The 239441-nt window shown below is 38.1% G+C and overlaps 4 protein-coding genes across 21 annotated transcripts; 1 reads left to right on the top strand and 3 right to left on the bottom strand.

Annotated features, from left to right (window-relative positions):
- Positions 1–5235: 5235 nt before the first annotated feature.
- On the bottom strand, positions 5236–92398 carry SH3RF1 (SH3 domain containing ring finger 1). The gene is made up of 13 exons (XM_058803422.1): positions 92373–92398; positions 90908–91396; positions 37874–38149; positions 37048–37143; positions 30916–31218; positions 29956–30066; positions 22252–22406; positions 19758–19928; positions 19335–19594; positions 15471–15829; positions 13535–13815; positions 13388–13444; positions 5236–7868 (listed from the first exon to the last, which is right to left on the bottom strand). The coding sequence occupies exons 2-13, from the start codon at positions 91292–91294 to the stop codon at positions 7700–7702; spliced, it is 2625 nt and encodes an 874-aa protein (XP_058659405.1). The 5' UTR covers positions 91295–91396; positions 92373–92398; the 3' UTR covers positions 5236–7699.
- Positions 92399–108703: 16305 nt separating this feature from the next.
- On the bottom strand, positions 108704–152655 carry NEK1 (NIMA related kinase 1). Of its 10 annotated transcripts, none has more exons than XM_058803126.1 (35): positions 152492–152655; positions 152039–152217; positions 149475–149623; positions 149298–149394; positions 147211–147308; positions 145562–145645; positions 145088–145155; positions 144880–144966; positions 143753–143807; positions 142164–142364; positions 139651–139711; positions 137952–138109; positions 135647–135706; positions 135454–135501; positions 135290–135361; positions 132121–132302; positions 131907–132038; positions 128542–128644; positions 125533–125616; positions 124927–125010; positions 124340–124432; positions 123211–123306; positions 122546–122719; positions 121003–121071; positions 120693–120924; positions 119503–119655; positions 118665–118850; positions 117964–118084; positions 117682–117761; positions 116553–116770; positions 115835–115989; positions 114777–114988; positions 112630–112763; positions 112218–112350; positions 108704–110241 (listed from the first exon to the last, which is right to left on the bottom strand). In XM_058803126.1, the coding sequence occupies exons 3-35, from the start codon at positions 149589–149591 to the stop codon at positions 110228–110230; spliced, it is 3861 nt and encodes a 1286-aa protein (XP_058659109.1). In that variant the 5' UTR covers positions 149592–149623; positions 152039–152217; positions 152492–152655; the 3' UTR covers positions 108704–110227. The 10 variants fall into 10 exon arrangements, 9 of the variants coding, with proteins under 9 accessions (XP_058659109.1, XP_058659112.1, XP_058659113.1 ...); XM_058803129.1 differs by having other exon boundaries at positions 124340–124417; XM_058803130.1 differs by lacking the exon at positions 125533–125616.
- On the top strand, positions 151911–212473 carry CLCN3 (chloride voltage-gated channel 3). Of its 8 annotated transcripts, none has more exons than XM_058803138.1 (14): positions 151911–151958; positions 162563–162738; positions 189398–189555; positions 190502–190601; positions 192211–192398; positions 193047–193169; positions 194465–194671; positions 195693–195773; positions 196794–197339; positions 201339–201525; positions 202818–203216; positions 205049–205265; positions 207534–207609; positions 209238–212473. In XM_058803138.1, exons 2-14 carry the CDS (start codon positions 162579–162581, stop codon positions 209394–209396), a joined length of 2601 nt encoding a protein of 866 aa, XP_058659121.1. In that variant the 5' UTR covers positions 151911–151958; positions 162563–162578; the 3' UTR covers positions 209397–212473. The 8 variants fall into 8 exon arrangements, with proteins under 8 accessions (XP_058659121.1, XP_058659122.1, XP_058659119.1 ...); XM_058803139.1 differs by lacking the exon at positions 151911–151958 and adding an exon at positions 152204–152378; XM_058803136.1 differs by lacking the exon at positions 151911–151958 and adding an exon at positions 152749–152880.
- LOC131556522 (histone PARylation factor 1) lies at positions 210513–231292 on the bottom strand. 2 transcript variants are annotated; one of them, XM_058803145.1, is made up of 8 exons: positions 231224–231292; positions 221769–221928; positions 219681–219867; positions 219110–219208; positions 217925–218075; positions 217141–217228; positions 216380–216552; positions 210513–214626 (listed from the first exon to the last, which is right to left on the bottom strand). In XM_058803145.1, exons 1-8 carry the CDS (start codon positions 231224–231226, stop codon positions 214495–214497), a joined length of 993 nt encoding a protein of 330 aa, XP_058659128.1. In that variant the 5' UTR covers positions 231227–231292; the 3' UTR covers positions 210513–214494. The 2 variants fall into 2 exon arrangements, with proteins under 2 accessions (XP_058659128.1, XP_058659129.1); XM_058803146.1 differs by lacking the exon at positions 231224–231292 and adding an exon at positions 222946–223019.
- Positions 231293–239441: the final 8149 nt, after the last annotated feature.

Here is a 239441-nt window from a genome sequence, read left to right as displayed (position 1 = left end):
TAAATCATAGCTGCACGAGTACACTCTATTACTGCCAGTATGAGACTATGATACTTCGTAGTCAAAACCAAACATGTTACACTGATTGGCAAAAGTAGGGAGAGAGCAGATGGAACAATTCCCACATTGTCTTGTTCATCAGTAACACACACCACGGAGTCCCCACAACAAAGGTTTGCCACTACAAACACACCCAGCACTGAGACACATCCCCCTGACTAACCATTTCCCATCAGTGTGACCTCTGAAGAGAGGTGCCAGCTCTCACAGCCTGGCTTTGCCATCTGAGCTGTGATGCAAGAGTGGTGACACAGCCAGGTCTCCAGAGCCCCTAGACATGAAACCAGCTAAGTTCTGTTGTGGTCCTCATCTTCAGCACCCAAACACTTGGTCCAATCCACTTACAAACCTCCCTGACCTACTGTGGGAGAGGAGCGTTAGCATCATTTACTATGGAATGACATATTGTAAAACAAAAACCCCAAAATAGCTGTGGCTGGAGCAGGCAATGTTTCACTGACCTCTGTAATTATCAGGCTGCTTCTCCTCCCACCCACTCCCCACTGGCACATTCACTGCTGACATGTCAGTCTTTACAAAGGGAGCTGCATCACTTTCCCATACTCAGAAACTGATGCCCAAGCCTGCTGATCCTGTGCTGTAGAGAACAGCATGTGGTGTTGAGAAACATCACCTAGAGAATTTTATACATTAGTAATTAACTTTCCTTGATCATCTCAGTGTTCACTAATGCTGCCAAATCAGAGAAACAAATTACAAGAGCACTGTTGTATTTTACCATTGTGGCCAAATTTTATCTGCACTAAGTTATGTGGATTTCCTTAAAAAGAAGTGTTCTAGGTAAGGTAAAAAACAAATGAGAAATACCTTCTGCCATTTTCTTGAAAGCAGCTATGGCAGACTTCCAAACAGTGATATGGTTGTGGTATGTACAACTGGACCACTTAAAATTTGGTCCTGAACCGGTCTCTGGGTCTTCCGACAATCCCAAGGCCATCTCATTCTTACTCTCTCTTTCCTATTTATTGGAGACATCCTCAACAGAAACTCTCCAGCTTTCTGAGAATTTTAAAAGTCTGTAGCAGAAATAACCCATTCAGTATTAAGAAATACACATTTGGTGTAAGGAATCAAGAGTACTGAATGCCTAGGCAGAATGATTACCCATTTTTTTAACTTGTAAAATGTTTGTCTCTTTGCATGGTTCTTATCTTTCATGAAAATGTGGATCTTTACAAAGCCCAATAGTACTTTATTTTAAAAAAACTATTAAACTTTATCCTTGTAAAAAAGCTATATTGTGTATCACAGATTTTAAATTCTTGAATGCTAAGAATTTCAGTGACAGCAGGGGCAAATAGTTACTGGTGTACTATAAACTTACAAGCTGGATAGCAGCGTACAGTAAACCTTTGACAAGCAAGAAAATAAGGAGATTTTCTGACCTGTGTGTATTCAAAAGACACGCTAAGGCTGCCTACCAGAGGAGTAGAGAGAAATTCTTTGAACTGTAAACTTTTTAGAGCGAACATTCTTCAGCTTATTCAGAAGTTCAACCAGCTGAAATAAGAAATTTGACCTAGGGCACGTCCCTTGTTGTGGAGAACGAAGTCGATGACTACTTTTAAGTTATTCTACTGCTGACTCATCTTCCCTCCCAAGCATTTGCAGATACACCATGAGAAAATACAGCAGCAACTGACCACAAAAGATTCTGGGACTAGCAGCTGTTAGCAAACCAAGGCCCAGTATGCAATTGTGGATCTGGAAATTTATAGGTTTGATTGAAAACTGAGCAAGTCTTCTATGCTTCACAGTGCTGCTAAAAGGCATCATCTTTGATCTAGTGCCTCAGCTGTACCAGTGGGACAAATGTTTTTTCAGAGAAGCATAACACAGCCAGAATAGCTCTGTATTTTCCAAGTATGAAAATCATCCAACTCAGTTTCTTTCGAACATATTCATTCCTTTAGGGCAGATGAGATATTTTCCTTCACTATTTAACAGTAGGGGGCATATTCAGTGTATGCCAGCAAAGTTTAATGAAATCAATGAAGTAGCACTGATTTGGAGTAATTGAGAATCCAACCATGTGTTCTAATGCCAAAGAATCTGGATATTTCTAAGGGCTTATATTGCTTTCCTTTCTGGGAAGGGGGGGGATGGGGAAGGGGGGGCTTGGGGGAGTTGGGAGTTAAAGTCCATTTGCTTTGTGAAATGGGGTTCCATCTAAGGTAGCAGAGACGAGAAAACACCTGCGCAGATATTTTAAAATCCTGACATTTTTCTTTCTGCCTTTGTAATTGGAAGTGTATTTTGTCTTGATGTGCCAGCCAAATTTCCACTCTCTACACTCCTGTACAGGCTGTTCTCACCACTGTGAAATGAGAATGTAGCTAGTGTTTGGACATCCTGTGCACTGGTTTTGATCTGAATGACTACTAGATGCAAACATCAGAAGGCCTCTGGGCCATGTAACCTGAACCATGTGGGCACTAGAGCTGGGTGCACAGTGCAGCCAAGTTCTGCTCATTTACATGTGCTAAGGGGAATTTTTACAAGCTTGTTAGAACTGTGAGTAATTGAAATCTGGGGCTAATGTCACTGTGTCTAAATTTTCTTTACTCCACTGAGTAGGAACAGTAGAGCAGTTAAGAACTGCTTTTGTCACTTTTTAGCAAAATAATACAGCTGACAGAAAAGAGCATAGTAGAAGGAGCAGATAGATAATACTTTCTGAGATCTGCTCAGAATATTATGTAGAGTGTAGCCACCCTGATTTGATATGCACACATGAAATGCTCATTATTATGAACAGATTTTGCATATTGCAGATTGGGTATAGCAAATCCATTTTGTTTTGTTCCTTGTACCAGGGTGATTGTGAACAAAATGCTCTTCAGCTGGTAAAATTGATCAGTTAAGTCCCTCACCCACAGAAGGCAGGTTGGAGGACAGTTCTAGAATGGTTTAGATGCTGATGATCATATTTGAAGGTAGATCTGATCCATCAGAATCTATCTTCAAACTCACAAAAAACAGTCAGCCTTTACTTTGTAAGCAAATTTTACACCACATACCTCAGAAGCACAGGAATCATCAGTTGGCAAAGCAGGAAACAGATGCAAAAAGGTGACACCTCAAGTTTTCAAGAGCAGGTGCTTACCTCAAGGTTGTCAACAAGTCTGTCTCCCAGAAAGTAAGAGCTAGTGGGATGACACTGTGGAAGAAGAATGCATTTCATCTTGGTATGCATTTCTCAAGACATTCAGTCCTCTGATGTTAGTACTATTGCATAAAATATGTAGAAAGTGGACACTACCTCTGTTTATTAATGCAAACCTGCAGAAATACAGATGCTTAGTTTTGGATTTCAAATGTATTTGACAGGAGAACAGCTCGTTCTAAACACAAGCACCAAACAAATACAAGCTGAAAAGACTGGACAAAGACTGAGGGCTGCATCTTCAGCCTTAGACATCCAAGTTCATCTCAGGTCCTTTCACAGAGCTTGACTCTAGTAACTAAGGTAAAATCACTAATAAGTTAGTTAAGATTCGGGTCCCATATACAGGTCTTCCAAATCCTTTTCTCTTTCCCATTTTTCCCCACATCTAATGTCCATGTTCTCATCATTCATCATCAGCATTCTCAGCTCTTTTGTTCCTATATACAAATATTGCAAGTATTCAATTTAAAAAGAATTATTATAAGTGCCGTTGTTGTTGTTGCTGTTATTTGAAAGATTTATGACACTGGTTTTGTTCAAGTCAAGCTTCAAATCTACTTAAGGTTTATCATAATTAACCAAGTGCAGGGAATGAGCATCTGAGCCTGATTTGAGAAGTACACATATTGCAGAAGCATGATAGAAATCCAAGGAATATCAGTATATCCTCCAGAAAGCAGTGACGACACTGTAGGAGTTTTAGTAATGAAACACTAGAATCCACTTGTCTAGTTAAAGAGATTTGTGTAAATAAAACACAACTTCTTTAACTAGACAAGTGGATTCTAGTGTTTCATTAAGGTCAATGTGCACCTTTAAACACATTTGCTTAAAGCTACTGGAAAGAACAAGCCAGACAAAATATTTTGCCAGCTCTCTGAAAACAGCCAGAATGCTCACAAGCCATATTTTTAAGCCTATGCAAAACTATCATAATTGTCATTACTGCTATAAGGCAAAGGTAATGAAGTGAGGGTGAACAGGATTTCATATACCTTTGGCAAGCCAAATGTTAAACACATTATTAGAATTACTCAGTAATTACAGTACAAAACAAGCAAGCAAACAAAAAAAGCAACCCAAAGAAACAGTCTTACTTCTGCTACACAGCCACACTGTTTGTCTATACTGTTCTCCTATGGATGCACTGGTGTCAGACCACAATTCTGAAAAACCAAATAAATTTTGCTTTTCTATAGTCTCCATTCTGCATTTCTACAAATCATCTTGCCTTGCTCCCTCCCCTCATCCCCCTTAATTAAGGAAGGTTAGATGAGATGCTCCTTCTTTCAGAGAGCACCCAATGCCGCACCATTCACTGCCAGCACAATTTAGGTGCTGCTTGTCAATCTTAACTAACACTGAGCTTATCGCAGTAGCTGCACACTTACTGAGTCTCAAACATTGGCAAACACTTTTAGGATTAATTTCCACCAATTTTCCCAGAAGCCATGTGTATATAGCAGACATGTAACCGCATGCAAATCAAGGTCTCCTCGTTAGCCAGTTGCTGCCTGACTGCTGTGCACAGAAAACTCCTTCAGGCAAACGAGTCCCTTGCTACCCAACACTTCTGCCCACAGTGGAAGTTCAGGCAGATGCTTCAACCTCTCCCAATGCAGCCACAGGTCCATTGCACCAGACATTCTTCTTCTAGGGAAAGCAGTTCCACTGTGCACCTGCTGTGCTGTTGATGACACTGTAGTTCCATCAGGAACACACTGAGATGGAGTTACCTACCCTTTTCTGAAGGAAATAAGGAGTTGGGAAAAGATCAGCCAGGTCCTCAGTTCTCCCTACAGTTTTTGCATTATAGCCATCATTCCAAGCTTCTTACATTATGGAATCTGAAGACTTTTTCTCCATGAGTAGAAATACCCTCCTAGGAATTCGGAAATTAAGTTCTGGGAATTTTATTGGCAAATTCTTTACAAGTAATTTATGTTTAATGTTTGCATACGCTATTTGCTGTAGCTGTTTGCTAAGAAAATATTTATTAGGATTGGAAGTTTAACATAATAAATCAAACACTTAACATTCACTGGACTTCAAACATAGATATAAAATACCTTACAAAAACTTTTAATGGAATTACACAAAGCAAATGCACAGGGTTTGTCTGTTTCTACACTGAATTAATCCCAAGCCAAAACCAAAAAATAACCCCCAAAAGATCACAAAAAAAGGCATGATAAACTGCATTTTTGTCATTGTTGCACTGCTATGTAATAAGCCCTTTTTACAAACGTTTACTCAATGTTAAAAAAAATCAATTAAAATGTATTCCATCTAACAGAACTATTGGATTAACAGCTGATTTTTAACTGACTTTACATCACGAAATTCTATTAATAGAGGTACCTTAGTTTAAAATACGGAGAGTAGAGATAGAAAAAATTAACCTTTAGTAGTCTTTAATATAAAATGCACTAAATTTTCCAAAATAAGATTATGACACACTAGTGCCAATTTATGCTGACAAAAGCTGGTATCAGCTTCTTTCTAACTAAAATTCATTTCACAAAACCTTTATATATTACATGAATATTCAAGTAAACTATTTAAAAGATTTAAAAATGCAAAAACTGAATGATACAGTGTTTAAGAGAGATGGTTAATTTGGGAATGCTGTCATGTCCAACTATATATATTTATAGATATATATTTTAATTTTTAAGACCATCATGATACTACCTGATATTGCAAGAAATCTCTGTCATTAACATTTGATATTTTTCAATGCATAACCTCAAGAAAATTATAAAGATTTAACAGATCTGTGTAACAGTTTCTGTGTGACACTGAATCACCTTACTGGCTTCCCTTTGTAAAGTGCTGAGTAACAGCCAAATTACATCAGATCTAAATGGATTTAAATGGAGATGATGGTGCTCAGTGTCTTACAAAAAAAAAAAATCACCACTAAGCTGCTATAATCAAATGATAAAATAAAAAAACAGGTTCAGCTGAGTAGCGCGTGTGTTCCCCAGTGTCAAATCTCTAAAAAAACCCTGAAAGACTAACAATGTGTTTCTTGCAGGCTGCATTCTTTCTATCCATCAGCTGCAAGGACATTAAAAAATTTTATTAATGATTCAAACACTGGATACCTTCTCTGGTTGAAGGCGAGTTGCTCACTAGTTTTGGTCAAGTGGCTTTTGGGAAACTTTCAGAGCAAAATAACCCAGCAACAGGAAATTGGAATGGAAAATGCCAACCATGCACAGTTACATTACTGCAGGAATTGAGTAACACATGCAGGACAAAGAAAAAGTCAGAACATAGCAAAGTAGCAATGGTTAAGAAGTTAGTGAAGTTTTCACAGTGTTTCATACAGCCTTTTACTTTAACACAAGTGCATCACTTACCACCACTACTGCTCAGACATTTTAAAACATCTCTTGGCCATGCAGATCATTTTGAGAAGAAAACAGCAAATTACACATCTTAGGCATTTTTAGACATGAAGTACAACTTATAATTTTATTTTTATATTCAGTCTTATCAAACAGATGTTTTCAAGTTATATTTATTCTAAGTGTTGGGCTTTAACATTCCTTCCTATTTTGTTGGATCCTGAGCGCTAAATGCCCAAAGAACTGGCCAAATACACAAAGGAAACCTTTGTTCAAATAGCCAAGTTATTACATGAACAGAAGGTATATAGGGAATTTCTTGTTGGCACTCCTAAATTTCTTCTTTCCTAACCTTGAGATGATCCTAACCTTGAGATGGTTTTGTTCAGTTGTTCACATACATCTTTGCCTCCTAGAAACGTTACTCTACTTAGGTGATTCATGAAGGAGTAAAACTAGACTCAAGAACACCACTGACGTTTTTTTTCTCTGTCCAAAGAAGAAAATACACATTTTTTCCCCATTTGGCAAATTCTATTTGACGCCACATCACCACCACTCAACATTAACTCATACAACAGAGACTTACTCCACTGTCAGACACAGCAGGGGAAAAATGTCCAGAGGATAAATGGGAGGCTCTTTATCAGATATAATTGCTTGCTCATAAGGAGAGAATCCAGCTTCCCCTTTGTTATTCTTTCATAAATTAATAATTTGTTAAAAGCATAGTCACAAGAATTTTAGCTATTACACAAAATTCAAGTTTAAAAAAAAAACAAGAATAAATTAGTTACAGCCTTGTAAACAATTGCTCATTTAATGTAACATACTTGGGGAAAAAATTCCTCTATATAATAAATCAGACAGTACAAGGCACACATCACACTTAAGAATTCAAAGTGATAAAACCAGCAGATGCCTTCATCTCCTTTGTTCGCTGGTGTAATTGTGCTATAGACACTGTAAAAATATGTAGATTCTTGTTTACATTACAGTCATTTGAAAATATTTAATGACTGTGCTTTTTCTGGCAAAATATTTGTGCTATTTTACAGTACAGTAAGATTTGAAGTTCTTGGAATGAATCTTCTCAAATGTTCTCTACAAAGCTGCCAGGGAAAAGGCCAGTCTTTCCATTTCGTTGCAGAGTGCCTTTGAACCAGCCGTCCTCGCGTTTCTTGTGTACAAAAACAATGTCTCCTTCCTTCAGCTCAAGTTCTGCTTCGCTCTGAGGAGGATAGGATACCACAACTCTGTACCTGTGTCATTAAAAAAAAAAACACCTACATTTAGGTTCTTTTTCTTGCCTCACTCTCTACCCCCCTTTTTTTTAACCTGATACTTTAAAAAATACTTCTGTGCCTGTTGAAGCTGATGAACACAGGAAACTGTCCGGAACTGTTTGCTGAGTATGCAACAACTTAAAAGTATGTCTTGAACAGATAGATAATAACAGTAGCAACATAATAAATTAACGGCAAATTCATGCGTCTCCTATGATTCTTTTTTACCAAGGTCCCTGCAAAATACAGACAATGGTTAAATACCAGGAGAAAATTGTAAACATTTTTTCCAATATAAATTTGCAGACTCTTTCAGTCATTGTGATTCAGCAAGAATCAAAGCATTAAGAAGTAGTTAGGCATAATTTTACAAGTGTCTGTTTAATTTCTTATTATTCCAGTGATGGCTCTTAAGGAAAGGCAAAGAACAAAAGGAGGAAACCAACAAAACCTATAAATTTTATTTGCTGTTTTAAATAATTTGCATTTTCCTTAGAAACTCTTCAAGTTAGAACATATTCTTGAACACAGCTACTCAGCTTGTGCACTACTACATTAAAAACTATTTTCAACTCAACAATTTTCTTAAGCATTTGGCATGAAGTGTGTATTTTGAGTCTCTCACAGTAAAATCACTTTTCAAATATTAATGCATTAAAAAGAGGCTACACTTCTGTTTTTAACATGCGTAACACCACTCAATCTCTTCTTCCATAGTTTCACAACAACATAAAACTCTATTACTTCATAGATTAAGATAATAATTATCTTAATAAGCTTAAAATAATTGATTATTTTAATAGATTAAAATAAATGAACAATCTGATGAAAAGACAAGGTAACGGGATACAGTCTAGTAAAGGATGGAATGGCAATTGTAGCTCAATACACACATAGTAAAACAAGTTAATTCTGTAATATTGAAGCAGAGAAAGATACTGTTTTATAGTAGAATGTTTTGCTTAAGAACATATGAAACAAAAATTAAGTCTGCCCATATAGTTAAAAATACTCAGAAAAAAGTAGCTGCTCTTTGTAAATAATTGAAGTCTCTTGGGAAATCTAAGTGTAGCAAAACATATTTGGACTTAATTAGTTGTCAAATGTTATTTATTAGTGACTTATAAGCCATGACTTTGTTTCAGTGATGGCAATCCCCAGATTTCAGAGCACAGGAATTATTAGATTCATGCTTCATAAAAGCTACCAAGCCAATTACAAGATTTATTAGTGTGCAGCTGCAGAATGCCCCGCATCCAACCTAGACCTGCACTAACTTCTGCTTTGGGCAACTTGGGTTTTAATGCTGACTTAGGAAGTGAGAACCAAATATTTTTAATAGACTGTAAGTTAAATTGAGACTGTAAACTGCATGAGTTAAAACAACAGCCTCTACTCAGGCAAGACAAGGACAAGATAGTGAAGCATAAAGAACTGCAGTAAAGCTATGAAGAATTGTTGTTAACAAGCCAGTTGCTCCCAGGCTGAAAATTAACCAGCACACTTCATAGTCTGTTATAAAAATGAGTTTCAAAATGCCTGCCTCATCTTGCAGTCTGTCAAACACTGCCTCGTAAATGTTTGACTTGAAATATGCTTGTTTTTAGTTTCTAATTCTGTCTGCCAGTAACCCCTGTGCTCCCCTGAAGTGACAGACAAGTCTGTTCCCTGCTGCTGCTTGCTCCCATCCTCTCTTTGTCCTCCCTAGAGGATCACCAGCTAGCACAGAAACAGTTGTCTTGAGCTTTCCATACAGTGTCCAACAAGCTCTGCAGTAATGTGGTACTTCTTGTTAAATTTTAGTTTCCCAGCTATTTTGATATTCATCTTGAAATCTAGTGTCTAAAACAGAGCACAACAACCTTGGTTTTAAAGTGCTATTTTACTGTATTTTTCAATTTTTAATGAGAAGAAACCCATCGAGCTTTGCACCTGTAAATCACGTGTCCTTCTTGAAATTTTCTGCCACATTTTACCAATCCTATTTGCCTAAAGAGAGGTGATCACAGACCCATCACACATTCACACAGCTGTCTATCCAGATCACCCTGGATTATCTATGGAACAGAAACTCTTTTTCCATTACTTATTTCATCATCTACAACATATTGCCAAAACTACCAATTTCATGCAGAATAAAAAGCTTATGCTTCAGCTCAGAAGTTCATTGCAAGGTCCCTGAAGAAAAATAATCATATTTACTAAGCATGACCTATGTTTTGGAAAAACATGTTCATTCCCACATGTTTGAATCTTCCAAAACACTTCCTTGTTTGTCTCCCTATTCAGTATTTGCAAATGTTTTCAATGACTGAAAGTTAAATTTGTAGATCTTTTGTGGTCACAATATTTCACACGCACCTAAGTTGTACAACTATGACGTTTTTCCTTTCTTTTATTTTTCTTTGATTGCCTTATAACATTTTTCATTAATTTTCCAAATATTGTATAAATTATTTTTAGTCAGCTAGTGACAAAATATAATTATTATAATAGTAAAAGTACTTTAGCTTCCCAGGAGTAGCCAATATATTTGCTACTGGTTGGTTGCTGATATTCTTAATATGTCTGGCAATATCCCACAGTGCTTTTGCTTTGTATTCATGAATTTATTTTTTATTTTGAAAAGGGTGGTGGTCTGTCTTCACATTTCTCCATTCTGATTTTAATTTTTACTATTAGCATTTCTCACACTTTTCAGTAACATAGAAAAGATTATATCTTTCATGTGTTTCTCCATTTCTTTGTTGCTTCTGTTTCACTGGACACAAAATACTGTTTTTATGCTCACTTAATTGTGGTTGATTTTTGGACAATTATTTGTAGTTTTCCTGATCAACAAGTGGATAATAATATTTTCTCACATGCAGAAAATTTTAGCTGAGAGAAACACAGAAAGCTGGAATTACTACCATTACACAAGTTAAATGAATAATTACTACTCAGCTTCTTGATTTCGCTTTTGTTCCTTGCCTTTAGAATTTTTACTTTCCAGGTCAAGTGTGCCCTGCTGTTGTGCAGATCTTGTGTCTTCTGTGTCTTCTTGACTCCTCCAGATCACCAACGCCCATCGGGGGCAGAGTGATTCTCAGCATTTAATTACCAGCATTAAATGGTGCCAGATGTGGGAAGGCTGGCTGCCCTGGAAAGCCACTGGCCCACTCACTGGGAGCAGATGTTACACCAGTCATTCTGTGGTAGATGAAATTACTTAGGGTCACTTTAATCACAGAACAAAATTACTGCTTTTCTTTCCCTGTAACTGGATGAAAGATTCATTTTATAATTTAGGATATGCAGTGATGTGTATTTAGGTTTAACTTCAAGTCTCTAACACCATTGTGGAGTACTGGGTAGTTTATTGTACAATGCTGTATATTTACTGTAAAATTTAAGGCTATTTAAGCAACATTTCCCTCTAAAAGAGAAAGCTCATGAAAAAAGCTTGAAGTTTTCTTGTAGCTTATATGGAAAAATTAAACTCCTCAGGTAACTAAATTCCTGTATATTCACAGCATAGCAAGTCTCACTCTGCAATTGCAGGGAGTTGGGTCTGTCTTTGTAAAGAAAACATAATGCTCCTTGGCCATGCCACCACTGCATCAACACAAGAAATCACCCCAAGACAACCTGGGTATTGGCTGGAGAATCAGAAGACGTGAGTGAGCCCCACTGCAGAGTCTCATGTGACTGGAATTCTCTAAACTGGAATTCTACAGTTCCACTGTGATCTGTGACTGGAGTTGTGAGATGTAAGAGCAGAATAATCCTAGCAGGAGATTTCTCTGTTCTTCAGCTTTTTGTTGAGCTTATCCTCATGAATATTTCCCTCCCCAGCTCAAATTTTCACTGAAGATGCCACATGATTCTTACCCACCACATCTTCCAGACTGCAGAAGAGAAATCAATGCTTATAAATTATTTTGAAGATATTGAGTACAATGTAAATTTTAAGTATTATTAACCATCACATTTTAAGAAATCCAGCCAAAGGAAATGTGCAAGGGCACATCAGCAGGAAAAAAAATTAGCTCTGTCCTGAAAATGAAAAAGGGAACGCAGTTGAAATTCTGTCTAAATACACTGACAACCATGCTTGACTACCACTGAGAATTATCATGTAGTAATGCTTCTTCTATCAGTAGCAATTATCACTTAAATAATAGTAAGGATAGAGAGAATGTTTGAGTATATGTTATTACTAGATACAGCATCATTTTCTGTAAGTAGTTCTGAGAAAAAAAATTCCATCATGGAAGTGAAAAAACTACTTTTTGTGATGACAGAAAGAGCTTTACACTAATATGCACTGTTTTTGCCAGAATGAATTTAATATTATTTTCACAATGAATTTAATATTATTTTCATGTTCAAAGCATAAAAACATATTAATGTGCCAAACAGACTTATGATAATGTGAAAATGAATGATGTTATTCTTAAAGAAGAGTCTTTCAGATTTTATTTTCCATGTAAAAATGTAAATCTGCTTCACAAATTCAGTATGAAATAGAAATCTCCTGCAAGGAAATTGTGTAGGAACAGAAATAACCTTTTAAAAAATATTAGAGGTATGACAGAAGTGAACTAAAAGACAAGCAGAAACTTCTATATTGTCTGGGATTTAAGACACAGGTATAGCTTAGGATAGTGGACTTCTGGAAGTACAACAGGATGCCCACACACCGTGAGTTAATAGCATCAGAACAAAGTCTACAATAGTCAGCTTCAATCAGTTCCAGTCCTAGAGCTGCTAATATTGTAACTCTACTATTTTTTCTCAGTACAGCACACAATCCTGTAGCTGCTGCAGAAGAAATCCTATGACACTCCTCATACTGCTTGTCTGCTACCAGGAAAAAGAAAAGATCCTGTAGTTAGAAAACTGCCTCTTCCTTCACATTTTACTGAGGACTTGAAACTTGAAAAACTATGGGTGGACACAAAAGTCACAGAACATTTAAGCAACTGCCTGTCAGTCTGAGAGTCCAGACATCTGTATGTTTTTCAGACTCACTTACCAGAGCACAGAGGCCACCCTGGAGCCTGTATGGATGCAATGGGGCATTCAGGCAGTAAAAAGTATCTTTGCAAAAGCTCAAGGAATCAAATATTAAGAAGTCTACACCTAGACAGATAAAGGTCTCATTCACCATATATTTAGGTTGGGAGTGCTAATAATAAGGACTAACCTAATACTAATAAGTTCAAGAACATAATGTGCTTCTGTTTTGAAAAATAGGAGGCCTCTTTTGTCTACCAAACCTGTGATCATCATATTTGAGTGTCTATTCATTCAAAAACTTTAAAGTAACATGAAAAGTAAACAAATATAAACACGAGTATTGGTTGATAAGTAAATAAAGAACTGTTAAAAAGTAAGTTTCGTCTTGCTATAAAACCTCAGCATTTTGAAGCAGTTCTAACACACGCTACAAGCATCAGAGAAAGGATTTTTTCTTGGTGTGCCCAAGTGCAGCTGTGTAGGGGATTTACCTTTCACACACGAGCGGCCGGGACTCGTTGAGGACGGGCCCCAGCGAGGAGCAGGGCCCCAGCGAGGAGCAGGGCCCCAGCGAGGAGCAGGGCCCCAGCGAGGAGCAGGGCCCCAGCGAGGAGCAGGGCCCCAGCGAGGAGCAGGGCTGCCGGGGCGGCGGGGCGATGGGGGCAGCGGCGTCCAGGGCGGCGCCCTTGCGCTGCAGCGTCTCCTGCGGCAGCCCCGGCGCCTCGCCCTCCGCGGCACAGGGGCCGGCCTTGCTGTGAGCCCCTGGCGCCGAGGGAAGCTCGGGCCCCACTGCACCCTGCAGGGCCAGCTCTGCCGCAGCCTGCTCAGCCTCCAGGGTGGGGGACGCCGGAGGTGACAGCCGAGCCTTGCGTTTGGTGGATGCTCCGGAAAGCAGCTTCAGCAAACCTTTCTTTTCTTTCTGTAAACCAAAAGCAGTGCCCATTTTAGAACAAAGCTGTCCCACAAAGGGTTGAACACTTCCTTCTGATAGATGACATCGTGCTCAGAGAGGACTCAGTAAATTACGAGGACACACTTGACATCAGAGAGATGATGAAAATTATTAAAGAAAATTATTAACATTCTAAAGAGAAAAACAGCAAGTAATTTAGATCATAAACTAGCTAAGTCCTTTCTTTCACTTTGTTAGGTTAAAGTTTAACTTTAATTGAAATGGCTCTGTCACAAAAGGTTGTGTAGAAAAAGGCGCGAGGAGTTAATACTACCACTGCAGGAATCTATGAAGTAAAATATTTCATCAACATGGATGTTTCTGGAAAGACAAAGAATCACTTGAAACCAAGCAGGGAGAAAAGTCTGCTCTGGAAGCTGCTGTTTAGGTAAGTTTCTTTTATTTATCCTTCTTTAGTAATGGAAGACCTTCATGATATAACAAAAATTTGCCCCAAGGGGAATGCATTGTGTTCTGCTGTTCTGCTAAAGGGGAGAATTGTAAACATTCTTTTTGCTTGTCCAGACAAGAATCCCTGAAGACTATTACCTAGCCTGAAGAGAATTATTTAAGTAGCTTTTGTGTTTCTTGTATTTTTTTAAAGGGTGTGGCAGTGATCTTCTTACCAACCCTTTGACTGAGTGAATTTAGATCTTATGAGAAGTGCCAGATTGTAAGCCCTGGAGACAAAAATAATATTTATCCATAGACAGAGAAAAGCAAGAGCAATGAGAATTTTTTTTTTCATATGAGATGTAGTGGATTTAGTGAATAAGAATCCTCAGTCCTTTTTCCAAATCTCCAATAACTTAGAGCCATTTCACCAACAATCTACTGTCAAAGATAAAGAGAAAATGTCAAAGATAAAGAGAAACTCAGAGAAATTAAAAAAATCCTGTATTGGCATCATTCACCTTAAACTACATCATTCACCTTAAACCTTAGCTTTCTCTAGGGGCACCTCAGTCTGGTTTCAATGCCTATGGGTAAAGTAATTTTAAAATTAAGTTTGAGGCACGTCCATTCAACAACAATAAAAAAAAGTAACTAAAAAGTGGCTGAAATTAGTGTACAGTTTAAGATTAAAATATTCATAAACTTCACTAAGGAGTGCATGTGGTTGCAGAGTAGTAAGGTTAAGTCTAAAATATTTGAGATACAAAGACAGTTGTCACAAGCAGAAAAAAGTTTCCTAATTACATCACAACTGTAAAACAAAATCAATTACAAAGCTAGAAGAATTTTTCTGACAACAATATAATCACATGGCTTGGTGAACAGTGAGAATGAGTTGACACACATAGGAAATACTTCAAATAGAAGGAAGAAAAGCAGAATCTTTACAGACTCCACTGTCCTAAATTTAAAAAATATGGTCATGTGCATTCTTTCTTTGTCCAATAAACGTTGCTGGTAATGTGTTTTCCATAATATCTCAGTGTGCCTACTTAATAAGAAAGGTAACCCAAAAGAATTCTGATTTTCATATTATTTTGTTAGACTAAAATTTTTACATTCCTGTAAGTTCATGTGGGTTATTTTAGGTTGTGCTCTTAAATTTCTTAAAAGATTGTATGATGAAAATAGGAGAACTCAAGGGAATGATTTTATTCTCTACCCACCTTGCCATCCTTGTCTGTTTTACTGACAGCAGCATTTCCACCAGCTGTTAAAGCACTCTCTGGAGATGCAGGAGCTCCAGGGTGAGTGTTTGCAGTTTTTCCACTGCTATCTCCCTCCAAAGATGAAGCAGCAATGTTAGGAGAATTCAGAGAAGCTGCTGGACATGCCAGTGGGATGGTTGAGCGGTTCACATTCACAGCTGTGACATAAGCAGCAGTATTTGGAAGCTGGGGCTGGAGCTGCTGGGAGGCAACAGAGTGGTGAGGAATGATCACAGCTGCAGGAATAAGGCAGGTTGGACTTTGTGCTTGTATGGGCGTGACTGCTGCGGTAGGTCTTTCTTGACTATGTGAGGCAACTGGAATAAAAGAATGAAATGTGAGAGTTCACCTTTTCACAAGACACACAAAGCGAGGTACAGTTACTGTGTTACTGTGTAATCAATCACGAGAAGTTTTCTTTTTACCTTTTAAACTTCCATTTATACTCCTGTAATGACATGATACACACCACCAAATCTATTTCACCCAAATAAAGCAGTTGCAAATGCTTCCCTACTTGCACCAGTATGCAACAGAAGAATAACAGCACTGCAACTTCTCTGTTGTGGAGAAATGCAAGCTGCTAGATCAAATGCTTCACATACAGACAGACGCAAAGTGAAGATTACACTTTAGTACCTAAGAGCCAGCTAAATACTGCCTGGAACTTGTTTACTCCTTTTAATACCACATGTAGTTGTCAGGACATATAAAGGAAAGTAGGAAGAAACACACCTTATAGAAGCTGCTAAAAATGTATTTAGATTGTTTCCCTAAACTATTCACAAAATCCACAACAGATTTCACAGGTCTTTCAAACAGTAAGCACAGTGGCAATTACTGCTGTGAGTGCTTTCTCTGAAAATGTAAGCTGTTGTCTCTTGGGATGTTTAAATATAGAAAGTGGATTTACTCATACCCCTGTGAAATAAAAGGAACATCTACACTGGAAGCTGGAGAATAGCACAGGGCTGAGTATATTAACCTGGGTTGCAGTGCAAAACTCTAAGCACAGAGCTATGCATGAACTAATGGATCCCTTCCAAGTAACACTGCTGTTAAAGTCATGTGCTCAGTCATATATGCATGCTGTTGGACCACTTCAACAGCTTGGGCATCTCTGCACCACTGGGTGGTATGAAATGCAGATATAACCAAACAGTATGAGCCAAAATTTAACACCCTAGTGCTGCATAACCTCTCTCCTTCAAGTACTTTGAAACTTTCCATCTGAGAAGGGGTCATCCCTCTAGCTTGATGCATGTGCATCTCAATTTTATCAACTTTTGATTTTTCAAATACTAATAGAGTTTCAGACTTGTTTTAAGTGAAATCCTGGAACCAAACCTCCAGCACTTGCTCTCTTGATTCTGCTTTCTGCAAATTACTCTGGTAATTTGGTTAGATTGCAGCAACAGTGTATTGAGAAGACTGAAAAATGTCCCAAATTTTATATAACAATCCTACAGTATTATACCCAATTACAATCTATGCAGTAAGAAACACAAATTCTTTCTTTTTTATTAAAAAACAAGGCACATCACTTATATGCTCTATCTAGTTTTTGATAACCTCTTCTTCTGTAGCTGACCCTTCTCAACTCTTGAGTAGCATGAACATTTCAAAAGAAAGATAAGGAGATTGTAGAAAGACTTTTTTGGGTCAACAAACAATTTTTAATGCTGGCTTTTGTTCATAAGACAATATCAGTTTTCCTAGAAGTAGCTGCTATTCTTCAAGATCTGTCTACACTCACATGCAATTTATGTATGACAAGCATGGAAGAGCCTTCTGGTTTTGTTTTCTTATTACTGATGGAATTGATAGGAAAAATGCTTCAAGTCACCCTGTTTTCATACAGATTATCCTTTAATGAAGTAAGCAGAATATATATTTTCATTATAGATCCTTCCAATCAAAGGATGCATACTCCCTCAGCAAAGGTAATGTCAAGCAATGTCTCACTAAGGTCATTTGAAGAACTAATGGTCCTTGAAGCCCTGAGCTAAACTGAAGCTGGACCCTTGCATTATCCTGTGAAGCCTCACCCAAAGATTAACACTCAGCAAATGTGCTAAGGAAAGCTCAAGAGGATCATGTTTCAGATGTTTACTACAAACTTCTCTGTAACATTTGAACATAAAGCAGCCACTATTGCTTCAGTGCTCAGGTCCTTATAAGGGACAAATCTGTATTTGTGACTAAGAGCACACTTTTACACAATCCAATGTTAAGGTCTCTGTGATGAGAGAGTCCAGTCCCTTCGGATTTTTCATTTTGGATCTGAAAAGTCAGTGGGCAGTATGTTGTCACATTCTCAGCTGAATGGAAGTGTAAAAGCTTATTCATCTTGACAGTGGTGCAGAGAAGCAGGGACAGAAAAGCCTCCAGAGCCCACAGGAGATTTCTCCTTTGTGTTGTCACTTGCAAGCTCCTTGGCAGCTCAAGAGAAGGCTTTTGAGTAGAAACCACCTGTACCTAAGAGGCAGAAAAGTACAGATGCTTTGCTTAGTTTCTCTTAGCAGTTGCCAGCAGCATCTGGTTATTTTTATTTAAAGGCAAAGAATAAAGTTGTTAGGACTAACACACCTGCTCCAGCTTCAGATCAGACTGGAGGAAGATGGGGCCAATTAAGGAAATAAAATAAGTAAAGACATATGTACATATCCTACCTTCAAAAGCAAACCTGGTGCTGACATCTGAACATGCACAGGGTATTTTAGGAGATGCATGACTCTGAAAAGTGGGCTAATCCATGGATCTTGAGCCCATAAGAAATACCCTTCTTATGGGGATAACAGAGCATATTATTACCATTTTTTCTGCCAATAAGAATCCCGTGATAAAAAAATACCCTTTTGTCATGATGCTCAGCCAGGAGATCACAGACCCTAAATTCAAGGCTGAAAGGGGCAACATTGGGATGGTCTGAAATGGGAGCTTGTTTTTTTTTCTTTTTCTTTTGAGGCCCTTGAAGCAGCTGGAACAGATTCGGCTCCAGTTGTGTGGTATTTTCTTAGCCTGGCAAATCCACAGAGGAGTGCATGGATTTGGTAAACAAAAACCTCTTGAACACACCACTATCAGTCTTTTTGGCTCTGCATTTAAATAACAAGAAGGCACGTTTCACTATGATGAAACATGCCTTCTTGTTATTTACTACTGGCCTGCCCCAGACAGTAAATTAAGAGTTAAACCTTTCAGAAATACAGAATTTTATAGATCATATTGGATCTTGATGCCAGTATCACCTCAGTGTTTCAGAGTCAAAGTTGAAAGAAGCTGCAGTCAAGGTTAGAGAACAAGCTGGAATGCCTAAGGACCAACCCTGAGCCAGAGACCTGAAAAGGAACACTAAAGGTATTCAAAGATGTTAGAAAATAATTTAAAAGTGAATGCTAAATTAGAGCACTCTGTAGCTCTTATGCAGTTAACACACAAAAAATAAGCTATGACTCAGATGTTCTTATCACTTTTATTACTATATGAATTGCATATGAGTAGGAAAGCTCAAAGAATTTCCCCATCCCAGATACTGCTGGAACAACAAAAAAAAAAAGAAAAATTCCACCTGAAGTACTTGCATATAAATTCCCAATAGTGGGAGTATGTACGTACACACAGTTGCTTAGAGAAGAATAATAAGAGATGGAACAACTCAGACTGTTGTTTCAGAAAACATTCAACTCTAAACAATGACATTAAGAAAAGCTTTTAAAAACCTCAGCATATACTTACCCAGACCCTCACTCCAGTCATTTGTCAAGATGGACTCTACAGTTTGTCTACCACGGGTAACAAATTTTGTGGGTTTTTCTTTACCTGTTCTAACTGCATTTCGAGCCTGGTTGACTGTCATTTGTCCTGTCACGTGCATAAGGACCTTGGTTTGTGGACTGGTTTGGATATGTGCTGCAGAAACCACTGCTGTGGGCACTGTGCTGGAGTTCACTGCCACACCATTCCCCTGGAGCTTCTGGGATGTTCCACTGGCAGTGGAAGGGCTGACCATAGTCACCACTCGTCCTGTTTGGCCAGCAGTAGACATGGGAACTTTTGTTTGTGATGCACTTGTCACTGTCCTGCCAAAATTTAAAGCAAACAATAAAACACAACTGAAAAAAATCAGCCAGTTACTAAAACCCACAGGTATTTTATTATGCAATTGTAGCATTTAATACAAGAACAGAATAATTTTGGATTTGAAACCAGCTAAACTGTTTAGACACTTGTATAGTACTGTACCTTGTAACTGGAGCCACATAATTTCCAGGAAAAACACCAATCTTGCTTGTGTGCATGGAAGTTCCCTTGAACCAGCCATCTTGGCAGCGTTCAAACACCAAAAACATTTCTCCTTTCCGCAGTTCCAGTTCATCTTCTTTTCGAGGAGTGTAGGGGTAGATAGCAATATACCTGAAAGACAGCAAAAGAGATGCAAATGATAAAACTAAAACAGTTCAAAATATCTCTTGTGTTTTCTGGCACAGAGAGTTCAGTCAGAGATGAGAAGGCATGGCAGAAATGACTGTGGTAATCCATCATACCATTACAATATTAAAACAGAAGTTATGGTAATATTAAGAGGAAACTGTCATTCCTAATGACAGTTAGGAATGTCCTCTGAAGTGCCCTTAAATGGAATGCAAAAGACTAGTAATAGGACTGTCCATCTTCTTAATGAAGTTAGTGATCTTAATTAAGTAGGTGTTTATCAACTACACATCCCAGTGTATCCCACTTCTCTTTCCCTACACCTGCTTCTCGTATCTCTTACACTTTGTGACACATCAATTTCTTTTTTATTTGGAGAGCTGGGGAGAATGGAGAAGTTCTGATAGCTGGGAGTGAAAGATCAGTGTCAAGAACTACATTTCAAACTGCAAAACTGGAAGAACCTGTGCAAACTTCAGTGCAAAAGAAAACTGAAACCTATGGGTAAGGTGGTTAGCAGCTAACTCACTTATAAAGTTCATTTCCTTTCATGTTTTCTAAGCAAGACTAAAGCATAATACAGTGCATTTGAAATAATATTGAGAGTTCAGAAACATTTGCATTTTTTCTTAAAAAATATTCTTAGGAAAAAAGCTTTAAAAAAAAGCTGAAGCTCTTGTACTTGCATCTTGGAATGTTCCTAGGGAAATTTTCAAATAGGGTTGCACAGTTCTCTATTATTAGAAAGTGATACTGTTTTAACTACCAGTATTCTATTTACTGCCACGTTTGAACCATGTATAAAATTACTGACCCAGGCCTATGGAAAACAGCATTCCAATAAATCCCATTTTCTCTAAAATGTACTTTTCACAGAGGGCAGTCAATTAAGTAGATGGCTAGACTATCCCCTTTTATGAAAAAGGATCCACAGTTACTTGCAGTGTTAGTCTGTCCCACTCCCCTTGTAACCCCAAGGACAAAAAAGTGGCTTTAGAAAACATTCTTTCATCAAAATATTTCTCTAGTGCACAGTAACAATAGCATTAACTGCATGCTTCTCCTTTTTGCATTTTTATTACATTTCTATTCCTTGCTGTTCACCCAAGAAAATTTGCAATATCTACAAAAATCCTTTAAAGGCAAGATAGGCACCCAAAGCAAGCAATCAATTCCCTTTAAAGGCAACACATAAAGGCAACACTGGCAGCAGAAGGCTTCACTGGTACATGATTTAGCAGCGATCTACAAAGCTACACACTGAAGCTCTATGGAAAAGCAATTGATCTGCTTTAATTGATGTTCATTAACTTCCCTTTCAGTTAATTTATTCCAAATTTCATTAGTATCCTCATATAGAGCAACCCTTTGAAGATGGAAGATGGGAGTAAATGAGATGGGAACTTGATTAACTGCACTAGGTGCAATAATCCATAAGAAGCAATGTTAAAATGCCTGACACCAAGAAACAGCCCAAATCCAGATGCACCTGCTATACAAGAAGGGTGCTTTTCTGGAGTGGGAGGAAACCTGGTGGGAAGATAACAAGGACAGAACAAAAGCAGTCCTTATTCAAACTTGTCCCATTAGATTCAGCATCTCCTGAATTTAACATTTTCTTTTATCATTCTTATTCCCCAAGCTGCACACAAAGAAGTTCTCAAGAAGAGAGATGTTGTTAGGAACACATGTTAATATACCAAATATTTTCACCCGAAAGGATGACGCACGTTTGCTTGTATTGCAAGTGTGAAGACATAATGCTAACTAGCAGCCTTCACTCCAAATTGCCACCCACTAATTAAGTGCACTGTAGAATCTTCAGTCAAATTTCAATTGCAACTGACACAAGTAGTCTGACAGTAACACGTTTAACAGTTTAAATTAAATACAGCACTTTCTGTGTTTTGGCATAAATTGTTCCATATGAGAATAGCCTTTTCATACCATACATAATGGAAAACATTGAATAAATTCACTCCAGTGAAATGACGCTTTTGAGTTATCCAGTATTCGGTGCTAACGCAACGATTCATTCATCTTCTGCATGATAAATACTTTGTATTTTGAACTGAGTTCTTTCTACACAGAGCAACAACTGATTATATTTATCTAAGACATAAACAATGTTCAGTGTGGGACTTGTTTGGGGATATCACCTTTCTGCATGTTTTTTTTCTAAGGTGCAGGCTTGGCTTTTTGGCAATTCCAGCAGCACAGAGCCAGCTGCTGTGCTAAATGTACAGGTGAAGTTGGTGATCTCGTTCCATTTTTCTGTCTGGAGAAAAGATTCAGTTTTACTTACACACTTGGACGAGTTTGCTGTCGTAAATGTGCCACTTGGTCAGCTGATCCTGATGCAGACCTTTGTATGACACTTGTAGACTGAGGTCCAGAAGTGGCCGATGCAATGATTGCAGCAGACAAGAGAGGTGGTGGCGGAAGTGGAGGATTCATATTCTGATTTTATAAGAACAAAAAAAATAGCAACAGATGAACAATATTGTTTGATGAGTTCAATAAGCTGGAAAAAAAAGAAAAGGTATGATATTCCAAGGAAGTGGAAAAAAGCAACTGAGTCCAGTGTTGCTTTACCTACTGTTACAATATAACTGGAGAGTTAGCTTTCTCTCTATTTCTTTTTCTTTCAGTTTAAAATCTTTAAGTTTTGGCAGCTAATTAAGGAAATGACAAACAATTTCTCAGCACGGGAAAAAAGGTGTTTCTAGTTATAACATGTTTAGGACAGGGCCCGACAAAAATTCAGAAGCCTTCCAGGAGGTAGATTTTGCATCCTGCTGCTGACTGTATTTCATAACATGATTGTTTTTGTAACCTGAAGCTGAAACATAATATACAATTCAGCTGCAGTGCACCCCAAAGCACCCCTTCTGGGGGAAATTTTCTTTTGATGTATGGGTTACAAAAGCAAGCACAATATGAGACCATAATCACTGAGCTATTGTTACTTCTTTCTCCTATTCTTCTAGTCTAAAGAATTAGCTTTTGAAATTCAGTATTATCAAGTTTGGTAATCTTTAACAAATACCCCAGTAAAAAGGCACCACAGATTGTGATGGGGGTCCTGCCTACAGACTTCTGTGCGTTTTAGAATCAATGGAGCAATTGTTACCTTCTGCTCTGGAAGGCCTCAGACAATTCTTTAGGACCTTGTGTACTGACACTCCTGGGAAAAGGCACTCACAAAGAGGGAGCTTTTCCTTCCCCCCTTCCAAAAATAACTATTTGTGTTACAACACACAGAAAAAGAGTAATAAAAAACCTCCTACCTTTGAAAAAGTGAAACTGAATTAATTTCAAACATAATCTTCCTAAGACCCACAGAACTAGAAAATTAATTAACAAAATATCCTGAAGTAGTGCCTGGCACTTTCAATACATCAGCATATAAATGCACAGCATTGCATTATCAGTTTGGAAAATATGTAATTGAAAATAATTTTAATTCCCCTCAAACACTTCACTTCTAAAGGGTTTTGCCCTTTTTTTTTCTGTTTTTTCAAACAAAAATCTATATGGAAACAGAGTTTTAGTTCTACACTGTGTGATTATTACTCTTCTACATTTGGTGGAAATGTTAATAAAAAGACAGCTCTTTAAACCAGTTTTACACTGTCAGGTCACAGTAAAGAACTGCATAATTAAAGACTTTCAAATCTAGAGAAAACTGATCCAAACTTACAGAGTTTCGGTCAAAATTGTTACCTTTTGCTATGGTATAAATTGCATGGTATATAATATATAATGAAATATTCCTATTTTATTTAAAGCTTTTTTTCTGGTCATACATTAACACACTCTTAAGACCAAGTAGGCCTTCTGTATCCAACACTAAACAGAAATGACCTGCTGGAGAAACATCACTGAGAGCTTTGATACTAATAGGGTATTTTTTACAAAAATTACAATTGCATTTGCTTCGTATTCAGCCCAACCATTTTTTAAAGTATCCAGATAATTCACACTGAAATACCAACATTTCTCTCTCAGCTGTTTTACAGCTGAAGTTATTTGTCCCTCCCAGTTAGACATTCAACAAATGTCTTAGTTGAATCCAAGCTGAATGTGAGCATCTAACTTTCATGTAACTTATTAAAAGAATAACAATTTCAATCTTTTTTTAGGCATCTAGATTTCTTTGTATATGGTAGAACTTGTAAATTCACATTAGGAGATGATTAGTTGGAATTCTTTAAAATTAAACCTGTTCATGCACAATATCAAGGTTGTCACAGTTCCATACTTCCTGCATCTCTACAGATGCCGAACACTGCATTTTATTCATGTGAACACATAATATACACTGAAGCTTTAGCTGCAATAAAGGCACCTTCACAGCTCTATTTTATTCTGCTTTATTCAGGTTCTGCTCCCCTCACCATGTCTATCAATATGGTAATGAGACCAGCAGTGAGCCACAGCACAATTAAACTCCCAAAGACTTGGCAAGAAATCTAAATAAACTACTTGATAGACTTTAGAGGACTAACACTCCACACCTTGCACTGCTACAACTTGGTAAAATAGACCCAAATGATCTAGCCAAGTTTTCAAGAAGTTTTCTGGCATGCAACCATTTTTCTAGCTGTTGAGAAACACACCTTCTAGCTGTTGAGAAACACACCTACCTCCAGGCACTTGCTAGTTTTGATGGTTCCCATAGTCAACATTTCGTGAAAGAATATACACAAACCACATGTGATTCAATAAAGTATGCTCAGCAATAATTAAGAGTATTTTAGGTAGGTGAGGGGAAGAAAATTGAATGTTTCTGCAACTACTTTTCAGACACCAGGTGTACTTTCAAGCATATAAACCAGCAAATAAGTGATAAACTATTTTTTTAATTGAAAGATGAAAAATTACATTATTTGAAAATTAATGTATGTTACAACTTCAAACAGTATCTGTAGTCATGCTCTAGAAACACATGCTTATTACTAAACTTAAATATAATTAGGCTGCATTCCCATATCAGTTAATTGAAGGTCAGTAATCACCTCGCTCAAAGAATAATAAAAGGCACAGCAGTGGAAAAGAACATTCATTAAGTCTTCCCTCCCACAATGTCTAGGAAAAAATATATGGCTTGCAAAATTCCCTGAGGGCTAACAAATTAAGGCTTATGTTTAACAAAATTTCTAAACTATATGTTATCAAAAACAGGTCTCTCATACAAAACCTCATTGTTTCTTCCTGCTGCTTCCTCTTCAGAACAAAAGTTGATTTGAATTTTGGTTGATTAAAATTAGGACAATTCTTATTAAAACCTCCTGACTTACACTATTGAACTTACACTGGAACTACATAAAAGAGCTAAATGTCATCAGTGTATTATATAACCCCCACAGCTTGTGCCTCATTAATCATAATTCAAACTACCTTATATTCTTCAACATAAAGAGCAATTTCTCTTTTGTGCATGAGATAACAAGACCAGAAAAATTAGCTATTTTTTTAATTTTTGAAACCTTCAGCACATAAGTGAATGCAAACCATCCAAATATAGACCACCTCTTTCTGCTAGTTAAGTGCACACACCAAGACACCATTTCAAAGTCAACATTTCCAATCTGTAGAAGTAGCTGTATGGACATTTAGGTTGATTGCAATCCAAAACACTTTTCACTTCCCAAGAGACTGTAAAGGCAGACTGAAAGGAAGATAAGTTATCTCTTGTTGCTAGATTGTTTTTCTGCTGCTGCTTTTGAATGTAATTCTAACTTTGCTGTGGTACATTTAGTTTGTTTTTCCCATATCATGGTTCAAATCACATACTTTAAGATTATTTTTCAGTAAAATCTATGGCAACTAGATCTACTCCATTAGATAAAAACCTTATAAATTACACCCAAGAATTTCCTTCCAAGTGAATGAACCTCACATAATTGTATGTGCATATTTTCACCGAACTACTACTGGACTTGACGTCTGTTATTTTTATTTTGCAAAGAACTTTAAATATACTAAACACCAACAAGGTTAAAAAATGCCAGTGGCCAAGATAAGCAGACCAATTAATGCCCTAATTAGAGGTAAAGCTGTGGTTGGAAGTCCAAAAGAACAGTGTAAGAGATAATATCACAGCCAAAAGCTCTGGCTGTGAGAAGTCTGTCTCAGTTCATAGCTTCTTCAATTTCAAAGAATCAAACCTCAAATCACAAGCCAAGAATTAATGCTGTTGTCTAAGGAACCCCTGATGCAAAATAAAACTTTGAAATAGGTTATCACAAGTTTTCTGAAGGAAAATTAAAATTTGCTTAAATGATACAAGCAGTAGAGAGCATATACAGTCACTTCACAAGAGCACTGTCATTCCTAAAGCTTATTTGTACCAATTTTAGCTGAAACTTTGTAAATTATTTACTTCATACAATACTGGGTACCAAAGAGCACCTACAAGACATTATTATAGACAAAACAAAATTAATACAATTGGCATTTTTGAACCATCAGAGCAACATAAAAAACTAAAATGCAATCCTATACATGGACACAAATAAAAGAGTCATAGACTCCCTTGGGCTAGGAATTAATCCAAACTGTATTAGAGAAACTTGTTAGACAACAAGAAAGCTCAAAATGATCTCCTGTTGACAATAAAAATGCCATCTTTCTTACAGAAGATAAGAGAAGACACTAGCTTTTCTTTGCTTTGAGATTCAGGACAGATAAATGTAGCAAAGATGCACAAATTCAGAATTACTGTAAAGGAACACATTATTATCTTCTTTGCTGATGGGTAATCATGCTCATCCTCTCAGATTTCTTTCTTCTCCCTTAATCTGACTTTAGAATTACATTAAAAAAGTGTATAAACACCTTGCTTTCAAAGAACAATTACTTTCAATAGTGTTATAAACACCAAAACAACTGACAGGAAGGACGTCAAATAAATGACCTTCATGCTAAAGAGAAACTCATCCAAACTCATTCTGTTCCCATCCAATTTCCTTGTCAGTTGCTTAGTATTCAGAAACAGTTAGGAAAAAAGCTAAAGGGAGAAACTTAGAGAAATACAGGAACTTCTACTTACAAAAGCAAAAAAAAACAAGACCAAACACAAGAGCAAAAGTACTCAAGCCAACCACTCTAATGTATTAAACATACAATCACAATTGTTCCACAGCTTAAAATTAATGTTCAGAATGTCAGGAAGGGTAACAGATGTTTCCAGAAGGGAAACATCTAGATAAACAAGAACATCACTTTCTCTCTTGGCTGGTCAGAACTGTTTTGCACATTTCTAAAATGAAAACAAGAGCTGATGAAGCAAGAGGAAAAGTGTAAGTAAAAGATTCACCTCACAGTCTGTGACTTTACAAACTGCATCATCATCTAATGCTGTCTATCATAAAAGAACAGAGGAATAACCTGACTCTAACCTGAGCTGCCAGCTTGCATTTTAGTCATGCTGAAAACAAGTCAAGAAGAAACAGAACATGATGTACAGAAGGCTATTGACTTTTAAAGAGGGTGGCAGAGAATAATTCAGATTCTCAATGGGAATTATGTGCCTAATTGGAAAAATAAGCAGGAACATGGTTATCACAAAGAGAAAGTAGCACCCCAAGATCCGGGACAATCAATGGCAGGAGTTTCTCTCCACGCTGCATTTAGCACTGCAATTTAATTCCTGTGAATACCCATGGTGAGATCGCCTTTGAACAAGCTTAAGCAACTAAAGCACCCAGGGTGGTTTAATGACTTTGCACCACCACCAAACTAAAGTATTTTTCCATGATGGCATCAAATAAAGAACTCCTGACTCTTAATAACAAACAGAAGCGTTTGTTATTGAGAGAAAAAAAAAAGCAGCTTCTGACAGAACTTCTGAAATTATGCATTGAATGCTGTCTCCTCAATCCTCTCCAAAAGTATCTCATAAATCAAATCGATTACTCAATGTTTGCAGCATACATGTTAGCTAGACTTGCATTCTGCTTAACAACACCTAGGTTGATTCTGTTTGCTCAGTTGTCACAGGTATTTTCTGGAGGTTAGGTTGAAAGAAGTATAAAATCTAAGTGGAATAGTATATAAGCAGCTAATTGTTTCTAGTATAAGATGTACACCTCATAGGCAAAAAAAGACCTGAGGGTTCTTCCTGGTGTACACCAACTTCAACAAGAGCCCACAACGTACACAGATTGCCCAGAGAGGTTGTGAAATCTCCATCCTTGGAGATATTCAAAAGTTATTTGGACACAGTCCTGGGCAACTGGCTCTAGGCAGCCTTGCTTGAGCAGGAGAGGTTAGACTAGGCAACCTCAAGAGGCCTTTCTAAACTCATCTGCTCCATGACATTAAAATATGAACCTAAATATAATGAGATTATTAACTGTTTCCAGATTAGCATTCATTTAACAGGAGGATTACACAGCTAATCCCCAGACTGAAGGAATCAACAATTTAACCCAAGTAAGACAAAGCACATCTACAAGCTCAATCTGCCTTACACAGTAAGGCAGGGCAAAAGCACATGGTCCATATTACTGTGAGTAATAAAGTTGTCTGTCTGAAGAGCAAAGAATGTGAAATACATTTACTTGGATGAGAGCAATTATTAGTTCACAAAAGATGACAAAAATTTGTGGCATCAGGCTGGATATTTAGCTGGACATAAACTTTATGCTACATTCAGGCAAATTTTCAAGATATAAGAATCAGGCTAAAAAGATAAAAGGGTTATACTATCAATATCTTCTCCACTGAAAAAGACTGTGCAGTATTGCACCGACTTCTGGCATGTGCCACCATGTGTGTACCATGCCAAAAGAAAGTACTGGAGATAATTCAGAAAACAACAGCATCATAATTTAAAAGACTGAAAACTGTAACTTTAGAGTTCCAAACAAAGAAGCAAACCAAGCAACAAAGCAACCAAGCCACTCCTAAGCATTTTTGTAAACAACAGAAAGTTGATACCACAAGACAGACAATTGTGCCTTAAATTTTGCAGAAAAATGTGTAAAATGATGCAAATGCCAACAAGTTGAAAACAAAACTAGACCTATTTAGCAGCAAGGCTATTCATCATATTTTAGTTGGTTTAAAGACCTCAAGAATTGACACCTGAACAAGATAAAGTCACAGGGATTTTTGTTTGGCTTGTTTGTTTGGTTTTCTGAAGTGAAGATCTATTATTCAACTGTGCCCCACCCCTTAAAAATTAGGGGCACAACTTTAGACTGAATGAACTTAATTTCAAGAACTTTAAATAAAGTCACATTAAGATCCCTTAAAGATCTCTGAAAACTGGTATCCACAATCTTTATTGCAGTAAGGCTCTGATGAGTACAGCATAGCTTTTCTAACATAAGCATAGGAAACTAAGGAATTCCAGCAGGTTTTAGAAAGAATACCTGCACTTTTTGAAGGAAATATCATGTCAATTGTTCAAAGGAAACATCATTGCAATGTATTTCTTCCTTTAAAAGATGGCCATTTGCTACATGTTTTCCTATTGATCCCTAAGAGCCTAACTTTAAAATGCTAGACATGTTCTTCAGCTGCCACAGGTGTACATGCAACTAAAATCACCTTATTTAATGAGGAGAGAGCAGACTTTTGAAGTTATTTCAGATAATCTTGAAAATCTTGAAGTAAGACAGAAACACCTGGCAGCTGTGGTCCCAAGTTGCTGTTTTTTGTAAGAACTTTCTTGTTTCCCCAGACTTTCCCCCCAGCATAATTTCTTTTCTACTCATGCTTGAAAGAAAGACTTTTCTGGAAGGAAGTGTGATTCTCATGTTTACTAAGGAGAAATTACTGAGGAAAGCTGGAGAAATGGATATACATGACAAGATGCAAACATTTTAGCAATAGGGCTTTTGCTACAGTTAAATTCATACCATTGTCTATCACATGGACACAAATCCCACAGAACCATCATTTCAAATCAATATATTGGAACTTGAGGGAAAAAAAAAAGCTGTACAAGACTAAAGGCAAATGGAAATGCTGAGTTTTCTTAAGCAGTACTTACACCAAGAGCAGCTTGGTAGGTAACTTCTGAGGGGAAGGTGAAGGAAGGCCCTGTCGTGACTGGGCTGCTGGGGGGTGGAGTCACAATCAGCCCTGTAGTGCCAATATGAACCTGGGAGAGAGAAAAAGGGTCAGTTCTGTGTAGTTTAGTAACAGCTGGTTTTGACAGAGCTGTAAGCTTCATGGTCAAAATCACCAGTATTCTATCCCTTGTAACCTTAAACTAAACCTAATTTTTAGTTAGATACTCACATAAACAGTGTTGGATCACACAGCTCACTTTTTTTTTTTCTGACTTTTCTCAATGTTTGGAGATACACTGAACCAGCTACATGAAACACACTTTTAACCAGTGTCAGCTCTCTTTTTTTTCCATAAAAGGCTGTTAGATCCCTAAGATGTGCAAATAAAGCATATTTATGAGCTCAGGTAAAACATCACCAATACTTCTTGGGCTCCATTGCTCTCTCTTTTCCCAAAGTCTAATCACTATATGAAACAGCCAATTTTTCACAAACTGCTGAACAAATAAATAAAGTCAGATAAATATTTCTACTTACCACAACCAGATTAACATGCTAAATATCTAGAATTCACATAATCTTCAAGTTGAATATTTTACTTTTATAGGATGCACTTTACTAATATTCATTATTATATTCAATTTAGAAAAAAATAAAAAAATTACATCACTCCAGTTTCTAGTTTCCACAGTTTAATCAAAACCTTTGTGGCACTTTAGAATATAACAACTGCAAAAAAACCCCTAGTCTACAAGACCCAACTATTTGCTATCATATTCAGAAGTATTAGAAAACATTTTCCTTAAATGTTCTCACGTTGGAATATAAGTTTTTTGAAAGTGTACATTTATTACTAATTAGACACAATTAATAACTTGAAATAAACAATCTGACAAGATCAGAGCTTTTATAGCTCTAGCTGATGCCCTGTGAATTACCTGAGAGGGGGCACTACAGGACAGCCCGGACAGCTCACTTATGCGGGCGGCAGCCGTGGGGTTGCTGGAGCTGATGAGGACAGGAGGACTGATTTCCATGGAGTGGCGGTTCTGGGAGGACTGAGAAGCCTTGTTGGACATGGTGAGGGAGGTAAAAGAGTGCCGTTTTTTGGTGTTTTTCTTGGTATCGGTGTGCTTTTGGGTTGAATTGTTGTGGGCTGCCCCAGAGGTACCTTCTCCAGAGTCAACAGCAGAACCTGAGGGCTTGTCCAGCTCTATCAACTGTTTGGCTGCTGTGTTAAACTACAAAAACCAGTAACATGTTAGTATGTTTTTTATTTATAAAAGTCACCTGAATGTAAAAAACATCTCTTTTCCTTTTATTCATAAGATAATCTCGACCATGCAACTTAAAACTGTGGCATACCAACCTACTCTACAAATCTGTCAGTAGAGAGTGACAAATCATTCACTACAAACTCAACACACTTACTGTTGGGCTGGTATGAAATTTTACCATCAGAGGTAAAATTTCAATCAATAAGTACATAATGCCATAGTCCAGACATGGATTAATTCAGCAATAACCACTGCCTGTATCATCGGGAGGTCAGACTAAAATACAGTGGTCCCCTTTGACCTTATAACAGAAAAATCTGTGCTACAAAACTTCTTGGATATTTATGTCATTTTCAGCCATTTTTTTGTTTTGTCTATGACACAATCCTGCACATTTGCATGTGGGCTCTTGAAGGTATTCCTCCTTTATATCCTTTGGTACTTGTGCACATCTTTAACACTACCAGCAATGAAAAGACAGGCTTCCTCAATGCAGGTTTAAGAACACAGTAGGACAGACTTAATACCCAGCTATATCAGTATACTGCCTGGCAACAGGCACCTATGCAGGCATAAGATGGCATAGGGAGAAAAGAAACATATACAGGCAATTTTGTGGAAATACCTTCTCAGCTTCTGAATTTTCTAATGTAGAGGCACCATCTCTGTGCCATTTTCTCTTTCTTTAATCTTACCTAAAGAATTTTTGTTCAAATGAGATTTTCTATCTGCTAATTATTGTAACAACAATACTACATTAAATGCAAACAAATCCTTCCTTTCCAATGAAGAAATGAGGAATCCCACACATTTTCTTCTTACAATGAAATGTAACCTATATAATGGAGAGGAGGAGAGGAAACCAACAAACAAACCCTCTACATCTTTCAAATGCCCTTTATTTTTAGAAAGTCTTATCACTATTAGAAATAATAATGTCAGAACTCTCATGTAATCATGAGCTGAAATAACACCAGCACCAGTTTTCTGAACATGTACCACTAAATATGAATACTGTTACTTGAAAAGTGTAGGTGATTATGAAGAAAGAAAAGATCTTTTCTGAAAAACATGGGGATAAAAGAATGAAATTAGTTACTGTGGAATTTTAATTCTATTCTTCAGCATATTATTTCTTCTATTTATTGTACCAGTTTCCTGCAAGTCTTGAGATACCTACTATGCTCATGAAGGGTTTTAAAGTAGTATTTTACCCCATCAAAACTTTACCAGACAAACAACAAACCATTAATTATGATAGCATCAACATTGATTTAAATGCAGCTCCCACAGATGGCCAGCTTATATTCTGAACACAATTAGATATCTACAGATATAGATATATAAGGTAGTGTAAAAGAAAAAAGATTTTTTTTAAAATATAGAAGAGGTTGGTAAGTGATATTTGAAAGATTTTCATATATAGAGAGAAAAAAAAAAGATGAAGTTCAAAACTGGAACCACTGGAACAATGAGGAGTTGACATAAAAACCTTCTACAGAAGAGGAAGAACTACATGGAATATACTGCAGTGGAGGAAGGGCATAATGGGAGATTTGAACCAGGATATGAAGTCAAGAATATAGAATTTTTTCCTAAATGTTCTTATTGTTGGTCCTTTAGAATGCAACTGAAGAGAACTGGAATCACAGAATCATAGAATCATTTGGGTTGGAAGGGACCTTCAAGATCCTCAATATCCAACCCATCTGCCATGGGCAGGAACACCTCCCAATAGACCAGGTTGCTCAGAGTCCCATCCAACCTGCTCTTGAACGCTTCCAGAGATGGGGCATCTGCAACCTCCCTGGGCACCCTGTTCCAGTGCCTCACCACCCTCACAGTAAAGAATTTCTTCCTAATATCTAATCATAACCTATCTTCTTCCAGTTTGAGTCCATTCCCCCTTGTCCTGTCACTACATACTATTGTAAAAAGTCCCTCTCCATCTTTCTTGTAAGAAGGAAGGAGAAGACAATGTCAGAGCAGTAAATAATCCTATGAAAAAGGTAGATGCTAGATTTTCCTTCCTGCTATTACTCAAGATGGATCATATGGATCAAAATAATATTGTATTACCTGCATATAACAGAAGATACAAACACATCATTTTCTCCAATGAAGCCCATTATTTAGATGATTATTGAACTTTAAATTTAGATCAAACATACTTTAAACAGACCAGTGAAAACATTATTTCATTACAAAACATTGAGGCTGAAGGATATGAAAGAAGTAGAAAGTAAGACCAAAAAAAGCCTACTCTGCTGTTCAGCTTGTCAGGGTCTTATTTGTCATCACAACAAACATGCAGGTTTTTCAAGGTCTAAAATTTTATCTATTTTGCACATTTTATTTTTTTTCAACTCAGACTGAAATTCTTCACATACTTCCTGAGAATCTAGGTATTCCATACTGTTGATACAATGGCTGCAACTGTTTCCATTCCTATGTAATCTACTTCGTTATTTGCAAATAACTAGCTAATCAGAGAAGTTAAGGGATCACAGAGGAATGAAAAGGAAAACCAAAAGCCACTTTGCTAACAGCACCCCAAGGTACCTCTTACACCTAATTATATTTGTTTACCTCCAGAAGCTATCAATGCCTGCAGAATCTGATTACATTGTACAGTGAACAACCTATTAAGGAAAAGTTAAGGCTTGCCCATGGGATCATTCAAGATGCATTCCAATAAAAGCAGCATTCTGTGCTTTTTTATGCAGACAAGCAAGCAAATGAAAGTTACATGAATCTGAAGATGGAAGAGAAGTGATTACTGGCCTCCTCTTTGAAGTAAGCTGGGGACAGCAACAGCTGCAGAATATTTTGTAGAGTGCAGTTTACTTCTCCTTTAGAAGAGAAATTAAGGACCTGCATGCATTCTCCAGTGAAATGGCTAACAGATATTCAAGGTCACCAAGGGACTGAACCCAAGTCACAGTATGAAGTGTTTAATCTAGCATTCCTTTCTGCAACAAATACCTATGAACCTAGGCCTGCAGTTCCTACATCAGTAGGTTTCCTTAACAGACATATTTTCATTGAGGCTTCTTTACTTCAGTCTTTACATTCATTTTTTTAGTTTTTTCCCATTCAACAAAATCTTTGCTGCAACAGGAAGCCTGAAATCCAATTCCTTTTCCCACAGTCTCCAGGAAACTGAAGAACTTTCCAAGCAGGGCAGGACAGAGGCAGCTGGCTGAGCCACGTCTCGGTGCTGCAGCAGGGCTGAGGTCAGCACACAGCTTTCCTCTGCCTGCAGATGTCTGCAGGAATTACCGCTACTGCAAGGGCTCTAAGAGTGGTGCTTTGCTACACTTCTTTTAAAAATTAATTCAGGTGTTCTTTACTTGCACAAAAGTAAACAAAATCTGGCATTATTTTCTACTGACAATTTGACTGAAGAGTGATTTATATTCCCTGACTTTTATTCTGTTTTGGGCATTTGTATTTGTTTATGAAGTGTTAAACTAGGTCAAATCATCCAATTTGAGGTTTAAGAAAAATTGCAGAACTGTAATTTTTCAGAAAAAAATCTAATAATATCTGTTTAGTTATGAATAATCTTTGTTTTTGGAACAGCAATAACTATAAGTGTTAACTGATTTAATAGAATCACTCTTAAAATTTCTCTCAAAATGTGTTCAGTCTCACTTTTACTATTACCACAAATTTAATACATGGAAGTTAGAAAAGAAAGTAGCTAACATTGAAGCATAAAAAGGCAAAATTTGTCCTCAGATATGATCAGACCTTTTCATGGACTTCATTAACTAAAATTTTATCCTCATGGTAAAAGAAATATCTGAATTATTACACCTATACTACACAATAAATATCACAGACTAGGCGCATTTTATAGTTAATGACTTCAGATAATCTCTAGTAATTGGAGCTATGAATTCACATTTTCAAACAAAAGGATGTGGACTAACATACAAAAGGTAAAAGTTATGTCTGTCATCATCATATGATAGAATTCCCCAAAAATAGGCAATGATTAGAAGGATTGGGAAATGCAATGAAAACTACCATATAAAAATCTTTCAAAAATATTAATTACTTTTCATCTTCATTGTCTTTCATAAAATTGGTAAGAATAGTTTGCTATACTTGTTTCTATCAGTTGTCTGTATATTTTCCAGAACAATAGTTATGTACTCTCAGAAACCAGACATTTCAAAATCCAAACCCATACTTTACCGCACATCTCACTGCCCTCCACCACAGCATGCATTTCAGTTTAGTGTATACTGAAAAAAACCCACCTATCTGATTTGAAGTAACTCTTAGGGTATAATTTATCATTCTAGACCTTCCATTCCACTTTAGTGGCGATTTGAGAAAGTGTACTTACTTAAGTGTTGATGCCTGTTCTAAAAGGGTTTATTGAAAATACATTTTCTTTGTTGATGGAATCACTCAAAAAACATTAACAGAAATATATTTTGTGACTTTCATCTTTACATTTTTTTTTCAACGCCATATATCCTTTTTGCAACTTTTGCAGAGATAGGAATGTAGTTGTTAGCTAAATAGCTCAAGTGGCTGCCCTAGGAAAGGGCTTTTTCTAACAAGGCTAAGTAATTTAGCTTGAAAAAACACTACAAAAAGCTTTACTGGCTGAATTGAAGGGGCAGTTAATTGCAAGAAGCTAGGAAAGAATACCCAAGGGCAAGAAATCATTAAATTGGCCTTTAAAAACATCTTAAACTGAAGCCAAAATTGCACAAAGCAAGTTGAAACTTTTTTGGTCTTCTTTTTTTTACAATCATGTGAAATTTTCTACCTCCAGACTTACAGATCCTTACATCAAGCTATAAAAATGAATATATATTTTTCCCTTTTAAAAATATCAAATTCTATTTCAGTTGAAGGCAGTAATGGCTTTTGAAGTTCCCATCTCATCACAGGATTCAGAAATTGAATTAATAAAACTTGACTTGATTCTTACTATGGTTACACATTTCTTCTGTGACCTGAAGTACATATTTCTCATCCCAGAGATAATGTGAAAATACTTTTTTCTTTCATCATTCTGCCTCAATTATTTAAATGAAATACTGTTGATGCAGGAAAGTGTGTCTTACCAAGTATTCACAGCATACCTATCAGAAAAGGACAAGCATTTTATTCCAAACCTTTGTATCTTTCTGTAATGCAAATTTGAATAATCATTGTGGCTGTACACACCGTTCCCAATCACTGATGTCTTTCTATATAAAAGATACAGCTTTCAACTCTTAAAATTTAAAGGGTTGGGGAAATTTTCTCAACTGCAACCTCTTACTGTAAATTACTGAAACACATGACAAATGCAGGAAGATGGAGAAGGTTTTATATATGGCTCTGTTGATGAAAAAGCTGATCCTTTACCTGTTCAACAACAAACTATACCCTTTGACATCCTACTTGTGCTAATTTGGTTTTGAAGGATGGATGTTAGGGACAGTCCAAAGCTAACTATTTCTCTGACTTGCTGATTGCTTTCATTTTGTAGCTAAGTGTGGTTTGGATTGACTGCATGACTCCAGTATTAACAAGAAAACATAGTGACTGCCTCCAATTACACTCATTTCAATTCCATTCAATAAAAATAGGTATCAAATAGTCAAGTGAAAATCACTGGTTCAACTGCTAAGGCCATTAATTTTCCCAAAGAGAATTTTAGGTCTAAGATTATTTATATCTCAGGTTATTTTAGAATCATCACCAGTACCGATTATTTTTCCTTTCAGAAAATTAAACATACAGTGGGCTCAGCCTTACTGAGGACCCAGCTTTACTCACCTCGACATAGGAAATTGGAAATATTCCTATCTTGTCAGCCAGCATTCCTTCTGCCCAGTTTTCATCCACACGGCGAATTACAGTCAGAACATCATCCTGTGTGAACATGCAGTGATTATGTCTCCCAGCTCTAATTTAACTTCTCATTTAATTTTCCTCCATAACACAGGAGTAATCAGAGAAGGCAGGACATGGACAAGAACTGCAGAGAAGGCACTCTGTAAGAGGAATATGCTGCTTTGGGCGTTGAAGTCAGTTCAAGCTGCTTTTTTTCCTATTTTGTCAGAGCTCAACTAACTGCCCACATCTCAGTGATTTGACTTTGTCCTTAGTGCCAGTCTTCCTGTCCTGTTCAGTCCATGTTACTCATCAGCCCTCCTTTAATTCCTTGGCGTTATTCAACAGAACCACAACCATTTTCCTTCTCAATTGACTCATTACCTAACCTTCCCTAGATGTTGTTTTTCTACTTAAGTACTTAAGAACATTGCTAGTGATATGACTTCCTTCACATCTGCAATTTGAGTGTTTCTTTAGAAGATGGAATGTTTTAAATTCACAACATAGGTTATTTCTCCTAAATTAGGAACATCACTACTGCAAGTATAAAACTGCATTCTCAGAAATAAAACATCAGAGAAATTATATGTAATTTAGAAAGAGAATGAAAAACTAATCAATATAGGAGAAATACTGGCAGATTTACTTCTCCTTTTCATATGAGTGCAGCTCCAATAAGAAATGCAGATAATTCTACAAAACAGTTATTTTTTATGCAAATAAATGAAATTATTAGAAGAAAATAGTAAGTGTATTCTCTTTTTACCTTTGCAAACGGTAAGCAGTCTTTATCTGCTTCCTTGTCTTTTACTTCAAAATCATAAAGTGCTTTGCACTGAGGCGGAGGTTGAGGTAAAGGTTTAATAATTTGAACAAAATTGGTAGGAAAAAAGCCATGGATGCCATTGACTTCTCCATGATACCAATTTTCATCCACCTGTCGACGTAAAATGATGATGTCTCCTTTACTGAATTTAAGATCTCCAGGTTCTTTTCCCTCGTAGTTATACAATGCTTTGGCACATGGTAACTGAGGTACACCCTAAAGAAAAAGAAAAAATAATAGATCATTAGAATTAGATGAGCATTACTAAATAGAATTTATATTATATTTTTGGAGAGTATGAATGAAGCTGTAAAGTATGAAATTGCAAAGTAAAATTATACACATATTTTACTGCAATGATTCTACTGATTTTTACGCACACAAGTGGGAAGAGCTTCAGTTCTCTGCAGTCTCAAGATCCCTCTAAGTTTCATTATGATTTTCAATCATACAAAGTTTCTAGACCCAGAAAAGGCAGAAAAACATACTTTAACCCTCATGTACTAATTCACTAAGATTAAACATTAAAGAAACAAAGCAAGCAAACTGGAAAGCAACCTGACCACTTGAGATACCACTGGCAGAAAAATGCTGCAAGAAAATACAATACAGGAATAAAAAATTTGCTGTAGACCTTTAAGGCAGTTTTCCTGCCTTTCTTATTATCTTCCTCACCTTATTTATTTCATGGACAGAGAATAATAAAGATGAGGACATAAAGGAGGTGTTTTCCAGCTTGAAAAACAAATTTCAGTTTGTTAAAAATGAAAAATTTCATCCTGGAGCAACTTTTTAAATTCAATTTTTATTATTTATTTTAAATCACAGCTAATAAGAATTACTGGAAAAGATCTGTTGAAGGTGTGCATCCTTGGGTTTCCCTCACTTGATTCCTCCATAATATCTGAAAACTGTAGATCATTGGTGCTGCTCATGAGTGCAGATCAGAAGGATTGCAATTTAACACTGTCACCCTCCCTTATATACATTGCAGGTATTATTTTTTAATTACTCTGCCTGTATCTCCAAATTTTGCAAGAGAGAGCTGTAAAACTCTACAACTCTAGTAGTAGGGCTACTGTCTTCAAGACTCTCTTTTCTGCAAATTTAAATACCTGGAGGGGTGCTTACCCCCACTTAATGATGCAAACAGCAGTAACTTGCATTACTAATAGAATCTTTCCAAAGAAAAGGCAGCCTTTATAGTCACATGGAGCACAGTATTTCACATCTTTGATGTAAGCCCGTATGGAAAAAGCAAAGTTTAATGAAATTCAAGGTTGCTAATATTATTTGCAACATCTCCCCTATGGTATGTCTCTCCTCTCAAATCTTCCACCAGCTCAGATTGTAAATTGGAGTTGCACTTGCAATATCTCAAGAAGTCACACACAATGTAAGGAAATTCTCAGAAGGAATTATCACTTTGAGTCTGTCCATTGGGCAGAAGACAGAGTTTTGATAATGTATATCACATTGAACAAAATTTTATCTTTCAATATAATCAATTTTTTTTTTGACAGCTTTAACTTTTGTCCATGCATACTAATGTATGTCTCAAATGTATAAATAATATCTTAAAGATAACTTCAAACAGTCAAAGGAGAACCATGTGTGTACATACATAGGTACAGAGGAGTATGATTTACATATGAATACAGGAAAATCAAAGTTCATTCTATTGTCTCCAGGATGAATATGAAAAATATCATATTAGCAGTATCCAAGCAATTGTTCACAATTGGTGATCTCCAAACTGAAGCAAATAATATTTTTCTTCATGATCACACTTAATTGCATCAGTGCATTATGATGCCACGCTCTGTACAAACCCGGATACCAAGTAGGGAATTTGTGGGCCTCAGCAAGTGAGGGGAAAATTAATGGTCAGAACAGAAGAATTTAAAAATCACATATATATATATATATATATATATATATATATATATATTTAATGTTCTCTGTAGAGTACACAGACAGAGGGAAGGAAGCAGTCAGTGTAGATGGAGTATGAACAAGCGCAAAGAGAGAACGTTGGGGGAGAGGAAGCAAAAAGAAACAGACCTCTAAACAAGAGAGGAAACACTGCTTGCTTATCCCTTTCCATCACAATAACAAACAAGCAAACAAACACACAAACAAAAGGATTAGGAGCCAAGAATTACTTGACAGAAAGCAGGCCCCAAGCAATTATGGCTACTACAGGATACAGAAATCTCTCTTGCACTGGAGGTAATAGTTTGACTTCTCCCAGGAATCTAACCACTGTCCTGGGAGAAAGTTTTCTATGTGCCCACGCTGAGGAAGAGGTTTTAGGTCAGCTTTTTTTAATAAAATACAGTTGGAAAAAAAATCTCTTTAAAAACAAACAAAACAAGCCAGGAGTACCAGTGCAGATCATGTCAAAGCAATCAAACTCATTTGTCATCATTTAATTGTTAGAACTCCATATTCCATTTATGCAGTTTATCACAAATCTGCATACAAAAGTACAAACATCTGTTTATGCTTTATAGGAAGTTCCTTTCCCAGTGTAAAGGTTGAGTTTGTGCAAAGCTTGTTTCCCACATTAGATAGAAATGGTTCCAGTCTATAATTCCAAATAACACAAAGTTCAACAAAACACACAGTTCCCAGTTGGACTCCCAGGGATTAAAGAGAAGTGGTTAAATGACTGAGAGGAGAAGTGGATGACTTTCCCTTCTGTCCCAGAGGGAGGATGAAGTGAGAAAGAGCGGGTGCAATGGGGAGGGCAGCTTTCAGGGGTACAGGATCAAGAGCCCTCGAGCACCATCTTCACATTCCTGCTCCTCTGAGCAACCTGGAGCCGTGGCTCAGAGCCGGCGCCTTCCGGGCCCTTGTGGTCAGGCAGCTCCAGCCCCCTGTGCCCCTCTGGCTGCTCACCAGCAGAGATGGCCATGAGGACACGCCGAGCCAGAGTTTACATTTCACTCCATGCCTCTCACTTGGCTAAACATGAAAGAAAGCCTTGGGAAGAAAAACTTTGTAGCCTACCCTTAAGTTTACAGCTGCCACTTACCCTTGCAACTCCTGGAGTAAGCAACAACAACAATAACAACAAAACAAAGATAAAAACCATTTTAGGAAGTTAAAATATAGAATTTAGAAGGACTCCACACAGCAAGTTCTTAGAATTATTTCCTTAGTCCTTATGCAAAAATATCTGAATTTCTAGAGCTACTGCTGATAGACAAAGTGTTTAAAATAATTTTTAGCAAAGGCATGGATATACACATATATTTCAGATGCCAGATTCCTTTAAAGAAAATCATACATGATGACATCAAAACAAATGCCTTAAAAATAATATTAAAAAATGCATATGCATTCATACACATGAGGCTCAGGTTCCTCAGCTTTCTTCTCCTAACCCAGATATTTTGTCTTAGAAACCTACAGAATGCACTAGTTTGCACTTTGGATTTATACTTTTGTTTTCAGTCACCTTATTTCGATCTTCACTTTTATTTTTTTAATGGGCAATATGCAACTGTATGTATTTTTCATCAGCTTAAGCCAAGAGAAACTTATGCCTGTGAAGAAAACACGAGATCTGATTTCCTTTAAAAAAGGAGCTTTGGTGGCAGAAGCCCAAATGTAAATATGCTTACACTGGCACAAAACAGTGCTCAGTTTGTACATACTGCACTTGAAGAACCAACATTAGCTAAAGTGGGAAAAAATAGTAAATCCTCTCCCAAGGAAATGAATGGAACAGACACGGGATCAGCCACATCTCTGTTTCTTCCGAAGCCTCCCAGACACGGCGCTGCTGGCTGTCCCTTCGCCAAGCAAGCAAGGCATTCCCTGTTCCCTGGCTGCAGGATTGGGAAGTGGCCTGGGCTTCCCCATGAGGCAGCTGAATTTACCCAGAATACTTACACTGGTTTCACCTGCCTGAGTTTCTTAGACACTGAGTGTTTTCAAGGGGCCAGGAAGTAGTGCCTTTTATAGGAGTACTGCTTATGTTGATAGTAAGACAAAAACAATTTTCTGAAAGTGGCTACATGCTCCATCAGCTTCCAGAAAAATCCAGCTTGTTCAGATACCTCAGCAGCAGTTTTTAGGCCTACTTTTATTTACAGAAAATCTAAAACCAGGAAGTTGATCCATGTCATGAGGGGATCTTTAACATCCATTATTTGCAACTTTCTTACAAGGAAAGCCAGAAAATTGATTTTTCTTCACCTACGCTTTTGTTTTCTTTCCATGCAGTTCCTAAATCAAACCAACAGTCACATTAATGACCAGGATAAGATGTGAAAGTACCACAAAAAAATCTGAAATTACACAGCAATTGAAAGTATAGTAAGTCTAGTGATACAGAGGTACTTTTTTCAGTCAATTCTTTTTTTGTTTTTTCCAAAACCATCAGTAGTGTAAGACATAGTTGATTGCCTGAGAAAGGTGCTTTTACATAAGGATAACATAATGCAAATGTGTGCAGCCAAAACCTGTTTGCAAGGCAGATTTGGGTAAAGTGGGTTCTTAATATGTACATCCTCCAGTAGGTACAGGCAAACCTGAGATTTCCTCTTCAGACTCTTAGTCATTCAAACCTTTTGAAGGACAATATTGCTTCTTTTAATCTTTTGGTGTATTCTATTTCACATTATTGCTTTCTTGATTCAAATCTTTCAAATGCATCCTTCCTATTACTTTTTTTAAAGGGTATTTTCGCTTTCTTGCCTTCTTTAGCTTTACTAAGCTGTCCAGTCCTGCAAGAACATCCCCTTTCACATCTGCATTTTTTTATGTCTCTTTCATCTCACAGGCTCCAATAGTAGTTTCAAGTCTTAATTTATAGCCACCTGATCTGTGTGATTCAATTTTCTTTGTTTCAGCCTGCTTTGTTCCTTCTCTGCTTGCATTTAACTTTCCATGCATTTTGAAACATAGAGCATATGAAAATACTTTACCAAAGACCGTCTTAAACTGCTTATATTAAAAGATTGTTTTCTCAAGTTGGATTTCTTTCTAAAGGAAGGACACATATTCCCTGTGTTAAGAAACAGGTACATTGCTTTGGCCTGAAAAATTAAATATTTAGTTTTGTAGGACAGAGCAACCTAGAGATGATAACATTTGAAACTGAATCTCCATTTTTTTTTGAGCTCCAGAACACAAAGTGTTTCCATAATCCAAGAAGAATGTTAAAAGCTGGCTCCCTGCATTTACTTTTGTCATCTAAGGAACAATTCAAACAAGGTCAGGTTTGTGCAAAGAAAGGCTGACTTGAGTGTTATTCGTCTGTACCCAACACTGACTTGTTGGCGTAATCAACCTTACGCACTTCTGCCATCAGAACTATCTCAGAAGCCTGCATCAATACAAATGAAATTTTTTCAGATAAAGTGTCTCTGAGGTCCTGCTATCTGGATGACAAAAAAGTAAGATATTTTTATGTCAGGAGGCTGTATCAAACTGCCAGTATTGTAATAAACATAAAAACAAACCTTTGGTAACATCTGATATAAATTACTATTGCTGTGCTGAATACAGTAAACGAGGGCTTGGGGTTATAATAGTTCATTACATTAAAGAAGTGAGCAATGTTAATGTTGGTAAATATATTCATTTCTACTGGTTTCCTACAAAACAGTTGTACTAAATATAATTTTTCTCTGCAAACATAAAGCAAAAGGCCAAACATTTGACTTTAAAAAGTGCAAATTTGTAGTTGTTTTGAAATGCTGTATTGAAATATAGTTACTTGCTATACAGCTTCTGATTTTAATGAAAATAGAAGTTTAGCATCAAGAGGAAACCAGCTAGCCAGGTTGCCCTGATCAAAGAGATCAGGGTTTGAAACCCAACTGTGTGTAACTTAACCCATATAACAATCATAATTTTGAAGAAACATTACTTTAGGAAAAATACCAGGGTACAAAATTAAAAAAAAAAAAATCAAGCCAACATATTTATTATACTTTTGCAATCAGTACAAATTTTAGGATCTTGATAAATGAGGGAACAGGATTACATTTTTACTGTTGTTTAATTAACTGAAGTTAAAAATTCTTCAGTAGACTTTACTAATTTTCAAGGTTTCATCCATCTAACACACCAATCACTCCTAAAGCCCTTTGCCTGACTCTATTCAGGACTTTGCCAACGAACTTTGCTCTTGGTAACTTGCAGAAGAATTTCACAGAACAGACTCAGAGAAACTTATATTTTATAGCAGATGGGTAGCTCCTTTATTCATGTAAGCAATTCTTATGTGCTCTTTTAAGGTAAATTTCAATGGTCTACTTAAAGTAGCCATTTTATTAAAGCCCTTTTTGCTTCCTCTGTCCTAACAGCTTTTAGGAGAAAACATTTTGCCTTTTTTTTCTTGTCTGATGTTCAGAAATAAATACAAGGTTGTTTAATGTAAGTATGAGCAACTCTTTCCCACAAAGTTGTTTTGTAATTAAAAGCTGGAATACAGGAGAATGAAAGGAATTTAAAGATGTTGCCTTAAGGCCTAAGCAATCACACTAATAATACAGAAGGTTAGGAAGGGACATTTACAAAGCTTTCCAAAGGCACTTCTCCCAGTTCCTTTCTGTGTCACACCTTTGTAAACACTTTTTTTTTTTCAAATAAAAATGTGTTTTCAAATGCTGCCTTTTTTTCTTTGCCTAGTCAAAATGCAAAGTTCTTAGCTACTTCCTTTCCCAAAGTTTATTAAGTAAAGAAAATTCTGAACACTTTCCACTGAATTAAACCTCTAAGTTAATAAAATAAGTAAGCAAAAAATAAAAGAAAGTGGAAGAGAAAATAATTATATCCTGCACAAAGCATGTCCCCAAATATTTTAACTGTATGCACCTGACATGTTCAAGACTGCTTCTTCCACAAGCAAACAAAATGAATTATGAGAAAACTGCTCTGCACAGGAGAGACTGAGGAGGTAACTTTCAAGATGCAGAAGAGAATGCAGGTCTGTATTGCTGTTGATTTGCATATCAAACAATTCCATTTTGAATCTTTAGAAACCTTTCGATTAATTGTTTACTACAAAAGATTTTTCCTTTGAAAAACCCCAGATCCTTTTAAGAATCTAAACAAAACCTTAAATTGTGCACTGCATAGAGCTAGGATGTTTATATAAAATAGCTACTTCCAAAAGCAATGATTTGTTTGAAAGATCTGCTCTGATAAGCGGTTACACCAACATCACTGCTCAAACTGAAAGTGCCACTATCTTCATTGGCTTTCCCTTGATATGTTCTGACTCAAGGGCATTTGATGTCTCCATCAAACTTCATCTTTCTTGTCCCAGTGCCACCATACAGCAGCACAGATCTCCTAATCTCTTTTAGTGCATCAAGTTAATATCAGCACAGCAGCACAGGTTCCCTCAGCACTTAGATTCTCCTAGCAGTGTAACTTCCAATGTGTTCTCTTTTCAGGTAATATCACCCATGGCTTCTAAGACAAGAACACTTCATACTGCAAGAATAAAGGAAGAGAAAGACATCCATCCCTCTTGGCAAGGATACATCTACAACTCTGAGACTGGATAGTTGGACTTACTAGTCCTACTCTGAAGTGCTGCTAACTTCTGTACATCCCTGAAGCAGTCTCAGTGTGGATGTTAGAATATATCTAATGTTCCCCAGTCATACCCAATTTCTCATTACTAAAACCCCCATGAATATCCCAAGTTAGAAAGGCAGGAACACCAACTGCTTTGAAAGTTTTGTTGTTCCAAATTCCTCTACCCCTGTAAAACTGCAGAAAATTATCTCCCAGCTATTAATTTCATCTTTTTGGAGAACAGTTTGGAAAAAGAAAAATAGGTGCAGCTGATTACTAATCCACTTTATTATTTTCTCGCTGTAGACACTTTGAAAAAAGTATCTTTATAATGGTAAGACAAACTTTTTTTTGGTGGGGGGAGAAAAGAAGTAAGTGAAGTGGAAAACCGCAGCAAGAAAAGAAGCAAACAAATTTTAAAATATCAGAATAAAGTCTATGATGGTCAGGAGCCTGAAAAAGACCTAGCAAAAGACTTTGAAATAGTATGTCGTGAGTACTTTTCTAAGATAAATATATCCCTCAAGCTCAGAGTACAGAACTATTTGCCTGTACAAAATACCTAATTATAAGATAGTACTTTTGTGTTTACCAAGAAGCCTCATTTTGCAAAGTTATCTAGTAAATGCCTTTCACAACTACTCACTCCCATACAAAATCTGTTGCAGGAAATGTGACAACTTTCTGGTGTGAATAGTTTCTGAAATATAACTTGCTTTTTTTTGCTTATTATATGAACATAAAATCACAAAACAAGAGAAAAGAAAACCTTCTGACCACTACCAAAATACAGACCACATCTCAGTGTAAAACTCTTTCCCTAAATTCCTTCTTACACGGCTAATACATAGCCCTTCCTTTCATTCATTTTAGTTTCCACATAATCTGGAAATTACACATCTTTGGCATTCTTTTGCTGCTGCCTAAATTAATACTTATCCTTCTAATACAGTGATTTAGAATTTACTTTCACTGTCAAAAGCCATAAATGCAATTGCCTAAACAGTGAAATCATTAATTCCCAAGCAAGATGTGTGCCATTCTGAGCTCCAAGTCCAGAACAAAGAGAAATTTTCACATAAACTCAGAATGCTTTTCTTTCCTTTTGGCTTAATGGGAGGCAGCTAGAGAAGCCACAGACCTTCATATGCCCTTCCACAAATAAAGCATCAATAACTGCAACTGTTATAATTCAAATCTGCCCTACTAATGAACAGCCATCTAACCTTATAACAGCTTCTATCAGTCACCAGAAAGGGGGGGAAAAATCACCTAAACATCCAGAAAACATGTTTCTGTAATCTACACAGTCAGCAGGGCAGACATACCATACATGACAGCTGTTATGATTTCTGCATCATATGCAGTAGTTAAAGGGACACAGTCAACAGCAATCTCAGAGAAAGAAATCATCTTGCAATGCTTAGAAACATCTTCATTTGGTTTAACAATTTTCTTTTTTTAATATATGAACACAAAATCTCACCACATTACAAGAAATAAAAGGGAATCTACATGAAGCTACAGGGCATTGCTAACACCTAGAAAAGATTCCATGATTAATGCCATACTACCGGGCTGTACTATGATGGAGTAGTGGGAACAAATTGAGCCATGTCATCTGCCAGTCTTTGCATGGCTAATCAGGATACATTAGCTTCTTTCCTTTTTTGCATTATACAGAAGCCATAAATACTGGAAAAGTACATGCATTTTACCGACCACATATCAAATTCTCTCACAAACTGAACTTTACAGCAGCACTTTACAAAACACATTCTGCTTGCTTACTTTACAAGAAGAAAACCCCATTAATCTACTTAGTGTAGAAGACTGGAACACTCAGTTTCTCAACAAATCCCTGGGACACAGGAGGCCCTTGTCCCTGTTTCAGGGAGCTGAATTTTAACACAAGCTTCAGAAGTTCCAGAAGGTTTACCAACAATATAAAAATATAAGAGTAATGCTCTATACCGTTCTAAAGGTATTTACACTTTGAAAACGAACATAAAGAAGCTTCCCTCAATGTGATGTGCAAATGAATATGTTTGCCTCTTGCACCAAGAAAAGGTGAGGGAATTCCAGATGAGAAGACAGACTGAAAAAAAAAATCTGAGAAGAATAAATGAGACATGAGATTGCTAAAAGCAAAATCTTACTGAGCTTTGAAGGTGAGGAGTTAGAACATGATACAGGAGGAGCAATGCGGGCAAATGACTCTCAATAAGTGACTTGGTGAGATTATTCTTGGTGAGATCAGCATGAAGAAATGTTCCTTTAATCTCTTAAATACTTTGCTGCCAAAACTTGGGCAATGGGAAAACACAGAGCTGCAAATTAAGAGGTTGCTGCATTTTTTGAGGAAAACCTATCAAGGTTGACAGGCCTGACTTTTTATCTGAGCATTTGCTTTCCACTACGATCAAGTGTGAATTTGTTCCCCACCAAAACAGTAAAAGCTCTAAAATTACAAAGGCACTGTTAATGATATTTAAAATGAGAGTAACCACAGGCATCTCTTCTGTCTGAATTTGATTTTACAGTCCTAGAGATAACATCTGACATTCCAAACCTTCTGAGAGTGTTTCTAGGTTTATTTACCATCACTTCAACTATTTTGTAAATGCTCAGGTGCTTGTTCAACCTTTTGAATGAACCCAACATCACCACCACACATCCTTCTCAGGCATTCCCTGCAAACTTTTGTTGCCAGAAACTGGAGGGACTTTGCTAAACTTGGTTTAGGACTGGTATCATGTCCTCTTTCTCTTAAAACCCCCTCACTCTCTTGAAATTCATTTGGAATCAATTTGATTATTTTAATATCCTGACTTCAAACAGCTTCTTGCCCATTGCAGAAAAGAAAAGGTGTTAATCTTAGCTGTCACTGTAGCACACACAAATATACATTCACTGCATGCACGTAATAAATAAACTATTTGCAATTTATTCTTACTCATCTTTTAAATTTTTCATGCTTCAAAGCAAAAGATTTTTTTTTTTACTTGAAGCAGCTGGTCAGCATTTTGAAAAGGCAACTAATCCTAGCTGAAATGATGCATATTTTTAAAGATAAAGTTCTTGTATGCTCTTTATTGTAACAAAAGAGCCAGAAGAATGCTACATTAACATTTATCTCTTGTGCAGTGACAAGCTGGAGTTTGCACTTCCTGGTTATTTCATCCAGTCTGTAGAAGCAGACAAACAGCAAATGAGCCTTCTGCTCAGTTTAGTATAGTCAAACAGGATTGGACATATAGTGTCTACAAGAAAGGATTATGCTTCACATTTCATACTGTTCAAATGGATCTCTTTTAGCATAAAAGCATTACTGTAAAAACCCAAACCAATCTGCATGTCTTGAGTTATGAGGTCTGAATTCATACGTTGCATCACCACCCTCCCATCTGCCGTCACTGTCACTGTACAAGCCCTCCCTGAGTTGGGTTTTTTTATCCTGTACCTTCATGCTCAGTGTTGTTCAAATCCTTCAGCATCCTTCCTCCTCGCTTCCACCTTCCCCAGGCTTCCTTTCTGCAGGGGAGGTCAGTGAGGAGCTCTGCACTCAGCTCCCCAAGCCCTTTGTGCAAGCCTATCCCACTGCCCCCGCTCTCCCTGTCCCTGGAGATGAATTGGCTCTGCTCTGTCAGTAGTGCAGGGAGCCATATTCCATGTGTTTATCTTAATTAACCCCTTATTCCATTAAAAGTTGCCACTGGTTTTACATGGCAGCTAGTAATGAAGCAGGACAGTGAACTCCAGCACATCCTGGCCAGGTTTTCCCCCAGGCTGCTCTAGCCCAGACTGTCCTTCACTGTACAGGACTGCCTAATTCTTACAAAAACTATCAGCTCAAATGAAGCAAAATCTCTCAGTACGCTAACTCCACCATCAGAGGCAGGGAGAGCTGCATAAGCAATACACAAAGTATAACTAGATAATTCAGGGTAGACAGATAAAGATTTTCCATTTAGCTTTTCAATGCAATTGTTTCTCCAAAACATTTGTTGTGGATTTAAGCATGAGAGGTGAGGAAGGGTTAGAAATGCTAGGCAACAGGAGGCTTACATTGCAAGGATAACCTGTTCACCTCTCAGTCTTTTACTGCAGAAAAAGTTACCAGAACTTGGACCCAAGGAGGTCACAGTCTGATTTTACTTACACCAGTTCTGCTCCTCTAGTCCACTTGCACTGTTACCATTTTATTAATGGCCAGTTACAATAAACAGAACAGAATGCACTGTGACATAGAAACTAGAAACTGCTAAACTACTTAAATGAAGGATGTTCCAGCAACTGTGTCTGCATGCACTGTGGAAGAGGAAATTAGACACTAACAGGTTGATCATTACTATGCAGTCATAGCACAAATTAAACCTCTATGTTTACATATGATTCCATCAGGAAATCTTCCACCATCTTTTTTTCATATTTGTTAGACGTTGCCTATAAATTGCAACCTTTGAGTCTTACACACACAAAGCTGCTTCTTGCAGGTAGTCCTCTACTTCAAAATATACATCCTTTCTACTTCAAGCAACAACTTATTAGCAATTCTACTCTATTTTACTAAAAGCCTTTAACTTCTTCAAATGTTATGAGAATTTTGTAGTCACTTAGTAAACCAACATCTGAAGTATCTCCTGGACTTACACCACAATTCATGAGTCTCTGTATCTATAAAAAACAAATTTATACAAGAGCTGGGCATTTTTACTCTCAAATATTTGAAAAAGGAAAATAATTTTTTTCCATTTTTCTGATACAATCACAAAGGAAACAATCCATTCTTTCATCTAGTTGAAGAAAAATTTTACTATTTTATTTCCACAGCAAAGAGGGTTTATATTTATACCATGAACTGTTTCAGATCTGCTTATAGTTTTCATTTGTGTTCATGCCATAAATGAAAACTTATGCTTCTATATAATGATTTTAATCAAATAGCTATATGAATTAAAATATTTAGTAAGTAGCATATTTTGGTACACTTTTCTTGTTTATCATTTTGGAGCAGCATTAGCATAATGTATATGAACTACACCCCTTTTTTGATGAAATTAAAATGGAAGGTGTTCTCCAACAGTGGTCTACTCATCCAAACATTCCCTGGAATCAGAGTAGAATTCATTCAAAGTATTACCTCTGAAGAAATACAGCCTGTGGCCACCAGGTCCTCAGCATCCACTGTTTTCTTCTATGGATCCATTCCCACTACAGATTACTTGTAATACAGATCCAGCCAAAGTTTTCCAAGCCTAAAGAAGTTTTTAGTCCTTTGGTTGTAAAACGTGATACATGCCATGATCTCAATGTTTTCTTTGAAATACTTAAAGCAGTTCTTACTCCAGCCAGGTTAATCTCATTAAAAGTTTATTCCATGGAAATTAATTTCATGATATTCTTCCTCTACAAGAGCTTCCTGTCTTTGAGACTCCACAGCAAGCAAATTAATAACCATCTACTTACATTAACAGGGATTGCACAGAATAATTATGTTCCATAAATAAATACTCAAGAACAGCTTACAAGAAGTACAACTTCCTCATTTAAGTAAAAAGTATTTTAATTAAGCAAGTGTAACCATAATGCATTATTATGGGAAAGCACTGCTCTGGAGCCAAGACTTAAGAATCAGATAGGATAATGAAAGGCTGACAGCTCTTTAATTCTCTCTCTTAACTATTCATGCTACTCAACTGGTTGTGATGTATTAGGAAAGCAGAATTCAGTCATTCTGCTTCATAGTTCTCAGACTCCACTAAGGCCTGATGGAAAGACAACTCCTGGAGCAGGACTCTGAAAATAAAGGAAAACTCCACCTCTTTTTGTCACCATGGTAGGACAGCCTGCACCTCAAGGCCCACTGCTAATGGAGTTGGTTTTGTCCAGCTCTTGTATGAGACTGTAGCTTATTTATACAGAATCAAACAGATCAACTTCTCTTAAAAGAAACACAAACACACAGGAAAAGCTCTACGAATCACAACAACATGAACACAGCCCTCAGCCTTGTAACTGTTCCACTCAGCAGGTTTATGTGAATTGGTGCTGACACAGAAATACAGACCTCAATAAGGCCCTGAATATTTATTCCTGTAGGTACAAAACCTTCATATGGTGAAACAATACTTATATTAGGTATTGGTACATGCTGTCATTACATGCTTCCAGTGATCCTGCAAGGTAAATATTCTTCAGCCACTGACTTCAGCTCAAAGTGAAACAAATTGTCTTATAAGCAAAACCCCCCTCCATGTTTCTCCTAACTAACCTTCCTGTCAGGTTTTCTTGAGGTTCCAGTTTTTCTCTACTCACTCAAATCTGTTCTCTCTTTTTAGGATGGTTGAGGCTTAGGATTTGATGTGATGCTAGACACAGTTTTGGAAAGTATCGCATAGCAATACCAATGTATATAATGACATTCTGTCCAAAATCTGCAGCCCTCAACAGAGCTGACTCACAAGTCTGTACCCAAAGTACTTCAAAGCAGGTATTTAAAGTTGTTTCTAAAGAGCCCATTAAGGCTGTGATGCAGAAGAACACTTCTTCCAGAAAGGCACCAAGTATTTAACTGAAAACCTTGACAGACACACAATTTATCTATTTAGGAGATTTTCACTGGCATCCCATGATACAATGACTTAGATGCTTCTTAATGCACTTGAGCACTCATAGTAACTTTAGTCTGTTATTTGCTATCACTCTTCTGATTACAAAAAGCTGTCATTTGTATTAATTTTGTTATTCCTTCATTCTGCCACTCGCTGTATGAAATTAGTGCTGCTAATTCTTTTTTAAGCTTTGGGACAGTTGCCTTTTTGGGATCACCAAACATATATACCAGAGCTTACTTATATTGAACAAACTGTTCCTTTTTTATAAGCAACCAATACTTTGTCTTGAACTTTATTACGACAGCCCAAAATTACCAGATTCCTGGGCTAAGAAATTATACTTCAATCATAATTTATAACGTTCAATACATTCTAGAAAATTAAAATAAAACATCTATATTTTAGAAATGAACATTATGTTAATACAACCTGCATGAAATCTTCAGAGTAAGACTAATGTACTGAAGAATTTTGGTTGGAGCCACTTCTTCCTTGACATCACATTAAAAGCTTAAGCAGCAAATAATTTTTTCCATTTTTAAGCTTTTAAAAAAATTTATTTGAAGAGTTGAAAACTAACTACATATAATCTTCCTCTTTGCTCTCTTCTCTTTCTGATACTAGTCAAGCTCTTCTCACCTTTCCCAAAAGATTAAGTTTACTCATGTAGAAAGTCACACTCATCCTATTTCCTAATCTCTATCAGTAATGAATCCTGGATGACAGCATCCAGACTGTAAGAGTACATATATAGAGTATGTGAAGTGCTATTCCTAAATGCTTTCAAAATCCTTCCAATATAACAAGGTACTGTTTATCTGCAGATACTTTCAGTGAAAAAAAAAAATTCTAATATTCCCTATGCCAGAAGCAAACTCCATGAAGGTAATTGGGAATCTGGGGTTGGCCAAATCAGAATGGTTACATAAATGATACCACTAATGCCTCTGCACCACACAAAGTAAGATCTTCTCAATATCTAACAGGAACCAAGTCCATGAACACAAGTTCTGAAGCTGTGCAATATTAACACAGAAATGGCATCCAATTTTCATGTGCTTTCATAATTCAGTCACATAATTCCAGTTTCTGTGACAAGTCTCCTGATCCTGATACTGATTTTAGTATTTATTTCAAAACTTTAGGCTTTATAGTTACTTAAACATATACCCTGATATATTCACAAATACATTCAAAACTCTTTTAGCTCTAAAACAAATAAGGTTTCAAAATGTGGCAATTAAAATAAGGTTACCTCCTACATTTTCTTTTCTTTAAACCTGAGTTTGTAAGCCAGCCCCCCGCCCAGCATCCTGAATGTTTTGAGTTGCTGGAAACAATGACTGAGTAGTCTTTAACATTATTTATGAGATTTGGAGTGCAAAAGAAACCAGAGAAACAACCTTTCAAAGCTTTGTCTCCTCTACAGGGAACTCAAACCTTCCCTATTAGTAAGCTTCTCTGAAGCCTTCTCTGGATCCCTTAATATTCTTTATATAAGTTAGGAAGGAAAGGCCAAGGGAATAACTTTCTGTGATAATTGTGACAGGAGTCCTTATTTACTAAAACTGTAAGACCTTCCACTTTTTTCAGTACCCTAGATTCAACCTGTAAAATTTGCAGACCGAGGAGGAAATCTAAAAACAAAAAAGATGCCAGAGATTCTCTATTCAAACACACGTTAAGATGCAAAAGCAAGGCTACTACTGTTCTTTTTCCAAAATATCAGTTAAAATACAAAAAACAGAGGAAATTTCTTTAATATTATGTTGATTATCTATCATAAATTCTTGGCAATGTTAAAAAAATTAAGAATACATAAGGTCTAGCTAGAAAAAACACATAAAATAGTGTTTAAAATATGTCTTCATTTTTTATTTACATTTTTAGGGAACACCAAGAAAAGTCTCTTCTGGCACATATCAAGGTACTTTCTTGAAAAAGTCTTCATTTTGGTTAGACATGAACACGATCATCCCGCAGTACAAACAAAATTCTACCCTTCAGAAAAAAATTGGTGTGACACCATGGTGCTCCCAAGTATTCTCCTGTGTACTTGCATACACTTCTGCAAACCTCATTTATCATCCACACATCAGGCAAAATACATTGCAAATTTATTATATTGCCTAAAGGAAATAAAACACATTATCTCATTCAGGTGTTCAAATTTAATTTCCTTTCAGTTTTTAAGTCTACATTAGCAGCTTACATTTAGCTTAAACTTCCACATAGACAGTAAATAATTAGCTCTTCATAAAAGTGGCAATAGAGCATCTCCTGTGCTCCTTGCATCACACTGTTTTTGCAGTTTTCAAACTTTCAGCCTGGGAGTGATTAATACATCTTCCTATTTGTTTTTGCAGAGCTATACTGCTCAAGAGTTTGGCAACATAAGGTTTGACTCCTGGGTGCTCCAATTAAATCATTTAGATGTTATGAAATGTCAGAAATGGCCTCTCCTCTCCCTTCCTTAAAAAAAAAAAAAAACAAATCAAAACCAACCAACCAAACAAAACAAGACATTTCTGGAATGTACTTACATTGCTTGGTGCAAGTAAACAAAGCACTGTATTAAACTGCCCTTGCAAATACACTGCTAAATAGTTACAAGTAAAAGCTTCTCCAGATTTGTAAAAGGTAGTACAGCTTGGTTTCCTAAATTTCCTTTACTTATATCTCTAACATTGTCCCTAAAATTACCCATACTCAAATTTTCTATTAAATTCAACATGAGTCTTTGAACACTGTACAGAAGAGTTTAGCATAAAATCATATTCAAAAGAACGGCATTTTAGAAATCAGCATTGTCATCATTACGAATCAGGATGTATTTGTAAAGCATGTAATTGATTTTCTTTTAAAATATTAAAGACAACAATAAAAAAGCCCTACAAACTTTGGAAACTTGTTCTCAACGACAACACTTATTGTTAACATCTGCTCTAAACATGAGCTAGAATATAAACCTTAACAATGTGGATGAAAATTCCAAGATCTGATATGACTTTACTGAAAAAACCCTGATTTGTATGAAATGTTCCATGTCTCTTATGGAGCCAAAGGCAATTTTTAGCTTGGTTACATCTGAATGGGAATCCCTGCGGTCTTGGCCAGCTCCACTCCTCTCTCTATCAAGCTGCATTAAAACAAGCAGGAACAAAAAAAGGCAGAGTGCCCCATTAGTGCCATCCTCTGCCTGGCTCTCTGTGGCTGCTGGCTGCTCACGGAGCACATGGATAATCTGACACTAGCTCCAAGAGTCCCTGCTCCAGATGGCTGCTAGGGGACATAGGAGTGGTAAGGGACACTGGCAAACCCCAAACACTATGGGGCCAGTTAACACACAGGACATGAAGAGGCATCCAGTACTGGTACAGACCTAAATCTTAATCTAATGAAAGTCAGTAACCTCCTTAAAAAGGAGACTGAAAGCTGAAATGCCTTTCAAGAAAGTTACATGTGCATGAATTGGAGAAATAAGGTAGGTGGTCTCCTACTCTTCCCCAGGCAAAGGAACAAAGGAACAGGATCAGGTTTTTCTTTTGCTTGGGTTCAGTGGTTTGACTGCTGCAGTTTATCACTAGCTAATATTCAATATGTTGAACAAAGACCAATCAGCCAGTGAAGGGAAAATTGCTAGAAAGCAAACATACAGACAGGGTACCAAACTAACAATTACAGTATAACCACAGCCTCAGCAACACACAAACTGAGTTAATGGGATTCACCTGGTCTTTCTAGGGAAGAAAGTTCTCTGCCTGTGCTTCCAGATCAGCCCACACAGATCAATCACTTCATTTACTGACAAATGTCCAGTATCTTATATCTTTACATAAAATTATCTGCCTTGATAGGCAGTTACAAATCAGGATTTCTAATGAAAGAGCACCGAGCTGAGAGGACAGTAACAGGCAGACCCAGCCGGGTAAGACAGCCATCAAAATCCAGACTGCAGCTACCCTGCAGCTCCTTGAGCAATGACGGCTCCACTTCCCTACAAAGGGGAAACCACACATATCCTATCCTATCCTATCCTGTCCTATCCTGTCCTATCCTATCCTATCCTATCCTATCCTATCCTATCCTATCCTATCCTATCCTATCCTATCCTGTCCTGTCCTGTCCTGTCCTGTCCTGTCCTATCCTATCCTATCCTATCCTATCCTATCCTATCCTGTCCTGTCCTGTCCTGCCCTGTCCTGTCCTGTCCTGTCCTGTCCTGTCCTGTCCTATCCTATCCTATCCTATCCTGTCCTATCCTGTCCTATCCTATCCTATCCTATCCTATCCTATCCTATCCTATCCTATCCTATCCTATCCTATCCTATCCTATCCTGTCCTGTCCTGTCCTGTCCTGTCCTGTCCTATCCTATCCTATCCTATCCTATCCTATCCTGTCCTGTCCTGTCCTGCCCTGTCCTGTCCTGTCCTGTCCTGTCCTGTCCTGTCCTGTCCTGTCCTATCCTATCCTATCCTATCCTATCCTATCCTAATAAAGCAAGTCTCAGTTTGTCAAACATGTTACAGGGTGACCTCTCAACACTTGCAGATCAGAAAAACTAGGAGAAACTTATTATTTAGCTGGCTCTTAGTAAGGACCAGGACTACCCACACACTCACAAGTAACAGCTCACCTTAACAGCTTCTGGTACAAATGACACCATTTTGACTTTAGCTTGGTTTGTATTCACAAGCTGTAGCTAAAGGCTTCAAATTTGTCACTCATTCACCTGAAATAATTTACTGCTCCTTCTGAACTGTTACCTTCAATTACATCAGTGTGGCTTCACAGTCAGTGAAGCAGGCTGGCATCCTAAAAATACCAGACAGGCTGTAATGGTTTCTGAAACATCGTGTCTTAGCACACCAATGAAAGTCAAGAACAAACACAGAAATACAATACTTTAAATCTTACCTATAGGACATACCTAAAGTCTTCTACAAGAATGGACTGTTTCCTGCACTCAAAATGCCCCTCTAGAGAAAGGTCTCACATCAAAAACAGGAAGGCAAAAGATCCCAGTCTAGTTTCTCTTCGAAGAGATGATAATCTATTGGTTCATCCATGAGACAAATTTCAGATTTTCCAGAAATTAAGCTGGTGTTTTGGAACACAGAATGTCCCAAACTACTTGTTTTACATAACCATAGAGAGATTTTTCTATCATTACATCACTCCCAAAAGTTCATTTTAACAATACTTCATTAACAAAGGTTCAACTAAAAGGCCTCCTAGAAGTTAGCTTTTTTTCTCCTTAGATGAGATTTTGATACCCAAGTTAGCCGAGTAAGTAAGAACTCAAAGTTGAAATATTAAGCCTTTTTTACTGTGTATTATTAAATTAAATTTAAAAATTAAATTATGCTAATATATTGAATGCTAATATAGTTTCTCAGCTTTAGTCCTCAGAGATTATATCAGTAAAATATAAAGTCAAATGAAAAATTAGTCAGAACAAATTTCAGTATATTTGGACTGTATAAAATAAAACATGACATGTATCTACCTCTACAGAGATACTTTGCCTTGGGGGCTTTTGTTGGGTTTTGATATAGTTATGCATACACCAAGCTTATAATATAAAAAATTGGCTTGAAAATCTGAATGTAGTAACAGAGCAATGAAATTTCACCTTTTAACATCAGAAGTTGAAGAAATCTGCACTTTTCAAAGAGTTTTAGACCTCCATAAATTATTTCAAGCAACAAGATTCTTTTTGCATGGTTGTTTGGTGCTTAGTAGATAAAAAATTATCTCTAACTCTGTTTAAATACTATCACTGTGACTGCAAGGACTTTTGCTCTCCTCTTCACATCTTTGCTACAACTGGTCACCCCTGGAATAGTTAAATACTTTACAAGTTAAGAGTTTTATGCTTCTCCTGTCTTCAATTTTATCTTCTGCTCTCCATAAACTTCAACCTGCTCACTTCCAGTCTTTGAGAAACAACAACTTGTCTTTATACCCCATTCTGATAAAGGGCTCAAAAAATGCAGTGTTATTAAAAAAACCACAAAAACTAAACAAAGCCCTATTAAACTTCTAAAGGTGTTCATTCAGCCCTCTGCCTTTTAAAGATATAAATTAACTTTTTTTTTTTTTTTTAACATTTACCAAACAAATAAAGTGGCATTTTGGATTTGGGTGTAGGGGTTTTTTCTTTTGTTTTTTGCTTTTTTTTTTTTTCCTATATCCAGCAATTAGTTTATTCCAGCAAAGACAATAGTTCTGCATCAATAATACTCCAAATATTTGCTATTCCCTACTGCTTTGCATTTATTACTACTTACAAATATTGTTTATTTAAATCCCTTGGAACCTTGGTTGTTTCCAGGTACACAGGTAGATCAAGCGAAATGGAGCGGGGAAAGGCTTTGAACAATCTGTCTGAGACCAGAAGAGGCTTCCATAGCAGAACTCCATACCCAGACCAACTGTGCAGCAATCCAACTCCTCAGAGTTCAGCAATTGCTCTGACAAAGTAACAGATGACAACCTGCTCAACTAGTCCCTTCCAGAAGCATCAAAGGCTCAGTTTTGTTGTGTTTCATCCAAAGGTGAAGTGATGCCACAGAGCCACAGAAAACTGCACTATGAACAGAGAAAGCTTTATGCCAAAAAGCATTTGAATTTGTTTTATTAAAATATTTACAAAATAAGGAACTTGAAGCAATGAAGGATGGAAAAGTTAGTAGGAAAAATGAGAGAGTGACAACAGGAAAGGCATGCCCTGGGCAAGTTAGGAGATCCCTCCATAGGGTTAATACACTGGTTTTATATTTAAGAGAAAGGGTATTGCTAAGACATTTCCACAAAAATTAGGATTTGAATCTAAAGAAAACTTCTCTGACTAGCTTCAGTAAGTGTTAGCATTTTGTCTTGGTTTCAGACTGAAAAATCATGCAAAGATTTAATAATTTGCATTAACTGGACTGATAAGAACCCCAATTTCTGACAGCCAAGTAAGTGGCTCACCGATGTCATCCCACAGATCATCTCAGTATCTTCCCCCACCCACACACACATTCCCTTTTTACCAAAGGGATAAAAAACCCAACAGAAATCTGTAAGACATCATGCTTAACTGCATCTGTTCAGGCAACAGGGGGAAAGTAATAATTCAAAAAAAGCCCACTCTCTTAAGACAGAGAAAATGCATATAACACAGGAATTGTATTTTACCTATTGGTATCATTCTGGGATCTGAAGAAGAAAAGCATTTTAGTTGAACAACAAAGCAACCCCTCCAGCAATACAGAAAAGCTGGTCTCATCACCTCATTACTGGAACCAACTTACATTTAGACACAAGGCAGTTCTACTGTCTCTCCCTTTCAAATAGAATTTAGATTAAAAGCCAGTAACATTACATACTCAAGTCCTCCAAGTTATTAAATTCGGAAAACGCTTGCAGAACTTCACATAATCCTCCTATCATAAAACAGTCTTTATTATGATTGCTGATCATTTTATATTATCATTGTTTTAACTTTCTTGAGAGGAGAGTATGACATTGTCTTCTTATCATTAATCAGTGATCACCAATCTCCCTGTCTTACTCATTTGACTAAGTCAGCATACTCAATTTTCAGTTTCCCTTACTAAAGTTTTAATTAAACTAAACAAATTAAGTTAATCTTAAATATTCAAAATTGCTTCAATGAGATGACAGAGTGGTGTAACTTCCATTTTGCAGAGAGAGACAAAAAGTTATCAACCTAAAGCCCTCCTTCCCTCTAGCAGAGACTAGCTTTGCTCCTTTCTCTCTAGCTTAGATTTCCAGAACACAGAACACTCAGTTTTGTACTTCAGCGTTTCATGCAAGAGGTACCAGTGATGGCAAGCATCAACATGGTAAAACACACAAACAAAAATGGATTTTTCCATATAGGAAACTCCTGTAGACTTACAAATGGATAATATATTATGACTTAATATTGAAACATCTAAGAAATTTGGGGAAAAGAAAGACATCATGCAACCACTAATTCAGATAGAACACCTGGAGTACTCAGCTGGCCAAGACACCAAATGATGCTTTATCTGTATGTAAACAGGAGGAACACTTCCTTTCCAAACACTCACAAGCAAAAACAGATGAGGAGAGCAAATCTATCAAGAATTTTTGAGACAGTATATTGATGGGATCATAAAAAGTAGCATTGCCATATCAAGCTTTGCACTGTGGTTGTCAAATGTGAGCTTTAAACTCAATCTTCTTTTAAAATGGAAAGAGATGAAAGTTGTGGCTTTTGCAGGAAAAAAACCAAAACTGTTCCTTCCTTGCATTTGTGGTTCACAGCGCTTTTCTGGCCCTGCCTACCTGAGTGGGTCAGCTAAATTACCCTTAAATACCTTGGAGAAAGAGAAAAGAAGGCTTACAAGCAATTTTAGCAATAAAACAAACACAAATTTTTAGAACAAAGCATCATTTCTATCCCATGGGCACATATCGAATGTCCCTTGCTTTAAGACCTACAACATCTGTTCTCCTCTTAGATTTTTATTTTTAGTTAGCTAGAGATAATGTCATATAAATACATCTGGCCCCAGAGAAACCAGCTGCAATATGTAAATTTTACTGAATGGAAAACATTTGGGGTATTATTTTCTAGCTGCCCCTTCCCAGACAGTCTCACTGATTCCTTCCTCAAGATGGACTGAGCTGCAATTCCTCATGTGAGTAACTGAGACTTGATTCAAACACTGTGACCAGGCATGCACACATCATTGGACTCTCAATGGTAAAAACTCAGGCACAAACTAAACTTTAAAACTGAAGCACTAAGACTTAAAGCCTTCAATTGTGGACCCTTCCTAGTTGTCAAAAAGAATAATTGATACAAAAAGTGAATGTGCACATCTCTCCTGTCATCCTCCACACACTACTTGAAAGCAAATATTATTGAAAAACTATGTTCCACAAATGTATTTTCCAGTGTTGAATAATCAACAAACTCCAGAAAACTACTGCAGTAACATTAGAAAAAAACTCTCCAAACTTAAATGCATCATTTAAATTCATTGTGCCCAATACTTTCTCATTCTGACAGAGCATTTTGAAGCCTGACTCATAGTTTGGACTGCAGTAAGTGAGGCAGGCAAATGGAAATGGAAAAGCTAATGCACATCAGCCTAGCTATTTTCTATATACCATTTTTGTATTAGCATTTCAAAGGATCTATGAATTAGAGATCAGCTGTCTCCAGATGTGCACTGGGACTCCAGTTACTCCAAAAAAACCTCATGTATTATGTCAGGAAATCCAAGAAAAAGTAATCAGTACTTCCAAATTATTTAACACACTGTTAATGACTATGTTATTATAGCTTGCAAAATGCTTTTTAAAATCACAAGTGATGATTTTAAAATGCTCACAAACATACTTCTGGCAATGCACACAGACTCCTCTTAGGAACTGCTCATTAGATTGGTAGTCAGCATGCCTACTACATCAGATTTTGTGCATGTTATCACACCTGTAACAACATAAAAATTAATCTCTTATTCTTCTGTTTCCCAAAACCAATCAGTAATGAAAAGTTACAGTTTAGCTAGCCAGTGTTACCAGAAGTCAGGCAGAATATTCTCTTTTGGGTGAATGAGTGCTAATACCCACTCATATTTTGGCACAAGTTTGTTCACTAGCAGCTTTATATTAAAGCAGAACAGCAGCTTTCTGCAATAATGCCCTACTGTGTTATTTTAATATGAAGTGTGTTTTGGACACCGAAGAAAGAAAAAAAAGGGAATATTAAATCATATGACAATTTTTCCTTATGATGCCTCAAAACATGTAGTTGAATGCATTAGATATACAAACATATGCAGTCAAAGTAGAATTAATTTCCTTGGGAATAGCGTTCTATTTTGCAGATGCATTGAAGGCTTGGAGTCCTAGAAGGAAGCACTTTGGAGAATGCTGAAGGTTAGATTTTGTTTTGTTTTCTCTGAATATTTGTTGCTCTTGAGAAAAAATATGCTTTTCTGTTGGCCCTCATTTTTCCCAGAAGACAAGAGCTGCTACTGTCCAGCGTTTAAATGACCTTTGCCCTGCACTCCTACTTTGTTTCCCTTAGGAATGTCATTCATCCTTTTGTAACACTTTGCAACTCATTATTGCCTTACTTTTTCCTGTCACTTTTGTTCTGGTCTTTAAAAGAGAACATATACACTGTTTCAATCTAAGGGGGAAAAGAATTGAAAAGGAAATCATTAGTACTTGGGAGAATGTCCAGAGACAAATATTCACGTGGTACTTCAATGTAATCTGAGTTTTAACCCATAAATTTACTAATAGTTAGTGTAGACATAATTAATTACCACATTAAATACAAAATTTAAGGATACTTCTATTTTTCCTCATTATCTATTCTCTCTCATTTCTCCCATATCTTTACCAACATTTCATCATGCATTTGTAAGGGAAAAGAGGTTGCACCCCCACCCATCTCAAACCAGTCTTTATGTGATCTTCATATACTCACACCTTTCCTTAGAAAACCTGAATTTGTTTAGGAGAGTCATAATCCTTATCTACACTAATAGTTTTCACAACATATTCTCACTGTTTCTATTGCTTCTTCTGATACACAGACACAGAGGAACAAAGGAAGATCTCCTGCTTTTGTAACACACCTGTGCAGCTGAATATCAGAAGAGACTGAACTTCTTTAAATAACCACTCCTCACACATATAGAGGTACAGAATGTTTCTTTGAAAATTTCTTTGAAAAAGTACCTGAAAAGAAAAATTTCAACTTAAGAGTCAAAGGCATAAATGACTCAACTTCCCCAACAACTAACAAGAACATCATTTTCACAGTCAGCAATACAGACTAATAACACTTTGCTTGACCACAGTTCTTTGCCTAGGAGTAGTAAAAATACTGGTAATAAAACATAAAAGTATCCAAAGATTACAAGAAAGTGGCAGCTCCAAAAGTGCAAAATTTTGAACTACTTTAGAAGTCCTACATATTGAAATATACTTTGGCAATCAAACCTAACTTTCAGAAATACATAAAGAGGGAATACAAAGCTTATAAAAATGAGCAGCTTGAATAATTCTTCTAAAAAACAAGCATTACAAGGCAACATTTACAAAAATGTACTGTTACAAAAATGATACAGAACATTATGAACAACACATGACAATTCACTTAACCCAATGAGATTGGCACAATTTAAACCATTGCCCAAAGAAAAAAGATTTCTAGAGGATATGGTTGGGGCGACACTAAAATGATTCAAAATTGCATCTACTGTGAACCAGCAACCCGGCAGGAAAAAAATATCTTCTCATTTCTTTTAATTTACCAGATTATTTCTCCCCATGCTGGTGCTACACACTAGCAAGAAAAATGAAGTCTTTGTTTCCAGTTTTCCTTTTATTTACAGTTCTGTGCCTCCCAGAGCTCAGAGCCTCACACAATGAAAACTGCCACTGAAACATTGCGACATCATGTCAAATCACACAGTTACTTCCACATCACGTCCAACTGTGGAAAACCAGAGCTCTCTCCTATAAAAGAACAGCTGATATGTTGCATATGGTATTTCATTTTTTATATTTTTTCTTTACTGTTTTTTTCAATCCTATTTAATAACCCAGCTGCCAGTCACCATGCCAGTAACCAGTTTCACTCAGTAGGCAGTTCCTGCCTAACATCAGGATTTAAAACGGACCCTCCTGCAATCTATCCCTCAATTCAGAGCATCTCAACTTTTGCAAACAAATAAGTGCAAAGATCAGCCCAAATCATTTACCACTTCGCCAACTGGCTCCTCATTCCTCAGGCTGAAATCCTTGGCAGTTTGGCAGAGATGCTCGTGTCTGCCTTCCAGCTGCCTGCTGGGATGAGCAATATTTACCGTCTTGCTCTTCAATCAGAGGCAACAAATAACAGCATGAGTTAAAAGGGGACCAATTCCATTCCTGCAGGAGTATTTGAACTACTGTCTTCAGGGAAAAAATTCAAACAGCCTCCCACGTACTCACCAAAACTCAGTGTTAAGAGCAGCTTTAATCTTTTAGATGCAACAGTGAAAATCTGCAGCCACTTCAGAGGAGAAGCAGTCAGCAGTCTAACAGTGAGTGTCTTCTCCAGAGCCCAGCTGCTGCAGCACACAAACCTGCTCTGCCATGAGTTTCCTTGCTGGAAAACTGTTTAGCATTTCAATGCTGGAACATAATAATGTAAGTCACTCTATTTAAAGCATGGTTTCATTTCAGATTAAAAGGGGGAAAAATCATTTTACATTTTGCAATTACAGTCCTAAATTTTACGTTCATATGTGATCATTTAGCATTAGATATGACAGGCCTTAGTGCTTAAAAAAATATTATAAATTCATCCTGCACAACTCAGCCTGTGAGGTAAGTTATACACCATCTATCAGACAAACAGCAATTCCAATCATATTTAGTGTAATTTAAACACCACTCAATTTTTCAACTGCATTAGCTATAGACAATTTATACAGTTTTCTCATTAAAATGTACCATCTATTCTAACTACATATAATGAAGGTTTCTGGCTAACACCAGATGACAAATGTAAACTAAAACTACAAGAATATCTAATTAATAAGAACTGGAAAACAATAAAATCAACTTCAGTTTGCCTTACTCTTTTACTAAAACAGGCACTTTTTAAAAATTAAAACACTGGAGAGAAGTAAAGATTAAATTTACTGTGTCACAAGATTTTACTTATACAGTATACTTATAATAGCCAACAAATTGAAACTTGAAAAAAAAATGGAAAAAGTCTATGTATTTTAGACCTTCTCACTACGTGTCTCCAAAAGGTACAAAACAGGTCTGCTTTTAAAGATCAAGATGATAACATCATACATACATGATAGATCATACACTTTCCCCATATTTCAATAAAAATAAGAAAAAAAACCTCTAAATATTTAGATTTCTTAATTTAAAAGTGATATTTACCTTAAAAAATGTAGTCAAATGTAGCAGCCATTGAAAAAGTTGTGCATTTTGGTTATTATGGGGCTTTATTTCAAGTAGCAAATCCACTTTAAAAAAATATCCTCAGTTTTCAACAAAAATACTGGATGCCACAGTTCATGGCTTACATTTGCTGTATCAACATTTGCCTAAAACAGCCCAAAACATGTTATACTATTCCTATTTTAGATAATTGTAGTAACTCTTAACAGCATGAGATGCTAACAGATTTCAAACAAGAAGCACAAAACCTCTGAATTTTAACAGTTGGGACTATTAGTAGCACCAAAAAATGCTACTTCTCTGATCACTTAAACAAGATTTGACAGGATGTTGAACATCACGCTCTAAAATGATGCATACACACTGAATTTTAGCAAGCATCATACTACAGAATTTTTACAACTAGGATGCTAATGTACACAATTGGTTAATTCAACTCTTTCTACTCCACATGATAAGGCTTTCTACACTTAACCTCCAGATTTCACTAATTAGCCCAAAGTAAAGCATTGAGCTCTGTGGGGATATCATGCTTATTAACAATCAATTCAAGGATAGCTAGACTTCAAAAGAAGCATCATGCTAAAGAAAAAAAAAGTCCTACTGGTGTACTTGGTAGAAAACCAGGCAGAAGAAAGCTATAAAATACCACAAATCTCAGGAAACATTCATTATAAAGTGAAATTCAACAACAAAATTTTAAAAAACATGAAGCAATTAAACAGAAGTTTGATTTTATTCTAATATGCACTATAACATAGAAAACCTAATGTTGAAACTATAGTTACTATACTTCACTCACAGGATGCTCTGTGGTGATTTAGTATGCACTTCTCTAAGCTTTTATCCATCTCAGCAGAGCAAACTGAAACACACATGTATCTAAGGTTTTAAAAGCTGCATTATAAGATCGCATAATGCAAGTAATTAAGGACTGCACATGAAAAAGACTAAAGACAAGACTCTATGCTAGTTTAATTACATCTTTCTGAAGTGAATACTCAACTGTGTATTACTAAAGCTGCATACATACAGCTAGAATAAGGAAAAGACCATTTTTTGTTTACTGAATGCATAATAAAAATACTTAAATATTAATTTAAAAGAAAAAATCACAAACACAGCATGCTACACAGGTAAACTAGTTTATGCTAAAAAAAATCTGATTTATATTCCTGTAATCTACAGGGAAATTGTAACCAATTTCGCCAAGATTTGTCTAGGTTCTTTTAATATTCCGTTTGGGAATACAAAAATTTCATTGGGAAATTTCTATTCATTCCATTTTGTCAGTAAAATGATTTGCATTCCAACAAGTGTGTAGATACAATCTTTAAAAACTAATTTATGAGTAAGCAACCTTAATTTCTTGTATTACAGAGTTGAAGAGCAACACAGATAATTTTAATAATACCACACAATATTCTAGTGCAAACGCCATCACTATGCAGTACTTCCGTGTTTGAGATTTCTTATCATACCCACAAAGTGGGTATGATCTAAATGTGTTAGAAACCAAATGTTTTGTAAGTGCACAAATGATACATGCTCATTTCATTTAAAAAAAAAGAGATATGCAGGGAAAGAAAAAAACACAATAGAGAACAGACCTGCATCACTCATTACTTAAAAAAATTATTTTTTAAAAGTCAAATTAGGCCTCAAAATACAGTTATATATATCATGTCCAAAAAACAGCTCTGCTTGCTGCTACTAGCTAACTCATAGCCATGCAAGTCCACTACTGAAATCAGAAATCTGTAATTTCCATAAGAAACCATAGAATCACAGAATGCTTTGGGTTACAGGAGACCTTCAAGATCACTTACCTACAACCCTTTTGCCAAGGGCAGGGACACCTTCCAGTAGACCAGATTGCTCACAGCCCCATCCCAACCTGTCCCTGAACGCTTCCAGGGCTGGGTCATCTGCAGCTTTTCTGGGCAACCCATTCCAGTGTCTCACCTCCCTCACAGTAGAGAATTTTTCCTAATATCTAATGTAAATTAACCTTCTTCCACTCTGAAGCCACTCCCCCACGTCCTATCACTCCACATCCTTGTAAAAAGTCCCTCTCCAGCTCTCTTGCAGGCTCTCTTCAGGTACTGGAAGGTTGCTCTAAGGTCTCCCTGGAGCCATCTCTTCTTCAGAGTGAACAACTACAATTCTCTCAGCTTGTCTTTATAGGAAAGGTCTTTTAGCCCTCTGATCATAAAAAAATAAATACCTGCTTGTGTAAAACAGTACTACTTTTAATCCTTGTCTCAGGTATGGTAATTTTCTGCTAAAAGTTTAGCATGAAACAAATCATATTTAATGCATTGAATAAATGAAAAATAATTTGCTTTGGCAAGCCTTCTGTAAATTACAACAACTGACTTACCTAGTTTCCCAAGCTAGAGAACTGCATTATTTCTACTTTAGGCTACATGGATGATTCCTCATACCAATATCTAAATGAAGCACAGAATGATTTCTGACTCCCCTTAATATTAGGTACCAAGTAAATAAGCAGTGGACAATTTTTTTTAAAGGAAAAAAATATTATTATATTAATTTCACAGATCAAGGACAAAAGACTAACTCAAGCTCTCTGGAAGACATAACTACAGCATCTAAAATGTTATTGCTTCTATTTTCTACTCCACTTTCCTGCTGAAGATTACAGTCCATTTGGCAAGGACAATAGGAAAAAACCCCATATGCTAGCTTATGAGCAGGCACAGTTCATAACCTGCCCATTAGCCTAAGCTGACTTTATCAGTAACCTTCAGCAGAAGACAGATAACAGTTGGAATTGCTACAGATAAACCTATCAAAGATCATGATTCAGCACAAAATGATCTGCCCAATGTCATATATTCAGCTTAAGAGCTGGAACTTAACAGCAGCTTAGTCATAACTAAAAGACAGCTCTCATTAACGCACTTTATTACTGAGGGCAAAAAATGAAGTTCCTGAATTCATCTCATAAATTTCAGGTTTTTTCTGAGTGCTTCCTGTCCTTCCTTCTTTTCTATAATGTCCAACTCTACCCAAGCCTACAAAGAGATAGAAAATCTCCACAGCTTACTAAGAATATTCTCTCTTGCAATATAGAAATTTTTAAAATTCACATACTGTAATATTTTCATATGGCTGAGCTGGGAAGGAACCTTGACCACAGGAACCTGAACTGAAAAAATATTTCTAGATTTGGTCTAGAACACTGATGCAAGCCCATCTCTTTCAGCAAATTCAGCTGGAGTTTACTCTTTTACCCATTGTAGTATGCTTATTTTGCTTTCTTTTAAAATTCATCAGAGATACCTTGCATATGTAACACTGGATGAACACATAATACACTGATCAATATTTATGAATGTATGAATACAATGGTTACTAAATATAGCAGTATACTGATGGTGTTGCTGTGCCTTCATCTTCACTTACAGGCTGAAGTGAAAACAACTTCCCAGTACAAGCTATCATTTGTTCAAAAGGAAACGAGTGTCATCCTTCCTCTGAAAACATGCTATTTTCACAGCTTGCTACACTTATTGCAGTGGACAGTAGGATAAGCTACTCAGGTAAGAAACTTGAGCAGAGAAGGCAAAAACAAATGAGTGGTGTGTAAAATGCATGATGACTACAGGAGACTGTCTTGTGAATCAGATTCAATCAACTCCTTGATCCACTCAAATGTACTTGTTGAGAATTACAGGCCTGTCTGCTGGAAACAGGATCTAAATGATAATCCAATTCACTGAATACACTGAATTTCAGAAAGTACTTTTGTATCATAATATAATCTTTGCACTAACAGGTCAGACTTCAATTGAAAAAAAAAAAAAAAAAACAAGTAAAAAGAAACACAAAGAAAAACTGGGGAAACTAATAAAAGATTATTTGCTGTCACTTTTCTCCACAAAAACTTCCACATGTTTGGATTGCCTCTTATATAAAGAATTATAATTTGCCATAAGTTTATCCACCACGTGAATGACTGTTAAGAAACCAAAACATTCTTATTGATGATAACTTATTAGCCTTTTCCACAGTTGTTTACAGAATGTGTACACTGAAACTAATTTTCAGTATCTTCACTTCACTTATATACCTACAGAAAACAAGAAATACTAATTTTGCAACAAGAGAAATTAGTACTTAATACTTTCCAACTACTACTAAAGTTATACATTTTTAAGAGCCACATTTAAATTACATATAAACACGTAACACAGACCTGAAATCCTGAAGGATCCAGTGGTTCTCTTCTTATTTATACCAATGAAGACTACTATTAAACCTATTTTACAGGCTTCTTCATCTACATATTTATTTATAAATAAGACCAGTCCATTCAAGATGAAGGCAGCAATTTGCCTCATCAATCAATGCTGCACCCGAAAATAATTTAGGGGCAGGAACTTCAGGATAGCTCATTACTTCTGTCCCAGTAATTTCCAAAATAATCTGTGAGTCAGAAATATTACTAAAAGGAGCAATTTCTACAGTAGCTTGGAATCCTAAGCTCTACCTGTCTGACACATCAGGTTTTCATAAATGAAAGATTTCTCCTCCACATCTGTCAATGAATATTTAATCTCACATTATTTGATACTATCCAGTGTTGAGTTTTAAAAGGTTTATAGTAAAATGATCTTAAATCAATTTTAAGTATTGAAACTACAAATTCTTTTGGAATACAAACAATACTGATAACAAATACAAATCACCTTTAAAACAAACAAGATGGTAAAGGAACTCAAAGTGCACATGGCACTGACTTGTTCACCTAGCCAGCACACTGACAGTTTTCCCTTCCACCTTCTCTTTGAGTTGATGAAATAGACTGATCTTCATCTGAGAAATCCAGGTTCATCTTAGCACCAACAGTCATCCATTGAAAATTTGTTTTCTTAAAATTGTGCCCTCTAAGGTCACTGAGATGCTTTTTAAGAAGCAAGAACAATAAAAAGCTCAACATTTTCAAATTAAAAAAAAAAAAGTTCTTACTGTGAGTCAAAACCTGCTTAACATACAAGGAATTTTGGAAACATTTAACCTACAATTACATCTCAGTCTACAGATGACCTTTAGCTATGGCTAAAGACTTTTGTGCCCAATGAAAAATGTCACTTTTTACTGACTTTGTATCTATTCCAATACTATTATAGCATAATTTTAGCATGCTGCACCAATGGCACTTAAAATGCTCACCATATTGACCATTTGAAGCAATTTCACTTTTGAGAAATTAAGGAGAAAAGACCACCCTTCATGCTGATTTGGAGGCATCTGTTGTAAAATAATACTAAATGTAGCTGATCTTCTTGAATCTGAGATGCATAGCAGCCCTGGTAGTTGTTTTACTCCCTTCTCCATTTTCTACTGACCTTTTGCAACTGACTCAAATAACTGTGTTTCTTCTCCTGCCATGGCCTGCACCAGAGTAGAAGTGACTTAGGGCTCTTCAGCCTGTAGCTGGGTGGACAGTGCCCACTTCCCACAAACAAGAGCAGAAAAGTCTACAGCCCGACATAGAGAATAAAAGGTCTATGTATTTTGGGAAGTACTCAAGACTGGGTAGGGGGTTTTTGCTGTTGTAATTTTAATTGACTGTCCTATTTTAAGGGGAGCTTTTTGTTTTTGAAGATAAAACAACTTCTGAAGAAATCCTCAAAGTAATCATTTCACTCTAGAGAGGATTGCATACTGTGAATACCAGTGAACACCAGTAAACTAGTCTTCTGCAGTTCAGGACTAGTTTCACTCAGCTGTGAAGAGGCAGGATTTCAGACACTTACTATTTTTCAGAGGTACCTATGGGCTACCTGCAGTGGACCCCTGTGGAATATCAGTCACTGGGAAACCAAAATCACAGTTCATGTATGTGATCAGAGCTGCAGTATCTAGCATCTTAACAGTCACGTCTTTGCCAGTCTACCAAAAGACAGTAAGAATATAAACACAATTGGGCCGGAGGGAAAAGAATTGATGTTGCCCCACCAACAGTAAAAACAGATTTCTGCAGAAGAGTCTTATGGGACACATACACTTGCTGCTGCAAAAAATATGCCTAAAATTAGTTTCAGAAACTAGCATTTAAATTAAGATCTCTCACAAGTAATTGTCATGGAAAGCAAACTGAATTTCAACAAGAGCAAGTGTGAGGCGAAGATTCCATTAATAAACCTTATCATTAAATCTACTATGATTAAGTCTACACTCACAAAGGCTACTCCTTATTAACAGATCTTTCTCATCGTAGCAATGTATTAGCGTAAGAGATAGATGAACAGCTTATTTTTACTGTTAAAATGCTGGAGGCTAAATTTAGTTTTTGACAGTGACAGCAGCTTTGATGTGCCTTGGTGGCACATTTCATTGCTATGTTATCTCTACAAACTGGAAAATCCAAACACTGAAAGCACACACAGGAAAATGCTGGTGGATATGCTTAGCATTTAACAGTCTTGTCTATTCAAGGATGATTCACTTCAGAGAAGCTTCCAGCACAATGTCACTTGGAATAAGAATTTCTCCTAATTTTGTCAGCCTTGGACTAAGCAGCATCCAAAGCAGAGCAGTGATGTAAGCTAGACTCCAATGTCTTGGGTCCCACCTCCAGCCAAGAACAGGCTGGGCCATGCACTGGTAATAACCTTGGCAGCACTCTCCTGTGCTTCCAGCACTGCCAATACTAATGAAACAAAACCAGACGCAAGAGGTTCCTTAGAAACTTTGTGTTAATGCTGCCTGGCTGGAACTATCTCTAATGCTTGTACTAATTATCCCTGAGTAGATTAGGCCACAGAGTGCCAAGCCAGTCCAGCAGTCCTTTCTGTGCACACTGTGCTGGGTGGCTGCATTTCCAAATTCAAAATTATATTAAATGGTTCACACCAACAGAAATTGCAACAAAGCCATGAGTTTAAAAATCATTATAGCTACATTAAGACAATCATCGCTGATGCACCGTGATTACAAGAGATTAAAAATACATAAACTCAAGGAATACATAAAAGTAATTCACATATATAAAAAATAATCAAGTGATAGATTAAAAAGTAGAAGGCAAGCAGTAAAACACACCCATGAAAACCCTAGTTTTCCATTTTATTTGAAGTATTGCACAGAGTAAATGGAGAATGTGCAAAGGGAACAAAGGGATGGTTTCTACACACCAGTAGTTCAGCTTTGTAGTGCCAACATTTTATATGGCCCTTTACAGGCTCTTTTATTCCCTCATGTGCATGCATCAAGTAGAACAGTTATTCTTCATTAGAGCCATGATGAGTATGTACTTGTACTTCTCAATAATACTACGTTTGTAGCGCCTCAGTTGTTCTCTCTCCTTGGAGGTAGAAGACTGAGGTTCTACTTTACTTTTTCAAAAAAGAAACCCAGTAATATTACACTGCTCAGCGATTCTTCTCAAATACAGATTTACTAAGCTTTCAAACATTTTGTGCAGTAACATAAAGCACACAAAATTTAATCTTTTTTCTTTTCTGCCACTTAGAAAGAAGCTACTTGAATAGGAAAAAGGCTAGATAGTTTGCAAGGTCATATGAAAAACTGAAGTCCACATACATCTCAATGTACTTTGATATTAGTATTTGGTACTAGTATTAAGGGAATAACAGTAAACTAAAATTAGTGCTTTTGTTATTTTTTCCTTCAAATTTAATAGCAGTCATATAATGCCCACAGGATCACAGAGATACAGTGCACCTGAACATAATATTCAAAGTTACATATGCTTCTAATGCTGCCATTTTAAAAGCAATTTAACTTGTAAAACAACCCCTTTATTTATGATTTGCCAAATATTAGTTTCTTTCAAAACAATAATGCTCCGACATCTGAAAGCTTATCCCAAGAGGTACTATTTTCTCATAAAAACAGAAGTCAGAAACAAACAACTTTCTCCTAAATTAATCTCATCTTTACATGAGGAAAATGAGAAGAGAAATATCACCGCTAAGCCAAGACATAAAACAACATGTTATGTTCCCCATCTGATAGTCAAAAAGTGAGGAAAACCACACTTAGAGCCATGGTTAATTAAGTGCTTCCTAGACAAAATATGCAATCAGAATCATTTTATCTCATCAAATTATTCACTGTGGATACAACAAAAGAGACTAGGAAAAAAAAAAGAAAAAAGGTTCTATTTCCATAAAAAAGCATAATTCATACCTGCAATACATGATCCAACACGGCATGAGCTCTAACCACCAAACCACAGACGTCTTGGCATGGATTTCCTCTAACCTCTACTGGAGCACTGAAAGCGATGACAAAACAATTCTCCGGCTCAATGACCCCAGCACTCGCCTGGGATGTGAACAGTTGGGTTTTAATCCTTTTTCCAGTGAATATTTTATTTTCACAGAGCGGAACAACTTCAGTTGTTCCCCTTTAGAAAGGGGGCCAAAAGTCTACATAATTAAGCCACTACAATCACTGGTACCAATCTTCACAGCACATTAAATATGAACCAAAGGCTGACTTACCTTAATTAAGGTGATTCACTTAATGCAGATTTAAGCCATACTGACAAAATGACAAAGCAGAGAAAACATGGGACTTATACATCCAGTACAATTTTTTTCAATGTTTTTTTGAAAACATTGTATGCAAAGACAAACAAAAATCAGACAGATCAAGCACAAAATATCTGTTAGCCCTCAATCTAAACAGCTAGCCAACATTCCTAGGTCCTTGCTGACTCACCTTCATTAGAAAGACAAAATGAAATTCAAAATAATACTTACCAAGAATATTCATAAAATCATGATTTTATCCAAAACTAACACAACCAAGAAACAGCATCCTTTGCAATTTGTTGGTGCTATCAGAAATTACTGTGCTCCCTAGAGTGTCATCTATTGCCTTGGTGGTTCATGCAAAGCTCTGATGCATTTCTTCCTTCTTGTTAACACTCTCTCAAAAATTCCATTTCTCTTCAGGCATGCACCAATGACCTAGCTCTGCTATTTATGGTCAATTTTATCAGTCTTCATAGAGTAGTCTTCCCTGTTCCAGACTTATGCTGCTTAAGCAGCAGCTTTATTGTTTCAGCTACCAAAGGAACACTAAGACCAGTGTCCCCCTAATGAAGGATATCTACTGCACTTACTGATTTTTACCAGATCTGTTTTTATGGAAGCCATTAACACTCTTCTGTATTCCAACAGAATATTTTCCAATGTATATTTTAATAGCTAAGTTCAAAACTGCAATTTTATTTCTATAGTTACAAGATCTTGAAAAATATAAACATAGCGAGTGTTTACGTAAGACCACTTTGGACAGCTTTCATCCATTAAATTTTATATGCTGAACAGACAAAAGAAATCTGCAAGAAGTATTCTTGTTTCACAACACAGAACAAATCAAATGCTATTTCATGCACCAAGTACCTCTACTAAGATATTCAAATTCATTTATCCTAAATAAAAATCAACGACCTTGTCCAAAAAGAAAGCACATTTTGGCATCTAATGGTATGTTCAGCCTAAATTTCAATAATTAGAATCCACACCCAAAACCAGACCTCTGTGGTAATGACAAAGCTCCAACAATTTGGTGTTAAGTTTGGTCTTCTTTTGCAAAAGCAAAGGGTTTTCCTTAAGTTAAAAAAGCCACATCTCACAAAAATTTCATTGCCTTTACTTCCTCCCCAAACATGAAGCATGCAGAAAGAATATGAATCTCACGTTTTAAACATATTTATGCATTCAAGTCTAGAGAACTAGTGCATAACTTGATTTTGGTTTATATGAAATCTTAAAAATTTTTACTTATGTTCTAGTTTTGAGCACCAGAAGTACTTGACTTCCCAAGAATTAGATGGTGTTCCCAGGAAGATGCAGGGTGCTAGCCTTACAGTGCAAATAGCAGTAGTTAGAAGATAGAGCAAGATATTTCCTAAATGAAATTGCAGCCATCGTCCAGATCTGAGGGTTAAGATATCTGTTTAAGCACAAGGAAGAGTTCTCTGACATCACAAGGTATCTTACACAATCAAAACTTACTAATTCCTGAGAGCAACAACTTGAAGGTTGGCTTGAAACACAGAATGTGGAATACCGGAACACTTTGTTTTCCATTTACAATTGGTGAGACTATGCTGTGGTTACTGCATACTGGGCTAAAAGGTTTTTCAAGCTGTAAGACATGCCTGACTACAATGACCAAGTTAGTGTGGTTTGATTCAGATAAATTACCTTGAACTTCAAACCTCCCACGTGCAACTGGCTTCAATCTGACAGTATCTAAGTGAAGCAGCACTGAAATCCCTTGTAAGAAGAAGAAAAATTTCATACATTCAGAGATTTCTTCCAGGGACTGTACCTCTGAAGATTGGAAGTCCATATCTTCCATGACTGCAAGTACAAAACTGTCTCTAAAATAATTTTATTTCTTTTTTAACCATTTCTAATATAAGCTCTTACTGTGAACTGAGCAGTACACTACAGACAAAAATATACACCCACCTAGGCAACCACAGCCTACAAACCCCAAGAAAACAGGCACAAACTTCATCTACCTATCTATCTCAGTAACTCATGTAACTCCCAACAACATCAAAAAATAAGGAACTGTGTGGTAGAGCCTAACTGCACACATTTCAAAATCTCTAAAAGGAATAAGGATGCCACATTACATAAAGTTTTACTCAGAGAATATTTTAAAAATGGCACTTTTTACGTAAAATTCTGATTGCTGCAGGGAAAAAACAGAACAAATGCTTCCTGACACGTGAGCTAGTTTAACTCATACCCCCAGTTTCCTTGGATTCTTTTAAAGAAAACTCAGAAAATTTGAAACCAGTATCATACTTCAAAACAAAAAAGTCTATCAAACACTATACATGCAATTAGGAATATTCTTTATTTAACTGTTTAAGACATAGTACTTAGTATTTTATTTTTAAATGGAAAACCCACACCACCTGTGTATGGACTGCAGAGGATAATCAGTTTCTCTTCTAAACCATTTAAAATAAATTTTTATGTCTTCCATGCTGTTCTATTAAATGGTAGGGTGATAAAAAACAAACAGGAAAGCATAAATGACATCAGTTCCTGTTGCAAGCAACACAATTCTGAATTGAATATATGAAAAAGTATGATTTCCTGAGAAAAGAGCATAAACCCACAACAGGAGCTGAAGTTTCCTTGACCCTAATGTTTCTTTCTGGGTCCAGAGGTTTCAGTACAAGAAGATAAACATTTATTGAAATTTTAAACTACCTTGGGAACCCATTTCCAGAAACAGCCCACTAGTTATTCTAGTTCTGCACTGAAAATCCAATTCCCTTATTAGTTAAAGTAAACCAAATCTCCCTTACAGAAACCAATATATTTTGAAACCATAGTTCTGGAAAGATAGTTCTTTTAAAAGTATGGCAGAAAGGTGAGCTGCTCCAAGAGACTGAAAACATACTGAAAACATTCCATTGTTTTTCTTGGAGAACATGTACCATAAAATCCATTTGTCTTATAATCACGACTGAATTCAAAATAATAGATGGTGACCATGCTCTGTAATGCCAGCATGGTGTTTAAATCCTTATTTTCATTTATTACTAACTGAAGGAATAGACAAAGGACTTAGGAAATATGGAAGTAAGATGAAAGAAAATGCCATCAAATCAAAACAGGCACAGATTATGTTTATTTTTTCTTCATTCTTTGAGAATCTTTTTGAATTTCCCATCAATTCCTAGGACACTACCCCCCCCCCCCTTTTTGTATGTTCTTTTTGAGTTCGTTTCATGAAATATAGAATTTGCAGCTTTATTGGTTCTATAAGAACAATAAGAATATATTATTAGTAGTAAAATAGACATTTTCAGAATCCTGTGAAGAATCTTAAAGTCCTTGAGGGAGATGGCAGAAGTAATCTTCAAAGCTCTGAATGGAAGTTCTTTGACCATTTTGTAACTGTACTAGTCTAAATGTCACATAATATATGACCCACTATTACAAAATAAACAATGAAAAATAAAATACACAGTATTGAAATACACACACATACGGAAGGAAACGAGATGGCATGTGAGTCAACACATTTACATTTCTTTCTCACCTCTTGTCTAGCCAACACCTCCATAGCAACTTTTCTATTTTGGTGCTCTCCAAACCTTTCTTCAAACATCAAGCTACCTCTTCAGCTTGCTCCTGCAGCACTTCCCCCTCACCAAGTCTCTAATTCAATTCCAGTGAGCCAAGAGTCATTTGCTTGATCCCATTTCCTCTCTAGTATTTTATCTAATTGGTTTATTGCTATGTTCCAAGCCTACCACCACAGTTTGTTTTCTTTCAGAACCACTGTTCCTCTTCCTTCCTTATCACTTGACCATTTGGGTCTTTATCACCCATCATATTGAAATTTCTCTGCTTTTCAGCCATCTCCTCCCAGAAGCCTTCTCCCTCTCTTTCAATGAGATAAGTGATTGCTTTCATGCCTCAAGCAGAGATGTGTGTTCAGCTCTTCTGCCACCCTCTCCAACTCCTGGACTTGCTTTGAATCCTACATTGGAACAAGTTCTCCAGGGAAGTGGTAGAATCACCATTCCTGGAAGTGTTCAAAAAATAAGTAGATGTGGCACTTCATTATATGGTTTAGTGGTCATAGTGATATTCAGTCAAAAGTTTGACTTGATGATCTTGGAGGACTTTTCTAACATTAACGATTCTATGATCCACTTCCTCTGTTCCTACTCTGGCGCTGTGTGAACATGTCTGGCAGGAATCCTCCTGTTAGGCTGAATTCTTCCACTACATATGGCTCTTTTTAAATTCCTCCAATTCCACTACCTCAGGAGTTATGCCCAGAAAACAGACACAGCTTTAGGTCAGTAGTGTTAGAAGAGTGAAAACTGAACAGAAGCAATATGCAGACTGCAGTGGTGGCCATGGCCACACTATCAACATAATCTTCTTTGTGGTCTTTAAATTCTAGACCCTTGATTGCCTGAAAGATTTGCAAAAATAGCTTGTGAAACAACCATAAGAAGATTTTAATCTGCATATGCACAATAGCAAGGAAACAAAACTGCTATTTTTGTCTACCTTACTCTATATTTAAAATTTAACCTTATTTTATTGAGTTGCAAACCAGGAATTAATGCATTTTTTAAAAAATCCCTTATTCACTCTTCCTCCCCTCAAACAAAATGATAGTCATTTCAACTTTTTCCTCAAGTGGTATGTACTAGTGGTTATGCATTTGCTGAATGGAAATTCAGATCAGCATTTCTCAACTTTAAAATCTATCTGTCTTCTGCAAGATTATCTATTCATCTGCTTATTGACTATCCCTGCCCTGCTTAGTCCCAAGACCTAAGAGGATTACAGAACCTGGTGGCAAGGCTGAAGGCTTGTTAACTTAATAAGGCTGTGGATTTAAAACTGTGTTAAATTAAACAGGTTTTGAAAATGGCTTAAGTCTGCTAGAGTGGATAAGATTTAAGAGTCTCCTTTCTTTATCTAGCTCCTGAGAAAGACCATGTGAGATAGAAGGGCACTGGCACACATGAACAAGTGAAGGTCCATGAGACATTGATTTTCTTTTAGCAAGCTCTTAGCTTCAGAATAAAAGCTTCTTCACTACTCAGAGGCACTTTACCACAGTGCAGTGAACTCAACTTTACTGGATTTGTTTAAAATAAGCTTCTAGAACAGCTATGCCCTATATATGCCAACTCAGATTGTCATCTGATTATCCTTGACTATTTTCCATTTTAACACTTTTAAAAGTCAGAAGTGCTTAATTCTTACCCATTTTTAATACAAATAAAACAAAGACTATAATCTAAAGGGCTAAGATAGCATACCAAAAAAGAATAATTGAAGAGACATGCTTCAAATTATTCAGTATTGATGTTCTGTCACCCCTGTGCAAGTAAGACTACGTTCCTTCTCTTGGGTTCAGCAGCTTGACAGTCTGGAGGAAATGCATACTTTTGTCTTTAATCAGAGCTTTCAAAAGCTTGTCTTGTAGAACTGTGGTTCACACAAGGTAAAACAGTGGTTCAGTTCTTTAAAAAGCTTTCAATGCACATGTATATTTTGAAAGCTTAGATGCTGAAAAGAGAAAGTCAAGAGAGGTAATATGCAATCTTTCCTTTACAAGAAGAGGAAAGCAGAGTTATCTCATCTTTCTGCAACACTAATGCCATGAAATAAAATCAGTTTTATTTACAAAGAAATGCTAAGACTGAGGAGCACTTCAGGTGTGACGAAATCCAACAGGACACTTGATGCCAGGCTTATCTTCTGAACAGCACTGGCAGCAGTCCTCCACTTCAGAGAGGAGGAGAATGTTATCTGTATTAATATTTAAACAACACTGAAATGCTTACCTTTGATCAAAATGCATTTATGATTAATAGCATACTTCCCAGCTAGAAACTAGAAAATTATACTTTGCACATTTACAGAATATAAAAATGGACTATCTAAAATTTGACTCTGAAAAATCAAGAAAGGTAGAAAGAACAGGTAAACACCAGAACAGAGCTTTTAGTTCAATTAAAAACAAACAAAACCCAAACAGAATTCACACCATATTCAAAAAATGAGATGTGGAAGGCCAAGCATATGAGCAATATTTCAAACAGAATTCCTGTGTTAGAGGGATGGTGCACAACAGAATCTTGTCCTCATTTGTAGGAGATCAGACACATCCTTGCAGGTTCTGGCTTTTTAATACTTGAAAATTTAAGTGCTTATGCTGGGGGAGGGAGGGGCAGGGGGTAGAGGAGTTTAATCTAGAGCAAAATAAGAGGGGAACAAAGACCTAGACAAGATATTACTTAAAATTCTTAAGTGTTTATACTCTTACACTACAAAAACTTTATTTGGACAATAAATCTCATACTGGGAGCCACAAGTGCAAAATGAGATCCACAACCCTAAGCTTCTAAGGGTACAGCAGATTGCTCATAAACACACCACAGCTGACTTTGATGTACCTAGCAGGCTCAGATTCTGAGACACTTTGGGCAACAGTGTCCATAAATGAAACATTGACTTCTGTGTTTCACTCTTCCTTCAACTGGAGAATCCAAATCTGCAGGTTTCCAGGCAACATTGAATGACATTTTAAAGATACATATATAAGCATCACATGTCTAAAGAATTAAAAATACTGGACTTGATTTCCCTCTTTGGAGTGATTTCCCTTCTCTCCAGAGCATGTTTCTGAGTCCCAACAATTTCCTGACATTTTAGAGGATGCAAATGTGAAAACAGACTTAACCAATTGCCAGTGTGCTGACCAGCTGGGGTTCTGCACCCAAACTGCATGGCAACTCTGGCAATATCCATGGGAAAGGGATGAGGTGCTCAGTGCAGCAAAGCTCTAAGCTCCCAGCATTCAGCTTGACTGCCAAAGGACAGTTCTATCATCTTCCCCTCTACACCTAAGAGAGATAAGGAGTGCAGAAAGAGCACTTGGGTGCGTGACCATCCCACCTCAGGACCATTTGCTTTCTAAAACTAATCCAGCTCACCTCACAGTAGCAATTCTCAGTCCAAAAAAAAAACAAACCCAAAAACCTGCTCTCCAAAAAGACTCTGATTTAGTGATGTGAAAAGTGAAGGATTTGATCCAGTTCAACTGACTCAAGAATTCACTGCTGATTTTCCAAGTTTTAGACAAGTTTTTCTGTCTAACACAGAGGGACCAAGCTTGAAGGGGGAAGGGGAACCAGCTGAGCTAACTGGAAACAGGCCCAAGAATTGTAAGCGTAAGATAGGGGTGAACTCAGTTGCCCAGATGAGGTGCATGTATACCAATGCACGCAGTTTGGGCAATAAACAAGAAGAGCTGGAGGCCATGGTACAACTGCAAAGCTATGATGTAGTTGCCATCACGGAAATGTGGTGGGATGACTCATATAACTGGAGTACTACATTGGTTGGATACAGACTCTTCAGGAGAGATAGAAAAGGAAGAAGAGGAGGTGGCGTAGCTCTTTATGTTAAGCAAACCTTCGATGCCATTGAAATTGAAACAAAGGAAGAAGGTGTTGAATGTTTATGGATAAGAATCAAGGGGAAGGCCAACAACGCAGACATCATATTGGGAGTCTGTTATCGTCCACCCGATCAAGAAGAAGAAGTAGACGATTTATTCTATAAGCAGTTGTGCAATGTTTCTAGATCATCAACCCTTGTTCTTGTTGGTGATTTTAATCTACCAGATATCTGCTGGGAATTTAATACAGCAGTAAAGAGGCAATCCAGAAAATTCTTAGAATCTATGGAAGATAACTTTTTGTTACAGCTGGTAGATGAACCCACCAGGGAAGGGCCTACATTAGATCTGTTATTTACAAATAGGGATGGGCTGGTGGGAGATGTGAGGGTTGGAGGTCGTTTGGGGCAGAGTGACCATGAATTAATAGAGTTTTCAATACTTGGTGATATTAGGAAGAGCACCAGTATAACTTGTACATTGGATTTCCGGAGGGCGGACTTTGGCCTGTTTAAGAGATTAATTCAGAGCGTCCCTTGGGAAGCTGCTCTTAAAAATAAAGGAGTTCAGGAAGGGTGGGCTTACTTCAAGGCAGAGATCTTGAGGGCGCAGGAACAAACCATTCCTGTATCCCGAAAGATCAGTCAACGGGGCAAACGTCCAGCCTGGCTGGGACAGGAGATCTTGGAGGAGCTTAGGAATAAAAAGAGGACATATCAGAGTTGGAAAAAGGGTCAGGTCTCCAAGGAAGTATTCAAGAGGGCTGCTAGAGTATGCAGGAAAAAAATTAGGGAGGCCAAAGCTCAGTTTGAACTCAGGATAGCGACTGTTGTTAAGGATAATAAAAAATGTTTTTATAAATATATTAATAGTAGGAAGAAAGGTAGGACCAGCCTTTGTTCCTTACTGGACAAAGGTGGGAAGTTAGTATTTGCAGACGAAGAGAAGGCAGAAGTGTTCAATGCCTATTTTGCCTCGGTTTTTAATGGGAAGATGACTTGCCCTCAAGACTCCCGTCCGTCTAGGCTGGTCGTTGGTTTTAGGGAACAGAATGGCCCCCACATTATCCAAGAGGAGGCTGTTATAGAACTATTGAAATCCTTGGATATTCATAAATCCATGGGACCAGATGGGATCCACCCTAGGGTAATGAGAGAGCTGGCAAATGAGATTGCAAAGCCACTCTCTATCATTTACCAACAGTCATGGATCACTGGTGAGGTTCCGGATGACTGGCCAATGTGATACCCATTCACAAAAAGGGTGCAAAGGAAGATCCTGGCAATTATAGACCAGTCAGCCTGACCTCTATACCTGGCAAAATAATGGAACAGTTTATATTACGTGCCATCATGCAAAATTTGCAGGACGGCCAGGGTATCAGACCCAGCCAGCACGGATTTAGGAGGGGTAGATCATGTCTGACTAACCTGATCACCTTTTATGACCAGGTAACCCGGCTATTGGATGCAGGGAAGGCTGTAGATGTTGTTTTTCTGGATTTCAGCAAGGCCTTCGACACTGTTTCCCATAGCATACTCCTGGACAAACTCGCTGGCCGTGGTCTGGATAGGAATACCCTTTGCTGGGTTCAGAACTGGCTGGATGGCCGGGCCCAGAGAGTGGTGGTGAATGGTGTCACATCCAGCTGGCAACCAGTCACCAGTGGTGTCCCTCAGGGGTCTGTGTTGGGGCCAGTTTTGTTCAACATTTTTATTGATGATATGGATGAGGGCTTAGAGTCTTTTATTAGTAAATTCGCTGATGACACTAAATTGGGAAAGAGTGTAGATCTGCTAGAGGGGTGTAGGGCTCTCCAGAGAGATTTGGAAAGGTTAGATGCATGGGCAGAATCAAACGGGATGAACTTCAATAAATCCAAGTGCCGAGTACTGCACTTCGGCCACAATAACCCCCTGTACCGATATAAGCTGGGGACGGAGTGGCTGGATAGTGCCCAGGTGGAAAGGGACCTGGGGGTGCTGGTTGACAGTCGATTAAATATGAGCCAGCAGTGTGCCCAGGTAGCCAAGAGGGCCAATGCCATCCTGGCCAGTATCAGAAATGGAGTGGCCAGCAGGAGCAGAGAGGTCATTCTTCCCCTGTACTCGGCACTGGTGAGGCCTCACTTGGAGTATTGCATCCAGTTCTGGGCCCCTCATTTTAGGAGGGACATCGAGTTACTTGAGCGTGTCCAGAGGAGGGCAACGAGACTAATAAGGGGCTTGGAACACAAGCCATACGAAGAGCGACTGAGGGAGCTGGGGTTGTTCAGCCTGGAGAAAAGGAGACTCAGGGGCGACCTCATCGCTCTCTACAACTTCCTGAAGGGTGGCTGTGGTGAGCTGGGGGTCGGCCTCTTTCTCCGGGCGATAACAGACAGAACAAGAGGACACAGTCTCAAGTTGCGTCAAGCGAGATGTAAGTTAGAATTAAGAAGCAAATATTTCACAGTAAGAGTGGTCAGATACTGGAATCATTTACCCAGTGAGGTGGTGGAGTCATCATCCCTTGAAGAATTCAAAAAAAGACTGGATGTGGCACTTGCTGCCATGATCTAGTGAACAGTTAGAACATCGACTGGACTTGATGATCTTATAGGTCTCTTCCAGTCTTGAACTTCTGTGATTCTGTGATTCTGTGACCAACAGGAAATGAGGTTTAACAGATGCACACTTTTCCTCTGTCAAGGCAGTAACAAGGTGTATGCATGAACAGGGCTGACCAGTTGATATTTCAGCTTTAATTACTGAGACCCACTCTTGCCCACACTAGCATGAGGATATAGTCAGTGATTTAAAGGAGAAGAAGAAAAAGAAAAAGCAAAAAGAAAGAATAATCCCAGGAGGCTAGGCAATACAGTAATATTAACTTACACTTTATGCTCTTCATGTATTTGGCAGATCTTAGTTGAATATACTACAAGGTTGTACATAATCCACATACCTCAATAGAAAATTTTCTTTCTTATTGTTTATTTTTTGTTCCTTATGTCTGACACAGTCATGGACAAATGGGACACAAGAGGTAAGAAAACTAGATGTTTTCTTTTTCTTGGAAGTGGTACAGTAAAATCAGAGGCAGGAGATTGTTTGAATAAAGAACAACAATGGAGCCAAAGAAAAGACCAAGGAAGGTGTTAAGCATATCATAGGGAGAAGGCCAAATGCACTGCAAGGGGAAGTTCACCAAAAGAAAGACAAACAACTGATCATAACAAGTTTCCAGTTTTATTATCACAGCTGCAGTTAAAAGCTTTCTGTTTTCTGCAGTTCCTATCCATGCACTAAACACTGAAGTTCCATTAAAAACCATTTCACTCAGTTAAAGGAGAGGGGAGAAGGATTTCTAGCTGATGCCATCCCAACCAGCTCTTCATACCGTGCATGATGCCACCAAATGCATTGCAGAAAGCCAGACACTACGCACAGAGACACACAGCACTACTGACTGACTTTTCTAACCAGATCCTGGATGCCCTATGTAAAACAATTTTGTTGGTATTTGATTTTTTTGCTAATATGAGAAAAAAATTCAAGGATTTTTATTCTCTCGAAAAAAATGCTTCCCTTCACAAGCCCATTAAAAGTAACGGCTTGAGATTTCCATTTTTATGCAAAAGTTTAAATTTTCTGAATGATCAAAGCTTTTCGAGCAGAGCAACTCACTGGTCACATTAAAGGGGAGGAAAAAAAGATACCATTTCATGTAGGTGGTTTTAAACAAATCTACATAAATGGAGGAATATTAAATTGGAAAATGAAGGGAAATAGAGACAGCTCTCTCTTCCACATGAAGACAAAAAATAAAAGCTTGTAAACAAATTAAAGAGGGATTTCAGATTTCAGTATCACATGTAAATAATGTGGACTTTTTAGTTTATAGATCAGTTTACTTCAAAACCTAATTGTTTTCTAAAAAAGGAGATTACACTAGTTTGACCGCTATTTTATCAAGCAGATTAATGTTAATTGGCAGGTTCAAGATAGCTATGCAGGTTCAAAGTATGGAATTAAACATTTCTGCATTATCAACACAATTTACACTGGATATTCTCTTCTTCTTCTTTTCAAAACAGACTCAAATCTACACACCAGTGTGCCAGTTAGATGCAGATTTCCCTAGCTGAAGGGTGGACTGTGACTTCCGCAGACGTTTCAAGTGTCTGGCTTTTCCTCACTGAGGTATTCATGTGACTTCCTATTAAACATCCAAACAAAATTAAATCCTTTTAACAATGTGACACTAAGCATTGCACCGTCTTTGAGACAGGAAATGGATTATGAACAGTTCTCCAGTAATGTGGAAGTCAATGATTTAGAGTTAACAGCAGGATATACTGACCTCAACTGAGACTGTGGAACCATTGTAAAACAACTACAGATACATCCAATATTTTAAAAAAGTCAGTGTCTGCCCCGGAGAGCATAAAGTCTAAATAGTGAGTCACACAAAGAAAGTACTATCAGTCATATCTGCAGATGGGAAACAGAGGCACAAAGAGCTTTGAGTGACTATGTGCAAGGTCATAAAGGATGTCTGTAGCAAAGCCAGGAACTGAGCCCGGAAGCTCTCAATGCCTTTGGATACAGAGACAGTTCTTCCTTTTGCTTATCCTCCTTCTCTACCTAATTATTTATCTCTGAAAGGGAACATACAAACACCAGAACAGTCAGTCTCTTTTCTTTCATATTTATGATCTCCATTAAATTTTCTCTAGTTTCACATAGGATACAACAGTGTTACACAGAACTAATTAAAACTGTACAAGAAACTGTAAACATAAAAGCAGAATCTGGTATGTCAGCAAGCATGACACGAAACAAAAGCATGCGTATATGATTTGAAAAGACTTCACAAAATATTTTCTAATGATCACTCCAGAGCATGAATAGGTGTCTATCTCCAGATTCTCAAATATTACCTGGGAAATTCCCCCCCCATTCCTTCTTCTTTCCCCAGATTTATATGCTGAGCAAGATGCCATATGTTATGGAATAACCTTTTGGTTGGGGGGGGTCAGCTCAAAATCAGATACCATCAAGAAATGATTCTCCAGCCTATGATCACAAATAACAGTCATGAAGCCAACTGCATTAGCCACTGTGTTTTGCATATTTCTACAACTGCTTTTTCCTTTAAATGGGTATACTTGACAATCTGATCTATTATGACAATGGGAGCCTCCTCTAAGAGTACTCGTCCAGCAGACTTTTACTGATACAATTCTTTGTATTATTGTATTCCACTAACTCTTGTTCCAACATGATTTAAACATCTGTTCCAATCTACACCTGTTGCTATGCATGGCGATCCCCCTATTTATTTACAATAATGTAATAAAGTTATTGATCCATGAATGCACATTCTTCATCCTATTGTTATCTTCTAGTCTAAAAGGTTTCTTTGGATATTTAAGTTCTGCCAGGATCTTCATAGTCCAGCAAGCACCATCACTACAAAAGCAGCAGTTGTTTTGTCTCCTGTCAGATTTTTGCAACATGCTCAACAGCCAAATTGTGAGAGGTGCACTCTGAGCTCTCCTCTCCAGGGTGCTTAGGATAAAAGAAAATGGATTGCTTACATCATCCATTGAGTCTGAGAGAGAAGCCCAACCTGCTTAAATCAACACAGACCAGAAGGTGGCCCACTGTCCCTACTGCCCCAAGATGTGTGGCAAGGTCAAACACCACAGCTTCGGGTGGAAAACCTGCTCCATTTATTTTCCCTTCTGCCATTACAACTGTTTCAGCAGTTCCCAGGCAAGCCTACTGGATCACAAATGACAACTGCTGCAGCAGTAGAGATACAGGAATTTAAAATTTTAGTATTGCTTTCCTTGTTAAACAACCATGAAAATGGATGCATGGATTTACATGACACAGCAAGAATTAGCAGAAACTCATGAAACAATGTCCTGTTAGTGGGTCCTTCTTTCCTCTTCAGTGTAAAAGAATTTATCGCAAACAACTCAGATGCTCAGATACTAGTGGCTCTAGCCCCCTTTAACACCTAAAGGAGCATTTTCCAATAGTCTGTAATGATTCTTTTCCCTCATTTCAAGTCGACTTCACCGAGAACACTATCTCCAGAGTTTCTAGGGGCTTTCCAGAATAAAAATAACCAAAAAGAGGAAAGCTTCAGGACTTTCACATTGCACTGTAACATTTCTTGATAAGATTTTCCACTGACATACAGTGGAATATATTCAAATTGGATGTGTGACCATCCCATCTCAGGACCACTTGCTTACAACATTACACCATCAATTCTTACTCAGCATAGGCATCAACTGCATCAGGAATGCCCAACTTTTGAGCTATTCATGCTTTTCTCTTGTTAATGGAGGTCATTTGTATTCTTCTTTTAGCTCTTCCTGCCTATATTGGTCCACAAAATAGCTGAAAACCTTATTACAAAATATTTCCAACAGTGATGAGGTTTCAGACTAGACAACTCTCCTCTAGGTTCTGTGGAAAAGAAACCCCAACTTCAGAAAGTTGGTCTATAAACAAACTAGAAGGAGACTTGGTATGTCTTAGGCAAATACAAATTCCAAGGAAAAGTTAAGCATGGATCATCTTAAATCTGTCCAGGAGAGAACAGCTCTCCAACATCCAGCAACCCACGCACACAGCAACATGTAAGACTCCTGCAGTAAGCATATCCTTGTAGAACTGCCATAAGGAACTTAGGATAATTCTTGTTTGACATACTCTGTGAAAATGAAAAAACTAATAACATGAGCAAAAACATAAAAGGATGGACCCTAACATTTTTGAATGCTCTTTTGAAGGAAACAAGGCTCATGTGATCATGCAGTCCCTCAGCAGCCCAACTTGCTCCTGATGACCAGCTGCAAGCAGATTTGACAGCAGGCTGGGGCTCTTCCAAGCTGTCAACCTACCTGAAGGTTTTCACTTGAAAACAAGTAGAAAAGCATTAAATTTGCATCTTTACCAGAGAGGAAGCTGCAGTATGTATATAACTGTTGTCCCTGGCAAGCTGGCTGCCTGGGACAGAACTGCTGGGCACACAGCAAACACAAGTTTCCCATCAGGTGCAGTCTGACCAGTACCAGAGAAAGGCACAGGAGGCTTTGTACATCAAAACAGCAGGGGGACAAAATAGGTTAACAACTTGCACAGAGAAATTGCCATTGTTACAGGAGTGAAAGCTTAGAGAGGTTACAGAAATAAGTTACTCTAGTGGGGGACATACTAGGCACAAGATTTGTTAATCCCCACCACCCACCCTGCTCCATTAGTTTTAAGACTCAAGGAACCATTTGTTTGTTTATTGCCATGTGTCACCACATACATACAAAGAATGCAATATAGTGTGCAATTACAGGGCTGGCCACTCCACAGTCATTGACACAGTTCAGGAAATCACACTGCAGTACACGCTGTATTAACCTTTTCTGAAAATTATGGCATTCTCTGAAAGGGCATTTATGAGCTTAGTATTACTTCAGGGTATAAGCAGAATGTTTATGACTTGACAGACTTCATCCACATTCACTTCATTTAATATAACAGCAACTTTCATTTACTAGTTCCCCTTCAGCAAAATTAGTTTAGGAAATCTGACTCTGCCACTCATCTAGAAACAGATTTTCCTCATCAATTCCCAGGGAGGAACTGTATTTGCAAGCATCTTTATGTTAGAGTTAGCAAAACAAACAGGGCATTCATTTCAACACTGTCCATTAAAGTGGCATTTTGCTTTCTGGACTGTTTTTTTTTTTTTTTTTCCAAACCACTTTTCATATAGAAAACAGAAAAGTAGTTCATATCTCCACCTTCTTACCCATCAAAGTTGGTTCATGTTCTTAAAGGTACTGGCTTCCTAGTAAAAAAGGCTCTGGACAAAGTGGACAAATGATGACATCATCATCATCTTTCCCTGTCTCCCAAAGGAAAGAAGGCACAAGAATGCCTGTGAAACTCCAAAACTAAAGATGGAATAAGACTTACTGTAGAACACTAAAAACTATCACTGATATACAATGAGTATCGGTTACTGCATGAGGAATGCATGTGGTCACAGTTTTAGTGGCACACAGTACAGGATAAGCTGAAGCAACCTTCCATGTGTTATCACTTTCTACTCTGCACAACATCTGGAAATGCAAATGTTGCAAACAGGATATTATAGAACATTAAAAAAAAAAAGAGATAAAATATTCAATATTCAAGTTATTTTGTCTAACAAGGCTTTGAGAAACTCTGAAGTGCAGTCTTTCGTGCACAGCACCATACTGGAAACCTTTTTGGAGGAGAAGCGGTCTCTGAAAATACAGTTATTTACAGAGGTCAACACAAAAATATATAAACAAATTATAAGGGTTTTTTGTTTTAAGTTGAAGAGCATTTGCAAATGCAAGGTATCATGATAAACACCTTAAAGTTCTGGAGAAGACCAGACTGGTTTTGATATTCCTGATGCTTCTTTGTATTACTTTTTAAGGATTCTACGTTCTGGAAAGAAAACTCACCAAAACCACAAAAACAAACCACTAACAGAAAAACCCCACAGATCACCTTCTCACCAATTAATGTATATACAAAACAAAACTCATTAGCAGGAAGTGAGTTGATAATTATAATTTCCATTTTCTAAAGTAAAGAACCAACGAGATCTCTAGCAAGCAGAGAAAGCAATATCAACTAGTGGAAAATCAACTGTATTTTAAATCCTTATGTTAGAGGATAAACTTAAAAGGTGTATCCAAGATCTTCTGGAGAGATTCCAATCATGTCAAGTACATCTGAGGAAAATCAGTGTTAGGCTTCCTTCACTGGGTAAGTAAACTAAATAATTTAGATACCCTTCAAAATAAAGACTAGTCCTGCCAAAAATAGGTTCAAGTCCTCTTCTTGAAGCTCCTTAAGACATTTCATAAAAATCTAATAAACTCCACAAGACAGAAACCACCTAAACCGTTCAGAAACTTCACTTCATACACAGGAACTCAAAGAAACTGGGCAGCAAAACCTTTCAGAGAAGCTGTCTTGCTTAGTCGTTAGATAAAACAGAGCAAGGTCTGTCATCTCATAAAATTACATTCCCTGACACAGGTTCTAGAATGAATAATCATAAATGAGGCTACTGAGTGTTGATTATAAGGTATGACAGAGTCTACAGGTTGCATAGCTCTTAGGAAGGAACTGGAGTATATAAAGAAGGCAATGTCTTCCCATCATGGTACATACAACTTACAAATTCCCTAAAAAAATACTTGAGGAAAAACTAATAAAGAAATTATGAGGACTAAGAGTACAACTTAGCAGACTGCAGAAATTAAAAAATTTCTTTTTGAAGGAAAGAAAGTAAAAATTTGGATACTTAGAAGCCAGTGGCAAAACTTCTCTGCTCACGTTTAACATTTGTTATGTCTAACTTAAAGGAAATTCACTGGTTGTAAGAATCATTTGAGAAAGTGCACAAGCCAAAATGAAATCTCTAGTCTTGCAGTTGACAAACTAAAAACAATACCAAATGTCCTTCACAAGGTCTCTATCCTTAACAATAACTTAACTCAAGGTTTCCATATAAGTTACCTTGCTCTAGTTGACTATCTTTGAATTGGACAGTTAAGGATTTCTTCTTCTTACCTCAAAAACTGAGAGTTTCAGTTAGGAAGCATTATTAATATTTATGCAACATTAAACCAACACTGATAGGAACACCAACATGCGTTGCAAGACACTACAGGTATTCTCAAAATTACATTGTTTCGCTGTATTAACTATCTGACTGCCCTTATCCCAAAGCAGAGGCCATCAACCATTCTGGAAAAGCCAGGAATGCAACAGAACACTGTCACCACGTGGTACTTACCCTAACAGGAGGGCTCCGAGCTTGCACCCTTTGCTGCTGTCCAGCTTGGGAGCTCTGCAGGTCCTTGGATGCGCAGTTGGCTCCAGCGGTGATGGGGACCCTCAGCGCGTTGGTGCCGGCAGTGCCACCGCCGGCGCTGGGTTTGCGGGGCCTCTGTTTGATGCCATCCAGGAGCCTCACCAGCAAAATATTGCTGGGGAGCTCGTCAACACCGCAGTCCACTAAAGTCCGGCACTCGGGACAGCGCAGCTCGCTGCGGGAGCTCACGATGCCCAGCAGGCAGCGCTTACAAAACGTGTGTTGGCAAGGCAAGACTTTCGCAGAAGCATCAAGGCGCTCTAAGCAAACAGGACACTCCAACAGATCCAGCAGAGCTGATTCATCCATTTTCCTTGGATTATTTAACCAAAAAACAAATCTTTGCAGAATTTGTGTGTTTTGAGCACTGCAAGGGTATCATGTTACATCCATTCCTCTTCTGACTGTGCTCTAAAATTTTTTGAGGGAAAACGGCATTAATAAGCCGGAAAAAGTCAGCAAAACCATTTTATATGATGATGTTCATACAAAGAGCAAAACAGGAGATCACTAGACTAATTAAATAAATGAAACACAAATACAGTAATAGCAATCGACATCAATGTATCTATTTATTTAAAATATTTTAACAAATGCTAACAGCTAAGGCTTTTAAATTCAAGTCCCCATAAATTTCAGTCAGAGTGGTTTTATTTACTCAAATTATTCTAGAACAAAGAGCTACCCCCAGTACAGCAGTATTAATAAAGCTTACTTTTCATAGTTCTTAATACATCAGTCTCTCTGAACATCTGAGATTAGCTTTCTTTCACAACAAGAAGATGACAAAGGTGACTACAACGGGGCCCAAAACCACACAGCCTACACCAATAGGGCAGAGCAAGGGGAATTACATTTATGCCAACACTAAACCAACAGTGAACTACGTTTCTACCCTTTCTATGAAAACTACTGCAGCACATTACACAGCTCAGCCTTAAAAACAGCCTCCAGCTCACAGGGTTTTAAGCTCACCGCAAGCACTGACAAGAGGGTTCATTACAGTGCCGCCTTAAAGAAGCGCTTCAAAAACTATCGCGAAGTGATTTACAGGAGGAAGTGCTACTGCCATATCGTTAGGACAACACGAGCGCTGCGTATGCAGCCACAGAGGCAGGGGCGAGCCCCCGGCCAGCTCCAGCCTATGTAGCGACGGGTTGGCAAAAGGAGAGGGAAAAAAAAAACCCAAACACCACTAAAGAGCCCTCACTAAAAAAAAAAAAAAACATTCTGCGAGAAGTCACACCAGGATGCTTCGCGGGCAGAAAAAGGCTCGCTGACCTCGGCAGTGCCCAGCGCCGGGCGAAGTTGAGCGCCTCCCGCCAGCCCCCGCAGCCGCCTGCGGGAGCGGCGCCCCCGGCTCCCCGGGCGCCCGTCCCGCACCTACCTGCTCTCGGGCTCCGCGCCCGGACCGCCTCCCCGATCCACTGCTTTATATTCCCCTGCTCCCCGGGGGAACAGCCACCCGCAGGCGGGCGGACACCGCGGCGGCGGCGCGCAGGGGTCCCTGCAGGGACACGGGGCGAGCGGGGACGGCTCCCCGGGAGGCGGGGGCGGGCGGGGGGCACGGCGCTGTCACCCCGCCCCAAGGCGCTGGGCACAGGGAGGGAGGGGTCGGGCCCGCGGCCCCTCCGCCGCACCGCGCCTAGTCGCCCCTCGGGGAGCGCAGGGGTCCCGGGGGAGCTCGAGCGCCGCCCCCTCCCCGTCCCTCACCCGGCTCTCACCGTGTGGCCGCGCCGCCCCCGCTTTGTTCCCGTGAGGAGCCGCCGCCGCCGCCGGCCCCAGCGCTGCCTCTCCCGCCGCGGCAGCGCCGAGACTCCCGTGCCCTCCCCGCCCGGCCGCGCAGGGGCCGCTGACGCGAGGCGCGGCACCGCCCCGCCCGGCACCGCCCCGCCGAGGGGCCGCGGGCAGGGAGCGGGGGCGGGCCCGGCGGGTGCCCAGCGGCAGCACCGCCCCTCGCGGGCGGGGACGGGGCGCGGGGCCGCCTCGTCCTCTCCGCCATCCGCACCTCGCTGGGTGCCTCGGGCCGTGGCTGGGGCGGTGGGAGGGCGCAGGCGGCTTCCTGGGACGGGAGGAGCAGGCGCTTCCCCCTGCCTGTGCCTTGGGGGCAGCCCGGACGGGCACCTGGGGCTGCCACCCGTCTGCCTGGGGGCGGCGGTGGCGAACGAGGAAGAGGGACGGAGGAAGGGAACGAGGGTGGGTGGTCGCTCGCTCGCTCCTTGCAGGGCTGCCCCCGCTCGCTGTCTGTGGTGAGTCGTACCCGGAGCTCCGGCCTGCGGCTGCCAGGCCCCACAGAAGGAGGAGCCGCGGTGCCCAGAGCCCGTGGCGGCCCGCCCAAGGAGGCTCCTCAGGCTGGGCGGGCTTGTGCGGGGCGGGGGACCCTCCCTTAGCCTCCCCCGGCGGTGCGGCCGCAGCTCCCGGCGCCTCGGGGGGGACGCGGTGAGGCCGCGTGGTTCCCGCTCCGGGGCTCCGGGGCCGCCGTGCTGGGCACGGGCCGGGAAGGAGACGGGGCTGCCGGGTCACGTCCATCGCTGCCCTCGGGTGCGGCTCTGCTCCCTCGGGCCCTTGCAGCACGCTTGTGGTGAGGTCATGGGCATGGTCAGTGCTGGACTTGGCAGCGCTGGATTAACAGCTGGACTCGCTGATCTTGGAGGTCTGTTCCAAACTAGACGGTTTTGTGATAAGACTGCTTAATTAAATAAATGATGCCAGAAAATTGGTGAGTGCCTCTCTTCACACACTCCCCCCACACACAACCACACACCTCTGTATTCAGGATATGATGCACTAGCTTGTGGGGTGTTTTGTGTGAGATACTTCTCTGCAAGACTGTGGGAATGAAGGAGGAAGTAAACCCTAAGATACATACAAATTAGCATAAATCAAAAAGAAGTTAAAGCCTGTTCTTTTTAAATGAAATGCGACCCCTTGTCTATGGGTGATGAAAAAGTAGACGAATGTTTAAGTTCCAGGTATCATGCCAACTGCAACTCAAAAAAGAAAGCAATCCAAAAGTTTGTGTGTAGTTCTAGCTTTCAAGTTGACCCTAAGAAATGGTATGAAACTGTCAGGGGAGGTTCAGGTTGGATATTAGGGAAAATTTCTTCACCCAGAGGGTGGTTGGGCATTGGAACAGGGTTCCCAGGGAAGTTATCACAGCAAAAGACTGACAGAGTTCAAGAAGCATTTGGATAAGGCTCTCAGGCATGTGCTGTGGTTCTTGGGGCTGCCCCGTGCAGGGTCAGGAGCTGAACTTGATTATCCTTGTGGTTCCCTTCCAATACAGGATATTCTATAACTTTAAATTTGCAGTCATCCTTACTTGAATTCTGTGTGTATATGTAAAAACGTGGCTGCTTTTTTTTTTTCTTTTCCTTTTTCACGCATGGATTGTGTAGGTTTGGATAAGTTGATAGTGTGACAGTCTTTTCTGTCTTACTTCCTGGATATGCTAACTTGATTGTTTCCAATGGTAATGATATTCTCTGATTATTAGGATTTCCATGTAAGTACTCATCACACTTCATCTCTAATATTTTATTTTATTTTTCAGTTGTAGTAGTGGAAATATTGAAGCTGCTAAATATGTACAGTTCATTAAGAAATAAGGTTTCCTCCCCCATGAATTCTGGAGTTTAGGAAAACTGATACAGATGGGTTTCTGGTCTATGTCTGTGCTTTCCAGGGAGTATTGTAACATAAATAGAAGGGTATAAACATCTGATACATAAGAATATTCCTGTGTCTCATAGTATTCCTCTATCTTGCCATGTCAGTGCTGTCACTACATAAAAAAGAATAATCAGCACATTTGAAACAGAGACTTGTTGAATCTAAACAAAGTCTCATCTCACAATTGGATTTCACTTTTGGACTTAGCTTCTTCAAAAGATCTCATAATTTGCCAGCCTTTCTAGCATAGTTTTGTAAGCAAGACAATTACTGTTGTTTAAACTTAGTTTGCTGCCTAAGGAATGTAAAATATCTATTAAAATAGTAAAGGAATTTACAACACAAGTGGTGCACCAGGGAAGCATGATGAAAGTTCAAGGAAGGAGGATAAAAAGATTACCCCTTTATCAGGGCTGGTCTTTGTTTTATGTAAAGTCTGTAAAATACTAAATACATTGTGGAATACAAACCAAAGCAGTAAACACTCTTAAGAGTATCAGGTAAATATGTTACTTCCTGAGCAGTAGCTGTAGTTAATTTTCAAACAATTATCATCCATGTAAAAAATGTGTGGGTGTGTGCAGATGTCTGCCACTGCCCTCTTACGCATGAAGTGTTTGACTCAGAGAGCCTGGAATACTCTGGTGCAGCACTGAGAGGAACAGAATTGCTGATACACTGAAGAATTTATTCTTTCTTACTACCAACTGTAAGCAGGGAATTGCACTCTTCAGACATCTTTACGTGAGGAGGCCTCATTTCTTGAAATTGTCCCATCCTTATGCACAGTTCATTAGTTTCTTGTACAACTTTTACTGAGTACATGATGCAAAGGGCAGAAATCCCTTAAAAACACAGATCTGAAAGATGAGGCCCTCCAGTTACTCAACCATCTAGATTTCTACAATTATAATGTCTATTAATATTTGTTTGTATTTTACACATTTTTGGTGTAATGAATTGTACTTTTGTCACTGGGTTTCAGGCACTTTTTTTTCCTCCAATGTATGTTGTTTCTTTTCACCTGGAAGCTGTTGAGTAAAGGAAGAAGCAAAGGACAATAGGAAGAACAGCAAAAGACAATGTCAGTAGCAGAAAGAACTGGTAACACCATTTTCTTTCCTTTTTTCTGTGTCTGCATCCTTAGTGCAGCAAACCCACTGTGGTCTCTGCACTCCTCTTTCACCAATACCTTCTTTTTCCTCTCTGGGCTGAACAGCCTAAAGGCCTCTCCCCATGTCTTCAGCCCACTCTGTTGAAACAGTCACACTTTCTATTTTAACTAACCCTTACTGCATTAATTCCTGTTTCTGGCACATTTCCAAGTACCCTTAGTTTTCCTCTGTCTTTAAAATGTGAGACAGCCTATACTGTTCCTGGCTCTGACCAGCACTGGTTAATTGATAAGTTCACAGCTTACAAGAAGAGAGAACAACATCTGCTGCACCCTTTGCTGTATGAGGGACATTCAATATTAGATTAATTTTTATATGACCACTGTTTTCTATAAAACCTCTAGAATTTTAAAATCTTTCCAGATATTCCATCAGGTTTTGCCAATGAATTATTGGGAAGAGGGGCTAGAAGATGCACTCTATAGTTATCTGCATCTAGTTTCGTAGGAAATTTAATGGATAAGTTATATGGTATATTTCAGAATTGCACAGTTTTCAACATGCAAATCTTAAACATAAAGACATTTGGTAACTAATGCCCTAAATACACTAACACACTACAGAACAACACCATATCCAGTCTTCCTTCTAATCCTACAAAATGTCCCTGAAGATTGTTACCCTTGACAGCAGGGATAATCCATGTGCCTGAAAAAGTCATGTTAGCACTATATATATTTAGAGTAATAAAACGAAACTGAGTGCCATGTAGAGAAATGCAGGCCTGCAAGAATAAACATATGAAGGCATAATTAATTTATTTGTGAATTCCATCCTGAAAGTCTTCAGATAACTGCAAGAGGCTCACATAATAAGACTCATGGAAAAGATGTGTTATGTCCTATCAGAAAGAGAATGCAACAGTGTCTTGTGGCAGTCATAGTTTGAATAATTTTATTTGTAGGTTCATAAGCATCTTTTTGTTTTGAGCTACATTTTCGTACTAAAATATTTTTAAAGCTTTTTTTTTTGTTAATTTAGTCAGAAAGGATCATGTTTTTTCATTTGTAATGTCCACATTAGCCTGTCTTTCCCATCCAATTTAGATCTCAGGCACAGACTAAAAAGGTAATCTAATCTCTTTGTAAAATGACCCCTGGAGATATGGTGGCCATCCCCTTTAAAAGGCCATGCAAAATTCCCACTGCCATCCCTCTAGTGAAAGTTTGCTGCTGATGGCCACACTGATCTTGCTGGCTTTACATTGGCAAGTACAGCACATCATGAAGGACTGCCCATGGCCAACTTTCATCAGTCTCTGGTGGAAATGAGCAAAGATGTTCTTCGATGGCTTCATTCCTTTTCCATCAAAGAGTTGATTTCTTTTATTGTAGTTTGTTAGTGGTTTTGTTTTCAAGTTCTTCAGGGAGGTAAGGGGGGTTGCCATTTGTTTTTGCTTTGCTGTCTTGGTTTTTTGGTTTTTGTTTTTGTTATTTTTTTCAGTTAGTACCAGCTTTAAATTATCTAGCTCAGTTACTGTTGGCAACAATTCTAGCAGCAAGGACCTCAGCATGGTTGATACTTGTCCAGTTGATTTGCTGGCAAACTGAGTTTTGGGCTATCCTTAATGCACTTTCTGGGTTGGGAACTAGTTTTAACTACATCAATGACAAATGTACTTCTAAGGCTTTTGCATCCTGCCAGAAGAATCTCTGCTGTTCTGGTATTTGTGAGGAGTTGGGAGAAATGAGTTGAAAAACTAGACACCCAAATGTACCAATAGTACATTTTTTATGCTGTGTTCTAGGCATCCAGCTTTCTGGACAACAGTATCATTTGTGCATTCATGTTGCAAAGCAGTTCTCCCTGATAAGGTGAACCTGGGATTGTAACTTTGTACATATTGCTGCTATTGCAATAATTTAATTTGAGTCACAGGGAGGAAATGTGCAATACAAAAAGTGTCTGTGGCATTAAAAAATAAACATGTTACAACTACTCAGTATTTGGGTGAGCTTCTTGTTACAGGACATTCCCACCAGGTTAGTCACAGGAAAATGCTGGGTTTGTGGGTGCTTATGATCCCCATAACCTAGCTGCATCATTCAGTGCTGTACCTTGTAGAAATGCAATAAGGTGTTGGGTTATGTAGTTGGTCAAGGACTTGATTTAAATGTTCATTATGCTAATGGAAACATTGTGCCTGCTTCTCATTAACCAGTAAGCTTGAATTTGCCCTTACTACAAATAAGGTTAAAGGAAAAACAAAGGAGAATGCACGTTTGAAGAAATCAAGCCAGATGGTACAACTGTGAAGATTTTATAAGAGGAGCAGAAATGTTAGAAAACATTCTTAATTAGTTTATTCCAAAATCAGAATATCTTTTCCCTTCCTTGCATACAGCTGAAAAACTACAGACCTAATCTGTGAGGCTGCAGAATTGATTCCAACACTTCTTTGCCCCTCTAGAATTAGTGCTCTCTCCACAGGGGAGATTCTGGTGGGGACAGAGCATCCCAGATTATGTGTTCAGTTCTGCTCTTGGTATCTCCCAGCCCCATTAAGGTCTGGTGTCCCACAGATTTGTAAGTGATTCAGAATATAGTGTTAGAATTATTGACTGCCCTAGACATTTTGGAATGCTTACATGCTGTTTTAATAGTTTGCTATATTGTTAGCAAATTGTAAGCAATTAAAAAGCTATTAGTACTTTTCCCACTTGCAAGGGCTGCATTCCAGTCACAGGGTAAAGCTCTTTCATATGAACAGTAAACCACTAAACATATAAATATTGAATTAATATTATCATGTTACTGACTCTAGACTGAGATGAGGCAGAACTGTAATAAACCACTTCCAGTGATAGTGAGCTAGAATGACTAAAGTCCAGTTTTATCTTTGAGGAACACTGTGACAAGTGTTTGGAGGTTTGGACACCCAAATGTGTTCAAACACACAGATGAGATGAGTTGCAGGGCCCAAATAATTCTTCTTTTTAAATATGCAAAAATATCAAGGAGGATATTCAACATTCATCAAAGTTTACTCAGTCTTCATTACTACACCTCATTACCAAAGTGTCTGAAAGAAATCAAATGTCTGGAGACTGGATACTTGGCACATGTATTTTTTGACCAAAAAAAAATTTAAAAAATATTAAAATTTGCAATTTTAGATAGGAGAAGGAATTGCTGAGGAGATTCAGTGGCACTTTTGCATCTGGGCTGCAGAGAGAGAAGCAGGTTTTGGGTTTTAGGAGATGATCCATCATGTCAGGTCTACAATTCCTCGATTCTGCCTTTTTTTATACTTTGTATTTCTAGAAATACACTACAGCTTCACTCTCTAAAGTCCTGTGAGAAGACAAAGCTAGTAAGTGAGTTTCACATCCAGGGAAGAATTCACAATACTGTGCTATTTTATCTAGAGGGGTCCTTCAGTCAAATTAACCCTTCAAGTTCAAACATCCATGGCCAAAGCCTTGGGGTGCCTGCAGTCAGTAACAGGGTGGAACCTCAGATCTATTCACACTTTCTCACCAAATAAATCCTTACAGCATATTAAGCATTCTTTTCAGTCTTTCTAGATGAGAAATTTTCATGTCCACTCAGAGCACAGGCTCTACTACAAGGTGATGTAGAGGATTTTATGTCTCCTTTGGGTAACTGCATGACAACATAATGAACATTCAGAACTTTCTGCAGGTCTTAGGAAACACCTTATCCTGAGTGTCTTATTCCAAGAGAAGATATTGGAAGTGCATTTACAGAGGCTTAACTCTTTAAAACCATTTTTGCTTTTGTGAAAGCTAAAGTGTGACAAATGTACAGCAATAATGTATCTGTAGTGTGGTTCCTGTCCTTTTATGATGAGTCCTGCAGTTCCTCCTACTGTCCAAATCAGGCAATCTGTTGAAAAGTACCACAATCCCTTCACCTGCATCTCTTCTGCAGAGAGAGTTGGTTTGGATTTGGTCCCAGGAGAGTCTGTAACTGTTTCACTCTCAGACTTAGGAGCAGGGACTGGTAAGATGCTCCAGGATAAATATGTGATATCTCTCCATGTCACATGGATTCATGATTCATGGATTCATGAATTTCATTAAATTCATGTGTTTTACAGCAAAATCTACAAGAAGCTTAAATTCTAAGCTATTTTAGAATTTCAAGTGCTGCAACAGTTTGATAGTTTGCAAAAAAGAAAAAAAAAAGAAAAAAAAGTTGTCATGTTAGCTCTTAAAAGCATGCACAGCTAGCTTTTTTTCAGAGAGATTTATTTCCCTAAAATAGCGTTTTCTTACAAAAAGTGCCTGCTGGGCAGAACTATGTGACAGGCAAGTAGGATTATCAGCATGTTTACTTTTCAAACATCTCTGCCACACTTGAACAGTTCTGCTGCGGTGTCATACATAAGCGATGAGATAGATTGTGTAAGAGTTTGTGTACTAGGATATAAAAAATTTAAATATGTTGCAGCATTTAAAGTGCACAACCATTTTAATTCCAAACTAGTCAAAGCAGTATCCTTATACCAAGGGAAGGCATTTTCTTTGACTTTAGTGTCCCTTTTTGGAATGTACCCTCAGCTCCAAGGAAAGTTGCAGCCTATTAGCACAAATTAGGCCTCTTGGCTGTCTGAAAGGTTCAGAAGCTCCTTTTCAGCTTTGGTTCTCTGCATTTTCTGGTACACTTGTGAAAGGATGTAGGCAGAGGTTTGGATGTGATCTGTGTACCAGCCATGTACCATGCTTTTGTCTGTGATGTCTTGGAAGCAAAAACCAAGGATTTATGATGTAGCTTGACTATGAAGGAAAGTTTTTAATTACATTGGGATGAAAGTAAGGGAATAATGGGACAAGTTCCCTAGTGATTTTTTTGCAGAATCACTATCATTCTGCTACCACAGTTCATTATAAACAGAGAAGTGTAGGAAAAGGACCCCAAACTATCTTTGTTCAAAGTAAGATTAAGGAAGTGAGATAAATTTATGGAGTATTCATGGCACTACTTTGGATTCCTTTCATAAAGCTCGAGACTTGGCTTCTAAGTCAATAAGGACATTGAGACACAAAATGAATTCTCTGAGGCTGGAGCGCTACAAGGCTATATAATCACTCTGGGATTGCCAAAGATTTATCTTTTTTTTTTTTTAAGATTTGTGTCACTTTCACTCCCACACATCTGGCAAGAGAACTCTGCACTGGCTTAGCTGAAAAATCTTATCTCATAGATCATTACTAGCAATAAATTCCAGCCTTTGTGCTTACTTATATTGTCCCACAGCCTGGAGTCACTGATTTTGTAGAACTAGGAATGTGGGCTGTAAAATATTTACTCACTAGCATGCCCCCACCACCAAAAGAAACCCCAATCCCAAAAAAACCACATCAGGCCTCAAAACCAAGCCTCAAGCTCTTTCATTGTGAAGTCAGCTTTGAAAATGTAAATCACATGAAACTGGCTCTTGGGGCCAAAGAAAACAGACAGCTGGATTCCATCCCCCAGCTAAGAATCAGCCCTTAAATACCTCTTAAAAAGACACATTATATGAACTATAGTAAAATTCATTTTCGAGTAATGTTTTCCCACGTGTCCCAGAAAATGCAACCAGCAATGCTGTGTGTGGATGGACTGGAGCACTGACAATGGGTAAGTGTGCCAAAAACCTGCAAACTGCTAATGCAGTTCTACCAGAATTCTTCTCTAAGGTCACACCTGTGCTAAAAAACTGATGTCTTTTTAATCCACATCATAGTCTTTAAATATAGCTAAGGGAGCTGTGCTCTAAAGAACTGTCATCAAATGGCATGTACTAGGTCTTTTACTGCATACTAGTTCATATTGGTGAGCATTTTTTCTGGTATTGTCTCCTGGAAGCATTCTTATTTATGGGATTTATTGTGCTGATCCTCTTCTATACGACAGGCATGGAGAACATGAAGGCACAGTTACCTCATACATGGAAGACTTGGCAACTTGTGGCAAAAAAGACTGGAAAGATAAGAGAAGGTAAGGCAAACAAGGATTGGCACAGATGTATTTATCTCTACAGGCTCAATTAAAAAATATGCTGGGGAGGAAGCAAAGGAACAATTCCAAGTACTAAACTACAGATCTCCAGTTTAGCAACCTGTCTCCTGGAGTAGAATTAATCCTACTATTAATAAGCAGGATCAGAGTTAATAATGATCAGCAAGTGTTACTGGGCAGCAAATGTATTCTCTGGGTGTGGGGGAGTATGACATGGAGATACTTGAGGTACAACATACTCTCATGTCTATTTCAGATTTCAGAGGAAAAAGTGGCATCTGGCTTATAATAAAGCCAGAGTATTTTCCAAGAGTCACAACAATCATTCTTGAGTAGCTTACCCCAGCAAAAACACTGCAGAATAACCAATCAGCTTATAATGAACATGAAATGTCTTCCCCTTTGTTTTGATAGGACAAATTAATGTTTTGACTCTAGGTAGTGTTGCATAACATGAAACATTAGTTTTAACCAATATACCAGCACAAGCCAGAATAAGTTGTAACTTAATTTTTGGCATTGTTATTTTCAGTTTCCCCAGTGACTATTAGTGAGTGCCTGGAAGTGTTTTTTAATCAGTCCTGATACACATTCACATACCCAGCCATCAAGATTGAGGTTAGTGCATTATAGCTGCTCTGGGAACCTTAACTCACTTGCATTGACTTCAGGAGGTTTAAGTCAGAAGCAATACTATTTTAATGCCATTTTTTGTATTTACTTGGCAAATACCCTTGTCAATTTAAAGTTTCCCATGGGAGGTGTCAAGAGGTCACTGAAATTCTCCTGGGCAAAGGAGGGAGAGTGGCTGAAACCATGGCCTCCATGCTGCCTCCTTCAGTATTTTTCTTCATGTCAGTGCTGTACTCGGCACTTTCCCCCCTGCTTCCATTGGAAGAGGGAGCGAGCAAACGTAAAAATGTTAGTGAGAAATGGAGACAAAAAACATAGAAAAGGCCTCCCTGCTGTTTTATTTGGCTACTTCTAGGCCTCAGTAACAGTAAACTTAGCCACAGAAAATTAGTATAGAATATATTGCCTAGTATGCACAAGAACTCTCAGATGCTCTCAGTGCATTTTTTCCCCAGTTCATTCTATTATTCGACAGTCTTCTGGCCAAAGATCACAAAGCCTTCTGACCTCTCTGTTATCCTATGGCAAGAAAATACAGTTCCCTAAGGCTGCAAAAGCATCAAGATTTCCAGAAATGAGGTACCTGCAATTTCCATGACCATCAGCGTAGCTGTGAGCAGCATATTCTTCAGATACCACTAAGAACAGTAAAATGCAGAATGGAGGGATAGGGGACACCCCACATCTTACAGACTTGCCAATGTTCTGAATCTCAGCTGAAAATACCTGTGTTGAAGTGTCATAGATAGCTTTATTAAAGCCAGTGACTGTAGAAACTGATCTGACCTGTGTCATACCTTGGATTATTGTGATCCTCTAAAAAACCCCTATGGTTTGTTGTGTGATAAGCCACGAAATTACACAATTAGTAAATTATTTCACTTACACATTTCTCACCTTTTTAACTGCTGTAAGGTAGAATAAAACATTTGTGGGGATTTTGCCAGCAAGTGAAAACAAAAATAGTGCTAAGTAAATACATTACAACTTGATTAATGCAAGATAAACACTATAGGCTACACAGCTTTAGCTCCTCAGCAGGCCTATTTCACATTGTATGTTCATACATAAATTTCTCTTACTAACACTGCACAAGCAGTCTGGCACCATCCTTGACAGATGAGCTTTAGGAACTGTTACAAAGTGGTTTAAGTTATAGCTCCATCTGTTATATCCCATCCTTCTGATGGAGATTGTGTTCACTGTGGCAGAATGAGCAGAATGGAAGAAGTGTTCATATCCTCACCAACTGCAGCTCCGAGTCTGGTGCCTTGGCTCACACCCATCTTCTCAGCAGTTTCATCAATGACGCTCTGCTTCGTGCCCAACTATGAGGGTGGGCGAACATTTCCTTCTGCTGGGCCTGATAATCATCAGCAGAGGGAAAGAACAGACTATGCTGAACAGGAGAAGCCTAACAAATCACAATGGGATCTGACTCAAGCTTTCTTTAATTTTACTGGGAGGAAGGAGGCCTTATACAGCACTCATCCACGCTCCATTATTGTTATGTACAGTGAGATACTGGGGGTTTGTGGTGGAAAGTCTGCCCATTATGGATTTGAGCAAAAGAGTTACTACAGTATCACTGCTTGGTTAACAAAGGTTGTGGGCTAGCACTGAACTGTGCTTCCTTTCCTACCTGGCAGTGTTTGACCTCATGGTCTGTGGAGTGAGAATTTGCTGAAGTTTCTGGACAAATAGGATTGGCCAATGTAGAGAAAGCAATAGTGGTTGTCTGAGGAAAGGTGACAAAGCAGTATTAAGTGAATACAGTGAGTTAGGTTACACAGGGCACTGTGATCATTAACTAATGTACTAAAGGCCACAGTGGAACTGGATACAGAGGTTAGTGCAATCAAGCTTTTTCCACAGCTGGAAAAAAAGTGCTATATTACTAAGTTAAATATCACATCAGATATTTTAGTGCTGTTGAAATAATTCTCATATACGTAACAATAAATACAGGTCTACTAAATAAGGCTTTAAACTACTGAGTATAAAAAAAAGTATACTTATAATTTTAAGACATAAAAGTATGTCAAATGTTATGTCCAAATATATGTTTTTGAGCTCAACTGCCATAGACCTAATCTTTTAGGTTCCTCTTACAATGTTTAAAAAAGAGGATTAAAATACTCCAAGTGACTCTGTAAGTTATCAAAATTAATGTCAGCGGGAAAGGCTCAATTCAATGTGCTATAGTTATGGCAGATTATTGCATTTTATTTCTATCTTTCAGACATCTTTATCAAGAATTGTTACAGATTCCCAGAATAAGTGAGGTTGGAAAAGACCTCTTGAGATTATAGACTCCAACCTTTAAGTGAATATCACAATGTCAGCTAGGCCATGGCAGTAACTGTCATGTCAAGTCTTTTCTTAAACACTTCCTTACAAAGAAAGAAACAGAATTTAAAGTAAATATAACAGCAACAGCAGTTTATAAAAAGCAGGTTTAAGCAGGGCTCAAGTCAGTAGATCTCCACAATAGACAGAGCTGTCTCATCACTAATGCACCTCAGGTTTTCTGTCCTTTCTCTATCCACATCAAATCAATGCCTTCAGAAAAAGGCTACATACCTTAGTTTTACAAAACTTCTCTGATAGCATTCAGAATAATTGTAGCAGCAATAAAACAAACAACAATAAGAACATTTGACTGCTGATGGAGAAGGCAATAGGAGGAAATTATGGCATCCCTAAAGTATTGCTTGAGATTTAAAATTTTTCAAGAGAGATAGAACCACAGTCTTTCAGCCTACAATTTGAATTTAGGGAAGTTTTATTTTACATAAAGAACACAGCCAAAATGCATACTTCATCCCTTCCCCTAGGGGAGACATTACTGTCAGGACTGTGTGCAGGATACAGCAAAAGTTAGGGAATGTCAAAGACCCAATTGGTTCTCTTCTCCTCAGAGCATGTCTGCATCAGCTCAAGCCACAGTCCTATTTAAACCTGAACTGTATTTTTTCCTGGCTGACTTCAATCCCTAAGGGAACATCCATCAGCCAAGCAGAAGTGAATCACGCAACGCCCCAGCCTCACACTTGATACAGCCAACCTCAGGGATGACTTGGGAAAGAACTGTCACAGCCACCCTGAAACTAAGCAAATGCTGGAGTATTCCCACTCTGCAACCTGCCCATGGCTTTGGCTTGTGTTGTGAAGCTCATTGAAAAAACTCTCCAAGTCTTTGGCTCTGTGAATTCTCTAAACTGTATTGTTAGAAAGAGAGTGAATGGAATTGGCTAAATCCCATCTTCATTTAAAAACATCTTGGAAATAAAATCTGGAAGAGTGCACCACATCAGAGATGCTCAAGGCAAGCAATTTAGGAGCAGCAGCTGAACTCATACATATAAACACACACACACACACACACACACATATACGTATATGTACATGTCTCACAAGTAACTGCAAATTAATATATCTTTGCGGAAGCAGCTCAATTAGGGCTTTAGTTGATGAAGAAGTGTTTTCAAGACTCTTGCACAAGCCAACCATTCTAAGTGCTACAATTTGAATTGATGAACTCATCAGCTCAGCTGGAAAACATATCAATTTGAAAATGCATTTGAAGTGCAAATTGCATTAACACACAAATTTAATTTACAGGAAGCTCTTTATGGATTTTAAAACTACTACTTAAACTATACAAATTGCTCCATTTAAACTGCTATGACAAAAATGGCAAAAAAATGTTTTAGGAATGGTAACCCTTGACTTCTATTTCACGCTAAATTTGAGTCTCCATGGTTCATGAATGAACAAATGGTAAAATAAGACTTGAGAAAGCACACAGCTATTTGAAAAAAAAAATTTTAAAGGATTGAAAAGTTAAATTTCTATATTTGTCTTTGGTTTATCACAGCTAATAAAATTATGTAGAGTGTAGCCTTATTTGAGCTTTGATGTGGTCCTTTTAGTGGAGACAGAAGTCAAATCAGTAATTTAGTCAGGGCATGCTTCTGCCCCAGCCTCTGGCAAAGGGGAAGATTATACTGAGCCCAAATATACATTTCAAATGTGCAAAAAGTGTTGTATCTTATTTAAATTTACATCTAGTCATTTGGGGAAAATGCCATAAAGCTATGAGAGAGCATCCAAAGCAGGGCTACAAAGATGGTGAAGGACTGTGAAGGGAAGTCATATGAGGAACAGCTCAGAGCACTTGGTCTGCTCAGCCTGGAGGAGACTGAAGGGAGACCTCACTGCAGTTACAGCTTCCTTGTGAGGGAAAGAGGAGGGGCAGGCACTGATCTCTGCTCTGTGGGGACTGACCTGAGGGAATGGCCTGAAGTTGTGTCAGGGAGGTTTAGGTCAGATATTAGAAAACGGGGTGGTTGGGCACTGAGCAGGCCCCCCAGGGAAGTGGTTACAGAGTGACCAGAGTTCAAGGAGCGTTCGGACAATGCTCTCAGGTACATGGGATGCGACTGTTGGGCTCTATGATGCTCGTAGGTCCCTTCCAACTCAGGATATTCTCCTATCCTCCAGGAAAAAGAATGTAAAGATCTGTAAGCAGACAAAGAATTGTATCTATGGGCATTTTCTGAGAATGGCCTTGTACAAGAGAATAACTAAGCTGCGAATTCCCGTCCCGGCTCAGCCTGGCGGTGTCCCCCCCGCAGGACGGCCAGGGCCAGGCGGCCGCACCTCTCCAGCCGCACGGGGCCGAGCGCTGCCCCCTGGCGGCTCCCGGGCCGGCACAACACCCGCGGCTCTGCCTTCTGCGAACTCGGGCACAGTTTTGAAGCTTTAGAACAATGAGTGTTTGAGTAAATATACAGCATTTATGCTCACATGAGAGCAAGAGGGGCAGTAAAAGCTGAAGTAGGAGTTACTAACAAATAATGCAGATTTCTTAAGAGCACGAAGAGCCTTGTTAGGAATGTGATAGACTGGAACTTGATTTAAATCAGCCATTCACTTACAAGACCACAGAAAAACCTGTGCTCTGCTTTCGTTCACGTTGCCCAACCAGATATTACAAGAAGAAACTTCAGGAAAATGTGTTAACTTCAAATGTGCACTCATCAGAATTCAGCAAATTGAAGAACAAAACCCTCTTTAGGCTCTGTTCTTCAAAGGAGGTTTTAGGCAGTATTTTAGGAACTCCCGGTACAGTACTGTACCTGTTCAGCTCAAACCAGCTCACTGCTGGGGGTCTTACTCCTTTCTGCTGATGGATTTCTCCTTGTTTGGTGGTTTAGGTTTTTTTAAAACTTTCCTCAACTGAACTTAAGTGTTGGCTTCAAGGGTCAAGAAGCTAGTCTGAAGACAGAGACATCAGTGTTATATAGTTCACAGAATACGTTTTGTGTGAAAAATACCATTCCCTATCTCAATTTGCTACTAGAACTACAACAGAAAATTCTTCAAGGTGAATGTCATATGCCAAATGCTCAACTAATTTCAGTAAATTGCATACAGACCAATTAATTATCTTGCAGCCACACCGGTCTTGATGTCATTATAGAATACATTAAATATGGATTTAACATTTCAGATGAAAGTATTTCTTTTGCTGACAAACTTATTTACTGTGTCAGTTTCAAGTTAGCTGTTGAGGGATTTCAAGGATATTCAGTCTTGAGTGGCAGGTTTGAAGATTATTCTTAAAGAGCTGCCCACTATGTACATGTATTTTTCAAATTACTAATTGTTAAAAAGCTCTGTTTGCAAATCTCGCAGTCTGTAGATTATGCCATGGTTCTCACCAGAAGGAAGCCAGTACACTGCATTAGAAATGAAGACTGTCAATAATGACACTATTTCAATTTAAAAGAAGTGAACACGGCCCAGTCCTTAACTTCACACCTTAAGAGGATTCAAAACCCTAGAGGACAGAATATACCAGTTGTGCATTTTGTTGTTTTCACACAGTTATTCTACATTATTTTAAATCTAAAGGTTTTGAGTCCTCCCTTCCTCCCAAAGGTGGGCAAAGTATGATTTGAAAAATCAAACCTGAAAAAGGAAAATAATTCAGTCTTTAGGGTGCATTTGCTAAAAGTCATGAGTGACGCAGCTCATGATGATCATCTCTCTGAACAGATTATGCAGCAGTGGAAAGTGAAATGGATGAGAAACCTGGTAAGAAGTGCACTGTGGGAAGTTAAGAAAAAGGAAATAAAGGTAAGGGAATGAGAAAAGAAGCAGCATAGCCCAGAACCAACACTGTTTCCAAGAACTGATCATAGTTTCTCATCAGATAAACTAAGAGGTGTTTATCAAAGAAATAAGGATATAAATAATAATCTATTAAAGGCAATTTTTTATTCTTATTATTAATAATTTTATTCTCACCGCAGATTCCCACGATACTGCTGAACTAGAGTAAGTTTGGTATCTAAAAAAATTTAACCCTTTTCAGTGGGCAAAATTTTAATAATGACACCATAAAGCAATTATACAAAAAACATATACATATTTTGACAGTTTAAACAATAAATATATATATATACTTGTTTTTACGTTGTGGAAAAGCAAGTTTTGACAGTTTTAGATTGAGACTCGTAGCTGAAAAAAAAAGAAACCAAACCTATTTTTCTTCAATAGGGCACTTGAAAGTTTGACAGTTCATCAAATTCTTAACAAGAGACTTACTGTAATGGATAAACCAGTAAAGCTGATGCAGAGATGATGACTGGAAAACAACAGAATTCCTAATGTCTGCCCTGTATAGTACTGCTTCGACAAGGAACGAGGAAATGTGTGTCAGAAGAAACCTGGTTTTGCTTGTAGGGTGGTGGAAACCAAGCTGTACAATACAGGAGCCAGAAGAAGTGAAATATTACACAACACTTGGGGCTGCAATGTTTCATTTTCCCCTGTGGCTGCTGGAGGAATGACTAGAACACTCAGACTTCAAGACCAAACTGCAAACCCCCTCCCCTTTTCAGTTCAACGGTGTGGTACATCATCATTGACCAGATTGCAAAATTTAAGAGAGGTAAACAACTAGGATTTTTGGGAAGGGGATAGGAAAGGGGAAGAAGAAGAAAAATAAGAAGAAAAATTTTGGAAAATATTCTAGGTCCAAATGGATTTTACAATCCCAACGCATCCCCAGACATTTCAATGATGACTTATGTACCAGTTTGCCCTAATTAAGAAACACCATCAAGATATATCAGATGTGATAGAAGCCTTCAGCTTCAAAATACAATAAAAGTGAAATGCTTGAACTGGACCACTAGATTAAGAGACTATTAAAAAACCATGAAGGGTCAATAAAAACAAAGCAATTTCTTTGTGTAGGTGTAAGGAAAAGCTATTTGAAGTATGTAAGTGAATAGCTAGATGTAAGTACTTCCACAACACAGTAATGCTTCTAACTGTTCAACCATACCAGCTATCTGGTCATATGGCAGAAATTCTGTTTTAATTATAGGTCTGAGTTTTGCATCAGAATATATACAGGTATTTCTTTCTCTCTTTTGAAATTTGAGAGGTTACAGGTGTGGGGTTTTTTTGTTTGGTTTGTTGAGGCTTTTGGGTTTTGTTTATTTTTGTTGTTGTTGCTGGTTGGTTGGTGTGGGTTTTTTAAAATTTTGGGCACCTAATATTTAAGGAATACGTATACAAATCCACACAAGAGAACTCTAAAGATATCTCACTTTAAAAGGCATGTTTTTTCTCTTTTTCATACAATCAGCATTCTTTTTTGAAGTCTTGCCTCTCCTGCTCAATGTCACATTCTCCACTACAATTTGCTGTTCAGCTGTGCGGACTTTGGACACTGGTGTGTAGTAAGCACTAAGAATTTCCTGAGTCAGGTTTATTCATCATTACCTGTACAAAGCAGAAGAGGGGGAGAGACAGTGTGAAACAGAGACACACACAGACACAAGGGAAGCTAAGGTTACAAAACAATCTAGAAACCACACCTCAGTAAGCAATAACACAAGATTACACGAAGCCTATCACCAATGAGGTGACCATGACCAAAGCTGCCTTAAAGCGCTACACACAAATATTGAAAATTGTGTCATCTTGGATTAGTGAATTTAGGATAATTGCACCTCAAGTGGCCTGCTTCAGTTAGAACAATCCTCTTAGGAAAGAGGAACAGAGATTTTCTCCCAACATTTCTTATTTGAAGAGTATAAGACTTTGGAGACAGAAGCTCATGAAGACCATTCTGTCTGTCATTTGTCCTCTATTCACCCCTATTAGCATAGGACTTTTTAATTCAAGTGTCTCAAATGTATAGAATTACTTTTTCTTATCGTTTTTGGATGCTACCACAGATTTGTAAAATAGAGAATTAGAACTGAATCTAATAAAAATAGCCACTTGTTAATCAGCATTTTGCCAGATGAAAGTCAGTTCTTTTTAATAGGATTCACTCAGACAACAGCTTATAATTTATATGCCAACATTTCAGCACATTTTCATTTAAGTCTCTTAGTACTAGTTTTAAACTATCCTTAAAGCAGAGTAGCAAGCAAAAGAAAATGGTGACACTATAGTAACCATTTTCTTATTATTTTACATTGCCAGTCTTTTGGACACTTGAAAAATGGACTATTGCAAGTGCATCTTTCCGAATCTGCCACTAAATCAAGAAATTGTGCCTGAAAAATGTTTTTCAGACATTTCTCTGTCACAGTTGTCTAACACAGCATGAAAACAACATGGAAATGATTGTTCTTACCTAGCAGTTCTAGATCAGTAGAAAAAAAAATTGGGAAAATGTAATTTGGATTAGAATTTTAAAAAAACAATTATGTTTTTCTAACTAGCTTTAAGACACCTCCCAAGTATTCACATAAAAAAAGTCATAAAAAGCTGTACCCCTACTTGACCTTGCACTACCAATGCAACACACTTGTAAAAGAATTTAAAAGATGCAGAAAGTACTTATTGGTTAACATGCATTAGAATATTTTTTTGAAAATTGAAATGCATTAAATAGTGATCATTGCACATACTTCTAAAACCAAATATGATGCTTCTGATTACTATAAAACTAATTAAAATCTTAGATTTCTTCTTTTTCTCCTCTCCAGTGAAGACTTTCACCATTAGAAATCTAAAAATACATAACTGCAGTTAAATTCCTGACATGAGAAAAATGAAAAAAACCCCAAAACCATTTCATTGCTGACGGTGGTCTGTGTGGTTTTTCCTAAGCACGACTCTGAAAGATGGAGCAACATCCATCTGCCTTGTAGCCTCTGCTAAACTGGGCAGGGCTCCAGGGCAAAATGAATTATTTTCATGTATTACTGAGACACCAAATAAGATGGATGGTTCATACACATCAAGGTCTTCTGAAATAAGCTAATTATAGGATAATGAGCTCCATGAAATTTTCAGAAAAGGAGTGATGGTGCAACCTATTAAAAGTAACATTATAGAAAGCATAATACTATTTTAGCTAGAAGTTCATTAATTCTTAAGGTAAAATTGGTTTTGATCCTGCAAGTTGTGTGCTGGATTTCCTTTCCCCATCTGTGAAACTGTTTTACAGAAATTAAATAATTATATTGTATCTTTTGTAGGCCAATTATTGTTACAGTTGACTGCACGTGCAAATTCTGTTAAATCAGAGTAGTCAGCAAAGTTTGCCAGATTTTGTTGCAGGAATAAAAATAACCTTTGTGGAAAACTTTAATTAATTTAGTCAATCAATATACCAAAGCACAGACATTTTCTCAAGTCTGTGATACTATGATGTTTTAAAAGTATATTAGAACCTATATTGTATATGACCAAGGAAGAACATAAGACAAGCCATAATTGCCAGGATACATTGAGATTACCTTCTTGGTAGGCTCCGTCTGCCATTACCAGATGAAGTATTTTGGCATACAGGTGTTTGTGCTCATTTCCAAGAACAGTCTGAACTACAGTTGAACAAATATCAATATTTTCATCTTCATCTTCAAGTATAGCCTAGTGGAAAGAACAAACCATGTTGCCAAAATGAAAATGGGTATAAAATTAAGTAGTTCAAATCTATTAAATGCAATTCATGGTTAAACCAGAAGATTTTCTCTTTAATCCACTGGCCAGGCATTTTCTCTGCTAAGAGTTTAGTATGCCAAAACAGATTAAAAGACTACAGAAAAAACCTTTTACTGTAGTTACACAAAGTAATTAGTTAACTGGCACAGCAAACAGTGCTAGGTGCTTGTTTCTTCAAGTATTTCCACTTGAGCTTATTCCACAAACCTTTATTTTCTCATAAACTTCAATTAATTTATCAAAGCCTATTTCCTGCTCCAGGTTATATCTCAACTCTTCTAAATGGCTGAAGATACTATCACATTCTTCACATTCGCTGGCAATCTCTCCATCACTATTATCTAGAAAGAAAGAAAACAACAGTAAAACCCCCTCAGTTCTACATTCTTTATGTTGCTTCTAAATCACTAAAACAAATATCCTTTAAAAGCAACCAAACGGGTAAGCTCAGGAGCTCTGGATGATGTTGGCAGATGTTCTGACAATGTGCAAGAAAATAGGAATAGTCTCTTTCTTGAAAAAAAATCCTGAATCACAAATGGGAAGCATCCAGCTATCCCCATGAAATCCCCACTCTGACAATTAGCCATAGGGATATTCAGCCTGAAGGAAAACATGGTATGGTCTTAAAGCAGAATTTTAGTTAAAGTAGGTCAAGTTCCATACCACCACTCTATAAATTTCTGAGATGAAACTCATGAAGGGTTGGTGGCTGTCCCACACAAGGGAAAGGAGTTCCTTAATGAAGCAGCTGTCTTCTAGCAAAAAATGAGGACATGTATGTTACCCATCCATTGCTTTCTGCCCTGAGATGCATCTTGTTCCATGGAGCAAGTCTAAAAACTCAATATTAATTTAGCTACAGAGTTCCTTGCTCTTTTATAAGTGCATCTCCTTTGTGTAGCAAATTAAGTATGCCAAGTGGTGCAATAACATACAGGAGAGAAATCAAAGTAATTTTGCTTATAGGCTTAGAAACCTTGAAAATAGGTTTGTATTGGTAAAACGAGATAAATCTAACAAAAATAATGTTTTAAAAAATACAAGACATAATTCTTATGTAAAATTCCGTTGTAAAATACAGGAAAAAATACTTTCTTAAATAAGCATTCAAATTTGGAGAGAACTTGTCTCCCATGGAAAAACTTCATACACTTCAGAGTGTATACCAAACCTTTAAATACTATTACCTGGTGGATCACAGACTTCATGAGGTAGTATTAGAACTCTACTACTTGCAATTCTTATATATGACTAGTCTAAGATATAGTCCTGGCCAAATCACATCCTTCATTCAAGTATCAACAGTCAAATCAATAAGAAAGTAACAATAAAATAAAAAGTTGTATATGGGTTAAAAACCCATTAGGTTATTTCTAATCCTCTATTTAACATTTAGATCTTGAACAGATTTTGTCTCAAGTTCTATCTGTTACCCTTTTGAAGGCTGCCCTGCCTTCCTCCCTGCCCCAACAATGAAACTTGAAATTCTTATGGAATATCTAGAAGGTAGGACACTTGTATTAAACTCCAGCACTTACAACAACAGCAGAATCACATACACAGGTAGTGTTGCATGTTATCAGCGTACAACATCAGCATGCCACAAAATTAAAGACATTAACAAAGTTTATTTTACCTTAAAATAATTATTGGAATGTATTATTAGATGTTTAATTTGTTGAAAATTTTCTTCAATAAAAAGTACACAAAAACTTTGTTTTAGATGAGTTACTGATTTTCTGCATCTTTTCATAACTATATTTCTAGCTGCACTTCATTTTCCAGCAAGAGTAAAATACTTCCATTTCCACAAGAATTTAAAATACAGAAATGAGACTTCAGGAAGTTGTGCATAGCTAATGCAAAATGCTAAAAGTGGTAATTAATTTATCTGTCTCACTTCTAGTCTGACTGCATTAATACCTAATTTTGGGTAAGGACAAGGTGAACAATTTCATGTTCCTTCTGATTGCCTGTTCAATTACTTAACTCTAATTTGAACTGAATCCCAGATACTCCAGTCATGTCAATTGCTATTTCTTTTTCACACTTACAGCCATGAATTATTCAAGACATACAATGCTTTCTGTCTTTGATCTTCCTTGAAGCCAAGTTTTAGACAATTTAGAGAAAAAGGCCCTTACCATCACTACCCCACAAACAGCGAAGTTTTAATTTGCAACATGGAGCGTCACTTAGATGTTGACCTTAACATTCAGAAAGTCTGAATACAATCTGTTTTATTTAAACTTGTGTATAAAAATTATCAATTAGAGCTTTACTTTGTTATAAACTAAATCATTATTAACATGAATAACTAACTTATAAAACAGGTATAACAGAAATTATACCTGACTGCCATTCTTCATTAAGAGCACTTTCACTGCTGGGGTTATTTTCATCTCCTTCATCCAGCTCAGTACCATTTGTTATGCATTCCATGGCATTAGCCTTTAAAGTAGACTCCTCTTCTTCACTCAGTTCCTCACCAGGCTGCTCCCTAAGCAACTGTTCCATTGAATCTCGGAGTTCCTGCAAATCTGTGTCCGTCTCTCCAAACATACTAAAGGAATGTGATATAAAGTTTATATAATTAATACTTTGCAAGACAAGCACTGTAGAAAGAGCTCATTTCTTTTGTTAGCAGGAAATTGAAAAGCCAGTCTAGCTGGAGGGGAAAAAAAAAAACAGAGACACACTCCACCCTCCTCCCTCAGCTATTTGTGACCTCAGTCCAATATGACTACAGCACCTTTGTATCATGGAAAACACAGGGAATAAACAGATATCCCACAGTCTCATAAAAAGATAGTAAGTCCTCAATTCAACTTTATTAGTAAGGTAATTTCAAAATCCTTGTATTTGTGCACTATTAAAGAACCCTGGCAAATATAACATTTTCAATTCAGATAAAAATGTGTCTGGAGCAAAATATAGATCTAGATCTAAGCAGACTAGATACACCAGGCTATCAAAGCTGCAGGGAATAGTCAATTCCGGGGTCAGATTTTGAGGGACTTGAAGAACATTCTAATTAAACAGTGGAGGAGATAAATGAGCAAGATTTCCAGAACACAGAAAGAAATGAAATATTCAAGAAATTTTTAGTTCTAGAAGAGCAATAGCAATCAACTTCGAGTTGCTTGAGCAAAATGCAAGTTGCAGACACCAGACAGACCTTGGATAGATTTTGGGAAGGAAATTCAGATAGTTATTGTATGCAGTGTACCCCATTAGCTTCTCAATTCTCTGGAACAAGACTTAAAGTAAATGATGATCCAATACAAAATATTTAATATCTGGGTAAAAACTCCATGTTGGTATAGTGTGTATAACAGTTAGTGTCTAACCAAAAACATTATTGAACTAAGATTCCTGTTAAAACACTTGATAAACTTGATACACTCACATGTCCTCAGAGTCAGAGGGTCCTTCTTTGGCTTGCTCATCTTCTGTATCATCTGTTTCAAGATTATGTTGATGCTGCACATCTGCTACACTGGGAACATCAACTAAAGTTCTGTACAGCTTGTAAAGATCTGGGAGTGAACATGTTCTCAACATCTACAAAAGCAATAGACAGCTTGGTTGGTAACAATATTAAAGACAGCTTGAGTTTACAAAATACTTTAAAATGAGATTTCACTGTTCTTCAGGCTTCCTGCTTTACAGCCAGAAGCTGTGCTAGTAGATTGGATCCTACAGGAAAAAAACCGCTTGGTTGGCAGAAATGACAAGATATCTTTGCTGCCCTGTTCAGTGATTGTTTATGATGGCAAAGTAGTGATTGTTCTAAAAGACTGCACAAAAGGAAGAAAGCAGATAGGGCAAGTTAGGAATGTCTTCATGAACTCCCTCAGTAATGTCTCAGAAAAAGAGTGGAATTCCTTCACAAACACCAGGAACATGGAATGTTGAATGGTGAAACCAGAGACTTTCACTGCTGCATGAGGCTTGCTGATATCATGAGCACAGTCCAGCTGAACTAAAGGGCAGACATGGCTTGACAAATAAAAATACCTGCTTGAAGAGTTGTGCCATCTTTCTGGCCTCATTCAACTTCAATAAGAAAGTAAGAATAATACTATAGAACAAAAAAGTATTTCTTTTTTGTTATTTAAACTTGCCTTTGGGTCGTTTGCATCAAAAAGTCCTGTAGAAAGTCCAATCAACAATGAATTTTTGCCTTTATTTCTTGCTGGTGATATGGAACGTGAACGAGGTACAAAAGACTCTTCCTGTGAAGACTGAGCTGACAGAACTGGCGAGGCTGTTGGTACAGCTGTGGGCTGTATTACCCTCTGGAATAAGGGTTCAGCTTGCTGAGAGTCACTGGAACAAGTTTCTGATGTGGTAAAAGAAAGTCTGTTACAAATCCAACCAGATTAAAACCCCAAGATGTTTAAGGAAAAGGTAACAGCTGTGAATTTACCTAATTTCTCTTATACAATTAAAGAGAAAAGTAGATAGCACTTTAAAAGTATTAAAATATTTTTGATAATTTTATTAAGTGCAATTACAATGTGAATTTTCACATTTTAACTTTTGGAGAATATACAACCCTCAGCTATAGCCTGCTCTGTTCTCAGGCCGTCTGTTTTCTCATTATCCAGTCCATGTCTGATACTGTGTCATCCATTTTCAACCATTGCGTATCACCTTATACTAGATCTCTTTGAAGTTTTCTCAATATAATTTGCCCAAACAGGGGGAAAAGGCTATCTAGTTTGCTTAAGCCACCCTTAACTAGATGCAAGAGTATCATCAATGATACTTTACAGCACTGACAACGTTTTTTCTGAAGTTACCTCCCAGACCTCCAAGAACAAGCAATTCTTCCATGCAATAAAGATAAAATATTGTCATCAGCAGCCACTTAAAACATTGAGCTGCAGCTCAGTATTCATTTGAAATGTGTATAAACAAAGCAACACTTCTATTAAGTAAATAATCAGATCTCATAACATCCTAAATAGTCATGTGAAAAAGCTGTAACATTCAGAAAGTTGACGTTCATCAGCATGGGCCACTGTCCTGTCGACCTATACACAGTGTAGCTTTCTTGTAACATGGTTTCCTCCACAGTGACAAACATAATACCCACAATTTGTCTTCCTAATCCAAAAGAAATTTCTTTTTTAGAAGTAAGAACTGAAGAAGCAAATAAAAACTTGCTCATTTGGGGTTAATGAAGCGAGGAGGGGTGACTCAAGCACCCCACACTGCCAAGCCATGGAACATGAGATTGGCACTGACCTGCTGGAGCTTCCTTCTGTGGTTGCACCTTGTTGAGTGCTTCTTTCTCTGAAGCTGCCCCATTCATTCTATGTTGTGCCCTATTATAACACATCACATCATGGGGAAATGCCATGTAAAAAATGGTCATTAATCTATTGAAGTCATCAACTGCAGTAAAACCAACACAGCAGCAAGCAATGAAGCTTTAGCTAAGTGAAATTTTAACTGACATGTCCAAATAAAACTCAGTTAAGGCTCAGTTGTTTGAACTGGAGAGAGAGGTCAGAAGAGATTACTTACACATCTTCCTTCTCTTTTACCCACACTTCATTAACAGTGCTAGGGAACTCCTTATTCTCCTTACTCTGGTGCATTTTATCTTCCATTTCTTCCAGCACCTCTGCTTCCAAATCATCAGGCTCTAAAATTAATAGTCATTTACTTCATTAAAAATTAATTCCATTCAAGCAAAAAGATGGGGAAGTATACATTTTAAGATTACACTTAAATCCTTCATCTTAAATAATTTTGCAGAAACAGCAGAAGTTTTGTAATCCCAGAGCTAAAAGTTTTGGTTTTTTTCTGATACCAGAAGCGTGTCTTAAAGCTCCAATGAACCATGTTTTCTAAAAACCTCAGCAACATACCCCTAGAGATCAAAAGGATGCTGATATCACAGGAGAAAAGATTCCAGCACAATTGATGGGGAAAAATAAACCAAAACCCCATCAAATTAACAACAAAAAGTTTGAAGCACTTTGGAATTCTACTTGTTCTCTGAAGTTTTCTATACGCACACAAAAATGTTTCAGGAAATCTAGTAAATACATTACTGAATCAGATTACAACACAGGTATAGAGAGCACCTGGTCCTACCTAAAATGTGTTGATAAAAACCTGCACATTAATTATGGGAAGATATAAAAGTATACACGATCGTTACTTCATTTATTGCATTCAATAAGCAGATTTTAAGTAGAATTACTGATGAAATGAGCTACCATCCAGCACAATAGCGTTGCTCTGCACCAGGGTGGGTCCAGTTCTTTGAGATTCTTCTGGTACAGTTATGACAGACTTTGTAACACCAACTGGTACAGCAGACTGAGTTCCAACAGGAGAAAAAGCCTTCTCTTCCTTCTCCTCTGATAAAGACTGATGATCTCCTTCAAGGAGTTCTGCAGTACCTAACAGAAAATGATTCTATTATGTAAACAGTGTTTTACTATATTTGGATAATAAACTGCAATGTGGCTAATATGGTAGGTTGGGGATTTTTGTTTCTTTAAAGGAAAACAGAAGAAAAAATTTGCATGCTTTTAGTACAACTATATAAAGAAGAAAGCTATAAATATTAAAATCCTAATTTCTTATGCTACGTTATCATTAGTACAAGTTTATATTGAGAATAAATGTAAGCCCTTTTGTCCTTACAAAGGACTAAGTGCAGGAGTGGACGGGGCAGAAAAAATAAAATAAAATCAACTGATATGTAAGTCACATGCTGCCAACAAAGTTACAGGAAGCATCTAATGAAATATTCAGATGATGACATCCTTTCAAAAACTAGGATTGTTTCTATTAAAAGTTTAGGACTTTTCAGCAAAATGAAGATCCTTTCCTGTCAGAACACCCTGGTTAATTTCTTACCACTCCACTGAGTTTGAAATATTTTGGTGTCCTCCAGTATCAGCTTGTGCTTACATTCAGAACTGAGGCAACACCCAGAAGTAGAAAGCAAGAGAGAGTATAAGAATATGCTTCTATTACTTCAAAATCTTTCTCAGTAGATAAACTGTCACTACACTTGCAGTGCAGATAATTACCCACTGTGCTTACCATTTATCTCATCTTGTTCCTCAAGGATGTCAGTTTGCAGCTGCAGCTCTGCTTCTCCTAGGATCCTCAGAACTGAATCAGTTGGGCTTTTGCCCCAGACTTTCCTGTGAGGTTCACCAGTATCTAACTTAATTACTTCTCCCAGAGTTTGACCTGTTGGGACACAAACACAAATAGAAAAACTTTCCTAAATTAGAAATTTTTATTCGTTTTCTGTATAGTGAATAATCAAACAAACAACCTCCACAAAACTTAAAACTAAAAAGGTGACAAAGCAAGAACTCATGCCACCTCACCCTAAATCAGACAGCCTACAGACTTTGCTTATCTAGTTTTCCTTCTGCCAATTCCAATCAATAACAGAGTTATTCAATATCAGTTGACATATGCAACTTAATAGCAGCAGCAGCAGCAGCAGCTCTTTTCAGAAATTCAGACACTCCAAAAGAAAGCAGTATGAGCAATGTTTCATTGGCACGAATTGTCTTGAACTTTACTTGAAATGGTAAACAAGAAAGTTTCTTGTCTTGCTATCCTTTGACATTTATTTCTGTTCATTCTCCCTCCAAGGAAAACAGGATACAAAGCACCAAAGAAAACCAGAGTAAAAAGTTTCTTGATTCTAGCACTATAAAACTACTATGCAAAGATGCAAGTCTGTCACATTCTCAATGATTATTTCCTTCTACAATGTGAAACAGACTTTTAGTAAGATATAGTGAAACCAGGAAAAAGCGGTTTCAACCAAAAAAACAGAGAAGGAAAGTGGAAAATCTGGAATAACAATCTCGATTTAAGAAAGAAAAACACTAAGAAATGTTAACATAAGTTACAGATCTAAATTGAGAAAAACCCTCAGTTGTTTCTTCACTACTGATAACACAACAACAGGATTTTCAAGTTAAATAAGAATCTTTCAAATATTTTAAATACTTTTTTATTAGTTAAGTAACTGTTTGCTGTTGAAATTATGAAATTATTTATTGAATCTCCTGCAGGCTTTTAACTACTCAGCCTGTGCCTCATTCCTTATTTAAGGGAATACATAACCACCCACTTTTTAGAAGTGCATGACCTGTAACTGATAACAAGATGATAATAATAAAGAGTAGCTGGTTTATAAAAACACACACTACACATGGCAAACTGATTTAGTAATACCATGGTGACAAAAAACCCCAACAACTTACACTCTGCTCCAGAGAAAGAATCTTCCATTGACAGCTGAGCTAGAGGAACGACCAACTCAGAGGCCCCAGATTCCCATTTTTTGCGATCTCCCAGAAGTGGTTGGTCACCTTGCTGCTTCTTACCATCTTCAGATCCAGCTGATTCAGAGGTATTTTTACTCTCCTTTTTTCCTTTCTCATCTTCTTGAGCTTTAAGATTTTGATTTAATCTTCTCAGAATTTCTCTCTTGTTCTGAAAGGACCAACATATGCATTAAAATAGTGCCTTTCTTGAAAGCATACCTAAATGACACTATATAATTTGACATACTTGTACTGCAAAATCTGGCTTTTTCAATTCCTCCTCAGACTCCTGGACAGCAGTTATTACATGTTCATCCTTTAAGTCCCAGAAGCATGAAATAGAAAGTAGAAGAACATGTCAGAAAAAAATTATCTTGAGAATAGTAATAGACATCATAAAACCTTTCCAATGTCAACTGCAGGTAGACTGAAACAAAATGCTTGATTATTCTGTTTTATTCTATCCCAAAGACACAATTTCAAGGGCACCTTCCATCTTTGAACCAATCACTTTCTAAAAGTGATGAGCAAGTGAATCACTCAATTTAAACAGACAAATGAGATTTTAGAGAATGAAACATGTAGAGATAAAGCTAGATACGACCTCTACAGCAAGATAACACCGAATTCCTATGCTACAAATGAGTAATTCTACAAGAGAACCAAAAAAGTGGCAAGCACAGAGTCAAGGATAATTTATTAAGATAAAACAGAAGGGAAAAGAGACAAATTTAGTGGTAGGTAAATAAGCAAACTACATATTGAAGGCAAAATGTAGAATTTATAATCTGTGTACAAGGCTTGTATTCTCCAACTCAAATTGCTCTGTGTGCTATTTTTTAGTCTGTTATAGTCACTGTCTTGCATTACTGTGAGACAAACTGTCCATGTGGAAAAAATATGCTTTATAAAAAAATATGATCTAAGTATTTGTCCAAAATATGATTTATTTTTCCAGCTATCAACTGACATCTTTCAGGGTAAAACATTTTATATTTCACACACATTCTTTAGTGTAAGTCTCACTCTATTCCCACAGCTATAGCCCTCAGGGTTGAACACAGTATGAAGTACCACACTACACTGAAATTTACAAAGAGCTTAGGCAAATGTACAAAAGCTAGCATTCAAATCAACATCGATTGTGTTAAAAATTTAAATTGTACAAGGTTACACTCATGAGCTCAGGTTCACAATTGTAACATAAAGCAGTTGAGGTAAACACGTAAGTTTTTACAATATCAGGACTGAGAACATGCAGAATAGAAATTAGGATACTCTTTTAGACAACAAGAAGAGACAGCACTAACAGATTCAAGAACCTTAGGCTTTGTCTTCTCTGTAATATTCAGCACTTTCAAGCTCACTGAAAACAATCAATCATTAATATAAAATAGTCTTACCATTCAAAATTTATCTGCTCACTTTCACCAAGTAACCAACTCATTAACTCCTCTCTTCAAGGGGCTGATGAAAACGCTGGAAGTTGATGTCTTGTTCAACTGAACAAAACTGCCCTGATCAAAATGGAAGCTGCCACCTAGGGCTCATCATAAGCTATTTTGCTCAGAACATGAATTTCAGTTTCAGCATACAGGTGTGTTTCAACAGCTTTCAAGCTTTGGTTTCTTTTTATATTTTTTTTTTAATTTCTTTTCCCTAATTAGAAGCAACAAACATCCTTAACATTTTTTTTTCTAGCTAACCTATACATTTTCTCTAAACATTCTCCTTCCATTCAGTACTTATTGCCTTTCCATTCATTTTACCCTGTTTGCAAAAGTACCTACCACACCCACTTCCTTCAAAGCAGAAGTCATGGAGATGACAGGTACACCAGGCTTCACTGGAAGTTGTGGCTTAGGAAGAGCTGCTCCAGACTCTTGTAGTCCATTCATAGGACTATGTTCTGTAGCTTCCATATGAAAAGGCACATTAGGATTCTTTACCCCTTTTGCAATCAGCTGTATAGATGCAATTAAAAAAAGTTAAATCAAAAATGTACTTCAGGACTTTACACATTAAACACAGTATTATCAATTAGGCTCATGTAATCCTTACAAAAGGACAATAATGCCACACATTCATACAAAGGACAACTGCCCACGGCATGCCAGTTTGTCAGCTTCACATCCTGCTTTTTCTACTCACAATATTACTAGTTGGACTTGTTCCATAGCACACACAAGTAAAAGAAAATAAAATAAGTTTTGGTCATTAACAGACAATTATTAAAATAATTGGGGTGATCATAATGATTCTTAGGTAGGATGTTCAGAAGTCTCCCTGCCAGCATACTTAAGATTAGGCTTCTAATTAGGGAATTCTGACTGACACAGGATACTCTCTCCAATTTCAGAACTACTTGTCCTGAAAAATCACAGTATAGGATTTTATTTATACAAAGATATGGCCCTACATACTATGACTGCATGTAACAGATTTATTTTCTTACATGTTCTTCCCAGGCTCTTTTCTCTCTTTCATATGCTTCCTTTCTCTTTCGCTCCAACTGCTCCTTCAGAACTGCTGCACGAGCATTTGCTTGAGCCTACAGTAAACAAGCAAAAAAAGATCAACTTGAAATCATCAGCAGCCTATTTCATGGAACATTTTAAGAAGGAATATTCTTGGATTACTCATCTCCTTTTCTCTCACTACTGTATAGACTATGAAAGGAGGACTCCACTGACAAAATCACCACACATGTATAATAACTGATGATCTATGTTGAAATAATGGCAACTCCTCAAAATTTAATTGCAGTTCTTGATTTCATTGGTCCTATTTTTAGTATACATAGTAATCTTAAACAGACTAATGTAAAATTAGAAACTCTACTTAAAATTATCTTTGAAGACAAATGCATTAATCAAAAAATATTAAATATTATGTTTAAATTTTACCAACTTACTCATACACAAAAAGCTTCACTTGCTGTTTCACCTCAAGTTTTCAGGTTAGGCATAGGGTTAGCTCGTTTTTACACTGTACTTTGCAGATGGTGGAGGGAACTTCATAGAATAGATAAGAGCAATAGTTGCTATCTGTAGTATTGTGAACTAGTTAATGATTTTAAATCACCACAAGGAATAAAGTTCTAATTAAACACGGTATTTCTATGAAATGTGTTTGTTTTAAATGTAATTCATCACAGGGTTATATAACTCACATTCCAATCCACACATAATCCATGTCAGCCCATTTAAGGAGTTTGGCCTTCCTTTATTCTTTAACTAAAAGAAAGGTGTTGTCTAAGGTATATCTCCCTTACCCCTTCAGTCTCAAAATGCTGTTTTAGTTATACCAAATTGCCATTAGGACAAAAGCTACCCTAGAGAGAATTCTCAAAGACTGGGATACAGAAGATCCTTGACTAGCAAGGATGTCTCAGCATGTTTTAAAATTACCAAGATAAAGCAGCTGAACACAGTTATTTGCTCTATACAGTTGAACTCACCCCATTTCCCTTGTAGTGGACAAATGAACAAACTATTGATAGCATAATGAAATATAAGAAAATTCATGAGATATAAAACATATTTGACAACAGTAACTTCCATCTCCTCCCACTCCACGCTTACCTTTTGTGTTTCTATCTTCTTGCGCTTCAGTTCTGCTTCCTCACTAGAGTCCTGTCCATCAGAACTGGCAGCTTCACTCTGCAAAGTGAAAGTCTTCATGGAATTATCATCAGTGCATGTATTTAAACACTGAGTGATATGAGTGCCTACTCAGAATATTTTAACCGACTATATGACTAACATGGGTCAGTTTCACTAACTCCTTGCTTAAATGCAATGTTTACTTGAACAGAGCTTCGTCTCTGAGATCAGTGGGGGTTTTATTTGTTTGGTTTTTCAGGGAGGATTGGTTTTAAAAGATGTGAAGCTTTAGTAAGTCAGGAAAAAAGGAATGTGCCTCTTGTTGCAAGGAAAGTAGCCTACAATGCTGGGCTCTCACCTGCCACCCCTCATCACTGCTCCACGTTCTGCAGGTGAGGATACAAGAAAGGTTTGATGCTCTAGAATTCCAGGTTTTTTTCACAATATATACTGTCTAAAATATATGTCTATATAAAGCTGCCTAAAACAGAAGTCTTCCCCCAGGGGTAAAAGAACACACCCCACACTCAACTTCCATAAGTACTGAGTATTATTTCTAAACCAACCTTATCTCCACGAAGTTTTGCTCTAATCTGCTGACGTTCATTAAAGTTTTGTAGCCGGATCTGTCTCAGTCTTGCCAAATATTCCTAACACAAAGAAATGAAACAAGTTTCAGCTCTATGGAAACTCTCTCCAGTAAGGTTAACTTAAAATATATCAGATACCACAAAGAAATAAAATGAGTGAACCACCCCTCAACATTATTGTTATCACTCCACCAGCATATACTAATCTCCAGAAAAATTCTCATGTAATTAAAATGTATGTTTATCAGTATTAATTATAACCACATTTTACATTACTGAAAGCTAGGAAAGGTTGCATTTATCTCAACAGGATTAGGATATAGCTATACTTATATGTATCAAATTCAAGAGCCACTCTGAGAAAGACTGATGTAAGCAACTACTATTTTGATTATTTTAAAAACAAATACAATTAAACGCACCCAAACTTTAGCACATTAACAGTCAATTATTTCCTAAAAATTAAAAAAGTCCTTTAATTTTGTTACACAGATGGAACCATGCAGGGAAACTGGGCACAGTTAAGGTCAAAATAGTGCTATTTTTGCGATGAGCAAAGTGGCAAACATGCAGCAAGCATACCTCTTCCTCCTTGTTTCTGGATTTCCTTCCTCTTGCAGAAATGGACCTGCCTCCATAGGTATCTGCCAGGTTTTGCAGTGTGCCCTGTTTGCCATTTAATGGTATCAAATTTAAGGTGGCTGGGGCAGTAAAATTATCTGCTTTATCCAATAACGGTTCACTTATAAGAAACCAAATCCATCAAAGATCTGCAGATGTTCTGAAGTTAACCAATAAACCTTTTTCGCTTACATGAAACATATGACAGCAGTAACTAAAAATTCTGAGCAGCCAAAGAGAGAAATAAGAGCTCTAAGAATATAGTTGCTGTTTCCCTTCAATTCTGATTTTCTCATAGAAAATTTAGGTTAGAAAACCTAAATTGTGATGGGCATGAGTTTTCTACATCTGGATTATATAAAAATGGTAGCACAGGGTTGAGATTTCTGCCACTGCTGAGTTAAAAAGTGGAATGTTTTTACATTCTTAGATTAAGCTTTTTTAACAATAATGAGTCAAAAATCTAAACAAGCACTTAAATATACTCATTACACCTAACAAGCTGTGCTAAATGTCTAATACACAGGCAGTATACAGACTTGGTTCATGTGATGTACTCTGTGACTTGTCACCAAAAGGATTTCAACCTTTAAGAAAGTTCTGTATAGAACAGTACAAGAATCATTTGACTTCATGTTTTCTGCTTGGATTAAAATCAAAAATGCTTTAATTATTTTACTAATGACATACCACTTTTTTTTCTGAATAGATTAAAAATTCCTTGATTTGTTAGTGCAACACACAATAAAGACAGCAAGCACACAAACATATGATTGACCTTCTGCCCCATAAAATGCCTGAGGCTTGGGCCTTCTCAAGCTTGCATGTAGAGAACCATCAGTAAGTAAATACTCCAGTGAGGTTATTGACTGAATCCAAATATTCTGGATAAATAATCTCTCAGATTGAGAAAAATTAATAGCTCAAGGAAATAGCACACCACTGCACTTCAGTGGTTTAGCAATCAGGGGATCGGAGAACAAATTAAGGAATTTTGAGGAAGAGTAGTTTCTATACATTTATAAGGGCCCCATGAATGCTGGTTTCAGCTTGAGCATTAAGCCATAGAAAATGTAAAAGAATATTTTCCATATTCATCTTTTCAGAAAATATTTGGTTTTATTTTTAACTTTTTAATACATGTTCCTGAGCTTTACAAAAGCTTACTGGCACTATTGAAGGAATTTCCCTGTTCTTGGTTCTAACACTGAAGTTATTTTAGGTATTTCCATCACTGATGGTGATTTATATCACTGCTCTTAAGAAAAAACTGGAAGCAAGATTTTTGAGAACTGATTCTCTTTGTAGATTGTTTATTTTACTCATCTGCCACATTAAATTTTCAAAGACCAGGACTCATTTTTGCAACGCCACACAGCTACAGTGAAGTAGCAAATTAGGTCAGCAGCTGTCTTAAAAAACAGATGTCTGTAAATACCATCAACTCAACTACTGAGTCAAATTTAGACTGTCAGTTGAAAATTAAAATTGACAGCAATTATATTTTATAGAAGCTGGGTAAATTAGTGCCAGTCATCAGACAAAAGGCTGACTATTAGTTGATGATTTCTCTTTTCAGATCAACATTGTCCAAACAACAGTCCCATCCCCATATGAGAACAACTGCCAGCTAGTCAAATTAATTTCCCGCACAAATAGAGGGAAGCTGTAGATAACTTCCACTTTCAATGACAAATCCAGAAATGGACTTGGTACTCTGGCTTCAAGTTATAAGTCTTAAACATCTGGAAGTTACTTTAATTGTTCTGTAACCTCCCTGTTTTATTATGGGAACCATCTAAGATTAAAACGTTTAGGCTCATTGAACACATTAGAGAAAACTGAAAAACATTAACATGAATAGTTGGGTATCTTAAATTAACTGATCTCATAAATTCATATCAATGCTAATAAAATCAAGAACAAAATGGAAGCAGTACTGGTACTGCTAACAACTTTCCAAGAGGGAATGGTATTAACAACAACTTGCCCAAGAAGAGACAAGAATTGCTCATTTTTTTTTTTCAAAATTATTTACTGGTCTTGAAGGTTTTAAAAAAACAGAACCATAGTTTTAGAGAGGAAGACTAATTTTACAACATAAATACTAATCTAAGGACACTTTGCCATGAAAGCAGTGAATCAAAGCACCAAAAATTGCTCACTGTAAGTGAAATAATCCCTGACATTAGGACCTGGCTTTAAATCATCATCTGATTATCAGGTATAACTCAGGAGATGCTGCTATAAATCTGCTGTTGGTCTCATCTCACTGCTACTCCAGCACAGTCAGTTCAATTTCAGCAGCTGACAAAAATATTGTCACTGAATTGCATATGAATAGTGTAGAGAAGCACCCAAGAAGTAAAACCCTCCTTGTTATCAAAACACATAGTCATTTCCAATATATGTTTTAAACAAACTTCCTAAAGGAATAGTGAATTTAGAACCATAAGCATAAACATTTTATGATACTATCTTCTACTTAATTTCTAAAGAGTAAAGGTTTTATAAGATTCAGCCTTGACAGATATGAATGAATTCATAATACCTTTTCAATAAGCAGAATGTGTTTCCCTAGCATGCACCACTATGTCTGATCATTAGCTGTATCAATTTAATCAAACTTCAGTTTTGGTTCAAGCTACTGTATAACATGAAGTTTAATTTTAACCAAGACTTAAGCAGAAAAAGAACGAAAAGAATCTTCTAAAATTGACAATAGCAAGTTAGACACATGCAAACAAAGATAATTTGTTAATAAGCTTGAAGTAATGAGAAATGTACTACATGATTATGTTATGTTTTATCAAAATTAGCAAGGAAATGCAGAAAACTTATCTCCCATTCTCTCTGTTCTTTTCAACACTTAAGGAAAATATTTAGTCAGCATTTCACTTATGATGCTACTTCAAAGACTCACAAAGCATGCTGAAACAGTAACACACACAGGAAGACCAGATTTCATACCATGTGTCCCTGAGCTCGAGCTTTGTTTTCCATGGCTTCTCTCTTTCGTTGCCAGAATTCTTCAACTTGCTTTGCTCTATCTGCAGCTATCCATCCTTTTTGCCTGAGTAATTTCAACACAGCAAGATGAAAGTCTCTGAAATATGACACTGTAAACACACCACCCCCACTGTCCTCCCCCCCGCACTTATTCTAACTAGAACACGCAGGGGAAAAAACTAACTTTATATGAATAAGACATCTTCAAAAAATGCCTTTCATCAGTCAAAATACAAGCCACACTTGCACAAAATGGAGGAAAATAGGCTTACTAAAAGTGAGAAGAACTACTAAAAAAATAAATCCAAACCACTGTATTGTTGTCCTTCCAGATCCTTGTCATTGAAAGAAGAATGAATGTCAAAACACAGTCTTGGTATGATTGTTTCTGGAAGCGTCTCCGCTTGTTTCATTACTGTTATGATTTGTGAAAAATAAGATTCCTTCAAGATTTCCCTTCAGAGATGAGCAAGAACTCATCACACGAGCCAATCAGTAAGGTCAATACTGTGACAGCCCTTCAATTCTGTCCTATAATTGCAGTAAGAGTTTCTGCCACTTAGGGAATTACTACAGTGCTCAGTGTTCTCGCAATTCCTTTTAGAGAATCTTGGGGGACATTTTTTGTTTGTTTTCAAAGGGTCCATGAAGGAATTTTCCTACCCTAGAATTAGCCATAACAAGATGATTGTTTTTTAACAAGTTTCACCCCAGGTCAGGGACCTGCTTGGGAAGACATTTAGTTTACCATAACTGAGCATCCTGCAACTGAGTACATTTATAGTATCATAGAGAAACCAGATTCTGACAAATTCAGTAGAAGTAGACCCAGAGAAGTTAAGTACTAAAATAAAACCAAAACACTGAGAAATGGTTTAAGATATTCTACAACTGGTAGAATGATGAGGCCTTTCCAAGGTTCCCTGAACCTCCTTTAACTGAGGACAATTGGGGGTTTGGCAACAGTCAGGAAGAAACTGGAATATGCTGACAGCAATAACCCATTAGACTGAGGCACTTAAAGAAAGAATCCTTTTGAAATACAGGAAGCTCTAGTAATTCATAAATAATTATCACACTAATTAAAATACTCTCATTTTATTATTTTGACCCTTCACCCCTCAATCAAAAAGGAAATGAATTTTTTTCCAGATGCTACAATTCATTATAAGGAAGGCAGAGATAAAACCACTTTGATACAATAAAACAAACACTGCTCTAAAAAGGCAAGACAATCCACACATTTCTTTGGTAAAGAAACAAACATTTCTCAATCCTTGTGTACACATACCTGATTCACCAAAAGATTTTTACTCTATGTTTTAATTACATATGAACTCAATTGGTGGATATGAAATCTGAGCAAAGCCCTGTCATGCAGCTGAAGTCTGTCACACATCATGAACCTTACAGTGTTGGAGGAGAGGTCTTTCCAAAACCACCCAAGACAGTCCTATTTGTCTCAAACCAAATTCACAGGAACGTCTTATCTCAAAATTTTAAAAAATGGTTTTTCTTACTCCAAAGATGAGCAACTAATTTTCCTAAAACATTTCAACTTCACTTCTGCCTGAGACAATTTTTGAAGACTGTTGACACTGAATATATTTAACTTTACAAAAGTGGTAGTACAATGAAAGACTTCAACTTGAAGATTTCTCAGCTTCTTCAATATGTGCCCTAAATTGACTATCTTTAACAAAGTTCTTGCTATTTAAATTCTTTCTTTGAGTGGAACATCATGATCACTTGCCTTCAGCAGGAAGAATTAAGTCCAGGATGGAAATACAGCTAGGCTGGCTATGGTAATAAAGTTGCTTCTAGGTAACATACAAATACTTAACACATTTAAGATGCTAAGAAACAGAACCTAAATTTACAGCTAACAGAAATCCAGTCTATAAAGAGAAAAAAACCCAAATCTCTACCTATTTTGAAACTTCTGGGACAGTGTTTTCATTGAGTGCTTCCAAATTCATGTATTTGAGAAATGCTGAATTGTTTTCTCTTCCCAGTCTGTGTTACTTATTATTTCCAGCACTCTGCTATAGTTTCTCTCCATTTTAAAGCATTTAAAACAGTGTATCCAGGTACAGACAAATATAATCTAATATTTTCAAATGGATGAGTCAAACTGCTTCCTAATCTAGGCAAGAGTTGGGGACTGTGTGCTTTGTGCAAAACACTGAGAAAAAATAGAGGAGGAAATACATTTAACTACTGCAGGCAAAAGATGCCTTCCAGTACTGGGTTGTACCAGGTAGAATTTTAATTATCTCACAACAGTCCAACCTACTATAGGGAATATAAAATATACCTCAGACCTTTCAGAAATGTAATATCAATGTTAAGCACGATGTTATTGCTGCAAATTTTAAAATAGCAAAAAACCTATAATTGCAAATACATATTATATTAGAACATAAAATTGAATTAATTTAGTTTACAAGAATAAATGGTTTCTTTGGCCACTTCCTTTTTCTCACATTAACTTATTTTACTTCTTCCTTCATGGAACACATGATTGGCTCTGCAGAAGTTTAAATAATAAAGGAGAAAATCTGTGCCTCTAGGAAAGTCAGTTAGTAATGTTCACAGTACTAAACTTCCAAGAAAATGCTATTTTCCCATTTCCTAGTCACAGCTGCAGACAGAGTTCCTTGGGCAATATTATGAGATCTAAAGGAGAGCAAATAATTTTTGAAGAAGCTATTTGAAAGAGTGAAAACATTAAAAAGAAAATCAGTACTTGCTTACAATCTTTTTATATATAAAAATATCTTATTTACAGTAATTAGACTCAGGTCTTCTAATTCACTATTTGAATACCAAATTAGAGGTTGTACACCATTACAACACCTGGCATTCACATCGCAATGAAGAAAGCTCCTAGAAGTTTTCCACCAAGAATTCTGGGATCAATCTAGATGCTTTGCAATACTACAGACACTTCGGTGCAGAGAAGGCAGGAAAAATAAGATGATGGGAGAAAGAAGCATCTTGTCAGGTAACACAAAAAGTCAAACCATGAACAAAGCAAAGGAGGAGGCTTATGTTGTTATCTGCAACCACATGAAGCCACCAATTTTGTCTGAAATCTACTTTAGGTACAATTGCTTAGTAAACTATTTTTTCCATTATTGGAAAAGCCAAGATCTCCATTGGCTCTAAAAGAATTGTGCTCTGTGAGGGTCTAACACACAAACAGACAGCACAATACCAATGAATAGGAGTGATTCTGAGACATGCTCAACTACTAAATGAAACCAGACACAGAACAAGAATCTAACATGGAGGGACAGATTCACAGATTATCATAGTCCAACCTGTTTGCATTGGCTTGTTTAGACACCTCCTTCAATCTTTTCACTTTTTTCCTAACTGCACCAACATCGGGTAAATGGTGATGACCTGCAGGTCCCTTAGGAACTCCTGGACGTGTTCCAGGTGGAATTCCTCTGTAGATAAATATGTACAGTAACTTTCATTACTTTCATCTAAAGCAGAACACATGTAGTTTCTAATGGAAGGTAGCCATACCTTTCAACAACTCCTCGGTCTTGTAGCTTAGCCCTCAACTTGGCTTCCCTCTCTTCAGCTATTCGGAAGACATTTTCCCTTTGCTGTTGCATCTGGTCAAAAATAGCATGATAGTGTTCATAGCGTCCTCTGGAAGACACAGGAAAAGGACCAACACCACCTCCACCGACATAATACGGTGCCTGGAAACCAAAAGGGGTAGGGTGGAAATCACAAATTCTGCTTTTAATAGGCTCTTCCAATTTTTACCTCTTCAGCAAAGTAATAATACTAACATATTCTGCAACAATTATAAATTGGTCCTAGTTTTATCCCTGGCGTGCTCCTATTTTAACAAATTACAAGACAGATAATTTTTATTTTTTTTTATTAGGAGTCCAGAATAAAACACCACTTTAGCTTCCTTTAAAAATAGTACAGTTATCCATGAGTCATCTCTCACACAGTTTGGAAGTCACTGAAAATGACTGTTGAAGTGTAAACAGGGATAGGTAATATTACATGGCCAAAATCAAATTTTTAGCAAAAAAAAGGGATACATTCCAACTGAAGTAGTTAACAAGTGACTTAGAGCCAAACACACATTCTTTTTCATGAAGCTGGAAACAGTTGAGCACAGTTTTAAGTTTGCTGAATGGCACTATGTGCAGATTTATCTGAGAACCCCCTTTGCCACCCAGCCTATCACTTTATTTCCATCACTAGACTTGAGATGCTTCTCTACTAAAGCTCAGACCAGGAGAACACCTACCACAAGGCACTGCTCTGTGCAAATTATACCTGACATTCTCAAAGCATTAGAATTCCTGAAGAAATTTCAAGTGAAAATAATGAAAAAAATAATGTTTCAAGCAGCTGTGTACAGTAATAGCCAAGGATGGATGCAGAAAATGTGAAACTGGCAAAACAAGGTTAAGGTTGTCAGCACATGCATAAAAATGTTTCCTTTATGCCTGGGGAAAGCAGTCAAATAGCCCATGGTAGTAAATCTGTGGAATTTGTTTCACCTACAGTGTCAATCTACCTTCCAGAGTGGTCTGAAGTATTTAATATAAATTCAGAAGGTGAGTACAGATGTGACAAGTTTAAGACTGCCTGTTTAGAAGTTCTTGAAGAAACTGTATTTGACAATGGAATTTATCTCACATTCTGAGTTTCAGATGTTTACTGCTATCAATGGCTCCCCATAATCCAAATGAGAGTACTAAATCAAGGATTTACCTAGGCATTCAAACAAATATGCAGGTAGACTCTTGGTCTGAATAAAAATAACTATACAAGACTATGATTTCTACAAATAGAGGGAAAAGTCTTAACTTTAGACACTATTCAAGGTTTCATGCATCATTATTAGATTTCCAAAATCATTCAGTTTCCAAAATCTAAAGAAATTCTAGATAATAATCATCATTCTCCAGGCAAATGATATGAAGCAGGTGCTCTTCAACAGTCTAGAGAAAAGTTACAGCACCTGCTAGAACCACAAACCCAAAGCCAAACACTTGCCACGTCTTTCTCTACTTTTCCTCAGATACAGGTGCCAGCAATCAGACCAAAAATAAAAGAGGGCAGAATCATGCAGTGCATGACTGTTGTGCCTTTGTAAGAGGCTGTATGGCTTGTGTTATTGGAAAGCTTGAACAATGCTATTCAACGGCACTGTCAGGGAGTTGCTGGATATAGTCCTTGCATGCTGGAGAAAGGAAAAAGATAATTAAGTCAAGAATATTATAATAGTATATGGAAACCTGAAATGATGACAAACTAGCAGCCTGCAGTATGATTTGTACTCAACTATCCAATTTGAAGAAGGCATCTCAATGATTTTTCCACCTAACAAGATGTTTTACACCACTGACATTTGGTGAAAACAAACACACTCACTGACCTCAGTTTCCCTAGATAACTGAGAACACAGCTAACAATGCATCTGGAGCTACAACAGAACAGCTCATATGTTCACAGTAAAACTCTGAGTTAGTCAGAAACACTGTGTTCAGGAACACACGCAGCTCTCGTCCAAATGTGAGGATGCATGCATACCATGTTGTATGGGAGCTTGTACTGGTGCCTGCCAGCTTGATCTTGAAGGAGAGGAGGACAACACAGGAAGCAAATTACATTTTTTCCTTTTATTTTTCCATTAGATCAGCACTTTGTAGTTTTTAAAGTCTGGTATGCTTAAGTTAGCGTTTATATTTAAGCTTCACTTGTAAGATGTGTGGCACACATCCAAAGGTGATATCTGTTTTGAAAGGAAATATTTAATAGGCAGCTACTGAAACCTGGTTGGTGTTTGTGTATTCCTCATTTTTGTACAGAGAATAGTAATAAAACCTCTATCCATTTTGACTTTATTTCCCAAAGCTTGCTACGAAAACCCTACTGAAGATGTTTATGCCCAGTATTTTCACCACAACAAATCCCTGTGTTTCAATCCACTTTCTATTTTCAGACAGACTTACCATCATACTACTTAAATTCCTACACTGGCTCTGTCTGATACCCAGACCCTTATAATCAACTAAATTGATGAGATTACTTTCAAGGAACGTTACGTTTCCACAAAACTATGACATGCCCAAATAGGGAAAAGGAAACAGTCATGGGAATCAGATTAAATTATGTACAAAGTGAATGGCTAAACAGCACACTGCATTAAAAATAATTAGATTTACTCAGAAATTTTTACCCCCCTCCTGAACACCTTATTGATATATAGAAACACTTACGTTGCTAAATTACAAGGAATGTTTAGAAACAAGTCTTTAATACTGGGAAAGAGGTTCATTACTATAATATGAAAACCTGTGAAAAAAAAATTTAAGAACAAACTTGAATGTGAAAGAAGCTGCTCATGCATACACTCAGCACAGGAAAAGTAGCAAAAAAGCGGGTGTAGAAATAAGAAAGTGGTGTATGAAAACCATTACTAGCAGAAAGAGAAGAGATTCAGAAGTTTAGAAACATTTAAAATGAAAATTGCATGTAATCTCCAGAAAGCCAGGGAGGAGCTATTACAGTCTATCTCAAATTATCCACAGATTTATAATGGACAGCCTCAAGATTTGACCTCCAAGAGCAAATCCTTCTGAAAAGAGAAGACCATTTCATACAATCAAAGGTGGGGGGGAACACACTGCACCACATTTCTGCATCTGCTGCCAACCTTAACACCACTTCCACCTGAACCAAGCACATTCCTCCATCCTTGTTCCCTGGCTCTGTTTATTCGTTCCATCTGAAGGAGAAAACAATACAGGAAAACAAAATTCAAGGAACCACTAAGTAAAAATTGAACTTCACTCTTAACACATTTTAAACATATTTTACCCTTTCTTTTTCCAATCTTCTCATTTCATCTGCCTTCGGTAAACTGATCTGCAATGTGTAAGGATTAAACATGTTAAGGAACTGGGAAATGAAACTACTGCATGTTCTTACACACCACACCACACCACACCACAAGGTATTTCATGAAAATTTCTATGGGGGAATAAAGAAAAAGCTGAAGACTCTTGTCTACCTGCTCTCTCTGGCGTTTTTCCTTTTCAGGCAATTCTAACCTTTTCTTTTTTGAAGGTTCCTGAAAAATAAGCATATAATTTGGTATTTATTACTGAGCCATTACTCTGTCAAGTCTCTGTCAAGATGGGTTATTGATCCAATTGCTGTCCATAAAGATCAAAAAAAAAAAGAAATTGCTGCTATATAGTGTTTGGCAAAAAAGATGAGGAGGAAAGGTTTGAAAGTTGTATTTTGTCATTCTTTCTGTGGACTTGGCTTTTGCTCAGTTTGAAAACAGATGATTTCATGACACCCCAAATATTTTTGCTCCTTTTTTCTACTGGAACAATTTTCATCAATAGGGTTGGAAATGCCTGCATAAAAAGGTGAAACTTTGAATTAGACAGCATGATGCTAGAATGAGAGAAAAATTCTATCAGAAAACATATTCTTAAGTCACAACTGAGTGTGCACTAAATGGGGTTTAAAATACTTGAAATTCAGGAGGTTTGAAGTGAAAAGCACTGCTAGGATATAGGGGTACTTGTTCATCCTGTACTAAAAGGCAATGATTTTTAAATCTGTTTTGTCTTAATTTTTCTTCTCTGGTAGCATCACTCTTCATTACAATACTTTCTTTATAGAAACTCTTTGAGGGGGAGATTAAAATATTAAGATTCTCTTATTTGGAAGGTTATCCTGGGGATCTTTTGCTTGATACTTCACTTGGTTCCAACTCTAAGCAAGGTTCTTGTTACCTATGACAACACAGTCACCACTGAATACCTGTTAAAGAGGCAGCTATAGTTAACAAAATGAGCTGTTTATTCTTATATTCTCAAAAAAGCCATCATTACCCTTAAAGCATTTTTTTCTGACCATACTAGAACACACAGAGCTTCACAGCACTTTCCTTTGACAACATTCTATCCTGTCAAATGGATAATTTAAAATCAAGTATTGCAGACGTTGGAAACCTTTAGAGACTTGTAAGAATATAATGTTAATGAAATATTTCTAATTAAAGGAGACAATTGTTACACGCTCCTCTGAAAAGCCAGCTAAGTGCTGCAAGCTCAGACTCAGAGAAGTAAATTTATATTGTAAGTTGTAGGCACTGTTTCTATCCTGCATCTTATGGGGTATCATCACTAGGTACAGCTCACAGAAAGACTGTCCTAAAATAGCATCACTGACTCCTTCCATGTGGGAAGAGGATATTTCCTCAGTCTCTCCCCTGCCACATTAAGTCTCAGGTAAGTTGGGTAAGTGTTGGCTGCTGAAACCCATGACAAAGACCCATAGATGGCTTTGCAACCAAGTCTTAAAACACATAAACCTTGTGATTTCATAAGGACACACAAAAAGTCTGCACTCTCCCTTTCTTGCTTTTTCAAACTGTGTCTCAAGAGCCAACAAGGCTTGTGTGATCAATGAGCTTCTCTCTAAACCTCTGATAACTGTTGAACTTCACAGATAATTTGTATCTCCAGGACAATTTTCTACCCACCAACAACTTCCACAGATGGATAGAGGTCTTAGTGCTATGTTCCCTGGAGTGTCATGGAAGAAGGGGAAAAAAACCCAAAACAACCAAAATAAATCCCACAACAACAACCATGTTACTTATTCAGAAGAAAATCTCAACTAGTTCTCTTGCTGAAGCAGCAGCCTCTTGGTTCTAGTTGTCTGGCATAGCTCAAAACTAGCTGCAGCAAAAACAACTCCTGACTATGCAGTAATTAACGGAATAAAGAGAGAAAATAAAAGTTTTATGTAATCAGGAATACAAATAAGACAACAGAAAGAAAGGTTAGAAGTACTCTATGACAGTATACAGAAAACTTTCTAATCGCCTCATGAAATTACATCTGGGTCACTTCTCTTTCAATTACACAGTTTCTCAGCCTAATAACACTTTGTAAAATGGCTAGAAAAAGTTTGCTTATTTAAAAAAAAAATTGAAATTATTTTGGAACAAAGAAAAAAGATGCAAAGGTTCCAGTGTCAATGATCTTGGTATACCTGACAGGCTTCCAATATTCCTATGAGTGGTTAACACCAACAAAGCAAATGAAAACACACGAATGTAATTCAGCCTTGGAATTAAAACCCAAGACTAAATAGGAGTTTAAAAAAATTATATTAAAACCAACTAAACAAACAATTAATAATGAAGCAAGCCAAGCATTTAAACTACTAGTACTACTTTCTCTGCAGGTTCATGAAGCATGTCCACATACCAAGACATTTTGAAAAGGAAGGCACAGTATTTAAATAAGATTTGAACAAAACAGCTCAATTTAACTAACTTAACTTCTTACCTGTCTAATTTTAGTCAATGGCTTCTTCTCACTAGGCTTTTTAGGTGCACCACAAGACTTCCTGATAGTTAAAGGCACTCCATATTTTGCAGCAGGTTTGGTAATTTTCTGAGCTGGTGCAACTGAAGTCAGTGTTGGTTCTTGAACTGGTCTTTGAGCTAAAAAGAAGAAAAACCCCACAATAAAAAACTCCTGGTTTTGAGCTACCCAGGCTGGCCAGTGTATGGTATTTCCCTTTCCCAAAGTCTTAGAAAGCAAAACTAGAGACAAACGGGTGAACCATGTGTCCGGGACCAAAGTTGTGTCTGAGGCCCTGCCATATTTGGTCTGCACTTGTGCACATCCACAAGACAATGAGGAAAACTTTCCTGTGTAACTGGTGGGAACTTGACCCTTGAAAGAGAAACAATGCATTGGTCCATCAGTGGGAACTTAATTTGTGAGACAGGAGTAATGCACAATGGAGCTGTTGTTAGCATGGAGGTGGGATCACGAGCCACTCTGGTGTAGCTGGAAAAATTCCACTCCTGAGGAGAAGCCTTGAGGTGTGGGTCTGGAGTGGAGGGGTGACAAGGACTGGATGCACACTGTGGATCCATGGGATGCCCTGAAGGTGCACTGCCTGCCTGCTCCCTGCATGAGCCCCATGCTCTCCCTGTCCTTTGCCTGCCCAGTGGCTTTGCAGGAACCAGGGGTTGGTATGTATTATTTGCTACTGCTAGCAATAAAGCAAACTCGCTCTGCACTCACATCTGGGTCTCAGGTTTGGTGTGCATGGGCATCCTCCTGAACCTGTAACAAATCACTAACACTTTACTCACATAAGCTGATGTATTAGCTTGTCTAAGTTTAATGTTTGATAAGAAATAGAAGAAAACAATTCCTTCTTAATCCTTCAAGCTGTATAACAGACACTTCACTCAGCTACCTTGCTTAACTGCACAGTGCTCATGTACACAGGGAAGAGGGCTCCTAATGGAATGCAGAGACAGGCCCCTCCCCACTAACAATGCTGAACTGAAACCTGGAATGCTAATGTCACTCATAGAAGATGAGTTCTAAAAGAGCTTCAATGGCCTTCAGGGATATTGCATTCCCCACAGAGTTCCTGAACACACACCAATATTGTGGGTTTGATTCTGGGTTAGGAGGGCTCTCTTACCACAGAACAGGAGGTCAGCAACACTAGCAAAAGATACCAAAGCCCTTGCCAGGGCATCAGATAATTACAGGGAAATAAAATACCTGGGAAGGAAATCTAGGGGAAAAAAAGGCAAACTAATGCAGTAAAATGAAGTAACACCATCTTGACAGAATTAATCTTTGTTAACACTAGCAGAAATTTTACTGAATTACACTGAAGCTTGGGCTTTATCTTGGAATCTCTAATGAAGCATCCCACATTTTTTTGGAAGAAATCATACTTCTCATTAGCCATTTTTCATTACCAAGGGATAAAAATAAGTCATACAATCATAGCATATGAATTAGTTCCATTATTTGCAGTCTACACTGTCTCCCTAAATTACAGACCCATAGCTTGTATTTGCATCATTTGTGTCCAACATATGTCCAGCTCCCTGGGGGAGGGGAGGAAATTCCTTCTTCTCTCTTTTTTTCTTGAAAATCCTACAGTCAGGTATGAGAGCACACAAAAAAACCCTAGTAAAAGAACAAAGCTACATAGACATCAACTTACCTGGTGAAGCATGTGGTCCAAACTTGTGGAAAATTTTGTGACTGAATTCTTCTGCAATAAGCTAAACAAGTGGAAGAATTAGTCAATAGTACTTGTGACCAAGGCTAGGAATAACTCATTTTCAGACAAGCGTACCATTAGCAGTAAGCATCTAACTAAGAGCATTTACTCTAAATTACACAAAAATAAATACTGAACTTTAAGCATTGGATCTAGTATTACTAGACTCTAGTATTACCAATATGGAGCTGGAGTATTTTCAAACATTTTTGGCATAATTACTCAAGTAATTTTAAAAAGCAATTTAGTCTGACTTCTGGGTGGCACATGTTATCTCATTTATGAACTAGCTAAGAATCTAGGAAAAAAGTTAATGTGAGCATCAATACAATTTTTATGCATAATTAATTTTAGATTTCTGAGTAGCTGCCAAAGTTCACCTCAATTTCTCATACAGCTAGTGTCAAAAAATAGTTCTTTAAAAATGCTTGCAGTTTTAAAGTGTTGCTATCCTTTTCAAGATGGGAAGATGACCACATATATGGGTATCTGGAAAAACACATATGGTGTGCTGTAAGGCATATAAAATTAGCATAATGAAATATGAAAGCAGTCCTACTGAGCTGAAAAAATTGAGACAAGACAAAGAATATTCAAATATTAATAGGCCATCATCTTAAATACTGTAGGTAGTTCTGAACCAAGCACCTCCAAACCTATACAGCAGAAATGAAAACTATTCAAGGAAGAGCAGCAAGGATAAATGAAAAGTGTCAGTTCAGGAATAGTCTTTACAGAATCTTGAACTACTGAGATTCCTTTGATTTGTACCAGTCAGTTACAATGGATGATGAGGAGTTACAGCTTAAAAAAAACCCCAAAACAAGAACCAACGTGCAGAACTTAGGGCTCTGCACATAATGGCAAAACAAATTTTTAATCTGCAGAGTCTGGCATCAAAGATTCTGTAAACCAGAAGGCACACAATTTCCTACAGTTTCTTAGTAATGGTATTTCAATTATCTTGAAGCTTCTATTTGAGTGGTAAGCTGTAGCAACTGAATTATGATGTTTCCACAATAACACCTTTACAGAAAAGAAACCTGACTCTTTAGTATCTTCCAAAGAGCCCCCTCTCCTTTTTAAAAATTAATGCTAATTTTGATCTGCTCTTTAATGCAACTTAGTAACTATGAAGTTAAAGAAAGAATTTACATAAAACTGGAAGATTGATTTCCTGATATTTAAAAATGGGATTTCAGCAACAGTTGCAACATCCTGAAGATGTCAACTATGAAATAATTTTTAAGCTTAGACTAAGGAAAACAGAGGACAACAGCACTAGCCATGGATGATACTGCAATAAAATAAGCATTAGAGCTGTATCACAGAATGACCACCTCCTGCTGAATACGAATGTACCAGACTGATACCAGTCTGGTTTACCAGTTTCGTAAAAGGTGCTTTCTGTGTGGGGTTCTTTTTGGTTGTTTCAAATATTAGATAACACTTCTAAGTCACACACAGCAGTAGTACAGCTGGAAAAACTGCATCTAAGTATTCATACTCCATCTAGGACAAACTAGTATCACCATCTGGAGATAGAGACAGCCTATTACTAATTATACTTTGACTGATTAACCCCAAATAAAAATTTCATATCCATTCCAGCTACTGGAAACAAGACCAGATCAAACTATTACTGTTGCAAATGTTAGAACAAACTTATCTGTAAAGACTTCTGAATTTTACCTTTCTTTGGGACTTCAATCTGAAGTAAGCTGAAAGTCTATTTCAACACAGAAATTCAAATTATATATAGCCTTTTCAAGACATTTCTTTAGTTGTGAGTTAGAATCCATTAGAATTATTTATACTGCACTTCCTCTGTGTCCTTTGTCTTCTATATTTATTTACCTCATACCAGTACTATTATTCACTTGTTAATCTTGATATCTTTTGACTAGATTAATATTAAAATGACATTATTAGATATAAAATAATATGAATAGATTTTAAACACAATAGGAAGTAACTTCTTTGAGGGTACATACACATGATACATTTAAACCTCAAGAAATTAAAATATTATTTAACTTAGCATTATTTTCCACAACAGGCCCTCAGGCCATTCCAAATTACAAACAAAAAATGGATTGAAGAGATTCTATACAGCAACAATGCTGAAATAATTGACAGCAGCATTTTATGAAAAGATACATATCTAAACAAATCATCTCAGTACTGATTCCTCACTCTATAGAAAAACACACAAAACAATGCACTTCAGAAAATGTCACTTTGGATTTACTTATGGAAACTACAAAAAACACTTACTAATTTGAGACTTTTCTTTACAGTCCATTGTAAAACTAGTTTTTCCTCAACCAACCCTGTCTATAAGAAAACTATTACTCCAGTTTTCCATGTAATATACTAACACTAAGACAAAGAAAAAGGAATGTCCTATGATGTTTTTATTAGCAAAGTTAGAACTAAAACTGAATCCATACCTCTGGTGTGAGAAATTTTTCAACCCGTTTGGCTAAAAAGTTTTTCTCCAATATGGAGTTTACTGATGGTCTATTCCTGGGATTCCTTTTAAATAGCTGTGACAGCAGATTACGTAGGTCGTAGGAATAATGCATAGAAACAGGAGGAAAAGGCCCAGAGATTATCTTCAGGACCAAGTTCTTCATGTTACCAGCTTCAAACTGTATCACACAAGGAACAGAACAGTTATTCTTATCACCTGTCCTTGTGCAAGGCTGCACATACAGATGATGAGGAAACCAAGCTAACAGTGTGCGCCTTCCTTTGCCTCAACACACATTTTCAAGGCAACACACACATTTTCAAGGTCAACACTAGCAGTTCAAAATAATCTGTTGCCAAGCATACAAATTAAAATTCCAATTAAAAATACATCACAATACAGGTACTTCATACTATGGAGACATAATGTTGCTAACAAGCAATTACTTGCCTCTAGATCTAGACTGACAATGATATATAACTAAGGAAAAACATAATTATCTGCTTGATCTCCTCTTCCAAAGGCTTTGAACCACAACATGCCTTCTGCCTTTTTTAGCAACCTCCCATTACAAATCAGAGAATGTGAGGTATTCACACTCATTCAGAGTGAAATCCAAGGGAATGCTCAGACTTCAGTTTAAGCTCAGGTAACAGAGAGCACCATTTCAATTCTTTTGTACAATAAAAAGAAAACAATATGTATTACCCAGCATACAGAAAACAAATTGTTGACATCAACTTTCCAAAATTAAACACTGTCAGCAGTACTGCCACATAAAAGATCAAGCAAGAAGAAATTACAAAAGCTTGAAATGAAATTAAATCCTTATCCCTTGAAAATAGTTCTTTCCATTTTCATGTTACAATCTTTTTCTTTTAACAAAAACAGCTACTAAGAAGCTACAAACAAAACAAAATCCACAAAAAATCTGTGAAAAGGACAGGAAAAAACCCCAAACATTTTCCTCCCTTCCTAACTGAAAAATGGATGATGAAGACATACTCTTCAAACTACAACACACATACATAGAAGAAAAAAAAAATGGAAAAAGGCAACTCTTCCATATTGGGAGTTTTTTACAAGTCCTATTTCTGTTCTAAGCAGAAACACATTAATCCATCTGCAAAAAAGCAGAATAAAAATTCAGATCTTCAATGAAGCTTTCAATGAATTCAAGCTTTTTTGGAATAAAACCTAACCCAACCAACCAAAAATCCCAAACAACAACAACAACACCACCAACAAAATCCCCAAACCAACCAAACAAAAAACCCTACAAATGCCCCCACTATTCCTAGTATCCTTTATTATAACAACTAACAATTTTTTCAGCTAATACAATCCATTAAAAACAAAAGCGCCAACAGAGCTGAGAGACTGGCATGGAGCAAAACATCAGTGAACAGTGTTGCTTGGCACAGAAAGTGGAGATGAAAATGCTGAAGGTAACTTTCAAACAGCTACCATGAAAGCATTTCATTAACTAAAATATATCTGCATGATATCAGAAATAAATTCTGTTTGAAATCACTATTGTTTTATAGACACAAAGTTACTACTCACCGCATGTTTAAGTGTACACATTTCATAGAGAACACAACCAAGGGCCCAGATATCACTAAATGAAAGAGAACACATTATTTTAACACTTAGTTCTAGGTTAACATTGCCAGTTCACTTGTATCTCTGAAGTCTATCTCTGAAGAGGAAAAGGGTGGATTTTTGAGTATGCACAACCTCCCCTCTATGGACTTCTTTGACCCTGCAAAACCCCAATGAAACAAAAATCCCCAAACTAATTCATCAACCAAAATAAGGCCATCCTGAAAATCAGATTATGCTATTTTGTCTTTTGATTTAGAACCATCTCAGCCACAGAAATCAGACAAAATATGGACAAAGGCTTTTTTTATTTAAACATATACATTTGCCTGAGGTCTTGTAATTAAACAAACAAAATCCAAAAAACCCTCATCACCAAATTCAGCAAACACAATTCTCAAAGTCAATTTATTCTGTTTAGCAGAATAACTAAACTTACCCTCATTCATTACAGGATTGGGTTAGAACACCATTGAATAATAAACCCCGTGTAGCAGAAATTAAAGGGAAGTAATTGTAATAATTTTTATCTCTTAGGAAATCAATGGAAATGATGAGAAGGCACTCACAGCAATGAATGCAACAGCTTGGTACTGTGCAAGGGTAACTTACTAACATTTAATTATTACCATTTAATTACTCTGGGGACACTGTTAACAGGTCCAGACTGCTGCCAGGGCAGCAAAGGTGTAAGCGAGGTATCTGGAGCAAGCTGAGTCCCCCCTGTATGCACAACTCATGTGCAGATAATCAAATTGCTGTGCTGCATGCTTAACAGAATTTCACCTTGGTAGTGCATAAACAAAGGCAGTACAACCACTGTGCAGACAGGCCAAAGTGAAGCCACAATTAAGAACACAACTAGATCTAGAGCTTGGAGCATTAAGCTAAGTCATCTCTCCATGACATTGCTTTCTACTTCAGACCTACCTGTAGAGGTACAGCCTCTACAGTGAAGCTCAGTACCTACTTTGGTAAGAGACAAACTAATAGATGCTCACCATCATTTGACTAGAACAGCTTTAAATTCCTAAAAGAGCTTATTTTTTTCTTTTTACTAAAGATGTTTAATAAAATCCTTACTATACCTTTTATTGTTGTAAGGCTTGTTCTGACATATTTCAGGTGACAAATAGTACGGTGTTCCTATGCAAGTGCGTGCCAGCTCTGCAGTACTGAGACAAAAAAAAGGATGGATGTTAATGGTTAACTCACATGAAGCACACAGGTTGTGTTTTCCTTGATCAAAGCAATTTAAATTAAGTCAGAGGAAAAACAGTATCAAAAAGGAGTTACCTGTTCAGAACTCTGGCAATTCCGAAATCTCCCAGCTGTATTGTTCCATCTTTGGTTAAAAATATATTCTTGACATAGAAATGTTAAGAAGTCTGTTAATTAAAATATTCATACAATTGCACACTTTTTGTTCCCCATATGTTTTGAGAAGAAGAAAGTTTTTACCATTTAATCCCCCTGAAGTCATTGTTACTTACTGCTATGGAACACCAGACTTATATAACTCCTCCTTCATTAATATGAGAAAACACTACTTCACACTGTCAAACATAATCTTTGCTGTCCCCACACATAAATACACGAGTAACACCTGTAGCTTCATCTAATAGCCTCATCACTTTGTACAAATACATAAATCTCCTGCAGACTGAAGAAAAGTTCCCAGTATTAGAAAAGTTTCCATAAACAAACCAGGAAGATTTGAATGCAATCACTTTGAAAGACAATTCAGTTGAAAAACAGCCACCTACATACCTGTGACTTTATGTCCCGATGCAAGATTTTTCTATCATGTATGTGTTTTAGTGCTAAACAGATTTGTACAAACCAATCCAGAATCTATTAATAAAAGAAAATGCAACATCAACTTCATCATTTATCTAAAAACTTCCCTCTTACGAGATATTATCAAATCAGACTTTAATTATAACTGGATTTTACTCTCCTCCCCCTCTTACCTGCTTCATTTATACCAAAGAATAATTAAAAACTTAATAGTACTGTCACTATAATGCAAACCTTTTAATGAAGAATGCTTATTACCCAAATTTGATATTAAGCTTGAGACTACTATTTTCATTACCTATTATAAACCTAGCAGAGGAATGCAACATGGATCTGATTGGCTAAAACGCCTAAGATGTGGAACTTGCAAATTAAAAGATTGCACTTTTGCTGTAGCCAATACAAATCATCTTGCACTCAGTTAATCGACCAAGAGTCCTAGGAAGCCTACTGATGCTCTCAGAAACTTATTTTACTTATAGTAATTCTGTGTGTCTTAAAAGAAAAATATTACAAAGTAGACTTTGATGAGAAAAGCAACAAATGTCTAACTTAAAGATTATGAACAAGCCAACAATGCCCTTTTTGGGGTAAATTTGCAAAAATCACAATTTAAGAAGTGATTAATGACAAGAACTTTGCCATGTGAGTAGTAGTTTTATATTCACTACTTAGAAGTACATACATGACAAAATTATAGTATAATGCAAGACATAATTTTCACTTTTCTATTTGAAGTCCTTCTTGTAAAAAGTGAGATCAAATTAGAAAATTAAAAGTTTTACAAATTATATCCCAAATGTTTCATATACTACTAAGACTTTCCAACCCCAGGTAAACTGAGATCCTACTGGACACAGACACAAAAGCATAGAAACAACTTATAAACAAAGAAACATGTAAGTCCTAACAAAATATCCACCCTGAATCCTACATAATTTATTTTTACTTAATTTAATCAAATCTGTACTTCAAATCCTCTCATTTATTCCAAACTATGTCACTTCTCTTTCACCAAAAATTACTTTATAACCAGTTTTGTGGTAAAATAAAATGTATTGGAAGTGTATCAGCAAAATATTAAATTTTTATTACTGGCAAAATGAACTTTTGAATGATGTCAACTCCATATTTCCATATTTCATATTATTATACTTAGTATATTATTTTATACTTATGACACATGAAAATCAGTATTACAATACAAAAATCCTATGCCACTACATCTTAAAAAACTTTAAAAATTATTTCAGAGGTTTAAGGATATTCATGTTGTCTTTCCATATTTTTCATGTCTCAGATTTGGTTTACTACACAAGAGATCCAACTTTTAAAAGCATCTTACACATAGAGACAAAATCTCAAGTAAAATACCCAGGACTTCCAACCATTTTCTTTCTGTTTTTTTTTTTTTTTTTCTTTGTGCAGTTGGTTTTTTGGTTCGTGCTTTGGTTTGATTTTGCTTTTTAATGATACTACATTGACCAATAGCAACAAGAATGACTGTTTGAGAATCTCCTTTTAGATTAAGCAACCACACCTATAACCTGAACCAAAATAATTTCAAATTAATGAAAAAGTATCCTGCAACAAACACTACAACAGCAGTTTGCTGTTACCTGATCTTCAGAGAACAGGATTCCTTTCTGGGCATTTATCTTTTTAAATAGATCTCCTCCTTCACAGTAATCCATCACTATGTACAGACAGCCATTTTCTGTAAAGTAAAAGACAAAGTAACTCAAAAAGACAAAAGCAAGACTCTTCTTTACTTAACTTTCTAAATATCTTTACACAGTCACAGAAAAAGCAACAAAAAATTTACTTTTTCACATGCAGCTTTAGATGTAATTTATTAGTCTATTTTTTCAAAATTCAAGCAAAAATATGTTTATTATTTTGAGTTTCAAAACCTAATTTTTCCATTTTGGTAACACTAGACTATTTTGATAGGGAGGGAGAAGAATTACATCTACTGAACCAATGTCCCAACATAGTGCTCAAAACCACTATGAAATTAAGGGTGTCATTTTATGAACGCAATATAAAACCAATCTTTTAACTTTTTTTAAGCATCCTATAGATCCCCCTACCCTAAATGGATCTTATGTTGCCTCTATTTGCCTTCTTCTTTCTTGGAATTTTACCTGGACTTGCCAGAACATGACAGCCATTAGCTTTCATACTAGACATGCAGTTTATTTCAGTCTGAAGAACAGTAAGAGAACCTCCAGCAAACAATGAGAGATGGAAACAATTATTTTTTCTTTTTTGAATGAAATCTCAGGAAACTTCAAAAATCCCATGCAAGTTTTCAGTAGGAGGTATGAACAAACATAATACATTTCATTCAAAGTTATGGTTTTTCCAGTTACGGATGAAAAAACAGATTAGGCAGAAGCAAACTGCAAGTTGCCAAAAGCGTAAGAACTACACTACTCACATACTAGGCATGATTTTGAGAAGAGATGAATAACTGCAGAAAATCAGTCACATGCTGGTCAAAGGAAAAAGAACCCCTATTTTATGAAAAAGTTAGTCACAACATTTAAAAACCTTTGAATTAAAACAAATTGAATCATCTAAATCACTTAAACTCCACTCCCATAAAATGCTTCAGAAATCTGCCTTTCAAAACATCAAACTCTTCAAGTTTCTCTGTTTGGGTATTTTATTATCATCTTCAATTAGTGTAATTTTAAAAGATGATTCTAAGAGTCTAGATTTCTTGCACATCTATTGCAGAAATAATTTTCTTCTGTGAACTTTATATTCAATGTATTCAAAGTCAACGTGTTCTGGCAATAAAGATGCAACACAAATTCTTGTGTATTATGGATTACAGGATCTACCTTGTAAGAAAAAAAACAGTCTTAAAGAACAGCCCTCTACCACAAGGAAGAAAGCAGTGTGTATTTATAAAGCTGAAGTGTGGCTGTGTAATATGATTATGTCACAAAAATATAATTTAATGAAAAGACAAAGTGAACGCCCTAGGTGAAAGACATAAGAAAGTCAGCAGAAAGGAAGGAAAGAAGAGACCAAAATCTCTAAATAGCAGTTCAAATAATATTTAGGGGCTTTTAATAATATTTAACTTTTACATTAGGCTTTTGGAATCTTTTTTCTGCTCTGCCCATTTCCCAAGACATTCAGTGCGAAGACAATGTAGAATTATATTTCTCCTTCCTTCATTGCCTGATGAAGTAAACAGTCCCATCTATTTCCCCAGCTCTGAAAGCAATTATATGGTTGCTGTTACTGAAGACTACATTCTAAGACAACAGACTTGGACATAAAACTGCTCTTGCTAAGTTATCAATATCCAAATTTAGAGTGTAATTTAACCTACACAAATTTAACCTACACAAGCATTCCAGTTGCTAGGGTATATTCAAGGAGACATGCTCTAGAGAAACAAGAGAATATCTTTCATTTAAGTATCAAGCAAAACCAATACTATATAAGGTATAGTCATGAATATTTATTTATTTGTTCCCCTTTTTTCCTGAATTACAAATTCAGGAAAATTATTTTTAAATGTGGATGGGAATTCTGAAAAAAATATGGAAAATAACTGAAGTAATAAAGGTATGAAAAATATTGATTAAAGAGAGAAAACTCCCTGACTTTTAGACTATGTGCAGTAAGAAGTGCACAGAGTCACTCACGTTACTTCAGGTTTTACAGTATTAGTTCACCTTACCTTCAAATGACTCCCTATACAGCACAATATTTGGGTGTTTCATGTTAGCCAAAACAGCAACTTCTCTCCTTGATTCTTCTCTCTCCTTATTTGACATCTTCAGAAGGAAAATAATGATTTGTGAGAACAGAAGTACAAAAAGAACGGCTCAGGAATTTATTAATACCAATTGCTTACCTTAGAAATGTTTATTTCTTTAATGACATACTGCTGGCCATTTTCTTTAGCTCTGACAAGTATTGCTTTCCCAAATGATCCTTCTCCAATCTTCCGTACTTTGATATATTTATCCATAGTTCTCCTCTTAAGGCATCCTTACTTGAGTACTGGAAAAACAAACCAACAAACACAAAAAAACCATGAGCATGTTTAATTAGGTGTACTTAGTGATTTAACCTGATCATGGTATTTTTCTCTAACTCAAAAGGTTGATCCATTTGTCTCTTCAGTTGACTTTCTGTAAATCATGTACTCTTAGTCTCAACTCTATTTTGGTACAGTTGGCTCATTTGGGCCAACAAGGGCTGCATAACTAAAACCCTGTTCCATCCTTCATTTTGACTAAAAAGGATCTGTTTTGTCTTAAAATAAACCAGTGCAATCAGTGCCAAGGCTTCTGATTCAACTGGCACAAAAACATCATAGAGCTATAGCACCTGATTAAAAATGTTTAGTTCAACTTGGAAGAAACACAATGGAGGCAAGGGGAATTCCTATGCATTGTTTCTTAAGAAGCACTAAATCCAGCTTTTTATCACCATAATGAAACCAAAAATGGCCTGAATTCAACAGATCCCCATCATGTTTCAAATCATTATTCAATACAGAGAGGAGTGGGCTTAAGCCTGACTGAAAGACTCTTTTCACATTGCATATAAAACATATAATCACAAAATGGCACAAATCACTATTTTCCATGTACTATCTGACCATTCAGACTACCTCTTCATATTAAAAGGAGTACTCAGGTGAATTTTTATGGTGTTTAAGGTTCAATATTAAAAAATACTTTGGTAAAAACAGGACACTAGGGAGCTGCAAGCAGAAGCTATGGCAATATATAGATGTTTCAGAACAGCACAGTGAAAGGGCAAAACAAAGACTAAAGTGACAAATATCCGAGCAAATTCACAGAAGACTAAAAGATTATATTTTTTAAAGCAAAAAGAGTTTCCATAACCTGAGAAAGTTTCTATAAGCTGAAAAAGACAGAAGTGTCCTAGGATTTTCTTCACTTAAGCCTCACTTGCAAGAACTAATAGCATTTCTGCTTTGCTGTAGCCAGCTTCCTTCCAACAGGAGACCCTAGTAGCTTAGAGCCAAACTTCACACACATCACAGGTCTCACAATCAGGGTCTCTCCTCAATTTGAGTTTTTTTTTTTTTTTAATGGAATTACCATGTACTACACACGGATGCTGCTTAACAGGATCTATACCATGAAAGGAGACCAAAATTAATAAGCCTGATAAGACAAAACAAGAGAGATTTAAAGTAATCTGTTCTGCAAAAGAGGAGATGCAAAGCTTAATAAGACTAAGCATAACTACCAGGAAAGTAAAAAGTTAAAATTACAGGCCTGCAGTGTTTTGGTAAGGATGTTTTTTATTTTCTAACAGCACATAAAGATCGTTTAATACCAAGTTGCACTTCTAAACATAAGAAGGTCTTGGTATTAACTTCAATATTCTCTTTCAGGCAATAGTAAAAGCACAGCAGGTGGGATACAATTTGAACTGTGCATGACTCTGCTGAAGTTCTTTTCCTACTCTACTTTATGAAATAACCATAGTTGCTCTACAGTTCAAACAGCTGCATTAGGCGTAGCTTAGGGCTGCCTCTGCATGCTGCTCCGCTCCGTGCCACTACAAATGGGCAGTACCCAGCCTTTGGGCGATAAGTCACAGTTCAGTCAAAGGGGTGTATCATCTTCCATGAGTTAGATGGCTTATTTTCGCATGTGGCAAGGGAAAAACAGGCGTCTAGAGGAAGGGCATCAGCGCTGACAGGGCGGTGTCTTTTCAAGCCCAGGGCAGCGAGTCAGTTCATCGGACACCGCAGGAGAGCGGCGCAAGTCACGCCCGAGGCAGCCCGCCCGACAGGAGCGCACGGCCGGGCCCGGGCCGGGCAGGGCAGGGGCCGGGCTGGGCCGCGCTCCGCAGCGGGCCCCGCCAGGCCGCCGCCCCCGCACAGCCAGAGCAAGCCCGGCGCCGGGGCGAGAGGCGCGGCCAGGAACAGCCGGCCCCGGGGCGGCTGGAAGAGGCCACCCGGTACCTGCCCGGCTCCCAGCGGGGCAGGGCAACCCGGCCCGGCCCCACCCCGCCTCTGCTTTCCCCGCGCCCGGGGCCCCACCCCGCCATACCTGCCCGCGCGGCCGCGACTGCCCAACCTGGCCTCGCGCCCGGCAAGGCCCCGCCCCCGTCCGCCGCTATCGGCGGCCCCGCCCCGCAGCTCGGCTCCCAATGGGCGAGCCCGCACCGGGGCGGGGCCGCGGCCCTGCCCGCGTTAGCGGCACTTCACCCTGGTAACGCGCGGCCGCGGTCACGTGACGGGCGGGGCGCGCGCGGGCGTCGGCGTTTTTGGGGGAAACCCCCCCAAAACAGCTACGAGTGTTTCAGCAACGAGCCGCGACCCACACCGCCGTCCAGCCCGGCTCCGGCGGTACGTGTCTGCCCCAGGACAGCCCCGGGGCGGGGCACCGGGGGGAAGCGTGCCGCGGCGGGGCTGAGCGCAGCGCTTACCGGGGAGGGTCGGGCTGCACCTGTGGCTCCTCCGTTCCCGACTCCAAAGCGCGCCTTAGTGGCACCTATGGGCAAAGAGCCTCGCGATTCACAACGCGCCTCGTCAGTCCGAGTGCCACAGGGCACGGCGCCCCGCGGGCTCGTTAGCCTCGCACGTAAGCGGACCAGCGGGCATTTTCCTTAGGGGAAAAAAAAAAAAAAAATCCACCCCTTGACTTGACACGTTTTGGTGGAACTTGCATTCGCTGTATGTTAAGTGGACCCCAGACTGGCCTCAGCACCTCGGCTGGCAGTACCCAGGAACTCCGTGCTCAGCCCGACACCTGCGTTTTCTCCGCAGGTAAAACCCTCAGGCTCTCGGGCCTCCGCAGCGCCTGGAATTTAGAGGCGCCGGAGTTTAGCCCGAAGCCGAAGGATGCCGCGATGTCCTCGGCTTCACTCTGCCTCCTTTACCTGGGAAACCGCCTCCACCCCGTTCTGAAGCGCGGGGCTGTCCTGCCTCCCCCTGGGCCCTCAACCCGCCCTCGCAGCGAGGGTGCCCGGCACGGGCCCCTCCCGGGCCTCGGGGAAGCCGCGCCCCTCCGGGAGGGCGGGAGCGGGGCCGGACCCGCGCCGGGCGGACCGCGGGAAGCAGAATCAGCAGTGACGGCGATGCTGACCCCGGGGGCCCGACGGGCGCCGATTCTGCGCGCTGGCAGTCCCCGCCCTCCCCGGGCCGAGGGGGCGGTGCCGGGCGGCGGAGCGGCCGCGGGTCCGGGGGCTGCGCCCGTGTCCCGCTGGCGCTCGCAGGGAGGATGAGCCAGCGCCTCCCCGGGGATCAGCGGGCGGCGCCGCCCGCGCAGGTACGGGCAGCGGCGGGGCGGGGCAGGCTCGGGCTCCCCGCGGCCCGGGGACACGGCAGGGCAGCGAGCGGGGCCGAGGCGGCGGGAGGAGGGGAGCGGGCACCCCCGCCCGCCCAGCGGGGCGGCTCCGGCCGGCCGGGGCTGGGAAGGGACGGACGTGGTGGCTCCTCGCGTGTCCCTCCCCTCGTCCGTGTGCCTGCCCCGAAAGGCCGGGATGAGGGGGGGGAATGCCCTGTGTGTTTACCCAGTGTAAACACAGGCTGTTTGCACCGTGTCACCCCATCCCGGTGCTCTTCCGGGCAGCATAGGGAAAGTGGGGGGCTCTGCGGCTGGCAGTGTCCAGGGTCTCCTCCCCTGGATTATTCTGCATGAGTTACTCGCTTTATGTCGGCTCACGGGTTTGGCTGGTAGGGCCGCTCTTAGACAAGGGAGAGAGGTCATAGGCTCTTGCTGGAGCCTCATAATTATATGGGCGTGCAGGTCACTGAGGTTAAAACTGAATATTGAGTGCTTTCTTTCATATTATCTTCCTTACTTGACCAAAATTCTTCCCTGACCTAGCCAGTACCGTGGAAATGGCTGTAAAACAAGTGTGTATCAATTCTCACTTGAAATAAATGGCTGTGAATGTGACAGTGGAAAATCGTGTGCTGATAGTGAACTATGTTCTCTGTAGTGTAGTAAATTTGCTGTGTCACACTTACCTAGTACTATACTAGGTAAAATAGGGCCTTACAACCAAATTTAAAATGTTTCTGGGTCTAGCCTATGTTAGAATAGATGCTTAAATATTTTTGGCAACATACTGGTAAATGGTAGGTATTTGGGCATGAGGACTTGCACCTCATTTTTGAGGTTGTGGGACCTCTAAAGCTTCTGGTGCTGAGTTTGTGCAAGAAATTGTCAGGTGAATGCATGCCTTTTGCTTTTAGATGGTTTTCTTTTTGGTGGACCTGTGAAGGGGTTTATTTTCAGTATCCCTTAGCAACAGAGATACTTCTTTGCAGATACAGCTATTTGACTGAAGGATGTGTTGGTATGACAGATTTGAAAGCAGATAGTCATCAAAACTGTTTCTCTATTTAAGGAAATGTCAATATGCTATAATGTAAAATTTTAAAAAATATTTGTGCATTATAGGAAACATACCTTTGTGAAGAGTAATAAAAGAGAACCACCACCTGTCGCTATCACTTTTGCTAAAATAAGTCTTTCACTAACTACTGCAAAATTGATATCTCTTTGACTGGCAAGCAGCTGTAAACTTGCTGCAAAGTTGTCAGAGTGGGAAGGACTTCTGCTCTGGGAAAGCTACAGGTAGCTTGAAACTTATAGCTTGGAACACATTGACTCTGCATCTCTCTGCAACACATGTAAAAACAGAATTTACATGGTGTTCAGAAAAATGGAGCTTGTTTCTTGTTTAGTTCTGTTTAGTATTGGTATGTGGTATGCCATTCCTAAAAATTCTTTGCCTGATAATGGTAGATGTTATACAGAATGTGCATTGTATGTTTTTAGAAAGACATTTTACTTGTTGTATTCCAAGATTTTCTTTGCCCAAATTTTTAAAGTGCCCTCTTTGAGTCATTTACTATTCCACTGTTCTCTCTGTGGTGCAGACTTTCAAGTTAGAGTAATCCTGGATAAAATTACCCCCCTTCCTCCCTCTTCTCCCCTTGTAGTAAGAACAAGCCTATCCAAATTCTTGACCAGGAAAGACACTTGAAGCTGTTGGCTTTTGCTCTTTGTGACTGCATTGCCCTGAACCACTTTATTTTATGAATTTGTCATTGTTTTTCTCATGACCATGTTTATACTTCCTGTTGTGGTGTCTTGCACACAAACGTTTGTAGCAAATTGGTGTTTGAGTAACTTGTGAGTGAAAACCCACTGTGCTGGTTATTCTGTGAACAAATGGGTCTGGCTGTGTTGTATATCTTTTCCTGTTCACTGAATGTACAGTTTAGCTTTCCCCCTCACACACACTTTGCTTTGGGGTCTGTGTGTGTGTCTTACCTTGAACAGCAGAGTTGCATTCCTTGAGTGTGAGCACTAAAGCTGGGACAACTGTTCCAAGTTCACAATCATTGCCAAAAGGCATTCTAGGAACATTGTGATAGTTTCTTCCTGCTCTTATTTAGCTGACTTCATATGCACGTGAATAGGTGTAACTGTACAGATCAAGATTTCAGGGTAAAGTCTTATAATAAGTTGGCAGTAGGGGTATTTTTAATTTGGTCATACATTAAAAAGATAGAGTAGAAGCTCAACTGCTGAAGAGATTTGTGCCAGAAGTGATCGTGCCAATTTGAGTTAATTTCCTAATTCTCAGACTATTTTTGCACGTTCCTAAATTTCTTGCTTTGGCACCTTGAGAGCAGCAGTAACCCAATAAACTCCAAAAGTTGTCAGCAGTGGCAGTGATCATGTGCATGGAACTCTTTTTGTACTCTCCCTGCTTATTTTCCCAAAATTAAGACTCCAGTTTAATGCCTGTGAGCAAGTTCCCAGTTCTGTCCTTGTCGTTGCAGTTGTTCCCTTGTGTCATAACTTCAAAGTGCAGGTTCTGTGTTGTCTGACTTGCCAGAGCTGTTCAGGTGTCAGCTCAGCTTTTTACTGTGCTTGTGGACGAGGAGGCTCTGCAATACAGTACTTTGTGCTTGTGTATATGCCAAGCTTTGCAAACTGAAGATGCTCAGAATAGTAGAAAGTTGACAATTACAAATTTTTAGAGTTAACTTAAAGCTTGTTTTTTGATTTTTGGAAGCCTTTATGAAAAGTCAGCTGAGAGAATAAAGTCTAGACATTTAAATTGACTGTGACAAGAGGGCTGTAAACAGATTTTTTTTTTCTGCTGGAAAATGTGCTCGGCTTTAGAAACATAGAAACTGAAAAATGTAAATTGTTGAGATAGTCATTAATAAATACTTACGAAATAAATACATACTTTATGAACTGATATTTTTTATTATTGGAGAAGGAAGTTGAAGTAATTCATAGGCTTCATGCATAATAGAAAGAATTCTAGGCAAAACTGTTAAAGTGGTTACAAATCAGTTTACATCTGGAGTACCCTTATTAGTTTGTATTATGTACTAGGTAGTCTTGAGTGTATATTCCTGGAAATGTAAAGAAAAGAGTTTATCACTTCATAGTGGGTACCAGCAGTTACTTTTAATAACTTTCAAAGAGCGTAGTCTGCAGTCAGGTATTTTCCCCTTGAACTTTCTAGGCATTCAGCTGTTTTGTTTGTTAAGCACTTTCCTTAGGCTTTCTAGTTACAGGGTTAGATTGTGCTTACTTTGTTGGGGCTAAGGAGGACTAGTAAATGAAAAAGTGACTTAACTTCAGTCCTGAAGCACAGATCCTTTGATAAAAATAACCTTTGCTTAAGGTTAAATAACCTTTGTTATTTTTTCTCCTTATTTTTGATATATTTTGTGGGATCTCAGCACCTCAGGATGGAGGTGCAGAGAGGCCGAGACCACCCTTGGGGGGCTCGGGAATCCTGGAATGTTGCCAGAAGTGTCTGGTGGCAGGATTTTGATCCTACACAGGAGATGAGACCTGTATGAGGACTGGGAGGAATTCACTGGGTGAATGGTGAAGGGATAAGTTAGTTAAAGTGTAAAACACAGGGTTTAGGATTTTGGTACAGGGGGGTCTAAAGAAGTAAGATGGAGGAATTGGGGCGTGTCCTGTCCTTCTTCTTCTTCTTCTTGGCCTCCATCTTCTGTGGTGGTGGTGGCACTTGGGGATTGGTCATTACTAGAAGTGCACAGGTTAATAAGAGTAGAAGGTATTGGAGAAAAATGATAAATATTGTACACGTAACTTAGGGTATAAAGATAAGTGACCGCCCAGGGGCTTGGGGAGTGTGCCCATGGCTGACTTGCTGTGCAGACCTCTGTCGGGCTGAAAGAAAATCTTTTAGATAAACAATTAATAAACACCGAGACCGAGACAAGATCAGAAGTCTCTCCTCGTCCTTTGAAGCGTCGGCTCTCCAAGGCCATCCCTGGGCCTTTCCAGGCCACCTAAACAGCAACAGCCAGAAAACCCTACAATATTTTGATAAATTTCTCTAAAAATTTCAGAGGAGCTGAAGTACTCAAATGTGTATTTAGCATGTTCATACTGCAGTAAGCACAATGAAGAAATGTTTCCTAATTGAAATAGTAAAAATGGCATTTCACTTCAGTACTTTGTTTTCATTCCAGATAGAGCTACTGGGGTGAGTTAATATTTTGACATCCTGCCAGTTTAAATTCAAGTACTTGTTTTCCTGAAAGATAAGTTCGTGTTTGAGTTCCTTCCACTTTTATCTCCAAATTAGTGTTCTCTGCCAGATTTCTTGGATTTTGATGTGTTATCTGCAGTTTTTGATCTACTGCAGCTTTTTCCCCTGAGTTTTCCGCTTTTAATTTGTCTCATGTATATGATGGGAAAAAAAATCTGTTCTCCATATGCTTCCAAACACAGTCATTTTCCGATTTTGAAAACTGAATCTACAGATTATCAGAGTATATCTAGGAAAGAAAATTGAAGATTTCTTTAACTGTTATTTGACTTTTTTTGTTTCTAGTCTTGCAGACAATTTTGTGTTACTGTGACTGTTACGGATTTAGCAGTTTTCATTTGTTTTGTGCTGAGACATGAATATTCTTTTAACTTAGGCAGTAAAGCTTCTAAGACATCTGAGAAGACCTAACAATCTGTGCACTACGTGCTTATGTCATTACCACAGTTAGAAAAATCTCAGTTTTTATTCCTAAGAAATTTTAAAGAATGTTTATTTTCTTTGGATAGGTAGAGGATGGATTATTTTTAATAAATTTGATCCATGAACTCAGTGAACTGACCTCATCTCTGTGGTTATATTAGAACACATTTAGGATAACTCACCTTCTTTGCAGTCTGTTAGTTGAAAGCCTTTTAGTAAACTACAGGTGATTTTTTTTTTTTTTTGTAATATTAAAAATCTCACATGAACCCAGTTTCTTTTTTTCCTCATAAAATACCCACCATGAGTCTTGTTTTTAACTTGATAGCACTGTTGAGCAGTAATTTTCTCTCCAGACATTCCTGTCAGAAACTTGTCTACCATTTGTAGACCCTGATGAAATACAGATAATTTTGGCAATGCCCTTGCCAACGTTTCAACTAGGTTTTACAGCTGAAGAGAGGAGTATTTAAGTAAGGGCAGCTTGCTGTGCATTCTGAACTGCTAACACACTTGATTTAGAAAATCCTTTGCTTTGGTGCCATTTGTTAATCTTAACCTTTTGATTTTTTTTTCCATCTCCTTTAGTTAGAGGTATTTAGTTAGAATATCTGTTTTTATTAAAAAGCTGGAACAGGCTATTAACAGTGTTGTTTATTAACATCAGAGGTTCACAGGTCTCTCTGAAAAGATTTATATATTTATTTCATCCTTTGAAAATTACCACAATGGCCACCAGTAATGGTTGGGAGAGCTGTTTTTAAAAAATTTAGGTGGGTTCTGTGTAGTAAAGCAAAGGATGTCAGCCATGAGCAGAGCCAGGTGTTGATCACAGATCAGTCCCTCCTCACCTCTTATCACTGTTGCTTGAGAGGATCCTGAGCAAGAAGCAAAGTAAGTCTGTTGTCAGCACTCCTGGCCTTGAAGTTTAAATAGCTGTACTTACTGCATCTGTCACTTTATCACTCTGCTACTGTCATGTCTCTCCCTTAATGGGAAGGAAGCACTCAAGATTCATAAATACTCGTAGTCAAGAGGAACAACAAAAGTCAGAGAGTCTGCAAACAATCAGAAAGTTTTGTTAGCGCATTACACACTTGGCATGAAAGTTGCAATGTTAGTCTGTGTAAGTGCATGGCGCTGGGTTTTGGATAAAGGGATAGGGTGAAAGGGAAGAGAGAAAAAGAGATCACTAGTCCAGCATCAGTACAGCTGATGAGATGTCCAAGGGGCACTCCTGGGCTTGCTGGGGGTACTTTTGAATAGATAGGTTTCCTCACCAGGAAGGCAGGTTTCTTGTTTTCTGTGCAAATTACCCATTGTGTGCAGTCCATTTGTTCAGACCTTTCTGGAAATGGGCAGGAGAGCTTCAGGGGTCTGGGATAGTGTTGATCCCTCTCTACAGTCCGTGCCCACACCTTGGGCACGTTCCTGCGCTTGCGCTGTGCTGTGTTGTGTGTCTGTGTCGGAACGAGACCGAGGATGTTTGTCCCGGGGGAGTGCTGCCCTACCTCTGCATGGCCCCTTCTCCAGCTGAGCTTCTTCTTTCTCATGTCAGTACCAACAATTGTCTGTTCTTACCAACAGGCCCTGGCTGGCTCCACAGCCATCCAGTTATCACTGTTGGAGACATACACATTAGCCCTTTATCTTCTGGGATTCAACAGTTGCACAAACCCAGAGGAGTGCCCAGCCTTTTTTGTTTCTGGTGACCAAAGGGTTGTCACTTCTGACAGAGGACAAGAGATATGTTCCTGTTTACCTGGTGTTTTTTTCACTCCTTTGAAGCTGGAGATGTGTTAGAAGGGAGATTAAGGACCAAGAACCACCAGGGGTCCCCACAAGATTTCACAAGTAGTGGTCCTGTGCCTGTGCTGTGTTTTGGAGAGCTCTATAGGATTTTTTCCTTGATCTCATGGGCTTTATTGTGTCTCTAAAAAAATTTTGATACAGACCTTAAAAATCGGTGGTTACTGCTGTTATTGAGAAGATGCTTGGAGTAAAGCTGAGGATAGTGGTGCTTTTTCACATTCCAGTTTGACAGTCCTGAACAATATTGAACTTGAACGAAATTGTCTGAAGGATTCTCAGCTCAGGTGTAACCCTGAGTTTAGGAATCTGTGCACATAGTTAGGGACTGCTCAGTACATTTTTCTGTAAGTTGAAGAAAAGTAGTATGATTAACGAGATTTCTGGTGATGTGTAAAAGCTCTGCTCCATTGTATAACCCTCAGATGACTTCAACACAAGTCCACATTAAAAAGGAGCAAAAGCCTTTAAAAACAGTAAAGAAACACTGCTGTAGTGTCTTTTCATCAAACAGAAAATTACCTGATTCAACAAACAGAAGTTACAATGTCTACAATGGAAACTGCAGTCATAGTTCCTGCCCTTCAAAAGAGGAGGATGGGTTTTACCTTTCATTTGCCTTAACAAGTTGCAATGTTATTTCTCGTCTGAATACGATCACAGAAGGGACACCAGAGATTTTTTTTTTTTTAATTTTTTTTTTTTTTTTTTCTAAGGGAACTCTTCGTCTTTTCTTTCTTGGATTGAATATTTACACCTGTAGGTACTGACCCATTGGTTTAAAATTAGTACTGTATCTTTCATGTATCTTAGGCTTGCTCCAAAGCAGCAGCCATGGACCCAATTGTTTACTGTGATTTGACTAAGGACCAGTACCTGCCTGTGGAGCTGAAGCTTTTGAGTCATACTTGCTTTCATACTTAGTTCAGGTTCATGCTAAGGGATTATGTGGTTAGCTTTTCTTTTTTTTCTCTCCTCCTTTTTAAACTGTTGGCTAAAAATCCCTCCAAGACTTTACCGCTCATGGCCGCTTGTTACTTACTGTACCTGTGCAGGAGACTACTCTTCACCTCTGATAGCAGTTTTTTCTTATGTATCCATAAATGGGGTTAGTTTAGTAAGCTTAAGTTGGAGTTTTCAGCTAATCCAGCCAGTTTGGGTGAATGCTGTTAAAGTATTCACATTCGTGACTTGGTAAATGTGAAATGCCATTAAAAAGTACTCCCATTAGTGACTGTGTGAAAGAAGCAATGCCTTCCATCAGGTAGGCGGACATCTTTCTACCAGTGGGTATAATTCTTCAGCTGTCACAATATATGTAGCCATAATTTTCCTGGTTATGACATTTTAGGGAGTGGAGATGCAGTGGTTTTGAATAATTTATACAAACTAAAGTCAATGCCCTTAATGTTTGTCATCATATGACCAGGAGCATGAGTTCGCTATTCATCCGGTGATTATACTCTCAGGTTTTAGTTGGTTTTTTGTTGACTACATTCTTTTTTCTTTTTTTCTTTTTTATTTTTTTTTTTTTAAAGCTAAGGAGATAAAAAGAAGTATCAAAATGAGTATTTATTATAGGTTCTACTTTTGTGAAGATCAGGTCTATAGTGATGATATTCTCTACTGGTATTTGTCATATAAATGAAGAAAGTTTTCAGGCTGTTGTTATATTGTTTTTAAATAAGATTGTTAAGATTCAGTAGAACATAAATATGAATACTGAGAGGTTTTGTTGCAGTTTTAAAGCTAAGACTGTGCTTTACAAATATTATCTTTTCATGTGGTTGTCTATGTTCTGTTCATATTTGAGTAGGTCTCTTTCCTCCATGCATGTTGGTTTTATTTTGGAAGCAGCTGTGAATGAAACTAATCTAAGCTTTACCTACGGATATTTTTGGAAACTGACTTTTTGTCTTTATTTCAAGGCACTGGGAATCTACTACTCTTTTTTTTTTTGTCTGTTTTTTTTGTATTAAAACTCAAATAGCTTCAGTTAACTGGCAGAATTTTTCAGCAAATTGCTCTTTGGTTCCTGTCACCAGTTTTCTCTCCTATATTCTTATGTGTAAAGCTTGTGTTGATAATTTTCATTACATCTCTCTTTGCTCCATGGGTGCATAGCATTTTCACTAAGTGCTGTACTCTAGTAGGGTTTGTTGGAAGATGTATGAGAGTTAGAGGGCAAATGACTGCCTTTTAGCTTAGTAGTTAGTACTGAACAGAAAAATTGAATTTTACACTGATTTTTTAAGTAATTTTAAGTAATTTTTAAGTAATTCTTAGTTTGAAAAAGAGTTCTTTTGTTAAGATAAATCATTCTGGTTTTTTATTGGTTTGTGGTTTTTTGTGTTGATTGTGTTTGTGGGGTTCTTTGTTGTTGGGGTTTTTTAGTTGTTTTTGATTTTGAACTATTTAAAGCAAATTTGTAATCTGGAAGAGTACTTCAAAGTTTTCACTCTACCTCCCTTCTGGGAAAATAACAAGCCTTAGCTGCCTTTTTTGTTTTTCCTTTGAGATACAGAAAAGTGTTTTTGTGGGATAACAGAGCACATTCTGGAGATTTACTGATTGCTTGGATCAGCTGTCAGCAAATGTCTTGTAAATCTGGGTTTTTACTGGCCTATTTTGCCTTTTCCATAGGCATGTCTCTGCACTGGAAGTGGTTCCCTCAGCTGACTCGCTTCTGTGCTTGACCTTTTAGTTGTAGAGCTTGAAAGAGGGGCAGGATGTCTGACGTTGGAGAGCAGAAAAGTGCCTGTGGTACCAGCCTGCAGAAAGCTGCACAGCCTTACATGCTTTTTCTGCTGTTAATGTAGCTGTTTGTTCACTGTTCTCCTTTGCCAATGTACTTCCTGCCTGCACTCTATTTAATTAGATTTTGCACTATATGCTATGCCCAAGTGCTCATTGCTTTCTTTGCTCTCTCTAGTCATAACAGGTAAGATATCTTGCTTTACTCTCTGTTCTTCTGTTTGGTTGTATTTGTTCTGTATTGCTGCTACCTTTTTGTAACTTGTAGGAGTACTGTCACCATAAAAAGTTTTCTCCAAAGCCTAAAATACTCTTGTTTTATTTTGATACAAATTTCATAGTGTTTTTTGGCTATTCAAATAGGAAATGACTTTTTTTTGTGTATACATACAGGTTCTAAAGCAGCTAAATGGAGTCTGAGCAGCTGTTTCATAGAGGCTACTATCGAAACAGTTACAACAGCATAACTAGTGCAAGCAGCGATGAGGAGCTTTTAGATGGAGCAGGTGTAATTATGGATTTTCAGACCTCTGAAGATGACAATCTCTTGGATGGTGATGCATCCATTGGTAAGTTAATCTCAGTCTGAAAGTTTCTCTGGGTTGTGTTTTTATGTGGGTTGTTTTTTGGGTTTTTTTTTTTTTTTTTTTTTTTTTTTTTTTTTTTGTTGGTTTTATTTTTTTTTTGGTTTTATATGAGCAAGTCTGACCCTTTTCTGTTAAGCTAATCTGTCCTTCAGAGAGAGGCTTTCAACCTAAAAGGGGTTGAACATTCTTCTGTGTGCTTGCCTAACAATTACATTGTGTGGGATGACTTGTGATCCAGGGCAGATATTAACATGCTGTGACAAATGTAAACTTGCTGTCAAGTAAAAGGATGGCTATTCTACAGGTACCTGGTCTTTCTTCTCTGCAGTGGGATTTTGGAAGTCTCAATGTCTCCAATGTTTCTTTGATGCAAAAATTAACAGGCTGTTTTAATCATTACTTCTAGAGATGAATCTCTTCTGATTCCTTCTGCTTCACCTCTGTAAAGCAGAGGCAAAAGCCAAAAGTAGGAGTGTTGTTAGAAGCAACAGAAGGCACAGTGTGAGCTGAATTTTTGACTAGATAAAAAGTTGTTAAGAAAACTTTCTACAGTGAACACTATAAAGGCACTGAAGGAATACAAAGAAGAAAGAACTGGGAAGCTCTTGTTTTTCAGTTTAAGAAAAGAGTTCAGGCAGTGAAAGTGTTAATATTCATTTAGCAATAGTCAGAGGTGAACTGAAGGAGGGAAAGAAAGTAATTCGTGTTAAAGATACTAAACTTGGTTAAATGTAGACTCTGGTCACTTCCTCTCACTTTGTTTAAAATCAACCTCTGCTTCCTGTATTTTTTGCTTTTTTACTGTCTTTTCCTTTTCTCTCATTAGCATTTCATTGTTTTCCTTCCCTGCAGTGTCTTTTCCTCTATATATTTTGCCTTTGCTGCACTTAGCAGTTGGATTTTGGCACTGTACTAGATGGTTGTGCCATATCATTATAAGCATCCTTCTCACCTGTATTCCTTCTTTCTAATTAGATATCTTGAATGTGCAGTGCTTTAACTTCTATACCAATACAGGTATCACAAGCCAGCACACCTTCAATCTACATATTCCTTCTGGCACATTACTTGGAGAGCACCAGCATGCTAAAGTCCAGTGCTTAAGAGCTGGGAAATTATTAGGTGAACAGCTAGCTTCTGTGTATAATTCTTTATTCTAAGTATCTGGCACTTCTAATAAAGTGAGTGCCTTGCTTGTCTATCATAATATTTACAACCTGTACTGAAAGCTATTCTGAGGCTATTCCAGTTATTGCTCATAAAAATAATTTCCATCACTTCAAGAATGAAGGAGAAATGAGTTTACAGTAAAATAAATAGTTTCAGAACCATTGTTCTGCCCTTGACTTGTTGTGAAATCAGATCCATAAATTGAGTCCAAACAGATGAGGTGGTTGTTTTGTTTGCATTGTCAAAATCAGTGCTAATTGCTGCACGTGCCAGCAGCTCCCATCTTGTTCTAACACTGAAGTAACAGAATGTGGGTTGGTACATAAATATGAATGTATTTTCTTTCCTGAAACTTTAATTTTTTGCTAATGACTTCCCTGCTTGCCCCAGTTCTGGACTCCCTGTAAGAGGCAGCAATAAGCCCTATTATTTTGTTTAAGTGAATGGTGATTTATGTGTCTCCATACAAGGAAAATGTTTTATTGTACAGCAAATCATAATAAATATCTTACTGGTAGATCAGAATCTGATGTTAGTTTACTTTTTTGGGTGGTAAGAACATACTTAGAAAAATGTTACACATAAACTTCCATTCAGGAGGTGAACATCTGTGTTTCTCATTCCTTAGGTGTCCAAATGAGGTGTTTTTACTTCTGTGTTTTTTATACAGCAAATCTCATTGACAAGATAAAATAAGGGCTTTCTTGCATGTGCCCATTTTGTAATTCTTGCTTAGCATTATTATTATTACTATTATTTAAATACTCTTATTCTTTTGCCTTATTTTTGTTCCATTAAGTCCAAGTACAGATGGATTCAATATGGGCAACATGGAACATTTCTCACCTCCTGAGGAAGGGCAGGAGCCCCCCAGTAACTGGAAGATTACACACTTCTCAGCACTGCAGCCCTCCAGAGCATGATGTGAATGCAGAGGCCTCAGGTCTAGCTCTGTGCTCTAGCGGGTGAACCCTGCCAGAATCAGGATCCCCTATTTAAAAAATATAGTGTGGTTTAAGTCTGTGGGACTGGAAGAATTTATAAGCCTGGTATCTTAGCAACATTAGCAAAATGGCAACAGTGTTCAAATGATTGGGGAAATAATGTGGATAAATTGAAAGCTGCATAGCTGCAGAATGTAAGCTTGTACAAATGAGCACAGACGTGAATTTATGCAATCTGCATAAGTTGCCATGGACAGTAGAGTGCACATCAACATTTTACAGTTTATGTATTAAAATATAGAATTGCAGATTTTTAAAAAAAGCAAGACTATGCATTGAGGAGAAAACAAAGGATTAAGAAATAGTCTTTATCTTCTTTTTTTCAACTAATGAAAATGGAAACATAAGTTGCACATATATGATGTAGAGAAATGTCTAACAATGTGGAATTTCTAAAGTAATTGGAATTTCTAAAGTAAAGTAAAGTAATTCTAAAGTAAAGTAATTCTAAACTAGCCTCTCATTCAGAGGCTAGTAAGTTAACAGAAAAAGTCTGCTTATTTCACTAGGCTTGCTCAGTCCCTTGGCTCTCAGGACATCAATTCTGTAAAGCTGCACTGTACTGCTATTCACATTACCACTCACATTAAGCACTTAAATGAGGTTTAGAAAGCCATCAAAGCCCTTACACAGTGGTGAATATGCCTTCTGTTGAAAGCATGTGGAAATTGGATGATGTTGGGAAAGAAAGCTAACCTCATATACTTCTTATGTGGGAAATTCCTTGATACTATATTGGACTAAGCAAATGAACATTAACTGAAATGAGTAATCAGAAACTCCGGTCATCTGGACTCTTAGGTTTCTTTAATATTTAGTTGATAGCAATTTGTCTTTTTAAAATCATCTTATTTGGAAGGTTGTGGATAGTTCTCTGTTGGGTAATCACCCTTATATTAAAACTGATGCTGTGCAGCAATCTTGCTTTTCTTAGCACCATCGGAAAGCATGTATGTGACCTGTCTCTCAGTGTCTCATATCAGAAAAATACAGAAATTGTGATGATGTAGCATTGTAACCCAAATACATATATATGTATAGTAATTATATATGTACTATGCCTGTTATGCTTCCTGGTAGCTGTTTTCTTTGCAATCCTACAGATTTTCAGTGGCAGTGTTACGGAGAACAAGTAGGTATTATGAAATTGTGAATTCGTTGAGCGTAGTGTATTTTAACATGCTAAATAATTACATGGCCATGCATGTGGAGGCTTGGATGGCCTGTACCAAAGCCCTGCCTTGAAGGGATGCTGCCTGTCATCCTGTCATCCCAGATGTCTCCAAAATTTTTCTCAGAATTGAGGGCTGTTTGTGTGATAAGAGAGGACTGCATCAGTTTTGACTGATTTTTATTTAAGTGAAGGGCAAGCTCAGTAGGAGGTGGGTTTTTGTACTGTTAGACTGCAGTTTTTTCAAGGCACTTTCTGAAATCAGATGATTAAACCTTATTTGCAGTAAAAATGGTTTGCTAACAAATGACCTCATTGGTGTTTACATCCCGATGTACTTTGATCTGTCTGTGGGAATCTGAGTCCTGAATGAGCTTGCATGGTTCTTGATAGCTATAACGATTCCTGCTTCAGCTGAAGGAGCTTAGTTGCTTATATTGTGAGTTCAGTGTGGAGACAGTTTACAATTTGACATATGGTGTTAGCATAAAATTGGCAGTACTTAACCTTAGTATGACAACCTGTAAACTGGTAATTCAAAAGCTGCTGCTCCAGCCTCTACTCTCCTCCTTGCTACTGTCTCATTGCCGCTAAAAAACAAAGTATGCCAGCAGGTCATAGTGTACAACTCCGTATCTCTCCTAAAACCTCCTTAACCATGATTTGGAGTCCCTTGCCTAAAGACAGAGACCTAAACAATCTATTTTTGGTGCCTTAAATACTGACACAAAAAATCTTATAGTAGTGAACTAATATTATGGCATTATTTGAGGAATGCAACTTTCAGCAAGAGCAGGCAGTTCAGTACAATCAAGACATTTGTACCACAGCAGGGGGTAATGTTTTGAGCAAGAGCTAGTTATCTTTTCCAGCAACATGTGAATGTTGTTTCACATGTATGCTTGGTTCTATTTAGCTATTGCTCTTTATAAATAGAAGGAAGAATACAAAGAGAAGAATAAAATAGCTTACTGTTCCTGTTGTATTCTTTATATGTGGAAATTGCATTAATGGATTCTTCCTATTGTTCACAGCTGATATGAAGAAGAGCCTTTGAAGTAATTTTGCACCTTTGGCATTGTTCTTATTATCCATTCATTACATTCATGTGTTATAAAACTGACTTGACTGAATAGTCATTAGGACAGTTTGAAATATCACTTTCCTGAGTTACATACAGAGTATTTTCCAAGTTGGCAATATTTGCATTAAAGAGCTCATTACCATTGAGCTGTAAGAAGTGTATTCACCCCCAAATGATGCCATACAGATCAAAGCATGAGATAACATGACTTGCTGTGATCACAAGATCAAGCATGAGGCACAGCTAATTGATAGAATGCAATGAAATTAAATTGTCAGTAACTAGTTATAATTTACTTTTTTTCTGGTGGATTGTAGTTAGGCTGCACACATTTTGCCCGTGTTTCATAGTACTAATGCAGCTAAACACCGGATATCTGATAGTATCAAACCATGATTTCTTCTACTTTTTTTATTAGTAATGCATGAAGTTGATTTTGCCCACCTCTCTTGAACAGAAATTGTTATACATTATGTTTAAATGTGTAACTGGGCTAATTAACAAGGTTCTTCTTCAGGGTTTTAAAAATTATTGTCAACATCCCTTCTCTTCCCCCGCCACTTCCCCAGCTGACTGGAAGATTCTTAGTTTAAGGAAAAAAAATGTTTTGTCTTAGCTATGGGATGTCATTATAGAATGAGTGAATTTCAGTGAGTATCTGTTTATTATGCTAGTGGTTTCCTGAACTCTAATGTTTGTTTGGTTGGGTTTTTCTTTGTAGTTATTGTCCAAAATGTAAATTCAGTTGGTGTTGTTGTAGTTGAACAGCCTGTAATGGTGTTATAGCTAGATAGTTAGGTTAGGCATTAGGCTGTCTGAGGGATGGAAATTACAGCAGTGTGGACGTAGAGTTTTAGTAACCAAGTAGTTTCTTGTTCTTTTATATGCTTGAAAACAAATAATTATCATTTCCATATCTCATAAATACCATGGTCAGCTCTTTGAGGACTTGTCAACCCTACTAACAGTCTTTGAATTGTCCCACTGGTCCTTCCTGCCAAAGATTTATTCAGCACGTGAGCGTGATGCTTTGGAAGAAGATGAATTATAGTACTAATAATCCATTCTTTCCTTCTTTCTGATATTATATAATTTTGTTGGCTTCCTTCTGCAGCTCTCCTGAAGTGCTTAAAGCACATTGGCTCTGTCAGCAGATGCTGCTGAAGAAGTTGTTCCCAACTTGACAGCTTGGTGTAGTGTTAGTATGTGTATGTCCCTCTCCCAGACAAACGTTGTGAACAGTGTCAAGTGGAGGAATGAAAACAGAGGAATTGGGATGGCATATATATAGAAAGATGAGTCTGAAATTTAAAAGAAAATAATTCAGTATAATATGTCTATAAAATCCTTAGGAGCTAAATAGACAAATTTTTATACAGATTTAATAGTATTTCATTTATTCATTTTAGTTTTGATTTGTTCTCTCAAGTCAGCCAAAGAAGGCAAATAGGATTTTCCCCAAATTGATGTTGGGCTGTACTCTTGTTTTCTGCCTTTGAGAATATTCTTGCTTACCAGCATTTAAAATGAAAGCTTTTCATGTGCTTGGATTAAACAGAAATATTATTCTGAAAGAGGATATCATGATATTCCTGAAACATGAGAAAAGCTGTACTAGGTCAAATCACAAAACTACCTAGCTTAGCATCCTGTCTCTGGCAGGGGTTAAAAGTTAGTGCTTAAGGAAGAGTAATAACAGGGTAAGAGATAGGCACCACAGTACTTGTAGAGCAGTTTTTGCCTAGCTGATGGCCCCTCTTGTCAAAGTGGTGGGTTTTAATTTTAGTCTTTATCAGTGTATTTTTTTTGAACTGAGCTTTTCTCACAAATGCAATTCTTTAGCACCCAAACCATCCCTTGCAGGCTCTCATAGCTTAGCTATGTTTTATGTAAAGCACCACCTTCTTTTCTTTATTTTGAACATAAATCCAGGTATAAATACTACTGAGAGCAGATATAAGTGCCAGAGTCTAGCTTAGGGGAACACTGGCCCATGTGTTAGCATGGGCTGACACATGGATCTCCTTGTCACTTACCCTTGTGTGGCATAAGTGCTTAAGCTCTTTTTTGGGTTTTTTTTTTTTTTAGTTATCATCTACAGTTGTAACTGCAGAAAATATTTCTGCTGATACAAAAAGTTTTAGGGGGTATTATTAGCTTATTGAAGTGAAATTGCTGTTGATAGGAAAAGGTTTGATATGAAACTAGGACAGGGTGACCTGAAACTAGGATTGTGGTGCCAAATACACATACCCTGATAAGCCTATCATGCAGTGGCCATACGCATGTAGAAACTAACAAGGATTAACACATGAATTATGTGATGCTGTCACTGTTATTAGAACAGATGTGAAAATTTTATTTCCATTGCTACTTATTTTTTCTTGTCCTCAGTTATGTCTTTTTCAGGTTGAGGTCTTCTTATGTGCTTGATCCAACCTTGTAGCTATCCCATCCTTTGGATCTTCTTCACTGCCCCTTTCTGAGGCCTTTCCAATATCTCTAATTTTAGGGAGGGATCAGAACTTCACCCAGCATTTGGAGAATGGGCATGTCCTAGAAATTGAGTAAGTTTATTCTGACCACTACTTAGTACTGAGCCCGTAGTTTAATGGAATTCAAAATATGCCTGGCATAATGTAGTGTTATATATTAACAACATCCAGAATTGCTGTTGACACTATGTTCACAAAGCCTATTTATTTATGAAGAAGATGTAATATTCTCAAAGATAGGAGGTAAGCCTAACGTATATATACATTTATATATATGTGGCTGTTGTGGTTTAGGAGTGGTACTCCCCAGTTTAGTTCTCCACTGAGACCTTCCAAACCATGCTGCTTGCTCCACCTTCCCCCCCCCATTCCTGCCACCTCCGTGGTTGGCTGAAGAGGAGAATTGGAGGAACAAAAGACAAAAATCACAGCTTGAGATAAGAACAATTTAATGGAAACAGCAATGGGATAAGAAAAAGAACAGTGATGGCAAGAATAGTGATAAAAATTGTGTACAAAAAAAGAGAATGATTCACATGCAAAAATTCTCACCTCAGAGCCTGACCTGACTGCACCCTACTGCAGCCATGTTTTTGCAACTGGAAAAGAATGTTTTTCTTGGAAATTAGAGTGAGTCCCATATCCCTGCCCCAGCCATGGTGTGAGGTGCTATGGAATAACAACACAGTGTCTTGGTCCTGGCCCTCCCACTGAGTGGGGCCAGAGCCAGGACAGTGCTGTGCCTAGGGAGGAATTTTATCCCCTTAATATGCTTCTAACACCACGTTGGAAATAGTGGCCAACAGTAAACAGCCCTAAAACAGAATAAGGGCAATGGAGCAGATAAGACCTAGATCCTTAAATGCATCTAGGTATGAGGAAAAACAGAACAATCTCTGCAGCAGAATTTTGGCTAGTCTGCGAAAGGGGAGAAGTGAACTTCAGGGAAGGATGCCAAATCTTCCTGGTGATGCATTGTAAGTACAGCTTTAGCAAACTGGAATGTGAGAACACATATGCAAAGGTGAAAATGCAGCAGTACTTTTTTTCTTAGTAAAAGCCTATCCTGTAAACAAAAAGTACAGAAAAAAAATTTAGTAGTAGTTAAGAGGCTCTTAGAGAATCAGAGAGAGCAATTTGTTTGTAAAAGATAGCTTGCTTTTCTTCCAAGTCCTCCTCACATGCTTAATACAGAGAAGTATATATTTCTAATTACAGTGTAAAACAGATAAATTAAAATAAAAAACACCAAAAAAACAAACCAAAAATCAACTAACTAGCCAGAAAATAGCCCCAAAAATAAGAAAAAACCCAACAAAACAAAAAACCCCAAACAAAACCCCAAAGACTAAAAAGACTAATATGTACCTCTCACACCTGGTAGCTATATGTAGTCTGTTGATGTCAAGTCTTTTCTTCCAGCCTCACTGGGTTACACATTAAGTAGTGTTAGAGGCCGGCCCAGAAAGAAGTGGAAAGAAAATGGAGAGACTAGCCTTGATTTTGGTGTTTTGGGCCAAGCTGTCAAACCAGTCTTTAGGGACCAAACTTTTCTTTTTCTGCCCCCCAGTTTATTTTATTATTTCCCCCTTTTTAAGTCAATTTTTTCTTCTGCCCTGAAGTTTTGTGTGGCAGTGGGAAACTTTTACTGCTGTTTCCCTGATTGGCAGTGGAGGTTCAACTTCCCTGAGGGGAAGTCAGTCTCAGAATTGATTACACAACATGCTTTTGGCTATATGACCTGTTCTACTGCATTCTGTTTGCTGGTTGGGTTTGACTTCCGTTACCACCTTCTGTGTCTGGACAGTGAATAAAAGCACCATTGGAAGTTACACAAAACTTTAGGAGTATAATACAAAAACCTGTGGTCAGCCAGTAAAAAGTGAGTTTATTAGGTGAGAACCTGAACTAAAGTGTTCTCTGGTGGGCGAAATGATTGTGAGCAAAATTAAGTAACAAATTTGTAGGAAAGCGATTACAAAAAAAGAAACTGTGATTAAGAATCTATTTTTTCTGTATAATAAAATGGAAATAGGGAAAAATCTTACTGTGTATTACTGCTGTGCACATTCTTCTGGTTTTTTTTTTTTACTTCTGTGTTGCTTAAACCCCATCTTCCTTAAACTACTCAACAGCACATGCTATAAATTTGTTTTCTTCTGCTTTCACATTATATTTGGTCTAAAATTTTTCATTTTGTTATCTGTCTGCCTTATTGAGGCTTTTGATGAGGTGATAATGGTAACAGAGTCTTCTATATATAGCCTGATACACTGATACAGGATAGAATTCTATACACTGCCAATGAAGGAATGAAGTTCAAGACTCTAATTTATAATGCTTCAAAATAATTTATCCTTGTTTTTTACTATATATCAGTCTGAAGCTATGTATAACTGTACTTTTTTTTCACTCTCTTCCTTTCCTCCCCATTTTTTGTGATTGCTTCTTTTTATATCATCCTGGACTATGTCTGGGAATTAGAACTGAGAGAAGAGTGCTTGTCCTTTTATCATCTTTCATATTCTCACAGAAGGCTCTGTGTGACCCATCTGAGAAAGTCGTATGGTTTTATGCAGAATTAACAAAGTCAGGCTGAAGGGGCTGCAAGATAATAAACATTAAGAGAAGTCAGTCTGGCTGCATGGTTTGAGAAAAGGGTTAATGAAAGAAGAAACTGGGAGAAAAGGTAGGAGAGTAAAGCTGGAAGGAAAAGTAATGATGAGGTACAGAGGATTTTGAGACATTTTATGTATACTTTGGGCACTCTGTTGTAAACAGATGCTTTCCCCCCTTCAAGAGAAGGTACGTATGAGTTAAATTCTTTTTAGAATGGTTGCAGATGGTAGCTACTTTGGTGAGTGCTCTATATGTAGCAGTTTTAGGAGAACATTATCTTCTAGCTCTGCTGAAAGAGAAGCTTTAGTTTTGAATAATAATAGGAAAGAAAATGACAGTTGAGAATCACCAAAATCTTTTGCATCAGTCACACTAACATTTGTAATTATCAGTCACGTTTTTGGCATCTGTTTTTATGCTGATTAAACCATTCAGCATCCCAAAACGTACATTTGTAATTTCATAAAAGGCATTATTTTAATTTTCATTATCTGGTACAACAAAGTTACACAGTCTGTCACCAAAACAAAGTAAGTAATTGGGAGAAGCAAGAGCATGTTTATTTTATATGTAGCACAGTGCTTGGCTGTCTTCTTTAAACCTTGCTTACCTTTTAATATGAAATGGTGGGAAGTGCTTCAGAATTAAGGTCTTCAGTCCAGCAGGCTTGGGTAAGCAGGCTGTCATACCTCTGTGGTACTTCCCTTCTTTTCATTGGCCTTTTGTCCCTTCAAAACATATTTTCCTGGGTGTAACTGATTTGAATAACCTCTGACTTGTTTTTATATTGTCAGATACTTTGCCTTGAATGTGATTCTTTCCCTAAACTGGAAAAGACCAAGTGTGGAGAGAGGATAAAAGTGCCTTTTGTCATTCTTACTATGCCTTAAAGGTGTGTCACCTATGCACATTCCAGTATTTTCAGAACAATGGACTTCTGCAAGGACAGGTGCATCTAAGTTATGGTTAACCACAGCCTGTGCCTGCAGAGAACAATGGGAGCACTCCAATGTGTGAAGTTATTTGGGCATGGAGGATTTCTGGGATTGAGACCTAGGCTATAATTACTACAATGACATTTGGAAAACAAGCTGCTATACAAACCTGCTGTTTACATGTGAGCTGTTATATGTAGTAAATTGGCAATTTGAAGGGGCTCTCAGCCACTTAAAATAAGGGTATTGTTAAGCTTGCCTTAGGCCTTACAACAAGTGTTCATAATACTTTGTGCTCTGTAATACCCAAAATAGATAGTTAGCTAGAGACACCATTTAAATTACTATACCTTTGGAATTTGCAGAACTTCACAACAGCAATAACTGACACGCTCTTTGGAATATAAAGTTGTCAGTTCAAGCTATGCACTTTTTCAGATCAGGTAGAAAAAGAGTAATTTGGAAAGATTAAATTGCATAGGTGTTTAGATATTTACAAAGAAAAAAGACTGCTTATCATGTTAGTATGCATAGTATCTTTCTTTCTTAAGAAAACCAAAACAACACAAAAACTAAAATCACCTTTCGTGGTATTGCAGGAAAGGCAGTACACACAGTGATGATGGGTATGAACAATGAGAACACAAGCTGCTGGTAACTGAGAAGGGAAAATGACTGCTCTGCTTTTTTAGAGTAGACAAAGGGCTGTATTTGGCATCCAGTCTATAAGCAGTGACCTTTGAAAGCTGAATACTTTTTTAGTATTAGCTGGACTCTTGAAATTTCATGTAGCAAATATGAAGTCATCTATTTTTCACTGCAGACTTCTTGTTATGACTTTCCCTCATACCTACAGTTGATCAGATATACTCTTGAACAAGTTATATCCCTCACCTTTTCCACCTCAAACTGGACTTGGGCAGAAATTTTGCATTTGCCTTAGTCCAATGAACTGGTTTAGGCCAACAAGTGAGCCATTTCTTTGGTGTGACTGATTTTTGTTATCAGTTTTAAGACATTCCAGAATTTCAGTAATCACATCAAACTCCTAAAGTTGAGATGATCTTCCAGACTTTATTCATGCAAGTCTTTTATATCCTTTATTTCATATTCTCTCAAGTATGAAGTTGCATTTATAGTGTTGTCATATAAAATCGACATATAATAAATGCACTAATGGTTCATTCTGTAATAATTCTTGCTTCAGGTTACAGAAACTGTTGTATTTCTTCCTGCTGTGAATGACTTTTTATTTAGAACCTTACAATAAGATTACAGACTACTTCCAGGTTCTGTTGAGGTGAGTAATTAAGAATGTTCAGGGATTTCTATTGTATTTCTCTGGAAATAAGGGATAGGAATAATTTGAAGTTAAGAGGTGCTTAAGTTTGTCTTTTCACAGGCAAAAATAAATGGTGGTAATGGCTCTTAAAGATTTGCATGTGCAAGATCCTAAAGATTCTGGATTTTTTGTTAAAAAGTTTGTGGGAGGCCACTCTTAAAAAAGCATTTGTTTGTATAGGTGATAGCAAATGGAGCTGTCTTTTAGAACTGACTGTCTGTGCCTCAAGGGTTCCCTTTGTCTTGGAGATAAGGTAGTCTTTAAGATTTTGAAACACATTTTGCTATATGCTCATTTTCCTCCCTTTTTCTCACTTGTTTTTCCACCTATAGAGATGCCAGCATTTTCTCAATGTTTGTTTCAGAGACATATTTTTTAATATTTACTATATTTACAAGCCTATGAAGTAAACGTAACATTTCTTTATGTCCTAGTCTGTCCTCAAAATGATCATTTGCAGTACACAGCTTGTAACATTGGCTTATAAGAGAAATTTCTTCCCATGCAATATATTTAACTTTGCTACCTGCTGAAGGGAAAAAAAGGAAAAAACTATGCATACTTTCTGTATGTATTTCATTACCACTGGACCAGCTGTGGAAATCTCATGTAAAATAGGTTTCTTATCAATTGCTATTATCAGCAATTGCAAGATAGGACAAGATCAAACATTAAACATAAAATAGTATATGGATTCAATATGTAATAGTATCTGTTTCAAATGGAAGCATGCAGTCAGTGCAGGATTTCCTGTCTTTAGATCCCGGCTGTTTGAAGTGCTTGGGCTTTGCCAGTGCTCTAACAGCCACGGCTCTATGATGCATCACATGAATGCCTTGGTTAGATTCATGTGGGCTGTCGCCTATTTTGAGCCTGTGACTTTTAAGGGACTCAGACCATTTTATCAATGTGTAGAGTAATGCAAGCTAAGTGTGGACTTGTGTTTATTACATTTTCTTCCACCCCCACCCCAAGCTTTATAGTGTGGGTATGGATGTTACACAGTTGTAATACCAGAATAATCACACACACAAAAAAAAAATTGAGACACTATTCCTTTTCTGTTAGATATGTAATTAAATTTTTGTTTTATTTTTTTTTTGATGACACGTGTTCAAATCTGTCAGTCACTGCTATAGGACTGAAAGTTCTGCGTGAATGGGGCATAGAAGGTTGATGAAAGTGGAGCTGTCCTGTGGAGCAGAGGGGTTGGCTTTTGGCAGGTTAATGTTGTTGTTTCTTTGAGGTAATAATTTTAATGTTAGAAAAGAGTAAATAAAATGCCTAGGAAGGAGGCTTCTCCCCAGCCCCCAGCAATGCAAGAATCTTCCTTTCCAGACAAAATGCGATTATAGGTGTTCAGAAGCGTCAGCAGGCGTGGTTCCAGGAAGGTGCAGGAACTACGGGCAGCTCTGTCGCGGCAGGTTCGCCTGTTTTTCTGCGCCGGGCCCCACCGTTCACCTGTTGACGGGGTGGCAGCTTTGGTTCACCTGTGCGATCGCGTCTCTCCCGCCGTTCTGCCGGCGGGGCCGGGATCCCGCTCCCTGCGGGGCCGGCTCTGCCGTGAGCTGCAGCGGCTTTCCGCCCTCTGCCGCCGGCCCTCGGTGCGCGCCGTGGCGGTGCCGTGCCGCCGGAGCCGCGTCCGTCCGTCCGTGTGGCGGGCGGGAGGCGCAGGTGGCGGGGCCGCCCCGCGCTGACATCAGCGGCGGGGCCGAGCCCGCTCCGCAGAGCCCGGCGCTGCAGAGCCACGGCGGCGGCGCAGGCCGGGCCCGGCCGAACATGGCAGCGGCCCCCGCGGCCGCCCTTGCGTGAGGAATGCCGCGGCCCTCCTGAGCCGGCAGGCGGGCCTCGCGTTCGTCACGTCCATGGATGTCTCTTCCGATCCGTATCTGCCCTACGATGGAGGGGGAGGAGACGGCATTCCGCTCCGGGAGTTGCATAAACGAGGTATGCCGGATTGCCGTTTGGGTTACTTGTTTGCATAGCTATACGTGCAGGAGCGCTGTCCGCGTTTGAAACGGGGACGTAAAGGCTTGCTAATTATCGTACTGCTTTTTTTCGCCTGCCCGATGCCTTTTGTGGGAGGAGAATTCAGTTCTGGCTGGTTCCTGTGTTGTCAGGGATTGTTTTCTGTGCGGGCAGATCAGTCCTGCTTCGCATCTCATCGCCCTGTGACTCCATCTTCGATATGTGGCAGGCTTGCCTTTCGCTCCCTCCCGGGTTTTTGTGTGTATGTGTGTGGTTTTTTAAATCAATAAAGCCATCTCGTGGAGAAAAAGAAACCTTCCAAAAACTGTGCTTGTCTTTGACTACGACCAAAATAGCTAGAGTTACTAAATAGAATTTTTACCCGCCTTCCACTAGCATGAATAGGAGCAGTGTTTGTCTGGCTTTGAAGTTGCCGTACCTGGTTTTAAGACTTGACCGGTTGTTGCCGCCTTTGCTGTGCCAAGGGAAAGCTCTGCAATGGTCATGTGTCAGCTCAGCAAATATTGATGAACTCATAAGGAACTGGTACTTTAGGGGAGGTTCTTTACACTGTTGCTTGTAAGGAAGCAGATCTAGAACGAAAAGTGTTATCAGTGTAGAGGAGGAAAAAAATCCTCTTTTGAGCTTATATTTTGTTTCTCACTGTAAATTCAAAGCATTATACGTTCTGTAAAGATTTTATTTTGTTCTGAAAAGTTGTAGCAGGAATAAAAGTTATGCCTTCAAATTATGAGAATATAAGTATGTTTTCTTGTTTGGATTGGATGGTCACAATGTGGTATTTAAAACAATAAATGTATTGAATTCCTACTTTTGTTTAAATTGGGCAATCTAAAATTAGAAAATTATCAACATTTATAGCTGCTGGCGTAAGCATTAGAGAGGAGGTAGGCTGAGAATAGAGAGATGATTTGCATAAAATGATTTTTTTCTCTCCATGTAATTTATTGGTTTGCATGTCCTTGCAAACTCTTATTTCTGTAAATAAATTTATTTTCATTTATTTTCATCTGACAGTTTATCTGTTTTTTAGTACTTTACATCAAAGGTTATTTGTTGTCTTTTTATGGTTCTTAGAATGTTTTTCAGCATATCTTAAGAACATCAACAAGTTCCAATACAGTTTATTTTAGACAAGCAAATTTTACACTACCTAAGTCAGATTTTAGAACCACTTCTGAAAAATTGAGGCGAGTGTTTTCTTAAAAGATTTGCAAAACGTGAATTTGGGATCTTCTCAAGGCTGAATAGAAATACCTGAAGGGAAGGTGCAGAGGAGGTGCAGACAGGCACTTCTGAGCAGTGCCCCGGGACAGGACCAGAGGCAGTGGGCACAGACCGAACACGGGAGGTGTCCTCTGGACATCTGCAGACAGGTTCTTGCTGAGCCCTGTAACAGGTCAGATTGTGAAATTTCCTTCCTCAGAGATATTCAAAAGCCATGTGGACATGGTCCCGGGAAAACAGCTCTAGGTGGCCCTGCTTGAGTAGGGGGTTTGGACAAGGTAACCTGCAGAGATCCCTTCCAACCTCAGCCGTTCTGTGAGTTTAGATTTGTGATAGATGAGAACTGCAAAACAGTCCTAGCATGACGCTTTCAGACTCTGCAGTTATAGTTAGACATTGAAATGTGATCAGCTCTATGGAAAATAACAGGTTTTAGTTGATTTTTACAATACAAAAAGTAGATATTTGCAGTGCAAAGTGGTGTGTGCCACACTGGAGTATTGCTGTTAAATATAATGCTTGCAAAGACTGTAATGAAGGCTGTGGAGGATTCAGCTGGGTAGTTCCATTGTGGTGACACTGCTGGGGGCCGGCGAGACAATTCCCAGTTGTGACTTGTCCTTTTTGCCGTTCCACTGAATTCTGTTAGGGCTTGTGCTTCTCATACTCTAATACTGTATTTCAAAACAAGTGTTACTTGTGCTTTTTGGGCTTGCTCTAGTGAGTTAAGATTAAAAAAATCCAAAACCTGAATAATGTTACCAAAATCTTTTGCAATTCTGAATTTTTCAAGTGCTTATCAAACCACGACAATATGTCTCATAAGAAGATGACTCCAGACCAGTTTGTATGAATAGATGTAAGCAAAATTTGTATTTCCTGCTGGTTTACAAGATCCCAGTACTCTGTTACTGTGATTCAGCTATTAAAATAAAGCTCAAAATGCTAGCAGACAAAACCAGAAATTGAAAGTAAATTCTTCACATTACTTTGTGTGCTACCAAGATTTTTATTTTCCTCTCATGTAGATTTCATAGCATTGTAATAACAAGCTCAGAGGTCATGGGTAAGATACTCCAAGAAAGCAGACTTAATTGTTAGAGGCTGGTGATATTTTTCCCGTTATTCACATACTCAAAACTCATATGTCCTGCAGAGTAATGTTCACGTCATGCAAAATTGCTGTGTAACATCAAAGCATTTGTTGCACTAATTGACTGCAGTGGCTCACCCAAAGTAGCTGTACCTCAGCAATTATGAAACGACTGTTTAAATCAGCAGGGGTCTTTGAGGTTTAATTAATGACCTTCATTAATGTTCAGTGAGATGAAATGCAAAGTATTACAACACATTATTATTAAAGGCCTGATCTGTTAGCGTGCATTAAGATGATTTTTTCCCCCCGTGCAAGTACACTATGAAACATCAAATGGAAAGATATTATTGAATACTTCTTACCAGGAGCTTCTTTGACTTGTGCTGTCCTAATATTTCTTTTTATATGATACTAAATGGATCGTTCCAGACCTACTTATCCTCCCACTAATAAAAATTCAGGAACACAGTTCACTTCTGCTCCATTCTCTACTAAATAAGAGTTAAAAATACTACTTCTCAGAAAGGGTTTAAAAGTTCTGATGTAGGATTGCATATATCCCAACTAACTGGCATGTACATTTTTGTAAGAATTTTTCATATAACAAACCATATACTGCAACATATGTAAATAAATTACTTGTGTTGCCCTCAGATTTATCTTTGCATCATTTTTACTACCTTGACCCTTTTGAAAGTTCAGAATGATCAGTGTCTTGCTTGTCTTCCGGCCATTCACATACATGCTTACACTGATTCTCTTACCCCTGACCCTCTTTTTATTATTCCTAAATAAGCATTAATTTTGCCCCACTTTAAAAATTTGAAATCTGAGTAACAGCAGAACATGTATAGTGACCAGATACCAGATCAAGCAGGACTTTATCTTTAGTAGGCGCAGGCTTTGTTCACTCCTAGTTATTTTCTGCATATATATAAGCATGTCTTAGATTTAAGAAATTGGAAGTCCTCAAGCAAAATTAATGAAATTTTCTTTCACTAATAATGTCTGATAGAGTCAGTAGCCAGGAGATGTGAAAGCTACATGTATAAAAAACATGCCAGATGTACTGATAGCTTAGTTTTTGTAAACCTAATTTTTTTAGCAGAAAAAATAAGTCACTATTTCATTTATTATACACCAGTCCCCATCCATGAAGGTGCAACTTCTCTTGCTTAGAAAATACTGATAGTAACAGGGGAAACCTCTCAGCCACCTGGAGCCTCACCTGTTACTGTAAACTGTGGGGCAGAGAGTTTTTAATAATAGCCTAGGAAGACTGAGTTAGATGTATATTGAGCCAGTCCAGAAGCTCCTAAGTGATAAAACTTTGGCATTTTAGGCTGCATTTCTGGTTAAGGTCCTCTTATGTTTAAGAATAAGTAATAAGTCAAAAGTCAATATCAGTGTGACCGTTGAAATAAATAGGTATGAAAGTTGTGTACACATGCTCAGAGCTAGGGCTTGACCCTGAAATTTTATTAGTTGCAGAGTGAGACTTAAAAAATTATTTTTCTAGATTAATTACATGCTCACAACAGAAAATGTGGTCAAGTTTATTATCATTCTCTAACTTTAAGTACTTGGAGAAAAAACCTAACTTGGAGAAACTCAGTGTGATTATGGCACTGTATTTCTGCTGTGCTTTGTTTTTAGGTTCCTTGCTGTATAACTGGTAAGGTTCTCTGTGAAGCGTGTTTCTCAATTTTGGAAATAATTTTTTGATGTATTTTTATTTTAGATATTAGAAAGCTAATAAACAGACCAAGATTATGCCCTCCTTCGGACTGAATGTGCTCTGATTGGGATAATCATGTTAACAGAATTCTTATTTTTGCTGAATCCTGTCTTTACCCTCTAAAACAACAGATAAGTAAGTTGCTCTTATGGAAATGCGGCAGCGGCACTTAGAAATCTAATTATCTAAATTTCTGGCATTCTCGCTCTGATGGCCTTGGTCATTGTTAGATCATAGATAACTTCCCTTTTGTAATGCTTGCTTTCTCTAACTTTATATATTTTTATACCTTCTATTTTTCTCATCTCCTTCCTCATTATTCATCTTAAATATAAGTTGTAGATTTAGTAGTGGGAGGATCTCAATAACTTTTCACTTGCATATCTGAAGTCACTATTCATCATAGACAAAATTAAATAAACATAATCCATCTGCCTTTATGACTACAAGAAAAAGAAATCTATAGCAGTAATTTTTTTTTTTTGGTTCTGCATCATAGAAACAGAAATGTTTGTTTCACCTAAAGTGAAAAATCAAAGCTCAGGGGTTTTTTTTGTTTTTTATTTTTCCTATGTCCATTTGTGGTGGACACAAATCTTCAAAAGTCTTGGTTTAACTCAGAGGTGCTAGTATTGAACTTTGATTTCACTCCTACTTTTTAAAAGATTATTTTTAAACCCAGACCTATTTGGGAGCAGATGAAATGGAGGATATTATCATGCAGTACTTTGGTAAATAGTACAACTTATCCTTGTTCCTCAAAACTTGTTCCATATCTTCCTATTTCCCATTTATTAGATTTTGTCCAGCTGATTTTTTTTGTTTGTGTATATATAGTTGTGTCAATTTTATATGCATTTTGATTGTAATGCAGAGACTAGTTTTTGTTTGAAAGCCTTTGATGCAGTTAGAAGAGCTAACTGAAGAGACATGCTGAAAATTCAAAGTTGCAAGTGGAATGTATTAATTGATTACAAAGACTTTAAGATCAGTAATCATCAACAGTAGCGAATAACACTGGCATTTTGTGCTGTGCTTCTGATCTGAAATGTAAAAATTGCTTCTAGCCAGGAAAAGGAGATTGTGCTTAGTGACTCTTTTTGAGTGGTTACAGACAAATTAAAGTAAACTGATGTTTCTTGTCTTTTTAATTGAAAGCCTCATACTTTGAGGTCTGAATGGCGACAGAAGGAAGCTGAGGCACTCACACATGCCTCGTGTGTACAGATCTTCTTTGTTACAAGCGTAAGTGATCCTTCCAGCCTGCCTTGCACACAGGGTGCTTCCCTGCCTCCACTCCCCTTGGCACCTAATGCCCAAGGACACGCGGGTGAAGCAAAGCCTTGGATTAGAACCTGCCCTCTGGAAAGCTACAGCCCCTGCTGATTTTAACACTCAGCAGATTTGGATGGTCATGTCAGGAAGAGCTTATTCCAGCCTTTACTGTAATCTGACTAACTTCATTTTCACTCCCAGAAGTGCATTTCATTTTTTCCTTCTTCCTTTCACGCTGCTGGGAGTAGCCCAAAGGAGATATGTTGCACTGCTGTCAGCCATAAGAGCAGCAGCTGAGGCAAATGCTATGTAGTTGTGCGTTGTTTAGAAAAAGGGATGGGTGAGCAGCACCAGCTATTCTTGCTGTAAGAGTTAACAATTACACAGCTTGTAGAGAAATACCTTTGAGAAATTAGGTCCTGTTATTGCTTTGCCATTGAATACAGCATTGGCATTGTTTATCTGTTGTTGTTTTCACAACTCTGGAATGTTTCTAAACCTTAGGGATTTTTGAGCTCTGTGAAATAGATGTTACTGTATGATGTGTGGACATTAATATTTATAGTTTTGAGTTGTTTCGAGCAGAAAGTTATAATTAAAATCTAACAAGACACCAAGGGTGCGTTTATGTATTTCAGGATAACTAGTCTGACAGTTCCTTGCTATGGAAGAGGCTGAACTTGTTGCTCCCCATCTATTCTCTCAGTTTTTGCCCATGCACTGGCTCTGTTTCTTCTCCAGCAGCACAGAAACTTGATTCCAGTTCCTTATAATGGCAGATTTTTTTTGTTGTTGTTAGTTTGTCTGCTTAGTTGGATCAGCATGTTGGGTTGGTTTACTGTGCAGTCAGATCAAGCATGACAGAGCTGATTCAAGGCTGAGAGTGGGAGTGTGTGACCAAGAACAGAGGGGAGAAATAGGGGTAGCAAGATCTACTCATTGTGTGCCAGCAGTCAATTAGATCAGCTCAGTTTTACTGTGTAATTATGTCCCAAGAGGGACATGTCTCATTTCTTAAAATGGAATAAGGTAGTATAGGCTCAGTTTGAGACAATGGTGTATTTTGTGATGTGCCTTCAGAAGATGGGTATCATGTGCTGTGTAGCATATAGAAGGGGTCTTAAGCTTTATCATAAGATTATGGTCCCTTGTTAACTCTGTAGCCACCCTCTTGAGAAGCCTGTTCATGTCTCAGTTCTGTACCTTGTTCTCTTGCGGGGGTGTAGCTGTGGGGATTGTTCTCTAGGTGATACTGGGGAATTGTTCAGATAATCACGTGGTGGATTACCGCAGAAAAATCTGTCGTGCGTCGTTTGACTATGCAGGATGTAGCATTTGTCTTAAATCTCAATGTTTCTCTTCTCGTTATTTTCATGAGAAAAGAAGGAACACAGCCTGCAAGGAAAGAGTTGGGGAGGATTGTTGAACAGTTATGCATGAATCAGGAGCAGCATGTATGTTGTTAAACCCCTTTCTTGTGTGAAATAAATTAGCTATAAACTTACCAGGTTTTTTTCACTTAAAACCACATTTTTCATCAGCTGCATGTGTTCCAGGGTTATTTTCAAATTTGAAAGAAATCTCCTGAGTTGCAGAAAGACAAAGTGGTATAGGATTACTCCTGCAGGAGGTGAGGCAGCTTTTAAAAATACTGTGCATGGCCTCAACATTGCTGTGTGTAACCTACATAAATCAGCTTTCTGTCATGTTCATCATAGTTGCATCATCAATCAAGATTGAGTACCGCTCATATGAGGCACACCTATAAAATAGGAAAGAAGGGATATTCCTTGCCTTAATGAGGGACAAAAGACAGGGAGGAATCCTGATATATAAAGCAGCTTCTGTGAGTATAGCAAAATCTCTAATTTTTTTACCTAGTGGTTCCATTGGCAGAAACTAGCTAGGCAAAGCAGGAAGTTGGATCAGTGTTGGGACCCCACAGCCATTGAGTATAACTTCATGTTCAAAGAGAAATGCAGGAGAGCAGCATGGTAAGGACTGTTGGTTTTTTGTCAGACATAGTATCTTCTCAAGCTGTTTTGGATTGTATTTTTTATGTTCTCATTAAAATAAAAAAAAATTTAAAAAATCCTTCACTTCTTCAGACATAAAAGCTTTTTTTATGGTGTTGGAATCCACTTTTCTTCTGGTTTCTTTTGTGTAGCATTTTTGTTTTTCTTGTCCTTCATTCTCATCAGGTGTCCCAAAGTACAGTGTTTAACTGCTAACCTTAGTATTATTTAACCTTAGTATTATTACAGTTTTTTTCTTTTAATGTTGCACTTTTTTTTTTTTTTTTTAACAACTTCAGTTGAAACAGTTCTTCAGCAATACCAGAGCTGATTGCTGAGAAAGGATTGTGCTCAAGGCTTGGAATTACGTGCATGGAAGGATAACAAAAGTCAGCTGCCTTTCTAGAAGATAGTTCATTTAAGACGTAGAGTGACTGACTCCCCAAGAGAATTTCCTTTTTCTGAAGAAGCATGTTGCTTTTCTTGTCTAGCAGCCTACTGTCTATAAGCTTGCAGTCTGTGATTGCAGCAGCTCACAGCAGTTCCATGTTGAGATTCAGGACAGCCACACAGCTTCACCAAGGTTCCTGCCTGACTAACCCAGTGGCCTTCTATGGGAAAGTGATTCCATCAGTGAAAAAGGGAAGGGTTACAGATGTCATTTGTCTGGGCTTCTGTAAAGCCTTTGATATGGGCCCCTACAACTTCCTTCTTTCTAAACTGGACAGAGATGGATTTCATGAACAGGCCACTAGATGGATAAGAAATTATTTGGATGGTCACTTCCAGAGGGTAGGGGTATAAATGGCTCAGAGTCTTGATGGAGATAAGTGACAAGTGGTGTCCCTCAGGGGTCCATATTGAGACTGGTGTTATTTAATATCTTCATTAATGACATAGGTGAAGGGATTGAGTGATGCTTGGCAAATCTGTAGATGACACCAAGCTGAGAGGTGCTGTTGACACTCCTGAAGGAGGGAATACCATCCAGAGGGGCCTGGACAAGCTCCAGTCGTGAGCCCATGGGAATCTCATGATGTTTAACAAGACCAAGTGCCATGGGATATTGGTGGATGAGAAGCTAGACATGACCTGGCCATGTGCACTTGCAGCCAGGAAAGCCAAACATGTCCTGGGCTGCATCCGAAGCAGGGTAGGCAGCAGGGCCAGGGAGGGATTCTGTCCCTCTGCTCTGGAGGAGCAGAATGCTGTCCTTCCCCAGCACAGGAAGGACACTGACCTGTTGGAGCAAGTCCAGCAGAGGGACACCAAGATGAGCACCTCTCCTATGGGGAAAGGCTGAGAGAGTTGGGTTTGTTCAGCCTGGAAAAGAGGTTTTGAGGTGATGTAATTGTTGCCTTCCAGTACCTGAAAGGAGCCTTCAAGAAGGATGGAGAAAGACTATTTATAAGGGTGCATAGTGACAGGATGAGGGGGAAAGGCTTCAAGTGGAGAGGAGGTTTAGATTAGATTCTGGAAGAAATCCTTTACTGTGGTGGTGGTGGTGAGGCACTGGAACAGAATGCCCATCAGATAAGCTGTAGATGCCCCATGCCTGAAAGTGTTCAGGGCCAGGTTGGATGGGACTTTGAGCAACCTGTGTAGTGAAAGGTGTCTTTGCCCAAGAGCTAGATGATCTTTAAAGTCTTTGAACCTAAACTATTCTGTGATTTTGCCTTATTTTTGCAAAGTGTATAATGACTGTGTTTGCTTTATAAGGATTCTTACGAATTGTACTGTCTCTGAGAACATCAATCTGCTGTTTCCCTCTCTCTAGTAACATGGGTTAGTTTGAAATAACAGTACTAATTAAAGTTCTGCTTGCCACTTTTACCATTACCTTCCAATCTCATAAAAACTTAAGCAAACTCATATGTAACAAAAAGGCTTTACTTTCTTTACAGCTCCAAAATGGCTTGGGTGTCCTCATAGGAACTTTAGAAGTCTTCTCTTATCATAGCTGGAACCTATACATCTTGTATGCTAAGTGCTTGTAGTGGTTTTTAGGACCAAACTGCTTCTGCTGTGGTGAAAGGCACATAGCCTGTGAAAGCATCTTGAAACTTCACAAGTGGGGAAGAGGGAGAGGACGGAAGGGGAAATATTTCTGAAGGTTTGCTAAGTGCTACAATTTATCTAGGTAATGATGATTTCCTGCCTGATGGTTAGAATGTTGTGATGAAATATTTGTGTTCTGGTAAGAGTTTTAACATTGCATTTAATGAGGCTTTGGAACTGGGAGTAAATAGTGAGAATTTGTGCATTTATGCTGATGAGAATCATTATCTTCATAGCTGGAAGGCGCATCTTGCTGTGTGAAATTCTAGAGGAGGAAGGGTAGAAAGGTTGGAAAAATGTTGAGTCTCAGTAAAAGTATCGTTCTCTAACATCCGCTTTAGAATAGTTGTATACTACATAGATCATAATGCTAACAGGAGAATATTATCTCAGAGATCTGTATCTTAGATACTGAGCAGCAGATTTTGTACAGGTGTCCTCTTCATGGTCCTCTAAGGAAGCCTTGTTACCACACTCACTGCTGCCTGTTTTTTCACGTGGTACAAGATTACAGCTATTCAGTTGTTGCATCAGGAGCTCATGGCAGCTCTGTATTCACCAAAACCTCCTCTTCAGCTTCATATCTTCTTCTGTGTCTCTTCCCCATCATACAATAATCACTTATATTCCAGTATTTGGTGTGCCAGCAGCTGTTGGCAAAGTAGGAATGTGACATAGTTTCAGTGGGATTTTTACTGTATCTAGACAATGACCATCATCATTTGTAGGTCTGCTGTGGGTCAAGTGCAATTAGTATAGTGCCATCTCTGATGATAGCATCTCTGATAATCCCCTGCTGGGAATTCCAATTTAGCACCTTGTGATATGCATAAAATAATCTTTTACTGTTTGTGATTCATTTATAACTCTCAACTTTCCTTTGCCTTCTGTGGCATAGGATTGCATGCTCCTTGTAGTTAGGTACTGCTTCATTTATAGCAGGGCATAAAACCAACTCCTCCAGAGCAAAGACAAGCTTTTGCCCAACCCTACTCACTCAGGTTCAGGAAACTGTGTCAATACATTGGAGCTTTGTAGGAGATTAATAATTAAGCTGTGGGTGAGGTTGATTTATGTCCCCTTGCTTTGCCAGAGGAAGCTGATTTCATGTAAAAATAATACTTTAATAATGTATTCTGTTACTGTCTTAATTCTGAGAGCTAAACTAGTTATCACACTGAATTTTGTTAGTATCTCTTCCACAACATCACCTTGCCTTTTCAGCTATCCAGACATGTATTTTAGACTTTTAGTTAGGAGAATTGGAAGTGGCAAGGGAATTGAATTCCTTATCCTAAAGCAAGGTTTTCACAATCACCTCTATTAGCAAACCTGATTTAAATTGTTGTTAGCCTTTTATTAATGGAAGCATAGGTAATGCTTCTTTACATCTGCCTTAAGAGAGACTGGCAGCAGCTTTGGGAAGAGATTTACAGGGCTTAGCTATGGGAAATAGATGAGGGGGAATTTAGTATGGCATAGACTGGGGAACAAGGTATTAAGGTAAAGATGGCAGCCAGGCTCTCATAAGAGAACAATATTGGTGTTATTGGAGAACTGTCTGCTACATTTGCATTGTTTTCTGTACTTTTAAAAACATCTTTATAGAATAAATAATAATAGCTGTTTGTGTATCTTGAAAATTATAATTGCATTTTGTCTTAATATGAATTTTGTATTATTTTCTTGTTTTGTCTTTTGCCACTAAGAAAATGTCTGAGCAAACACTATGTTATAGTAGGCATCAACCTGATCTCTTAAGCAATGGATGACTGAGGCACCACTTTGGTCATAGTGTACTGCCAGGTGTCACACTACTTCTTCTAGATCTTAGAATTCACAAAAGGCACATTTTACTTATGTGTAAATGTAATTGTGAGTTATTATGAGGGCTTGGGCTGGTGAATTCAGCATTTATAGCATTTGGAAGTTTACAGGTAGGTCCTTTGACAGCTATTTGTCTGTTAGTTTTGGTTTTTGGTTAGTTGGAAATTTCTGATGACAATACCAAGAAGCTCAATTAAAGAAGCCTGGAAATAAACAAACAAAAAAACCCCCAAAAAAGCCACCCCAGGTTAAAAAACCCCCCACTTGTCTAAAAATCCCAGTGTCAGTCTGTTGGGAAATTTAGGTGACTAGAGAATGGAAAAGTACAAAGCCGTGGCTAATTCCAAGTCCTGCACCTGCTAGATAGTGTGTCCTTGGGCCTAGCTGTAATAGGATAACAAATAGTGAAAGAGACATGAGAAAAGAGAGATGTAACCCCTAAGGAATGAGGAAGAGTTCATGGTATAGTTTAACCAATAGATTGCTTGGCTTACAGAATATTCATAAGCTTATTATTTGCTGTATAAGTGTTTGATGTTTTCTTCAATAAACTGGACCTGTGATGAACCAGCTGGTGTCCTGGTCCCCTTCCTACGACATCAGTCTACTCTGAAATGAGTTCTGGCGTCTATCTGAACTGATAAAATCTTGATCAGCTTGAGCCTGTGTCTTTATGAATAGAGATTACTGTGGTGTGCTGTGTATTGTTGGGCAAAATATTTTGTTCTTAGTCAAACAAGTGAGGACTAAGAAAAAAAGCTGATATATTACAGAATTTATGACATTTGAAAGCTTAAAAAAAGTGGAAACTTTCTTTTATCATTTTTGAAAATGGAAAACTTCTCAGTACCCCCCTCTTGCTCTTCTTATTCTGATCAGTGCAGTAAATATTCGTGGGGCTGTTGCTCTGCAAGCTGCTTGTGAAGGAACTACCTAGTGATGACAAATAAGCAGAAGATATTTTCTTTATACAATGTTTCCAAAATTTCATTACCAAGGACTGCTCTGTGATATACCTGAAAAAAATACATAAAAACAAAATACGAGTGTTTGTTTGGTTTCTTGTTGCTTTTTAGATGCATTTACAATCTGTTAATAATGTATTTTAGGTTTGGTTTAGATGTGTAGGAGAGATTGGTAATCAATAGAATGTATATTTAGAAATTACTAGTTACAAAGGAAGGTACTGTGAACTTTTCTAGCTAATCATCCTTGCTTTGTTTTTGTACAAACATGTTTTCCTCTGGTAGTTCATAACGGAAATAAACTTCAAGTTAAATGTGTGTCAAAGTTGCTCTTTTTTTCCACTTGGTTCTGTTGAAGTTTTTCTGGAGTCTGGACACAGAACAATAATTTGACTAGGACATTTCTATTTAACCACTGGAAACACAAAGTCACTAATACACAAATTTAATTTAACAGCTGAATTACAGTAAAGAGGAGTGGCATGCAGCATTGGGAGACCTAAATGACAATACAATATGCTTAGCATGGAAAGTGTCTTAATTACTTTTTCATAAATTTCTGTGCTACGAACACAGTTTGAATACTTCATTTATCACCAAATTAATTGATTCCTCTGTTTCTCTGCTGCAGGAACTCATTATACAATGACAAATGGAGGAAATATCAACAGTTCAACACATTTACTGGACCTTCTGGATGAGCCAATTCCTGGAGTAGGAACATACGATGACTTCCATACCATTGACTGGGTTCGAGAGAAGTGCAAAGACAGAGAAAGGCACAGACGGGTACTTGAGATTAATAAAACTTTTTTGGTTGCATGTTGGAGTTAAGGTCTGATTTAGTAACACATACAAATAATGCATGTCCTTTAAATATGTACATAGTTACATCAGCTAAAACTACTTGAATACTGTTTAAAAAGCACTGCTTAGTTGGATACCTGCAGTCTTGCAGCATTATTATAACTTCAAAAAGAAGCAGTAATTTAATAGAGAGGGAATAGGTCCCTGTCACCCAAATACCTTTTTTAAAGTTCTGCATTTTTTTCATCCTAGTATATTTAAGGCTATTTTCCAGTGTAGATGTAATTGTAATAGTACAGTAGTGTTTTTGGTGGTACTGGTGCAGAAAAGTGAAGCATGATGTATATTGCTTTTGTACTGACACAACTGTTTCTGCCACTGAAGCTAAGTGTGCAGAGTAAATAAAGATAAAATAAGAATAGCAACTTTTTCAGTACAATAATAGTTGTCTAGAAGTACTTTAGGGTAATTATCCAGTTTTTTATTTTATTTTACTTATATGTGTTTTTTAGTCTAAACATAAAGATGTTTATATTTGAAGTAGAATTTGAATCATATGAAATAGCTTATTATTAGTATGCTAACAGTTCAATTGAAGTTCAAAAATATTTAGTGTATAGGAGGGAGATAATATTACAATTAACAGTTTAGGTGTATGCCACAGAAGGTATTTAATTATCCTAATAATGTATTTCCTGGATTTTAGTTCTTTAAATTAAGCAAATATATGTTTCTCTGTCAGTTGCTTGATGTCTGAATAATTAAGCTGATTTATCTATGTGAAGCACTAAATACAAGCAGAACACTTGTGGTTTCAAGAGGGAGCTTATTTGCTTGCATCATGCAATTTGTATGTCATACTTCCTTTAGTTTCATTATTCATATTACTGAAATACATACAACTCTACATACTGATTTCTCTTTGCAGATTAACAGCAAGAAGAAAGAATCAGCATGGGAGATGACAAAAAGTTTGTACGATGCATGGTCAGGATGGTTGGTAGTCACGTTAACTGGTTTGGCATCAGGTAAATGAAAACACAAAGGATTCTTTTCTTATTTGTCAGCAAGTATAGTTGTTGTGTTTTTCCTTTTTCTCCACCAACCCAGCTAAGAGCTGGTTCAGTCTACTACAACAGTTCCATAAGGGAAGAAAATAGTTGACTGTCTCAATTGACAAGCTTCACCATTTTGAGTTGAGGGTTTACTGATCAGATGGGAACCAAAATCCTCACTGAATTTAGAGAGAATTTCTCAAGTGTTTTTGAACTTCCACCTACTAAAGTATCAATGTTCTTTAATCCTGTGATTGAGATTTATGTTTTCCCTTTCTGTAAAATTTTGGATTTTACCTGTAGCATTTCTTGTGGAAGTGTTGATTGTAAAAGTAGGTCTGGTACATGTGTAGTTTTGGCAAGCACACTTCCCTGTAAAGCATGTGTTTATGGACTAGTGAATTTTAGCTATATGTTTATGTTGTACCTTTACAGAGGTTCTTCCACAGAAAATATTGACTTTAACAGGTAGGGTCTGTTGACTTATACTTCAATTCTCTCTTTCATTCTTAATGTATTTTAGAATGGATTTTACAGCTAAAACCATCCAATGGTTTGTGGCCCAGTGGTCAGGCAGTGCTGCTGCTTTTTCTGTTAGTATAGTCTGAAGTGACTAAAACTTGCAGTAAGGAACGGTCACAAACTTTGTGCCCAGTTTTTCAAAATAAGTACTTCAAATAGACATTTAGACATTTTAGATTAAATGTTAGCAAAGTTAGTTGTGGAGTAAGGCTATGCTTATTAAAAAGCATGGTTACAGTATAATTACTGCTTAGGTATATACATAATCACTTTCACAAATCACATATAAATTAATATATATGCAAAGTTTGTAGCATGTTTATATACTTCTGGATGCACAAACCAGGAGTGTGTAATCTGTATAATCACTGGAAATTGTTTATGATGATTTCAGTGGGAACATGCAGTGTAGTGCTTTCAACCCCTTAAGCTGCTGTTTATTAAAATTCCTTTATTCTGTTTCTGACTAACAAAGTGAGCAAATTCTGGTCTTGCACACTGGTATGTTTTTCAGTCTCAGATGCCTTCTCTTCTATGTCTAGTGGATCTTAAATGGTACAACCTTGAGTTCAGTCACAAGGAGATCTTATGTTTACCTGTTTTAATAATTTGGTTAAAATTCTGTTCTACTGAAGTACTGCTTTTGACTTGACAACACATAGACTAGAATCCTTTTCCACCTTTTAGACAGGTGAATCCCATCTCTTTCCAGCAGGCTTGATGCTGTATAACTACTTCATCACAAAAAAGTAACAGTTCACTTTCTACTCTTAACTCCTTGGTTTCAGTGGACTGTTGGAGAACTGTGGTATACGGAAAATAAAGGCAAAAAAAATCTCATGTAACTTGGGAAATATACAAAGTACTTAATTCTTCAGCAAGTATTAGTCTTACCATAACAAAAAACAGGATATAATCCTGAAAATCAGTAGTATATTAAATATTCATTTAATTAAGTTAATACCTAATACTTCAGTTAATACGAGCACATTCCTTCATTTTAGCCGTGTGTGTTATTTCTGTTTACCAGAACATTAATACAAAACTGTTTCTACAACAGGGGCATTGGCAGGGTTAATTGACATAGCTGCTGACTGGATGACTGACTTGAAGGAAGGCATTTGCCTTAGTGCTTTGTGGTTTAACCATGAGCAGTGTTGTTGGGGTTCAAATGAGACCACATTTGAAGAGAGAGATAAATGTCCGCAGTGGAAAACATGGGCAGAGCTAATAATCGGGCAAGCAGAAGTGAGTATTCTTTGATGGTCTTGTTCAACAGCTTGGCTGAGTAGGGATAAAAAATAATGGTCTTAAGGTTAGGATTCTAAACATGAATTTAGATTCTACTGTCTGTGCCATTTTTCAGCATTTGAATTGATTACTAGATTATAGTGTAAAAAATGTGTATTTCATGAATTGCAAGGGAGCTTGGAGTATTGCAAATGTAAGGAAGTTATGACAATATAGAGCTGTTGATAGCACAAGAGTTTCTATTCCTGATAATAGCTGTATGTAAATATCCATCTATGGTATTCTCTGATAACTAAGAATAGATTTGCTTGATTTTTTTTCTATTACATTTTTTAAATAAGGAAGATTTACTCAATATTCACTAGATTTTAGCAGCTGTTAGCTATTAAAAATATACCTGTTCAATGTTTATTTTTTCTTTTCAAGAGGAAGTGTTAGAACACTTTGTACCTTTTATAAGTCTGTGCTAATGTGCAAGTGTTGTGGCTTCATGCTTTTCAAACAAAACTCTCTCTTGGCAATAATTACTGTGCCTCAAAATATGTGTATTCATGTACTTGCAGCAGAAGTACTTCTGGATTATTTTAAGTAGTGATTTTGCTCTTATGTCAAACCTATTTTCTGACATTTTGTGTTTGCTTTTAGGGTCCAGGTTCGTACATAATGAACTACATCATGTACATTTTCTGGGCTTTGAGCTTTGCCTTCTTAGCAGTTTCTCTGGTGAAGGTATTTGCTCCCTACGCCTGTGGCTCAGGGATACCTGAGGTGAGGTCTAACTAATATATATATATATTATAGGTGTTTCATATTAATGTGTAGATTACTGCTGCCTTAATGAGTCAGGGGAAAGGCAAGAGGAAGCACCCTGTGTCTTTGAAGAAATATAGTAATACAATATTCAAACTGCAAACATGGTAATTTTGCTAATTGTTTCTGAGAAAATACCCCAAACTTTAAAGAATCGCCTGAGTTAGTAAATTTTGCTTCTGTTGGGACCACTTTTTAAGGACCCGTTTGGATTAGTATGCTTCTGAAAAATGATTTCAAACCTCCCCTCGTCCACACCCTCCCTGTGGTGATAAGAGAGCAGTGATACATTGACACAATTTTGATAGAGCAATCAATCTTTTGTTACAATGCCTTTAGCTGCCTTAACTAGCACAAACCAATGAACAGTCACAATATGAAATGTGTAGTATCCTCAAAAACTCACTGTTTACAATTGCTGTCTGCTACTATCCACAAAATGGGAGAGAAAAATCCAAAGTCAAATCAATCTTGTCAGTCTCACTTCTTCAGTTTTTCTGTAAATATTTTTTATCTACCTCTGTTTAAGCCTGGAGTAGTTCTGTGCCATTGTTCCAGAAGAAATTTCATCTTAAATTGGTTTTCAAATCTAGCTGTGTTTACTTTCCAGACACAGCTGCCCAGTGTTTAATGTACATCCTATTTATGGACATGTTGTGATATGGTAGCTGTGTATTATTTACTCTGCATGGGCATATTTTCCAGGCTTATAATATAGCATTTTTAAGCACAGTAATACCTTTGGCAAGTGACAGATTTTTCTGGTGGACATAGGCTGATCTTTTCCATCTTTATGTGAAGAAATCTACTGTTGATTTTTATGTAGTGATGGTAAAACACAAAGAGAAAACAGGGGTGATATTGGTGCAAGTTGGGATATTGCTACAATAGACTGATCTTGAGTATGGTTTTTGCAGATTTATTTTTTCTTTAGAAATTTTCTGCCTTTTTACATAATTTACATCATAAACTGATTCATCCAATCTTAAGAAGCTGCTGCAGATTAATTTTCTACTAAATGTAATTTGTACTGTAGTTGTATGTTATTACCCATGTTTTAGAGTAAGTTGTCAATGAAAAGCTTCTGGCAAGCAGATAGACCTAGTGTGGCAGTCTGAATGATACATGTTTTAAAGTATGACAGAGTTAGTAGTTTGAAACGGCTGGCTTTGAAGTTCTGCAGCTAAAATTAAAGGATGAATTATTTTCTGAAAATTGAAGAATGCAGTAACAGATTTTTTTATTTCTTCCAGATAAAAACTATTTTGAGTGGCTTCATCATCAGAGGTTACTTGGGGAAGTGGACTTTGATGATAAAAACAATTACTTTAGTCTTGGCTGTTGCATCAGGTTTAAGTTTAGGAAAAGAGGGTCCTTTGGTACATGTTGCCTGCTGCTGTGGGAATATTTTTTCCTACCTCTTTCCAAAATACAGTACAAATGAAGCTAAAAAAAGAGAGGTAAGTTCTTGAAAAATCATTTCTAGAATATATTGAATATTGGTGCATTTACATTGATCTTTGTTCTCTTGGACAATGTTTAGTGATTATCAATTGTTATTTATTATGTTAAAAACAATGTATTATCCCCAGCATTCTGACAGGTAAATAATTTCTATGGCAGAGTCAGTTTGGTGTCCACTCTGGAATGGTCTCCCCTTCAGAGACCATTTGGTTTTATTTAAATTCTTTCTGTGCTTGTCTCTAAACTTTGGTAAGTGATGGGTGTCTTCAGTGGTGAGGACAGCAGAGTATCTGAACCCATGAACAAAGTGTTCCTGGTGACAGCAGTGTTCTGTGCCCTGTTTCAGTTCGCTGTTGTTAACGAGTGTGGTGGGTTCGACTTGGTGCCGGCCAAGCAGTTCTCTCACCCTTCTGAGTTGGCAGGACAGCAGGAGAGAGTAAGATGAAAAGCTCAGAGGTCAAGATGAGGACTGGGAGATTGCTCACCAGTTACCATTACAGACCAGACCTGAGGAAAGTTCCTTGACTGCCAACAGTAGACTGGCGAGAAATGAAAACAAAGCTAAATGTATCTTGCCCCCACTGTCCCTTCTAGAAAGGCTCAGTTTCACTCCTAACTCTTCTATCCTAAAGTGGCACAAGGGAATACTGTGTCTCTGCTGCTCCTTCCTCTTGATACTCATTCTCTGCTCCAGGGTGGGCCCCCACCCATGGGAAACAGTCCTTCACAAATATCTTCAGCATGGGTCCTTTCTGCAGGGTACGGCCATTCAGGACTGCCCAGCCTGGTTCACCCACAGGCTGCTGTGCTTGCAAGAAACCTGCTCCTGCTTGGGCTCCTGCTCACAGCCCATGGCTCTTGCCAGGAGCTTGCCAGGGCTGCAGGGTGAAGATCTGCTCTGCCATGCATCTGCTCTGCCCTATCATGAGCAAACTTGGCTTGTAGCTATAGTGAGATTTTGTTGTTCATGTTTACAACATAGACTGTGACAAACCCCTCACCTTTATTGTTTTCCAGGTGTTGTCAGCTGCCTCAGCAGCAGGAGTTTCTGTAGCCTTTGGTGCCCCAATTGGTGGAGTCCTTTTCAGTCTGGAGGAGGTATGTCAAGAGATGGCATTGAAGAATAAATGTTTGAAAAAATCTCTGTTACTTTAAATAATTTCTGACTCCTTTAAGCTATGGAGTCTCTTCTAAGAAGGAAATTATTTTTTGACCCATATTTCAAAGCCAAGAGTCCTGTTACCAGCAAACTCCTGAAGATATATTTTTTTTAAATGAATGTCAGCCTTACTTTATTCTCAGTTATTTTATTCTGGAAAAGGGCCAAGTCTGTTAATAACTACAGTTTACATACAGATAAAGACACAGCAGCTTTTCAGTCTAGGAGTTTATTCTGGAAAAAATATATGGGGCTCTTAATTTTTGAAAAAGGCTTTCAAGACTTATTGACAGTTTTGTAAAGCAAGTTTTAACCAATACTTAAAGCTTCAGACACTAAACACAATTATATGATAATTAACAAAAAGATGATAATTATTAAAAGGGCAAATATACTATAAAACTTAGCTCCTAAGCTAGGAACTTCTCCAAAAAATGTTTTATGCTGAATTAGTTTTAATTGTAATTTTCAAAATATGTAAGAATGTTATTTCTGTTATTGGTATTTTTAAAGACAATTAAAGCCCTAAAAATCCCTGAATTGTAAAGTAGGGAAGCTATTTCTTTCATGTATAATTTTGTTATGTTGTTAGGGTATTTTGAAGACTTCCTCTGTTGCCAGAAAATGAAGAAGAAAACTCTTAAAATTCAAATCAGGCTATGTGTGGCTTAAAAAATAAATTTGCATGTTCTGTTTTGAGGCTTTTTAATTTTTTTTGTTAGTTTTAATCATACATCTTAAAAATAACACATAAACCTTTCAATAGAGATTGAAAGGAGATGAAAATATTAGCAGGAAATCTGAGAGTACAGCTAGTACACACTGGTTCTCCTGAAGGCTAGTAAGAGACACAAAGCAGAGCAGCTTTTTTAGCTTATACCATGTGAGCAGCAGTATTCTAACACATGCAGAAGCCTTTAATTGAATCACTAATAATTCTCATGTAATGTCTTTTGCAGGTCAGTTACTATTTCCCACTGAAAACTTTATGGAGATCATTTTTTGCTGCTTTAGTAGCTGCATTTGTTCTAAGGTCCATCAATCCTTTTGGTAATAGCCGCCTAGTCCTTTTTTATGTGGAATATCACACTCCTTGGTACCTTTTTGAACTGCTTCCTTTTATTCTTCTGGGAGTATTTGGCGGGCTCTGGGGAGCATTTTTCATCCGAGCAAATATTGCATGGTGTCGTCGACGCAAATCTACAAAATTTGGGAAATATCCTGTCCTGGAGGTTATTATTGTTGCAGCAATAACAGCTGTGATTGCATTTCCTAATCCATACACAAGGCTAAACACCAGTGAGCTTATTAAGGAGCTCTTCACAGACTGTGGGCCATTGGAATCCTCCTCGCTGTGTGACTACAGAAATGATATGAACGCAAGCAAAATTGTAGATGATATTCCTGACCGCCCAGCAGGCACTGGAGTCTATTCAGCTATATGGCAGTTGTGTTTAGCACTCATATTTAAAATTATCATGACAGTCTTCACTTTTGGTATCAAGGTAAGTGTGAATGCAGTAGCTCTCTTATCTGCTGTCATCATTTAATTATTGCCTTTCTCATTTCCCATCTCTCAAGGCTAGAAGCTTTGTTTATTTTTTTATGTTATTTCTTTTAAAAAGAGGTCTTTTTCCTTTTAGTTAGTAAGGAAGTCCTGTAGCAAACAGTAATAACTTTAATTAAATTCAGAATAATCCTTTGTTCAGCTGAATAGAAATGTGCTAAATGCAGTAGGGAGCAGTAACTTTGTGGATGGATGTCTGTTTGTATGGGCCTGATTCAGCAATAAGGGATGATTCTAAAATTTCCAAGAGCAAAGTTTGAGCATAACCACTCAGATTCCCTAGTCTTCCTGTTACTTGGAAGAAGAACAGACTGTACCCTTTACACTACTCATTGGTGGTAATTCTTATATCCACTCTCCTCATTGTTCACATAAATCTAATTACTACAGATGTTAAAAGGAGACCATGTTGATTTCTTCTGTATTTTCCAGTACTGCATCCTGTGATGAGAAAGTGGGTTTTGTTCATGTGACTGTAAAGAAAATTTCATCTCCATTACAAACAGCATCATTTTTGTTTTTCCCAGTTATTTGATAGATCTGTTTTGGAGGTGGCTTTAGCTTCTCCCCAGTCTGTGGCTGTTTTCTGAGTGATAATGTGTAACTGTCACGCCTTCATCATTTTCTGTCTTGTCAGGCTCCCTTCATTTTTTTTGCAAATACATCATAATCAAATGTGCCTTAATGAAAACTTCCTGTAGAATGTTCACTAAGCAAGATTTGTGTTTCAATTTGCCTTAACTTTTCAGTGTAAGTTGCTGTTCCATGTAACAGTGTGCATAAGGAAACACTTCCTTTCTATAAGGGTGTTTGGTCATTGGAATATGCTGTGCAGAGAACAGCCTTGGAAGTACTCAGACCTTGACTGGTTGCAAGCCCGAGCAACTTGCTGAGGTGACCCTGCTTGAGCAGGGGCAGACAGTCTGGGGCAGTCATCTTCAACCTCAACTATTCTGTAACTGACAGAACAGTAACATCACGTTGTGTTTCTCATGTTTCGATATTTTAGATGATGTTGCAGGTTGTTATTTGAAGTTATGTTCTGTATGTTGGTTGGTGGGTGAGAGGAATCTCGAGAGTGTGTGTTTCAAAAGCTAGTCTTCCTTAGGTCCGTAATTCAGGCACTGTTGTGTGATGTGACCACTTCAGTCTGTTTAGTTTTGTATTCACTTACTGGGTTTCATTTATATCTGGGAGATTACTTTGCCATTCACATGTTTATGTGCATCTGGCTCTTTGACATGGGGTTACCACCACAAGGTCACACTGCATACTGGATAGAATTCACTGCTTTACAGAATGGCAGAGCTTATACTTCATTTGGGTTTGGTTCATTTTCTCAGAATTTCAGCATGTGGAAATATTTTTGTGAAGCTGTGACAATATATTTATTACTCTGCCAATAGGCAAGGAGTTATGTTGCTGTCATTGATGGAGCTGGGCTATGTTTATTTCTTGGATGCTTTAAAGCATGTGGTTAGTTACAATGTCAGCCAGGATCTGGAGAAGTTGATGTTACTTTAAAGATATTTATTTGGTTTAGGCTTTATCTCTATAAAATAAGCAAATTCAAAATAGAAGGGAAAAAAAAGAGAAGAAATAATATTACGCTGTCATTTAAATAATTATAAGAGATCCTCTGGGCTCTCCAGGTCCTTTTTTATTCCTGGAGCTGTAGCCATCTGCATGCACACATCTTCCCCATAGGAACTGCTTTCCTGTGAGGTGAGCAAAGCTACCCAGCTGCTGCCAGTGAGGCAAAGGGTTTCCTGCTGCTAGTACTGCTGTGGAGATGCATTACTAGGAGGCTGATATGGCAGCATTTGTTTTGTTTTGTTTTGTTTTGTTTTTTTCTTTCATGCTTTTGCACCTATACTGTACTGTTTTATCAGTAGACTCATTACTGTGTCTAAATGCTGATCAACAGGTGGGAAGCAGTTACAGTTTTGCCTCAGAACATGACTGGTACACGCTGGCAGTGTGGTGGCAGATCCACCAAAGGGGTGGATCCTAATCCTTGCTTCTTCCAAAGATGACACAGGACAAATCTTTTCCTCTGGAGTGTAATTTAAGCTTGTCCCAGAGAAGAAAGCTGAGAAGAGGGAAAACGTAGCTGTTTTCCCTTGCTACTTCTCTGGGAAGATTCCTCTCCCCTTTGTGATTTGTGATTCACAGGCTTATGCAAACAAATGGACCTGTAAAATCATAATTACAGTTAGACTTGTAACCATTACCCACATATGGTGGAAAGAAGAGAAGGAGCTAGTGCATAAAAAGTTATATTACCAAAGGACCAGAAATAATTTGGATGCAATTTCCACATGGAGACTGAGTTTCTATTACATACTGCTAGCACAGTAGGATCTGAGGCAGTTTCAGTAGTTTATTTAGTTACTTTTATGTTGGAAATATGGGATTTTGTCAGGGTACTGTTGCACTGTTCACTGAGGAAGAATTTCACACAGGAAAAAAAAATTATTTTAGCAGTTAGGACGGGGCTTAGATGCATAATTAATTATGTGTAATAACAGTAGTGGTATAAATGCACAATTTGAATACTAGACTAAAATACTAAAATGAAAACATTGAATATTAGCTCTGTAAACACTGAAATATTAGATAATTCAGTATAGGAATTAAGGATTATTAAACTTTTTCTCAAAACCCATGCTGCTGACTGTCTAACACAAAGTTTTCCCTTGGTTTCTTGGTTAGAAATCATCTTTGCACACACAAATATTGACAAAATACAAAGTAATAATAATTATAAGCTATGTTTGCTTTTCCTTTGTTGATAGAAATCTTTGCAACCATAAATACAGACAAAATACAATAACACTAACAACAACAATTCTGAAATACATTTCTGTAACAGCTATTGAATACCACACCAAAATTTATAGTTTCGAATTCCACAGTACTTAAATTTCACAGCTGGACAGTACAATAAAAATTACATGATGTGTCCTGTTACAATTAATTAAGTTATTTCATCAAGATGGGATGAGATGCATTTAGACAAAGTAAAAATTCTGCTCCTTTTTTGTAGTTATATCTGTACCTCAGTCACAGTATAAAATATCTTGATGTTAACAACTGCTGTGAGGAGAAGCAGCAGGCATTTACAGTTTAATGAGACATTTAGATGCCAGTATGTTTTTTGGAAAGATTGGCTTCGTAAGGCGAAGAAAAGATGTACAGTAGTTTCTTCATGTGAAACTGCTGATAAAAGGAAGTTTACACTAATATTTTACTAAGCCATGGTTTGTGACAAGGCTTTAGTTAGTAGCAGAAAAACATTTTAAGTAACTAAGCTGACAGTAGGAGCTTCTTTCTTCTTTAAGCTATTGTGTTACCTACTTTTTGCAGTGGGGATTATCTTGCCTTTTTCTCTCTTGGTGTGTTTAGCAGTCTATATGCACTCATTTCTACAGGAAACAGCAAAAATAGTACAAGGCCTCTTTTAAAACTCACCTGTTTAGTTAATTTATAGCAGTGTCAGGAAGCAGTTTAGGAAGGCAGTCCTTCTTTAGTAAGTGAATGTTGACTCTGAGGAACGTGAAGGAATAAGGGAGACAGGAAATTATAAGGAACTTTGTCCTTTATGATTAGCACAGTTCACACTAGACATGCACAGGGTAGAGAATTGTGCTATTGGCACTGTGTCTAGTTCTTGGTCCTGTATTGGTGGTAGATTTTCTCTTAAACACAGTAAGATATAAACAAACATGCTCATAAAGTGGTTTCTCCTAATCAGGTGAATCAAAGATATCAATAGAATTCTATCTACTAACCTTCCAAGGTCACTTACCATTGTTTTAATGTGACAGTTGGAGTATTTGCATCTCTTTCAGAAAAAAAATACAGAAAATCAGTTTTTAAGTCATGTGTGAGGTATGTTCCCAGCAGCATGCCAACAGTTCTGTTTTTGTTGCAGGTTCCATCTGGGTTGTTCATACCTAGTATGGCAATTGGAGCAATAGCAGGAAGGATTGTAGGAATTGCAGTGGAGCAGCTGGCTTACTACCATCATGACTGGTTCATTTTCAAGGAGTGGTGTGAAGTTGGAGCTGACTGTATTACACCTGGTCTTTATGCCATGGTTGGTGCTGCTGCATGCTTAGGTAAATAAAATATAACAAATAAGTATCTGGTTTCTTCATATAGCAAAATAATTATTAAAAAATGAAAGGAGACATAAACTTGTGCAGTTTTGGAACACCTGTTTATAGGGTCTTCCCTCCAGAATAATACTTTCACATCTCTACACAAGACCCTCAAATCCTTGTGATCTGAGAAATAATGTGAAATCTAAATTTATGAGAAATAGGAGAATTTTAGTAGTGTTTGCTTTCTCTTTTTGGTATCGAGAGATGTCATCACTACATTGGTCAGAGAAATCAGTTCCTTGAAATGTATGAAGTAGAGCATTTACAGTGTCAAGTATGGTTATTATTAGAAGGAAGTGGTGTGATCAGCTGCCACATCTACATGAATTGCAAAAAATTGTTCTTGAAATTCATTTTCCAAACAAAAGTTTTAGACGTGTGTAAGGTATTTTTATCAAATCTAATTGTTGATAATCAGCTTCATGGAAAGAGGCTTAAATTGTGGACCTAAACTTGTCCTTATTTATAACTTAGTGGCCTTAGAAATTAAACTTAAAAACTCTTAGGACAGATTATGCAAGAAGTAGAACTTTTCTTTAAGGAAAATTATGTTTGGGCAATCAAACTAGTGATACAAATTTAGGTTTTGGAGAGGTTGTTCTGGTTTTTAATAGTGCAAATTGAATCACTCTTGATTGAATTGAAAGACAGTTCATATTATTTTATTAAATGAAGATATAGCATCAGAAACCTTATCAGAAAAAAATTATTTTAAATAATAACAAAAGAGAAGTATAATCCCTGTCTTCTGTTGTCCAAGAAAGAGATTTCTTTTCATCAGCTCATAATTCTGTTTAGTTTTTATGATTAAGCAACAGCATTAAATTCCTAATCCTTTGGACAGCATAGCTGTTGGTTTGCTACCTATGACATTTTTGCATTAGTTCCATTATTTTTTCAAATTCTTACATCACTGGATTTCCTTGCATTTCACAGTACTTTTAACCCTGATGTGGTATGGAGATATACAGAGTTTTGTTCTTAGCTTACGTTAAATAACTGTACATATTTTCCAGTTCCCTTTATTACCTCCCTTTCTATGAATTTTCCCTAAAACTCTCTTTTTCACTTCTTGAAGGTCTGTGTTAATTTTCTCTGTCTGCTTCTGTTGGTATTACGCAGAAGGACGTTTGTCAGATGACCTTTCATGTCAAAGTTACGTTTGTAGGTCTCAACCGGCAGGCACAAAATTCTAAAATCATTGTTATCTGATACTCAGATGTTACTGGCTGTCATTTTCCTTGCAGGTGGCGTGACAAGGATGACAGTGTCCCTGGTAGTTATTGTGTTTGAGCTAACAGGAGGGCTGGAATATATTGTGCCCCTAATGGCTGCGGTGATGACCAGTAAGTGGGTAGGAGATGCCTTTGGTAGGGAAGGCATCTATGAGGCACACATCCGACTGAACGGCTATCCTTTCCTGGATGCCAAGGAAGAATTCACTCACACGACGCTGGCTGCTGATGTGATGAGGCCCCGGCGGAGCGACCCCCCTTTAGCAGTTCTCACCCAGGACAATATGACTGTCGAAGACATAGAAACCCTGATCAACGAAACCAGCTACAATGGTTTTCCTGTCATTATGTCAAAGGAGTCACAGAGACTTGTGGGCTTTGCTCTAAGAAGAGATTTAACTATTGCAATAGGTAATTAACTTTCAGTATTGCATTATTATATACACCACTTTAAATTGGTTTATATTATTTTATATTTAAAATAGAATTTACTCTGTATGTTTTTACACTTCAGGTTGATTTAACTATATGATAATGTATCTTCAGTAGCAGCTCTGAAATGAAGATAATCCTCATCTCTTTGTCTCTTGTAAAAACAAAAGTTGTCATACTCACGTAGGTCAAAACATTATCTAATTTGGTATTTTTTAGTTTTTTGAGGCTTTTGATAGTACTCCATTTCCTTGAGTAATGCTATAGTAACATTCTTCAAAATTGAGTAATTCTCATTTTGACCATCAGTATTCTGCGAGAATTACTGTCCAAGTAATTTTTAAATGTATATCCTATTTCTTTCTAACAGTGTGTTTTTTACTTTTGTTATAACAACCAAGGTTGTATTATGGAGATATAAGTGCAATATTAATTATTTTAGGTTTATGTTTTTCAATCTGTTTGATTAATGGGAAATTAGTCCCTGGGCACATGAGCACACAAGCTCTGTTTGGAACATCTCTTTCTGTGTGAATATTATTAGTGCTTGTGTGATACTTGTGATAATGCTTTTTGCACTGGCAAGAAAAATTCTGTGGATTTTGAGGCTACTGTCATAACCAAAGGAGGAAACACAGTGTTATGTAAGAAAATGTTATAAAAATGTAACATTTAGTGCATGAAATAAGTGATGCAAGTTTCATCCTAAACGACTTTCTTTTATATATACATATGTCTTAAACAAAGACACTTGAGAAAGGGACAGAAGTCTCCAGAAACTTTTAAAACATCTTTTGTGAACAGAACACTGTTCGCTTCAGTCAGATTTTTGCCTGTGGTTTTACTACTGTGTATACCATGGCATTATATTACATAGGATGTATGTGAATGTACAAAACTTGGATATTATTACCAACACCATAGTAGTTAACGTTTGCATTTAACTTGAGTAAATGGGGGAGTAGCAGAACATTCTTCTTAGAAAATGCTTTCACAGTTAAGACTCATTTCAGCTGCTGGGATTATACAGTGAAAGTTGCTTAGTCTTGGGTTGTGTCTGTCGTAAGAGTCACTGTGCCCTGGCAGCCAGGAGGGCCAGGTGTGTCCTGGGGTGCATCAGGCACTGCATCTCCAGCCAGGCAAGGGAGGGGATTGTCCTGCTCTGCTCTGCTCTGGGCCTCACCTCAAGTCCTATGTGCAAATTTTGGTGCCAGATTATCAGAGAGTTGTAAAGCCATTAGAGATCATCCAAAGGAGAGCCACAAGGATGCTGAAGGGCCTTGAGGGGAAAGCCATATGAGAAGTGGCTGAAGTCACTTGGTCTGTTCAGTCTGGGGAAGGCTGAAGGGAGACCTCATTGCAGTCTGCAACTTCCTCATGAGGGCAAGGGGAGGGGCAGGCACTGATCTCTGCTCTGTGATAAGATCTGAGGGAATGGCATGCAGTTGTACTGAGGGAGGTTTAAGTTGAGTATTAGGACAAAGTTCAGGGGGCTGTCAATTGAGACTGACTTTTCCCTGGCAGTTTCTTCAGGAGCTGAGTAGTTCTTTTTTAGCCTTTCCACCTCTTTATAGTAAATAAAGGTTACTTATTTGAGTAAGACAATTAGTTGAATAATGACTAAAGCTGAATGGCAAATGGCTTTTGTGATTTTTGCACAACCACTTCCTGGGGATAAAGCAGTGGCTGTGGAAATATATGCGAGAGCCTGGTATTGTTGATTGAGCTGTATGTCTGCATTAACATCTTACTCCAGGAATATAAATTCCTCTTCCTCTGCTGTTTTTCCCCCTTCCCCGTCTTTCTTAAAGAAAGTGCTAGAAAGAAGCAGGAGGGGATTGTTGGCAGTTCCAGGGTATGTTTTGCCCAGCATACCCCATCGCTTCCAGCAGAAAGCCCTCGACCTTTGAAGCTCAGAAGCATCCTTGATATGAGCCCTTTCACCGTGACAGACCACACACCAATGGAAATAGTGGTGGATATTTTCCGCAAGCTGGGTCTGAGGCAGTGCCTTGTAACACACAATGGGTGAGTAAAGTGGCAGCAATGCTGTGCATTTTTTTAGATACAGCAGTTTTCATTTCCAGGATCAGAGTATTTGAACCAGGATATTCACCAGGATCATGGTATTTGAACCCATGGTAGGTTTGGTATTGCAGCTGAGGACCCCAGCTGTTCATTAAGAATGTGCTGTGCTGTAGCACCTCTCTGAAATTCTTATGCCTTCCTTGTATTTCAAGTAAGCAGGCAGATGATTTCAGTCATTTTATGATGTTCTTTTAAAGACAAGCTTGGTCTGTGCAACTTGCTTGTGGAGGAGACGCAACTCGTCTTGCAGAAATTTAGTCTTGTGCTCTGCAGAGTCTAAGGCCTGTATTTCCTGGTTATTATCTATGTTCTGGCAACGTGCAATGTATCAGTAGTTACTGAACATCTACAAATACTGGGTTCTTAAAGAGTAAAGCAGAAAATGATCTAGTCAGTATCTCTTCTGGAGTCTAGTGATGGGGATTACCAGCAAGCTTTTGATTTTTGGAATACTAACAACTAAACTGCTGCTAGTTCTGGAACTTCAATCTGCAACTTTTGTTTCTACAATTCAAAATATTTCAGGAAAATAGTTTTAAGATTTAGAATGTTTGTAAATGAGACTGCTGGGAGTTGTCCTGTGATTATCTACTAAATAAATCAGCCCCCAGCATGAAAACTAAATGTTCATTGTAATTGCCTCTTATCTAAACTGCTCCTTGTTTTTTTTTACATGAGCTTTTTCTGTGCAGCTGTTCCTTTAACATTCTGCTTTTCTGTGTCTCTTGCATTAAACACTTGACATGCAACATTGAAGCTCCTACCATAGTATCTTGCTTTCCCTTTAGCATGTCTTTTAAGGCACCCGGGGAGTGAAATGTTGTCTGCTCATTCACATGTTTAGGATTGATCAGTGTCCTTGGGACAAGAAATCTGAAATGACTGGGACTTTCTTAGTTTTTCTATGGGCAAAAGGACTGCTGCTGTATGTAGCGAATATTTATAAATTTCGTTGGTTTCCAAGTTGGGGTTTTTTTTCAGATGTATTTTAAAACAAATTTATTTAAATGTTCTCCTGTCTGTTTTTTGTTTTGATTTTTTTTTTTCTTCAATGCATCTCTGTATGGAATGGCAAGTAGTGTTTCCAGAAGCCTTTCTAAAGGACATAATAATCTGACATGTAGAAGTTAGTCTGGGCATGCAATTATTCTTGTTTGGGGAGGGAAATTGGAATCAATAGAACTTCACTGAAAAATAATTACTATGATTTTTTTTTCATAGTTTCTGTTGTGGTTGAGTGCTCAAGCATTGACATTGATGCTGAAATCTTTTCTAGAGAAAGCTTGATTGTGCAAAACTATGTCAAGCTCTACTATAAATTTTAAACTATTTTATGATAAAGTAGCAGGAATGGCTTTAATATTTATTTTATACTACTTCAGTTTACAAATTTGTGACATTCCACAAGCACACTGTCCATTACAGGAAGAGCAGATCATAAATACTAGTAGTAGTGGTGTTTAGCGATGGCATACACCCTTGTGGACATCAAGGGCTACTTTATATTTTCACTGGCAGATTTCCTGCAAACTGAATATACCTGTTTAAAGACTTGCATCAACATACTTATTCCAGTCCAGACTGGATTGTACAGAAATTGGTGCAGATGACAGAGAGAAGACTGAGCCTTACTCCTCCAAATTTGTACCAGAATATCCATTCCAGGGAGTTGCTCTTCATTTGTCCTGTCATGAACAAGAAATTTGTCTGAATTTGTCTGTTTCTAAGGCCACCAGATAGCCCAGCTCTGTAGGGCAGCTTTGAACCTCAGTTGCTATGACTTTACACAGATATTACTCTATCTGCTGTGGCTTGTTAAAATGTCAATAATTATCTGTATGTCTGAGGAGAAATAACTATTAAACAAAGGAAATACAAAGTAGATTTTAGTTTCAGTACCTTTAAAACCCAAAAATATGTGAATTTAGGGTGAAGGGATAAAGTTTTTCTACCCTGATACAAGAAACATACTGCTGTGGGGTGGTTGTAGAGCCAATTGTGTTCAGCATTTTGGGAGAAAAAAGCAAAATCTGGGAAAGGGTACTGACTGTCAAATAAATTCTCATTTAATTATCTCATTAGCTTTCCTGCAACCATTTCTTTTTTTTTTTTTTCTTTTTCAGTTTGCTCTAATCCTTTTCCATTATGATTAGAATTTTTTTTTCATTTGATTTCACACAGTTATTAGCATAACATAATCTGTTGCAGGATTGTCTTGGGGATCATCACAAAGAAGAACATATTAGAGCATCTCGAGCAACTAAAGCAGCACGTCGAACCCTTGGTGATTAGATATATCAGATCTCATAATTAGACACATTAGAAGCCAGGAAGCATGAAACTTGTGAACTGTTCAGGGCTTTTATGGTATCGGCTGAACCATGAAATCTTCTTGTGCTCAAAATTTGTGTTGAACATAAAGCAACATGTGCAAAATCCTTTTGTAGAAAAGAAGCTGTAAATGTGAACATACTGTTAGTCACAACATTAAAGGAAAGTAAACTTTCTGATACTTGTGTTGATGAGATCACATCCATCCTGCTGGTTGATCTCTTGAATTCCCCAGGTGGGAAGGCACGCAGCTAGAAATACTTTTTCCCTGCCTAATGCAAATTAAGGTTTTCATATATGCCAATTTCTTTATCTGATTTGGACAGCTTTAAATAGCTGTTAAATAGCAAATATCACATCTTTTGAGAAGAAGAGATAAGCATGCATCATTAGATCTTCCCTTTATTAACATGAATTTTTAAAAATATTTTTAGCAAAGTCCTGTGATTTTATGTAAAGTCTGTGATTCTGCCACTGTTACCTACAGCAGTGAGTGTAATCCTTTACAAAATGTGCAGTGATACCAGCCACCAAGTGGCCTGCTACTATGTAGTCTGTTGACTTCACAATCTAGATATGATTTTAACCATGATGTTGTGAACTAACCCCTTAGATAGATAGGTGGTACACTTAGTCTTAATTTAGACATGGGTTGCTAGATCCATGTCTACTAAACATACCCACCATGTTTAGCTGCTTCTGTGCAAAACATGCTAATTATGTTCTCATTTTATGCTAATATTTCACAAGTATTTCATGCGTCCTTTAATAAGACAAATTGAAATGTACTAACCAGAATAACAAGGGCAGCAGCTCATCCATTCTGCTCTTTGCTTCTCTTGTGATATTATCCTTTTGGACAGTCTCACTCTATTTGATGTTTAGCAGTTATAGTTTTAAAAGACCCTGTCATAAGAGCACAGTATCTAAATTGGATAATGAAAATTTTATTATTCACAGTTTGTTTTTTTCTTAAGCCATGAACTCCAAAAACAAATTAACTGTTGTTTATTTTACAAAAGTTTCATGGCCAGTACAGTGTGCTCCTATGAATACATTCAATCTGAGCCAGTGTGTCAGACTGGAAGGATCCTTCTTGTTTAAAATAGGAGGGAAGGGGAGTTTGATTTGGGGCCATCAAGCAGTACATCACTTCTGATGGCTAGGTTGGAACATGCCTCTCTTATGAAGTGGGATCACTGTCATTTCTTTTTCATACCTCTCTTTTCTTTATCCCTCTTTGTTACTTTTTTGTTGGCATATGCTAATGAAAATTTGATTTTTGTAGAAACAAAAAGTTAAATAAAAATTGTAATGGGCTCTACTTGTATGACTTGTATTTCATTAAAATGGACTACAGCTGTCAGAGACCATTTGATACAGCGTCTCAGCATTGCTGTGTTTTATCAAACTGGTGGTTCCTCAACATTTTGATAAATAAAATGTTTCTGTTTAAATAAGAAAATCAGGCTGTTTACTTTTGCTCTATTCCTGTCAACAAAAAGGACTTGGCTACAGATTTGTTCTACTTCATTATTTTCCTGCTTGGATTAATACCAGTCTTCCATTTATCCTTTTCAGGCGCCTCCTTGGCATTATAACAAAAAAAGATATCCTCCGTCATATGGCCCAGACGGCAAACCAAGACCCCGCCTCCATAATGTTCAACTGAAACCCATAGCTGAGGAGAGAGAGGAAACGGAAGAGGAGGTTCATTTGTTGAATAGCACAACACTTTAGTCTGGGGAAACTTCTAAAATCAGAGACGAGCTGGGTTTTTACATAACAGTGCTGCTGGCAATCAGGAGTCAGTCTGGGGGAGCTGATGGGAGTGTGGGAAGGGAGAGCTGCTGTCCTGCACTGGATGCGTCCCGAGACATCAGGTCCGCCATGATAGTGCAGTGGGTGAGCCGTGCAAAGCGGCGCCGTTCTCCAGCCCAGCCTGGTACTTCAGCATTGAAGAGATGTGTTATTAATCCCTGTTTCTGGAGGGATCATTCTGAATTGAGCCATCTTGTGGAGACTGAAAGGTCTTGCCCTTTTTACCATTGAAAACTGTTGTGTTAACTCATGAAACGTATTAACTATTACTCGTCACCTTTCTACATTCCAGAAGAGCTTTATTTCTCTCTCTCCTGAGCCGTAACGAAGCCTCTTTAAAATTGGTGTGCCCTTTTGAAGCAGTTGTTTCTCATATTGAGATGTACTGTGAGTTACTGAGGTGTGATCACAAGAAGGGAGGTTTTTCTTGTGCCATTAAATGTGTAAGTTCGTACATCACAAAATGCTTGGGGCGGTGCAGATGCACTGCAACAAAACCAGGTTGAACAGGTAATACTTTCCAAGAACCACACAAGACTTCTTTCAACCCGTGTGCTGTCATGATATGAGAAAGCTAAAACCAGGTAAAACCAGTATTTTAAAGAAAAATACTGGTTTTGCTGCAGAAAATATCAATAACGTGACCTGGTCTTATGCAATTTTTGTATTATTGAACACACTATGATATATACCAATGTTGTGCAGTATAAGGAAAAATACTGCTATTCTACTAGTTTAAGAGCTGGAACAATTCTGTATACGTGTATCTGGTAAAAAAATGCATGCTTCAACACTGGAGATCTTTTCCCCCCCTGTAAAATTTGAGAATGGTCATTTTTATTTTTTCTTCTCCACAAAAGACGTTCCACTGCTGACATGGTAGGAAGAAATGTAACTCATAATTTGCACTAAATGTATATTATTTTTCTTGAAGTTTTACCATTCTTTATTTATATTTGTATGGATTTAAAAAATCTATTAAATATGAATCAGTTAATATCTCACATAACTAATTACCTTTTTAATGTGATTTTATAGAATAATTCATAATCCTCTGCAAGTAATGGAGGATTAGCAAATGTTTACAACTAGATGAAGGGTTTCAAGAAAATGGCTTCTTTATGATCCAACATACATGCAAGATCATTTTCAAATGTAACTCTCACTGCCGTTAGCTTGGATTTCCTTTTTTCTTTACTGGCAGATAACTGGAACAGTAATAGTAGGGCTTTATTTAAAAAAAAAAACCAAACCTGTAGGGTTTTAAAAGTAATAGGAAAAAGCAGCTATTAAATTGCTTTTGACTCTTCTTTTCTCCCAAGTATATAAAGGTGTAAATTATACGTAGTCACACCTGAACAGCAGGGCAGAATTGAATCCAGTACTTGAAACTTTGGCAGGACTTTAAAATTCAGCAGCAACACACACACACACACTTGGAGGTGAACTGATAGACCCCTAACTTCACAGTACATTGTTTTGTTTCCTATTCATTTTATCAGACTGTCACCAGAACTGCATGCAGAGGAAGAATGGCAATATGCTATAAGCCTAAATTAGGAAGAAAATGAAATCTGGCTGACAAAAATCATGTTTTGTAATAGGAGGTTGGATAAAATTTCTTTCTTTTAACTATTATGCTCACAAGACTGCAAAAATGGCAAGAATATAAACACTAAAAGTCTAACAATTTTAAATCTCTCTAAGGCATTCATCACAGTTACCTCAAACATCTTTATTCAGGAAGTACTCAGTATGATTTTATCTTAAGTACAATAACAGAATGAACCAAAATTCTGGAACTTTTGGCTGAGCTGCACAAAAATGGCTGTGCCTAAATAAGTGCACTGTTGAATTTGAACTTATTTTTCTTAGTAAAAAACTGCCATCTACATTTTATCATCTCAGTTCCAGCAGCAACTGGAACCTGTAGAAAGTGAAATTTGCCAGGGGGATCACAGTGATCAGGCCCTGTATTAAAAACAGGTTTGGAAATGAAACAGGGAATTGGGCTACATAAAAATGGGAGCATGGCAACAACAACCTGTACTCTTCCATGTGAAGTCAGTGCTAGTTGTTAAAAATTTGCTCTGGTACATTACATAAGCTTGAAGAAGAGGAAGCTTCACAAAGAGCAGGATTAGGCCCATTTACAGAAGGCACCTCTGGAAGTTGTCTATGACTCTGATTTCTGTTGTCTGATTTCTTTTTCTATAGTGGAAGAATACAAACTCACTACACATACAAAAATCACTTTAAATTAGTTTGAAATCTCTGCCCTGGTTTGGTGTTACTGTAAAACGTTGCTGTGTACTGTATTAACCTGCACCTAATTCTAGAGACTGCTGTCTCAATTAAAATACAGTTCACACTCCTGCTGTGTTTCATTTCTGTGTGGATCCCCAGAGCTGCACATAAATTGTGCATCTCTGTTTACTCTTAACCTGCTAAGCTTTCCCTGTTGACATTTAAAATGTCTTCTGGTAAACATACAGTAGAGGTTCTGTTAATGAAGTACGTGTGCCTGTGCTGTGCAACAAAAATTTCTAACGTGAAACTTGCAGCGCCTTACTCAAGATACTAATTAAAAAAAAAAAAAGGTGGTGGATGGGAGGGGGAAAGTGTCAGCATTTTTTTATTTTTTAAATCATTCAGATACTGGTTCATGAAGAATGCATTCTTTGTTAATCTGTGATGTTGCCTAGAGCTGTATTTAATATTGATCTAAATGTTTTTATTTATAAGTGTGGTAGAACTGCATATCATTACAGTAAAAAGTCTCAGTACTGTGATGATTTAATCAAGCATTAAAAACTTCTGTATGACCATTTATTGTTTTGTCATACTTTCTCACCCTTTTCACAAACAAGATTTGTCTTGATTTTTGCATTTATTTTCCCTGAGAAAATTAACAGCTAGGAATTTTACATACAAAACTAGTAAGAATATTTGTCAAAAAGAATAGAGTGTAGGAGATGCAGTATTTGCATTGCCTAGCTAATTATAGAATTAAAACTTATTTTATTTAAAGTGAAAAGTGGATGATCCTTTTATTGTCTGAAAACCATCTGCTGATGACATGCACATCACAGAATGGCCTGGGCTGGAAGGGACCTTAGAGATCACCTCATTCTAACCCTCTTGTCACGGGCAGGGACACCTTCCATGAGACACATTGCTCAGACGCCCAGACACTGATCACTTGGAGGGAGAGGCAGGTACCACCCCTCTGGGCAACCATTTCAATATTTCACCATTCTTGTAATAAAACATGCATTCCCCCTATCTAGTCTGAATCTTTTTTAGTTAAAACCATTACTCCTTGTTTGAGTGTGGCAGGCCCTGCTAAACAGTCTGTCCCAGTTTATTACACAGCACATCAGTCATGTTGGAGCTGCTGTAACAGATTTCTCCATCAGGGAGTATTATTCACATTACATTATTCATGTATTAACCCCTTCTCCACCAGGGGTTAATACATGAATATGGATGTCCAGTCTCAGCTCCTCATTTTTGCAGATCTAAGTTCATATTTAAGTAACAGTTAAAAAGTTGAATTTTTAAGGTCCTGTCCAACTCACACCTTTCGATGATTCTACTGTTTTAGTACTTGTGTGATTTACAGGGCCTTGATATTTAGGGCTCCTGTACTTGAAACAAAAATGAGAACGAGATGGAAAGTACCTGTTTTTTATATATTAAAAAACCTCTAGGCCTATGAATGGGTGTGTGTAAGTCTGTGCTTGACATTAATATGCTGAATGAAAGGGATGAAGTTGTCAAATTTACACTAGTAGCTGTGGCATGTGATTTCCTTGTGCATTTGAAACTCACAATACTTTTGCAGCACTCTAACCTGTATTTTATCTCTGCTGCTCCCTTCTACCATTAAGTAACATATAACTGACAATCCTTTGCTTAAAAGACTAGGAATGACATAAGATTTTAGCATGGTGCTACTGGCCTATAATCTTTATCAGTAGTAATTAGTATTGCTGTCATTAGGACTGACGTGAATTGCTACAATGGAAGTCAAGTCACTGGATGGTGGCAGGGCTGTTGAGTAAGAGCAAATGTTATTTTCTGTTGTTTCTGTACTGTTACTTTAATCAATTGTCAGAGAATAAACCTCCAAATGCAGTAACAGGAACACAACTGGGGACTAAGGACCTTGAAAGCAATTAATTTGCACCTTGTACAAAATCACTTGGGAGATGGCTTCTTACTAGCAAGGTAGCAACTGCAGTGGAATTCCTAATTTCTCATGTAATGTCAGTCAGCATTTCCTTCATCCCATCACTTTCGTCCCACTTGAACCAGCCCCAGCAACGCAGGAGCAGGGATAGTGCTTTGCCACAGAAGGGAATGCTGCAGTAAGGGAATGCTTTACCTGAGGGGTAGGACACAACTGCAGAAATGGAGAGGGGCAGAACCATCCCCTGGAGCAGGGACTTGAGGATTGGTTCGCATATGGCACGGGGGGTGCTGATTGAGCCCCAGCAGCCCCACCGCGCCCTGGCTCACCGGCGCGGTGCTCTGAGCAGCCCTGGAGCAGCAGCCCCGGCCCGGGCCTGGCTCCCGGGGCCTGCAGGGCCGGGCCAGGTGGGGATGCCGGTCCCACAGCCCCGGCCCGGGCCTGGCTCCCGGGGCCTGCAGGGCCGGGCCAGGTGGGGATGTCGGTCCCACAGCCCCGGCCCGGGCCTGGCTCCCGGGGCCTGCAGGGCCGGGCCAGGTGGGGGTGTCGGTCCCACAGCCCCGGCCCGGGCCTGGCTCCCGGGGCCTGCAGGGCAGGGCCAGGTGGGGGTGCCGGTCCCACAGCCCTGCCTGCGGGCAGCTCCTCAGCCCCGCTCCCATCCCGGGCCCGCCGTGCAGCCAGCAGCGGGAAGCAGCGCGTTCCTTAGAAAACCTTTACTGAGCAAGGGAACACCGCCACCGAGTACAAAAAGCCCCACAGACACACGGACAAGCCCGGCCCCGGGCGTCCAGGGCCACCCCAGCTGCAGCCCCCGTGCCCGGCTCAGGGCTCCAGCTGATCCAGGTCCTCCTCCCGCCGACTGCCCAGGTGCTGCTCGATGATTTCGGCAAAGAGGCTCCTCTTCAGCAGGGTGTAAGCCAGGGGCAGCAGCTGGCCCACCGTCTTGTGGAAGTACTGCAGGGGAGAAGCAAAAACAAGAGCCACCCTCGGCCTCAGTGGCTTGGTTAATTCCGGGAGCAGCCCCAGCTCCTGGCTCTGCCCCATTCACACCGCGCCCTTCAACCCCTCCCAAAATGCCTGAGCACATGCTCATGCTACATCCGGGACAGCCACAGCAAGGGCAGGCGGGGTGCCTGAGCTGCCGCAGTGAGAGAGAAATCGAGCAGATGATGATCCCGCTCACCACAGCATCCCAAACTGGAGCCTGCAGGTGAAGTCCCCTATCCTGTCACAGTCCCACGTCTCATCCCACTCCACAGTTTGAGGATTACACTGGTACTTACAGTAACCATTTAGGAACTTCAAATGTATAAACATCAGAGCATATTTAGCATTTGCAATCATTATTGTACATGTAAGTCCATTGTATCTCTCAAACAAAGGGGACGATTCAAGTTCTTTTTTATGTCTTGGGCTGCAGATAAAGTGTCAGTGTTTCTCTGGCTCTGTAAGCAAATGGCCAGGAAGGCTCCAGTCAGAACTGGAAAACAGCTCCAAGTAGGAGCTCCAAGAAAGGCAGGGACTTAACTGAGCAAAACTTATGTGTAAAGCCACTGTTTCTTCTATTTACTAAACTAGAAGCTGAAGGTTTCTAATTCTAGAAACCAGTTGCAAAGTTACAGGTGTTCCAAGCTGCAGCACAAAACAGACAAGACACATTACAGTACTGTGAACACAATTTTTCACTGCAGGACTTTGTCAGTGGTTAGTGTCATGTGCTGAGAAGCACAAAGCTTGGAAGATGAGTATTTGCCTCCACCTACTCAGAAAAATGGGAAGAGCAGTTTCCTTCACTGCCCTTCTAGTTGTAAAAAAGATATAAGCAGCTGAAGCAGCCTAGTCTGAAAGAAGGGCTCTAAATGAGCAGGATTTTGAAGAAAAATACCACACATTTTCAGATGCTGTACAGAACTTAAGAGAGTAGGGCATTAAGTCTAAGAAACACATTACTAATTTAACAGTGTATGGCAAGAGCAGTCAGTTTTCATACATTTCAATGGCTAGTTATTTTAACCAGTAATCAGCACAGTTCTTCTGGGCCTACATTTAGTACTGAAAAACTTAATCCTTCCCATGATACTCTGGAGCACCACTTAGCCAATAATAGTTTTGCTAGGAGCAGCTGTTTTGCAGGGGTTGCTATGATGATCCATTCATCTTAGGTAGATGTTGAAACTTCATGTGTTATTTTCTAGCCATTGACTAATTACAGCCATGACCCTTTTCATCAGCAGGCCAGTAGCTAATACAGGACAAATCATTAAGCACAATTTTTATGTGAATAAGTGCTATTAATTCAATGCCCTCACTGACAATGTTCCCTGTTAGCAGAGAACTGGGGAGGAGACTCTGTGCCCTGTGCAGTACAGCCAGGCAGCTCACCTGTTCACATTCTTCCAGCTGGGGTTACTACAGCATCAGGCTGTTCCCTGATCCGGCTGAATATGGGTGCCTATACAAGTAGCTGGGGACAGGGGACTCCAGCTGTTCAGTGTACTTGGATCAGGCACTTCACACTCTGCTTCTGGACTGCAGGATTGGGCCTTCACACACAATTTTAAATTTAACATGGAATGATGTTGTGTGACTTTTTAACAGTCTTCATGAATTAAGAATATTCTCATAGACCTCTAGTTTCCTAGGGATAATTAATCTATAGCAGAACAACTTCTGGCCCATGCATAAAATTATGCATTAATTTACTCACATGTGATCCATAGCAAAACAGGTCCATGCCCAGCTCATACCCCATTCCATAATCACATTCATCATTAGCAAACTGAACAAAGGTCAGCATTTCCTGAATGGGTGCAAAGGCCTTCACTCTCTCCTCATCAGTTGGAGCATCAACAATGGCTTTGCAAATTTTTTTAAGATTAGCTGCAAAAAACCAAAAGCAGATATTTAGATGTTTAAGTAAATAAATTTAATATTGCACAGAAGTATTCCGTGGCAAAACTATACCCATGTGCCACACTTAGACATAAGGTAAGTGGGCACACCCTGAACTGCTGGTGAAGCTTCCCCCTTTCCTTGGAAGCTCATTCTTGCCCCATGCCATCCCTCTCAGTTCCTCACAAAGGGAGACAAGCACTTGTGTGATGAAATTTCATCAAGGAACTGATTCTGCTTAAAATGTCACTGGAAGAAGGTGGATAAGAGATAAGCCCACACATCCCTGAATGTAGATCAGCTTTCTGATCTACTTCCAGCATGGCTTTGACAACACAAAAGAAAAGATCATCTAAACTACTACTTAAGGTATTTTCACAGATTTAGCATTTTTCATTGAGTCTCATCTGGTTCCTTTAATGACAATACTTTGAGGTCAAGTGTGATGGTTAGGACTTCTACATTTTACTCCTATCAGTCAAATTTTTTAAGTAGAAAACATGAATGCAGTTGGTTTTTTACTGAGGGTTGTTTACTTTAAAAAAACCAGAGGGATACAGGAAACAACATGTTTACCATTTGTTTCAGGAAGTTCTCTGTATCCAACATCATTTTTGTCTACAGGAACAACTAGGCCTGCTCCATGAAATGCTTTGGTCACCACCTGAATAGAGAGACAGAAAATGGAACATAGCACCATGAGGCAGTACTGTGACCTAAAAACAACTCACCTCATTAAACACTAACATCTGACTGCTGGTGCTCACACCTAACATGGTGTCCTGGCTCCAGGACATCAACTTAGTTTCAAATTATATTGCAGCTAATTTCAAGTACTGAAGTTTGAAATAACTGGAAATGCCATTTCAGTGAAATTCTGAATTCTATGAACCCTTGTAGTCACTTGTGTTGCACTGTACTGCATTTCCTTAGTCCCCTACCGTAATTATTTTTAACAGATATGAAAAAATCTGTTATTATCATCTATATCATCCTTAATGGTCCTGTTTTTAACAGATCCAACCCAACTATTTAGAACAATCTTCCATTTAAAGCAGTTTTCTCCATGGCCTCTATTTGTTCCAGTTTTTCGACTGTGCTTACTAAGTTATTTTTGGTAGTGGTTTGTTCTTGTTTCATTTTCAATTGAATGCCAAGCTATGATTAAAGTGTTTTTATTAAATCCTATTATTTGGAACACATTTGTAGTAATCTTCCCTCTTTTGAAGCTTTATAGAGAGCTGATTACCTAGGGAAATTCCTAATGTAGCATCCTTACTGACTAGAAGGATGGAAAAACACAAACAGGAAGTAAATGAAAAAAAATTTAACAGAACTTAGTAGATGAGCAAAGTCATACTTTCTTATCTCTCTGTTTCATCTTCAGGGTTTTTTGTTCCAGAGAATAACCCAGTTCTTTTGCTGTTCTTGTTAGCTTTTCATCTATGTCTCTCAAAACCGCATTTTTCTTTTTATCAGCCACTTCCTTAAGCTTTTTTGACAAAAATAATCTGAAAATAGATGAAATATGTCAAGAAAACAAAAAAAAAAAATTAATAGCCTTTTAAATGTTAAACCTCTAGATCTTAACAACAAAGATTAGCAGTCCTGTGTTTAATCACACAGAGACCTGAAAATGCAAGCCTCTTAAGAAGAGGCAAGAAAATAGTTTGGCATATCCAGTACTTGGGCTTTTCTCATCTGTACCTGAATTACAATCTAGCTTATGCAATCTGCAGGTGCTCAAGGTTCTCCAGCCTCAGTAACTGTTCATCTTTCTATCTTAAGAATTCAGTTTGCTCTTTCTGTGCTATATGCACCATTTGTCATCCAAGTCATGCACATAAATACATATTTATGAGCTTCCCCACGGTACTTTCAAAACACATGTCCTCGTTTAACTCTGCAGCGCACAAGGGTTCTTTTGCAGAAGCATTCTTCAGTCTGCTTTCACTGACTGACACGTGCATGTTCTTAGAGAGCTTTCATTTTTAACCAGCAGGGATGAGGTCAGCTGTTTACCTTCCTGACACAGGAACACGTGAAGTTCCTTGAATCAGACTGAATTACAGATCCACATCAGGGTTATCCTGCCACAGGGCAGAAATAGTACTTCTTGTAGATATTGATTATATACAAAAATAATGTATTTTTATGTAGACAAGAACAAGAGACAGATGCTATTATCTACTACGATACTCAGATTTCCTTCACCATTATTTGAGACGCCCTTTCTGTACTTACAAAACAATTTTAACACAGCCTCTAAATTGCAAAAAAATATCCACTGGATGTCTCAGCCAATATATTTAAGGAATGACGTAATTAACACTTATTTATTTTAGTTTTGAAAGGAAAATATTGTTAAAAAGCCTACAAAGGCTTTAGAGAGAATCTTAAAACTTGCTAACAGGGGCAGAAAATAAGTGAGGGTTTCTTAAGAAAGCCATATAATAAGTTAGCTTCGTTATTCCACATCCCACCTCCCAATTAACAATTTCTCTCTATTCTGCTCTTTGTAAATAAAAGTAAATATGAACCTTACTTGACTGCAGCAAAGACATTATCACCAACTTGTGAAATCACACAACCCTTCTTTGCTTCATTTGCACCAACCCACACTGGCATCTCATCTGGCACATCCCTATTGATGAAAAAGCACACACAAAATAGTCAAGCTGCATCCATTTCTCCTATTTCAAAGTAAAACTAAATTTGCCTCCTCACTATGCTGCCATCTCCTTCAGAAACCCACCAAGAAATGCCCTTAGATCTAAAGCTCTAAAATCTTACAGCAAGCCTTGAAAAGAGCTTGCATCCACACATTTCCTTTTGGTAACTTGATTTTTTCTCAGCAACACGGCAAAAGTTAAAGATTAGTGAGTGAAGGTGCTTTGGATGGTGGCTGGAGGAGGTAGATTAATAAATATTTAAATCTAGTCTTCAACTCCTGTTACTGCAAACTTTTTTATTAAAAAGATGAAGTCACATGTTAATGTCTTGTTACAAAAAAAAAGACTCTTGCTTGATAGCACACAAGTTATGTTTCATGAAAAAAAGAGAACCAAAGCTATGCATAGTTGTAGTGGAACAAGGGCACACAGGAAATAAAATACCTGAAATATCCCATGTGATACTGTGTTCTGCTATCCCCAACAAGTATAGTCTGAAATTCTGGGGGATCATAGAAGAATCTCCAATGAAGATTGAAGTTCACATCTGCTGATTTTGCTTTTTTGTGTTTTCCAGCAAGAATATCATACGGTCCAACCAGCTTAAGTCCAACACTTGACACAAGTGCATCTGAAAAGCAAACCATGAATCAGGTGCACATCTTAGACCGGGAAGTTCTGGTGTTGCTCAGGTACTGAAAGTCCCCATAAATTCAGTCAAACACTATTCACTAGACAAGGAAAGCTAAGAATTTTTTTGTCCAGATAGTTTTCATTCAAGAGTTACTACAATTCTAATAAAAAGTAGCCATCCAGCCACAGTCCAACGTCAGGATGCAGATTGGTCATGAGTGTCTCCCTCAGGGCTCTAAACTGGAACCAGTATTGTTTAATATTCACCTTTATCAATTACACAAGACTGGATCAGCAAACTTCAGCAACTTTGCAGGTGACCAAGCTGAGGGGTGCAGATGACACTCCTGAAGGATGGGATGCCATCCCAAGGGACAACCTCAAGAATTGGGCCCATGGGAATCTCTTCAGGTTTAACAAGACCAAGTGGCCTTGGAAGGTTCTGCACCTGGGTTGGGGCAACCCCTGGTATCAACACAGGCTGGGATGAACAGATAGAGATCAGCCCTGCCCAGAAGGGCTTTGGGGTGCTGGTGGGTGAGAGGCTGGACATGACCTGGCCATGGGCACCCCCAGCCCTGAGAGCCAAACATGTCCTGGGCTGCATCCAGAGCAGGGTGGGCAGCAGGGCCAGGGAGGGATTCTGCCCCTCTGCTCTGCTGAGACTCCACCTGCAGGGCTGCATCAGCTCCAGGGCTGTCAGCACACCAAGGTCAGGGACCAGCTGGAGTGGGTCCAGAACAGGGTCATGAAGATAAGAGGCCTAGAGCACCTCTCCTATAGAGATGGGCTGAGAGGGCTTTGGTTGTTCATTTTGGAGACCAAAAGGCTCTGGGGACTTGACTGCAGCCTTTCAGTACTTTAGGTATTGAAGGTAAGGACAAACATTTTAGCAGGGCCAAGGGGTAATGGTTCTTAACTAAAACAGGGTAGATTCAGGCTAAATACAAAAAAAAAAAAAAGGCATTATGATGCAGGTGGTGAAACACTGGAACAGGTTACCCAGAGACACAGTGGATGACCTAAAAACATGTAAGGCTGGGCGGGACCCAGCTCTGAGCACCTGGCTCTGTTGAAGATGTCCCTGCTCAGTGTAGGGAGTTTGACTAGATCACCTTTAAAGGTCCCTTCCAACCCAAACCATTCTGACTCCGAAACACACTGTCATTTCTAAAGCACAGAGGGATGCCACATTCTGTTATGTAATAAACTTGAGAGGTTGAAATCCAGATTTAGTAATGCTTACACTGAGTAAAAGTCTTTTCAACCTCTCATCCCACCAGCAAGGAGGCTGTGGGGGTACAAGAAGCTGAGACAGGATGCACCTGGGACAGCTGATCCCAAGTGACCAAAGGGATATTCCACAGCATATGGCATCATGCTCAGCATGACAGAGACCTGCTTTCTTGGAGATGGCTGAACACCTGCCTGCACATGGGAGGTGGTGAATTAATTCCTTGTTTTGCTTTGCTTGTGGCTTTTGCTTGCCCTATTAAACTGTCTTCAGCTCAACCCACATGTTTTCTCACCGTCACCCTTTCAATTCTCTCTCACCAAGGGGGAGTGAGCAAGTGCCTGTGTGGTGCTTAGCTGTTGACTGGGATTAAATCATGATACATGAGCAAACTTGAGTTCCATACTAAACATTTTAAATGCACCTGTGAGAAAGGAAGATTGAGACCACATTTAGTCCTTTTGCATGGCACAACTTCAGTAGTTACATTTTAGAAAGCTTGAAGTGTACATCTTGCTGATTATAGCCAGTGTTTTAGTCTACACTCACGTAGATATCCTCCATCTCAAGTGAGAAGCTGCAGCTTCACTGAAATGCATCTGACCAACTCCTGTTTGCCTGCTTCCAGGAGTGAAAGTTAGAAGAGCCAAAATTTAAAACCTCACCACTTGGTTTCTCAGGATCTAGCTCCTCACAAAACTTCCAAAACTGGTAGAAGTCCTCAGGCAGTCTAAGCTGATAGCATGTTTCTGCTTCTTGGCGAAGACTATCAGGAATATCTGCCTGGTTTGATCTTCTCTTCTTGACAGCTCCATTTTTTTCACTCTGTAGATTGAAAAAAAAATCCAAACCAAAATTAATTTAGTTGCTTTCTCTCAGCTCTACCAAAGGAGTCTACAAAGCTTTTATACTAATGGAAGAACAAGGATTAGATCCATTAGGACGTGTTCATTAGTTAAAGCAGTATATATACAGCCTAGAACATCTGTTTTGGACAGAACTCATTAAAAGTGCAGTCTGACAAATGCACTAAACATGTCCACAGCAGCAAACTGCTACTCTGATATTAATGGGTCAATATAATCAACAGAAGCACTTCTGTTAGGTAATTAAGCAAAGGACCAGGCAATCCTAAAGTTTAATCTAATTCTACATTGCTCTAAAATGACCATTTCCAATCACACTGCGGGCAGCATACAATATGTTTGTGTGTTTTAAAGACAGTTCAAAGTAGGAATACAATTTTGTCAAATTAAATAATACAACTAAACTCCTCTGGTCTCTACTATTTTAACTACTGTGCTATGCAACATCACGACTACTGCTGTTTCCAGTGCAGCACTTTAGAAGCAGCTTAGAGGTGAAGTTGCTTTTTAAAATTACGTAACGTGAGCTGAAGCAGGCTAGGAAACGATCCACGGGCACACTCTACTGGGGCAGCACCCTCAATTACCGCATTCCCACCTAAGTCCCCACGAATTGGTAGGAATCGCTACCCCCCATTTAAAAGAACATAAAATAAAATAAATATGTAAGAACAAGAAAGAAAGCCTCTTGCTAAAGAGAGCATCTCCGAAGCAGGGCCGCTGCCAGGCAAGCCGGGTCGCGGCGTGTGTCGCCGTTCGCGGCGCGGTCCCGCCGGGATGATGCGGCGGCCGGCGGGCCCGGCGCACCCCGAGCGCGGCGGTGCCGCGCCGAGGAGCGGCTGCCGCGCAGGAGAACGCGGGGCCCTGACTCTGTCCCCAAAGCCACCGAGCAAAACAGAACGCGGGGCGAGGAGACAGAGGGCCGACAGACATCCAAGGCACCCGCGCGGAGCAGGCCCGCGTCCCGCCGCCCCACCTGCTCTCCGGCCGCTCCCGCCGCGCCGCGCGGCCTCCGCTTCCCGCCACCTGCCATGCGCTCCCGCCGCCCGCATCCCGCGCGCCCCCGCGCCTGCGCAGCCCCGGCCCCGCGCGCCGGCCGCCAGGGAGCGTGAGGGGCTCTGAGGGGCGGGGGCCGCCGGCAGCCCCGGCTCTGGCACCGCCGCCACAGCGGCGAACCGGGGCAGGGACGGGGCGCGGCAAGGGGCGCAGTTGACCCCGGGTGGCGAATACGGCTGGTGCTGGAGACACGTCGGGAGCTCACCGCCACGTTCCCTCAGCGGTAGATAGATCGCATAGATATGCCTTGGAGGCCGATTTTTTAAAATCCTGCTTACATATACCTGCAAATTCCTGTAATATGGGTTAGGGTGGTGTATTGGGATCACACAGAGGAAGAGACGACCTGAAATGTAATCATCTCTAAAGCATAAGAGAGAGGAAGCAATACAGGTTTTCAGTACAAATGAAAAAAAAAAAAAAAAGGCCCAATCCCCTAATCTTCTGCTTTAGCAATTGACAGCTGCCAGGAATACGAAAACAGCATCACAGCTTGTGTTCAGTGAAAGAGCGGAGGCAGCCGTGTGTAACATGCCACAAGTTTAGAGCAGCCCATAATCACATTATGCAACATCCGCTTACACCGCTCTGCATGGGAGAGGGCCCGGAACGCCAGCGGCACAGGAGGCGGCAGTGGGAAGCTGGTTATATATAAACCCTCACTTTTTTTTGTTTCAGTAAGCGAGATCGCAGTGAGTTTATTTAAAGAAACATTAGGTAGTTAAGCTACAGGAATTGGTGAACTCACGGTGCCTACCAGAGAGAAAGATGCGTGTATGGCATAAATAAATACAATTAGATCTTTTTATCCTGCAGTCTGTTAAGGCTGTAAATATTTGCTTTGGTAAAGGTTGTTAGCTTAGGTCTAGGAATAAGCTGCAGTGCGTTTCAGCCTCCTGACAGCTGTATGACTCACACAAAAGCTCGATGTTGTTAAGTCAGGCTACAGCACTCATTTTTAAGAGTTACACACAAGTCACAGGAAAGTTGATCCTGACTGATGGATAGTACTGCCTGTACATAAAACAGCGAGGTTTGCTATGAGGTAGATGCAGAACAAAGACTGCATCAAAGTCTCCTTTCTCACATGGAAAAATTACTGTTTAAAACAGCATACCTGTTGTTTGCTTAGCAGAATCCTGCATACACAAGGAAGGAATATTAAATTTCACATCCAAACCTTGTTTAATGATTTACATTTCATTGCCTGAGGTTAAGTAGAAACGAGGCACAAAAGCTTACTAAGAAACCACAAACCTAATTTTCTTTCTGAAAACTATCAAGAGTACTAGCCTGAGGTTTCTTTGGAAAATGCTTTATAGAATTAAATTATGAGTCTCCCTCATAATTTCTACTACACAAAGCCTTAACCATAGTGGAGGCTAGGGGAAACGCCACCCTAAGGAAAAACAAGTAAATAAGGTCAGCATGAAAGCATTTACCTTTACTTTGAGTCAAGAAAACAGCAGCTTTTCAAAGTTTTCTACCTTTAAAGAGATTGACTTCTGCCTCTTACAATATTTTGCATTACAGCATTGAAACAGAAGTAAAGTAAGCATCAAATAAATTTGTAGTGGCCCCCATTTTAGGTAAGCCAATACCTCACAAGGCACACTTTTACTGGAAAGAATGCAAACTGACTAGAAAAATACTCCTACGCTGACTTAGTGCTAGTGCTGGGAATCTAAAGCCTAACTTGGAGTGATTTTACCACTGAACATACAGCTCATGAGCTTTATTGATCAAGCAATTTTTTTTATTCTTTCCTCCACACAAGCTGTTAAAGACTCCAAGAGCACCTCTCTTCTAAAACAATCCACAGTTTGGAAATAACCCAGGAAAGAAAAAAGTGCATAGTCCAAGGAGGAGGACACAAAATGCTCTCCATCTGAGAATCCTGGTCTCTTACACTTTCCAGGCAGGTACCCCAGCCACTAGGTTAAGAGTTGCCAGTGTTTGGCCATACTTAAGCTAAAATGTAATTTTTAAAATACTTTTATATGTGTATGTATATAGTGTAATTCAATCTTTTATAAGTACCTTCCAAACAATATTGGAATGAGTACCTCAAAAGAAATAGGTAATGAAATGCCCAGTTACCTCATCCTGTCTTTTCAGGCTTGGAATATGAGGGAGGTAGCTCAGTTCCATTAAGATTGTCGTGGTGGTTGTGTTTAGAAAAGTAACTTTGCATGGCTGGATAGATAAAAAGCATAAAAAGCGTATTTTTTAGTTTAGATGTATCTAATCCCATGTGGCAGCTGATGAGATCTTTTCCAAACAGCAGTTTGGAGCCTAAGTATGTGCTTTAGATTGAATAAACCCTTTCAGTTTCTCTTCAGCTGAGTCTGCCCTCAGCTGTTCTTCTCTGAAACGTGGACATGGATTGTGAGGTGCCACTGTAGAGGCCCTTAGACAAGAAATGCTAAGATACTGAATGATCATTCTGTCCACCATAGTAACTTTTTCCTCTCTGTGAACAAGTGGTAGCTCCTTCTGTATGAGAAGTAAGAAAAAATTATCTTACTCCTCTTATAGGAGGATACAAAGTCCATGATTTGAAAAGAATATATAATTTGGTACTGGTAGTCATATTTTCATTCATTCTGGTAACAACCTGTAAGGCTGTAACAAGGAAGACTTTTTACAAAGGTTAAATAGCTACAGCAGAATTCATAATACAGTATTTTAAAGCCTTCCCTTCAAGCTAGAAAACAGCCTCCTGTGCATGTGCCACCAGACTTCTGAATCATGATAAACTGAGATTATCTCAAGATAATTATCTGCAAATTAGCTTTATCAAGCTCTCCAGTCATCAGTATGATTAGTCCCACTCTGAAGTGGGCCTAATGTCTTTTTAGATTGTTTTTGTTTATTTATAACTACAGGAAGAGATTTTGTGAGAAACTACAGAACTGAAGCATGCTTCCTTGAAACAAAGCTTTTCAGACCTGCTTTCTCAAAAACTATTGTAGATACTTCCTGTATCTACAATATGTATACACACACATATTTCCTGATACATTTTATTTGCCTCTTGAGGTTAGCAAGACTTTTTCCTCTTGTATGTTCATTTCCAAGATTAGTTCTTAATATCCAAAGTAACCAAAGTATGCTCCATGCTATGCAAAAAAAACCCCCAAAAATCAACCCTCACAGTTTTCAATTTCAGAGTTCCATGGATATGAATTATTGTGGGAAAAGCTTTCATGATTCAAAAGCCAGAACAATAAACTATCAGCTAGCAGGTACTAGAAAGAAGGAAAGAAGACTTGCAGGTTGTTGAAATCAGGTTTTTCCTTTCTCACTGCCATTTACTGACTCTTTCATGCTCAGAGCTTTCTGTCAGAGTTCATTGCTTTCCTCCCACCCCTTACAAGGTGAAGATTTGCTCAGCTGTGAAAAACACCACAAGTAAGCTAAGCTACACTGATCCAGATATTCTGTGCTGAGATGTTAGAGATCTCTAGGGACAGGGATCACCAAGACAAGATATCTATCTGGTCTAGACTGCATTAGCTAGTTAGATGGGATGCAATACATATGGTTCACAAGCTATTTTTCCCCACCCTCCATCATGTGCAGCTGAAAGGTAACTGTTTATGTTACTTATGTTAGGTAGTTTCAGAGAGTACCTAAGCAGCAAGGGATACATGTGTTCAGTTCCTCAGTCACCACAACATACTGATAACTAGCCTCTGCAGTATAAACATAGATAAAATCTCATTTCTGCTCAAGGACTAGATTTTTGCCAAAATGATACTGCCTTTCTCTTGACACAAGAGGGAGCCATTTAAATTCTTTTTTTAAAAAAGCAGTATAAAAATGAAGACAAAAATACCTGAATACACAAGTGGCCACATTGATGTCCTTTCATTGTGGACATCTTATTTCTCAATCCTAGATAATTTTGTCTTATTCTATGTAACCACAGTGTTTGTAGCAGCTGCTGGATTTTTCTGTGTACAGCTATAACGTTGGAAAGGTATTGAATGCAGCGTGGCACAAAAGCAGTGAAATTATTCTATTTAAAAATAGATGTAACACTGCAGTTTATGTGATGGTTCTTACTGAATTGCTTTACAAAACTGCCAGCCTTGTTCTCAGGTTAAGCCTCACATAATCCTCAGATCACACAGAGCCTCTTGTTCCTTGGGTTATTTGCTTCTGTAGGGCAGCTCCACATTTCCAGGTTCACTGAAGGACACATCCTCCCTTTCACCAAAATAAGGATGAGCAGGAGCTGTGGACACTTTTCAAGGTCAAAGCCAAGACTTGTCTCCGGGAGGGTTGGGAGCGAGCGGTGCTGCAGCAGAGCACAAAGACACACAGCGCCTCTGCTGACTCATCACCTCACTGCTGCTTGTGCTGACAGGTTGTCCTGGATCCCTGCCAGCTCCCCTTGCAGTTCTGCAAGGAAGGCTACATACACCAGGGCGAATGAAAAAATACAGCGCAGAGGAGAAGTCATAACTGGGAGAAAATTGATCAGGATACTGCAGGACGTGTTTCCTGAGACAGCCTGGAGGCTTCGGGATACTTTGTGTTGTGAATGTTTAGAAAGGAGTATGGGTGAAGATAACACAGTAGTCTTTCTGTGAAGGATTTGAAATTAGATAAGTATTTTAGAATATAAATTAATATTTAGGCATCCATTCAGTGAGCCTTGCAATAACTGCTCTTGACAAGAGTGTAAAGAGACAGCTTGATACTACTGTAATCCAGCATTTGAACAACTATTATTTAGATCTGGCAGCTACCAGTAGACTATGATTTTATGGTGGCAGCAGTATTTTACTGCAAGCCAAACCCTTTCTTTCTGCTCTAATTTGAATACAGGGGAACCATTGTGATTGCATAAATTATGAGTGCTTGAAACACAGAGCATCTACACTATTCTGCACTGAAATGACTTGTTAGTCCTGTGGTTGTACAGAACTGCAATTTACATAGGACCATTTGCCATAGGCATCAGTTCCATTTTACAGATGGCCGTAGATGTGCTGTTATAAATTACCTGGTTTACTTGGAAGTACAGCCATGTATGTTTGAAGCACAGTGAGGCACAGCTCATCTGAATGCATTATCCCAGGAAGTTAGGAGTTTTCCTGTAAGAATCTACTCCTATAAAAGGGCTGCTAATGTGAATTCCTATCAAAAATAATGTTTTACCTTGTGAAAGTAAACCACAGAGTTAGTAAGTCTAATCCAGTTTTATTTCTGGTCAGCTGTTGAGGCCAGGATAGATTGAACCAGGCAATCTAGGTACTATTTTGGGGGGGTATGTTTTTTTGTCATATATGGGTATTCTGGTTCTCTTCATCTTTAATTCTCACTTTAAACTCTTGCCTGCATACATACAAAATACTGCATACAGGTAAGGAGGAAAAGAAAGTATCAAGTCAGGTTGGTGCCCCCGGACGTAATAAATGAAAAAGGAAAGTTTTTGGTCTGATACATAAAAACGAAATTAATCTAATAGCAAGTAAATTAAAGTCCATGACTACTTTGTAGATACCCTTTGTGAGGTTTCATATTTCTGATCTGCAAGAACCACTTGATAAACATGTTTGCCAGCAAGACAAACCCTTCATGCATTGTTTTACCACTAGTAGCTCCTAAGACTGGCATGTCTTTCATGTTGTATTAGTACACACCACCTCCAGTCTTCAGCATCAGAACTCAGGACCCTGTTTTCATGGGACAGTTTCCTCACACTGAGAGGAAGTCACATTCTGCTGTAACTGGATATTAGGGTGACAGTCAATATTAATAATGGAATAATATGCATCCCCTAAGTTCTGGCTGATGGTATTAACCTTTTTTCTAGTACATATGCTTTGGCTTCCTCCCCTGATAAACAGTGTGGTGAGGAGGTAGAAGATTGTGGCTCTGAGTCACTTCAGCTTAGGATAGAGTGAGTCAGGAACTCAGCAGCTCAGTTGGGAGAATTGATCATATTCCTATTATCTGAGAGACACAGAATTTCTGGCTATAACTGACAGGCAAAATTCTTCAGGGGCAAGGTAAATCCAGTTTTGTGTTTTAACATCCTGTGGGGCAGTAGTCTAGATTTTCCAATAAACCATTTGCAAATCATAACTTTTGTAGCTATTACTGCTGTGAGAGTCCCTAAACTAGAGGATTGAGTATATGGTTTAGGGTGAACAATTCAATTATATTTAGCAACTTCTGTAAGAAACTTTTCTGCTTGCATTTTTCTGGGCACCCTGGCAACCACAAAACATTAAAAGCAACAAAAACCGGGTTTAATGTAAGTCTTAAAGGCAGTACTAAAGTATAACATCGACTTTAGACTTGTGTTCATATTTAAAATTCTTCCCTCAGACCTGCTCAGATGTTTCCACTCCATATGGCTTCTAGTTTGGCAATACAGTAAACTTCTGCTAGCTAGTAACACAAAACACCACATATTCTCACCGTGCCATTCCCAGCTAACAGCTTCAGTGCCTAGGGCTGTGTGACATTAGCACAGTCTGTTCCCAAATAAGTTACCCTTTGTGTCTATAAGCATGACTGATTAATTCAGGTGCAGCACTAGAGCTGCCACAGCTCTACTCTTTCCAGTCTGGAACCAGTCAGCTGTGCTGCTCACCTGGAATTGTTATGCCATGGCATTGCACAACATAGGGAGCCCTGAGAAAACATCCTACTCTGTTTTTTGTGGTCCCATTCACCTTTCATCTGCCTGTTACTATAAGCTGCCATAAACAAGTGCTACAGCAGGAAAGTCTGTCTGAAGCCCTCACCCATGGTTACAGCATAGGCAGAGACAATGACTCTGGCTAAGGCAGGCTTATGCCTGGTATTGGGAAACAGCCCTTCTCTCACTGGAATGGTGCTGGGAGATGGCAGAGCCTGGCATTTCCCCTTGATGTTGTAGTCCTGGGCTTTCTGCTCCTTCCACAGAGCTGAATCTGCTTTTAGTGCAGTAACCCAGCTAGGATAGGTTCCACTGGGAAGCTGCAGATACGGTATGCCCAAAAGACATTTCACACCACAGGGTGGTCCTGACATATTTCCTCAACTTCAAGGAGCCTACTTAATAGCCCCAGAAGGTAATGAGTACTTCTTTCACAGTAGGATTTTGTCTTCAGCATCGTCACTGGTCCTTGTTGATATTTTGTAAGTATAAGCTTTGTCTCTGTTAAGAAATGCTACTTTTCACTAGCCACAATTGCCCACAGCTCTTAGGGATATTCTTGAATATAATGAAACTGCATTTGATCACCTACTTATGGTAGTCTGACAGCTTTGTATGCCACCAACTTAGTTACCAGCTCAATCCAAGCTTTAAGCACTCTTTTTTTCATAGGATACTGACAAAAATACACAGGCATTGCTTTGTCTTGCAAGCTCATATGGCACCCCTCCTGGGGACTCCTCAGGTAACATTCAGTAGTACTGGCTAGCTAAGATGGCATTAAAAAAAATACCACATACCTCCCTCAAAGAAAAATCCTTAACACTCCAAACAAAAAAAAAGCCTTAAAAACAGCCCCAGTTAAGAACAACAAAAAAATACACCCAAAACCAAAAAACATGCAAAACAAACCCCACCACTCAAAAAGCCAAAGTTATCAAGAGTCTCATGCAGGACTACACAAATGCAGATCTCCATATCCAGAGAGATATTTCCCAGTTTAGAGACCAACAACTGTCTTAAGTTTATCAAGGCCACCTTTTTCAACAAACAGGAGAAGAATACTCATGTTGCATTGGTGAAAAATTATGGACAGTGTGTCTCTTCATCCCCTTTGCATGTTATTCTGTACTTACACAGGAAAACAATTTGATAATTACCTGTTGTATTTAAAAATGTGTTTTAAGCTTGGGAACACCACATACAAGATACCTCAGGGCACAAACAATTCTGTCTTTTGTTTAGAGACAAATAGTTTCAGTTCTACCAAGTAACCCAAATCTTGCCAGTCAGCTCCCTTATATTTGACCATTTTTTTTAGCATACTTTGCAGTACTCAATCTGAAAACAACTTAGCTAGTACCTCTGCTAATCAGCACTTATTACTTTCTCAGCAAAAAGATAAACACACCAGCTATTGTAAGACAAGCTCCTTATTCTATTTTTCTCAGAGCAAAAGGGAATAAAACCCTCTTATTAAATTACACGTGCCAACAGATTAAGAACACAAACAACTCCCAATGAAAACTCTTACCATTGCAGGTCACAAAAACACAGCAAACAAAGCTGAAGTAAGCCAGAAAACTGTTACTCTACGAAAAAAACTGCATGCTTTCTTACTAGGAGCCTTGTTGTCTTTTATAGTGTGCTCGTTCCAAGGTGTCAGCACTGGCTGTTGGGTTGCAGAGTCTCAGCTGTACCTGATTCCTGGCCATTTAACCCCTGTCTTTCTGGTCCCCGTTTTCAACAGATCTAAATGCAAAAAAAATGCTTAAGGTTTTGGATTGTTCAGTAGGACATAGCTTAAAGTATTTGTAGTACCCCACAAAACACAACATAACATAACTGCTTTTCTCCTGCAGAATTTCTTACTTTTTCCCTTAATTGTTCAATTTTCTTTTTTTATCTGCTCTCCCATTTGTTGCCTATCAGAAGAGATAACAGGTGTAAAAGTTCATATGAAAAAGAAAAGGAGGAAGCTAGACAGGGACCTCATCACAGAAAATTCATTCATTTATATGGAAATTACAACTCTGGTTTTGTTTTGTTACGGTGACAAGGCTGGCTTAAAAGAATAGCAGAACTTCTTTCATTGATTCTATCAGTCAAATAATTCTGTGTAACTAGAGGGAGCTAATTATAAAAAGTGGAGGAATGAAGACCGGCAAATGGGATAGATGTTGCAAGAAGGATTTATGAAAACTCTTGTTGAATTACTGCTAATTGTGCTTTCACTATAATTGGACCATAGTGCATTAATAGTAAAGAAAAAAAATCTTGGATGTTACGAAAATGTTCTAAATCCCACTCCTTTTTAATGAAAACTTTTTAAAGTCTCAGTGTCTTCAGAGTGCCACCTACCCACTTAAACAGCTAAATACACTGCTTAAGCACTACTAGCACTACTGATTTTTTCAAATTGGTATCTGTTAGGTACTCAGTTTCTGATGTCAGTCATGCATGTTCAAGTTTACAAAATATCATGACTTCTCAGAAAAATGCATTAAGTTAAACTAGTAAATTCTAACATATTTTAAGACATATATTTGTTACTGTATGTGAGCATTGTGATCAGTAATTACTCTAATTGTCTAAGAAAGAATGTAGGCACCTGTATTTCTGGAAGGTTCTAGCAAGACCCTTTGTTCAGTTGTGCAAAGTGCTGTGGCTTTCAGCCAACTACCTGGCATTAAGCCATTGAATGTAATAGGCTACAATCTTTGTCAAACACCTTGGTTATATAGAATTGTGGAATAACATCTCAGAAACCCTGTAGAAAAGCATTTGCTGTCTAAGTGTTCTTAAAGAAAAGGTCAACAGTATTTTTTCATATAATCACAGAAAGACCTTAAAGATCACCTAGTTCCAGTCTCCCTGCCAGGGGGAGGGATGCCTTCCACAAGGCCAGGTGACTCAAAACACATCCAACCTGGCCTTGAGCACTTCCAGGCATGAGGCATCCACAGCACTTCTAAGCAGCCTGTGCAAGTGATCATCACCCTCACAGTTAGCAATTCTTTCCTAATACCAAATGTAAACCTACTTTCTGTCTGAAGCCAGTCCCCCTTGTCCTATCACAACATGCCTGTGTAAAAGGTCCCTCTCTGTCTCTCTTCTGGGCCCCTTTTAGGTATGTGGAGGCTGTTCTAAGGCCTCCCTGGAACCTTCTGTTTTCTAACCTGAGCAACCCCAATTCCCTCAACCTGTCTTCATTGGAAAGGTGCTCCAGCCCTCTTATCATCTTCATGGACTTCCTCTGGACTTGCTCCAACAGGTCTATGTCCTTCTTATGTTGAGGACCTCTGAGTTGGGTGCAGCACTCCAGATGGCATTTCAGAGGAGCAAAATGGGCAGAATCAACTCCCTTGACCTGCTGGCCACTGTGCTTTAGATGAAGCCCACAATGTGATTGGATTTCTGGGCTGCTAGCACATGTTATAGGGTCATGTCAACAGCACTCCCAAGTCCTTTTCCTCAGGGCTGCTCTCAATCCATTCTTGGCCAGCTTGTACTTGTGCTTTTTTGAACTGCCCCAACCCAGGTGCAGGACCTTGCAGCTGGCTCAGTTGAACTTCTTGGGACTCTCACACGCCCACCTTTCAAGCCTGTCCAAGGTCCCTCTGGACACTGTCCCTTCCTTCCAGCCTGCTAACTGCAGCACACAGCTTGGTGTCACAAGCAAATTTGCTGAGAGTGTGCTCAATAGAGCATCCCAGAGAGCAGGCAGTGAATCCAGTGCAAAGCAGGTTCCATGCTCAGTCAGTTATGTGAAAGGTGACCATCTGCTAGAGTCATAAGAAAATGATACAAAATTTGATTTGTACTTTGTAACAAGCTATCATTTAATTTTGCCATTATCTTCTCTCATACTCACACCATTAATATATAAGCTTTGTTTGCGATATGACTTATATGTTTTTCCTCCTTTTCAACTTCCCCCTTGCAACATTTAACATTCTGTGTAAAATAGTTTTGATTTTGCTTCATTTTTTGGGGAAAAATATGTAAAAATCCAGAATAAATCAAATTAACTAGCAGAAATATAATTTGAAGAAGGCAGGTATTGTTGTGTGTACATACACCTGGAAACAGATAGAAAGCACAAAGGACCATTGTCATCATACAGCTGATGGCACTCTAATCATCTTAGTATAACCAGATATTGGTAACCAAGTGTTTTTTTGTAGTATGAGACAAAATCCAACATGTCAACAAAATGGAGAGTTTTGTCGTGAGAAATATTAAGAATTGAAATAACTTTAAAAAAAATCTCTATTTTTGTTTCTTTAAAATAGGGAAAGGTGATTTAACCACATGGCTACTTAGAGTAACAGGAGGCAAGCAGTTAAATTTCCATAAATCAGAAAAAGTATTAAAAGTATTAACCTCTTACAGTTTCATCTTTTCTAATGCAAATGAAATACTGTAGGATATGGCTGCATTGCTGACTAATAATAATAGTACTTATCAGCAATGCTTAAATCAGTCTATAATCACAAGATTAGTTAGCATAATAATTTGGTTCTTTATTAATTAAGTAATTTGTAGCTAATTACTAACTCCTTGTGTTTCTCAGAAATACTTCTCCAGGATGGTGGTTTCTTTCTGCCAGTATGATATTGCCTCAAGAGGGATGCGGCACAGCTGGTGAATGAGTCCATGCGCTTTTTCAAAAAAAGAGCTATCTTTTTTTTTTTTTTTTGGTAAAAAGGTATCTGGCACTTCTTATGTGGTTGGCACATGTGATCTTTATTCCATGCAATTAATTTATTTTCTCTCTCCCATTCAGTCCTGGGATTGAAATCAAACATCTTTGGATTTCACTGAACTGTTCCGCGAGTGAAAAGTGGATTTCACTTTGTGGGAGCCTTAATCCAGTGGAGAATACAACATGTGGCTAAAGGTGTTGGGAATCCCTTGTGAGTATCCTTCAGAATACATAGAATAAGATGGATAGTGATAGTTCATTACATCTTGCTTTGAACAAAAATGTGTTCATTTAAATGAATGGCTTTATTAGTGGCCATTGTGACCAAAGAAAGTTGTCATGGAAACCTTGATAGGATAATAACTACCTGCACAGAGCTATAAGGCCATAGAGACTGTAATCAGGTGGCCATTTATTCTGGAAGATGTGAGTTTCTGTCTAGGAAATGAGACTGGAATCAGTTGATTAAAATGGATCTGCTGTAGTAGGACTCAGTAATGAGATGCAGATTTTTTTTCTTGTCTATCAAAGACAATTACTGCCTGTCACTTTCATTTATCCGCTGGTAAAAATATTCTAAAGCTGTTTAGAGGAACCAAGTGCGGATGCTAAAAAGCTTTTGTTCCGGAAGTTAATTTTGTTCAAAGTTCTCCTCCCTTCCACATTGTTGCGCTCTTATTGTAATTACCATGATTGTGTTCTTTCCTGTTAGGCTGGATATCTCTGCATCGCACTGCATTACATAGTGTACACATAACCAAAGTGCCAATTACACCACTTGAGATAAGTGTTATCCTGTACAAAAAAAAAGTGCTTAATTGGTCTTGTTTAATTTGAGCATTTCACAGTGCAAGTGCAAAGGACTAAAATAATCACACAATTGTAGTTGAAAATGTTGAAAAAGTACTTGAAGTACTTCTGTGAAACAGACGATTGGGAAGTTTATCCAGTCCTCTGAGTCATACTACTCTGGTTATCCAGGAATCCAGAATTCAAGCTGAACGTGGATACTTCCATATAGTTTTTGGAGCAGTTTCCCAAATTCATCACAATTCTATGTAGTTAGTACAAGAAAAAGAAGATGGGAACGGAAAAAAATGCCTTTTTTTTTTTTTTTTTTAATTGGTACTAGAACTCTGAATCTCTCCAGGATCATGGCTTGCCTTTTAAAGCTATATAAGGTAACCATTAAGAAGCATCTAGTTATTTACACTGGCATCATGTTGGAGAGAGTTGTGTCTTAGATTGTAGACATCCCTTGTAGGATGATTAAAAATAAAATTGCAATCCAAACTGGCTCCCTCTGAGTCTCAAAACTGTCATGAAAGCAATCTGTTCCCACAGTACTGCTATACAGCAGGACTGGATGCAGTCAGGATGTGAATAAGGGTGCTGTTGAACAGCATAACACATCCTCTGTAATATGACATGGAGGGCACATCAATCTGTGCAGAGCAAAGGGGGTCAATCAGGAACTGTATCTCCTTTATGTGCAAAACTTAAAATAGCAAAGTACTAAAAATATATAGGGCTTCCAAAAGAAGGGATTTTGCTATTTGGTTTTCAAAGCTAATGCTTACGCAATTTTGATCAAATATCTGCATGCATGAGGCAAATCAGTGGATCCAGTCAAGTGGTTGGTACTCTGTAAGACTCTCTAAATAATATTCCTTCAAACAGATATTTACTAAGTAGAAAAATATCATGTATGAACAGAAAATAATGGAGTGGAGGATCGTTTTTGCACAGGTGCTGAAGAAGAGTGAAAAGAGAGTCTGCATTTACTTCTGTAAGTAATTTTGATGCAGGGAGTAAAATCTCTCTGATGGTTAAGGTAACTCTGCAACCACAAACATAGCCAAGTTGTTCCTCTTTTGAGAACACTGGTCTGCATACAGATGTGTTGTATCTCTGAAGAGAACAAGTAGTCTAACAGGGTGTCTAAAGCATCTGTAAGAGCCCTAGATACTTACATAATCAAGTGAAAATCTAAGTCTTGACTTCACCTACAAATTGACTGGATTCCAGCTGTTCAGCCTTAACTCAGGATCAGTGTGAGTCTGTTTTTTGCTATTCTTACTCAAATGCATGCCCCTTAGAGGACAAACCAGTAGAGTTTGTGAGGTGGCATCTTATTACTCTCATCAGAGCATTAAAAATAACAGTTCAATACAGTATTTAGTCCTGCACATGAAAGGTTTAGGTGTTAGAATGGATGATTGTTTCAGGTTACAAACCTGTTTAAAGACTGCTTTGTTATCTGAACAAGCTAAAAGCAGGTATGTCTTCTATATAAATTGTGATAATAGCCCAGCCATGAAATAAATGTGCCCCAAGATAGATCCAGTCACTGAATGATTCTAACTGCAGCATAATTCACTAATGTGAACAGAGTAGCAGTTCACTGTCATATAATGAGTGAATCATTACTGTGGAAACCTACACTGCTATTTCTACCACAAATCGAAGACTCTGTCCTTTCATACAGGAAACATTCATTCCTACAGGAATGTTGTTCTGCCTGTATTCATGATTGTATTTTTAACCTTCAACAATTAAAAATAATTTGAGGGATATCCTTATGATTTGTTTTACAAAAAAGTACCAACGTGTAAAATGTTGACCTGAGACAATTTCATATCTATTTACAAACTGGGAAAGAATTATCATTTTTCTGAGTGTTGGGAGAGAATGAAGAAAACATGTAGTTTGAGTTTACATTTTAAGCACTGCAGTTGTGACACTTGTGCATAAACTGGGTCAAAATTATTTGGGTGATAAGAAAGAACTGCTTAAATGTTTTTCACAGTGGTTAAGTCCTAGACCTTAGCCTGTCAGTTTATTGCAGGAAATCAGTTGCTGTCTTATAGAGATCAGGATTTTATATTACCTATGTTATCTTTACCATGTGTTCAATAAACATTTATGATGGGCTGGGAATGTAAAAAATTCTCATCATTGATTATCTATTTGTCAAAAGATTTATATATTTGTGTCTCCCACCAGTATTTGTGTAGAGCAGATCTCTTTTGTTTGCTTGTGTCTTGCAGAACTTGGTTGTGTTTGTAAAAATCCACATGGCTCTCTTCTAGCATGTGGTAAATGAATAGAATTCACATAAATTCAAATTTTACTCAGAATCTCTAATGCTTTCTAATTCCTGTCTTACTTTCTGGTGACCACTATTCTAGGAAGAGATGTCCTTTAGGCTTATGGAGTTAGATAGAGGAATGAGGAAGCACTGCAGGAGTATTCTGTGGGAGTTAATGCTAAAGAAACATGTCTCAAGGGGTGATTCAGCTCACTTCTTACATGTTGAACCCCCTATCAGTAGGAAAGCTGTGACTTTGTTCAGTTTTAAAATATGATATGTTGTCATATTTGAAATATGACATTCATCTCACAGAGGGTAGCTTTTGCTAAATTAAATTCATACTACTAGAGCAGCTGTGAATTATGATGTACAGTTGAAAGATTCTGTCACTATAAATATCTGAAAAAAGCTGTGCTAAAATTTTATTCTTTCTGCAGCAGTAACTTTATGGTGGTCCCTGAATTCAATATTGGCAATGAAAATTGCTTGCAATGTAGCCTTAGGCTTTGACATTTTGGTTATCTGAGACATGGATACTCTAAGCTTTAGTCAATGTCTAAGGAATTGATGAATATTCATAAATTATTAAGCTAAATACTCCCCCAAAAGTAGAGTAGTGGGGGGAATTAGATACTTCTATTGCTGCTTTTCTATTTTGTGCTAGTCCTTACCACTTCTGAATTGTAGAAATAAATGTTGACTCCAGACATAGTAAAAATAGTAAAAATCATCTTGCTTACTTGCCTTGTATGCCAACAGTCAGGTCCTCTTCCCATGGACTGTGCTGTTGCAACATACCTGGTGCATACCAGCTGGGAAATAAATCTTATGCAAGGTTGAAAGTCTGATGAAAATATGTGTTGTTACAATAACAGTAGGTAAAATTGCACTTTTTCTTTTTACTTCATTTGTTCTAGAGCTTATCTTCCCATTTTCCTATCAATCCTTGATTACATTTACAGTGTCAAGATCCATATGATAATGTCCCTTTCTGTCTGCAAACCAGATTCTGTTGCTACGAGCATATGAAATAAATTATTTGATCAGTCCAGGTGCCTTTGGATCTCTGATATGAATGACCTTTGCCCATTTATATTTGGTCATCTGAAAGCAGCCTATGAAATTGTGTCTTTCAGAATCTGTTGGTAACATACCGTTGCACTCTCATCATTCCTTTCTGCTATATGATGGCTCACAGTGTAACTGGAATTTCATAGGTACTTGGTTTCTCACCCTGAATCCTAGGTGTCAGCAACTCTATACTGATGAATTGCATTTTTTAGACTCTCATAGTGTTAGCAGCTCTTAGAACCCACCAGTTCTAGATATTTGGGTTATTGGTATGTCTTGGGAAGTGATACTTTTCAGTCTTGTGTGCTTATCATCTTTTTACCGTGACAAAAAATATTTCTGTTCCTTTTATCCTTTTATATAGCTATACTAAGGCAGTCATGCAAAAGTTCTCTGAATTCACTTCCACAATATATCAATAAAATTATTTTAGCATAGCTTGTATTATATATATATATAAATATATGCAATTATGCATATGACAGAAATTTTACATTTCTGAGTTAGAAACAGCAGTATAATAATCCACAATTTGCAAACATTAATTCTACTAAGTTTCCCATGATTAGGAGATAGTCCCTGAATTGGAAGGCCAGGTTAAGCACATTTAGGTTTCTGGTGCCAAGAGAGAGAGCAGTACTCTGTGATTGTCCTCCAGACCATTCCCTTAAATGTATTCCTCCTTGGAAACAATACACACAAAATGAGTAATGCTTATGCTGGTGTGGACCCGGGGAATAACAGATGCTCTCAGATCCCATGATAGAGGCAGAACCACAGCAGACAGAACAGATTTGGATTAATGAAAAGTGTATTCCGGATCTGTAACAGATTATCTGTAAGAAAGCATAAAAAAGTTCCTCATAAAAAAGTTAAACA

The sequence above is a fragment of the Ammospiza caudacuta genome, chromosome 4 (genome assembly GCF_027887145.1).
Source record: "Ammospiza caudacuta isolate bAmmCau1 chromosome 4, bAmmCau1.pri, whole genome shotgun sequence".
NCBI classification, from domain to species: Eukaryota; Metazoa; Chordata; class Aves; order Passeriformes; family Passerellidae; genus Ammospiza; species Ammospiza caudacuta.
The sequence above is the reverse complement of the archived record's forward strand: the minus strand, read 5'-3'. Positions and strand labels throughout refer to the sequence as shown.

What these genes read in the sequence shown, in the direction of transcription:
- SH3RF1 (XM_058803422.1), bottom strand. Translation starts at nt 91,294, where the DNA reads ATGGATGAATCAGCTCTGCTGGATCTGTTGGAGTGTCCTGTTTGCTTA. An exon ending in CCTACCAAGCTGCTCTTGGT is followed by an intron (nt 22,407 to 29,955) that starts GTAAGTACTGCT and finishes TTATAAAATCAG; the next exon opens with AATATGAATCCTCCACTTCC. An exon ending in CGGCCGCTCGTGTGTGAAAG is followed by an intron (nt 7,869 to 13,387) that starts GTAAATCCCCTA and finishes TTAATGACACAG; the next exon opens with GTACAGAGTTGTGGTATCCT.
- NEK1 (XM_058803126.1), bottom strand. Translation starts at nt 149,591, where the DNA reads ATGGATAAATATATCAAAGTACGGAAGATTGGAGAAGGATCATTTGGG. An exon ending in CAACGCTATTGTGCTGGATG is followed by an intron (nt 118,085 to 118,664) that starts GTAGCTCATTTC and finishes TATTAATTTTAG; the next exon opens with AGCCTGATGATTTGGAAGCA. An exon ending in TTGATGCAAACGACCCAAAG is followed by an intron (nt 115,990 to 116,552) that starts GCAAGTTTAAAT and finishes TTGCTTTTGTAG; the next exon opens with ATGTTGAGAACATGTTCACT.
- CLCN3 (XM_058803138.1), top strand. Translation starts at nt 162,579, where the DNA reads ATGGAGTCTGAGCAGCTGTTTCATAGAGGCTACTATCGAAACAGTTAC. An exon ending in ATGAAGCTAAAAAAAGAGAG is followed by an intron (nt 194,672 to 195,692) that starts GTAAGTTCTTGA and finishes ATTGTTTTCCAG; the next exon opens with GTGTTGTCAGCTGCCTCAGC. An exon ending in TCCTTTTCAGTCTGGAGGAG is followed by an intron (nt 195,774 to 196,793) that starts GTATGTCAAGAG and finishes TGTCTTTTGCAG; the next exon opens with GTCAGTTACTATTTCCCACT.
- LOC131556522 (XM_058803146.1), bottom strand. Translation starts at nt 223,002, where the DNA reads ATGGCAGGTGGCGGGAAGCGGAGGCCGCGCGGCGCGGCGGGAGCGGCC. An exon ending in TATCACATGGGATATTTCAG is followed by an intron (nt 219,209 to 219,680) that starts GTATTTTATTTC and finishes TTTCATCAATAG; the next exon opens with GGATGTGCCAGATGAGATGC. An exon ending in TGAAACAGAGAGATAAGAAA is followed by an intron (nt 217,229 to 217,924) that starts GTATGACTTTGC and finishes CTCTCTATTCAG; the next exon opens with GTGGTGACCAAAGCATTTCA.